Source organism: Nothobranchius furzeri, chromosome 10 (assembly GCF_043380555.1).
Source record: "Nothobranchius furzeri strain GRZ-AD chromosome 10, NfurGRZ-RIMD1, whole genome shotgun sequence".
Lineage (NCBI taxonomy): Eukaryota > Metazoa > Chordata > Actinopteri > Cyprinodontiformes > Nothobranchiidae > Nothobranchius > Nothobranchius furzeri.
The window spans coordinates 45,687,868-45,952,345 of record NC_091750.1 but is presented as its reverse complement, the minus strand read 5'-3'; the positions used below and the strand labels follow the sequence as shown (position 1 = coordinate 45,952,345).

General features: G+C 42.2%; 16 protein-coding genes and 1 long non-coding RNA gene across 23 annotated transcripts; 8 read left to right on the top strand and 9 right to left on the bottom strand.

The window, feature by feature from the left end:
* Nucleotides 1-2,307: 2,307 nt before the first annotated feature.
* On the bottom strand, nucleotides 2,308-12,697 carry lipia (lipase, member Ia). Its single transcript, XM_015960780.3, has 11 exons — nucleotides 12,561-12,697; nucleotides 12,090-12,167; nucleotides 9,436-9,815; nucleotides 9,249-9,357; nucleotides 8,858-8,959; nucleotides 6,549-6,638; nucleotides 6,291-6,458; nucleotides 6,089-6,178; nucleotides 2,894-3,002; nucleotides 2,648-2,821; nucleotides 2,308-2,566 (listed from the first exon to the last, which is right to left on the bottom strand). The coding sequence occupies exons 2-11, from the start codon at nucleotides 12,145-12,147 to the stop codon at nucleotides 2,482-2,484; spliced, it is 1,365 nt and encodes a 454-aa protein (XP_015816266.1). The 5' UTR covers nucleotides 12,148-12,167; nucleotides 12,561-12,697; the 3' UTR covers nucleotides 2,308-2,481.
* A 2,070-nt stretch (nucleotides 12,698-14,767) lies between these two features.
* Nucleotides 14,768-21,873, top strand: LOC107386410 (choline-phosphate cytidylyltransferase B). Its single transcript, XM_015960779.3, has 8 exons — nucleotides 14,768-14,987; nucleotides 16,096-16,195; nucleotides 17,151-17,267; nucleotides 18,501-18,652; nucleotides 18,740-18,818; nucleotides 18,902-19,044; nucleotides 19,117-19,305; nucleotides 21,200-21,873. Exons 1-8 carry the CDS (start codon nucleotides 14,898-14,900, stop codon nucleotides 21,404-21,406), a joined length of 1,077 nt encoding a protein of 358 aa, XP_015816265.1. The 5' UTR covers nucleotides 14,768-14,897; the 3' UTR covers nucleotides 21,407-21,873.
* Nucleotides 21,874-36,408: 14,535 nt separating this feature from the next.
* LOC107386409 (palmitoyltransferase ZDHHC20-A) lies at nucleotides 36,409-42,313 on the top strand. Its single transcript, XM_015960778.3, has 13 exons — nucleotides 36,409-36,585; nucleotides 37,589-37,615; nucleotides 37,780-37,874; nucleotides 37,965-38,085; nucleotides 39,984-40,053; nucleotides 40,227-40,259; nucleotides 40,404-40,524; nucleotides 40,678-40,810; nucleotides 41,395-41,521; nucleotides 41,640-41,726; nucleotides 41,805-41,884; nucleotides 41,959-42,005; nucleotides 42,085-42,313. Exons 1-12 carry the CDS (start codon nucleotides 36,468-36,470, stop codon nucleotides 42,000-42,002), a joined length of 1,056 nt encoding a protein of 351 aa, XP_015816264.1. The 5' UTR covers nucleotides 36,409-36,467; the 3' UTR covers nucleotides 42,003-42,005; nucleotides 42,085-42,313.
* A 4,221-nt stretch (nucleotides 42,314-46,534) lies between these two features.
* LOC107386408 (organic solute transporter subunit alpha) lies at nucleotides 46,535-53,339 on the top strand. Its single transcript, XM_015960777.3, has 8 exons — nucleotides 46,535-47,216; nucleotides 47,368-47,519; nucleotides 47,614-47,687; nucleotides 49,075-49,233; nucleotides 49,381-49,492; nucleotides 49,568-49,714; nucleotides 52,826-52,931; nucleotides 53,030-53,339. The coding sequence occupies exons 1-8, from the start codon at nucleotides 47,141-47,143 to the stop codon at nucleotides 53,188-53,190; spliced, it is 987 nt and encodes a 328-aa protein (XP_015816263.1). The 5' UTR covers nucleotides 46,535-47,140; the 3' UTR covers nucleotides 53,191-53,339.
* Nucleotides 53,340-54,834: 1,495 nt separating this feature from the next.
* On the top strand, nucleotides 54,835-58,885 carry si:ch211-244c8.4 (uncharacterized). Its single transcript, XM_015960776.3, has 2 exons — nucleotides 54,835-58,323; nucleotides 58,406-58,885. Exon 1 carries the CDS (start codon nucleotides 55,268-55,270, stop codon nucleotides 58,022-58,024), a length of 2,757 nt encoding a protein of 918 aa, XP_015816262.1. The 5' UTR covers nucleotides 54,835-55,267; the 3' UTR covers nucleotides 58,025-58,323; nucleotides 58,406-58,885.
* Nucleotides 58,886-61,029: 2,144 nt separating this feature from the next.
* On the bottom strand, nucleotides 61,030-85,365 carry phldb2a (pleckstrin homology-like domain, family B, member 2a). 2 transcript variants are annotated; one of them, XM_054730530.2, is made up of 17 exons: nucleotides 85,217-85,365; nucleotides 82,433-82,539; nucleotides 81,083-82,029; nucleotides 80,677-81,009; nucleotides 74,959-75,093; nucleotides 74,370-74,504; nucleotides 72,680-72,826; nucleotides 69,591-69,701; nucleotides 69,426-69,515; nucleotides 69,213-69,350; nucleotides 68,747-68,840; nucleotides 68,391-68,580; nucleotides 63,239-63,329; nucleotides 63,027-63,173; nucleotides 62,721-62,940; nucleotides 62,510-62,595; nucleotides 61,030-62,332 (listed from the first exon to the last, which is right to left on the bottom strand). In XM_054730530.2, the coding sequence occupies exons 2-17, from the start codon at nucleotides 82,485-82,487 to the stop codon at nucleotides 62,192-62,194; spliced, it is 3,060 nt and encodes a 1,019-aa protein (XP_054586505.1). In that variant the 5' UTR covers nucleotides 82,488-82,539; nucleotides 85,217-85,365; the 3' UTR covers nucleotides 61,030-62,191. The 2 variants fall into 2 exon arrangements, with proteins under 2 accessions (XP_054586505.1, XP_054586504.1); XM_054730529.2 differs by having other exon boundaries at nucleotides 82,433-82,535; nucleotides 85,217-85,357.
* An 8,151-nt stretch (nucleotides 85,366-93,516) lies between these two features.
* On the bottom strand, nucleotides 93,517-94,932 carry LOC139072338 (uncharacterized). The gene is made up of 2 exons (XR_011521856.1): nucleotides 94,808-94,932; nucleotides 93,517-94,734 (listed from the first exon to the last, which is right to left on the bottom strand). It is a non-coding gene; the product is annotated as an uncharacterized lncRNA (long non-coding RNA).
* An 827-nt stretch (nucleotides 94,933-95,759) lies between these two features.
* gabrr3a (gamma-aminobutyric acid type A receptor subunit rho3a) lies at nucleotides 95,760-103,112 on the top strand. Its single transcript, XM_015960773.3, has 9 exons — nucleotides 95,760-96,018; nucleotides 96,901-97,013; nucleotides 98,793-98,860; nucleotides 98,937-99,160; nucleotides 100,124-100,206; nucleotides 100,515-100,652; nucleotides 100,805-100,957; nucleotides 101,191-101,384; nucleotides 102,088-103,112. Exons 1-9 carry the CDS (start codon nucleotides 95,876-95,878, stop codon nucleotides 102,388-102,390), a joined length of 1,419 nt encoding a protein of 472 aa, XP_015816259.1. The 5' UTR covers nucleotides 95,760-95,875; the 3' UTR covers nucleotides 102,391-103,112.
* A 2,516-nt stretch (nucleotides 103,113-105,628) lies between these two features.
* LOC107386403 (adhesion G-protein coupled receptor G4) lies at nucleotides 105,629-130,184 on the top strand. Of its 2 annotated transcripts, XM_070555688.1 has the most exons (32): nucleotides 105,629-106,058; nucleotides 111,759-111,832; nucleotides 112,384-112,449; nucleotides 113,158-113,232; nucleotides 113,376-113,446; nucleotides 113,558-113,641; nucleotides 120,437-120,492; nucleotides 120,774-120,807; nucleotides 120,888-120,925; nucleotides 121,001-121,131; nucleotides 121,214-121,286; nucleotides 121,474-121,532; nucleotides 121,652-121,693; nucleotides 121,786-121,853; nucleotides 121,924-121,964; nucleotides 122,062-122,101; nucleotides 122,184-122,218; nucleotides 122,327-122,451; nucleotides 122,534-122,654; nucleotides 122,733-123,607; nucleotides 124,177-124,378; nucleotides 124,535-124,691; nucleotides 125,748-125,912; nucleotides 126,199-126,321; nucleotides 126,409-126,454; nucleotides 126,531-126,634; nucleotides 126,717-126,841; nucleotides 126,925-127,296; nucleotides 127,369-127,652; nucleotides 127,763-127,864; nucleotides 129,678-129,797; nucleotides 129,914-130,184. In XM_070555688.1, the coding sequence occupies exons 1-32, from the start codon at nucleotides 105,973-105,975 to the stop codon at nucleotides 130,015-130,017; spliced, it is 4,098 nt and encodes a 1,365-aa protein (XP_070411789.1). In that variant the 5' UTR covers nucleotides 105,629-105,972; the 3' UTR covers nucleotides 130,018-130,184. The 2 variants fall into 2 exon arrangements, with proteins under 2 accessions (XP_070411789.1, XP_070411788.1); XM_070555687.1 differs by lacking the exons at nucleotides 105,629-106,058; nucleotides 111,759-111,832; nucleotides 112,384-112,449; ... (1 more) ...; nucleotides 113,376-113,446; nucleotides 113,558-113,641 and having other exon boundaries at nucleotides 117,883-120,492.
* Nucleotides 130,185-137,189: 7,005 nt separating this feature from the next.
* sms (spermine synthase) lies at nucleotides 137,190-146,816 on the bottom strand. The gene is made up of 11 exons (XM_015960771.3): nucleotides 146,636-146,816; nucleotides 145,580-145,700; nucleotides 142,383-142,470; nucleotides 142,201-142,265; nucleotides 141,913-142,088; nucleotides 141,470-141,624; nucleotides 141,295-141,384; nucleotides 139,854-139,968; nucleotides 139,686-139,765; nucleotides 138,287-138,402; nucleotides 137,190-138,206 (listed from the first exon to the last, which is right to left on the bottom strand). Exons 1-11 carry the CDS (start codon nucleotides 146,679-146,681, stop codon nucleotides 138,176-138,178), a joined length of 1,083 nt encoding a protein of 360 aa, XP_015816257.1. The 5' UTR covers nucleotides 146,682-146,816; the 3' UTR covers nucleotides 137,190-138,175.
* Nucleotides 146,817-150,352: 3,536 nt separating this feature from the next.
* LOC107386798 (uncharacterized) lies at nucleotides 150,353-153,878 on the bottom strand. Its single transcript, XM_015961425.3, has 6 exons — nucleotides 153,849-153,878; nucleotides 152,727-152,955; nucleotides 151,897-152,155; nucleotides 151,768-151,801; nucleotides 151,455-151,629; nucleotides 150,353-151,315 (listed from the first exon to the last, which is right to left on the bottom strand). The coding sequence occupies exons 1-6, from the start codon at nucleotides 153,876-153,878 to the stop codon at nucleotides 150,975-150,977; spliced, it is 1,068 nt and encodes a 355-aa protein (XP_015816911.3). The 3' UTR covers nucleotides 150,353-150,974.
* A 1,700-nt stretch (nucleotides 153,879-155,578) lies between these two features.
* LOC107386401 (ryanodine receptor 1) lies at nucleotides 155,579-214,796 on the bottom strand. Of its 4 annotated transcripts, XM_015960766.3 has the most exons (107): nucleotides 214,608-214,796; nucleotides 206,630-206,749; nucleotides 206,442-206,540; nucleotides 206,295-206,315; nucleotides 205,477-205,551; nucleotides 205,306-205,384; nucleotides 205,123-205,235; nucleotides 204,946-205,045; nucleotides 204,767-204,863; nucleotides 203,879-203,953; nucleotides 203,648-203,804; nucleotides 203,393-203,557; nucleotides 203,186-203,307; nucleotides 202,915-203,101; nucleotides 202,706-202,841; nucleotides 202,521-202,616; nucleotides 202,238-202,356; nucleotides 202,004-202,137; nucleotides 199,140-199,381; nucleotides 198,864-199,056; nucleotides 198,536-198,752; nucleotides 198,226-198,330; nucleotides 198,042-198,145; nucleotides 197,885-197,968; nucleotides 197,643-197,802; nucleotides 197,373-197,520; nucleotides 194,891-195,096; nucleotides 194,641-194,815; nucleotides 194,359-194,567; nucleotides 193,929-194,287; nucleotides 193,704-193,833; nucleotides 193,422-193,582; nucleotides 193,174-193,336; nucleotides 192,803-192,889; nucleotides 192,471-192,697; nucleotides 191,959-192,397; nucleotides 191,332-191,877; nucleotides 191,046-191,246; nucleotides 189,208-189,319; nucleotides 188,967-189,110; nucleotides 188,477-188,750; nucleotides 188,277-188,391; nucleotides 188,062-188,194; nucleotides 187,889-187,983; nucleotides 187,676-187,811; nucleotides 187,389-187,575; nucleotides 187,137-187,248; nucleotides 186,937-187,057; nucleotides 186,668-186,837; nucleotides 186,362-186,582; nucleotides 186,172-186,262; nucleotides 185,948-186,088; nucleotides 185,713-185,876; nucleotides 185,552-185,630; nucleotides 185,328-185,417; nucleotides 185,113-185,253; nucleotides 184,955-185,032; nucleotides 184,813-184,888; nucleotides 184,624-184,747; nucleotides 183,893-184,008; nucleotides 183,727-183,794; nucleotides 180,243-180,364; nucleotides 180,082-180,131; nucleotides 179,715-179,775; nucleotides 179,520-179,646; nucleotides 179,307-179,418; nucleotides 179,141-179,222; nucleotides 178,934-179,064; nucleotides 178,518-178,838; nucleotides 178,198-178,438; nucleotides 178,040-178,127; nucleotides 177,855-177,947; nucleotides 176,524-176,538; nucleotides 173,848-174,018; nucleotides 173,679-173,738; nucleotides 173,011-173,145; nucleotides 172,684-172,796; nucleotides 172,515-172,611; nucleotides 172,324-172,433; nucleotides 172,150-172,201; nucleotides 171,970-172,062; nucleotides 165,878-165,977; nucleotides 165,722-165,801; nucleotides 165,567-165,643; nucleotides 165,420-165,493; nucleotides 164,876-164,893; nucleotides 161,704-161,784; nucleotides 161,517-161,605; nucleotides 161,199-161,327; nucleotides 161,018-161,122; nucleotides 160,175-160,256; nucleotides 158,653-159,974; nucleotides 158,420-158,502; nucleotides 158,152-158,311; nucleotides 157,989-158,075; nucleotides 157,636-157,899; nucleotides 157,425-157,555; nucleotides 157,299-157,341; nucleotides 157,045-157,178; nucleotides 156,898-156,958; nucleotides 156,672-156,818; nucleotides 156,466-156,600; nucleotides 156,244-156,400; nucleotides 156,087-156,151; nucleotides 155,908-156,008; nucleotides 155,788-155,839; nucleotides 155,579-155,704 (listed from the first exon to the last, which is right to left on the bottom strand). In XM_015960766.3, exons 1-107 carry the CDS (start codon nucleotides 214,653-214,655, stop codon nucleotides 155,609-155,611), a joined length of 15,234 nt encoding a protein of 5,077 aa, XP_015816252.1. In that variant the 5' UTR covers nucleotides 214,656-214,796; the 3' UTR covers nucleotides 155,579-155,608. The 4 variants fall into 4 exon arrangements, with proteins under 4 accessions (XP_015816252.1, XP_015816254.1, XP_015816255.1 ...); XM_015960768.3 differs by lacking the exon at nucleotides 164,876-164,893; XM_015960769.3 differs by lacking the exon at nucleotides 164,876-164,893 and having other exon boundaries at nucleotides 171,988-172,062.
* A 2,739-nt stretch (nucleotides 214,797-217,535) lies between these two features.
* On the top strand, nucleotides 217,536-225,108 carry nfrkb (nuclear factor related to kappaB binding protein). Its single transcript, XM_015960765.2, has 26 exons — nucleotides 217,536-217,617; nucleotides 218,016-218,154; nucleotides 218,239-218,440; nucleotides 218,564-218,691; nucleotides 218,768-218,939; nucleotides 219,045-219,149; nucleotides 219,234-219,307; nucleotides 219,380-219,461; nucleotides 219,541-219,736; nucleotides 219,833-219,944; nucleotides 220,016-220,142; nucleotides 220,239-220,316; nucleotides 220,383-220,459; nucleotides 220,549-220,595; nucleotides 220,677-220,737; nucleotides 220,817-220,991; nucleotides 221,091-221,197; nucleotides 221,310-221,433; nucleotides 221,547-221,626; nucleotides 221,723-221,919; nucleotides 221,993-222,263; nucleotides 222,343-222,504; nucleotides 222,709-223,434; nucleotides 224,265-224,371; nucleotides 224,439-224,574; nucleotides 224,649-225,108. The coding sequence occupies exons 2-26, from the start codon at nucleotides 218,029-218,031 to the stop codon at nucleotides 224,790-224,792; spliced, it is 3,816 nt and encodes a 1,271-aa protein (XP_015816251.1). The 5' UTR covers nucleotides 217,536-217,617; nucleotides 218,016-218,028; the 3' UTR covers nucleotides 224,793-225,108.
* Nucleotides 225,109-226,171: 1,063 nt separating this feature from the next.
* On the bottom strand, nucleotides 226,172-229,002 carry tmem45b (transmembrane protein 45B). Of its 2 annotated transcripts, none has more exons than XM_015960760.2 (6): nucleotides 228,892-229,002; nucleotides 227,775-227,971; nucleotides 227,480-227,692; nucleotides 227,198-227,382; nucleotides 226,980-227,122; nucleotides 226,172-226,413 (listed from the first exon to the last, which is right to left on the bottom strand). In XM_015960760.2, the coding sequence occupies exons 2-6, from the start codon at nucleotides 227,962-227,964 to the stop codon at nucleotides 226,302-226,304; spliced, it is 843 nt and encodes a 280-aa protein (XP_015816246.1). In that variant the 5' UTR covers nucleotides 227,965-227,971; nucleotides 228,892-229,002; the 3' UTR covers nucleotides 226,172-226,301. The 2 variants fall into 2 exon arrangements, with proteins under 2 accessions (XP_015816246.1, XP_070411398.1); XM_070555297.1 differs by lacking the exon at nucleotides 228,892-229,002 and adding an exon at nucleotides 228,477-228,710.
* An 862-nt stretch (nucleotides 229,003-229,864) lies between these two features.
* Nucleotides 229,865-232,584, bottom strand: gng8 (guanine nucleotide binding protein (G protein), gamma 8). The gene is made up of 4 exons (XM_015960762.3): nucleotides 232,455-232,584; nucleotides 230,933-230,986; nucleotides 230,323-230,445; nucleotides 229,865-230,105 (listed from the first exon to the last, which is right to left on the bottom strand). The coding sequence occupies exons 3-4, from the start codon at nucleotides 230,404-230,406 to the stop codon at nucleotides 229,977-229,979; spliced, it is 213 nt and encodes a 70-aa protein (XP_015816248.1). The 5' UTR covers nucleotides 230,407-230,445; nucleotides 230,933-230,986; nucleotides 232,455-232,584; the 3' UTR covers nucleotides 229,865-229,976.
* Nucleotides 232,585-235,048: 2,464 nt separating this feature from the next.
* Nucleotides 235,049-248,623, top strand: brd8a (bromodomain containing 8a). Its single transcript, XM_015960759.3, has 20 exons — nucleotides 235,049-235,197; nucleotides 235,508-235,604; nucleotides 236,092-236,161; nucleotides 236,240-236,289; nucleotides 236,363-236,485; nucleotides 236,560-236,640; nucleotides 236,719-236,783; nucleotides 236,944-237,086; nucleotides 237,162-237,353; nucleotides 241,629-241,713; nucleotides 241,833-241,982; nucleotides 243,563-243,717; nucleotides 243,866-244,304; nucleotides 244,384-244,427; nucleotides 244,493-244,800; nucleotides 244,940-245,032; nucleotides 245,114-245,182; nucleotides 246,531-246,813; nucleotides 247,410-247,454; nucleotides 248,430-248,623. Exons 1-20 carry the CDS (start codon nucleotides 235,179-235,181, stop codon nucleotides 248,487-248,489), a joined length of 2,571 nt encoding a protein of 856 aa, XP_015816245.1. The 5' UTR covers nucleotides 235,049-235,178; the 3' UTR covers nucleotides 248,490-248,623.
* A 3,549-nt stretch (nucleotides 248,624-252,172) lies between these two features.
* On the bottom strand, nucleotides 252,173-261,989 carry dnajc18 (DnaJ (Hsp40) homolog, subfamily C, member 18). The gene is made up of 8 exons (XM_015960758.3): nucleotides 261,632-261,989; nucleotides 260,848-261,016; nucleotides 260,528-260,673; nucleotides 259,003-259,209; nucleotides 258,464-258,576; nucleotides 258,085-258,194; nucleotides 255,117-255,289; nucleotides 252,173-252,348 (listed from the first exon to the last, which is right to left on the bottom strand). Exons 1-8 carry the CDS (start codon nucleotides 261,756-261,758, stop codon nucleotides 252,224-252,226), a joined length of 1,170 nt encoding a protein of 389 aa, XP_015816244.1. The 5' UTR covers nucleotides 261,759-261,989; the 3' UTR covers nucleotides 252,173-252,223.
* Between the last annotated feature and the right edge of the window lie 2,489 nt (nucleotides 261,990-264,478).

Below are 264,478 nucleotides of genomic sequence, written 5' to 3'. Positions count from 1 at the left end.
CAGGAAACGTGGGTTTAGAGGTGGTGAGCTCATGAAGAGCTGGAGGAAAATGAGGGACAAATTTGTCTGTGCTAAAAAGTATCTGAAATACAAAAAAAAAAAAAAAAAACCCACAATCTGGACAAATAGTAAATGCACTACTGTTGTTAAAACCAGAAGGCATCTCAAGACACATCTATCCATGCTATTCAACCTTTGTTCCCCCAGAAATAACCAAATTAACTAACTAAATTATATTCAAGTTTATTTGGAAAAATAAAACTAATTTTATACGCAAATCACTATTGGTAAAAGATTATGAAAATGGCGGTTTGAAAGAGTTAAACTTTGAATCCATTATTGCTACATTTAGAACCAAATGGCTCAAAGAGTGCATCTCCTATCCACAATCTATGCAGAATCATATTCCAAATAAAAATTTTCAACAGGGTCGGTGGATTAGAATTTGTGCTTAAATGTGACTTCGATATTTCTAAAATCAAACTTCTACAACCAGGCTTTGGACTTTGGAAAGTTGCTTTTTACCCATAAATTCTCACCTCACAACTCAGCAAAATGGAACAATAGGGTCATAAAAGTCAACAAGAAGTCATTATTCAAATCTGACTGGTATGACACTGGAATATGCTTTATTCATGATTTATTACATATGAACGGAATGATGTTGCCATATGAGGATTTTAAAACAAAGTACGAGATTGCTGTTTCTTACAAAGAATATAAAAAAGTTTGTAAAGCGATCCACCTTTCCTAAAACTTATGCAAAACACCCTGCAATATTCTAAAATCCAAACTCGATTGGCCTAACTAAGAATTGATAACTTTTTACTACACGATAAACAGAAGATATATTATAACTTTAACGTTAAAACTAGACAAGGCTTGGAAGTTACGTTTAGTAAGAAATCCTTTTCCACCTACATTAAGTTTCCACTAAGGTAAAAGAAACCCACTTTAAGATCATATCTGGTATATACTCTACTGGAGATTTCTTATATAAAAGATTCAAATTTGAATCTGACCTTTGTATTTTTTGTTCATCAGAAGTAGAAACGATAGAACATTTGTTTTACTGTTGTCAAGCTATTAAGGTCTTATTGTCTGACATTCATGGTTGGATCTCATTAAAAATGTCCAACATCCTTTCACTGCCAAAGATGTTCTCTACTATGTGGACGATCTGGACTCTGATACTTCTGATACTGTCAACCTCATAATTATTTTGTGTAAATATTTTAGTCATACATGCAAAGGGAAGAATACAATACCTATTTTTTCCTTATTCTGAACTCCTTCATACAGTACTTTAAATCCTTGAAATGTATCACTAAAGATAATAAGAAAACTGCCAAAATTTATCGAAAAATTACAAAATCCATGTTGTTTTAAATGTCCATATATTAATGTCGATGGTCCCAACCCGCTTCAGCATCAGCAACACAATGCTAACCCGAGCTAGGGCTAACACTAACCCGAGCTAGGGCTAATGCTAGCCTGAGCTACTTCATATTTGATGGAAAAACAACAAAGAAGAGTGCTGGATCACCACTCACCTTCCAAGATGTATGGAAATATCCAGACTACGAATGAATGCCAAGAAGATCCACAATGTATGGTATTTGTCTTTTTCCATTAGCGACTGCAAACCCTAGCTCCAAAACCCACCATGCACTTACTTTGCCAGACCTCACCCCCCCCCACCCAGCACACACCTGGCCCAGTTGGCTGGGCTTATTACAGGGTTGTATGTGCACATTTATCAGGGCTCCCAGGACATTGTGAGCCCCAACAAAGTTGCATATGCTCTATAGGGACTCAAAGATCAGTTTCCATTTGTAAAAAAAATCTCTGTCTAAATTAATTCTGTAAGAGTGTGCACTTGTTGTTTTGATCTGTTGTTTGTCTAAACCTGATATAAGAGATTTTAAATCTCAGGAGTCTTATTTCCTGATTAAATAAAAGTAAAATTGTTGTCGTGAGACGAGAACATTTGTGATTGTTACATGCTTTTTAAAAAAATTATAATTCAGTTGTGTCGCAGAAGCAATAAGTGAAAGAGGCAGGAATAAACTTTTTTATGTGCTTTTCAGCTCTAATAAGATGAGGTTTTTAATTAATTTGACATTGTCCATCTTTCGCCATCATTTAACCTGAAAAGTTAAGGTAAATTCATGTTTTTTAGATGGCCTAGACTAAGACAACCCACTTTTGTTGTTTAAAAAAAACATATTTTTTGTTTTTTTAAGTGAATTATAACAAATTATTTAGTTTCTTTAATTGTCTTTTTTATACAAGATGCAAGTAAACTCTTTTTGAAAACATTTATTCTTAAAAAACATACAAAAATTATCATCTCCTAAAAGCAAATGTACAATATGAGGAAAATATCACATTTCAACATCAGATAACAGTCTAAAAATGTGGCCGACCAGCTGCTGCATGTTGCTGCTCTTCTTGTCATGTGACGGTTCTGGTTCAGTCTCAGAACAACGATTCTTCACACAGAAGAAGCTTGAAGGTGACTTCATGATTCTTTTCAAGAATAAAGTCGTACCGACAAAGAGGCCTAAAAGACAATATGAATCAACAGGTGCGACCGGGTAAAACCAAATCTAATAAATTATATAAACAAGTCTGTGTTGCATACTTCTCCTTGTGTTCCAGGTTAGTGACACGGATTTTGAGGACTCGGAGCTTCTGCATGTGTTTGAGCAATTTCCCAGTGGAAAACGTGAGGGAGACCTCCTTCACAGACTCTATGTCTTTGTCAAACTGAGCAAACAGTTTGGTCTCAGTGTGCTTCCTGAATTCGACATCTTTGCTGTTTTCACAAACAAAATCACACTGGAGGTTAAGATGAAATTATTTACATTTAAATTAAAGGAAGACTTACTGATCAATGACTGCGACTGCTTCTTTAGTGCCATTGTTCAGTTTAACGGTCAGGTATCCCCAACGTGAAGACCTGCTCCAGATCATCACATCCACCAAGTAGTTTGATTCTGAGAAGGATGGAAAAAAGATAAAAACAATTCAAATAACAAAATGATTATTTGCTATACACACTAAATGCCATTCATTCTTTAAGAAAAAGTGCATTGTGACTGCTTTCTAGCAATAAACTTTTTTTAATGACTTTCTAAAATGTCAAGGTCACTGTACAGTAGGGGCTGCATGACTTCATTTTTTTTAAGTCGACCGTCAAGTAATGAAAATCTTGTCGACTTTGACTAGTCGTTGATGACGTCATACACCTGAAGAGGCTAAAACTGACGATGGGTGACCAAGCGTTTTTTTTCCCAACGTAGGGGTGGGGGGGTTGGTTGGTTCGCTGGAGTCTTTGACAATTAAAATTGCGCTCACATTTTCAAACATCTCTTCTAACAACGGTAGTTTCTGCATCTTTACTGTTCCCCTGCTTCAGCCCCCCCCCCCCCCCCCCCGCGCAGCGACTGCAAACTCACTGATGCACCTGCAGCCTCTCAGAGTATCTGCTGCTCTAAACATTAAAATAACTATTTCATTTTCTGTTCCTCACTTCTGATTACCTTCAATGGTGTCTGTTTGTTGCAACCACCAGGTACAAAAACTAACTTGTTTTTATTTGACTATTTTTCTGTCCTGTCTCTGTTTATTATCCTCCTGCATCTCCTCTCAATCCTAAAGAAAAACTGCTACCTGGCTTCATATATATTCACCTTCTGAGTTACCTTTGACCTGCAGTTCTAAAAGATCTACCGACCGCAAAAACAGCAGAGTGTGCGCCGGCCGCACCGGTGAGGTGCGTCACCACCGGAGGACAAAACAGGTGATGTACTCCGCTCCGCAGCAGCAAAACTTATCAGGCACAAATAAGACAGAAAACATAAAAGGAAATGAGCCGACATGAACGATCGCGTGTTAAATTTGTTTTTGAGGTGGCGACACCTAATTTGATAATGTTACTGTGTAATGTGTTACAGGAGCAGATGTCTGGAGCGCGTCAACGATCAGAGCTTTGCATGTGCAAGCTGGTTAAGGTTAGGATGGGGGTGAGGGGAAGGTTAAATTGTAAGAGGGTAAAGGTCACAATTCGGTCAAATGTCCGTTTTACTGCGGGCGTCAGATACCGACGCTCTGGCACAGCGCATCGCCTCCCGATGCACAGGGGCTCGTCACCTGTTGTCTTTTCCGAGGACTGCATCTTGTCGGTCATTATCACGTGACAGCGACTAGTCGATGAAAGTCATAAAAAGTCACTGCTGACTAGTCGACTAGTTGATACAACCCCTACTGTACAGTTGGGGGAAATAAAACATTCAAAACAAGCACACCAGAGGAAATGAATTACAGTGAAAAAAACTAGTGAATGCAAACCCAAGATAAAATGCGTAAATTACAGTCACGGAGAGTTTTGAGTTTAGCCTATATGGTGAAGGGTAGTGGCATTTCTGAATTCAGCTGGTAATGAATTCCAAAGGGAGGGGGCAGATCTGCTGAATGCTCAACTTCCCATGGTGACAAGACCAGCAGGGGGACTGTGCAGGTTAATGGAGGCCAGGTAGGGTGTAGATACTTGTCACAGCTGCGAGGGATATGAGGGGGCAAGGTTATGAATGGCCTTGTAATCAACCCTGAATTTTATCAGCAGCCAATGAATGAGATTGATTACATGAGAAGCAGAGTTTTGGACCAAGATTACATAGAGACTTATGTTGCAAACCAAAGAGCAGTGAGTTACAATAATGTAGGTGAGAAGTGACCAGACTCTTTACTAAAATAGCGGTGGAGTGATTAGACAGAGCTGGATGTATGCGGTAGAACTGAAATGAGAATGGTAGGATGGAGTGCTGTCCAGAATTACACAAAGGCTCTTAATCTGGTCTAAGCAGGTAAAAGTAGTGTTTTCTGTTGCTAATGAGAACTTTGTGGCTTTCTCTAGTGCTGATTTTGTGCCCAAGAGAAGCATTTCAGTTTTATCAGAGTTCAGCTTCAAGAATCTCAATCTATGTCTAATGGGCTCGACACACGGGAGGCGACAAACGACCGCGATCAGTGAAATTTGTCACTGTCGCTTTTATTACCTGTCACATGGGAGGCGATCCGCGGCAGCGGCCAGCGGCAAAGCTGTCTACGCATTCTGTTCCATGGCGAAATCGAAACTTCCGTTGTTTTGTTTGGCTGTGTCAGGTTGGAGGGAATTAAGGTTATTTAAGCGGTTCAGAGTTAAAAAGTGGTAGATATGTTTCACAAGGTGCTGCTAGAGTTATGTGAAATCTTACTTCTGATTTTACCATAAAACATAATAATAATCAACTTCTCCTCCATGTTTGCTCGGAGATGTGCAGAGCATCCTGTCCGCTCATTGGTCAGTGAATGAAACCTCCGTTGATTGGTCCTCGCCCGAGCGACAGCGATGAAAAGTTGAAAATGTTTCAACTTTCTGGGATCGCGTCGCTGGGTCGTCCGTGCACGACACATGCACGAGTGCAAACTTTCACACGCACGTTTTTCGCGTTTCGCTTAGTAGGAGAGAAACCCGCGATTATCGCTTTGTCGCGCATGTCTCATTGAAAATGAATGGAGGAGAGGCGATGTCGCCTCCCGTGTGTCAAGCCCATAAGTATCCAGTGAGTGAAGATGGTAGAAGCATTGTAGTTGGAGCAGTTGACATATATAACTTGATATCATCAGCGTAACAATGAAAATTAATGTTATATTTATGAAAGACTGAACCCAGAGGTAGCAGATAAATTATAAATAGTTGGGGGCCGAGGACAGAACCTTGAGGAACCCCAGATAACACATGAGAAGGAGGGAAGGTAAATGTGTTCAACTGAATACATTGAGTTCTATTTGTAAGATATGAGTTGAAACAGTTGAATAAAATGCGAGAGATACCTATAGACGGATATGGCGAAATAACAGGGAGTTGTCATTGTTCTGGTGATAGTTCCCAATGCGTGAAGCGGGCTTTTGAAAATAAGCAGCAAGAAGTTGAACTTGTTTCTTTTGTGAACATGTTATAAACACAAAGTATACTTTAGCAAATATTTCCATTTTATACATAATGTTTTATTTGCTTTTCCTAATTCTAGAGACTACTTACTGAAAAATGGAGATTTATCATTTGTGGTGAAATAATATTTAGCTTGTTTCTGTTTCAACAGGATGTCTTTCCACTGTATGACATCATACCCTAAAGAGAAGAAAATAACTGCATCACTTTACTGTTAAATGAAGGAGAACATGCATAAATATTCTAACACCTTTTTAAAATAAAACCAAATTCTAGAAATAAAAACACCAACCAAAAAGAGGACATCCAGCATCACCAAAGCTGTCACAGTTTAAACATTTTCCATCCAGGAAGTCGTTGTAGGACGAACAAGGGTAAGCCCGTGCAGAGTTTATTCCAGTAATGGTGTCAATGAAAAGTATCACGGATCTCTGGTGGTCACATTTAAAATATTCTCCTCCTGTTTGAAGCGTCAAAAATTTAAATGTTATTTTTAAACATTTCAGCCACTTTTTAGAGTAAAACACATTCATTAATCTTATGGACGTACCAGAGAAGATGGTCTTAGGACAGCCAGGCTGGTCTTTGCCACCATTAGCATAGAAGTCAATGTGACCCAAAGGTTCCTTGTAGCCCAGTGCTAGACACACACACACACACACACACACACACACACACACACACACACACACACACACACACACACACACACACACACACACACACACACACACACACACATATAAGACAATCTGAGAGTCTTCATGATTCAAATTTGGATGTAACGCAGTGCTTTAAATACGACACTGCTCATAAAGAAAACAGAAATGTGACCCGTAATTTTTGTGATGCTTGATATTATCAGCCCCAACATGTAATTTAGAAATGACCAATATAAGATTTTACTCTATTAACGATGCCACTTTAACATACCATGCACATTATATACATCAAACTCTTCAGCTTCTTCTCCTCCCTCTCAAAATGTCTACATATGACAGATCTGTATAGTTTTAGAGGTATTTTTGTTTGGCACAACTGGCCTAAATAAAAAAAAAAGTCATATTTGAACAGATAAAGTTTAAGTATGTTTGATTGGTGATGTGTGATGTGAGCTACCTAAAATTATTTAGTTTCAAGTTTTTTTAGAGGGGGTGGCATGTACATTTTGGTATTGGTTTATACTGGTGGTGGAAATTAGACTAAATTGGTAAATCTGATATCAGGAAAAAAGCTAATTGAACATCTCTAATATTTAGACTTAAAGAGACAATATGCAACTTTTTCTAAAATTTAAATCCTTTTCTTGAGCCAGTATGTGCTGAAATGACTCTTTACAGGGTTAATGAAAGGCCACCCAGCCCCTATCGCCCCTTGTGAGTAGAATATTCCACTTGCAACTTCACAGTTGCTGTTCTGGTCCGCTGGGACTTAAGCCTGATATATACTTGTCTGTCTGCATCGGTGCGGAGACACGCAATGCCAGTATGTGTCGGCGCAAGGGCTCACAGAGGGTGAGGGAGACATGACCAAAATTTTAAACATCCGTCGAAAGTGACGGAGACCGCAAGCTTGTGATTGGTCAGGACGCTGCTTCCTGTACAATCAACATCAACACCACTGTAGCTCCATTAAAAAGTAAATGTCACAATCTGTCTTGTCTCCCCAGTTTCTGTTCAGTCCTGTGTCCATGTTAATCACCCCCACCTGCATCTCGTCTCCCAATCACTCAAGGTCCCAGCTCCTCATGTATTTAAACCCTCCGAGTCTTGTCGGTTCATCGTTTCATTGTCCGTCTGTTTCTCATTAAAGACTTTTCAACGTTCTTATCAGCCTGCCTGTCTTTCACCTGCATTTGGATCCTCACCTCAACCACTCGCCTCACCTTCATGTAACAGTAAACAAATATTTAGCGGCAGACCCTGAACAGATTGAAGATAGCAATCTGAAAATGTTAACATTTATTCACCTGTGAGTGAAAGAGAACAAAATACAGAGCAAACGTGGACGAAAACGTGGGTTTAGAGGTGGCGACCGCATAAAGAGGTGGAGGAGAATGAAGAACAATTTTGTCCGTGTTACAAAGTCTGAAATATATAAACACATTAATAAATACACTATCAGGGACTGGATTTGGAGCAGGGTGGAGAAACAAGGGCCCAGGTGGGATTGGATCCCAGACACCCGGGTGAGAGTTACGCGCGCTAACCAGTCAGCCAAAGGGACATCGTGGAGCTCACTGAGAAGTATAAGTCAGACTTAAAAAAAAATTGAGCTGATGTACCTGCCGCTGCAGCCTGCTTCCAGCACGTTTCCTGCATGTTTTAGATCATGAACCCAGCTGATTTGTTTAATTTAGTGATGAATCACTCCTGTAGACACTTAGGAATGCTGGGAGATGTTTCTGCTGGTGATTTAAGGTGTTAAAAAGATGAACGCACAGCGAGGAGATAGTTTTGCCCCTACAAACAGACACTTGAAGGGGCTAAAAGCAAGGAAATCTGCTTAGTATCCCTTTAAGAGTCCAATGTGAGCGCCCAAAAAAGCTATCGGAGCAAGCTGGTTGCTGGTTGCGTGTTCTCAGCTCAAATGTTCTGAGCTGAGAACACACAATTTGTGCACATAGAGAGGTTTGCAAAGAAGGGGAAGAGACAATCATGGGCAGTTTGATATATGGGTTATGTTCTAGTTACTTATAACTACAGAGGTTATTAAAATCACTTAATTTATAACAACACAGTGATCTCCTAACTTGTGAAAAGCATTTTGAGCCATATGGTCAAAAATGCTCCAGAAAACCACCTCACACTGCACCTTTAATATAAATAAGTATTATCTAGTGATATCTATTGCACTGACCGTCTATGTCTGTGTGCAAAACATCAACAAACTGGGCATCTGTTGGGTCCAGGCGCTCTTCTAGAGGTTTGTACGAGAACTCAGGCCCAGCAGCATCCAGACCTGCAAACAAACACAGTAAACCTCAACAAAGTTTTTACTAATCAGGTGAACGCAATAGCAGATTGAAGGAGGAAATAGCAGCATGTCCGGCAGCATGAAACTTCTTTATCTAGTTTAGTAAAAAAAAAAAAAAAAAAAAAAAAAAAAAAGAAAGAAAGAAAGAAAACGCTTTCAATTATGTCAATTAAGAAAATGTTTAAAGGTTTGTTTCTGGTTCAGAGATGATACCATTTAGATATATTTAGTTGTGTGACATCAGGATTAATATGATTTTTTTGTTTTTGCTTACCTGTGATTCTTCCAATAGAGCCATTAAAAGTAGCTCCCACAAAGCCTGATATATGAGCTCCAAGGCTGACTCCAATCAGGTGAACTGAACTCAGAGAAGCACCACCATCCTGAAGGGAATTATTGTTATCTTCAGATCCCAGGCAAAGATTAAACAGGAACAGTAGCATTTTGGGGGTGCCTCATACCTGCATCTTTTGAATGAAAGCTGTGATGTTGTCTGCTACTTTGCGTGTGTTCTCCACAGCTTTGAGATAGTTGAGGGTGGCAGCTCCTCGGTTCCAGTCCACCAACACAACGTTCATGTCTTCCCTGACCAGCAGTCTCTCTGTGATGTCCAGCAGCCATGTGGGAGGAGATCCTGTGGGCCGGTACCCGTGGATGATGAAGGTGGTGGTGTGAGACAAGTTGAACTGGGGATGCTGGGTTAGATTGGTGTGAGAAATAAGAGTGCCACAGGTGTGGTTATGCCTGGTGTACAGCAACAACCTGACTCTGACGCTAGTGCCAAGGAATGCATGAGCCAAATTCAGATCTGTGAATTTATCACATCTCCCAACAAGGTGTGCTGCAAATAAAAAGAGAAATGAAATCAGGTTAAAAAAAAGTTGCACAGTCTCTAAACATCAGTGACTTATTTTAGGTTTCTGTGATGAGCTGTATAGGGAGCCTTAAGTTTCCTACTCTTCTGGTCGGCTAATTTTTCCCCAGAACAAAGAAAGAAAATTAATGGATGCTAATGGGTCAATAAAAGCAATTTTTTTTGTTGCTTTTGCCTGTGTCCTGTCCGGTAGATTCAGCTATGCCCCATCTGATGTCAGAACTTTATTAGAAATGCTTTAGGGTGTTTTAATTCCCAACAGACACGGAGACAGAAATGAAAGAGAAAAGGGGAAGAGGAAAGGAAGAAGTGTGTGTGTGTGTGTGTGTGTGGGGAGGGGGGGGGAGGGAGGGTTCACAAAAATAAACAACACAGGATGTACAAGAATCTGCTTTTAGACCTGCAGAAATGGAGAGAAAACAGAAGGGGACACACAAAAATACAACAGAACAAAAATATCACAGAGCTAACTACATGAGGACATACAACAATAACAATTTTCGCTGAAAAACACATGATAATTATTCATAGTGCATTTAGTGCCAACCACAGCCTTAGGTTGTGTGTCAAAAATGCCCAAGTCTAGACTTGTGAGAGCACCATGTGAGCACCTTTGTGCGTACACATGCTTGTGTATGCAAGGTTTCTCCACAGGAGAGTTCAATAATGAGTGTTGGGGTCCAAAGCCCAGAGATCCAGAGGTTTCCCCCAGAAGGATACTGCAGGGAGACCGCCGCCGGAGCAGCCCCAGTGCAAGACACTTAACACCCATTGCCTGCTGGTGGTGGTCAGCATCTGGCTCTGCAGCTTCACCTCTGTCAGCGCGCCCCAGGGCAGCTGTGGCTACACTGTAATTCATCCCCACCAGCGTGTGAATGTGTGTGTGAATGGGTGAATGACTGATTTTGTTGTAATGCGTCTTGGGGGTTCCAGGAATCTAGAAGGCGCTATATCAAATACAGACCATTTACCATTTTACCCTCTTCAGAAACCTATGGGTGATGTCACGGGGGTTTGTACATCTTTTATACATATATACATATATATATATACACACACACACAGTCATTTGTTGATACACAGCTGACATGTTTAGTAACATCATTTCACAGGTATAAAAACTTGACTATTATTATTCTCTTGCGGCAGGTGTGTCTGACCTGCAGTGTGGGTGTGCCCCAGGGAACAGTCCTGGCTCCCTTCACTTTGCAGATTTCAAACACAACACGGACAACTGTGTTCTGCAGAAGTTCTCAGACGACTCCGCGATTGTCTGACTGATCACCGAGGATGATGACGCAGAACTTTGTGGACTGGTGCCAGCAAAACCACCTCCTGACTAACACAGGGAAAACAAAGGAGATGGTGGTGGATCTTCGAAGATGCCAGCCCGCCGTTCCTTCACTGGTGAACATCCAGGGAACGGACATTGAGAGTGGAATCCTACAAATACCTGGGTGTTCACCTGAACAATAAACTGGACCGGTCTCACAACACAGTGAGGTCTGTTGGAACAGCAGCAGCATCACAGAGAGAGAGAGAGAGAGAGAGATGAAGAAGCTGGACAGATTGATAAAGAAGTCCAGCTCTGTCCTGGGCTGTCCTTTAGACTCAGTACGAGAGGTGGGGGACAAGAGGGGGCTGGCAAAACTCAGATCCTTGCTGGACCATGAGTCCCCACCCCCACCCCCTGCAGGACGCCTTGTCTGCTCTGCAGAGCAGCTTCAGTGACAGACTGATCCATCCTCGCTGTGTGAAGGAGAGACACTGCAGGTCTTTCCTTCCTGACGCTGTTAAACTCTAAAATGGTCACTGCTAATATGGAACCCAAACATCTTTAACATTCCACTACAAATACGATCATCATTGTGTGCAATAAATATCTTGACTATCTTATTTACATTTTTACTCTCGTGTTAAGTCTCTTGTGTGCTGCTGCTGCTATCCGCTGTCCCTGAGCGGTTGAAACAATGCAATCTCTCCACTGAGGGACAAATAAAGGTACCCATCTTCTTTTATCCTCTCTGTGACCACCAGTCCTTTTATTGCTCGACTAAAGTTACAGTGTACTTAAGTACTTCCCCTGGAGAGTTGTGCATGACCTCATCAGAGGATAAATGACTGTGGTTTTTCTGTAGTAAAACTGCACTTGTGATACACTTGATGTGACAAGTCACCATGCTTGTGGGATTGCGTGTAAACATCATGCACGCACACTTAAAGCTCACTATTGAGTCCTACCTTTGCATAAGTAAAGTGTTGTCAGCAGGAATGGAGTCAGATACTGCCACAGGAACATGTTTGACACAAGTAAGTGAACTGTAGAGAGAGTAAACCAGTCAAACAATGTTTGGTTTAAAATAAAAGTTTTTTCACACAAACACAACAAACTGTGGTTTTATTTGCTCTGCGGGAGCCTGCATGGTTACTGATCTACTCACTCTCTGGCCTGATAAACACGGTCATGACTGAGTAAAAAAAGATAACTACCTGCTTAAAGAGCAGGTCTAAGTTTGGTCTCTCACAGGTCAAAATTCTGTTGAGTTTTTTGACTCCACCCTCAGAGATTAATCAGAACCAATAGCACTGGCCGGACTGACTCTCTGACCTCAATGGCCTTTCTCAGACTGGTTTACAGATGTTTACTTTGATCTGATTGAATTCATTCTGAAGGCTGAGGGGATAAGAAAAGTTATCTAGTATCAGTCTTACCTCTGCTGTTGTGTATTATTCAGTGTGTCAAAGGTCCAGAGCGTCTCTGTGTTTACTTCAGGAAGTGAGAGGAGAAGTAACAGAGTGCTCCCGCCTTGCGTGCTGTCACAAGGAAAACCACACCCCTCAGCCGCCTCACTCTGTTCACTGGTGAAAAACTACAGAGAGGTCCGACCTGTTTTCTGGGAAATCAGACGCTTCTGTAAATGACTTCTTGTTTTGACTGTAAATCAAACCTCCCAAAACCACAACTGTAGGGACTTTCCTGAAGGAATCTTTCAGCTCTGCTAAAAAAAACAACCTTGTTTCCAAACAGGTGACATAAAACCTCAAAGGCATGGCAAAGCTTTAGAAACTATCAGAAGGAATTAACTCTGTTTTTACATCACTGTGGCCACGGTCTTTCATCTAAACTCAGATACCTTCAACAAATGTCTTCATCAACAAAACCATCTTAACAACAAAACACTAACTATCATAGCTTGTTTTCTTTTCAGATCCCCGTCACACGTCTTCTTTCTGTAGAACAGGTTGTTCAATTTCTAATCGCAATGACAACAATGACGATTATAATGGCTGCATGCCAGCAGCGTGAGCATGAAACACTCCTTAACTGACGACGAAACCAAACTACTGCTCTTACTGTTGCATCAAGGCTAATACTCTATCTGGACATTTTCAAGCTCGTATTCACCCGTTTTTCCCAGTAAATGGGATTTGATTGCCCACATAAATGAATGCCTGTGAGTCACTTTTATGTGGAAATGATGCTCTCACGTTCCTGTTTCTTGGGGTAAAAGATTATCAGATAAGTGAGGGTGGAAAACCACTGGATTACCAGTCTAAAGCCTGTACTTCTCCGTCTTCTCCGAGACGCGCATCACCATTATTCATGGGTGCAAAGTCCTGGTGGGAATTGCTTTGCAACACTCTTCATCTCCATCAAAGCGTGTGCGCGACTCCACAAGTATAAATTAGACTTTAAGCCTAGTTTATACTTCTCTGTCTGCGTTGGTGCAGAAACATGCAACGCCATTATCCGTCATCGCAAAGGCTCTCCAACAGGCATGCAAGGACGAACAGAGCAGAGCCCACTTTTCTAAATATGCATCGAAAGCAACAGAGACTGCAAGCTTGTGATTGGTCAGGTCTTCGCTTCTTTAACTTTGTCAACATCACCGCCATTCCCCCTCAAAGCTTAAACAGAAACTGAACTAATGTAGCGAGAGACACGGAGCAAACTGATGAAAGACTCTCAGAAAAAGTCAGACGATAAAAGCGTTTATACACCTGTGACTGAAGCAGAACAAATTACAGGAAATGTGAGTTTAGAGGTGGCGACTGCATGGAGGAGTGGATGCTAAAAGTCTCATAAAGTAAATAAACACAAACACAATATAAACACACTATGACATGCCTGCAGTCATGGCAGGATAGCCCAGAAAAGTGCTTCACCCTCTGCCGTCCTGGCAGAGAATTATTCACAAGACTGACACACCAACAGAGAAGTGTGTGTGTGTGTGTGTGTGTGTGAATGCAAAGTTGCTGATGGAGAGGTGTAAACTTTACTCAACAGCAACACAACTCTTCCACTGTCAGTTCCTGACGTTAGCTTCTGTAAGCTGAGACATGCTCCGCTCCCTCCTGGCCACAAAAATCAGTACAGCCTTCCTGTAGGCTGTAGGTGGTTGTAAGGCAAAGTGGGCGTGGCCGTGGATACTAATTTTCCTTTTGAAGAGACTGGCTTTCTCTGACCTGATCATTTCCCCATTCATCCCTTTTCTACAACTAATGCAGACTGAAGAACCTTTCTACATTCACCACGCACCTCAGAGCGACCGATCGCAATTCAAAGAGAACAAGCAAGTGTTCCTCAGTGAATGAGACCTTTAAATCCAGAAGTGGTTCAATGGGAATTCACAACAGTATTAGCGGGTTAAATATTTTATTCGTCACACCTATAATCTCTGGCTTTATTAGATTACAGGTATGAATAAAGAGTGAAATATTAAACTACAGTGTAAGAAGTAAAAGAAGTGCCTATTTGCATAAAAGTCGTTTTGGTAGTTGGGAACAAAAAATGTGTTATTATTACATTCATTTGCACAGGAAACTAATAGTTTAGATGCAAAAGAAAAAAAAAACTTTTATTACTGATCGTAAAAGAGTTTTACATCCTTGAGTAAATTGACCCGAGTGGCATGAACTTTGCCCCCACACACTTTCTGTCATCAGGGTCGGGAAGGCTGATGGGATGAGCACTTAACCACACAGATTCAGAAAACAGCCTGTTGGCTGAGAGGAGCAGCTGGGCTCACAGTCGACGGATCATCCAGGATGGCCAGACGGAGACGAGGACGAAACAGCAACGGGCAGAACCAACAGAACCGGAGAGGAGGAGGAGGAGCAGGAGGAGGCTCTCGAGCGGTAGGCCTACGTTTGTCCTGAACTGAGCTTCTGGGAGCAGATCTTTATTATATTCTGGTTACTTGAGAAGGTGATCATGATGCAGGGATCAGAAGTGCATGCTTCCTGGTTATTAATTATCTCAATTATCTGAATAAATGTTTAGATTTTTGTTTGCAGCAAACAAAAACATTACATAATAAATCTAAGTTTTATTTTGGACTAGTTTGTATTAGTTCTTTCATCGGATACATTCGAGTTTATAAGGTTTGTGTTTCACTCCGTTCCTGTTATAATGAAACAGCACAAGACATTAAGCAGCATAAATAACATTATTTTTCCCATATAGGTGAAACGTGCGTAACATTACGTTCTTATTGACTTTGTACCAAAGACAGGACAAGAGTTCAAAGTGTATCTTACAACACGGCAGATATACGTCTCTGCTCACAACACAAAGTCCAGGTGGATGCTCGTTGCTTCAGAGTGATGAAGCTGTTCATCCATGTCCTTGTCATGATGTTCATGTTTATCTTTTAAATACCAGACCACCTCTTTTTACGATTACAATAAAAAGGGTCTGGTGCAAATATGTCATGGTGTATTATTCTGTTTCAGACAGTTTATTAATGCTTCACCATTTCAGACAAGCTTCCTGCACGCAGTTTTTGCTTTGTCAGTGTTCACATTTGAAGTAACTGCCAGTAATACCTTCCTCCTCCCATGCTCTAAACCAGGGGTGGGGAACCCTGGTCCATCGAGGGCCACTATCCAGCATATTTTAGTTTCAACCCTGCTTCAACACAACTGACTTCAATCAGCAGGTGATTAACAGGCTCCTGCAGAGCTTGATGAGCTGCTGAACAGGTGAATCAACCGCTGAATCAGAAATGTTGGAGCAAAAACATGCAGGATACCGGCCCTCGAGGACCAGGGTTCCCCACTCCTGCTCTAAACACAACAAAACTGGAAATGTTACGATTGCCCTCAGGAGTGACGTACGCGACTGTGATCATGCATACTAATAAATAATGGCATTTGCATATCATGTGCATGCTCAGAGTTTAGGTAAAGACACTGAACCTGATTTTATATGCTGTCTTTGTCCATCTTATCTGTTTGTGTTCAGGCTCTGCGAGAGCCAGCGCCCTTTGCCAAGCCAACAGGTTGTGAGTCAGACATCTCCCTCGACAAGCTGACAATTGCTCAAGCAAGGAAGGGAACCCCAGGTTATTATTTTCTACGTTTTTATTGTCATTGCTAAGTGATGTTTATGTTTATGTATTTAGCAGACGTACAGGTGACAACCAAGCCATCAGGTTGCCCTTGAGGCTAACAACAAACACTATTTAGTCAATCCTAGTTGGCAGTGAGGCAGCATAATGAATAATAATAATAACAATGAAAGAGGGACGTGAACATGGAGTGTGCAGTGGAGTGAGCGATGGGTGCAGGGAGGGTGCTAATTTAGTTGATGCTCTCTGAAGAGTAGGGTCTTCAGGAGTTTCTTGAAAATCAACAAGGAAGCCCCTGTTCTGGTAGTTCCGATGTCCTGAAACCAAAATATTAACTTTGAATGATTTCAACATAACAGCTAGAAACAGGCAAACACCTCCCTCAGCGTGATTCAGTTTTTATAACAGCTTACTTAAAGAGCAAGCCACTCCAAATCAACTTTTAATTGCTGATAAACTGTATAAACGAGTGTAATCATGCTGTAGACACGTGTAGTCAATAATTCAACACTTTAGTGCATCTTAGTTAAAATTTAGACATTCTGCCTAAAACTGTCAGTGTTGCACTGTCGTCAGGTAAAAACTCAGCACAGAATTTAAATCTGCCATCGCTATTGGCTAAGAGGTACACTATGATGTTAGATGGTACATTATGATGTCACAATGTCCTTTTGAGTCTGTGTGTGTGTTTGTCAGCGGCTCCGCCCTCTTGGTCTACTAGGCTGCAGCATTTGTTGCATTTTTCAAACAGGAAGTGGAGTAAGAATTTGGTAGGGGGTGACTTGCTCTTTAAGAAATTAAAGTTATTTATGCATCAGTATGTATCTGATTAAGTACAATATCATGACATTTCTCATATGACAGAGTTTTTGTTCTGAATTCCCGTTTGTCTCGAGGATGTAGCATCTTCGTGATACCATATTTATTTATTTATTTATTTATTTTGTAGCTCATCGTCCTGTGCGAGTCTACGCTGATGGGATCTTTGATCTTTTCCATTCGGGACATGCTCGAGCTCTAATGCAAGCCAAAACGGTGTTCCCCAACACACACCTGATAGTCGGAGGTAAAGTATGAATCTCACTTAAACATGAGCGTGAATATTCACAGCTAAACCAGGAGCTTCTAAAGTCAAACCTTTAATGGACAATTCAGACCTTATAAAGAGTGTTATGGAAAGGTTATGGCTTACCTGTAAAACAGAAAAGTTCTCCTCAGTTTTAAAAATTGGGGATTGGTTCTGTCTGGACTGATGAGCTAAAGGCTAGCTACAGCAGGGCCAAGACAAATGTGGAATTTTCCATCTAATCACAAACTTTAGATGTGTTAAATTAGATTTTCAGTGATGATACACACACCAGTAAATATTGGTAGTCCATCCAATCAATCATCAACCAATCAATCAATCAATCAACCAATCAAAGCTTTATTTATAAAGCGCCTTCCGCGACCCTGTCGGGAAGCCCAAGGCCATCCATCTATTACAATTATTAGCAACAGCCTAAGCAGAGAGGCCCAGACTTTCCTCTCCCCAGCCACTCGTGCCAGCTCCTCCGGGGAATCTTAAGGCGTTCCCTGGCCAGCCGAGAGACATCATCCCTCTAGCGTGTCCTGGGTCTTGATTTAGGTCTCCTCCCAGTTGGACATGCCTGGAAAACCTCACCAGGGAGGCCTCCAGGAGGCATCCTTATCATGTGCCCGAGCCACCTCAATTGACTCCTCTTGACATGGAGGAGCAGCGGATCTACTCCAAGCCCCTCTCGGCGGATTGAGCTTCTCATCCTATCTTTAAGGAAGAGCCCAGAAACCCTGCGGAGGAAACTAATTTCAGACGCTTGTATCCGCGATCTAGTTCTTTTGGTCACTACCCAGAGCTCATGACCACAGGTGAGGGTAGGAACGTAGATCAGCCGGTGAATTGCGAGCTTCACCTTCCGGCTCATCTCTTTCTTCATCACAACAGACCGGTACAACGCCCGCATCACTGCAGACGCAGCACCAATCGATCTCCCGCTCCATCTTTACCTCACTTGTGAACGAGACTCCAAGATAAACACTGGTAGTGTTTTCTAAAATCCAAAATAAATCATTTCCAAGTTAAATCATGCTGCAGAACAGGCGACAGTGGCAGACCAGGATACATCACCATGAATCCTCGTTGTGCTGGCAGGATTATACACCCGGACTAAACAGGGTTACTGTTGTTCCTGCATGCTAGCTGCCTGTAATGATAATTTTAGAGGATCTTTGGATTTATATTTGGTCATTAAAATGAGTCTTTGTCACTTTGTGTCACTAGTTTGCAGCGATGAACTCACTCACAAGTTTAAAGGATATACTGTGATGACGGAGGATGAGCGTTATGAAGCCCTTCGGCACTGCCGTTATATTGACGAGGTGGTGCGCGATGCTCCCTGGAGTCTTACCCCAGAGTTCCTCCACAAGCATAAGGTCAAGAGTCTCGCCATGATGGGTTACACAGCTCTTTACGTCATACAGAGAGAACAACAGACCAGAAATACTTTTGTTTCTTCACAGATTGACTTTGTGGCCCACGATGATATCCCGTACACGTCAGCTGGATCAGAGGATGTTTATAAGCACATCAAGGAAGCAGGTAGAGGTTCAAACAAACTCTTAGGATTTATATCCAGTTCTGCTCATTCTCTCCCTGGAATCAATTTTCTGTATTCAAATTAGGAATGTTTGTGGCCACGCAAAGAACAGAGGGAATCTCCACATCAGATCTGATCACCCGTATTGTCCGGGACTACGACATCTATGTTCGCCGCAACCTGCAGAGAGGCTACACCGCTCGTGAGCTGAACGTTGGCTTCATTAAAGTGAGTAAATATGAAGTATTAAATAAAAATGTGTACATTAAACTGTTCATATAAGTTGCCCCTCCCCAACAGGAGAATAAGTATCGGCTCCAAAACCAGGTGAACAAGATGAAAGAGACGGTCCGAACAGTGGAGGAGAAGTCGAAACACTTTGTCAACAGGGTGGAGGAGAAGAGCCAGGACCTCATCCTCAAGTGGGAGGAGAAGTCTCGAGAGTTCATCAGCAACTTCCTGGAGCTGTTTGGACCAGACGGAGCTTGGGTATGTTCGATTTTATTTTAACAACAGAATACACCGGGTTAAAGGGAAAGGTTCGGGACAGCAGCAGCTCAGGAGGTCAGTTCGATCCCGGCTCCAACCAGAAAATTCTGCTGTTGTGTCCTTGGGCAAGACACTTAACTCACCGTGCCTTTTGGTGGTGGTCGGAGGGACCGTCGGCGCCAGTGTTTGGCAGTCCTTGCCTCTGTCAGTGCGCCCCAGGGCAGCTGTGGCTACATCGTAGCTCATTCCCGCCAGTGAGTGAATGGGTGAATGACTGATTGTGTTGTGAAGCACCTTGGGGGGTTGCAGAACCCTAAGAAGTCGCTATGCAAACACAGGCCATTTACCATTTCCTCAAACAATTTTTTGAAGTGTTTTTATATTATGTGGAGTCAAATAGAAATTGTCCCTATTCTGTCACTGTGTCTTTGGGAAAACCACCTTACCTGCCTTGCCTCTGTTAAAAGCACCATGGATAGATGCATTTGCAAAAACTTGAAGTAAATCTTTAAAGTAACACAGAGCAGTTTCCTGCTCCTCTGCCCTACTGGTTGAAAGAGGAATTACAACTGTCGTAAAAACCCTGCTGTAGCTAGCGCCAACAACGAGCAAACACTAACATGAGCCAACTAATACAATAAACCATGAAGCAAAAAGATCCACATTGTTGGACAAAAATATTACTTTCAAGCCCAGTAGCAACAAAGCCAGGTCACCATCAGTCTGTGATTTAGCCCCCTTTAGCGCCCTGTAACTGTGTTTTAGCTCTTTGTGTCAACTCATTACGCTCTTACTTTTACTTCCAGGCTCAGCCATGATTGCAACAGAAGAAAAGCAAACTTCTTCTGCTTTTTATTGATGATCGACAAACTGGCTAACCACTCCACAAAACTATCAACTGCGGTTTTTGGTCCTTAAAAGGCTGCAGAGCGATGTCAAATATGAAACTGGTCAAGTTTCTAATTTCAACAATCCTTGAGATCAATGTTAAAACTCCAGCTTAAAGTTTAAAAAATATCTGCTGTTACTTTAAGCCCCAAACCTCTTTTAGTGCCCTCACAGTGTCACGATTAGGTCGGAGGAGGTCGGACCCAAAATTCAGAAACCCAGAACAACTCGAGACAAGAGAGGTTGTAAGAAAAAAAATCCTTTTATTAAGGAGGTTAAGCAAAATCCAAAAGAACCTGAGAAACTAGAGGGGGACAAAACCAACGCTGACAACATCAATGGACCGACAACACAGAGAGACACAGGCAGAGTATATATACAGACGCTGGGTGATAGGAGACAAGGGGCAGGTGTGTGGGAATTGGGCACAGGTGAAAACAATGAACTAAGGAGAAGCAGAAATAAGCAGGGGGAAAAAACCAAATATAATCCTGTCAGGGACTTGCATACTGTGACAGCTGCCCTGCTGCCACAAATCCTGAAAACTAAAGCTACTGAAATAACCAAATTAAACTAAAAACATAACAGAAACAAGGACACAGGGCAATCTAAAAAGAAAAGAAATGATCTATGTGGGGAAAGGAAACACACACACACACACACACACACACACACACACACACACACACACACACACACACACACACACACACACACTAAATGAGGCAGGAGAACTGAAACACTAAACCAAAAGGTGGAGAGAATGGAGAACACGAGGGACACAGAACATGACACACAGTTAAGAATGTTAATGTTCTCTTTGCAGCATTTTATATATTTGGGGCAATAAGTGTTGTAATTTTGGATGTAAATAAAATATTGATTTATAAATTTGATCGACATGACTGAGTCAAAGATCAGTTAATGGGAAACATTAATCAATGCCTTTTGATTGACAAAATGTTCCAGCCAAGAATGACTGTTCTCTTTCCTTTCCTTTCCTCAGCATGCATTCCAGGAGCGAGGCGGCCGAATGCTCCAGGCATTCTCACCCTATTCGTCCCCCCGCGGCTCCCCCAGCAGCAGTCCCACCAGGCAGCGTTCTGTTTCATCTGAGTCACTCTCCTCCTTCGCCTCTCCTCCTTCCTCCCCATCATCCACACCTTCCCGCAAAAAGAAAACACGCTGCTCCCTTAAAACGGGAAGCCACTAGTCATCAGTTTGGTATTGAAAGTGGCTAATAGTGGGGATTAATGTGTATAGATTGAGCTTGTTAATTTATTAAGATGTTATTAAAGTGTGAGTCAATTATATAATAATGTAAATTATTTACATTAGTTGACGAGCAAAAATAAAACCTTTTAAAACTTGAATTTGGATTAAAAAATGTGGGGAAAAATACGTATTATGTTTGTTCAGACAAAAGACAAAACTCCCAAATATACTCTTCTAAACTCCCCCCCCCCCCCCCCCCCCCCCAGTGAACAAAAATATCAAGTACTGCTTCAAATGGAATACTTAATTGGCATAAATGTTGGGAGAAAATTTGTTTCTGAGTAAAAAATATAAAACACACAAAAGCACCCCAAAACATCTGGATCTTGTATTTTACAAGCTTATGGATCAATTTGTGAACTAACTCACCATAGAGCATTATTAAACACGGTTTTATAGGCTTCAGATGTTTTTCTTTGCCATTCTTTACAGGATTGGATGGTAGAGCATTGGCTAGCACAGTTGTCTTGCAGAAAGAACGGACGCATACCGAGGCCTATGGAGCTAGCGTGTTCTCTTCATACATGTGTGGATTTTCTCCAGGTTCTCCGGTTCCCTCCAACAGGCCTAAAATGTGCATGTACGGTTGACTGGAGACTCTAAACTGTTCTTAAGTATGAGCGTGACAGGTTGTCCCTGTGATGGACTGGTGGCGTGTTCAGAATGTCCCACACCTGTCCCCTGATGAATGGTGGAGACAGACACCAGCTCTCCACAACTCTAGTGAGGGGTAATGAATGGGTGGTTGGATTATCATAAATGCCCCTAGCAGGTCTGTAAGTGATGATGCATTTTAGTTGTATCCAAGGGCGTCAGTTTGTTTTCAGAATTGCTGGGGACAATAACCATACACTTGAGTGGGGTTTAAAAATTGCTGGGGACAATAAAGGCAGGCTTTTTTGAAAGTGTGTGTGTGTGTGGGGTGGGGGGGGGGTGGGGGGGCACAGCTGCCAATCACAAATTTTGCCGGGGACATGTCCCCGGCGTCCCCGGTTAAAATGACGCCTATGGTTGTATCTTTAATTTTCCTCAACATTTGAATCTTTTGATTATATTTGGCGTTTTATATTATCTTAATGTGGAGGTTTGTGTCTAATTCAGAGGCTGTGGTCAGAACAGGGACGTCCCTGCTGCTTAACAAAGCTCCCTCTCACTGGTGGGTCACTGCTGGCCGTGCCAGGCTGCTGCGGTGGGTAGAAGGAAAGATGAAATCACTAGATGGCAGCACACAAAGCAATGTTTAGCAATGCTGCTACTTTATAATTAATCAATTCTTCATTTGATTTTCCTAATTCTAGAGATTACTTACTGAAAAATGGAGATTTAGCGTTTGTGGTGAAATAATATTTAGCTTGTGCTCCTCTGGAGGTTTGTACTTGAAAGCAGACCCAGCAGCATCCAGACCTGCAAACAAACGCAGTAATAAACCTCAGAAGGTTTTTACTAATGAGGGGAACAATTTTTTCCGGTTCAGAGATAATGCCATTTATATATTTAGTTGTGTGACATCAGGATTAATATGATTTTTTTGTTTTTGCTTACCTGTGATTCTTCCAATAGAGCTATTGAAAGTAGCTCCCACAAAGCCTGATATGAGCTCCAAGGCTGACTCCAATCAGGTGAACTGAACTCAGAGAAGCACCACTATCCTGAAGGGAATTATTGTTATCTTCAGATCCCAGGCAAAGATTAAACAGGAACAGTAGCGTTTTGGGGGCGCCTCATACCTGCATCTTTTGAATGAAAGCTGTGATGTTGTCTGCTACTTTGCGTGTGTTCTCCACAGCTTTGAGATAGTTGAGGGTGGCAGCTCCTCGGTTCCAGTCCACCAACACAACGTTCATGTCTTCCCTGACCAGCAGTCTCTCTGTGATGTCCAGCAGCCATGTGGGAGGAGATCCTGTGGGCCGGTACCCGTGGATGATGAAGGTGGTGGTGTGAGACAAGTTGAACTGGGGATGCTGGGTTAGATTGGTGTGAGAAATAAGAGTGCCACAGGTGTGGTTATGTCTGGTGTACAGCAACAACCTGACTCTGACGCTAGTGCCAAGGAATGCATGAGCAATGCTCAGAATTGAGATTTCATCACATTTCTCAACCGGGTGCGCTGGAGATGAAAGAGAAAAATTTAATCAGGTTTTGAATAAATAAAAGTGTGTGAAAACATTTAGCGACTTGTTTCAGGGTTCTGTCATGGACTATATCACACATCCAAATTGGATTTTAACCATAATGTCAAACCTCTAAACCTGCACAAACAAGCTGTTATTTTTAATAATACGTATAAAATATTGGCGCTTTGGTTGGTGGTTGTCCTCAGAATACAGTTTCTAGTCATTTCAGGGTGGTCTCCCTTGTTCTCTTTAGAGGTAGACCCCACAAGAACTGTTTCTTTTTTTTTTTCATATTCATCTTTTTCTTCATTTTATTTCTCAAAGGACACAGAGAACAAGACAATTGCAGTTCTTCATACATTAATAAAGTTGTTAGTATAGATACGTTGAGTTACACGTTCAACTTAGAGTCCTTACATATTGGATTATTTAAAGGGGTACTTTGCAACTTTTTCATATTTTTAAATCCTTTTCTTGAGCCAGTATTTGCTAAAATGAGCCTACAGGGTTAATAAAAGGGTCCCAGCACCTATCGCCCCTTGTAGCAGGAATGTAGCACTTGCAGCATCTCAGTTCCATGCTTTTGTTCTTTTTAAACACAGAAACAGTTTTGTTTACCTGTTTTGTAGCTACAGTTTCGCCGACGGCTGCCGGCTTCTTCAGGCTGACAACGTCCTCTGCTGCCCGCAGACGTCCTCTGAGTCTGAAGAAGCCAGCAGCCGTCGGCGAAACTGTAGCTGCAAAACAGGTAAACAAAACTGTTTCTGTGTTTAAAAAGAACGAAAGCATGGAATTAGAAAGACACAGCAAGAACACACCTAAGATGTTTAAAGCATCTCAGTTGCCGGTCTGGTCTGGCTGGGAGCCAAGCAAACGGATGTAGCCACCTAGCTACAACCGGAGCTAACTCTGTGGAAAACCCAACGACCGCATGGAGTTCAGGTGGAGGTTTGCGGCGCATTTTCATGAAAAGTACCTTTCTGTGAATAAAAAAAATTACATCGGTAAGTTTATAAGTTATTTCCGTAATGAAAATATATTTTGCTTTGAGCAAGTTTTCACTATTTTTAACGTACCGTATTTTCCAGACTATAAGTCGCTCCTGACTCGCACCAGCCATTAAATGTATAATGCAGAAGAAAAAAACATATATAAGTCATATTTTGGGGGGACATTTTATTATTTTTCTTACAAAATCTGAGACCAAGCGTTTCACATTGCAAGACAAGTACCGGTAACAATAACAGAATAATGCGCCACAGCAGCGCGCCACGGTCTCCAGTAGAGGATGGCGGTGTTTGAAACCCTCCCAGCGGGACAGGGGAACTCATTCTTGGGTCGGAGTCGGCCCGCAGCAGCACGGTGTAGCCTACATATTTTTTATATAAGTCGCTCCGAAGTAGCAGGACCGGCCAGACTATGAAAAAAAGTGCGATTTATAGTCCGGAAAATTAGGGATGCACCGATGGATCGGCATTTATCCCAATCGGCCGATAGCGCCCCTATCGGTTTTGATTGGAGTTTTCAAAATAGATCAAAGCAGACCGATCAGGTAGGGTTGTCACGGTAACCGGTGTAGCGGTAAACCCCGGTAAAAAAAAAGTTGACAATAATAATAACCGTCTTGTTTTTTTAAAAACTATATTATCTCGGTGGATTACCGTGGCTGCGGTGTAGGCGCGGTGACCCTTACCAGCCACCGTATCATCTGCTGAAGTTGCCGGCGGCACATGCGCGCTTTGTTGTTTACAACCAAAACTTTCTTGAAGCTAAAGCTGAAATAATGGCCAAAGGAGGAGATGGCAGTGCTCAGGAGGACATTTTTTATCCCTCAAAGAAGACAAAGTCGGAAGTACGGGCATCTTTTGGATATATGAAGAATGCAGAGGGACAGTTGATAGAAGACGGCTATCTTGTTTGCAGCACGTGCAGAAAAAGTGTCTGTGAAAGGCAGCAATGCTTCAAATCTCACGACACATCTGCGTGACCATCACCCACAACTCTACAGTCAATGCAAGGCAAGCTAATGTTAGCGTTTTAGCTAAAATGTGTGATCCGAGGATTTGGGTTGAGGGAGAAAGCAACGAGTCGCTATATAAAGCAGCCGAGCGCCGCTACCTGCATATAAACCGTGTCACGGACACCCCCATGTTGAAATGACGCTATGCATTACGGTGCTCCCAGGGGCAGATAAGAGTTGGTCTCTCCGAGAATAATTATGAATTTAACAATGATTACTGCCTGATGACATTTTCCCACATCTGCAAAGCTCACTGGAAGGACACAAACCGAGGACAATATTTTCCTGATATAGGGTTTATTACTCAAGTAAGGGTAAAAAGGTATCTGATTAGAAGGCTACTTGAGTACTGAGTATCATCTGGTCTAATATTTTTAAAACAATGACATCAAACAGACATAAAATAAGAAGTTATGGGCAAATATTGGTATTTTAAAGACTAAAGGGAAAAAATGTAAACAAATAAACAACATAATTACAAAATAACACATTTTAGGCAAAATTTAGACACAAACTGAGGACAATATTTCCTGACATACAGGGTTTCTTTAATTGTGTGAAAATGTAGCACGTTTAAAAAAAATACTGCGATAATACCGAAAACCGTGGTAATTTTGGTCACAATAACTGTGAGGTTAAATTTTCACACCGTGACAACCCTAATACAGACCATTTTAGATTAGGTTACATTTCCTTTCTTCCCAGATTATGTAGTTTGTAGCACTCATTATAATGTTGTAGAAAATTTCTGGCCAATCCAAGTGATCGGTATCGGTGATCAGCATTCTTTGATATTGGTATCGGTGATCGGCAGCAAAAACCTGATCGGTGCATCCCTACGGAAAATACGGTTATTATTAGTATTTGAGATTAATTAGCAGGCTAAATACATTTCATATATTTCCAAAACGTAATACTTGTTTGTATCTTGTACAGCCAAGTAGCCTTTATTCTGGACTCAGTACAATTCACCAAAAGTAAAGAGACATTATACAGATGAAGTAAGCACAAGATAACTTACTGGAAGAAAGAGAATTATTATCATGAGAACCAGAACAAGGCAGCCTGATAACAGTCATGTGAAAATAACAATTAAAAAGTATGTATGTTTAATAGAAATAAAAATATATTAGAATTAGTGTAACTCACTGTGATCCAAACAATAAATCAGCCATAGCTGATTAGCAATCATGAAATGAGGTCTGGGAGTTTTTAAGTTTCATTCTTTTATTACATTTTTTTTCTGAGATCTGTTAAAAGGTCAGCATGGCTGCCTGTGTCTTCAACATCAGCTAAGCAACGCAGCAAGTGCAAGTACCAAGTACCTGTCTTGACCACTTCATGAATGGTTTTGTACTTTAAACAGTTAGGCCAAACCTGTTATTTTTTTCTCCATAGCCATTTGGATCATTGGAGACAGCTATGTAAGACGCGGTGCCCAGAGAGCTGCAGAGACCCTCTGAGACAACCTTGGCCTCCCTGACGTCCGTGTCTCCTGGTTCGGTTGGGGCGGACTGAGGTGGAAAGACCTTCTCCCCTTCTTTTTCAACTCCATGCATGGAAGAGCAGCTCCTGATGTTCTTCTCATCCACTGTGGCGGCAATGACATGGGGGTGGTCAGCAGTGTGAAGCTGGTGAACATGAAGGAGGACCTGCACCGGCTTCACCTTCTACACCCTCATATCACACTGTTGAGAACTGTTCTTCCTTCACAACCCAATGTTCCACTCACTCTGCAGCTCTCTGGGCCCCTTTTATTATTTTAAGTATTTTTTAAATGTCCCGGCACTTTGTGTCCTGTTATTTTATAAAATGTGATGTAAAAAAAAAAATTATGTTTTTGCTCAATTACTGGAATTTCTTTGGTTACGACAAAAAGGAAGGAAGAATCATTTATGCCAAGTTGTTTCTACAACAGGCCTGTTTTAAGTCCAACAGTTTCTTAGCAGCCAATTGAAATGTGTTCTTTACTCACTTTACTTGGTTTAAAAATCTTACTAAAATAAACAGAGTGCTGCAAAACCCAATCATACTTGTTATGTAATATTAGCTTTGTAGATATTTTTACATAGATATTTGTGTGCTAAAAAAACCCCAGAAACTGAAATAATTTGTCATTCTTTATTGAAAAACAACAAAATACAGGTATACAGAAAGTGTGGGAAAATGATAATGTGAAGGTATTGCTCTTTAAATGTAATACTATTCATCTTTAAAAAGAAAAACTCTAAAATGTCCTGTACAGCAACATGACAGAAGAATGGTGGTCTGTCTGTCAGAATGTGCTGAACAGATTTGCGCTATCAAGAGGAGCCTTTTGTGTACGAGTTTACGTTATTGTAATATTGGTTTGGGTTATGTATCGCCACATTAGCATGTAAATGCTGAACCAATCTGGAATAAAGAGGGCTGATAGGACAAACAAGTAAATAAGAGAGAAATATAAAAACAACTAGGAAACTATCAGAACCGCTCACGGCGCATGCGCAGTCATGCATCAACACCGCTCGCCCGCTAATTCCCTAATAACACACGTTGTTCGTTTTTATTTCTACACGTTTTTTTACTCACAAAGATTGTCAAGAAAGCGTGTTTGTTGTATTCATGTCAAATTAAACTGATCACGAAACAGATTTTTATTTTAGAAGATCAGGAGGCCCTGAGGAAAAAAAGGAATATTAGTATGACTCTAGTATGACTTACAAAAGCAAGACTGGTGAGTTTTGTTATGTTACACACGGCCAAAATTTTCAAGTTGGATGGGAGCCACAGAGCAGAAAGGTGTAGGGATCAATAGACATCTGGGAGGTGGACAGCATGAGTCCCGAGTAGATGAGCAGAAAGATCCTTAATGACGAAACTGATTGTTAGTCATGGGAGGATGACTGAGGACTACCCAGGAGGAGGAGGAAGAAATTATGTGATTGAGAAGAGAGCTGGAAATCCAGAGATCTGTGTAGAAAATAAGTTTCAATAAAGTAAAGATGAGTGACTGGCCACCAGCTGTTTTTGTTCTCCTGCCAGATGAGATGATGGTTACAGGTGTGAGGATGCACCTTCTGTTATAGCCTCATTAGAGGAGTTGTCAGGTAACTCCTCTGTCGTACAGTGGTGAGCAGCCTGGCTGAGGAGGAGAGAAGGAAAAACCACACAGAGTAGAATACTAACTAATAATTACAATTTCTTGTTGTGTAGCTCACCTTACATGCACTTTAAAACCTGGACATGTACCTGCTCACAGCATCCCGTTTGTCTTTGGAACTGGGCACAGAGAGGTTCTGGAACAGGAATTTTGTCCGAGTACTCCTGATATGGGAGAGGATACACCACCACAGAGTCGAACAGCAGGTCCATAAGCTTGTGCACATACTGTATACTGGAAAAGGGTTTTCAGTATTACAATAGTTCTCTATAAACATCATTTTGGTTTTATCATACAATGTATGACATACATGAGGTTGGATTGGTCTTTAGGGCTCTCACTGTGTAGTCTCCACGTTTGTACTTTGGGTACACTACAGCATATCTCAGCTCACCAGCTGCTGTTGTTGCATGTGAGCGTGCTGCATTTTCATTATAGTGCATTGCAGCAATTTGTAATCTGAAATAATCAAATAAACAAACCATATAGATTTTAGGCAAAATTCTACATTTCATGCTAAAATGTAAACAATTAGAGGCATTAATTTGACCATTTATTCTATTCATTACCTAGACAGCATTCCTTTGAAGGAGAAGACCTGACTTTTTGGAGTGAATCTGATGATGAGGCTGTGGAAAGCCTCCAAGGTGGATGTGTGGTACTGAGGGCTTATCTTCTCTACGTCCTTCACAAAGCGTGGAGCTGACAGAATGGCAGTGAGCTTCTCACATGATGCTGTGCCTACGTTGAAAATGTTAATTACATAAATTACAATTTGATCAACTTTAGCCACTGTTACAGAATTACCGACTGACACAAAAACAACCTGAATTTTCTCAGAGCCTGACAGTAATAGTCATGTGGACCGTTTCGTCGGCCAGGGCTTCGAGATATGTTCCGATTCGTCGCTGATTATAACCTTACATCCCGTTCCACATTTTGTATACTTGACAAATGAGCCTGAAGGCGGTGCAGACTGATATTAGTTAAATGAAGTGAACCACGTCTCTCGAACTTTGCATTTAGGTAGGGTATTGAGCTGCAGTATTTCTGTGGTCAGGTCTCTCTCCGAGTCTGAGAGCTCCATGAACGGTCAGCCCGCGCAGCAGCTAGGCGCCACATCGGTCAGACATGCACCGGGCTGACCGCTGGGGAGAACCGGGTGGAAGAATGGAACACAGAAGTGTCCCTCCAAGAACTCCGTCATATTTCAACCCATTTTTATGTTAAATGCACTGGGTTTTACCCTTTTACCCATCGGCATATGCCCTATTAATTATTTTACCGTATTTTACATCTAAATTTCATGGTTAAACAGTAGATGCTACATGTTTAAATGATAGTTAGCTAGCTACTTCGATAAACTCAGCTATTTTAAAGGCGGCAGTGACCTAAAATACATAAATACAACTTTACTTACCAAAAAAAAATGAAGTGGAGACTCCTTGGACGCTCTATTAGTGCAATTAATACCACAGCAAGTCATTTTGTCCAACAATTGCACCAATAATATCCAAAACAGAATACACAAACACAGAGACTCAAAATCCCGAAACAGTTTCCAGGCGAGATCGAGGCTATACTGAGGCCTTTCCACGGAGCTAGCTCTGTGGTCACGTGTGTCGGATGCTCATTAATTATACAGAATTTTAGGCTTTTAATACACTTAAACAGAAGAGTGAGAAAAAAATTCACCCCCCTCAGAGTTGTCATGAGTGTAAACTAGATCATTTAAACCAAAAACATGTTTTGGTACCAGGCTGTAAACATGTTTAGTTCTGCTGTGAAATTGGTATTTTTAACATGGGAGTCAATGAGGATTTGCTCGCTTCTGACACCAGCCTCCAGCGGATGAGGGTGGAACTGCAATTTTTGTTACTTCCGGGTTGGAGTCAATTTTTGAGCCGCATTGTGGGGGCTTGGTGGACACCGACGATTAGGGATGCCGTCAAACTGAAGAAATAGCCCTATCAGGTCTTGTTGGCCGGTGGGACTCCAGAGTCAGCTCATAGGTACCGGCAGTCTAAACAGAATGCGGCTTGGGTGGTCGCGGAGGCAAATACCCGGGCGTGGGAGGAGTTCGGTGAGACCATGGAGCAAGATTTCTGCATGGTTTTGAGGAGATTCTGGTCCACCATCCGGCGCCTTAGGAGGAGAAAGCAGTGTGCAATATGCATTGGTGCACCAAGCTTACTTTCTCTCCAGGTTTCATTTATCAAACGTTCCTAGAAACTGTCCTATATTCCCTCCTATGACCAAAATTTAGAGTGTGTGTATGAACAGTCAAAAGACTGTTCTATGAAACAAGTGGTGGCCTCTCCTACGGACGTTCCTCCACAATCGTCTGATAATAAATCCCACCTGTGCGTACCCAGGTGCTCGTGTCCATTCGCAGTCATTTACATGTAGAAACACCCTCAATTAACCATATTCCGTCACGTTACGTACTCAGCACGTGAGGGTATTCACAGTTTTTTTCCCGAAAAAAATAAAAGAAAAACTTTATTGACAGCAAGATGGAAACACTGGCTGCCGAAATGCAAAAGAACCAAACAAGTTGCAGAGATTATAAACGCGGTTGGGACAGAGGAGAATTCCTGTCAGAAATAAATAAAAAATAAATGTGATAAATCTTCGAGTAACAGGTTGTTCAGGAGTTGTCTGTGTAATGGTTTAATTTAGATGTTAGTTAATGAGCCATAAGACATGGGATTCCATAGTAAATATGAAATCAACCTTATGGATCTGTGGGTACTGTTAACCAGAAGATTGGAACTTTTTATTGCAGGGATTAGGTAACAGCTTCGTATTAACTCAGAGACAACAGAAGAGAGAGTCAAGTTTAAAAGTTTAAAGATGTATTATTAAACAAATTAAACTAGACTAACTTTAACACTAAATGTATGGTGTAACTAAGGTGAATGAGACGGAGAATGGTGTAGTGTTGAATGTTGTTCAGAACCAGCAAATCTGGAGAAACAATTAGTTCTGGTGGGAAATGAAGGTGATGTCTTCTCGCTAAGCTTTGATTAGGAGATTCATAAACACATTCGACGCCATTCTGTCGGCCTACATACCCTTTTGGAAGTCCCCGTTAGATCAGGAATGTCGAGGTCCAGCTTGACCCTCTCTGGAACCGAAGCCAGTAGGAAAAGCAGCGGTTGCCGACCAGACCAGTCTTTGAGATACTTCCGGGTCACGACAGTTTGTTGGCATCCAGCGAGACCCAAAACTGGGTCGTGATGGTTCAGCTTTTATTCTGAAAGGAACCGTTGCAGCAGTTGGAACAGCAACAGATTTTATCCAGCTTGTCGTTGGTTCTTTTGGCTGAAGAGGAAAGTTACGGATTGGTCACTCCGACAACTTCTCTAGAACGCTTTGAATTGGCGTTAAAGATGACGTGGGCATAGTTTTATACTTCGGATGTTTTGGTTTATGGTCGAATGAAAAGATGACAGATTTACCAAACACCACCAAAACTACGCCTCCATCAGATCTGGCAGATTCTGATTGGATCAGTAAAAGCAATGTGTCATGTCTTAATGCTGTGAGATCAGTCCTAGTGGAACATTTAAAGTCATATTACGTATTATATTCTATAGAATTATAATAAAGTAATTAATATTTTGATTTCACAGATTGGTCACATCTTATTATTGTCCAACACTTTGTTTGATTAGCTTTATTAAAAATAGAGTTCTTTGATTTATCAAAAGGAGAGAGTCCTTTTCTACATTCTTCTCTTGAGCTGGAAAGAAGCAGTTTACAGCAAATGCATGAGACCTTGAGGCCATATCTCATGCAGACTAGTTCTGTGTCAGAGGAGAGGGGGCAAATGACTTGTGGTGGAAAACAGTCATTTCATTCCGTTACATCTGTGTGGAGTTAGTTATATTTGGAAATGTTGTCTGAGCACGCAGCCTCAGCCTCTTCTGAGCTGATGACCTGTTAACCCTAACCCTAACCCTACGCGCGGTCAGAGATGTTGGGAACCTTTATGCACAAGTTGTCCCCGGACGAGCCCCCACGAAAGAAAAGAAAAGAAAAGAAAAGAAAAGAAAAGAAAAGAAAGATTGGATGATCCAGGGGGATCTTTTGTGTGCTCGTTTTTTTTTTTTTTTTGTAAAGGTTAACTTGGTTTGTGCAATTTTACTGACTTTGGTTTTAAACACCTTCGTGTGGGTACATCTTTTAAAAAAAGCTTTTACCAGGTGTTTTAATCAGTAAATTGTTTGGGACTTTTATCAACTTTGGGCTTTTAGAACACCTTCGTTTCGGTAAACTTTTAATATAAGTTTCTACCAGGTGTTTTTATAGTTGATAATTCGTGATGTTAACCTTTTAGAGAGATCTGTTTGCTTGTGTTTTAATACCTTTTGTACGAATAAACCCATTTTAAACTCCGCCGCCAGTTCTTATGTTACCCCCATCCTTCACATTTTTACCAACACATGTCGGGGATGTAACATAAATGGGGGCTCGTCCGGGAATTTTTTAACAACAGATCGTGAAGGAATGTACAAATCCCCTGGTGGTGGTAATTTTAATGGTGTTTTGTTTGTTTTAAAAGGTTTGCAATAGATGACTTGGATGACTGGCGGGTGCATCTGGAGGCCCCGCCCCCACAGGAGGATCCAGTCAAGCATAAAAGGACCCAGATGACCCCCACAGGCAGGCTTAGCTGTTGCACCTAGCGGGTTAGCATTGGTGGTTTACTCCACCATCTCGGGAGCACCCCAGGAAGGGCAGTGGCTAAACCCCTCCCTTTGCTGGTCAGAATGTGCAACAGCACATGTGCTTAATCTGCCCGCCTGCGAAGTGCATGAAGAGTAGGGATTTTTAAACAGCTTGTTTCGTTTTTATCTGGCGTCGCTTGCTTTTAATCCTCCAGTGTCTTCGTCCTCCATCCTCCAGTGTCTTCGTCCCTCCAGTCTCTTCGTCCTCTGAGAGACTTCGTCCCCTTCGTCCTCTGAGAGACTTCGTCCCCTTTGTCCTCTGAGAGACTTTGTCCGCTTTATCCTTCGAGAGACTTCGTCCCTTTCATCCTCCAGTTTTTTTTTAAAGAAAAAGTTCCAAAAGTTAGGTTTGGTGTGTTTGTTTTACTAACTTTTATTCTTTTTCCTTCTTTCATGTGCGGGGGTGTCACAGCCACCAGCCTTGAGTGAGGAGCAGGAGCCAAGATCACCAAGCTCCAGTGAATCAGCCTGAAACCGCCCCTCCTTCTCCTCTCTCCCGGGCTGCTGAGGAGCACAGCTGAACTGAATCTCCCTGATCACCAACACCTGTATAAAAAGGCTGTGCCTTCAGCAGTCTGGGAGGCAGCAGTGCAGGGGTTCTCCTGTCCTCCTGGTTTTTTGTGTGTTTTCCATCCCCTTTTGTTTAGACACATTTCGATTTGATGCAGTTTTAAACTGTGATAGTTTAACTCTTGGTGATAAAGTTTGGATGATCCAGGGGGATCTTTTGTGTGCTTGCTTTTTTGTAAAGGTTAACTTGGTTTGTGCAATTTTACTGACTTTGGTTTTAAACACCTTCGTGTGGGTAAAGCTTTTAAATAAAGCTTTTACCAGGTGTTTTAATCAGTAAATTGTTTGGGACTTTTATCAACTTCGGGCTTTTAGAACACCTTCGTTTCGGTAAACTTTTAATATAAGTTTCTACCAGGTGTTTTTATAGTTGATAATTCGTGATGTTAACCTTTTAGAGAGATCTGTTTGCTTGTGTTTTAATACCTTTTGTACGAATAAACCCATTTTAAACTCCGCCGCCAGTTCTTATGTTACCCCCATCCTTCACATTTTTACCAACACATGTCGGGGATGTAACACAAGTACTAAATGATAAATAACACACAATGCGTAGAATGGTCCCTACGCACGAAATATGCACAGATCTGTGCATAAGTTTGATAAATGAGGCCCTTACAACCCGCTCTGCATACTCTACATCTCCTCCTTAATTCTGGGGGCAAAATCGGTTCTTCTTTGGAGAAGAGCACTGGTGTCCGCAGTGCCAACAGCTGATCCCTGGTGTAAACAATAGGTGCATGGATGGAGCCGGAGGTATTTCCCAATGTGTTCCCAACAAGTTAAGAAAACAGTAAAAAATTAACACCAACAACACAAATGTACTCCTGTGGATCGTGCAGTTGAGGGAACGTATGCCCACAATAAGGGCATTAAACATGCAACACAAGACAAGCAAAGAATAACACAGCTGATGGCTTGTTTGGTTTAGTGCTGAACTTCTCCTGAAGAACCTAATGAAGGATGAGGAGACATTTCAGCAGTTAGATTAAGGTGTTAAAAACATATGAGCGTACAGCGAGTAGAGTACAACAATTTTTTAACGACAGTTAATTAAAATTAACACTAGGGGCAGTAACTTCTCTACATTAAGAGCTAGTGGGGCCGGGCTCCACCAGATGGCACCCTTGAGTTCTATGCTCTCTTCAAAATAGTCAGTGGAACAGAATGGTTTGTTTGTACATTTATATTCTAGTGGACAGCAAGCATGCAGCGGCACTGATCCTCACTCCAGATCAAATTTTTTTCCCCAGCTGCCATTAACATAGAGAAGAAGACGAGTACAGTGACAGCTGCCATCTTGGATGGGTCCCCAGTCGCTCCCAGCACATTTATTTCTACTGGAAAAGGTGTTTACTCAACAAAAAAAAATGCATTTTATTATAATTTCAAACAAAATCAGACATATGGTATGGCATGATAATAATTAACATATACATAAAACAAAATAAAATAATAAAATAAATTCCCTACAGGTAGGCTAGTAAAGTCAATATCACATGATCTGTTTTCAGTAGTGCGCCAGTTATTACAACCACATGCTGCACAAAAAACTGGCATTGCAGACCCTGCGTTGACTCCAGTTTGGTTGGAGTGAGGATCCCACCTAACTGGCGGTGATGCTGTTATGCTCTCCAGCCATCAATGACATGTCTACGTATTCATGTCTATGGACAGCCCTGTTAAACTGTTTAAGGAACTTTTCAGCACTCAAAAGGATTAAAATGTTTAAATGGAACACAATGAGGTAATAAATGTTAAATGCACCGGCTGTCCATTAAAACCAAATTAATTCATGGATTACCAGATTTTGACAGTAGAGTTATTGAGAAGTTTGCTCAGATCGTTGCGCATCTTTTCTGCTCAAGAAATAAGCAACACTGGTGACTGACCCTTTCAGTGACCCTACAGTGCAATATCTAAAAAGGTTATTCTTGAATTACATTTAAATATTTGCATTTCCAGTGTGTAGTTTTTCTTGTTTATATAATAAGGATCAAAGTTACATTGCATGGATGAATTAGTGGCAACCACGTGTGTGTGTGTGTGTGTGTGTGTGTGTGTGTGTGTGTGTGTGTGTGTGCGAGAGAGAGAGAGAGAGAGAGAGAGAGAGAGAGAGAGAGAGAGAGAGAGAGAGAGAGAGAGAGAGAGAGAGAGAGAGAGAGAGAGAGAGAGAGAGAGAGAGAGAGAGAGAGAGAGAGAGTTTGTGCCCAACCTGTCAAATCATGCCTCCACTGCTAGGGGGTGCTAAAAGCAAGCCAAATCTGCAGAGTGTTGTTTCTGGGTGGGTGGCACCGGTACGCCTTTGTAGCATCTGCAGTGGAGTGAAGCATCTTGTTGTTGTTCTATCTTTGGCTCAAGTTTTAAAACCCTTGAATGTGACGTCACTGGCGACTCACGTCCAGTACGGATTAAAGATGGCACCTTCTCCGGCACTGAGGTGCTGTAAACGGGCTCTGAACTGGATACCTGTCCTGTTTATTAACTTGGTTGTTGCCTGGTCTTATTATGCGTATGTTGTGGAACTCTGTGTGTGTGAGTACACCTTCCTTTCTCCGTGTTTAGTCGTCGCGAGGCGCGTCACGCTGTGCCAACTTTAATAAGCAGGTTGAAGTGAGATTTTAAATAGTCCCTCCTCTCATTAGTGCTCTGGTCAGACTCTGCAAAAACAAAAACGCCTTTTCTGGTTAAAAATTAATATGTCAGATGTTTTACATTTTTTTACTATAAACTTTTGACCTATCATTGAAAGTGGCTGTTAATCACCTGTAACAGAGAAAAAACCCACAATAAGTCAGTTCAATGTTTTATTAATGATTAAAGTGAGTATGGATGTGTTCAGACTTCATTCATGTTGTTCCTGACCCAACAGAATCATTTTAATAATGGTGATTGAGATACTGAATATTTAAATAATCACAGTTTAATCTTGCATTTGAGCATTTATCAGTGTTTCATAGTTGAGTATTTAGGCTTAAAAGTGAGATTTATCACATAAATACAACTAATCTAAATGCTTTTCTCTCATTGGCAAACGGTAAAATTAATAGATAAATAGCCTTATGATTATTATTTTAATAGTACATGCTCTGATTTTTAGTTTGTTTTTAAGTCCTTGGTTATGAGTATTTTGGTAGCACCTCTTAAAGACTCAATAATTATATTCACGTTTTATTATATTCACCATGCCCATTCTAATTGCTTATGTGACTGTGTTAAATTTTCTTGAAGACGTGTTATTTGCCTCCAGCAAAAACACTAAAACAAGTTCCTTGTCAGTAAGTTTGATTCTGTTGCTGATTATTTAAAATCTGATCAGTGTGGTGGTTTTGTGTCTCTGGTCAGAACAGGGACATCCCTGCTGCTTAAACAAAGCTCGCTGTCACTGCTGGGTCACTGCTGGCCGTGCCAGGCTGCTGCCACATGGCACCAGGGGTGGGGGTGGGGGGCGGTGTGGGAGATGGATGTATTCATGCATTTCTAATGATGTTCAACCACTATCAATAATATATGTTTTCCTTTTTTCTGCCACACACAGATACAATCCCAATCAATGCAGAACGAAGTAAGTGGTCCACACACTCACTATTACTTAAGCTTAAAAGTCCGAAATGGAAAGCTGAGGGTGAAATGCACTTCTTTATAGGATGTTTTTGAATGATTTCATCTTAATGTATCAAAGATGAAAATGTATAACCTTAAAAGCTATTATTTTCTTTCTTCCCACAGTCAGTTATTTGGTCATCTTTCACGCCTTCCTCGCCATTTTCATTTGGTCGTACTGGAAAACGATCTGGTCCAAGCCAGCTAGCCCCTCAATAGCAGTAAGCTAACAGTTTTTCCGTTGTACTCAGCAATAACCTCACCATCTTTAAAGCTTTCTGAGGCTTCTGTTTTTGTCTTCCTGCTGTTAGTTCGCCCTGCCTCGAGCAGAGAAGGAGCTGTACGAGAAGGAGCAGCGAGCTGAGATGCAACAGGAGATTCTTAAGAGAGTGGCGAAGAATTTACCCATATACACGCGCACGGCTGGAGGAGGTGAGGCAGCAGGCTGTTCTGATGCTTTAAATCAGTCCTCCAGAGGGACGGCTACAGACTGTAAATACAGGAAGAACACAGGGACACTTCCCTCAGCGCTCATCAGACATCCATGCACAACCTTACATGAACAAAACCAAAGGAAATTACATAACTGTGTTGCTACTCTTCAGCTTCCCTATTTATATGAATGTGCAGATGACATTTAGTTTTTGTTGATGAACATCAAACCGTTTTCTTTTGTTTCTGCAGAACTGAGCTATAGTTGAGTGCAGCTTGTTTTCTCAGTGGATCTAAACCTGAATCCCTAACCCCAACAAGGATCCACAGATCTGTTAAATCCTCAACAACACAAAATAATACAGCTTTCATTTATTTCATCTACACATGCATCCCAAACAAACAATAGGAGAAAATTAAATATGTTTGTCACTCGTGTCTCAAAGTGAAATGCAAAATATTTCAAGCCCTTATTCCATGTAATTCTGATTATTATGGCCACAGATGAGAAAAAATAATAAATTCAGTGTATCGAAAAGTTAGAATATTCAGAAAAAACTGTAATGTTGGAATTTCAGAAACTCTTTTATGTCACTCCCTAATCAGCTAATTAACTCAGAACACCTGATGTGATGAATGATGATCCTTGAGGGTCTCTATCCAGAATGTTTTAGTTATTTTCCTGCTCCAACACTCCTGATTCAGTGCTTGAATCGCCTGTTCAGTAGCTCATCGAGCTCTGTAGATGACTGCTGAATAAAATCAGGTGTGTTGGAGCAGGGAAACAACTAACACATGCTAGATAGTGGACCTCCAGGACCAGGATTCACCACTCCTACTCTAAATGGTCTTAGTCTGGGTCACAATGGTCACAATCATGGTTATGGCTGCTGACTGGACAGATGTCCAGAAGACCGTAATTGACCCTGTCCACGATGAGGGGATACCACAGAAGGTCAGTGATAAAGAAGATGCTTGTTTCAAGAGTTCCTGCTCTAAGCTTATTTATAGAAAGTTAAAGCAGCAATCCGGAGTTTTCTCCTACCAGCAATTAGAGGGATTCATAAAAGTGATAGACTTACTGGAACTGTGATATAATATGTCCTTTTTTTCCCGTTACGTTGTCCCTGTCCCATAGAGCTCCGTGCAATTTAAGTTGACTATCGTTCAGCATTAGCCGCTAGCGTTGGACATCGGCTTACGTACAGATGTCAGTCACAGAGCACCCTGAACCCTACACAAGACAGTGGTTAGGGTTAGATGAACCCAACACAGGATGGTGGTTAGTTGGACTAACAACACAAGTAGATGCTTAGGGTTAGACTAACCCAGGGTTGGGCAAATCCAGTCCTCGAAGGCCTGCATCTTTCTGCTGTTTCCTGGTTCCAACACAGTTGATTCACCTGTGCAGCAGCTCATCAGGCTCTGCAGAAGCTTGATAATCACCTGCTGATTGAAATCAGGCTTTTTGAAACGGGGAAAACACTAAAACATGTAGGATAGCAGCCCTCAAGAACCAGAATTGCCCACCCCTGGACTAACTTAATACAGGACAATGGTTCGGGTAAGACTAACCCAGCAGAGGAAGACACGTCACACAGTAAATTATGTAAATTAGACCTAACCAAGGATGGATGCAGGGAAATTAACCAACTTTTAACCTTTTTTTTTAATCTTTCATTTTTTAATTTTCTGACTCACTGAATTTTGGGGTTTTATATTTGTAGTCATAATCATCAAAAATAAAGGCTTGAAATATGTCATTCTGCTGAATGTAACACATATATTCTCAAATAAGTGATAAAACATATTGAGGCTTTTCTGGATGTTTCATATTTTTGGGTGCACCTGTAAACATTGGGTTCTGTATTTATGACTATCCCTTCTTTTCTCCACAGCCATCCGCTACTGCGACTTCTGTCAGCTGATCAAACCTGATCGCTGCCATCACTGCTCCACTTGTGAAATGTGAGTCATTTTGAAATCATAGGGATGATTTTTACCTGCTTTTTATTCATTTTTTCTGTAAAAATTTCTGTCTTTTTTTTTGGTCTTGTTGGGTCTTTTTCTTCACACTCAAATATACTTTTCCATCATACAGCTGCAGCATAATGCTGATCTTTCTTTTCTTTTTGCTCAAGGTGCGTTCTAAAAATGGACCATCACTGTCCCTGGTAAGATTTATTTTGTGGTTTTTGTTGACTTGCATGTTGAGAATTATTAATGCTTAAAGTTTTATTTTATTATTATTCATTTTTTGTTGATTCCTCAGAATAAAATTAAAGGTAGACATGGATTTCTGTCTTATTTCCTTTCAGGGTGAATAACTGCGTTGGATTCTCCAACTACAAATTCTTTGTTCTGTTTTTAGCCTACGCCACGCTCTACTGTGTTGTAATTTGTGCAACAGTAGTTCAGTATTTCATAAAATTCTGGACCGTAAGTACAAACACTTTGATATGTATTATTTTATTTACCATGTTTGAAACCACCCTGTTTAAGTATGCTTGCAGGGCCTGAGGCAGTTTCAGCTGTTAAAGGGATCCTATGCAACGTTTTCATTGACAGATTCAAATGTCTTTTTCTCCTCAGAAAGAACTTCCTGACACGCATGCTAAATTCCACATCCTGTTCCTGTTTTTTGTGGCGGCCCTTTTCTTTATTAGCATTGTGTCACTTTTCAGCTACCACCTGTGGCTTGTGGGAAAGAACAGGACCACCATAGGTAAAGAGAGTCAGAATTTAAAGTTAAAGTCCCATTAGTTGTCACACACACAGGTGTGTGTGCGAAATTTGTTCTCCGCATTTGACCCATCCCCTGGGGGAGCGGTGAGCTGCAGACACAGCCGCGCTCGGGAACTATTTGGTGTTTTTTACTGGAGATGCATAAAAAATGAGCTGGAATCATTTCATATGTACAGCAGTCAGCTTAATTGATGATTAGCCAGACTGAAGAAAAAAAATCTGAACTTTCTAGGGCGTTCGTGAATGCACCATTGCCAGGCAGCAATTAAAATTCCAGCGTTTGCGAACGCATCATCACTTCCATTCTACTTATTTTTACTCCAAGAATAACAGTTTTCAAGCTAATCAGAAATGCTTTAAATATTAGTTTAGTTCTTTGAGAAGAATTGGAATTGAACACATTTTGTATCGGCAGATCAGAGCTGCACTGCACAAGAATCAATAATCTGTACCAACTTTTAAAAGCAGAAGTGGTACATCTCGGTTATTTATGCGTCATTCAGCTTCTTGTTTCTGTGTTATAAAAACATCTTCTCTAACTTTTATTTCTTTCACTACTTCCAGAGGCTTTCAGAGCTCCCGTGTTTGCAAATGGTCCAGACAAAAACGGGTTTTCTCTAGGCTTTAAAAGAAATTTAGTCGAGGTGTTTGGAGACCAGGCGAAGAACTGGATTTTTCCAGTTTTTTCAAGGTGAGCGTGAGGTAATAATAACAAAATATTACCAAAACACGTCTATGCTGCATTCAGTGTAAATGTTTTCTGCACCCTAGTTGGTGAATTTTTAAAATATAACTTGTTTTGTTTCCAGCCAGGGTGATGGGCATTCCTTTGTGACCAGACTGGTGCACATAGATCCTGAACAAGTAAACAGCATCCTCCAGCAGAATGGCAAAATGTGGGTATTATTCCTTAAATAACCAACATTGATCCTTGAGAATTTTGTTTAAATAATCTTTTGCTGCTTTTATCACAGCCCGGCCAACGGAGAGCCCAACCCTTGTGTGCTTGTTAACAGTGCGCCACACACCGAGGACAGCAGCAAGGAGACAGCTGGTACTCGTCTTTGTTTCGGAACGATCTCATTCAGAAGCAGCCGCCTACATTTGTGTGTTTTTTTTTTGTTCCAGATGTGTCTCAGACGGTCGCTGTGACCATGGACAGTGAGCCTTAGCAGGTTTGTGGTTATTCTTTCACGAGCCTTGTTTGGTTTGTGGTCACATGTTTATTAGTGTGTGTCTTGATTGTCTCTGCAGAACACGCCAACATCCGTTAACATGATGCCTTAAACCAGAAGCATCAATACCTCCAGGACCGTACGTGGCACCACAACAATACTGTTGTCATGACAACAAACACTCCACAGCGACTTTGTAGACTGCAACAGTCTGAAGCACAGGGGATTTAGGGTTTCTGTCTTTGTTATTTGCTAAAGACTTTAAATGTTGTTATTTTTATTGCATCTGAAGAAAAACAAATCTCTGGGAGCCAACGTATGTCTTTATTGTTTTGTTTATACAGATTAATCAGTTTTCCACTGGAGATGAATTCATTATCAGTATTAATCAAACATTAAAAAACTAAACTTGAGTTGTTTGTAGAACAACGCGGTGTGTATTACCTACTTAATAATTATATTAACTCCAGATAAAAATGCTTTTTTTAAGACTGGTGGTCATTTATCAGATTGTCTCACATTTTATTTCCGTTTTATGTTGGAAAACATAAAAAAACCTTCTGTTTACATTTCTATTTATACCTTCTTTTCCGTCTTATATAATGAAGATGTGTTTGGACCAAAGCGTCAGATATTTAGAGCACCTGATGAGTGATATTATCTTTTTTCATTTTGCACTATAAAGTTCTTTTTCAATGTTTTTATTTTTGAATGTTTCCACTTATTTTTTATTTCAAGTCAAACCACAACAAATAAAAGCACATTGAAGTGATGTAAAGATGGAGTCCGAAAGCTCAGGGTATTTATTTCTTTAAACCAGGATGAATCTAGGTTTTAGGCTCTGTCCTGCCAGCATGTGATTATTGATGATTATTCCTATTAGCAGACATGATGCACAGCTGTGTGTGTGTGATAATTATATTCATAAATTTTTGACTGTTGTCTGATTTGGATGTACTGACTGGATTAACGTCTCACTGACTGGACACAGCTTAATGCATACATGTGTGTAAATAGTTATTTAATTAAAAATGCTGAATGCTACTGGTTAATCTAATAAAGGCACTTCTAAATGTTCTCCATTGTATTTTGGATTTATAGAACTTTTATGGGGCTACATTTACATGTCTATTCAGGTGTAGTCAAGCTAATAACCTTTTATTAATTTAATTGTTTTGTGCATTTTATTCTTTCTCATTTTAAACATATTTTTTAATAATTAAAAAAATAATTTTTATACTTTAATTTTTTTGTTTTTGTGAAGCACCTTGTGATTTTTTTCGCAAGAGGCGCTACATAAAATATTTTTCTTTCTTTCTAAAAAAGACATAACTATAAAATCTATAATTACATTAATTTTTAACTCTTTCCAGCACATTTGAGCTGTATTTCTTATTTTAACAAGGACATGTAAAGCTGTTTTCATACCTGAACAGATGCACATGATCTAATAATGGCTACAAAATAAAAAAAAGCCACATTTCCGCTATTACAGCTGTTTTCACAAACCTGTCTAAGAAAAGAATCTGGTAGGTCCATAGGGATGTACTTTTAATATAAATAAAAAATGTTTAACTGCTGTTGTAATGGTAAATGGAGACAGAAAACACCTGCTTTGTGATGCCCGATACTTAGATTATGGTTTTTTTTCTCTTGCAAAGGAAACACAGTGAACTGATTTGACTTTAACAGTCTGAGAAGTTGAATGACCTCAGTGTCGATATCTTTACGAGAGGAGGAAGAGGAGTAGCACTTCTTCACTTATCTAAGATTTCACAGCCATCATTTTCTGGGGACTGGTTTGTTTATTATCTAAAAAGTTAAAATTGTTACTCTTTCTGGTTATTAACACCATGACCCCAGATGTCTCTGATCTGATAATACAAACATCTGGGGCCATGCTGTTAATGACCAGAAAGAGTAACATTACAGAAAAATACCTCAGAAAGAGACTTTAAGCCAATCAGTAAAAGGTTTCCTACATAAAGAACCCAGCAGGTTGCATCGAGTCACTGACTAGTGTCAGTGACTCTACAGCAATCCTCATACTAAGCAAGCATGCAGAGATGGTGGAGAGGAAAACTCCCTTTTAACAGGAAGAAACCTCCAGAGGATCCTGGCTCAGTATAAGCAGCCATTGGCCACGACTCCCTCTTCCCCCAATGCACACATCATATATACCAAGTAGTGTTCTATGGCTACATTGTGATTTCTTAATGAATATTCAGTTAGGAAGAGATGAGCTTTATTGTCGTCGTCGTCTTCCTCCACTTATCCGGGTCCGGGTCGTGGGGGCAGCATCCCAAATAGGGAGCTCCACACCGTCCTCTCCCCGGCCTTCTCCACCAGCTCCTCCGGCAGGACCCCAAGGCGTTCCCTGACCAGATTGGAGATGTAACCTCTCCAACGTGTCCTGGGTCGACCCCGGGGCCTTCTGCCGGCAGGACATGTCCGAAACACCTCCCCAGGGAGGCGTCCAGGAGGCATCCTGACCAGATGCCCCAACCACCTCCTACCCTCACTCGTGAACAAAACCCCGAGATACTTAAACTCCTCCACTTGAGTTAGGACCTCTCTCCCGACCCGGAGTTGGCAAGCCACCCTTTTCCGGTCGAGAAAAGCTTTATTGTGTTTACCTATAACTAATTCAACAGGTGAACTAGTAGTAGCACATTGCATGTTTTAAGCCTGGGGCAGACCAGAGGCAGACGCGCTGCATCCGCTCCGTCATTTTAAATATACAAGCCATTATAGTCATTGAAAGTGGACACGCAGGGAGCACTGTGCCACGTCCCAGTAGCGCCACGCCAACGAACTGAAGATAGGTGCCAGCTCTATCTCAAGCGCTGCAACGTGGCTGTTTACAACATTGTGGAGTCCTTTACAACAGACATCACAACGCAGAACGGCTTCACGGCACAAACTCAACCGCCGGCATAAACCCAGCTGTATTTTTGCTAACTTTAAATTACTTTTGATCTTAAAATATTCTAATAAATAGTGTACTTACTCACTGTTAATGAATTAGAGTCTCACAAAACACGACGGCAAGTCGGATCGTGTATGAACAATAGAGTCACTTCCCGCTTCATGATCTCAAGTCCCGCGTGACTCAGCGGTGCGGTGCGTCCTGTGTGACCACTTGACTTCTAAAATCTTGCGGCGCTTCTATCTCTGATGTGCCCCATGGTTAAGAAAGTAAAATGTTATTATCAGGAGAGGGAGAATGTTTAAATGGTTAGCAGCAGTGTTCAAGCCGATGGCCCCCTCCATGAGGGCACCACAGCTCAGCAGAACATCATTGTAGCTTCTTCTGGGGAGAAAAACACTTAGAGAGAAAATAAAGTTAACAGCTGAAATAGCAGGAAATAATACAGCTAAAGAGCAGACTGTAGAAGAAAGTAGTAGAGTGTGGAAAGTGGTCAGTGTGTCCTCCAGCAGTCTAAGCCTATAGCAGCATAACTACAGAGATATCTCTGGATAACCTAGCCTTTTAGATGGAGGCATGTTGGAGGCAGGGCAAGTGCAAATATCGTAGGTTTGATTTTCAGGCTAAGATTTCACCAACTTCATTGAATTTAACATTTACGACACTTATGTCCTTATTTAGCACAACTAGTCGACCTTGTGATGTGAGAGTTAGTAAGTTTCAGAGACCTGACCATAAACACGAGAAGAGACCGAGCAGTTTTCTGGCTCTGCAGATACACCAATATTTGGCGCATTATAGCCCCGCTCTGATTGGTCGAATAGCGCCATGGCGCAAACCGTGACTAACTTGATCTCTGATGATTGGTTGGGTGAGATCTTGTAATTCTAAGAATCTGTGAAAGGGCACGCCGACATCCTTTATGATGTAAGCGGAAGTGTCTAAATATAGACGTTGGCCCAATAAAGGGTTAAAAGACAAATATTTCAGGGCATTAAGAAAACTGCTTCAGCACAGTAGAATATATAAACTGCAAATGGGCATAACGTGTTCAGATACAGAAGGTCTAAACCATTATGTAACAATTATGCTAGAAACATGGTCACCAATTGTTTTCCTTTTTATTTTGATTTCTGGAAATCATCTCAAGACCTTCCACTGATAGTCTTCTGAATGGCTTATGTTTGGAGAAATACAGTTCACTTCCTACAGGGCTAAGGATTAGTGTAAATATCACCAGCAGCAGACAAATCCTGATGCATTTACAGGTTTAGTTTCTTAACACTTTGATGCATAATGGTCACTACAGTGGACAGATAAATTGTTATTATTATTATATTTTTTGCTATTAAGCACAGCTGTTGAAGACTTTATTGCATTTGAGCCCCTCCATTTGGACTTCAGTAAGTCAAGCCAACATAATTCATGTTCACTGAGGTGGACATGTAATAAATTATTTGTAAATTATTAAATGTTATAAAAAATATTTGTTGAAATTTGTTTCATTCACACCTAAAGATGAATGAAAAAAATTGTTAAAAAAATCGTGGTTGAAGATTTCATAATTCATGCATCAAAAGGTTAAAAGCAACACAAAATGTCTCATGACACACTTGTGAAACATATAGATTGTTGCCATTTTGGGACACAATAAACACAATCTGGTTTATACTGAGCTCGAACTAGCAGTTAGCCTATCAATCCTGTGGGACAAAAATGATTTCTCTGACCAGATGCCGTTCAGGGAGCTGTCTACAGTGGGTAAGATAGTAATTATTCTTACAGTTTACACAGAAACTCTGCAAATTGGCATAAAAATCTACTTAAAGCCCTCTTCTTGTAGGAAGTTATCTAAAGTCATATAAAAATGCAAATTGAGCTGTAAAATGTTGCTCAAAGATTTGTGTTAATACCTGTAAAACGTTTGTGGGGAAGACTCACACCCTGCCAAAGTCCATCCTCCTCACGCTCATCATGTCATCTAAAACTCACGCCTTGATGTTCGTCTCCTTAGGATTTAATTCTGTGAATGAATAAGCAAGAGTAACGACCCTGGGTCATTTGTCACGGTGAAGTATTTAAGTCTAAAGGGCACATATGTCTGCTGCCACAATCTCCTGGTGTTGAGAAGAGGACGGGGGTTGTCTCCCACAGTCAGATCCCTCTGAGTGGTTGTTTAGTTATCCAAGAGGATAACCTCTTCAGCATGGAGGAATCCCTCAACAGCACCGCCGACCCAGCCTGTTTCCAAGAGCCTCCTCTGGCTATGGACATGATAAAACGTAAGTGACCCACATTATCCCGCTGGCTGGTCTCTTATCACTCTGAGATAATGACATAAACAGTTGAGCATGACCTTCTATGGACCTGAAACATGTATTTTTCACTTATGCAACGCCTCTGTGCTCCTGTTTGTTTTTGTTTCTGTTTCAGAGCTAGATGTGTTTGGAACGTGTCTCTATGCTGTTCTCACCTTCATGTCCTGTGTGTCCCTGCTGCTGTACCTGGAGTGGTGCGTGTTTATTTATAAAAAGATGCCCTATCCCAAAAAGACGACTCTAATCTGGATAAGTGGGGCTTCACCAGTAAGTGGTCAAGGCCCGTAAGAGATCTGGAAGTTCAAAGTAAACCAGGTTTTTATAAAGTCAGTGCTACCTGTGTGTGTTTATTTTTAATTAGATTATTGCCACCATGGCCTGCTTTGGGATGTGGATTCCTCGGGCAGTCATGTTTACAGACATGGTGTCAAACTGGTGAGTTTTCTCTCAAATGTCAAATTAAGATCTGAAGCATGCACATAGTCTAGTCTAGCTACAGCATCATCTTTTACCCAGCAACAGCTAAAACTGAGACATGCTGATACTTCAGGTTCAGTTTATTTTTAAAGTCCATTTGAAGTGTGTGAGTAATGCTTTCTTCTTCTTCACAAAACGCTTTCTGTTGCTTTTCTGTGTGTTGATCAGCCTGGCTTTATCTACGACTCGTTAAACCTGTCCACCACTTTACCCCAACCCAGAATTCCTGACACGGTTTAATATTTAGCATTCTGTTGATGATTATTCAAGTAAATGTAGTATTTGAAGGTGTGGCTACAGAATGGGTGTGATTGACCTGGCTATTTATTAAACTATTTAAAAAAAACAGAATTTTTACTAATTCTTACTGTTATATTGCCCAAATATGATAAAAAAATTCATAAAATACTTTGTATAACAACAACTTTTAACCCTAACAGACTTATTTTGGTTTTGCCTTAATGTTTCAAAGATAACCTGACCAAATCCAAAACACTATTTATTAAGAGAGCAAATCCACACAAACCAACTGGGTTCTGTGTACAGTCGGTCATTGACCCCTAAACCTACTAACTGGTTGTAAAACCCTTGGAAACAGCAGCTGGTCAACACAAACAGGTGTTTGTGATACTGGCCACACCTAGACATGTAAAACTAACTTCAACATGACATAGGCCAAAAGATCTCAAAAAGCATTTTCTAAAGAAATTCAAAGACCAAAAGAACCCAGAACAGTCTACCCCCAACAGGACTCAGAAGTCATGATTCATCAATAAGAACGACTCCTGGGTAATAATTCGGTGGACTGATGAGTTAATAGCAGAATGCTCTGGAAGGTGTGTATCTTGTTGGAGTCCAGATAACATCATAGCAACAGTCAGACATGGTGGTGGTAGAGTGATGTCTGCTTCAGGACCTGGATTGATGGAACCATCACGTGCTAGCAGAAAATCCTGAAGGTGACCTTTCACCCCAAACAGCTAGGGGTCAATAACTTTTGCCCACAGTGTCAGGTCTGGATAGCGTTTAACCCTTTCTTAATGGTCATCTCTCTCTCTCTCTCTCTCTCTCTCTCTCTCTCTCTCTCTCTCTATATATATATATATATATATATATATATATATATATATATATATATATATATAGAGAGAGAGAGAGAGAGAGAGAGAGAGTTTATTTTCTGTAGTGCAATTTGGAAAATTTGAGATTCCTGCAAATAAAAGTTAATTATAGTTTGTTCTCATATGCCAGAAGCAGTTGCATAGTTATGCGGTATCTAAGTAGTGACTATGTTTACCTTATGTGATCATGTATGAATCTTCTGACTGACCCTTTCTGTATGAAGTTATTTTGCAGTTGTAGTTTACAAGGTCTTGGTGCTGTTGATTGAGGAATTGGGTGGAAGCAGCATTTTCCTGCTCCGGTTTTCGGAAAAAACCTTTCGGATCAACACGGGACCGTGCTGCTGTTGCTGCCCCTGTTTACCCCGTGTCCCGGTAACACGGTACCATCACCTATTTTACTTAAATTCATTTACGTTTATGCTTAAGGACTCTGATTTGCTTGTAAACCAAACTGCAAAATGTACCGATGCACAACATTTAGTCTTTGTTTCTTTTTGTCTGTAACAATGTTTTATTGTGAATTTCAGACGGCTGCTATTCCTGCTGAAGCTGGGTGCTCTGCAGTATGCCATACTAAAAACAGCTCTCTCTGTTCTCGCTGTAGTACTGTGGACGAATGGAAACTTTGACCTTTCTGATGTAAGTCTTTGAAATGCTTTTAATGAAACAACTGTATGAAAAGTCTAAAAGTTTGTATTTTTGTTGCGTTTTTAGCTGGAGATCACTGGAGCAGCCATTTGGCTCAACCCATTCATTGGTGTCCTCACCATTATCTCCCTTTGGCCTGTTGCCATCGTCTTCATGAATACCAACAGCTTGCTGCGCAGCCTCAGCATTGTACCCAAGTATGCCATGTACCAAGTGAGTCCACAAGCCGTCTCTACACACTTGTTAAAGAGGTACTACACAAAACCTGCATGAATGATAGATAAATGCATAACTTCACCTGAAACTATCAACTATGCAATTCCTGATTGCTTTTGCATTAAAATACCTTTTCTAATTCTACTTTGTAATATTGGTTCTTAACGTTGGAGTCAGGGCTGCATTGTGGGTTGCATTAAATGCCCAGTAAGCCAGATGGCCAGTCTATCCCTGTGCTTGGACCAAATAAGTTGGCTCCTCTCAATGTGGAGGGGAAGTGGACCTACTCCGAGCCCCTCCCATATCACCTTTCTCCTTCTATTCCTCCTCTAAAAGCGAGCCCAGACACCCTGACACCCTACCCTGACAAAGGGCCAGCTTGGTGGGTCCAAATCTGAACAGGAACAATCCTGATATACTGCCGGCTATAGGGACCAAGCTCTGGCACAGATCATGCAGGGACCTAACAGCCTGTATCAAGGGGTCTGGGTCCTCATACTCCTAGAATACCCCCAACAGGACTCCCAAGGGTGAATGCCATCTCCAAGCTCACGAAAAAAAAAAAAAACATGTACATAGATTTGTTGGGAGAACTAACACATGTTTATGTTTATGTATTTAGCAGACGCTTTTGTCCAAATCGACTTACAAGTGATAATCGGCATGTTGCCCTTGAGGCTAACAACAACAATAACAACAACAACATTGACATCAGTCATGGAGAGGAGGGAACAAGGAGTGGACAGTAGAGAGGGGGGATGGGTGCAGGGAGGGTGCTAGTTTAGAAGATGCTCTCTGAAGAGCAGGGTCTTCAGGAGTTTCTTGAAAATTGAAAAGGAAGCCACAGTTCTGGTAGTGCTTGGAAGGTCATTCCACATTTGTGGAATGATGCATGAGAAGAGTCTGGATTGTCCTGAGCGTGGTGTAGGCACTGCTAGCCGACGATCCTGTGATGACCGGAGCGGCCGGGCCGAGACGTAAGCCTTTGCAAGAGGATTCAGGTAGATGGGAGCCGTACCATCTCGGACTTTGTATGCTAGTGTTAGCTATTTGAATTTGATGCGTGCTGCTAGCGGTAGTCAGTGGAGCTCAATGAACAGAGGGGTGACGTGTGCTCTTTTTGGCTGATTGAAGACCACACACACCCTCCACGACCTCCCCAAGGTCATAGAGCTAGTCCAGTGTTCCACGTCACGGATGAAAACCACGTTGCTCCTCCTAAATCTAAGATTCAACTATCCAATGGACCTCGTTCTCCTCTCCCTTCAGAACCCCTGCATAGGTTTTACCAAAGAGGCTTAGGAGTGTGATCCCCTTGTATTTGGAACACACTGATCATACAGAATTTAGAGGAGGTGTATCTACTAAATTTCTCTCTTACCTTTATTAATCCAATTCCTTCTTCTCCTTCTATTCATCCTCCTCCCCCTCCTTAAGGAGGCTAAAAAAATCTCTTCTGGATGGCTGGAAGAATAACGGTGTAGTACCAGCTTTCAAACACTGGAGGGCAGCAGCTCGCCCTTATTTTCTAAATGCAGTTGGCATCTAGAGTGTTGGTCTGGTTTTTGCCAGCAGAGGGCACAGATTCCCCATAATCTCAGGTCAATAAAACTCATTGTTAAGAAGTTTTAGAGGAAGCGTTTCTGCTTAGTTCCTCTTTTATTTTTATTAATCCAGGTCCTTCTTTTCCTTCTATTGCTCATCCTCCTCCTCTCTAATATTAGATTTCCCGAGAGAATACAAATATTAAGATTTTTTAAAGGCTTAATTAATGTAAGAAGGCTCAAATATTATTTTCTTTTTCTAAAAAGAACAACAATGTAGTACACGCTTTAAAACACTGGAGGACAGCAACTCCTCATCTTCCTTTCTTTTCTATATATGCTGTTGGAATCCAGGCTGTTGTTCTGTTTTTGCCACCGGAGGGAGCAAATACCCCATTCTGCCCCCAGACATCACACGTGAAAGCCATGGTACATAATAGGATTAGAAAATAGCATTTTATTCTCTTTCTCGTTCTTCCGGGGACCCATGGCCCAGAAGTAGATGGGCGTAGCTTAGGCTGCCCTTTGAGTCTCCAAAACCACCCCAGTGAATAAAAAGTAGGCTCATTTCTAACTGTATGACTTCTGTAATGGATTTTAACGTGCAATTTCTTACCTGAAACATCTCAAAACATCTTTTAGAGCCAAGAGTTTGATAAAATGAACAACTTCTTCATTTCGGAACTAATCTTCACTGTAGCACCGACTAGTGGACAGATACGGTATTACAAAAAGACATACTTTTACAAAAGGAAAAACATGACTTCTTTTGCCCTCCTGGGCTGAGTAAATTTCGAATAAAAACCCGTTTGTAGTTTGCCCTGCAATGCATATATTTAAAAAAACGTAGACAAATGCCAAAAGCATATTTTTTCCGCTGCCTTTCAGGGCTTCTGTAATTGCATCTTAAACTAAAGTAAACTGAACAATTTGTCTCTTTTTGACCAACTGCAGTAATTCAGTCTTTTTATGCTTGAATGGTTCAAAGGTCAATGTCAAAAGATTTAAAGAACAAGTCACCCCCTACCAGAGTATTACTCCACTCCCATTTCCTGTTTGAAAAATGCAACAAATGCTGTTGCCTAGCAGACCGAGAGGGTGGAGTCGCTAACAAATACACACACAAACACACACACAGGCTCACAACAACATTGTGACATCATATGGTACCAGCTAACCTTCTAGGGTACCTCTTAGCCAATAGTGATGGCAGATTTTAATTCAAATGCAGTGCAGTTTTTACCTGACGAAGGCACGACACTGACAGTTTTAGGTAGAACATTTAAATTTTAATTAAAATGCACTAAAGTGCAAAACTACACGTGTCTTCAGCACGATTAGACACACATTTATATAGTTTATCAGAAAAAAATGTTGATTTGGGGGTGACTTTCTCTTTAATGAGCTAAAAATAATAAAAAAACGATCCGAAAATACATTACAAAGGAGGTCAGGATCACTTTATAAGATTTCTAGAAAGTTGCTGCATGCTCATTGCTGAATAACATAAACATTAGCTCATAAATGCACCTCCCATGTTATAAATCATGTATTTTCTCTTTAGCTAGTACTTGTACTGAGTCAGCTGCAGACATCAATCATCAACATCCTGGCCTTAGATGGAACCATCGCCTGCGTTCCTCCTCTCTCTTCTCAGGCTCGTGGATCCAGTAAGACAACTCTGTTCTTTTGATGTTTGAGCTGAAATGAGCCAGCACTATTTATATTTCCTGTTTGTCTCTCTTTTGTGTGTCTGTCTGTCTCACAGTGTTAAGTCAGCAGATCATGATCGTGGAGATGTTCATCATCAGTTTGGTCTCTCGGTGTTTGTACCGCCGCACATATGACACGGTTCCCTTTGAGTCACATGATGACGAGCAGAAAAGCAAGGCTGTCCTGCAGGCTACTCTGGTGGAGCACGATGTTTAAAAAAAGACAGAAAACAGAGACTCTCTGTGACAAAATTACATAAGTCATTATATTTATGGGTTATCCACTCTGGAACAAAAACAGATGTTTACACACTTTATTCTAGGTATTGGTGTTGATTAATAAAATGTCAAGCTAATACATCTGAACTGAGTACTGATTTTCTGTAGAGAGCGACTGTTATTCTTTCTTTAACACATTTTGTAAAAGTTCCAGATTACAGAGCTTGGGTATAAAAACATTCTAAAAAATCCTTTCTAAGGCCACCAGCTTCTGCGGAACACTCTGTTCCTATTCGTTAAGGCCAATTTAATAGAGTAAAACGCTGTTATTAGCAGGAGATCATGTGCAGAAATCATTTGGGTTCCCGTACAATTGTTATTAACTTCATCTGATTTTTTCAGAAAATTCTTATAACATAATCACAATAATCTGTAAAGTTGAGCAGAAATACAGAGCTTAACAACACAAAGTAAAAAAATAACCAATAAAATGTATATTTATTTTTGCCCAGGGGGGTATCGGAAAGAGAAATGTCTGTAATGAATTTATTACACTTTTATATTTTACAGAATTTAAATTTACATTTTACAGTTCAATTCAACACATTAAAAATAGTTTATACAATAGTGCAGCAGTAGCTCAGGTGGTAGAGCGGGTTGCCTTATGATCGGAGGGTCACGGGTTCGATTCCAGCTCCCACCAGGGTATCCTGCTGTTGTGTCCTTGGGCAAGACACTTCTCCCAACTTGTCTGTGTTAGTGGTGGTCAGAGGGGCCGACGGCGCCAAATGGCAGCCTCGCCTCTGTCAGACCTCCCCAGGGTGGCTGTGGCTACAAGTAGCTTACCATCACTAGCAGTGTGTGAATGTAAGAGTGTGTGAAAGCGTCTTTGGGTGTCTAGAAAAGCGCTATATAAGTTCAATGCATTATTATTATTATTAGTACTCTATGACTCTTTAAATCTCCAGTGCAGACTGTAAAAATGGCCGGATTTGTAGGACTGCTGACCCACTTACACTCTCATGTGGGTTGGAAATGAATATTGATGAGACAGCAGCTCTATTTTGAGACATTCTATGCCTTTTTTTGGGTTTTTAATTAAAGGCTGGTTCACGTGCAGTTCTCAATATCACCACAGGGTGTCGCCAACTAAAGAAATTATGTTTTATCTGTATTATGTAGTTTTATATTATATATACCTGTGTGTGTGTGTGTGTGTGTGTGTGTGTGTGTGTGTGTGTGTGTGTGTGTGTGTGTGTGTGTGTGTGTGCACTTGTCTTTATGGGTTTGTGTGGACCAACCCCTGACGGGAGACCAACATTGTGTGGACATTCACCATTGTGTGGACATTTACCCGGTCCACACAACCAAAATCCTAGAGGAAGCTTCCTTTGTCCCACCTAGAGTTAAACATAATTTTTGCACATTTCTGGCTATAGTGGAAGTCAGGGTCCACACAAACAACTCAGAAAACGTAGTCCACACAAACCCATAAAAACACGTGTGTGTGTGTGTGTGTGTGTGTGTGTGTGTGTGTGTGTGTGTGTGTGTGTGTGTGTGTGTGTGTGTGTGTGTGTGTGTGTGTGTTTGAATTTTGGGCTGCAGACAGAAACTGGTTGAGATGTTTTTATGAAGCCAGACCATTCAGAAGTCAAAGCTGGACCCATTAATGGAGCATTTGTTGTGCTGTTTATGTAAACACAGTCATCAGATGGAGAGAAAGAGAAAACCGCGGTCAGAGTGGGCTGATGACAAGCCCCTGGCTCTGCAATGGTGACGAAAGCTGCTGAGCTCCTCAGTTGCTACGGCAACCAGGGAGAGCAGCCAGACAGAAAAAAGGAGGCAAAGGGGAGGGGCCTTCAGGGGAGAAACAGAGGAGAAAGGGCTGGATGGGAAAGATAGGCAGAGGGAGGGATACAGGCAACTGATAAAGAAACCCACTGAGATCAGCAGAGGCAGTGCGAGGCAACAGACGGAGATAAACATTTGGATGTAAAAGATTCATCAACAGACTGGGAATATTAATTCAAGTACTTAACTAAAGGATACAGAGAAGCTGGGTGAAAAGAGAGACAATGGATGTACAGACAGAAAACGCGGAGCCCCCACCTAATGAGTCGCAGCCAAGTGGAAAAATCAGAAAAGGATTCAAGCTGTTCGGCAAAAGCAAACCAGGTAACATATTTTCTATCCGAAGCAAGAGGGATGGAAACAACAAGCCACCTGTTATCGGCAGCAAAGCCTCAGATGGATCATCAGAGAGTCCTGCTCCAAATTCTGAGACAGACAAGGAAAATGGACAGGAGGTGGGCCAAGGAGAAAGGGAGCAGGCAGAGGACGAAACGCTCGGTGAAGATGGCGTTCTGGCTTCTGCTCCTGCTCGCACCTCCATCTCTTCAGCCAGCTCAGCCAAGTCTCTCGGCTTCCTTTCCCTGCTAAGGGGGGGCCGAAGGGGAACAGGGGACCGCCGAGTCCACACCGTGTCCCAGCCGGTGGGTCGGCAACGTCGTGGGCTGAAGGGTCTTTTTGGCAACGTAAAGTTTCGATCAAAGGACAAAGAAGACAAGGAGGAAGCTCCCCCAAGCCCACTTTTCATGTCATCCAGAGCTAACAGTGTGGAAATCATCAAAGAGGACCTCACCCTCACACCTAAATGCCAACCTCGTTCTCTGGACAGCCCTGAAACGACGAGCTGTGACCCTGACCACAGCTCCTCAACTACCAAAAGTGCAGCCATGTCCCCTTCAGAGTCCTCAGCTACCAAGGAAACTATGGGAATCATAGGTCGAGCAAACATGGCGCCTTCACCCACGGTTGAAACACCGCTGGTACCTGGTGACAACAGTCTGAGCTCCTTGCTGGAAGATATCTCTTCTCTCCTGACTTTTGACTCTATCTCAGGGGGTGACATCATGGCTGACGTGGAGGCAGAGTGGGGCAAAGCTAGCAGTGCTCTTCATGCTGCAGTAAGTGATGTATCTCCATCATCCTTCTTCTCTAAACCCACCATCTACTCACCGCCAACCTTCTCAACCTTCAGCAGTGCTCCTACAGTGAAAGCCTCCTCCTCTACCGCCACCAAACCAGAGAGTCTCACCACAACTTTCACCAAATCTTCTACTTTGACCTCTCACTCAGTCAAGCTGAGTTCAGACTATTCTCCTGCCTTTTACTCCTCCTCCAGCATCCAAACTACAACAAAACCCTCAACCACCACTTCTGTAATGCCTTCTGGTTCAAAGACAGTTCAGCCTACGTCAAGCTTCATCTCTACTTCCACAACTCCAGCAAACACACAGTCTGCTATGAACAAGGCTCCTTCAATCTGTCCAAGTCCAGCTTCTGTAAGTGACCCCAATCCTACGTCTGTTTCACCCGCTGCATCAGCTAAGCCTCTGGTCATGACCCAGAGTCCCCTCTTCCCCGTCACCCAGCCTACTTCCGCTAAATCAGACATCATTTCAAGCCTGGAAAAGTCAACATTTAACACAACCTCGGTGGCAGAGTCCAGAACTCCGGAGACTGTAACAACAACATGTGAATGTACTACAAAGCCAATTTCTCCTGCTTTGGTAACTTCCTTTAACACAACAACCTCAGGCTCGGTTTCCACGGCTCTTTCCAAGCCTCTGCTCACCTCAGCCCATCTGGACTTGAATAAAACCCCTTCCTCATTTGTGAGCATTTTAGATCCTGGGCCTACTTCAAACTTTGGCGCCGCAACGAAAACCCAACCCTGCCCTGCGTCTGTTCCAGCTCCATCTCTGGATAAAATCCCTCCTGCGACTAGACCCACAGCATCCGTGGCTTCAGAAGAGATGCCTCCTCCTTACACAGCTGCTAGCACTCATGCTGTTTCTACAGCAACACCAGCTGCTATGGGTCAGATCAAAACCCCTGCGTCTGGACGTACCCCTGCTGAAATGCAAACACCTGCACCCAACAAACTCACTGCCGCAGCTCAAAAGGAAGTTTCTCAACCTAAAGTCTCCTCTGCCCCCACTCAAGCCCCAGTTTCTGTATTTAAAGATCCAGATGCATTTGTTAAAATGCAGGTTTGTTCATCTCGAGCTCCACCTTCCCCTACTGAGTTCCCAATTTCTGTATCAAAGGCCCCTCCTGCCTCAGTTCAGATCCCGATTACCCAGCCTCAAACCCACCTTGCAGCTACCACTGCCCCTTGCCCTGCCACTTCTCCTCCCTCTCCTCCTGCACCATGGCAGAGTGAAACCTCTGCTAAGTTGAGGGGAGCCGGACAGGCGTCGAAAGATCATCAGCTTGTCAGCCCCGGTGGTACAGGTGGACAGGGAAACCTGGCTGTGCCCCCAAAATCAAAAGAATTACAAACTGAGCCACAGGCCAGCCTGCCGGGGCTCTCCAAAGAAAAGAAGCCAGCACAATCAAAAGCTTCAGGACTCAGTAAAATACCTGTAGTGGGAGGAGGAAGAGTGGGAAAGCTGCCTGTTCGGGAAAGCCAACGCAGTAACGATGATTTAAGCAGAGACCCGCCTACTCCGGTGCGAGAAGAGAGGCCTGATTTCTACTCACATGAAGCAGGCAGCAAAGATAAAATCAGCCCAACTGAGACAAACGCACCCACCTCAAAACACAGCCAGGAGGAGAGTCAGCAGCTGCAGCAACTAAAAGGTCTCACGAGTTCAGGACGGGACTCAAAGATCCCCGTGAAACACGGCACTCAGCCTCAAACCGCTTCCCAAATCTCTCAGAGTAAAGAACCCCCTCGAACGAAGATCCCCGTGTCTAAGGTTCCTGTTCGCAGGGCTGGGAACAAACCAGTCGCTACTGGAGGCATCGGCCAGACAAGAAAATAAAACACCAGACTGAAGCTGATCGTGGCTCCGGCTGCAACTTTTAACTACACCGCCCTTTTAGATTCCCATTACTGTAATTCTGTCAGCTCATGGCTTCACGTCACAACAAGCAAGGAGTAAAGGAGCCTGACAACACTCACGCACAAAACATCCCACAGAGAGCAGCAGGCTGGCTCTCTGGTGCTGAGCCAACCGGACACAAACTCAGGAAAGGGTCAGAGTTCACGTTTCAGAATCTGAAGGACGAAAGCTCAAAGGAAACTCGGTCACTCACACAGTGGAAAGGTGCCCCGATAAAGGTGCTTTTCCTACAGACTCTGAATTATTTTTCAGTCTTTTCTACAGCAACTTTTAACTTTTGTTACCTCCCGCTTTTTGTAGGAACCTTCCAGTGTTTTTGTCTTCTCTTCCAGCGAGTCACTTGATAAAAACCCAGTCCTTCCTTTTATTTATGCCAGCAGAGGAACCATGGGGATGTGTATAAATGAACGCAACGGCCAAATCTACATTCCACACATATCGATGGATCCATGTAGCAGAAGATGTGCCAAACGTTTGGCACAAGTTATTGGACTGTACAGCGCCTGCTCATATGTAACAACGTCACATCTCACTGTGAACTTTTCATCAGACGGCTGTGTGAAAGTGGACTGGGAAGACCTTTTCTGTTGAAATGGACAGCAGCCATTGTGAATGGTGCTGCGGACGTTTGAGTGGGAGAGAGAGAGAGAGAGCAGCGAGATGGGATCTCCAGCTTACACAGGCACATGTTTAATCTCAGATGAGAACAGGATCTCTGTGTAGAGACGCATCAGTGTTGTTCTGTTTCTGACGTAATCAATAAAACAACATGAGTACTTAGGGGGTTACGTATTCCATTATACCGTTTATTTTTATTCTGCTTGACAATCAGCACGTTCACTAGCTCTGTATTACTCACCATTTATTCACCCCAGGCTCCAGTCCAACACCGTTCACACTCCAAGCTCACTGACCTGAATAGTAAGCCTCTGAATGTCAGCTGAGCTCAGCCAATCAGCTTCAAGGGAAAACTGTACGTGCATACCTCATTATCAGTAAAAAGGTCTGGGAATGTGTGTCGTTGCTATTCTTAGATGGATCTGCTCAATAACATTTTAGATAAGAGTTTATTATCACGGCAGATAAGAGAAAACGTGTGATAAACGTAACAGAGGAGACTTTAAAGTCTAACAGCAGCAGCAGGTGAGTGTAGAAGCTCACATTAAGGATGAGAGCTGGTCTCAGGCACGAGAAATAAAGAAACAAAGGTTGAATTATCCTTTAAATGACTGCAGAAGTGACACAAAAGACGTCTGTTTCCTTGATAAAGCCTCGAGCTACAAGCTGAGCATAGAGGACCCTGAATGGCCTGAGAAAACACGAGGAGTTCACCACATGAGGTGGTGATCTGGATTACAGAGAGCTAAACGGAGGAAACTGAGAAAAGAACAGTCCCCCCCACAGGCTCTGACACAACACATCTGCTTCTCACTAACACCTGTGTTTTGGGATTAGAGGGTGTTGAAAGATGTGAAACAGATCTTAGATGCAGAATAATCCAAACTACAGCAGAGATTTGGCTAGTGACAAGGGCCGGGGTTATGCTACAGAAAAGTTTTGGTGTGAATAGGATTCCCACGGTTGTTAAAGGAACAAATATTCCGTGAATGCTGCCTTTTGTCAACATGCATTCACATGATTCCTCAGCTGTGCATGCCTGTGAGTGATGATTCAACAGCTCTGAAGCGTGTACACTCCTCTCCATGGGACTGCTGTCATTTACAGTCCTGTTGTCTTTAAAGCAGCGACCGTGCATCCAGGACACGCAGGTTTTTGATGGCCGGAGTGTGTCTGCGTGGCGATTCCTCTGGAGGGACGACTTTCTTCTTTAGAAACTAATTTAACCTGCTTCAGTCTGTGTTTCCATGCCAACCCCACTAGGTCAGCCAATGAAAGGCGGCACGTGTCAGGAGGAGGAGTTTAAAACAGCACTGCCTTAATAAGCCCTCAGTTCTGTAGGATTTACACACAATTATTAAGGTATTAATAATGTTTCAGGGCCTTTTAACCAGATGGTCAAGTCAGTTTTTTATTCTAAATATCAAAAATACTCTAAACTGGAAATTAACTTTAAATAAAATTAATTTGAGCCTCTTTAACACTTTAACTTTGCATTTATAGATTACGACATGAGATAAAATATTAATATTTAAGTTATAAGAATATAATTTCACACACATTCACTTTTTATTTTAACACCTTCATATTTTTTTCTATTTTTCTTCCAATCAGGTCCAGTAAAGGTTTTAAAGGTCATCTTCACCCATATTTCTGATGCATTTGCAGTAGTCTCTAGTAGGAATGAATGCCTTGTAAGTCAGACTCTGGGGAACAAAAGCTCCGGTGCAGGATGTAGAAGTGAGCCAGATCAGAGTTGAGCTTCAGATGACAGGATTTGGAGTCTTATTTCCTGATATTTGGACATCTCCCCTCTGATTGGCTAACAGCAACACAACTCTATCACTCACTCTGTTTGCGCTGCAACATTAATGCTTTTTCTCACAAATAACACAAGCCTGGAGGAGTTCTGCCATGTGGTGAGACTGCTAAGGCTAATGGTTAGCTTCTACTAGCCGAGACATTCTCTGCTGTTTCCTGGACGCTAAACCATCAACAGCCTTCCTCATTGTGAGTCAAGATGGGTGAGTCCATGAATGTTAAGTGACAGTGTGACGTAGATCTGTCAGGCTTTTCTAATCCCAGAGTTTCCCAGTCAGGTTTCTATCGGAGGCTAATGCAGGAGATAGGTGTCGGAGACTATTTTCACGTTGTGGTTGGCGTTTCAGATATAGGGTAAAAGAAAAACCTTAAAAATCTGTCTGTAACACAGCCGAACCCCAGTGATAACCATTTATTTAAAATACAAGAAAATCCGTATGTTTGAAATTATTTAAAAAAAAAAACCCAAAGAATTTCTAAAAATGTGAAATCTGAATTATTTATTCAAGTTTAGTATAAAAAACTAAATTGTAACGTCAACTAAAAATCACAACATACAGAAAACATGGCATGTATTAAAAATATATATATGAAAGCAGTCATTCACTTTGGTTTAATTATTTTTTCCTAAAGTCTGTTTAACAGCATGAAGATGAGAAACGCGCCGTGAATCATCTGTAACACCGTCGGCTCAGCAGCGAGATCTGTACTCTGCAGGGGTTAACCAGGCAACACCTCCTCACTGGCTGTTAAAGTCATGTTTCACTGCCAAACGTGCTGTAAAAAGTCTATTAATATACTCAAAAAACACATTAAATGTCAAATACATTCAAAAGACAATTGAAAAAAGTAGGAAATCTGAGCTTGAACACAGATGTGCTTTAAACTGCACATATTTGAAATAAAAAAAATAAGTATTATGTCTATAAATGAGTATGTGCAGTTAGAGCATTACATCATTGTAGTGCAACCATTCTGCACGGAGGCCCTCTGCTGGTGAAAAAGTGAAATGGTTTAGTGGACGCAGACCATGCAGCATCACTGCTGCACAACATGGCCTCCAAACGTCAGGCCTGCAGCTTCCACTGCATATGACACACATCCTCTGGGATCCTGCTCGTTTCCTTTACGTTTGAACTAAACATTTGCCAACATTTACAATAAATGTGATCAAAAATCTAACACACAATTTCTTCCTTTTTATTCTTGTTGATAATCTTTTGAATGGATATTTGTGGAACTTCAAGAAAAGATCAGCTTATGATGGTGATCTGAAAGCAGCAATTTAGATGAGTCAAATGAACACAATGAATTCACAAAAGTGCATTATTTCACTACAAATACAGACAGTACTGATGCAGCCTGACATTCAAAGGAGATACATGGTTTTAATATAGAAACATGAAAAAAAAGGTTGAGAAAATTGGGAGGGATGTAGAACTTCGTTCTGAACTTCCACTAAAAAACGTACTTTTTAAAGTACATTTTGTGTTTTTGTACAACTATAAAGTTTGCACAAGTTGGATCAAAGTGTAAAATGTCCTTCACTTGGTATTTATCCGTCTCAGCACTGCATGTGTTTGCTATTACTGCACACGAGTGGAGGTTCTACTCAATGTTAACCAAATAAACATCAAACCCGATCTGTTACACCATGAAGTGCATGTGTCCTTCAGCGCCTGTTACAACAACATCCATCCAGATACGCATGGCCTCAGGAGAGGGCGCCACCATGTAGTACACCCGATCGTGAGTCTTCACACTGAAGGTCAGAGATGGGTTGGGGCTCTGTGTGGGAGGTGAAGTCATTTTGGAAACGTGAAAAAACAGAGTCAGAGTAATGTCGAGGGGGGAGAAGAAAGTGTAGGAGGAAAAAAAGAAGAGGACAAACAGATGTGAATGAAAGCCTGGGTGGACATCGCCACATGTGACTGTGAATGAAACACACACAAACAAACAACTTACTTTGTGTGCATTCTTTAAGTGGTCGTAGTACACTTCCTCTATGGCTTGGAAATAAATGACGCCTTTCATCTTGGTCTCGTGTTTGTCTGCAGCACAGAATATAAACAGAACTGTGATCAAAGCTGCTTCTCCGTGTCCCGCATTTTCTGAGCCAGCTTCAAAGTGTCAGCGCTGCTGCATCAACAGAGACCCGACGAAGGAAGGTACAGACCTGCGTAGTATGTCAGCGTCCTGCGATTATGGTCAAACACAAACCAGCGTTTCTTCCACGTCTTGATCTTCCCTCCCATTTTGACCAGGAATCCTCGACAGGTTTTGTCGGTGATGGCCAGATGGAAGCAGGCATCTGGGTTATGTCCAGCTGCCTCGATGTGGCCGTGAAGATCAAAGTCGTCTTTTCTAACAGGGAGGTAGCGGCTCAACAGACGGGACTGTGGAAGAATCAAAGGAAAGGGATCAAAGTTTTACTCTGATTTATGAGAAACTCCACATTCTTCCTGACTGATTATCTCAGTACCTGTGTTCTCTGCTTCTCTCTGAGCTTCACTTCTCTTTCCACAAGTTTCTGCCTCCGGTTTGTCTCCTCCTGAAGTCGTTTCTCTAACTCCTCTCGCCTTCTTCGCTCCTCCTCCAGAGCCTGCCGGCGCATCTCCATTTCCCGCTCCTGAACATGCCATATATGTTAAACACTAACATCCACTGTGACAGACAAAATGCACTTTTGTTTACCCGATGTTCGAGGAGTCTCTGCTTCTCTGCCTGGGCCTCTCGAAGTAAACGCTCCATCTCCTCAATCTTGGCCATGTTGGAAGTGCTGGCACTGATGACAAAAAATACACACAGAGCAGGGTCTTCAGGAGTTTCTTGAAAATTAAAAAGGAAGCTGCAGTTCTGGTAGTGCTTGGAAGGTCATTCCACATTTGTGGAACGATGCATGAGAAGAGTCTGGATTGTCCTGAGCGTGGTGTAGGCACTGCTAGCTGACGATCCTGTGATGACCGGAGCGGCCGGGCCGAGACGTAAGCCTTTGCAAGAGGATTCCGGTAGATGGGAGCCGTACCGTCTCGGACTTTGTATGCTAGTGTTAGCAATTTGAATTTGTTGCGTGCTGCTAGCGATAGCCAGTGGAGTTCAATGAACAGAGGGGTGACGTGTGCTCTTTTTGGCTGATTGAAGACCAGATGCACAGCTGCATTCTGGACCATTTGGAGAGGTCTCACAGTACAGGCTGGAAGACCAGTTAGAAGGGCATTGCAGTAATCGAGGCGGGAGATGACAGTAGATTGCACCAGGAGCTGGGTGGCATGTTGTGTTAGGTATGGTCTGATCTTTTGTATGTTATACAGCGCAAAGCAGCATAAACGAGCAACAGAGGCAACATGATCTTTAAAGGTCAGGTGTTCATCAATCACAACACCCAGATTTCGAACTGCCTTTGAAGGAGCCAGAGATAGGAAGTCATTTTGAATTGAGATATTGTGCTGTATGGATGGTTTTGCTGGGATGACAAGTAGTTCAGTTTTAAAGAGGTTGAGTTGGAGATGATGGGATTTCATCCATTTTGATATGTCAGAGAGACAGTTTGATATTCGTGCAGACACAGTGTGGTCGTCCGGTGGAAATGACAGATAGAGCTGGGTGTCATCTGCATAGCAGTGGTAGGAGAAGCTATGTGATCTAATGATTTCACCCAGTGAGGTGGAGTATATGGCAAAGAGAAGAGGTCCTAGTACTGGGCCCTGGGGGACTCCTGTGGCAAGATGGTGCACAGTAGAGGATTGTCCAAGCCAAGATACACTGTATGATCGTCCTGTGAGGTATGATTCAAACCAGGCATGTGCTTTCTCTGTGATGCCCATGCTAGGGAGTGTGGACAAAAGGAAGCCATGGTTGACAGTGTCAAATGCAGCCGATAAGTCAAGCAGGATAAGCAATGAGGATTTGGCAGTCGCTCTAGCTTCTTTTAAGGATTCCGTCACTGCTAACAGAGCAGTTTCAGTGGAGTGGCCCTTTTTGAACCCAGATTGGTAAGGGTCAAGCAGACAGTTTTGAGAGGGGTATTCTGTGATCTGCTTGAAAGCCACCCTTTCAATGATTTTGGACAGAAAAGGGAGGAGAGAGATAGGTCTGTAGTTCTCCACATGATTTGGAGGAAGAGATGGGGGTTTTTTTTAGCAGCGGTTTAACCTGAGCATGCTTGAGAGAGCGTTGATCACATGTGTGACTGCTGTGGCTACTGTAGGAGCAATAGCTTGGAGCAGCTTAGTCGGAATGGGGTCCAGTGGGCATGTAGTAGGGCGGCTGCACGTGAGAAGCTTGGACACACAGTTCTCAATGACAGGGGAAAAAGAGGAAAATGAAGCAGTAGGGCTTGAGATGGTTGGGCTAGAAGGGGTTGGTGGTAGCGAATGTTCAGGAGTGGCCAGTTGAGTAAACTGTTTGCTTATAGCTGCCACTTTGTCAGTGAAGAATGAGGCAAAGGTGTCAGCTGATAGATTGTTGGTTGGAGGTGGAGAAGGAGGGTTGAGCAGAGTTTTGAATTTTGAAAATAGTTTCTGAGAGTCAGTAGAGCTGAGAATTTTGTCAGTGTAGAAAGCTTTCTTTGCATCAGTGATGCTGGCAGAGAATGAGGACAGTAATTCATGAAATTTCAATTGATCACAGGGATCTTTTGTTTTGCGCCATTTCCGTTCCGCAGCTCTAAGATTGGTGCGTAGAGACCGGAGGGTATCATTTAGCCAAGGGTGCGACTGAGAGGATCTAGTAGGTCTAGTGGCTAAAGGGCACAAGTTGTTAAGACAAGAGCAGAGTGTGGAGCAGAGTGACTCGGTGGCATCATTCTCTTCATAAGCAGCGAATGTGCTGGGAGATGGAAGAGTGGAGGCAACAAGAGAGGAGAAGTGGTTGGGTGCCAGATTGCGGAGGTTGCGGCGGAATGAGACCATTGGGGAGAAAGCAGTGGACCTCCCTTGTAGAGTCGAGCTGAAATGGATGAAGTAATGATCCAAAAGATGCAGCGGTGTGACAGAGATTTTGTCTATGACACAGTATCTGGTGAAAATGAGGTCAAGTGCTTTTCCAGCTTTGTGAGTTGGGAGGACTTTGTACTATTTTTCGATCAAATGATGACATTAGTGACAGGAAGCCTGATGAGCTGGGATTGTCCAGGTGAATATTCATGTCTCCAAGGACCATTGTGGGACAGTCGTGCTCAGGAATGGAGGAGAGCAGGGTGTCGAGTTCATCAAGAAAGTCGCCCAATTGACCTGGTTGGTGATATATGGCAACCAAAAAGAATTTTTTCAGTACAGTTACCTGGATGGCATGGTATTCAAGGGAGTTGTATTTAGTGATGGGTAGCAACTGACTGTATATCCATTTGTTGGACATTAACATGCCCGTTCCACCACCTTGCCCAGATGCTCGAGAAGTGTGGCAGAACGTCTGGTTAATTGAGAGAGCAGATGGGGTAGCATTGTCACATGGATTGATCCAGGTCTCAGTGAGAGCCAGTGCATCAAGTGACAGGTGGTTTGCATATGCGGTAATGAAGTCTGCTTTGTTTACAGCTGATTGGCAGTTCCACAGTCCCATAGAGTGGTGGATGTCTTCGGGGGGAGTTGGTTTTAGCGAGCGGAGGTTTTGAAGGTTGCGAAAGCGGTTTGCTGTGTGTGACCTTCCTCTGAAGCCAGTGATCACAGGTATAGGATAATGGCACATTTTGCAAGGTGTCGATGAAGCAGCGTCTGGGTCAAGTTTGTTTGCTCTGTGTACCTGCTCTGTGGACACGCGCAGGTAGACACGTATGTCTTTACCCCAGAGGGGCTTAGACACAAGGGCTGACGCTTCCGCTGACGCTTCAGTTATGCCACCAAACGTATGCTGTGCTACTAGTTGGAAACAGGTGTTCATGCAACCAGCTGATTGCAATGATTGAGACCTAGATCACATGATGAGTGTATTCAGGGAGGGGAGAAACAGCTCGTTCACAGCCCCTGATTGCACTTAGTGTTTTCACTTGGCACAAAGGGATTACTCACAGATGAGTTTCCTTCTCTTTCCCAATGGAAGATAGTGCAAAGCAAAAGTTTAAGAAGACAAAAACAGGCACTAACAGACATTCAAGGCCCTTTGGTGCAGATTCAAGTCTACTTACCAACTGGCCAGAGTTATGTTGGTTCTTTCCTCCTGAAGGAAAGATTTGAAGTTCGTTTAACTTAAAGCCATTTTCCTTCAGTGTTTCTTTGTGTCTGGTTAGATGACATCACTTTGGTGATGCGCATTTGTTAGTCCTGGACTTATTTTCACACAAAATCTAAAATAATGTTTGCTCCCATTCGAAAATAAGTGCGTTCTTGGTATCAAAATGCTTCTTTAAAATTCACATTCCCATTGACTTGTATTAATTTTTTCGTTCTTATGGGGACCCATGGTCCAGAAGTAGATGGGCGTGACATAGGCTCCCCATACATTTTGTGGTTTTGTATACTGTTCATTTGTTCAATAAAGTTCTAAAAAGAAAAACAAAGTGTCCCTTCTGAAGTGGTGAGTCAAGAATAAGTGTGTGACAAAGACAGGCTGCTTGCAGAAGGGTTGTAGACAAACAATGAAGAAAAGTACAGGAGAAGCTGTGGATCTACCTAACATTCACTTATAGTCTGGATTACCAGTATTTCCTGGAACCTGAGTGGTGATCGTGCTAGTTTTTTTTCACTCTCTCAACAAGACTGTTGCTAGCTGAAGCTAACAGCTAGATGGTGCTAACAGAGGCCCGGCGTACTGTTAGCCTGGCCTGCCAGACTCATCCTCTTGTTTAATTCTGCACAGAGAAAGAGTCTGGTAACTCACAGGCAGAGAGGCACTTGAGGGGTGGGGCTAGGCAGCTCAAAAATAACCAATCAGAAAAAAGACGGAAATGGTGACTGTACCGCGCAACGCTGTAGTTTTTTAGCTGTAGTAAAAAATGGCGTCTGACAACGGCGCAAACATAATTTATTTTTTCAGAAGAAATGCTTTTAGTGCTTCTACTTGTTGTGGTTTTAAAGACATTCAAGTCATTTAGAACAGGGGAAAGAGCTGCAGCGAACTCCGCCACTGTCTTAATTAATTATGAGAAACTGAGCGTCACTGTGTGTGATGCCCGCAACACTGTAGTTTTTTAGCTGTAGTCAAAAATGGCGTCTGGCGACAGCGCAAACTTCTTTCTTTTGAAGAAAGGCTTTTAGCACTTCTACTTGTTGTTTTAAAGATGTGCCCAAGTCATTTAGAACAGAGGAAAGAGCCACAGCGAACTCCACTTCAGTCGCCATGTTCGACAAACTCGGCGTTATGGTGTGGGACGCACGCTACTCCGCGCTGATTGGCTCGGTTAGAATTCTCAGGGGGTGGAGTTATTTGAATAGGACAGTTCCCAGACCCTTTCTCTGTGCAGAATTAAACAGAGGAGGAAATGGCAGGCCAGGCTAGCATACTGTGGCTCTGTGCTAGCGTTGCTGCGACCAGCATTTAAATAATGCTGCCGCTGAAGTGGGATGGAACGTGTAGATGTAGAAGGAGTGGGTACCATGTGGCGTGAGTAGGAAAGCTTGCTCAGAAAAGGAGTTTTTCTCTCAACTTTTTCAACTTTCTAATTAATGTAAAGTTCGGTCACACACGGCTTTGACTGTTTGGCATGCTACTTTTGACCACCCAATCTGTCTTTATTCAACAACAAGGAAAATGCTGGTTTAGATTCTAGGTCTCATTTAAATTCTGCAGACATTTTCTGGTGCTCATGTGTAAAAATGTTCACAACAACTACAGTTCAGAGTTAAGGTTAGGGTTAGCAAGATGAGCTCCAAATAGGTATTTTTAAACTTTGTTTTAGACCTTTCCGTCTCACCTAGATATGTTGTCTGGGGAGCAGGCAGAGAAGCTGGTCTCCAGGCTGTCAGAACTGTCCACGCTCACTGTGTCCGAGGCCTGGCTGTGGTCAGGGAAAGAGAACGAGTCCAGAAACACGTTGGGTTCAGAAACCATCCTGCTGCAGTAGTCACTCTGTCTGTCTTCGCTCATGTGGGCCTGGCTATTACCTGCAAACAGGAGACAACATCACTGTGTACAATCCTCCTGCAGGTCTTTAACCACATCTATGTTCCTGGTACCGGATTTGGATCACACAACTCAAGTTTCAGAGCTACATGAACAAATAAAGCACCGACTACTCAAACTGGAAGAAGGTTCGGTGTTCTGACTCACTCTTGGGCAGCCGGCGAGTGACTTTCTGAGAGAAGCTGAATCCCTGGGGGATGATACTGCCACAGCTGGAGCTTTGGGACAGAGGCAGGTGAGCCTTAAAATAAGAAGACAATAAAACAAACTGGATTCAGAACCAGACTTTATGAACTCAAACGCAGAGACTCTCACTTGTTCAACTATTTTTATGAGCTCAGTGGGTGTTGCAGTAGAGAGGTTTTGGGTTTGGGTGGATCGTTCTCGAGGGAGAGGAATTTTCTGAGCGATAAAATCCCCGCCTCCGCAGGCCAGAACCAGAACCGGTGTCACACTGAATCTGGCCGTGTGTAACTGCTTCAGTTCATATTGAGGACATTTAAAAAATTGAGCAGTAATAACAAAATTAAAAATGTAGATCTTTAACGATGATCTGAGTTCAACCCCCCTGAGCAGGACTTTTATTGCTCAGAGGTAAAAAACATCACCAGACCTTTGGAGGAAATGTGCGTCCCAAAGATCTGTCGTAGGAGCCGAGGAGCTGCTGGCTCTTCTTCTGAGGCGAGTTTTCATGTGGGTAGAAAGAGTTTTCTTTGCTGCTTCTTCTCCGTTCCTTCAGCAAGTTCAAGTGCTGCCATAATCAGAACAAATATGAGAATAAGCCAACACACTCCATTCGAAAGCTGAATAAAACGGATGTTTCTACCGCTTTAATGGTGATGGGGTTGTTGGTGAATTTCTGCCCCTCAGACAACTCAGCATACTTTCCTTCCAGAGACATCAGCTTCTCCTTTTCCTTCAGACATCAAACTCTCTTTAAGTTGATGAAACCAGAATATTTCAGATAGGATCATGCACATGGCCATCACACCTTCTGTAGCATGATGAGCAACGTGTTCTTCTCTCTCTGGAAGTTCTCTCTTTCTTGCTGAGCCTGCAGAGTGATCTGGGAGGACTGTTTCTTCAGAGTCATGATTCTTTCCTTTGAGGAACAACCAACACAACATCAGGACTTAACAGCAGGACAAAAACAATGCTGTGAAGTTAGCAGGGAGGAGGAGCAAAAGGCGGTTAACTGGTTAGGCTCCAGTGTTGCATGCTTACCACTGGCGGTTAGTTCATGGCATGCTTTGTACAGCATTGAGTTCAATATTTTGCTGCTTTTTTCATGCAAATCCTGCAGTAAGATTAATGAGAACAAAAACAATGTGGTAGTTAGAAAACACAAGAATATAATGATAAATCTGCTTTTTCGGGGCCTACAGTGTTTTTGTGCTTTCATTTGCTAATAAGACAACTTTGATTTTATAATATGTTGCTATTTATTGTTATTAAAATAAAACTAGTGGATTAAACTGAAAATTGACTAAAAATTGTTTTTTTTATTTCTTACTTAATTAAAACTGTATGTTAACTAGTGACAGCCTAAATGTCAACTAGTTAACTAGTAAGGCCCAAATTCTCTCTAGTTAACTTGTTTAACTGTTTCATGTCATACTAGTTAACTAGTATTGCTCAGCATGTTCACTAGTTAACTAGTGGACAATTCAATGTCCGCTAGTTAAAACACGTTTATGTTTTACTAGTCAACGACTAAGGTACAAAAATTGGTACTAGCTGACTACTGAATGTCAAAATCCCACTTGTTAACTTTGCCCAATTTGGCCAGCCACTTGAGCATTCATTCTGATATCTTGTTAGCAGGTCAAGTAGTTAACTAGTGAGGGTCAAAATGTGCACACTAGTTAACTATTGACAGAAAAAATACCCACTAGTTAACTAGTAAACACATTATGAGCCTCACTAGTTAACTAGTTGACACAAAATGGCTCACTAGTTTACTAGTAAAGGCCAAAATGCATACCAGTTGGCTAGTTGAAGGTATTTGTGTCTCATTAGTTAACTAGTGACAGTCAATGTGCACACTAGTTAACTAGTGGGAGACAGAAATGCTCACTAGTTAACTAATTAACACATTTTGGCCTCACTAGTTAACTAGATGACACAAAATGGCTCACTAGTTAACTAGTAAAGTCCAAAATGCATACCAGTCAGCTAGTTGAAGGTTTTTCTCTTACTAGTTAGTGATGGCCAAAATGTGCACACTAGTTAACTAGTGACAGCAGAAATGCGTCAAGATTGACGCAATTTGTTTTCATTTAGTTGGTTAAAAAAAAGTCGAGCTCGGGTCGGGCCAGAGAATCCTGATAACCTTTTCGGACTGGGTCGGGCTGGGGCTCCACCTCCTCGGGCCGGGCGGACACGGGCTCAAATTTTAGGCCTGTGCAGGGCTCTAGTTTGGGGTGGGATTTTGTGAAATTCTGGCTGTGATTGGTTGTCATATTTTATTTGGACATAGGGAGCCAATAGAAAGCCTCAATTTTAGAAATTCTATGCCTCCTAATTAGAATTCTGTGCAACTAGCTAGCTAGTATGAATGTAGGCTTGAACTAGTTTACTAGTATACATATATGTCCTCACTAGTTAACTAGTTTGGACAAAGGATGCATCAACTAGGTAACTAGTGACCCTGCTGCCATCAACTAGCTAGATAGTGAACCATTTAGGGTTCGCTAGTTAACTAGTGGCATTGACCTACTCCAACTAGTTATTTAGTTAGGAGTTATGCCTTCACTTCTGAACGTGTGGACACTTTTGGCTGTCACTAGTTAACTAGTGAGACACAAAAACCTTCAACTAGCTGACTGGTATGCATTTTGGCCTTTTTTTAGTTTACTAGTAAGCCATTTTCGTGTCATCTAGTTAACTAGTGAAGCCAAAATATGTTCACTAGTTAACTAGTGCACATTTCTGTCTCCCACTAGTTAACTAGTGTGCACATTTTGACCCTCACTAGTAAACTAGTGAGAAACAATTACCTCCAGCTAGCTGACTGGTATGCATTTTGGCCTTTACTAGTTAACTAGTGAGCCATTTTGAGTCAACTAGCTAACTAGTGAAGCCAAAATGTGTTCACTAGTTAACTAGTGCACATTCCTGTCTCCCACTAGTTAACTAGTGTGCACATTTTGACCCTCACTAGTTAACTAGTTAGACACAAATACCTTCAGCTAGCTGAGTGGTATGCATTTTGGCCTTTTCTAGTTAACTAGTAAGACGTTTTTGTGTCAACTACTTGACTATTGAAGCCTAAATGTGTTCACTAGTTAACTAGTGCACATTTCTGCTGTCACTAGTTAACTAGTGTGCACATTTTGACCCTCACTAGTTAACTAGTTGACACAAACATGGCTCACTAGTTAACTAGTGAAGCCAAAATGTGTTAACTAGTGCACACTCCTGTCTCCCACTAGTTAACTAGTATGCACATTTTGACCCTCACTAGTTAACTAGTTAGACACAAATACCTTCAGCTAACTGAGTGGTATGCATTTTGGCCTTTACTAGTTAACTAGTAAGACGTTTTTGTGTCAACTACTTGACAAGTGAAGCCTAAATGGGTTCACTAGTTAACTAGTGCGCATTTCTGCTGTCACTAGTTAACTAGTGTGCACATTTTGACCCTCACTAGTTAACTAGTTGACACAAACATGCCTCACTAGTTAACTAGTTGACACAAACATGCCTCACTAGTTAACTAGTGGACAGAAATGGCTTACATGTTCATGACAACTCTGCCTGACATCCGGATATCAGAATAAATGCTCATTCGGCTTGCCACAGATGCATGAGTTTAGTCAGCCATTTTCCACAGTTCCACTGTGCCGAGCAGACTGTTTGCAACCCGCGCTGGTGCCCTCTAAGCCCAGTGTCGTGCCCCTCAAAAAAATTATTTGATTATTTTTTAATTAAAATGCAGCTTTTAAAGCAAATACTGTACCTTCATCCTGCACACCTCTAAACGTAATATTTTAAATTAATATAGCTTTTAATTAAATTGTTCCATATTCAACCTTTGTCTCTGTCTGTATGCAAACTACCACCCCCCCTTGGCTGTACCTTCCTTGTGATGATGAGACGCTGACACTCTGAGATTTCTCTCAGCAGCTCTTGGCTCTGACTTTCTGTTTCCTCCTGTTGCTTGATTTCTCTTTCCAGCTTCTGAAACTCCAGATCTTCAGAACTTTTTGACTGTTCCTCCGTTTCCTGACACACACACATACACACACACACGCACACACACATACACATATGCAATAGCATGTGCACACACACGCACACATGCACAAGCACGTGTAGACACACACATGCACACACACACACACGCAGATATGCACAAGCACGTGTAGACACACGCATGCACACGCACATGCACATACACACACATATGCAATAGCATGTGTACACACACACACGCACACATGCACAAGCATGTGTAAACACACATGCACACGCACATGCATGCACACACACACACGCACATATGCAATAGCATGTGCACACACACACGCACAAGCACGTTTATACACACGCATGCACACGCACAGGCATGCACACACACACACAAACACATGCAAAAGCATGTGCACACATGCACGTACACACACACATGTGCAATAGCATGTGTACACACACACGCACGCACATATGCACCAGCACGTGTATACACATGCATGCACACGCACATGCACACACACACACACACACACACACACACACACACACACACACACACACACACACACACACACACACACACACACACACACACACACACACACACACACAAACAGTTTCATGTTAAATGAAACGCTTACATTTAGTTGATCTAAATTTTACTTTGCAGAATTAACTGAGAGTTTTGTTTAATGTTCTTCAGGAGAATGGCAGATTTAGTGCAGCAGAAGCTCTGAGATGGAGTTAAATATAAACCAGGAGGTCCAGAATTAGAGCAAGAAAAGCACTAAAATAAACACCATGGGAACAAATAGAAGAAGAGACAATAAATGTGAAAAGTTTTCCAAGTTCTGGTTTGTAAGAAACAAGGCTGCCTAATGCCCACTGGAGTTTGTTTTATCTGCAAAGTCTTTTTGTTCATTTATTAGGAGGGATTTATGTGTTTGTTTTGTTGGCGTTTGGACAGTCCGTGGGATATTTTAGTGGGTTTATGAAGCTGTTTTGATTTTCATGTCCCCCAAATTACTGGGCCAAGCAGCAGGAGGCACAAAATCGCAAAAAAACCATTTTAAACAGAAATCACACTGAATTGGTACGTCCACCTTTACAAGAGGTGGTGGGCTTCTATAGGCGTCAGGTAACTAAATATACATAAAAACAGACTTCCAAAGTTGTTTCTCGTTTCTTGCCATTCCTCACTCATAAATCAAATCTAGAATATGAGAAGGTTCCAGACTCCTCTTGTATCTCTGGCATGATTTTTAGGAGAAAGCCGTTGCGTGAAAATTAAAATATGTTCCAGGGAACATTTGAATACGGTTTGGGGATTACTTTAAGAATTCCTTTTGTAGTTTGTCTCCAACAGCCAAGCGGCGAAGCGTAAAGATGTATAAAACATTTGTATGAATCACTGTGAACGTTTGCAGATGACAGCAGCACATTGTGGCACATCCTGTGCTCGGACCAGCTGTTAGCGCATCAGGATGTAAACAAAAGGATTGCAGAGGGTTAAAATGTCCTTTTGTTGGTAAAAAGATTGATTCAAGCTTGATCACATGTTCCACAGATTTACCTGAGACTCTGGATGACTTGTTTTCTCAACATTGTGCATTTTCCCCTTGAGTTCCTCCAGTAACTCGTTTTCCTTCTGCAGCTGGGTCACCTCAGACTCCTGTTCTCCGTCCAGCAGGGCACACTCCACCTCCATCTGCAGGAAGCAGCAGCACAACACTGAAACCCTGCATTTGGATCCACATATGTGTTGTTTAAATGAAGGTAACAGCTAAGTCAGATCACATGAGTTCGGGACATTTTACACCGTGAAATTTAATTGAAACTGCTGTAAACGTTGTTTTCTGTCTTATTTCCTTCCAAAGGCGTTCTGTCCTGTTGGATTCTGGACTTTGGCCGAGGCTCTGCAACAGTAAACCACAGTTGTTGTGTTGTGACCTCAAACTGGAATTTCAAATGTGAGGATTCTTTATTTACTGGTGCCATCTGACTCTTCTCGTTCGTTTTAAAGGGGGCTTTGTGGCTCGTTAAAGGAAGAGCTAACCATAAGAATGCGTGGCAACAGCACACACACAGGCAGAAGAGACATCCACAGGGTCAAAGTGTCTGCAGACATCAGCTGTGTCTACGTTCTGCACCGTGATGCCCACCTCACGAAGAGACTCCTCCATCTGGTTGTCCAGGTCTTTGATCTTTTGCTCCAGCTCCTCGATGTTGTTCAGAACCTGAATTCTTTCTTCCTCAATGTGAGTCACTTCTTGCTTCAGCTGCACGCTCTCCAGGGCCTGAAATGACACCCGAAATGCAAATAAAAGGTCTGGATCTGGAGGCTGTGCAGGTCGACACTCAAAAATATTTATTACAATAAAAAAGTTTAGACAAGACAAAAAGCGTTTTCTTGGTGTTTTAGTGCGAATCAGTTCCTCGTCAATAATATCCATTTTTATTAAGTTAGACAACAGCAGCTGCAGTTTTAACTCTGGATCGCCGTCAACAAGTATGGGATTCTTTTCCCCTTCATGTAATGGAAATCTATCAATGCTCTGTAATGCCAGTCACGCCAAAACACTCCCACAGATCGCACCATCTGGCAACATCTCATGCACATCCCTTCTCCCTCATCTGTGGATGACACCACTTCTAAACTCATGTTTACCCAAAGCTCCAAGAGGATTGTTCTGGTTGGAGTCTGCAGGATTTCTCAGATGTTAAAACCTTTTCGTCCTTCACACAGTCATTTGAGGAGATGTGGGATTATTTGGAGTTATTCAAGTTCATTTTCAATTACTTTAAACTGAAAGTGAATAAAAGCTGATTGTTTTAAATATAAAGTGGTTCCCTGCTCTAGCTGTATTCTGTTTTGTACGTTTCCATCCTTTTCACATCAGCACAAAGTTCAAACCATCTGGAAAAGCGAATGTCTTTGTAATGCATATACACTTGCGTTCCTCCGGCTGTGCACTCACATGCACACACATGCATGCACACTAATTCACAGTGGGATAAAGCCATTTCCTGTCCCCCTCCTCCTTCAGGAGTATGAATGGCTCAGCTCTGAAACAAAACTCTTCATTAGAACCAGACACATCAGTTTGTTGCTTATTCAGGGGGGAAACGAAGAGCTGGAGTGGAAAATGATGCCTCTCTGGGAGCAAAAGGGGTATTTAAGCTGGTTCATTTATTTTTCCAACGTGAGCGGTGAGGCTTGCCAGTGTAATAAATCCAAAAAAGGTGTTGAAATTAAAATGAGGTCAAATAATAGAATCAGCAAAGCTGTTTCCTAGGAAACACTGAAAAGGTCTCAAAAAGGCTTACATTAAAACAGTTTTACAGACAACACCAACACATTAAACGCTGTTATATCCGACTCTGCGTTTTATTCAAGTAAACAGAGTTTTGGCTTCAATGTTTTCTGTCTCTGAAAATGGGAATCGGAAACATAGTTTACCTTGGAATGGGGAGAAATGACTGCTATTATAGGAGGTAAACAAACACGACTAAACTGCATTCCACAAAAGGAGGTCATCCCAGTGGTCCTCCTGTGAGTTGGACTTGTTAAAGGGTGCGGTGAGCCCACTTGGTTCCCTTTTGGATTTTGTAAAGCTTTATGTGAAAAACCTGGGTTTTTTATGGATGGTTCGTTTAAATTGGACAGACAGATAAGTGCAGTGGTCCAGTCCGGTTTTTATCACTTGAGGCAGCTTGCAAAGGTTAAGTGCTATTTGCCGGTCACTGTCTTTGAACATGTTATTCATCTCTTTTGGGCCATTCTCATCTGTACCGGGTCGGCCCGGGCCGGGTAGCGTAGGTTGTTTACATATCTGGGTGGCCTGGTATTTTTCCGGGCCAACCAAGGCTCATTCCCAGCCCTCTTCTCGAGGGGGTCTGCTTCAGGCCGACCAGGGCCAACACACCTACTGCTGACAGCAAATTCACACCTTCCATTAGAGCAAGCCTCTGATTGGTGGGTAGAATCAGCCCACATGGGCTTAAGACAGGATGTGTGGAATCAACCGGGCCAGGCTGGGGCCGACTGGGGCTACCCGGCCCAGGCCGACCCTGTACAGATGGGAATGGCCCATTTGTCTCCTGTCGACTAGATTACTGCAATTCCCTGTATTATGGATTAGGGCATTCCTCCTTAAACCGCTTGCAACTGGTTCAAAATGCGGCAGCCCGCCTTTTAACAGGTACAAGGAAGCATGACCATATCTCTCCAGTGCTTGCTTCCCTTCACTGGCTCCCAGTGCATTACAGGATTCAGTTTAAATTGTTGCTTTTTGTTCATAAATCACTTAATGGTCTGGCCCCTCCTTATATAGATGATTTATTGTCAACCTACACTTCTGCCAGGAATTAGCGGTCGGGCTCACAGTTTTTATTGTCAGTTCCAAAGACTCGCCTAAACGCGAGAGGAGATATGTCACAGTGTGCCGGTGAGTGAGACGGTGGTGAGGATCCAAGTGCAGGGGAAGAAACAGGCCGGGAGGCAGACAGAAACATTTAAAACACTGATTTAATGGAGGACACGCAGGACAATGAAACAATGAGCCAACCAGACAAAATGGACTAACAGGGTTTAAATACAGGAGGAGCTGGGACCTTGGGTGATTGGGAGACGAGAGGCAGGTGGGACCAATTACCATGGACACAGGACTGAACACAATGGGGAGACAGGACAGGGTGTGACAAGATAGGGCAATTTCTGTGGCCGGCCCTACACTCTGGAACAGCCTTCTTCTGCAGATCAGGACCTCTCAAAATCTGGATGTATTTAAGTCCTTGCTTAAAACTCATTTCTTCAACCTGGCTTTTATGTAGGATGATTTAATTTTTGTCCTTGTCATTCTTTCTCATTTTTATTGATTTTATAATTGTGTGATGTAATGTTGTTTTTATCCTAACTTGCTAATTTGAATGATTTTTTGGTTTTTAGTTTCCTTTCTTGCTATATTATCTTGTGTGTTGTACAGCACTTTGGGTTGCAAAAGCAATAATAAGTGTGCTTTAGAAATAAACGTGACCTTGACCTTCGCTTTTCTGAACTAAACTAGCATTCTGTAACAGGAAATGACAAAGTGCAGAGAAAAGTCTTGGTTACCTCACTGTGGGCAAAACCTTCACTTATGATGTCCGAAGTGTCTGAAGTACCATCATCACGATTAGCTAGTGCATATCTCCGTCTCTTACTTACCGCTGTAGAACATGTAGCCGTGGTGTTGAAACGTTTAATGTATCAGAGTCAGAGTGTTTACATTTGAATAATGAAACCATTTCTGATAGAGACGACTCTTCCGGTAACAAGTGTGTACATTGCAGTAAATAGAAGGTACGACATTTTATAAATGGATGGATGGATTGATGGATGGATGGATGGATGGATGGATGGATGTGTAGTGTGATTAATTGTCCATTTGTGACCTAAAAGGCCCTGCTCTGTTTTGCTCTGCTCAAAGCAAAACTACAAGTTTTTGACACAAACCTAATCTGCATGAGATATTTCTCAAGGTCTCATGCTCTGCTTCTAAGCTGTTTCTTATTTTCCAGCTCAAGAGAAGAAGACGAACACTTCCTTTTTAATAAATCAGAACTCTTTCTCTATTTTTAATAAGCTAATCAAACAAAGTGTTAGTCCAAAAATAAAATGTGAACCAATCTGTGAAGTGACAATGTTTATGATCAGTAGTTATAATAAGTAATATAACTTTAAATATTTCCACTAGAGACTGATCACATGTAGTGCTAAGATCACGTGACACATTTCCTTTTTCTGATCCAATCAGAGCCTTCCAGATCTGATGCATGGCGTGGTTTTATTGGTGCTTTGTAAATCTGTCCTTTTTTGATTCGACTGTAAATCAAAACCTCCAAATTATAAAACTATGCCCACATCATCTTAACTTCAGTTCAAGCATTCTAGAGAAGTTGTCGGAGTGGCCAATCCATAACTTTCCTCTTCAGCCGAAAGAACCTAACGACAAGCTGGAATAAATCTGTTGCATGTTCCCCCTGCTGCAACGGTTCCTTTCAGAATAAAAGCTGAACCATCACGACCCCCTTTTTGGGTCTCGCTAGATGCCAATAAACCTGTTGTGACCTGGAAGTATCTCAAGACTGGTCTGGCCGACAACCGCTGCATTTCCTACCGGCTTTGGTTCCAGAGAAGGTCAAGCTGGACCTCGACATTCCTGATCTAACGGGGACTTCCACTAAGGGTACGTAGGCCGGCAGAATGGCATCTCAATGTGTGTTATAAATCTCCAAACCAAAGCTTGGCGCGAAACATCCTCTTCAGTCCCATCAGAACTAATCGTTTCTCCGGATTTGCTGGTTCTGAACAACATTCCACACTACACCGTCCATCTTGCCTCATTCACCCCTAGATCCATTCATCACACAGAGTGTTTAGTGTTTAAAGTTAGTCTAGTTTGTTTAGTAATAAATCTTTAAACTTTTAAAACTTGACTCTCTTTCTTTTGTCTCTGAGTTAATACAAAGTGGTTACATAATCCCTGCAATAAAAAGTTCCAATTTTCTGGTTTAAATTATCCAAAGATCCATAAGATTGATTTCATATTTCTTATTATGGAATCTCATATTTTATGGTTCATTAAATAATATGTAAATTTAATCGTTACAGATGGATGGATGGATGAATTGATGAATACATGGGTGGATGGATGAATACATGGGTTGATGGATGGATGGGTGGATGGATGAATGGTTGAATGCATGGATGGATGGATGAGCGGATGGATGGATGAATGCATGGGTGGATGGATGGATGAATAGATGAAAGCATGGGCGGATGGATGGATGGATGAATGGATGAAAGCATGGGTGGATGGATGGATGAATGGATGAATGGATGAATGGGTGGATGGATGGATGAATGGATGAATGAATGAATGCATGGATGGATGGATGGATGGATGGATGGATGGATGGATGGATGAATGGATGGATGAATGAATGCATGGATGGATGGATGGATGGATGAATGGGTGAATGGATGGATGGATGGATGGATGGATGAATAGATGAAAGCATGGGCGGATGGATGGATGGATGAATGGATGAAAGCATGGGTGGATGGATGGATGGATGAATGGATGAATGGATGAATGAATGCATGGGTGGATGGATGGATGAATGGATGAATGAATGAATGCATGGATGGATGGATGGATGAATGGATGGATGAATGAAAGATGGATGGATGGATGGATGGATGGATGGATGAATGGGTGAATGGATGGATGGGTGGATGGATGAATGGTTGAATGCATGGATGGATGGATGAGCGGATGGATGGATGAATGCATGGGTGGATGGATGGATGAATAGATGAAAGCATGGGCGGATGGATGGATGGATGAATGGATGAAAACATGGGTGGATGGATGGATGGATGAATGGTTGAATGCATGGATGGATGGATGAGCGGATGGATGGATGAATGCATGGGTGGATGGATGGATGAATAGATGAAAGCATGGGCGGATGGATGGATGGATGGATGGATGAATGGATGAAAGCATGGGTGGATGGATGGATGGATGGATGAATGGATGAATGAATGCATGGGTGGATGGATGGATGAATGAATGAATGAATGCATGGATGGATGGATGAATGGATGGATGAATGAATGCATGGATGGATGGATGATGGATGGATGAATGGGTGAATGGATGGATGGATGGATGGATGGATGGATGGATGGATGGATGGATGGATGGATGGATGGATGGATGAATGGATGGATGAATGAATGCATGGATGGATGGATGGATGAATGGGTGAATGAATGGATGGATGGATGGATGGATGGATGGATGGATGGGTTATGGTCAGAAGAAGCATACCTTGGCTCTGTGGTGTGTGGAGGGGGAGGGGGCGCTGCTGTTCAGGCTGATAGCTGGTGAGAGGGACCTGGCCTGCCTGTAGCTGCTCTGCTGATGTTGGGTGATCTGCTGCTCCTCAGAAAACTGTAAATCTCTGACTTTGGCCACAAAACTGCAGTCTGGAGCGGTGCTGCTGGGGGAGTCGGAGAACACAGATTCATCGTCCGACACCTGCAGCTTTTCCAGCTCCTTATTGATCTTCTGCAGATCAGTAACAGCTGAGCCCGCTGGCTCTCTCACCACCTGTCCAAACTCAGTGCACAGGTTCAGGATGGACTCTAGACGCTGGCATTCCTGCACAAAGGAGATTCACCATGTTTTTTATAAAATTATGAAACCATATGAGAATGAACAGAGAGCTGCTCACCAGTCGCTGAACTTTCTGCTCCCTGAGTCTCTCATCTCTTTGATGCTGGTGGTAGTCTCTCAGCTCCTCTTTGCCATTCAGAGAACTGATGCTACCCACTCTCTGTCCTGGACTCAATCCACCCTTCCCAAAGGACATTCTTCTCTCCCCTAAGCCCAGGTCTAGGCCCGTCCCATCTATCTCCACACCCAGAGAGCTCAGAGAAGCTAAACTGGACCTCCTTGATGTGCTGGGCATACTGGCTGGTACTGTGACATCTGGAGGCTGCTCCAGGGAGGAAAGACTGCGTCTCTGACCCACCGACACCGCTCCTCTGTGAGAACCCACTGAGTGACGGGATGGCAGCGAGAGAGCCGGGGGCTCTGCTGCGTTGTGAAGTCGAGGCAAAGAGCGGCTGTGCATCCCCAGATTGTTGAGGGAGCCGGTGGAATATTTCCTCTGTCTGGAGTCTCCTCCAGCTCTGCCCTGAGAGTAGAGCCTACGGCCCATTCGAGGGCTGGATGGCATACTTGCTGCTCCGCTCTTGACCCTTGGAGAACGAGGCCCTGTTTCTCCGTAGGAGGAGAGCAGGGAGCTCCCATCTGCTGCATTAGAGAGCAGCAAACTGTCCTGTGACTGGTGGCGAGAATAGGAGTGACGAAGCAAACCATTAGAGCCAATCTGGCGTTCTCCCTGACGCGGTGATGGAGGCACACTACTGCTGCTGATGTAAGAAAAGTTTCTGGAGACAGACGGAGGCTTCTCTGTGCTGCTGAGGACCGACAGCGGCCTGGTGGACTGGCCCAGGTACTTGCGGCTGCACTCCGCTGCCCTCAGGCTGGCTTCCAGTGCACTCTTCCTGCGCTGCAGCGTCTCCATCAGCTCTTGAAGTTCCGCTTTAGAGCGAGAGCCCCTCAGCAGTGTCCCCCCCACTGACCTACCGCTGCTGTGCTCAATCTTCACACAGTCTGCAGAAAACAGAAAGTTGACAGAGCATGAAGTTCTGTTCCTCTTTTGACTTAATCAAAGGCCTCTAACCCACATAAAGGGAAACCGGCCTAAATGATATGCAACCACTTTTACGCTGAGTAAGAGGGGAAAACCAGTGGGGAATGTACGCTCACACAAGTCTGAGGCCAACACAAACAGAGGCTCAGTCATCGGTTAAGTCTCTTCTAAAAATGGAAGAATGCTGGTGAACCAAGACAAGGCAGAATACACCATCGTCTCAGCTGACAGAAAAATCCTGAGGATGACTGATTAACTAGCTGAGTGGTGAAAGTGTCAAAACGAGTGTGGCAAGACCCCAGATTTATAACACATGTAATTACACATATCCCTTAATGTCCAAATATAACTCGTGAGTCTTACCCGAGCCGAAGCCCAGAGCGGAGACAGAGCTCCTCTGAGGAAGCATGCTGTTCATTAGTGACCTCCTCTTCTTCAGGGGAGCAGAGCGAAGGGTGGAGGATTCCTGCCTGACAAAGGAGACAAGATCAATAAGAAACGCTCAGCCTGCCGACCAGCGACACACTGACATAGATTCATGTTGTATCTGTGTTTGAGCTCCGATAGGGAGAGCGGGCATTTCCTGGTGAGCTCAGATCAAAGTTGAATAAAAAGTGTCACTCTAACCAACAGCTGTTGCTACATCAGAGCTAACTGATTAAAAATTAAAACATTTAAAAGCTCCTTCATCATGCTGTCTACAGCCTCGCCCACCCCTAAAGTGTTGCTGCTTCAGAAAACTAAACAGGGAAGTCTCAAGTAAGTCAAATCACAAAACTACAAAGTACACGATTACATCATGGACTGAGGCATCGCATCAGAAACGATCAAACGAACAGGAAACAAGCCCGGCGGACATTCGCCCAACACAAGGGGGCCCACCAGCTCTCTCTGGCAGTTCCTTCTTCAGGCTAACCTGGTAAAAAGATAAACGTTGGTCTCGCAAATAGGAGCAAACGCTGACAAAGACCCAAAACACATGGATGACTGCAATATAACCTAAAGCCCACCCCATTCAAGATGGTGGTCAAGGCTAATAGAAAACATTCAAATGGATATAATTGTTTGTTTTTACAGATATTTACCGATGTGGTCTCAGTCACACACAACACCAAGCACTAGGGGGTCTGCTTTGTTGTGGAAGTCTATGCTTAATCGTTTCTCTGCATAGATATAAGCACCATAGCAGATATAAAAGGTGAAGAACAAATATTGTATAGCTCCATTAATAAAAGTCAAATGTTTATTTCTCAGTCAGGAAGTCCCAGTGGATATTCCAGATGTTCCCATTCCCAGAGACAAAGTGTTTAAACAGATCCTGAGCTTTAGGGTCTGGCTACAGTTCCCAGTGAAGTCTGAAAGGCAGCACGTTGCACATTAATGATGTTTTAACTCTACACAGCCAAAGGCTCTAAGGCAAGGGTGTCAAACTCATTTTAGCTCAGGGGCCACATTGAGGGAAATCTAGTCCCAAGTGGGCCGGACCGGTAAATTAAAAAAAACTTCAGATAGTTTTCTTTGTTTTAATACAATCAATATAAAACAAGGCTGGAGCCTGAGGACAGTGTATCCAAAATAGTACAAGTACAACACCTGAAGTGTACTTGAAAATTTGAAAAAAAAAAAAAAAAATTAAAAAAACATTCCTTAGTGATTCAAAGAGCTTACAGATCACATGGCAAGATCAGTTTCATGCAGCACTTAAAGTATATTTGACTCATTTTACTTTACATTGTTTAGCTTTCACCAGCACATCAATATCAGGAGTCACATTCTGAGTGACAGCCAACTTCAGGATGTGATTCAAGTTCTTGTGTGAGCCTTGAGCGCAGCTTTGTTTTATTTATACTCATTACAGAGAAAACTTGCTCACAACGATAAGTTTATTTTCACTCTACATTGTAAAGTATGAAAATAAAGTTTACACAACCATCCCGCGGGCCGGATTTAACCCGCTTGTGGGCCGGATCCGGCCCGCGGGCCGCATATTTGACACCCTTGCTCTAAGTGAAGAACTGTGTGGTTCTTGGACCAAAAATGAATAAATCAACCCACAAATCCCTGGTCTAGTTCAGGATGGTGTTGAAAGTCAGACATAACTTTTTTCTGAATCCCCAGAGAAAGGCTGATCTGAGAGGCTCTGGTCCTGCTGTCTGGAGAGAGAGAGAGAGAGAGAGAGAGAGAGAGAGAGAGAGAGAGAGAGAGAGAGAGAGAGAGAGAGAGAGAGAGAGAGAGAGAGAGAGAGAGAGAGAGAGAGAGAGAGAGAGAGAGAGAGAGAGAGAGAGAGAGCCAACAGGAAGCAGGGTATCCACTTACACACTCATGCATCCAGTCAGCATGAGTTCATTCTCCAGACCTCCAAGAAAGAAGGAGGGGAGAGAGGAGAAGGACCCCCCCCCCACCCCACCCCCCCACCCCACCCCCACCCCCGAGCATCAAGTAAAAGGCTGGAGGTGTTGCTGCATCAGCTACGCTGCAGCTCTGCAGGCTCATCAGAAACACACTAGGAGATGTAAACAGTTTGTGGAATGATGGCTGATAAGACATCTTTCATCTGAGGAAAAGTATTCCCAGATTGTGTAAGAAAGCCCCAACCCTAACGGCCTCGCTTGCTTCGCTCGTTCAGACAAGCGTTAGTTAATTTTCCGTGGAAAGAAAAGGACAACTTGTGGAAAACTTTACGAGCATGAAAAAGCAATTATTTAAAAATCTGAACGTACAAAAGTCAAACCACAAAAACTGGTGCAGGAAAACAGTCTGACAGTCAACCCAACAGACATTTTATTATTTCATGTTTTTAGGAAAACATTTTGACATCTAAACAGAGCAAAGCCTGAACAAACACAGGATGTAATCAGATTACAAAAATCATTCATGATTTGTTTGTTTTTGAGCACTAACATCTGTATTTCATATGTTACATGAATGAGCTGGTTTTCTTAACGTTGTAAAGTTTTGGTGCATTAAAGAAACATTTGAATTGTTTTAAATCTGAGTTCAGATGTCATCGATTAAAGTTGAACAGAAAACTTTTCCAGCTTAGTGCAGATGTGTTTGTGTCATCTCATGCTGATTATGTAATTCTGCAAGCCTGCATCAAATATGCTCCTGAGTAAACAACTTGTAGATAAAAGAAGAGAGACTGACCTCAGTTACATGTCTAAAGATTCTCTGATGAGCGCGAGTTGGAGTTGGAGCTGAACTCCTCCGTCTGTCTGAAACAGCAGAGGAAAGTCTTCCCATGACAAAGGAGCAGACAGGAGACCCTCTCCCCTCCCACCTTCAAACCTCTGAGACGTTCCCTCTCCAGGAGAGAGAGAGAGAGAGAGAGAGAGAGAGAGAGAGAGAGAGAGAGAGAGAGAGAGAGAGAGAGAGAGAGAGAGAGAGAGAGAGAGGGGCATTTGCGTGAGGCTCTGCTGCTGCCCCGCTCTGGTTGGGCAGAGAACTGCTCATAAAGTGGAACAAAAGCCTCTATTATCATAATAAGTTTAGATCTGAAAGTAAAATCAATATTTAATCTCCTACTGAGACTCTTGGTTCCTGTAAGCAGCTGGCTCTGACCTTTGACCTCACTGTGGTCGATATGTGAATGTTAGATCATGTTTCAGCACAGAAACTCACACTAACTCCCTACATCATCCCTTCTCCCGTTTGATCCATTCAGTTACCCCAAAATCTGACTTTATTTGGGTTTTTACCTCCACACAGGGAGCCTCCTACAGCTGTGTGTTTCTGAGAAGACAGTAAGAGTGTGTTCTTTAAATTGAAATAAAACATCTTGAAATTGTTGTTTGAGCAGTGTGGAGACGGGGTGGGCGGGTGGGGGGGGGGGGGGGGGTGTCTGCGTTTGCGTTTGACACAGGGCCAGCATCAAACCCCCGACAACTAAAAACCCCTAAAGCCAGCGTCGATCTCTCTCAGTTGCTGACTTTAACATAACAACCAAACAGAATTAATGAAAAGTAACTTGTAGGAACATTTCCCCCTAAATCCAGTCAAAATGAAACCATTTTGCAAAAGAAGAAAAAAAAAAAGAACTGTGCAGTTACTTCATAGGGAGGGGGCTGTGGACGAGATGATTATTTACAGATTTGGAGCTGGGGTCTATGTCATGAAAGCACACACACACACACACACACACACACACACACACACACACACACACACACACACACACACACACACACACACACACACACACACACACACACACACACACACACACACACACACACAGTCATACGTTTTTTCATGTGAGGAGTGGAACAGTTTTTAATTTATTGACAAAACAAAAGTTTTATTGTCTGGAATGTCTAAAAAAGTATTTGAGTTACCACACACATCTCCTGAAAGCCACTGTGTGTGTGTGTGTGTGTGTGTGTGTGTGTGTATGTGTGTGTGTGTGTGTGTGTGTGTGTGTGTGTGTGTGTGTGTGTGTGTGTGTGCATTTTTATGTGCTAGACTGAAACCATATGAAGAGGGACTCTGGCAAAGGGAAAATGTAGGGGAGAGGGGAGAGGGGAGGGGGACGGCAGAGAAATTAGTGTCAGGTTGAGGGAAGGGGGTGTGTGATCTTCTGCTTGTTGGGAAGTCTGAGTCATAATGAAAAGAGTCTGACGTTCTCAAGAAGGAACCAAATCTGATGAGAAAAATGTGTAAATGTTTCACTAGTTCCCTCTAAAAACCCTTTCAGTCCCTCAAAAGCGTTTTTACAGAATCAGAGGTTCCTTCCCACTCCCTCACCTGAAAATAGACGTTAGTCTAAAGTTGTCCATCTTTTCATTCCATCGACCTTTTTTCCAGTCACTGATTCTTTCACTACAGGATGCCGACTCTTTAAAGCAGATTCCGTACTTGATAATTGATAAATAATCAATCCCTTCAGCTATTTTGGGTTCAGAACCATAATCTACACAATCTGAGCCTCGTCGCGGATGTTTACAGAATCCATCCAAACTCACTTTAATTAGAAAATTAGTTTAAGGCTCATGTGAAACCACATAACTGGATGTTTGAGCCTCAGTTAAGCCACAGGGGTAATTACACGGCTGTTGGGTGTGTTTGTGCAGATTATTCAATCTAGTCAGAGGTACTGTTGCCTATTTTAAACATAAACAAAGTCAGTCATCCACTCCTGCTGACCTTTCACCTGAGCCATCTGAACAGAGACCCTGATGGGGTCATTCATACAGGAGAGGGAACACACAGATCCTTATTAGTCACGTTTTATTATATAATAATATAAGAAGCACATTTATTATGATAAACTAAAATAAATGATGATGACTTTATCAGGCAGCTTTCAAGCATCACACCTGAATTTTTCAGCGTTTATGTGGAGAGAAGCTCAGACTCCTAACCAGCTCCCTCCAAGTGTCTGGACAGTGGGCCGTTTCTCCCTTCATCAGGTTCTTCTTCAGCTTCCTGATCAGGTTCAGAGGCGTCGTCACGTTTCTCTGTTGTTTCCTCCGTGCTGTCTGCTTGTTCGTCTCGTGCTTCTGGCGGACTGCTGCCCTCGATGCCGTGCTGTTCCATCATGAATGAGCCAGAAGGGTTTAAACCTTTGTGAAGTCCTGTTCCGTTGTGTCTGTGTGAGGGTGTTCCGGTTTCTGCACCGGAGAAAAAACAAAACAATATAATCGATCCTCACTTTTTTTTAGTTTGCACAATTAATGGTCTGCCCTTTCTGTGCAACAGTATTCAGACTTAGGCCACAGCTTTGATACAAATAGCGCCACCATGTGGTCAAACAGTGTTTGTCCTGTAAGTTTTAAATAAAATTTTATTTAAAAAATGTATTTTTAACTAAAAGTGCTCAAAAATGAAGCAAATTAAGAAAAAACGCCACAAATTAATTCTCAAAAGGAAATTAATTATTTAAATTAACGGAAAAACCAGAATGTTGCTCTAAAAATCTTGTTTTTCCACCATGCTAGATCTTTGTTTTGGAATATTTCTTTTTTAGAGGCAGATCAGATTTCCTCAATATTTATTTTAATAAATCAGTTTAAAAGTGGACTTGACTAAAAGTAATAACTAAAGAAATCCCTAAAATACTTTAGCAATAAGATTAGATTTAATACAAACTGTCTGCTGATGCAGATGTTTCCAGACAGTGAAATCTTCACCCACCTCTTCGTCTCACACACTGAGGCAGAGCCATAATAATAGTGAACAAGACAAAAGCTGCAGAGGCTGCTGTGCTCCACCAGGACCTCTTCGTGCTCTTTTTATCCAGACCTGCAGGAAACATTTTATTTTACTCACCCGCTTCTGCGGTTGTGCACAACCCCTTCAGCGGGGAGAACCATCTGAAACTCACTCATTGAAGCGACGGTGATGTTGACTTTGGTTTGAACGATGTGTCTGCTCTGCGAGTCTGAGAAAGTGCAGATGTACGTCCCAGAGTGGTCCTCGCTGTCCGGCTTGTTGAGCAGAAGAGATCCGTCACCCTGCAGGAGCAGGTCCTGGTCAAGTTCAGCGTGGCCCTCCCACAGGTTCACCGTGTGTCTGGTTCTGTTATCGTACCTCAGGATCAGAGAGGGCTCACCGGAAGACGAGAATGTCCAGGTGAGGGAGAAATTCTGCAGATTATGTGGAGCTGTGCACAAGATGGAGAGTGGATGACCTTCTTCTTGTGTTACATCTTCTAAAACAACGTTAAGCACACAGTTACTCTTCATTCACCCAAATCGTTCTTTCTAAACAAATGATAACGATCACCTTGGTTTTTCCGAGAAGCGGTCCAGGTCTGTGTTTTGTCAGCTGATACGAAAGAGCAGAAGTACGTGAGGTTGGAGGGATTACCCACAATCCTCAGCGTACTCTCCACAGTAAACAGGCCTTTATGGTCGGTGGTCCTGATGGTGGAATTTTCCAAAGCCCCCTGATCCGAGGTGGGCTCCGTGGCCCACGTTACCTGTGGCATCGGGTAAATGTTGTGAGAGGTGCATGTGGCCGTCTGGTCGTTTATCTCCATGATCACAGACTGGATGGGAGCTGGAAGAGTAACAGGAAAGTTAGAACCGTGCATTTTGTGACTAAATTAACCAGAAATGATGGATTACACAAATCTGACACCACTCTGAAGTCATCAGAGTTCAAGACACAAACATCACAAATCTTTGTTCTGCAGCAGCTTTCATCGTTTAAACGAATCTCCTTTAAATGATGCATTTCTGCTGCTTCTCCAGTGTTACCCATTGGTTAATGGGGCAGACCGCTGCTGTGTAAACACTGACGGCTTACAACAGAACCAGAATAAAAACTGAATGTTTCTGGTGTCAAGCTTTAGAGACGACTTATTAGAAAAGCTGCTGAGCGAAGGAAGATCTTTTCCAACAGCTCTACACTCCGTTCCAGAATGAAAACTGTTTTTTTCTGCTTGCAAAGCCAAAGATTACACCGTTCTCTGAAACAAGCTCTAAATTAAAAAGCAGCATGTTTTAGGTAAAGAGCTGACAATAACAGAGTTATCAGATTAAAACTCTGCATCAGATTACGTGGAAATCTCAAGATGTTTGAGTTTTGAAGCTGTTTTCAAAGCAAACAGCTGAAACACACGAAAAAAACGAGGGAAGCTGAACGTTTACAAACATTTACAACAACCAGGTAAGAAATGGTCTTCAAAATGTAGATTATTGTTAGCAAGGTCTGCCTTTAAATAAAAATTTACGACAGCAACTCTTAAATCCTTCAGAGAACGGAGTCCAGCGGGCTTGAGAGGAGACAGAAGTGGTCTGAAAATGATAACGATGAGTGACAGCTTTTAATAACGTCAAGGTAATCATCTGATCTGAAAACTAACAAGTGAAACAATAAAAAACGCCAACAAACACAAGTGGAACTCTAAAGGATTGTCATTTCAAAACCATCCAACAGTTCTGCACAAACCTTTAAGCTCCATGTTGACAAACATCTCCTGGTTGCCCTTCCTCGTGCTCGTGTAGCACTTGTACCTGCCCCGGTCTTGAATTTTGACCCTCCTCAGGAGCAGGGAGGCGTTGCCTTGAGGGATGTGAGAGTTGAACAAAGATGTCCTCCCACTGAAGTGCTTGTTCTGGAGCCCAAACTGATCTTTGTGGTAGTAGTAGCTGTGAACGGGGATCTGCTGCTTGTACCAGTGGATCACCACGGTGCCGGTGGGCCTGAAGCTGCAGGGTAGGATGCAGTCGTCGTGGACGATGCAGGTGACATTCACATCTGGTAGTACAACTGAGAAGGTAGTCAAACTCAGGAGGGCTGCTTTGTTCTCGTCTATTACAGATTAGGGTGAGTGATCAACCCTAGAGAGGAGCTAAATCTGACTCATCTGAATGGTAACTATAGCAACAGATGATCTCCTTGTTTATTTCTGGGATATTTATCACAATAATTAAGAATATTTGAACCAATAAAAGAGGCGAATTACCTTTTGAGCTTGACCACGTCATTTTCTCCGATAAAACCAGCAGTAAAAGGATAAATCCTGGTGTTTCTGCCATGTTTGTGTGGAGGTGTTGAGCCTGTGGAGGACTCTGACAGACGTGAGTGTGAAAACACGTCGGTGTGCAGTGAGCTGTTTCTGTGTGATTCCACTTTACATCCCTCCAAACACTAATGAAACACTGACTAATTAACCCAACCAGTAAAAGTTTAACCAGCCTCAGTGTGAACGCACTACAACACCTCCGCCTAAAAGAAACTTTCCTTTTTACATTCTCTGAATAAACATCTTGAGGATGATCACAGAGATGAGAAGAAGGCGTAAATCTGTGATTCTGTGGGAATAACAGGATTATTTTGAATCAGTAACGGATGACTTTCTGTTGTTTCCAGCTTTCTGATTCTACTTTCGCTTAAATCTCTAATACCTTTTGAATCTGTGCAAAATCCTAATTACTATGAACACAATCGCAATCAAAAGACCTAAATAAAAGACATTAAAATACCCCGTTTTATTGGCTCTTGCATCTATTTCTGGTTCGATCAATTTCATACATTTAAAACATTAGAGCAGCTTTTATCCACCCTGTGCACCTGGTCCTCCCCCCGTGACAGCTCAGATAGCCTTCACGACCCAAAATGGTGGATTTATGGATGTAGTGATTTGGAATAATTTATATTAGAGCCATTATGTCTCGGTTACATGCTTAATTCTGCTTCACACAAGTCACAGAAGGGTCCAAATACATCCGTAGTAATTATTCTTTGCTAACTCAGACCTGTAGGGGGCACAGATGCGTGGTCAGTCCAGCATGTGAGCCCCCGTCCAGCAGCTGCAGGGTCACATGTACGGATGCACCCAAGGCCACGTGCATGATTCTTTAAGATGGCGCTGCTCATGCCTGCCCTCATTCAAATTTAATCCCAGATTAAAAGGTCGTGATGGCAATGTTGAGTTACATCATTGCATCTATAGCTCTGTTCCAGGTTTTCATTTTCCTCTTTGATTAACTTATTTTCTTTATTGTTGTTGTTCGTGGCTAAACAACAGCCTCCAGAGGGGGCATTCTTGAATGTGCGCAGATGCATTTACTGTTTGCAGGAACAAAGTGATGATGGGAAAATTTATGCAAAATTATTTTGAATATTTAGGTGAGAAAGAAAAAAAGGTTGAAACAAAAAACACCATAAATCATTGATTGATCTTTAGACTACGTTGAGAGAATGTTCTGAGTGCATCAAAATAGCTCTGGTGAGCTACTACAGCAGATTTGTTGTTATTCTGCTGTGTCTAGCTTAGGGAGCCTGAGGCTCGCCCATCTACTTCCAGAAAAATGAATGGGAGTCTATGGAGTTATAAAAATTGTTCTCTGATCCCGTTTGATATGCGCCATGCATAAGATCCGTGACTTTAAATGACACATTTTGATGCCAAGAAGGCAGCAAAAGTTATTTTAGGTTTAGCGTGGAAAGGTGTAACGGAAAGCAAATGTTTGTGTCACCATATTGACATCAAGAAGAGAAGATTAGTTTAGTTTAGCGAGCTTCACATCTCCCAGATGTGGAGAACACCACTGTAAATCTGGCCATATGGTAGGTGGCAGCTACGCTGGGGAGAGGAGATTCTGCTGTGACGTCATTTATGCAACACCTGATTTGTAGTCATTTTAATTACCAACTTTACAAGCTAATACATCTTGAATCACCGCTCTGTATAAAATGTGCTCTACAGACAGAGCTGCCTTGCCTTAAATTACAAAACAGACATAGTTGAATACTTTTCATTTAAAGAGCAACTAAACCCCAAAATAATTTGTTTTGCATTCAAACTGTATTATTGGATCTTTACAAATGTAATCTTTCCGTTTCCGTGCATTTTTTGACATGTTTGTGTAAACTTGTTTAAATCTAGAATCTAGGTGTGAAAATGTCTCAGTGCTGCCCCCCTGTGGCAGAACAACGACTACTGCATTTCAAACTTGTGATTGACTGGGGCTGCTGCAATTTCACGTCATCGGCACAGTCTCCTCCCTCTTCCCCTCCCTCCCAGGAGGGAAATTCCCCCACTTAGCCAAGCCTCTTCCGTGCCACCTGGCAATGCCCACTTTCATAGCATTTTTAAAATCTTGACTAGGGGGTGGAGTTACGTTTTCTGGTGATGGTGTGCAGTCCCTCTTTAAGTTGAAGTACAACATGTGTGATTCAGGATGTAAGGCAAAGCAGTTTAGAAAATAGCTTTTGTAGCCCCGTTTGACTTGCATTTGTTTTTTGTTCCAGGGACCCTTCAGCTGACCGGAAGAGGAGGAGATTGCTACTTATTGGCAGTTCTAGGGGTGGGGTCAAAGGAGCATTGGCCCCTACTGAAACCTGATTGGCCCTTGAAGTGACCCTGTCAAGTCATTCGTCTATCCCTTTGCAATAATCAGAACTGCTTTCAAAATGAGAACATTCCTTCTCAATGGGACCTTCCTGGTTAAATAATAAAATTGAAGAAATGCACTCCTCGATGTCAAATGGTTTTATTGACAAGGATGAAGGAGCCCTGCGGCGACATACAAAGCTGAGTGAGCAGAAGCTAACGGCAGCGTGAAGCAGCAGCATGGGCTGAAGACCAAAGCTAAGCAATGCGATAAAATGGGTAAATAAATGCAGCACGGCTTAGCGTGCATACTGACAATGTAACCGTTACATTAGCTTAACAAGCAGGTGAAGACTTACAGATACAAGTCGAACAGTAGCATGGATAGACAGCAGTGTGATGGTTGAGCAGCAGTAATCCAAATGAGAAGCAGCAGTACGTACAGTGAGGCATCGTCACATGTACGTGACTTCAGGCACGTCCGTGAATACCCCTTTTTTCCCCCTCGAGGCTTGATTGCAGCACAGGATGCTATTACAAATCCAAACACTAGTGCTAATGAACCAAATGGAAATTTGGTTGAATTTGGTTTGTTTCACTAAAAACGCTTTAATCGGATACAATTTGTACTTAAGTATCTGTACTTCTGAAATATCTCACAGGCTGTTTTAGTTTGGTCTATGCACAGTACAATGTGGATTGGGTGTAAGGATGTTGGACAAATACTTGGCCCCAAAATTACCGTGGCCCTTTAAAGCCCTGAGCTCAGAGAAATCTTAGATCCACCACTGGTCTGGCAGGAATCATCCCAACTGTTCCAGGAAGGTGTTCGCATCCTTGCAGGTACATGATGCAATCATTTATTGATCAGAACAGAAATACTGGATCAAAGAGAACCCTGATTTACTAAAGGATGAAAACAATGTGAAAGGAATTGAAAAATATCATGGTTTAAGGGATATTTAGCATTAATTTCCTTAACATCTGAGATTATATAAAAAACTAAAAGAACCTCCACCTATGAATGGCTTTCTTGGAGGATGATAATGTGGCAAGTGGCAGTCGTAACAAATAAATTAAAGGTTAAAAAGGTTGCAACAACGCCACCCTGGGTTATCCCTCCAGGGAAGTGTAGAATAAAGGCCTGTAGGTTCAAAAATCACCAGGGGAACAGATGGGAGTCTTTCCATTAAAAGAAATTTTATATTTGAACATTTAAGCTAAAAACCACATAAGGCGGAGTTAAGTGCCCCGAGTCCAATTATCACCAGTTAGACCACAGGAAGTAACCATTTTGGGCCTAGGGCCAACAAATACTAAATGAAGTTCAATCTACACAAATTAAACACACCAAATAGTAATAATGAAACAATTGAAAAATATGACACAGGATACTTCCTTTTAAGCCTGTGGGTTTTCTGGTGGTTGCTCCGGCGTCCGACACCCAACAATTCATTAACACAACCCAATGTAGATGAAAACAGATCAATACAGACGAAACAGCAGTGATGCAGCCCTCTGGGACACCGCTGGCTCTGAAGATGGAATTGGTCGTGGCAGGACTGTGAGAGATTAGCAGAGGGGCCGGTGTACCGCCGCCGACGTCAAGCGCTCCCCTGATCTCGGTTGGAGCACTGTAGGCAAAGCCGGATGACGAAGCGGCGCCTCGGGCAGCCTCACTGCAAACAAACAAAACTGACATGGTCCCCCTGGATCAGCACAACCCTCCCCAAGCTGAGGCGAGGACTCAGTCGTTGCGCCGCTGGATCGGATCAGCCTTCAGACAGCTGGCACACCCGCACGGGCAGAGAGCTGCCAAGGAGTACCTGGATGCAGTGTTAACCCTCTAACCTCATGCACAGCTCCATTCTGCAATCACCCGCTACCAACAAATTGAGACGGAGAAATGAGCATGAACTAACGCCGCACCGGCAACACGGCTGGAGTGAACTTACGATTGCAGCTTGCAGTTGGAGTTTGAGTGTCTCATTACCCCGGCACCTGAAGTGCCATACCAGAGCTGTCATGCTGAAATAGCAGGCAGCTGCCTTTTATTAGATGACTCACCCCACCCTGCAATCACTCTAATGTGAGCCACCTGGCTCTTTACTGGGAGGGGACCAGACAAGATCTGTCTGTCCCATCACAATAAGAATATTAAGATGTACTTCTGCATTTCTTCTCCATCTTGGTTGCTGTGCCTAACAAATTATTATAAAAAAATCCCTAAACCCTTTGATGTTTACCTAAATATTAAAAGGTATATTAGGAGATGGGTTTGGTCTGAACCATTATTTAAAACATAATTCAATTCTCTAATCCTAGCTGAAGCCGGAGCAGTTGTGGCATCACGTGATCTTGCTCAAATGCTACACAGCCAGAGGCTATAAGTTCAGTGTTTACTGATGCTGCCTCAAACATATGCCCACATCTGGCTCCTCTTGATGGGATCATTTGCATCCTCTCACCATCATGAGATCAGACCTGAGAGGCTGGAGTAGGTTAAAGGTCCTACATCGTATAAATACAGGCAACAGGTCATCTAGTCCGAATGACTGGTTGCATTATCTGCCATCCCCGCCCCGTGCGCCTCCAGTTTGTAGGTTACCGAAAGATTTCACCACCCACAGAAAAGAAGATTAGAGAGGAATTAATGGTATTCCTTTGTCATTATAGCAACAAATTGATATTTGGTTTTAAATCAGAGGGGTGGGGACAGTGGGAGAGTCGGAGCAACGTGTTGCGTCAGGACACACATAAGCAGTGGGATGGCACGGTTACAAGCAAACTCTAGTCAGGAGGATGCTCGTGCACAGGAGCTGAGCGCTGGACGCCTCCATGCTGCAGGAGGTGACACTTCAGGATAACACAGAGATGATCTGGTTTATGCGTGGCTGGGCAGTATGAGTGGGACATGAATGTGCCTGTGGAGGACGTGGACAGCTGTGGCACTCTCCGGGTGAGACTCTGACGAGTGAGAGGGACGTTTGGGTTCCTCTCGTGTTTCCAGCTCCTGCTCAACCATGAGATTGGCCCTCCTGGCCCTGAGACTGATGGTTCTGGCCTGGATGTGGCCCGTCACTCAGCTCAACAGCAGCACCTTCCCAAACAAAAGGAGACACAAGGAGGTCTACACAGCAGAGAGCACTAAGCCGAAGCATGGAGGGTGAGCAGAGACGGACGGTTCCTTCATTTATTATCTTTGGGTTGGCTTGATTTATTGAATGTTTTTATTTATGCAACTTTAATTCTGTCTCAAACCTGCTTGCATAATTTATCCCATTAACGCTCCGATGGATCGAGGTCAGGTTAGGCAACGAAGTCATGTGACACTGGAGGTGACGTGCATATTCCTCAGAAATTCATCCTGATCTTTGCTAGACAAAGATAGACGTGTTCACGTTATTAAACTCAGATTGGGTTTGCTTGTAGACAGACAGTAATCAGCTCAGGATGCAGATAAAGGCTCGTCCCCACAACAACTCTGACCCAGAAACAAATACCAGAACCCTGAAAAGAACTCATTTCATTTAGACTCTTGGTTTTAATCAGTGCTAAAGGTCAATTAGCCATCACTCACTCTGCTGACCAGATGTCAGACCTGTTTAAATTGGCTGTCTTTGAAAGCAGGCTGCACGGTGGCACAGTGGTTAGAGCTGTTGCCTTGCAGCAAGAAGGTCCTGCGTTCGCTTCCCGGCCTGGGATCTTTCTGCATGGAGTTTGCATGTTCTCCCTGTGCATGCGTGGGTTCTCTCCGGGTTCTCCGGACTGTTAGGTTGATTGGTCTGTCTAAATTGTCCTTAGGTGTGTGTGCATGATTGTTTGTCCTGTGTGTCTCTGTGTTGCCCTGCAATGGACTGGCACTCTGTCCAGGGTGTAGCCCGCCTGATTGCCCGTTGACCGCTGGAGATAGCCCCCCCCCCCCCCCCCCCCCGCGACCCTGCGTGGATTAGCGGTTTCAGAAAATGGATGGATGGATGGATGGTTGTCTTAGAAAGCGGAGGTTGGAGATTTAAAGAAAGCTGTTAAATGGCTGTTTTGTTTCCAGACGGGTCGATCTCAAGATGAAAAAGCAGGACAGCACCAAGTCTCTGCTCATTAAATCAGAGCAGCTACTTCGGATTGAAGATCACGACTTTGCAATGCGCCCGGGCTTTGGAGGTGAGACCATTTCATTCATTCGTTCATATCAATGCAGATGCGTTTAAACGTTTTCGTTTCTCAACTAAAGGAGCAACAATCGTTTGGATCAAACGCGCCATCGTCTTTTTTCAGTAATCGTGTGATTACGTGTTACCCAGACAACTCAGTCAGGTCCATGCAGGCCATTGTGTTTGTCACCTGAAAAAGCCCATGACCTAGATTGTCCGTTGCATGAGACAATGACTGCAGTCGGATAAAATAATCTGAACTGTGTTCCTAATTCTGAGGCTGAGTGCTCTTAAAAGCACAGCTCACAATTTACAGTAGATCATTTTACTATGTTAACCCTTTAATGTCCACAACAGGAAGAAACATGTTTTTTAATCATATCTTATTCATTTGGGGAGAAAAAGCTTCAATATGAGACAATACTGGTGTCAAATACACTAGATCACTTCTTTAACCAGCACCAGACCTTAAATCAAGTTTAAAAGTTCATTAAAGGTTGTAGGATACATTTATTTTTTCCTACAATGAAACTACCGATTTCAGTAAACCTGCCTGTGCTGGGAACGCACCCCATCTAAACGTCAATTCAAGCTAACTCCAGCACATCTTCCATATTCAGGTCGTAAACGATAAAGAATCAAAGTGAAATGTTTGTAAATCTGTGAATAGAATCAGCACGAGTGGAAAGGGCAAAGGAAACAGATCTCGGTTACTGCTGACGTTGTATTATTTATTTATTCCAAAAGCCTTGGTCCGTTAACCCTGAAGGTATTATTTGTAGATTCCTGGTTCATCTGCTTCAGTAACGGTTGATCAGAAACACAGATTTTGTAACAATCAGCAAAGAAAAGAAAACACTTCTATTGAAATTCAGGGAGTTACTGTTATAAACAGACGGTAAAATAGATAAAGAACTGTTCAAATTGCTGCTTTTGTTTAGGATTCTGTGCTATCGTCTAACGAATCTGTTAGAAAATGTAATATTCATCTAAAAGCTTTAATGACATAAACCCTCCCTGCATCTAAGACCTTTGTTTATGAACAGCATCACTAAATATAATTCAGTCCACTTCACCACTGGACTGCAGCTGTTGACTGAGGGTTCTTAGTGCTGGACGTCATTAGGTAATGGCACAGGGAGAACTGGGTGTGTTTACAGATCCCATCATATGCTGAGGCCACCCTGCCTGTGGACGAGGACATAAGAGCTCATCATAAACACACCAGTAGGTATTAAAGCATGAAATGGGCCCAGCTCTTTAGTTAGACAGTAAGGTTGGAACGTCCTTGCTGCTGAGGTCTTTCATCGCTCTCGTGTTACTGCGGCTCAGCCACATGCAGCTGAGAGAGTCCTGCTTTGTTTTCTCGCTCTGATCTTTTGTACCCTTTCCTTTATGTTTGTCTTTATTCGGCTCATGTGAAATAAAAGGCTCACAGACAGGATAATCACTGCATGAATGATTTTGTTCCTTTGGTTCCCATTGGAAAAAGGACAAAAATAATAACAACGTAGTTGCAATAAGCAATCAAAGTAATAAAAATCATGTATTGAGAATGTTTAGCTGGAGCTGGGGGGAAGGCAGCCCTAAATCCAGGTCGAGCTTCAGAAGTTGCAACGCAGCCTTCCATCAGCATTTCTTTTATCTCAGGAAAAAACAGAGCCCAGCTTATGGAGAGGTTCTGAGGTGGGATTTACACACGCATGACTCTGTCAGATGTGCAGATTATTGTGACAGATGTGATCCAACAACTACTTAGAGCTTATCCTTCACTTCTGACCTTTTGTAGGTTCGGCTCTCCCCGTTGGCGTAGATGTCCAGGTGGAAAGTATCGACAGCATATCTGAAGTAAACATGGTATGCACCGCCAGAGTTCCTGCAGATAAAAACCAGGGAGTTCAGCTGCTTTAATCGTTGATCTGATCTCACTCAGGACTTCACCATGACTCTCTACTTGAGGCATTACTGGCAGGACGATCGACTGGCCTTCCCCTCCAGCAGCAACAAAAGCAGAACCTTCGATGCGCGCCTTGTTAAAAAAATCTGGGTTCCTGATGTCTTTTTTGTTCATTCAAAGCGTTCTTTTATCCACGACACAACCATGGAGAACATCATGCTGAGGGTTTTTCCTGATGGAAACATTCTCTACAGTGTCAGGTAACAATGAGCATCCGGCTGAAGGGTTCACGCGTGCATTATGATGCTATTCTGCTGCTTTTCTCTGAAAATTCCCACAGGAGTCAGTTTAGCGTCATATGGGACGCCTACCCTCGTGCTTGTATCAGTAGCTGGAGTCAGATGAGGGACAGCAGCATGATGTCAGGACCTGCACTTTGTGCCATATTGGCTCTGCCTCCCCAACACACACAGACATAAATGCAGCTCTGTGATTATGTCTACTTCTGGCAGCTCAGAGGCTTTTCCATTTTGATCCCTCATTCTGCCTCCAAGCCCGATAAACAAAAAAAAAAAAAAAAACTGTGAGTAAATGAAGAGTAACAAGACCAGATCACCTGAATCCTTTTAATAAAAAAAAAATCAAGAACAAAAAAAAAAAAACCACCAAATTAACCAGAAAAATTTGACAATGCAGAGATTAGACTTTTAGATCAGTGAGGACCTTTTTTATTTTAAAAGCATAATTCTCTTGTGAATTTTTATTTTGATCTTTTTTCAAGTAGACAATATTTTTATTAAAGTCAGTAAAAAATATTTGTGGATCCTGGATCCTAAACACTAAAATGGTCTCGTTTAATTCCCTGTGTTCTGTTCTAATAGTAGTTGTTTTCTAGTTTTTGGGTCTTAAAATAACATTCTTCCTTTTTTCAGGAGCACAAAGGGGATGTGAGTGATTCCCTAATGTTTGTTGTATTTAGCACTTACCTGTGCTTAAGCATGTGTGGTTGCAGATTTAGTCAAATCAGCACAACTGAAATATAAAAAATAAAAAAACACAACAGCGTACCAAAGTTAGGGCCTCAGCCACGTTTTTAACTATGATGCTGCAGAAGAATGTCACACTGATGAAATACTGGTGGAATGCAACGAGATTGTGTCGTGCCACGATCTGGCCCTTGTGGACCACTTTAACAGCTGTGTGAATTTGCCTTTTTGTTTCAGGATCACCGTGACGGCGCTCTGCTCCATGGACTTCAGTAGTTTCCCTCTGGACACGCAGAACTGCTCTCTGGAGCTGGAGAGCTGTGGGTATCAGAACACTAACACCTGGCTGCACATTTGATGTTATTACAGAAAAGAAGTCTCCTAATTCCAGGATTATGTGTGTGTGACATGTCTTCCTGGTAAACATGTTACGCAACTTTGGATGCAGGTTTTTAGCTCAAAAATGTTGGCTAGAGGATGCTTTGCTGTTTTGGAGAACTTCATTTGCATCACTGTGAAAAAAATCAGCCTTAAATTAATCTCTTTTGATTTTTTTTCTTCTAATTTGGGCATTTACTGTGAAGGGCTTAATGGTTTTTATTATAGGTATTTTTCGTTTTTCCTTAAGATGCGTACAGTGAGAACGACCTGATGCTCTACTGGAAGAACGGGAACGACTCATTACGGACCGATGAGATCGTTCTCTCTCAGTTTTTCATTGAAGACTTCCAGCCTTCCTTCGGGCTTGCCTTCTACAGCAGCACTGGTATGTGAGACTGCAGGTTAGAGGACCACTGAACTGGATCCAGTTTGGAAACGCTCGTGTTCTTCGGGGATTCATTTAAAATAAAGTTTTATTTGGTTCAAGTTCCTCGTGGATGCAGCTTGTAGTTGTGACAGTTTTCTTCCATCTTTCAGGTTGGTACAATCGCCTCTACATAAACTTCATCCTCAGAAGGCACATCTTCTTCTTCATGCTTCAGACGTACTTTCCTACCATGCTGATGGTGATGCTGTCATGGGTGTCCTTCTGGATTGACAGGAGGGCCGTACCTGCTCGGGTCTCTCTGGGTGCTGAAACATTAACTCAATATGTCTGATGACAACATTTAGTTGGAAAACATTTATTAACTAGGGTCACTTCATTACATATAGGGAGAATAGCCTTTGCATTACTAAATACAATATAACACGACGTCACAATCGTTTCTTCACTGTAAAAATTCAAATTTTGACACTGCCTTATGAATGCATTCCCATGTTTAGTGTAGATTGTAATCTATGCTGATGTTTCATGAACCCAGGCATCACCACAGTTCTGACGATGTCCACCATCATCACTGGTGTCTCAGCCTCCATGCCGCAGGTGTCTTACGTCAAAGCTGTAGACATCTACCTGTGGGCGAGCTTCCTGTTTGTCTTTCTGTCAGTCATTGAGTATGCCGCTGTCAACTATTTCACCACAGTGGAGGAGATGAAGAAGCTCAAGAATGCAAAGGTATTGTTGTTTCTGTCACCAGTGTGGTCTTAAAGGCACAATGTGTAAGAATTCAACTGTGAAATGATGACAGAACAGCCTGAAGTCTCAGATTTCCTTCTCAGACTTGTCAGTTTTTCTCCTTTCAAAAAGGAGAAAGAGGGATATAGTCTTTGTTTACAATCTGCCCTGCCTCCATACTTCCTGTTTCCAGTGCCATCATACCTGAGCTCACGGGGTTGCCAAGTCTGCAACAGCCTTTGTAATCCGTCACCGGCCGACAAAGAGCAGCAGTGTTGTGGAAAAAAATGTCAGCCAGTAAACCTTTGGCCCCAGAAGTTGTGTTTTGTGCCCCTAAGAAGCTATACCGCATGTTTTTGTTGCTATATTATTGGGTGAAGCAGGCAAGAGGCTAATGTTGAGCTAACAATGCTAACAGTCAATTAGAAACTAGTAGTCATCTCTAAAAATATCTCAAGCTACTTTTATCGGTTACCATTAACTCAACATTACAGTGACATGTATTCATCTACTCATCGACTTACTGTGAATGACTCGTCTTTGCTCATCAGCTGGGATCTTCTGGTGCAACGCCCTAACTGGCAACAGTTGCTGAAGGGTTTTGATGAATGGACTGAAGTACCCAAATTTGACCACAGGACGTCATTTTTACATCACGCACCTTTAAAGCTCTTTTTCCACATTGTCCTCTCTGATGCTGCAGGTCCCCAGCACCTTCAACACCAACCAGGCTATGGCTTTTGATGGGTGTTTCCATGACAACGACATTGACCTGACTCCTTTCTCAGAGGTGGATATCACCCCGGACACAGACAGGAGCACCCAACCTCGAAACTCCACTGTCTCTGCACCCCCAGATGGGACCAGACTCCACCGTAGAAACACTTTAAAATACAACCTGAGCTTCATCATGAGCAACAGCTACATGATCGACTCGTACTCCAGAGTCATATTCCCCCTGGCTTACCTGCTCTTCAACATCATATACTGGAGTTTGTATACATAGGACACTGATTCCACCAATAATGTCATCACATTTAGGATGGAAATATCCAACCACTCACAGGATGTGACCTTTTATTTGCACAATATCCGCTGCTCTACATTGATGTCTTTCATGATGTCTTGTATTTGAGAGCCAAGATTGCAGCAGTCTGCTGTGTCTTTGTGAATGTTTCTCTTTCTGTTGCATGCTTGTTTTATAAAAGAAAAAAAAAGAGTCAAAACCAAACCTGTTTATTTTTAATCATTATTTAAAGAGACAATGTGAAGTTTTTACCATTAATTTCTGGAAATATCCATCAAAATTTTGAAAATGAATGAAATGAAGTCCAGTTGCTCAAAAATATTGGCAGTTTCATAACATATAATCATAAAAATCGGGTCTAAAATACATGGGAGCGGGTCTAAGACCCAATCCCAATACTCACACGTGCACACTTGCGCCCTTCAATTGCACGTGTAGGTTCTCAAGTGCGGAAGTTGACCACGCCCCCCATTACACCCTTAATCTGCACTTCAGCTAAGTCCACAGCAATGCGGACCTCGGGCAAGGGAATTACCCACAAGTCATTGCTGCGGGAGAAAAGGCTCAAGGTCCTTTTCTGAAAATACATATTTTCTAATGAAATATTAGTTAATTTTAGGATGATTAGTTGATGCTCTAAGACTTTTAGACAAAGCAGCAATAAATGGAAATTTATTACAAATAACTGTTTGGCTGTTTGTTGAAAAGTTGTTAATAAAGGTTTTTGAAAAAAAATCACACTGACCAGCATCCCAGCATGCGTTGCGATCGATGACACATTACTCCCCGTCGCAATTCTGCAATTAGCTGCACACTTGTGCACTACGCACTCGAACCCTACTGCACACTTTCTCCAAGTGCATTTTGCTGAAGTCTGCAGGGCACAGTGCAAGTACTGAGAGCGGGTTTAAGTCTCTGGGCGACGCCATATTAGATGCCATGCTTTCTTCTACGGGACCCCATGAGGACAAAAAGCATTTACTGATTTGTAAGAAATAGTTACAAAACTTTTGTCATTCTTAACCGTTGTTGTTTTACACATTTACCTCTTCACTTGTTGCCAGTGATGAAAGGGAGTCTGATGTACTTGTTATTTTACTAAAGTTTGTACTTCCCAGGGCTTTTTGACCCTAATGGGCATCCGTTGGTAAGGTCTTACTCCAACACAAAAATACTGCTTGCTTGCAACCATTTAAGTATCTACTGCCCCCTGTCGCCAGGAAAAATACACACTGTCACTTTAAGGGTTCAATTTGATACAAAACACTCAATTCTTTAAAAATGAACAGCTAATTTTTGCTCTTACGAGTTGGTTTAAAACTATATATTTCTTTGGGTTATGATTTACTTGATTAAAAATGAGTCAATGCCACAATTCCTCCGGGGTCACTGTCCTGCAGGTTTTACGTGTTTCCCTGCACCAACACACCTGTTTTGAAAAAGAAAAAAGGAACATTTGAAGGTGCTGCTGTGAAATCTGACATTTGTGCACTTGCTTTTCCTACAAATGTTTAATCCTGATCAGTTATGAGACTATAGTTTTACATGACAGCATAAAAACAGTGGAACTAATAGAAGCGGGTCTCTAATCTCAGTTTTTGTGTCTAACGGCCACTGATTCTTGACAAATGAACAGGAGAGGGACAGAAAACGGTCCGGTGGGACAAGATCAGCATAAAGTCTGCACCACGGCTGCACGGTGGCGCAGAGGTTAGCACTGTTGCCTCGAAGGTTGCAGGTTCGAAACTCGGCTCGGCTGCGGGCTTTCTGCGTGGAGTTGCGTGTTCTCCCCATGCATGCGTGGGTTTCCTCCGGGTACTCCGGTTTCCGCCACAGATCGCAACATGCCCTATAGGTTATAAATTGTAAATCGCTTTGATAAAAGCGTCTGCTAAATGAATAAACATAAACATGAAGTCATTTAGAGATGACTGAACAGACTGTAATATGCAGCCAGCGGGTGGTAACAGGGCTGACTGATTACATCTGCCTGCAATAAAGTGATTAGTAGCCTAAGGTTTTATCAGTTTGAGTGTGAAATCTTTTCTCTGCTCCAATGTATTTTTGAAGGGACTCTAGGATTAGTCACCGTAACCAGCGAGGAGATACTAAAAACACAGACGATGAGGCAGACAGATGGTAGTTTTATGATGAACAAAGGACAGGAGCTTAGAGAGGCATTACTGCATGCTGACAGGTTGGCCGGTGAATAAAAACAGTAGATGAGCAAAGATTAAAAACTAAAAGTAAACAAGAGAAGAGAACCAGCGGCCGCACAAACAGGCGGAACAAACCAAACCTATACAAGGCTAGAAAAAGATTCTGAAGAGCTGGAAACATGCAGACAGTGAGAACAGGAGAGCCTGCGGGACATCAGGAGTAAAAACTGCAACATCTGGTGGGCAAAAAGTGACACTGCATTCAAACAACTTGTTTGAATCAGTGCACTCAGTGTTTTGTATTATAGCATTTTAAAAAGCTGTATAAACCATGCTTACGTGATTTATCCTTACACGATAAACACGGTAAAGGAGCATTATACTGAATGCAAATTAAAGAGCAAGTCACCCCCTACAAGAAACTTCCTTCACTCCCTCTTCATGTTTGAAAAATGCAACAAATGCTGTTGCCTAGCAGACAGAGAGGGCGGAGCCTCTAACAAATACACACACACAGGCTCACAACGGCATTGTGACATCATAAGGACCAGTTTACATCATAGCATACCTCTTAGCCAATAGCGGTGGCAGATTTAAATTCTAATGCAGTGCAGAGTTTTTACCTGACAACGGCACAACACTGACAGTTTTAGGCAGAAAATTAAAATTTTAACTAAAATGCACTAAAGTACAAAACTATTGACTACACGTGTCTGCAGCACGATTAGACACGCATTTATATAGTTTATCAGCAATAAAAAGTAGACTTGGGGGTGACTTGCTCTTTAATATTAGGACACACTGGGCTTCCTTGATATAATAAAAGTCACTCAAAGCTTGCAGTACCAAACATGTTTCATGCATGATTCCTTACAGCACTCCTTTTTGTGTTTAATAGTGAGTTCACCTGTTTAATGACAGCTTCAAAGGTCTGAACAATAAAAGTATGGCGGTGCCGCTCCTCAGTCACATTCCTGATCGAGCTTTGCAGTGTTGCCGTGGAAACAGTGTTTCTGTCAGCTTTATCACTGACAAATGTTGGGACACACCCTGAGGCACACCTTAAACTTCAAACAAAATAGAAACAGCTTTTTTCTTTCTTACCAAAAGTGCTCCAGCAACCCTGACGCTGTAATCGACACGCTGCCTGACGGAGTACAGCCACACTTCTGGAATTTTGTTGAATAAACCAGACGCCTTCTCGTTACGAGTGCCGTTCAGATGCTGAGTGAGACATACTTGAACTAAAATGAATGCAGCGACCTGCTGACGATTCAGGGGCGTGCCTCAGCTTTTGATGCTGCCGGGGACAAAGAGTGAACACTTCAATTAGCACCAGTTAGGCTGGCGTCCACGGCCATGTTCGTGGTTTAGTATTATTCACATTCTGTCGTGGAAAGTTATGTTTATTAGAAATGAAGAAGTCGTGGGAACCCCTGGCATTTCAAGCAGATCTTCTCGCTGGCTCACGTTGGGTCCGCCAGTCAGGTAACGCTCTGCTGCTGGTCTTTCTGTTTTCTGTCAATTTAAAAGATTTATTTTCCAAACAAGCCAGAATTTCATGTGTTCTTTAAAAAGTTGTTTTCTCCAAATGTTTTGATTTTTCTTTGGTTTTTGGAGTCTCGTTTTAAGTCTGTGTACCTGATCAAAACAGCATGATTTGTGAGTTTCTACTAAAATTAAAATGGACAAACAGAAGACAACAGAAATATGGCACACCTAAAAAAAATCTGCAGCTGATGAGACAACTGTAGGTCAGATGGTCTTCACAGCTCCAGGGAAATCACCTGGGTGAAGATGGAATATTCTTTATTCCCATCCCACTGTTTAGTTGGTCTTTTTCTATATATTTAATAAAAGATGTCTGGCTTTGTGACGATCTGCTGGTAACAAAGAGTCGCATTTTCTGGCAGTACGAAAAGGTCAGACAGAGTCAAACAGGTTTTTTAATTCCAGTTGGCATTGCACTCATTATAGGCGGCTGAAGGAAAAACAAACCTCTGATGACTACAGAAGGACTAGAGTACAGGTGGTGTAGCCTAAACGTCAGGAACACAGAGGAAAACAAAATCTCATAATCTGTAAAGATACCTGAAGTGTGAATGCACAGCAGGACGGATTAATAAACCAGGTCCAGGTGTGCAGAACAAACAAAACGTTCACCCGTTCACCATAAAGTGCATCCAACATGAGTGAACAGTTCAAACACACAAACGTTCACAATAGAAATAGACATTATATTAACTTGTTTAATAGATTAATCAACATTTATGAGTACAATAATTATTCTTTCTATGACATTAATTACTTATTATTTATTATTTATGTGATCCAAGCTGTCTAACTTGATAATAGTATTAAACTCACTCACTCACTCACTCACTCACTCACTCACTCACTCACTCACTCACTCACTTCTTTTCTAAATCGCGTACATGATGTCATTGTTGCTTTTTGATTTTCACAATAAGATGCCCCCCAAAACTCACTGGTGTCCATAATCAGCCAATAATTAGTGTGACTGTTATTATTGGGGGGCTGCGCAGTGGAGCAGTGATTAGCACCGTTGCCTTGCAGCAAGAAGGTCCCAGGTTCAGATCCCAGGCCGGGGTCTTTCTGCATGGAGTTTGCATGTTCTTGTGCATGTGTGGGTTCTCTACCAGTACAACAGCTTCCTCCAACAGTCCAAAAATATGACTGTCAGGTTAATTTTTCTCTCTAAAATATCCTTAGGGTGTACCCCACTTGTTTGCCCAAAGACTGCTGGAGATAGGCACCAATCCCCCACAACCCTGAGTGGATAAGCGGGAACAGAAAATGGATGGATGGTTTTATTAGGGCTCAGCCAGCCTGCATCTCAAATATAATTTCTTTTTCCTAGGTCTGTGACCACACCATTACTTAGAGTGGGTTCATGCTAGCAGCAACAGATGTATAATTGGGACAGAAGTAGCTCAGGAGGTAGAGCAGGTTCTCCAGTAATTGGAAGGTTGCTGGTTTGATCCTGCCACCCACCAGAGAATGCTGCTGTTGTGTCCTTGGGTAAGACACATAACCTGCCTTGCCTACTGATGGTGGTTGAAGGGACCGGTGTTCAGCAGGCCTCGCCTCTGTCAGTGCGCCCCAGGACAGCTGTGGCCACATCGTAGCTCATCCCCACCAGCGTGTGAATGGGTGAATGACTGATTGTGTTGTGAAGCACAATACAAATACAGGCCATTTCCATTTTACAGTAACAGTTCTTAAATGTCCTCCTTTCACTCTCAAAATGGGAATATTTTATCTAATTAAAAAGCCAAAGTTTTAATTGTATCCATTAACTATAATTGTTCCAGATAAATTGGTGTCAGCAAGTCAGACCTGCACAAAAATCAGAACTGACACCCAAACCCAAAACATGTCTGAACAGAACACCACTTTTAACAAACCAGCGGACAAAGACTAAATCTAATCATAAAACCTCTGAAATGTGACACAAGGTTCAACTATCTCATTGAATTTTTTTTTTTTTGCTGAAAAGCTGAATAAGTTCAACAAACATAAATGTTGATCTGAAAAAGATCAAGTCCTACCTGAACAGGACTTTGGTTAATATTTAGGGAAAATACATTTTATAACATAGATAAAGAAATATTCATTGCTTTACTTTGATATAGGGACTAAAGTTGTTTCTACCAAATTGTTAACATTCCAGTAAAATGCAAGGCATTCATATTTATAGAACACATTTCAGATGAACATATGAATGAGTTTCTCTAGGTCTTTTCTGGACATGAGACCTCAGAGTCATGTTATTTGATGAAATTGATAAAATGCTGATCTAGTTATAACCATAATGTGACCAGTGAAGCTCAGGTCTGAATCAATTATTCTATTCCAGTTTATTTATATGGCTCATTTAAAAACAGCTAACAACCCTATAACACCAAGATTTCTAACTTGAGTCTTTGACTTTATTCATTTGGCGCCAAGTTGAGCAATAACCTCCATTATATCATTTTTATTTCCAAAGACAATAACTTCCATCTTGTCTTTCTTTAACTGGAGGATATTTGACTGCATCCACTCATTAACTTGCTCCAAACACTGCCAGAGTGAGTCTAAGGGACCACTGTCACTAGGTAATAGAGCTAGGTAGATCTGGAAGTCATCTGCATATCTATGACAGGCAATGTTGTTATTGTGTATGACCTGAGCCAGGGGGAGCATGCAGACATTGAAGAGCAGTGGTCCAAGAATTGAACCTTGGAGGACCCCACGTGTCATGGTGATCAGCTTTGATTTGTGATCACCAACAGAGACAACATAACCCCTGTCTTTGAGGTATGATTGGAACCAACTATGGACTGTGCTTGATAGTCCCACCCAGTTTATGAACCTATCAAGTAGGGTGTTGTGGTCCACAGTATCAAAAGCTGCACTGAGACTGAGCATCATCAGAACATATGTTTTGCCTCAATCTGTATTAAGACAAATATAATTCAATACCTTAATCAGTGCAGTCTCAGTGCTGTGGTGTTGTCTAAAGCCTGACTGAAAACCATCCAGGAGGTTGGTTGTCTCCAAAAAAGTTGTTCAGCTGTAACAGCATTTTCAATAATTTTCCCAAATAGAGGGAGAATAGAGATTGGCCTGTAGTTCTATGGGAGCCCATGAGGACAAAACTTATTTACTGATTTGTAACATCAACATATATGCTGGACAATGTGTTTCCATAAACTCCAATTATAAATTTTTGAGCCAAAATGGGAGATGGCCACCACCGCCATTTTGTCCGTGTCACAGGTTCCGTCAAACCTACACAATTCCAAAAAAAGGAAAAGAGGTGGAGTTGAGGGTGGGGCTGTAAGGCTGGGATCAAATGACGACACCCGTCGAACTGAAGCGATGTAGCTACAAGCTAACCCAAAGCTATGCGGAGGTGGGAGCTAAGCTAACGGAGGTAGCAACCTAGCTACAACCGGAGTTAACTGTGCACAACACTGGAGCTTCTGAGTCAGAGATACGCCGGGCTGACCGTTGGGTGGAACACAGAGGTCTCCCGAGAGCTCCACAAGCCGGCAGCTGCGCAGCAGACAGGCGCCGCTGCGATCAGAGATGCGCCGAGCTGCCGCTGGGGAGAACCGGGTGGAAAACATCGGTTTCCATCCGAGAGCTCCACAAGCCGGCAGCCCGCGCAGCAGACAGGCAGCGCGATCAGAGATGCGCCGAGCTGCAGCTGAAGGTAGGGGACCATAGCGATAGTCGGAACCCAGCTCCACCAACATGTCATATTTCAACCCATTTTCAACAATGCAGCGTTAAGTTAAATGCACTGGGTTTTACCCTATTACATTTAAATGTCATGGTTAAACAGTACATGTTAAAATCTAAGCTCAGCTTGGCAGTGACCTAAAATACATAAATATAATTTTACTTACCGAAAAAAATGAAGTGGAGACTCCTTGGACGCTCTATTAGTGCAATTAATGCCACATCAAGTCATTGTGTCCAACAATTGAACAAGTAATATCCACACAAATTGCACTAACGCTACAACTAATGGTCTAAGTTGAGAGACTTAAAATGGCGGAACTGTTTTCAGGCGAGGCCGAGGCTCAGACTGAGGCCCTTCCACGGAGCTAGCTCTGCGGTCACGTGGGTCTGATGCTCATTAATTATACAGAATTTTAGGCTTTTAATACACTTAAACAGAAGAGTGAGAAAAAAACATCACCCCCCTCAGAGTTGTCATGAGTGTAAACTAGATAATTTAAACCAAAAACATGTTTTTGAACCAGGCTGTAAACACATTTATTTCTGCTGTGAAATTGGTATTTTTAACATGGGAGACGATGAGAATTTGCTCGCTTCTGACACCAGCCCCTAGCAGATGAAGGTGGAACTGCAATTTTAGTTACTTCCGTGTTGGCTTCACTTTCAGACCCAAATTATGGGGGCTTGATTTGTAACAAATGGTTGCAAAACTTTCATCATTCTTAAATGTTGTTTTACACATTTACCTCTTCACTTGTTGCCAGTGATGAAAGGGAGTCTGATGTACTTGTTATTTAGCTAAAGTTTGCACTCCCCAGGGCATTTTGACCCTAATGGGCATCCGTTGGTAAGGTCTTACTCAAACACAAAAATATTGCTTGCTTGCAACAATTTAGTTATCTACTGCCCCCCATCGCCTGGAAAAATACACACTGTCACTTGAAATCAGAGTTGCACTCTAAAGTTTTCATAGTGATCTGGTGGGTTATTTTTTTTCTCCATTTACGCTCAGCTTTCCCTCGTTCTCTTTTCTGATTGGTAACTGATTTAGGGAACTTCCATGGAGCTCTTGGTTTGCCAGTGGCAAATTTGACCTTTTTGGGTGCAATGGGTCAAACCAAAGTAATTAATGAAATAACTTTACAGGATTTTATCTAAATAAATAAAATATTTCATAAATTGTAACACAACACACCAACAGAGGTGTCTAGTAGTAAAACCAAACGTGTTCTACAATTACAAAATTTGTATAATTCAATAAAAAATTCTGTAAAATTAATCTTTTAAGAAATATTAATTTACAAGAGTCTGAAGCAGATAGCAGCACAACATATTTGAGTTGTCCTTGTGTTGTTATTCTTGTATAAACAATCACATATTAAAATATTTAACATTATTTGTAGAACAACTCAGCAGAATTCACAATGTCTTACCAGGATCTGGATGCATGTTGATTAATTTGTGGTTGTTTTTTTATCCTGTGTGTTTTCCCACTTGTTAGGTTAATGATATTACTGTACTTTTGGGAATTAGTGACTTATTTTACAATTAGATAGAGGTGATTTCCTGTTCTTTTATTTGCCTTTGTGATTTGCAAACTTGGAAAAATAACACACGAGACTGTAAAGCATTACCACATCATCTGTTTATTTTCAGATAAACTGTACTATGCTTTTAAGGCATTTAATTAGAACAAAAAACATCATAGGAAAACAAATGTTCCATGTGAAATGTAGTCTTTAATCCAGTATTTAATCTAGTATTTTGAATTTCTACAGAACAGATAAGAGAGACGATGAGAAACTAAGATCTGATATAACAGGATTTTGTTATTTATGTGTGTGATGACTGTCAGTCAAATCAAACTTTGAACAATTTTTTTATTTAAATAAACACTTAAAAGGTGTTATAACTGTATTTGTTACATTACAGAGAGAAGAAGTCAAGGTCCCTGTTTTCATGTCCACTGTTGTTGAAGACGTACTTGCTAATCATCATCCTGGCAGGTAAAATCTGACGTAAGGGCTAAACAAAGGTAGCACACAATGGAGCTGACGTATCCGTCAGCCTTATCTGGTCTAACAACTCAGCTCCATTTATGAAGCACAATGTGTTGAGTTCCTTTCTAATTTACACTAAAACTTGTTGATCTGGTCTGACTGCGCGTTGTCCTGAAGTGTGTGTCAAAAACTGTGAAAGATTAATAGCTGCTGCACAATCTTTGAATAGTCAAAGTTGGACTGCCTGTTTTTGTACATTCTGTGCTACAAAGATATTTGATTGGGCAATCAGGAAGAATTAGGGACAGAATCACAACCTCGACTGAGACGTTTGTTTAATGTCAGGAAGATCTGAAGATGTGTCTGTAATCTACATCAGATAATTGTTGCATTTCACTGGAGTCAAAGGCAGCAATGAAGGGCATGCGTGAGTCTGAGGAGGAACATGTGTCTCATGAGAAATTTCATCCAGATTGAACAGATAAATAAATAAAACATAAACTTTGACTTGATGTACAGACACATGTGTAATTAGATCAGGTTCATTTTTCTTTCAGGACACGCTTTTGGCATCAACCCCCATAACTCCAACCCCACCACTCCAGCAGCTGCACAGACTTCAGGTAAATTCAACAGAATATTAAGAATCAAGTATTTACAGTCACTAAAACAAGCACAGGATTAGATCTCACCCTAGGGGGGTCATACAGTGTTGTCTGACAGATCTAAAGGAAAACCAGAATTAGGCTGAAATCTTTAAAAGACAAACAACAGATTTTAGTCTCACTGAGAGAAAAAAAATTGCCTGACAAGCCATCCAGTATATGTAAGTATACATTCTGGGCTGGCTATGACTCAGACAGAGCTTGGTTGTGGGGTGGAATTCACAGCTGTCTTTCAGACTGTATTTGCAACATGGACAGCACTAGGACCAATCAGAGCAACAAACAATGTCACATTTTCATCACTATGGCAATCAGTCAAGAGGGCAGCATTGAACACCATAGAAGAAGAAGCAAATTCACCCTTTTTCTAAGTAATCTGCTTATGTCTCTTAGAAAAGCCCAGGTCCACATAGTCCATACTCGATGCCAAAGCCATATCAAACGAACGTCGATCCTGAGCTGACGCCATTTTGTAGTTTGTTATGTTGCAGCTCTCGCACTGAGCCCGCATAACGTCTCTCTCAAACATGGAGCGTTGTGATTGGCCAGAACTAAATCAGTTCAGTCCAGTGGTAAACCTGCTGAGGCCACAATTTGTCTAGATTTCTAGGTTAAGAAAAACACTGAACTGTTACAGATTAAGAACTGTATTGTCTCTCTAATTAGTTGAAGCTTCAGCTAATCCATCATCTGCTGCTCCTTCCACCATTCCTATTTCCACAACGTCTGTACAGACATCAGGTAAACCAATGACTGAATAACTGACGACTCATTGTTTCATCCATGTCTTTGTTATTAGATTAGCATGTCATGCGTTTATTCATATCTTTGTTGCTGATTAAGATTTGATTTTCTTTTCTTTTTTTATTTTTTTTTTGCTTTAGTATTTTATTTCCTCGATGTCACTGTGGATGTAACTGGACAGAAAAAAAATGAATCGGAAATTATTACCTGGGTATGTATGGAAATGAATACACAAAATACCAGATCGGATTAGATTACTTCAAGATTGAAAGTCTAACTTGTTAAAGAAATAAAGATCGTCATATTATGTTTTTTTTCTCAGCTGGATCAGCTGTTCCAAACCAGTCTAACAAGCTGCTTGTCTCCAGACACTCAAGCAACAGCCGCTGCTGCAAAGACTTCAAATGTAACAACAACACAACAAATTTACAATGTTACAACAGAAATTCCTACAACAGTACTAAACAACAGCGTAACCACAAATGCAACGTCATCACCATTAAATGACCATAAAACAATAATTAATGCAACATTAGATATAACCAACACAACCATAGTTCCAGAGAAAACGTTGAATGTCACTAACACAACCGATGCTCCAGCTACAACGGTAAATGTCATCAACACAACCGATGCTGAAGCTCCAATGGTAAATGAGACCAACACAACCAATGCTCCAGCTCTAATGGTAAATGTGACCAACATGACCGATGCTGCAGCTCCAACGGTAAATGTGACCAACACAACCAATACTGCAGCTCCAATGGTAAATGCCATCAACACAACCAATGCTGCAGCTCTTATGCTAAATGTGAGCATCACAACCAATGCTCCAGCTTCAATGGTAAATGTCATCAACACAACCGATGCTGCAGCTCTAATGGTAAAAGTGACCAACACAACCGATGCTCCAGCTCTAATGGTAAATGGGGCCAACACAACCAATGCTGCAGCTTCAACGGTAAATTTCATCAACCCAACCAATGCTCCAGCTCTAATGGTAAATGTGACCAACACAACCGATGCTCCAGCTCTAATGGTAAATGCGACCAACACAACCGATTCTCCAGCTTCAACGGTAAATGTCATCAACACAACCAATGATGCAGCTCCAATGGTAATTGAGACCAACACAACCAATGCTCTAGCTCCAACGGTAAATGTGACCAACACAACCAATGGTCCAGCTCTAATGGTAAATATGACCAACACAACCAATGGTCCAGCTCGAATGTTAAATGTGACCAACACAACCAATGCTCCAGCTCTAATGATAATTGTGACCAACACAACCGATGCTCCAGCTCTCATGGTAAATGTGACCAGCACAACCGATGCTCCAGGTTCTACAGTAAATGTCATCAACACAACCGATGGTGCAGCTCCAATGGTAAATGAGACCAACACAACCAATGCTCTAGCTCCAACGGTAAATTTGACTAACACAACCAATGCTCCAGCTCTAATGTTAAATGTGACCAACACAACCAGTGCTCCAGCTCTCATGGTAAATGTGACCAACACAACTGATGCTGCAGTGGCAACAACCTTAAATGTCATCAATACAAACAATGGTCCAGTGACAATATTAAATGTCACCAACACAACAAATGCTCAACCACCAATGTTAAATGTAACCAACACAAGTGATGCTCCAGTGACAACAATCTTAAATGCCACCAATACAATTGATGCTCAAGCTCCAACATTCAATGTAACCATCACAACAGATGTTCAAGCCCCAACAACGTTAAATGTCACACACACAATTAATGCTCCAGCTCCAACAATCAATGCCACCAGCACAACTGATGCTCTAGCTCCACTGTTGAATGTAACAAACAAAACCAATGTTCCAGCTCCAACATTAAATGTAACCATCACAACAAATGTTCCAACCCCAACAACGTTAAATGTCACCAACACAACTGATGCTGCAGCTCCAATGTTTAATGTAACCAACAAAAGTAATGCTCCAGAGACAACAACATCAATTATCATCAAAGCAGCAAATTCTCCAGTGACAACAATCCTAAATATCACAGATAGAGATTTGGCTGCAACAAAAGTAGTCATATTAAATGATACCAAATCAACCACAGCTGAAACAGCAACAACAATTGGCAACAAAACAACTGTCTCTGCACTAACAACACCAATAAATGGCAATGAAACAACATCCTTAAGTGGCAACAGAATAACCACAGCTTCAACAACAATATTGTTATCTGACAACATGGTAACTACTGCTACCCCAAGAACTTTAAATGTTAACACAACAGCAGCAACAACAATGCTAAAAAACAATAAAATCACCATTTCAGCTAGAGCAGAATTAAATGGCAATGAAACAACTGCAGCAGCAGCAACAATATTCAATGGCAACAAAATAAATGCAACAACAACTTTGAATGGGAACATAACGACAACAGCAGCAACAAAAATATCTAGTGGGAAACAAACTACTACAAATGCAACAACATCAAATGGCAATGAGATGACAACAGCAGCAACAAAAATATCTAGTGGGAAACAAACTACTACAAATGCAACAACATCAAATGGCAATGAGATGACAACAGCAGCAACAACAACTATGTTAAATGGAAACAAAATGACTACAGCAGCAACAGCAAAAACAACTGTGTTAAATGGCAATAAGATAACAGAAAGAACAACATTAAATGGTAACAGAACAACTGCAATAGCAACAACAACGTTAAATGGGAACCAAACTACTACAGCAACAAAAACATTAAATGGCAATGAGATAACAGCAGCAGCAACTAAGTTAATTGGGAACCAAACAACTACAGAAGCAACAACAACAATGTTGAATGGATATGTGATGACAGCAGCAACAACAACGTTAAATGGCAATGTGATAACAAGAGCAGCAGCAACATTAAATGGGAACAAAACGATTACATCAGCAACAACAACTATGTCAAATGGCAATGAGATGCCAACAACAGCAACAACAACGATAAATGGGCATCAAATGACTACAGCAGGAACTACAATGTCAAATGGCAATGAGATGACTACAGCAGCAGTAACAAAATTAAATGGGAACCAAACGACTACAGCAGCAACAACAACAACGTTAAATGGCAATGAGATGACTACAACAGCAGCAACAATGTTAATTGGGAACCAAACAACTACAGAAGCAACAACAATGTCAAATGGCAATGAGATGACAACAAAAGAAACAACAACTGTAAACGTACAACTAACAACTACAGCTGCAACAAGAAAAATGTCAAATGGCAATGAGATGACAACAGCAAAAACAACATTTAATGGGAACCAAACGACTACAGCAGCAACAACAACAATGTCAAATGGCAATGAGATGACAACAACAGCAACAACTACGTTCAATGGGAACCAAACGACTACAGCAACAACAACATTAAATGGCAATGAGATGACAACAACATCAATGTCAAATGGCAATGAGATGACAACAACCGCGACAACATCAATGTCAAATGGCACTGAGATGAAAACAACTGCAACAACATCAATGTCAAATGGCACTGAGATGAAAACAACTGCAACAACATCAATGTCAAATGGCAATGAGATGACAACAGCAACAACATCTATGTCAAATGGCAATGAGATGACAACAGCAACAACATCAATGTCAAATGGCAATGAGATGACAACAGCAACAACATCTATGTCAAATGGCAATGAGATGACAACAGCAACAACATCTATGTCAAATGGCAATGAGATGACAACAACAGCAACAACATCAATGTCAAATGGCAATGAGATGACAACAGCAACAACATCAATGTCAAATGGCAATGAGATGACTACAGCAACAGCATCAATGTCAAACGGCAATGAGATGACAACAGCAACAACATCAATGTCAAATGGCAATGAGATGACTACAGCAACAACAACATTAAATGGCAATGAGATGACAACAACATCAATGTCAAATGGCAATGAGATGACAACAACCGCGACAACATCAATGTCAAATGGCAATGAGATGACTACAGCAACAACATCAATGTCAAATGGCAATGAGATGACTACAGCAACAACATCAATGTCAAATGGCAATGAGATGACAACAGCAACAACATCAATGTCAAATGGCAATGAGATGACTACAGCAACAACAACATTAAATGGCAATGAGATGACAACAACATCAATGTCAAATGGCAATGAGATGACAACAACCGCGACAACATCAATGTCAAATGGCACTGAGATGAAAACAACTGCAACAACATCAATGTCAAATGGCACTGAGATGAAAACAACTGCAACAACATCAATGTCAAATGGCAATGAGATGACAACAGCAACAACATCTATGTCAAATGGCAATGAGATGACAACAGCAACAACATCAATGTCAAATGGCAATGAGATGACAACAGCAACAACATCTATGTCAAATGGCAATGAGATGACAACAGCAACAACATCTATGTCAAATGGCAATGAGATGACAACAACAGCAACAACATCAATGTCAAATGGCAATGAGATGACAACAGCAACAACATCTATGTCAAATGGCACTGAGATGACAACAACAGCAACAACATCAATGTCAAATGGCAATGAGATGACAACAGCAACAACATCAATGTCAAATGGCAATGAGATGACTACAGCAACAGCATCAATGTCAAACGGCAATGAGATAACAACAACAGCAACAACATCAATGTCAAATGGCAATGAGATGACAAAAACAGCAACAACAATAATGTCAAATGGCAATGAGATGACAACAGCAACAACATCAATGTCAAATGGCAATGAGATGACAACAGCAACAACATCAATGTCAAATGGCAATGAGATGACAACAACAGCAACAACTACGTTCAATGGGAACCAAACGACTACAGCAACAACAACATTAAATGGCAATGAGATGACAACAACATCAACGTCAAATGGCAATGAGATGACAACAACCGCGACAACATCAATGTCAAATGGCAATGAGATGACAAAAACAGCAACAACATCAATGTCAAATGGCAATGAGATGACAACAGCAACAACATCAATGTCAAATGGCAATGAGATGACAACAACAGCACCATCAGTGCCAAATGGCAATGAGATGACAACAACAGCAACAACTACGTTCAATGGGAACCAAACGACTACAGCAACAACATTAAATGGCAATGAGATGACAACAACATCAATGTCAAATGGCAATGAGATGACAACAACCGCGACAACATCAATGTCAAATGGCAATGAGATGACAACAGCAACAACATCTATGTCAAATGGCAATGAGATGACAACAACAGCAACAACATCAATGTCAAATGGCAATGAGATGACAACAGCAACAGCATCAATGTCAAATGGCAATGAGATGACAACAGCAACACCATCAATGCCAAATGGCAATGAGATGACAACAGCAGCAACAACAACAATGGTAAATGGGCATCATATGAATACAGCAGCAACAACAACAATGTTAAATGGCAATGAGATGCCAACAACAGCAACAACAACTGTAAATGAGCAACAAATGACTACAGCAGCAATAACAACTATGTCAAATGGGTTTGAGATGACAACAACAGCAACAACAATGTTAAATGGGAATCAAACGACTACAACAGCAACAACTGTAAATGAACAACAAACAACTATAGCAGCAACAACAACAACAATGTCAAATGGCAAAGAGATGACAGCAACAGCAACTGTAAATGAGCAACAAACAGCTACAGCAGCAACAACAACAAAGTCAAATGGCATTGAAATGACAACAACAGCAACAACAATGTTAAATGGGAACCCAAAAACTATAGCAGCAAAAATAACAATGTTAAAAGACAATGAGATGACAACAGCAGAAAAAACAATGGTAAATGGCTATGAGATCACAACAACAGCAACAGCAATGTTAAATGGGAACCAAACGACTATGGCAGCAAAAATAACAACTTTCAACGACAATGAGATGACAAAAACAGCAACAACAACTGTAAATGAGCAACAAACAACTACAGCAACAACAACAACAATGTCAAATGGCAATGAGATGACAACTGCAGTGACAACAACTGTAAATGAGCAACAAACGACTATAGCAACAAAAATAACTATGTTAAAAGACAATATGATGACAACTGCAGTGACAACAACAACAATGTCAAATGGCAATAAGATGAGAACAGCAACAACAACTGTAAATGAGCAACAAACAACTACAGCAGCAACAACAACAATGTCAAATGGGAACCAAACGACTATGGCAGCAAAAATAACAACTTTAAAGGACAATGAGATGACAAAAACAGCAACAACAACAACTGTAAATGAGCAACAAACAACTACAGCACCACCAACAACAATGTCAAATGGCAATGAGATGAGAACAGCAGCAACAACAACTGTAAAGGAGCAACAAACAACTACATCAGCAACAACAACAATGTCCAATGGCAATGAGATGACAACAACAGCACCAACAACTGTAAATGAGCAACAAACAACTACAGCAGCAACAACAACAATGTCCAATGGCAATGAGATGACAACAACAGAACCAACAACTGTAAATGAGCAACAAACAACTACAGCAGCAACAACAACAATGTCCAATGGCAATGAGATGACAACAACAGCACCAACAACTGTAAATGAGCAACAAACAACTACAGCAGCAACAACAACATTGTCAAATGGCAATGAGATGACAACAGCAGTAACAACAACGGTAAATGAGCAACAAACACCCACAGCAGCAACAACAACAGTGCCAAATGGCAATGAGATGACAACTGTAGCGACAACAATGTTAAATGGAAACCAAACAACTACAAGAGGAACAACTGTAAATGAGCAACAAACAACTACAGCTGCAACAACAACATTGTCAAATGGCAATGACATGACAACAACAGCAACAACAACAACAATGTCAAATGGCAATAAGATGACAATAACAGCAACAACTGTAAATGAGCAACAAACTACTACAGCAGCAACAACAACAATGTTAAATGGCAATGACATGACAACAGCAGCAACAACAATAATGTTAAATGGAAACAAAATGACTACTACTACAACAGCAAATCCAACTAATACTATATCTTCAAAGCAGAATTCAAGCTCATCATTGATTTCACAAGTAATATCTTTGGTAACTGCAGTATCTAATGTTGTGCAGATAGCTGCTTCCCCAAATCGCGTGAAACGGCAAATCAGTGACAACCTTCAAAGCAGGTATGACGGCAAATATGCTTAAACAATATTGAATGAATGACTAAATGAAAGAATGAAAGATCCAGTCATTGCCTTGAGTTTTGTCATGACAATAAGGGCACGTTTCTAATGTAAACTTCTGATTTTAAACATCCAACAACCCTACAGTAGCAACAATGATGAGAATGTTTCTTATACAGCTAAAATAAATAGATTTTGTTTTGTTCATTTTAAACGCATGAATCATGTTTCTGCAATAAGTCAAGTTACTCAATAAAGACATGAAAAAAATTTTCTTTCAGTTTTATCCGTACTGACACAAGTCTCTTATTTCAAGTAAGTTCATGTTTAAACATGTCACCGATATTCACTATAAACAGGTGTTGTGTAATCCTGATTGATTTTTGTTTAAACAGGGAATAGAAGTTTCGTGTGCTCTAAAAACTGAAATAAAGTAAGTATGATAAAGGATTCTCAATCGGTGTCACTGCAACAAACGTGTTTCACTAATATGGATTTAATAATTCAGCAACACTAGGTGCTCTGTGGTGCTGAGGCTAAACCAGACACTACCTGCTTGCTGCATCCTCCAAACACTCTGTGCAGCCAGTAGGAATTCTCCTAACATCAGCGTGGTGGGAAACAGAGCTGATAAAACAAGTGAGTACTGCATATTTAAAAGAAAACGTTACTAACCACATGACCTCCTTTTATTTAGTAAACCCTCTGATGCTCTGAACAGGTTCACTTCAGCAGTGCAGCAGTAATCCAGAGGAAAACAGCTGCATTTATTCTGGTTCACTAAATGCATTATGGTGAGTTTACAGATCGTGCAGACAATATATATATATATATATATTTTTTTTTTTCTTTTTTTTTTTTTTTTACATATTTGTTTTGTGTGTGTGTGTGTGTGTGTGTGTGTGTGTTGAGTTTGTCTTGATTAATGAAAAAATGAAAATAAGATTTATAAATTAAGTTTTTTATCTTGTCCTCTAACAGTGAAGAGTCTGGGCCTTTTTACACTGTTCCAGCAAATAACTCAGCAAACTGCAGTGCAGGTGAGCTCTTAACACAACTAAAGTTGACCACAAAATTAAACATGAATTAAAACATTTAAAATGTTTATTTTAAAACAAAAAGTTATTTAGTGAAATAAATCATTATTCTCTGATGGTAGTTTCAGGCAACTGCAGCTGTTCAGCTTATTGCAACAGATCTGGTTTGTGTTTTACTACCTTATATATATAATTTTTTATCATAATGAATGCAATCTGAACGATTTAAACAAATTAACTGTGTTTCTGGTTTTAGACGCCTACTACACCTTTTCATTTTTAATACAAGATCCCATGATGAACTCTTCATACATCTCCTCCCTGGTAAAAATCCCATCACTAATTTACTGTTTATCAAGCAGCATGGAGCAGTAATATTAACTAATTCCTGCAGATTTCTACCCTGAAACAAACAGTTTGCTTTGACAGCATGAGGTAAGTCTCGTGTTTTGTCAACCACAGAAATAACGTGTTCAAGAAATGTTGTGTAAAATGTAACATAAATTGCATGTTTTCTAATATTTCTGTGCAGTAGTACATGTCTGTCATCCATTATTGCATCTAAATACAAGGTAATCAGACTAATATACCTGAATAGTATAAGTATTGAAACTTTTCTGCTATATTTCCCAATAAGTGTATGTTTTACCACAGAATGCCAGTGTGGTCTGTGAACAGTCTGCAACATTGTGAGTCATTGATACTAAATCTTGTTTGAGTGTAGTACTTTTGTACTTGAACACATCTGTAGCAGTTAAACAATAATATCTGTAATGTATTTCTCTTGCTTTTTAAAGTCAAAGCTGCAAAGGGATTTTAGGTTTTGGGCACGAGATCCCGATCTGTTCAGTAGCAGCAGCTGTGAGGAATGTGTTTCAGCTGGAAGAACAGATCCTTTTCACAGGGGAAGTGAGACGAGCAGGTGAGTGGATTTTTCACTGATAATTAGAAATACGATCACTTGGATTTAAATAACGTGTGGTATCTCATTTCATGTCTCTTAGCAATTTGTGGAAATCTGAAAGTCAGCAACGACCCACTGGACTCCCAGTTCACCTGGACTGACAGTAACCTGAAACCTGCAAACTTCTGTACACAAGCACAGAACCCTCACACCCTCGCATGGTTTGTGACCTTTCAAAAAAACATCTGCATTGAACATAACTGTCACAATTCAGATTTTAATTGTTTTTTTTTTTGTAGTCAAAATGGAACAAATTTGATTGTGCAGCTGGACGAGTTGTGTGATGCAAGTGTTGTGTCAACTACAACAAACCCATCAACCTCACAGCCAGACGCCAATGTTACAACCTCACAGCCAAACATGACAACCTCACAGCCAGACACCAATGTTACAACCTCACAGCCAAACATGACAACCTCACAGCCAGACACCAATGTTACAACCTCACAGCCAAACATGACAACCTCACAGCCAGACACCAATGTTACAACCTCACAGCCAAACATGACAGCCTCACAGCCAGACACCAATGTTACAACCTCACAGCCAAACATGACAACCTCACAGCCAGACACCAATGTTACAACCTCACAGTCAAACATGACAACCTCACAGCCAGACACCAATGTTACAACCTCACAGCCAGACACCAACTTTACATCCTCCCAACAAAACAACAATGTGACAACCTCACTGCCAGACACCAATGTTACAACCTCCCTGCCAGGTAATGTTACTACCGGCCAACAAGACACCAATGTTACAACCTCCCAGCAAGACAACAATGTTACAACCTCCCTGCCAGGTAATGTTACTACCGGCCAACAAGACACCAACGTTACAACCTCCCAACAAGACAACAATGTGACAACCTCACTGCCAGACAACATGACAACCTCCTTACCAAGTAGCATGACTACCTCACAGCCATATGCCACTACCCTGTCTCAAAATGAGACAGCATTCACCCCAAAGCCACCAGCAACAACTCAACCAAACACAACAACAACAACAAAGCCACTACAAAATACAACAAGAAGCCCAGAAAAGACAACATCTGCTGACAGAAGCACAGCAACAACAATCACTACAACTAACTCTGGGAACTCTTCAGGTAGTTTGACCTCGGCAAGTTCAAGTGTTTTCCACTCGTGGTTTGACGTTTTTTAAAGCAATTTGAAAAAGTAATCAGCTTCTTCAATGCTTCTGTTGTTCTGTTGCGATTTAAATGCTGTGAACAAATGAATCTAATCCGTTGTAGCTCAGTGTCGGTAAAAGTGACATTTTTTGTTTGAAAATGTAAATTGGCTGTAGCAGTTATCTAAAGCTGGGATGACTTCTAAAGCTGTGGACAGTGATGTGGACAAAAGATCACGAGTGGAGTTAATACTGGATTTTTACTGGAGAAACTTCATCTGAGCATCACTCAGAATACCATTACCTACATGTGATGGGTTCACTGATGACATCATTTTACCTTTTTGCCTTTCACCATTTGGTTATAAAAACGCTTGCATACAAACCTAAATATTTCCTTAAACCAGCATGACTTTGAAATAGAAAACATACATTAAAAATCTCAGAATATCTTCATTGCAATTTAGGATAAAGATTAAAAGTTCCATTTGACTTACATGTTAGTGTATTGCATCACAAATAACTTTAAAATTTTGTTTACTGCAGCTGAAAGTCAGGCCGACCGACTGCTGCAGATGACCGGAGACATGTCTAACCTGACCTCTGCAGATTTAGAAAATCTGGTCTCTGAACTGGAGAAACTTCTGTCAGGTCCAACTGTGAGCCTGGCTCTGGGAAACATCTCCATCCATGTTGTCAGCAATCTGTTGGGCGCCTCACCTGAGAAGATGTTGGGCTTCTCCAGAAGGTTAACCATACTCCCTCAGTGTTTCGTAAAATATGATCTTATCAAAGAACCGATTGGAACAAATGTCCTGTTATTAAATGCTGAAATGACTAAATAAAAATGCTTCATCACAGTGATGACTGGAGCCTGCAATGATGACTTGTTTTTCTCCAACAGGATAATTGGGATTGTTGACACGGTGGGGTTGAAGCTGGTAGTTGGAGCAAAAGCTGAGACCCTGTTGTCTCCAGCATTGGCGCTGTCAGTGAAACCAGCAGATGGAGCTCATTTTCAAGAAGCATCTTTTTCCATCTCAGATCCAAACAATGTACAGGTGAGAAAATCACTGATGTGTGATCTAAACATAGTTGGCACTTCTGTTGAAAGAATTCTGTAAAATGTTACTTACTCGGTGGCTATCTTGCTTGTAGGAGCTCTTTAATCATTGAAAAGTTTTGACCTAATCCTAACCCTAACCCATGACACACAAGATACAAAAATAAAAGGTTTTGCATACTTTTACAAAACAAGTCAATTCAAGTATTTCATTTTTCAACAAGAGATAGAGCTGTAAAATATAATGCAAAATAAATGAACTATGGAGCTAGGATTGAGACAATATTCAATGTAACTTGTACCAAGTTTTGTAACTTGGAACATGTTTCATGACATGTAACTTTGGATTCGTAACTTGTAACTTTAGTTTTCTAACTTGTAATTCTCAATTTGTACTTGTATTTCTTGTTTTGTAACAGGAACATTGTATTTTGTACATGTATTTTTTATTTTGTAAAAGCAAACTTTTATTTTGTACATTTACTACTCATTTTGTAACATCACACATTCATTCAGAAACATGAAACTTTCGGTTTTTAACTAGCAGACTTCCAAAATAAAAAAAAATCAATGTACATGTTTGAAATCAAAACTCTCAAAACACACATTTCATTCTAAAGGTACAAACCTCAAATCTACAATGTTACAAATAATTTTGTCTCAATTCTAACTTCGGTGGGAGGAACTTGGGTGGAACCAATGAGAGCACTAGTCTTAGCTACCAATCACATTTCTCGAATTCCTGTCCAATCATTGGGAGAATTACAAGTTAGAAAACTAAAGTTACAAGTTACGAATCTAAAGTTACATGTCATGAAACATGTTCCAAGTTACAAAACTTGGTACAAGTTACATTGAATATTGTCCCAATCCAAGCTCCATAATGAACCGCCTTTTCCATATGGGCTCTGTATGTGAAAACATGCAGCTGGGTAAATAAGTAAGACACAACAATCTGTTAGGTAAATAAAGATGCTGACCGTCTGAAGGTTTTCATTTGCACCGAAGGAGAATGTTCTCTAATTCTCTGTCTCTTTGTATCTGTGTGCTGCAGACCCGAGCAAACTCTAGGCTGAAAAGAAGTGTGGCGGCAGTTTCCTCCATCCCTCAAGGCTCCATCACACTACCTTCTACTCTCACACAGAATCTAACTAGCGAGGAACAGAACCAGGTCTCCAGACTCCAGTTCAACTTCTATCAGAAGAGCACGCTGTTCCAGGTTATATGCTTAACCATATTCTGTAATAGTGCTCCAGGAAATATACCAAACCATCTTCTTTAACAATGTTCCAGGTTATATACCAAGCCATCTTCCTTAATAGTGGTCCAGGTTATATGCTTAACCATCATTAGTTAAGAAAATGCACCATTGACAATCCAAATTTTTTTATATGTTACAGAAAATTATCATTTCTTTTTAAATACATAAAGTTTCTGTTAAATGGAAACATTTTAAAAGTGTACAGAGTTGGAACTCACTATGCTGTCTTTGAACGGCCCCGCAGGACCAAGCGTTAGGTCAGCGTAAACTCAACAGTGGGATTATTGGAGCCAGTGCTGCCAATCTGTCCATCAGAGGGCTGCAGGACAGGGTGATAATCCGTCTGAGAAACACAGTACCGGTTCCAGTAAGGCAACAACTCTTGTCTCTTTCTTTTTGTAATGCTGAAGAACCTAAAAACTGATAAGTGTGTCTCTGTTTCTCTGAACTACAGGCTAATTTTGTAGCAACTTGTGTTTTCTGGGACTTCAGATTGAAGAGTGAGTTGGTTTTAACAATAGGGATGTTTGGTTTACATAATGCCAGCTAAAGACGAGCCGTGTTTTCTGCTTGCAGATGGATCCGGTGGTTGGAATTCAAATGGCTGCATCGTCCAAAACACAACAGACAATGAGACTATTTGTGGATGCAACCATTTAACCAGTTTTGCTATCCTGCTGGTAAAAAAATGGAACAATTACTTATTCTGTTTCTGCTATTAATTCCACTTTCTGATATTTTTTACCCGATATTGCCTTTAAGGACATCTCCAGGCAGCCTACAATCAGTCTTGTTCAGAACACCATCCTCACCTTCATCACATATATCGGATGTGGAGTTTCGGCCATCTTCCTCTCCTTAACTCTCTTAACTTATTTGGCTTTTGGGTGAGTTTTCCACTATTTAGCCATATTTTTTTCTTTATTCAGCTGTTTTTTTAAATGTTGTCTAAACTATTTGCCCCATACAGAAAGTTGCGTAAAGACATCCCATCTAAGATTCTGATTGAGCTGTGCTTCGCCCTGCTCTTCCTCAACCTGGTCTTCCTGGTGGATGCGTGGCTGTCTCTTTATCCGGATGCCATGGGCCTTTGCATCTCTACAGCCTGGTTCCTTCACTACTTCCTGCTGGTTGTCTTCACCTGGATGGGGCTGGAGGGTGTCCACATGTACTTGGCTATTGTGAAAGTCTTCAATAACTTCATGTCACACTACATGCTGAAGTTCTCCCTGGTGGGCTGGGGCGTCCCCATGCTTGTAGTCATCATCGTCATTGCAATAGACAAAAATAACTACGGCCTTGTGTCCTACGGAAAGTTTGTAGATGGGACTTCTGATGATTTGTAAGTGGTTGGAGAGGTTTATTTACAGTGTTCATTTAAAAAACTAACTTCATTCTTTCTTCTCTTTAACAGCTGCTGGCTAAAAAACGATATTGCCTTCTACGTCGCAGTAGTAGCCTACTTCTGTGTCATTTTCGTCTTCAACTTCATCATGTTCATTATAGTTCTGGTCCAGCTGCATCGGGTCAAAAATCAGAATCCTCACAATAATAAGCATCGTACAACAATTCAGGATGTGCGCAGCGTGATCGGGATATCCATCCTCTTAGGCCTCACTTGGGGCTTTGCCTTTTTTGCCTGGGGGCCTCTTAATCTGGCCTTCATGTACCTCTTTGCCATCTTCAACTCTCTTCAAGGTGGGCTTTCTGATCATTCATCTATCTATTCTCTGTGACTGTCAGATCCAGACAACATGTTTTAGTGTAAATCTTGGGCGTGTGACACCAGATATCTCGGTGCTTTGCAGGTTTCTTCATATTTGTCTTCCATTGTGCGGTGAAGGAGACCGTGAGAAGGCAATGGAGGACATATCTGTGCTGTGGCAGAATGAGGCTTCTAGAAAACTCAGGTTGGACTAACTTTCTCTTGAAGTGTTCTGATGGAAGTAAAATACTTTTGTAATGAGATTTAAAGTGTTATAGCGAATCTACTGAACAAGATAACGTGCAAACATGGTCACGGAACAACTAGCTCGCATCTGCTGGAATTAGAAACCCGCATTGCCAGAGGAAACTTGAGAGCGCCAAACACCAGTCATCGTTTTCTACGTCCACACGTCTTTACTCGACTACTAAAATAGTCGTTTGTGGCAGCCCTATTGACGATTAGTCGACTAATCGTGTCATTCATAAAATGTTAGCTTATTGCACCAGGATGCTCTAATATATCCATCATTAGCTTCTAGTGAGAGGTGTGACCAGCTATGTGCCATCTAATAAGACAAGATGATAGCTTATCAAACAACTTTAACTTTCTAACCCGTTAATACAAATGTGGCAGAGTGAACATCCTGTCACAATATCCCGATTGATCATGCGCCCTGGCTACTTGGCCAAGGGGATGTCCCTTTGGCTGACGGGTTAGCGCGCATGACTCTCACCCGGGAGTCTGGGGATCGAATCCCGCCCGGGCCCTCGTTTCTCCACCTTGCCACACAAATGCTTCAGTCAGATAAAGGTAGGTACCGAAAACCAAAAATAAGTTGTACACAAAAATGACTTGTGTTCACAAGAGGCATGGTGGCAAGGTTGAAGCGCTTCATCTTCCAATCTTAACACAGGAAATGTCAGAACACACCAAGGTACGCCTCCGTAGCACGTCTGGTCAACATGTCAGCAGTCAGAGGATCATCGACAGCTCTGAGGGTCTGCTTAAGCGTAAAGATAAAATATATTAAAGTTAGTTTATTTACCAGATTAATAATTCTGTTATATCAAATAATGTTGGTTAAGATTTAACACAAAGAAAATGTTTTAAAAAATATTAGTTTCTTGATTGTTCAGCTAGCAACCTTAAAGTTTGTTTCATTTTTCATTTCCATCATGGTGGTGAAATGGAATCAGCCTGGTAGTTGTCGTGGTAACCTGGGTTGAATTACTCTCTGAAACTTTGATACCGACCGTGTACAGGAGTCTCTCGTGACCAACATGCTCACAACGGTCTCAGGTCGTTAGCTTGATGAGGTGTGCACGTAGCAAACTCATCTATTGAAGAGGAGCACTTTTACTAACACTGTAACATCGCGGAATGAAATCAATCATTAGTATTTTTAAATGGAGCAAAAATATGTGACATACAAACGTGTTCCAAAGGTAATAACATCGCCACTGCTACTGGTGTTGCTACAGCTGTTAGCGGCTAACAAGGTAAACTTACCGAGGCGACTCTTTCTTCTCCGCCATGGCGTGCTTCCTCTTAAGGTGCTCGTGCATCGCCGATGTGCTCCCGTGAAAGGAGAGTCTCACTTTGCAGAGTTTGCACTCTACAGGCCTTTCTTTAGAATTTGTATAATGCTCCCAAACTTTTGAGCTACGTTGCAGACTCGCCATGTTTTCTTTCTGTGGTGACAAAGGCTGATCTGGATGGCCACTACTGCGCATGCGCCTCGGAGCTAAAGCGGCGGCTGAGCAGAGGCAGGAAGCAACCGTCGAACGTGCTGCATTTATAAAATGTTTATAAAATAAACTACAAGTCAACTATTAAATTAATAGTCGACTATTTTATTTGTCAACGCCGTCATGACGAGTCGACTAATCGTGCTGCCCTAGTTCGATGCTGCCGTGTTATTGGCAGAGCTTTTTAGACATGAAAATATTTGAAGCTAATTTGTTTTCCAAATTTGCTATTGCAGCTTTAATCTTGTATTTTTGGCTTTTCTTTAGAGTGGAGTCGTACTGCAACACAGAAAACCACAAAGAGGTCCCCTCTGACGTCTGTTCACTCCTCACACAACTCCCCCAGATCCTCTTCATTTCTTGTCAGCAACTCTTCAAATGGCATCAGTAAGACAGGACTCTGTTTACCAGCTGTATTCTACTGCACGATGTTTAGTATGGGCCACATAAAAATAAGGAGAATAGCTTCATTAATTCTGCTTATTTATCATGGTACGTTGCAGGTAGTCCTTTTAGCGATCGAACCATCACAGCTGATGAAGATCCAGGAAGTGACGTGGTTCTCAATGAGATCAACAACCAGTACAGACACCAACATACATCCTGATCCAACTAAAACACTAAAATATTATTACATGTAAATAAGCAGAGTAACTTATTTATATTTTATAAAGTTGACTAAAAGCACTTTTTAAGCAAAAAGCACATTATTTGTATTGCATGTTACTTTTACAAAGAACCTTATTCTCTCTCTCTCTCTCTCTCTCTCTCTCTCTCTCTCTCTCTCTCTCTCTCTCTCTCTCTCTCTCTCTCTCTCTCTCTCTCTCTCTCTCTCTCTCTCTCTCTCTCTCTCTCTCTCTCTCTCTCTCTCTCTCTCTCTCTCTCTCTCTCTCTCTCTCTCTCTCTCTCTCTCTCTCTCTCTCTCTCTCTCTCTCTCTCTCTCTCTCTCGCAATAAATATACGTATCAAGTTAAACCCGGGGGTCTCTTGTCATTCACTTTAATAAATGTTTTAAATGAAAATAAGAATTTTGAGATGACAGTTGTTTAAAGATCCACTTTGTTTCTGCATCCGCTCATCAATCCCATTAGATGTCACTGAGGAATGGTTATTTACTTAGAACAAATATACTAATGCACCAAAAACCATCCATTTTAACTTTGAATAAAATACTATAATAATCATATTACAAGCTAAACAGTCTTTTGCATAAGAAGGTGGTGTTTGGTAGGTTGGAGTCGTCCTCCATCCACAGGCTTGTGTCATGTACATCAGTTAAAATCAGAAGTTGTTGTTTTGGAGAACTGAAGGGATCAGACGAGGCCTCAGTGGAGGGTCTCAGAGAAGGAAGTTTCATGCTTTCCCAAAAGAGGAAGAGGTTGTTAGTCTCAGTCTTGCAATGGGTTTTAGGCCACAAGATAAAAATGTATTTATTTTATTTATTTAACTTATGTTTTTTTCAGGAGGATAAACTGCTTGAGATGTAACATCTCGTTTTCGAGCAGGTCCTCCTACAACACAACCAATAACAAATAAGGTGGCAGAGTTAGAAAGTTGTAACAGAAATAAAAAAAAAAAGGGGGAAAGTAAATAATAGTAAAATCAACGATATGTATAAATGTATATATATACACACGTAAATATAAACACATAAGCAAGGATACATAGATACCAACAAGTGTACATACGTACATACATACCTATATACCAAATTAAATTAAATAAAACTGCTGTGAGGCACTCAAAGAGAAATAAGGGCAAGAAATTACATTGTAAATAAACCTAAAATGAAGTAGTATCCCAATTGAATACAAAGTTTGGCAACGAAATACAGCATGTTAGCCATTGAATGCACAAAATCATCATAGTAAAGATTAAACAAAGCAACTACAGCTTGGCTTTACATAAGCATAAACAGTGCGGGAAAATTTACGAATTGTTGAGATGGATCTTAATTCAGCGGGTAATTTATTCCAGTCCTGAGGAGCTTTAACACAAAAGGCGAGTCTACCCACCTCCTTTTTAAAACGAGGAACAACAAATGATGGAAGAGTGGTTAAGCGGGTTGAATACAAGGAATCAATGGGAACCAAAAGTGTTTTTAGATAAAGTGGAAAATCAAAATAAATGCACTTAAACATAAATATCAACCAATGAAATTGTCGTCTAGCTTTTAAAGGAAGCCAACCAAGAAGATCATACATATAACAATGATGAGTGTTAAATGAACACCGCAAAATAAAACGACACAAACTGTTATAGACGACATCAAGAGACCGCAGGCTAGAAACTGTTGAGTTTTGGTATAAAATATCAGAATAATCAATGATCGGTAACAGAAGCTGAGTGACGATGCACTTTCGAACAATAGGTTCAAAGCAATTTATTGAGTTATAAAGGATACGTAAACACCGTGTGACCTTAAGACATGTTGTGTGAATGTGAAATTTAAAAGACAGCTCTGGCTCTAGCCAAACTCCTAAATATTTCATTTTAACAGACGGTTGAACCGGGGAGGAATCCAAAAAATAAAGATTAAGAGTCCTGTCACTGTCAGATAGAGTTCTACTTCTGTGAAACAGCATGGAGTAAGTCTTAGATTTATTTAAAAGAAGTTTGTTCTGCGTTAGCCAGAGCTGCACCTTGTCAAAATTAGGCTGAATAGCTTCTTGTAATTCGGATTTACTCGACTTAGAACAGTATAAGACTGTGTCATCTGCATATAACTGAACAGAACAGGATCTGCAGCACTGTGGTAAATCATTAATAAAAATTGAAAATAATAATGGCCCAAGTGAGGAGCCTTGGGGAACACCTCTGATGACACCACGCATGTTTGATTCAGAACCATTAAAGGAAACAAATTGAGAACGATGATGAAGAAAAGAACTAAACCACAGTAGAGACGGCCTTGACAGACCAAAAGCATATAATTTATCTAAAAGTAGATAGTGATTGACGAGGTCAAAGGCTTTTGTTAAATCAAGAAAAATCGCACCACCAAATAAATTATTGTCAAAACCAGAATAGATGTCATTAGAAAATTTGAGCAGTGCAGTAGTTGTCGAGAAGTTTTTTCTGAACCCCGATTGGTACTGTGATAGTAGGTTGTTATCCTCTAAGTATTTAGATAGTTGGATAAAAACCAGTTTTTCAAATACTTTAACAACTGTATTAATTATAGCAATGGGTCTATAGTTATTAGGTTCAGATGTATCATTTCCTTTATGCAGTGGTATTATTTTAGTACATTTCCAAGCTTTTGGAACAGAACATGAGTTAATTGAATGATTAAAAAGAATAGATAATGGTAAGGCTAGAACATCAGCAGCTATCCTAACAAAGCGACTCTCAATGCCATCTGGACCTGCAGCATTCCCACTAGAGAGAGACAGTATAACTTTACGCACTTCCTCAGAACGAATTTCAGAAAAAGAAAATCCACTGGAGCAACAGTGAGGCAGGGTGTAAGACCCATGATGTTCTGCAGAGGCAGGGAGAGGAGAGGAAGCAAAGTGCTTACTGAATGCTTCAGCAATTTCAGCCGGGTCATTAATAAGACTCCCATTAACATTCAGATGTGAGATTTTAACATTAGTTTTCCCCCTCAGGTCTTTAATTTTATCCCAGAAGCGCTTAGGGTTATTGATATCCTTATGCAAAGCATTCTTATAAAAATTAGCTTTAGCATTCCTAGTCTGGGTAGTACAGAAGTTCCTTAGTTTTCTATAAACTGTCCAATGCTCATGCAGATTGCTAAGTTTTGCTACTTTCCACGCTTTGTCGCGCTTCTTAAATAAAGCAATTAAATCATGAGAAATCCAAGGCAAATGGCTGCCCTTAATTTTTACACTGACCCAAGGAGCATGTTTATCAAGAACCTGCATGAACTGAGAGTGGAAAAATGCCCAAGCATCATTAACATCAGGTATAAGAAACAATCTATTCCAATTAAGAGAATGCAGCTCCTGTAAATACTGATCAGTATTAAAAGTATGCAAGTCACGAAGTCTGATCATCTTAGCTGGTGTATGTGGTAAAGATATTTTCCAGAAGCAAAAAATAACAGAATGATCACTAAAACAGTTGGGCAAAATGCCATAATCAGAAAATCTGTCTGGGTGAGTTACTAATATCCAGTCAATGAGAGAAGAGTTTGTGGCACAAGTCCTAGTTGGCTCTGAGACCAGCTGTGTCAGATTTGAGCTATTTAAAAGAATACGTTCTGGAAGAGTAGATTCATCAAGCCAGTTAAGATTGAAGTCGCCAAGTAAGATCAATTCCATTGAGTCCCCCAACGAATCAACCGTTGCTAGTAAATTTTGTATTGCTTCAAGTCTAGGGGAGGAGGGGGGGCGATAGATGTTGCCAATTATAATGTGCTTATTTCCATTAAAAGAAATTTTAGTAAAGATGGCTTCGAAGTGAAGTGGTTTGACTGTCGGGACAATAACCTGAGACTGCAGACTAGAGGAGACATAAGTGGCAGCCCCGCCACCCCTTGTCCCTCTATCCATTCTATATAAAACAAAGTTGTCAAGAGAAATATCATTGTCAGAAATGTTATCATTCAACCATGTCTCAGACAACGTAATTATTTTTGGTTCATTATAACCAAGCCATGCTTTTAATAAATCAGTTTTAGGAAATAAGCTTCTTATATTGAGATGGATTATGTGTAAACCTTTACCCATAACAAGAAAAACGAGGTACAAAAATAACCCTCACAGCAGGCAGATACAGAAGAAAATCTAAAACAAAAATAAACAGAAAAAAAAGAACAAAATATAATAAAATTACACGGAAATTAAATGAGTTATCACTCATAGTCCAGAAAGTCTCAGATCTGAGCCCATGGCCTGCAACCTGCTCAAAGCACAGCCACCTAAACTAATAAAGATTGCCATAACTCAACAAGGTGGCTGGATTTTATCAATATAAGTAAATAAGAATAAAGTAAGGATAATTTGACCTTAGACGAAATTTGATTTCACCGAACAAGAGGAGAAGCAAAAACAAAAAGGAATTACCTACTCTGCGGAAGAGCCAGAATTAGAATAATAAAAGAAAGAGGAAAGTCACAAGTCCGCCCTCCGCAGGTGCTCGTACACCCAAAACCTCTCAGGGCATCTCAACCCAAAGAGTCCAGGTGACTTTCAGCAGCCACTGGGTCTGTAAAAAGCAGATGATCACCATCAGAGATTATCTTGATGCTTGCAGGATAAAGAAGAAAAGCTTGTAGTCCCAAGGCGCGAGCCCGGTTCAAAACCGGGAAGCAGCGGCGTCTCCGACGAGCTGTTTCATCGCTGAAATCAGCAGCAAATCGAACCGATTTACCAGCCACCAGCACCTCAGACTTCCTTGCCAGAGCCAGGATCCGATCCCTGTCATTCGCTCGGAGAAAACAGACCACCAAGGTCCGAGGAGACCCTGACGCGCCAGGTTGTCCAACCCGCCGCGCCCGAGTTATATCAGGAGAAGATCCCGCCAGCTCTGGGAACCACACCAACAAGTTGCTCCTAAGATAGGATAGAGCATTGTTGAGCTCAATCCCTTCCTTTAAATTGAGGATCCGGATATTATTCCTTCTACTTTGATCATCGAGGGCAGCAATCTTCCTCTGTAGTTTCTGCAGGTCTGCGCTCTGAGCCACGGAAGCGTCCTCCACGCACCGCACCCTTTTTTGGAGTAAGGTGGTGATTTGTTTTTGAGTTTCAAGCTCTTGTGTGTGCTTGTCAAGTGTAGATCGAATTGAGTCAAGTTGAGAATCAAGACTATCAAACCGATCTTTGGCATGTTTTTCTGCTTTGTCAAAAAACTTTTGAAGAGTAGACTCCAAAGTCTCCTTGTTCAGGACTTCCAGTGACACGTCAGCAGCGTCGTCGTCAGAGCCCTTAATTTGATCTTTCTGCTGGCGCTTAGGAGGCATTTTTATCAGAAATATGGCTTAGTCAATCACCTTTTTTCCACTCCTTCAAAAAAGGCCTTAAATTCAAGTACCAGATGCAAAAAGGTCAAAAATCCAGGTAGTTAATTAAATAAGGCAGGAGAGACCGCAGGCACACAACCACTCACTCCGCCATCTTGTTGGATACTAAGAGGTCAGGGAGTGTACCTCCCCTATGTCTGTGTGCTCATCTATAACTATATCCTTCAGATGTTTCTGCAGAAGCCGTGAATTGCACTGGCTGTTCCCGGAGAATGAACAATTGCAATCTGCAGTTTGGACACAAGGTGTCTCCCTTGGCCCTGGAGCAGGCTTAGTTACTTCCTGCACGCTGGACCTGATCTCATGTGGAACCTACCAAGCTTCTCTACCCCAGGGGCATCAAACCTTCTCGGGTCAAAAATAAGAAAAATAAAAAGTTTGATCACTGTCATTTCTTGTAAAAAGGAAGACAAGTTTCCCATGTTGAGTTTGGAGCATCAGTAAAACTAATTCCCATGTCTTCATGGCGTAGCTTCAGAAGACAGGATTTGGAGTCTTATTTCCTGGTATTTGGACATCTCTCCTCTGATTGGCTAACAGCAATGCAACTCTACCACTGGTATTGTTTGCTCTGCAGGGTTGATCTCCACATTAAACAAGCCTGAAGGAGTTCTGCTGAGTGGTGGAGTTGCTAATGCTAACAGTTAGCTTCTACTAGTCTAGTCGAGATGTTCTCTGCTCTTTCCTGGATGCCAAACCAACAACAGCCTTCCCCGTCACGAGTCAAGATGGGTGAGTCCACGCTAGAAGATCTGTCAGGCTTTTCAAATCCTAGTTTCACCATCTATTTTCTATCATAAGCTAATGCAGGAGATAGGCTGAACATGAAAATAGTCTCCTACACCTAAATGTTAAACTCAGGGCGACTGATCATTTAAAATAGATTAAAAATGATTTCTCAGGGCCTCTTTAAAGTTTTTCACTGATTATTCTGACTGACAACATTTGACCAGGCCATCAAAATGGTACTTTCAGTTTTTCCTCCTTTCTTGGAGATCATATTAACTTATGTGGATCAGGAGAGTGAAAAGCAGAAAAACCTGGAGCTCCCGTCAGACCCTAGAGCTCCATTGTCCAGGAAAAAACTAATTTACTGAGAAGTTAAAACTTCCCTGCTGTTGCTGAGCTTGTGGCAGCATCTGTCACAGTGCATTCTGGGACATGTAGTTTTAACCCAGGTGCTTCCCGTCAATCATTAAAGCGACAATATGTAATTTTTACCATTAATCTCTGGAAATATCCAATGAAATGTTGTTGTAAATGAATTAAAATATACCCAGTTGTTGAAAAATATTAGCGGTTTCATTAAATATAATCATAACAATCAGGCCTAAAATGCATGCCATGTTCCCTTCTACGCAAGCCCGCAAAGGCATAATGCATTAACTGATTTGTAACAAATGGCTACAACACTTTCAGCATTAATAAATTTTCTTTTACACATTTACCTCTTCATCCCTTCTTCACCCTATTGGCCATCTGTTGGTAAGGTCTTACTTGAACACAAAAATAAGGCTTGCTTGCAATGATTTAGGTATCTACTGCCCCCTATGGCCAGGACAACTACACACTGTCACTTTAAATGTGGTCTCACAGACCAGATTAAATGGTTATGGGTTTGGTGCACATGTCCTAGTCCATGCTGAGAACTGGAAGTGCCCCATTAATGACTAGATCTCAAAAGCAATACTAATTCAAGCCTGAAAGAAATTAATGTTTTATCAATTTTTTTTTTTTTTTTTTTTTTTTGCAAATAGGAAGATTTTCTTGTAAGTCAATGAATAAAGTCATTTTCCTTCAGAACACTTTAATTGCAGATGGTCACAACTTATGTCAAGCAGAACAGGACAGAATCTGGTGAACCTATGAATAAATAAGCATCCCATCGAATGTGCCGTGTACTGTATATATGCAAGCTACATTCACCGTCCTTAGCATGCACCTAATATACTCAATATATCAGGAGAAATCAAAGGTGCTAATAAAACATAACATAGAAACAGCACGAGCACAAGAGTGGCGCTAACATGGAGGAGGAATGGCTTCCCTTTTAAAAACACAACTGGTCCAGTCTGGCGTGATCACACTGCCTCCAAACAACGTAAAATATTCAGGTAAACAAAAAGGGTCGGCTCAAACAACACTATTAAAAAAGATAAAGCACATCATCAGTGTATCAAATCAGTGTTTAAACGTCCAAATGTTCCTTCAGAACACGCTCAAATGAACAAGTCAATCCTAAAAACACAAAATAATAAACACAACTTAACATCTGAGCAGGAGAAAGGGCGACTGGGACTGATGGGGAAGATGAACGTCACTGTGCCTCTTTAAGGTGAGATGGGATTTAGCTTTAGGTGTTCCTGAGTGTTTCTCCATCTAATTTAAGCATCTATGTTCTGATGACTGCTGCATTCAGAGGTCTACGCCATAAATAAGCACATTTTACTAGTTGTGAAAATAAAAACCAAAAGTTCTACCAGACTTTTGTGTCTAAGCTGGTTTTAAGTAGCTGCCTTCTAAGGGCTAAAAAACTAAACCAGAAAGATGAGCCTGTTTATTGCCAATAAAGAGAGGAAGTTAGGATCAAACCACTTTGCATGCCAGCCACTAACTGATTTACTTGAAGCTGTATGTGTTAATATCAGATAGAACCAGGTCAGTCAGTAACCTACATATTAAAGCATTGATGAGTTAATGTCGCCATCAGACCGAGGAGCAGTCACACATTCACATTCCAGCTGCTGCACATTTTCAACCAAAAATCTTCAGATCTTTACTTCTTCCATGCAGTGTAGAAAACCCATCTGATGAAACATGATTAAGGAATTAAACATTTATGTTTTGCTTAGTGGATCATGCATCTGTGGTCCTGATTAAAGGATACTGCTCCAGGTAGGAGGGCACGCACACCACCTCTTTGCGGAACTCCACCGGGCACGAGAGCTTTTCCAGCTGTTCTTCATACAAACTCAGTGCCTCTGTCAGATTTACACTGTTACCCTGGCAACCAGTAGGAGAAATGAAGTTAATAAATGTCAAAAGACAACCAAACAAAATTTTATTGACCCAGTAAAATCTGGGGACATAAAACTCGAGATGGTTTGCTGCATTTATTGAATAAAAACTGTGTCTTGGTTTGTCAAGTTTGGTTAGCTTGCTTGTTTGTATTTTATTCAACCATTCATTCCTAAAAGTATTAAAAAGGTAATAAAACATGGGTGCTGAGACTGTCTCTGCTAAGTGTGTCAAAGGTCAGACTGCTCTGCACATGACAGAAGGATGCCACTTAACAAAGCTGCTTTCTCATTGTTTAGACAGATTTCATCAAAAACATTCGTGTTATTGTACAATGTCTTCTCAAAACATGCTAAATCAATAGATTTAAGTTAAATAAACCAAAAAACAGCTTCACAACACTCTTGTACCGAGGTTTGAATAATTCATTCATTTAAAAGCCCTTAATTATCCTGATTCTGGTAACAGGAAGTGGGAGGCCCTACAGATACAGGTGTAAATATACGGGTGAGTAACAAGCAGGTGTTCTCACGTTTGAATCAGTTCATAATGTTGTTCTTTTTTTAGCTTTTTCACACATAGAAAACAGCAAACTCAACATTAGTAAACCACTATGAGCCCGGTGAGAATGGTTTGTGGAACTGTCACAATTGTTTTAAGTGTGGGAAAGGGAGGGAATGTGGGTTATATGGGACATTTTAATCTGTTACGCACTTTGTGTTGCATCCTATGCATGAAAAGTGCTATAGAAAAAGTTTGATTTGATTTGAGAACGCCCCTGATTGGTCAGATTGTCTGGGGGCGGGGCTACCAGCGGATTCTGAGTTGTAATTCTGAGCTACTAAGCATGGACTGATGCCTCTCTTCCAGAGCCGTTTAGTAATATTCCAAACTTTTAGTGTTTTTATGAGTCAGATTTGATAAATCTGAGGCAGCAGGGAGTCTCCCCATGGCCATTTATTTACAGAACAAAGTACTACATGTACAAATGGAATGGTGACAAATTCTTTCCTGGCAAACCCGGCCTTATTTAGTGAACACAACATTCCAGCAGAAGCAAATACCACCAGCTCTCAGAAGACCGTACACATTGGTCACATGATTTTAGCTCCAACAGAGTTTTAAATAAACATGGACGTGTTTTCCTCTAAATGAAGCATATTGCATCATTTAAATGTGGGTAAAACTGCACCGATTGGTTGGCAGAGCAGTAAGACATGAGGAAGTCACGTTGTTGAAATCTGCTGAAGCTAAAAGCCGAAACTCACCTGTGTGAAATACTTCCCCTTGGGATGCAGGACGCGTATGGACAGATCTAAGATGAGTCGTAGGAATTCCCACATGGAGTCTGTGGAAAGTGAACACAACACTTCTCTAAAATGCTCGTATGTCACACAACTACCATCAGACATATGACAGGGAGGGCGAGTAAGCACCTTCTTCTGGTGCAGTGGATATTGGAATTGCAGTCAGGTCATTAATTACATAGTCAAACGTCCTTCCTTCCTGGACATACTTTTTCAGCAGGGGGACGCAGTCCTCAATTAGAATCTGTAATCATGAGACCAGATGGTTCCGTATTTACACAGAAACTTTCCACATCCTGTCGATTAAGCACTTAGACATGAACATTTTGGTTAGTTACAGTTGAATGAACAACTAAGTTACTTTTATTGCCATTACAGACTTAAAAGGCACACTGCCAGTTTTGCTTGCTTTTAGCACCCCCTAGTGTCCGTTTAGTAAAATGAAAAGTAAAACTTTTCTCCTCGCTTTGCGTTCGTCCATAACACCTTTAATGTAGGGATGTCCAGATACAACTTTTCCACTTCCGATATGATACTGATATTGCACCCTTCATATTGACCGGTTCCGATATCAATCCGATATGATATCAGCACAAACCATGTATGAAAGGGTTGATCAAGTGATATTACTCAATAAGATAACAAGATCCAATAACAGTAAGTATGAAAAAAATGATAAATATTTTCTTAATCGTTGGTTGCAAAAATGTGAACCTTAACGGACCGCTTGTATCATAGATTTTTGATGTTGTCCAATATAATCCAATGCTGTTTTGGGGCCGATTTCAAATTAATTCCGATATTGAGATCGGAATTAATTCGATATCGGCCCAAGGGACGTCCCTACCTTAATCTAACAGCTGAAATGTCTCCCCAGCCTTCATTAGCGTCTACAGGACCAATTCATGACTAAATTAAACAAATTAGCTGTGTTCCTGATCTAAAACATGCAGGAAGCAGACTGCAGCTCTAGTTATGTCAGCTCCTTAATTTTTGAAGTCTAACAGATCGGACCGGTACTCTCAACGTTTGTTTCTTGGATGATTTTTGATTCCGACACGGAGACAGAGGTGAAAGAGAAAAGAAGAGACAAAAGGAGGGGGGGTCCACAAAAATAAACAATCAATGATGAACAAGAGTCTGCTTCTAGACCCGCAGAAAGAGGAAAAACTAACAATAAAAAACAACACACAACAACACAACAAGAGCAAGCTATCACTGCTTCAACCTAATGAGGAAATATAAAATCAACATTTTTACTGAACAATCACACGATTATAAATCACAGTGCATTTAGTGCCAACCACAGCCTTAAGACAGGTGTTGAAAATGCTCAAGTCCATACTTATGAGAGCACCGGTGTGCGTTCATGCGCTTTTATATGCAAGGTTTCTCTTTATTTGCACTCTCAAGTTGCAAATGCAGTATTCTGGCCACAGAGGGCGGTGGGGTCTGAGTGACACATCAATAACCTTTAGCACATACTGGCTCAAGAAAACGATTTAAAAATATGAAAAAGCTAAAGAAAGCGAGGCAGTGGATTTTCTATGAGTGGGTCTCCAGCACTTACTTGGTAACAATCTCCCCTCAGGGTGTCCAAAGTATTGCCACAAGTTTTCCTCATGTGCATCTTGCACCCGTCTATCACCTTCTGATCGATGTAGACGCTTCGTTAAAGAACGATAACTCAGATGTAGAATAACATCATATGAGAGAGTATGCTGAGCAGAAGCCATAAAGGATATCTCCACCATGGTGATCATCTTTGGCTTTTGTTTGACCAACTCAGCTAGGATGCCTCCATCACCTCCTCCTAATATCAGCACTTCTTTTCCTGCATAATTCTCCTTCCCGCTACCGGTTATAGCTTGGGTGTAGGCGAGATCACTCTCTGCCAAGTCTGCACAGAAAAGAGAATAATTACACACCCTCAACAATTTTTTTACACAGGGCAAAGGAGAAGCTACCCACTCTTAACATTAGGGTTCGTCAGCTGAAGCATGCATATTTTGAGGTACTGTAATAGCGGAGAGCCGTAACTATTTGCTTATTGAAACTGAAATCAGCTAGCCCATTTATTACTAAAGTGAAACAACTGATGATTGATTGTGAACATTTTAGTCAGGAACAGCTGCTCTTCTCCCAAACTGACTTATCTTGCGTGCACTATCATGCTTCATACACTTACTAACATCTCCATCGAGCACAAGAATATTTCCATACTGCTGTGAGTGCAATATCTTTATGTTTTGGTATGCAGAATCTTCTTCGTACACCACCTCATCAACGTCATACTCCACCAATCTCCCATCGGCTGTGGGCCAGTATCGGTCAACTTTAGCTCCTCGCACCAGAGCTGGGAGCCTTGAAGGACACGTGGAAGACAACAGTTATTGCGTGAATCTGTAGCAATGACCTTAAATTTACCATTTGCACATGCAAAACAGCAGCAAACCAGAAACAACTAGATCCTTACTTTTTGATCCTTGCAACATTGTCATTTAAGAGAACTTTTAACTTCTTTTCCAGTGCATTTAAAAGCTGTGGAGGGAAAAAAAAGACCTGTTTTACAGTGACATTACTCTGTGACTAGCTTTGAATGAAAAATGAATCCTTGTCAAGATTTCTGTAGACTTTGCTTTGTGCTAGATGTCGTACATTGTCTAGCTGTGCAGTGTTGTCATCTTCATAACACTGCAGATCGATGGTGACTAACCCATGGGAGTGCACGCGGAGAATGACAAGCCTGAGAAAGAAGACAGAAAATCATGCAGAGCATTAAAATAAGAACCATTGACTCTTTGCACTGATGTTACTTGATCACATGGGTCCACCATATTGGACAGCAAAAGCATGTAAACAGTGAGCAGAATGATGTTTAGCTTGGCTTAGGGCTGGGCGATACGGCCTAAAACCAATATCACGATATATTGAGGATTTCACCTCGATAACGATAAATGGACGATAACTACAGGTATGCGCAGAATCAAAAGTTGTCCACTAGATGGGGCTGCTACATGTATTACGTTGAGTCACATTTTTATGTGACTCAAAGTGGTAAAGCTTCTTCAAGGGACATGGACGTTGTCAACCTACACACATTTTTTTTCATTATCAAATTTATTGACATGGGAAAAATGATCTCGAGGAGTCAAAAATTTTGATAATGATACCTATTCGATGTATTGCCCGGCCCTAGTCTGGCTTTAACTAGTTCAAGCCCAGTTCAGTTGTCAGAAGAAGTAGCACACCTTGATCGGGCAACAGTTGAACAGAGAAGAAAAGTGGGGACTACGGTGGTTTTTAGAGGTGCTGAAAAAAATCGATTCAAGTTTGGGATTCTTATTTATAAAGATTCAGAATCGATTCACAAAGGTTCAGAATTGATTCCAAGAACTCAAATATTTGGCATGTTACAGGTTTGAGATGCACTTTTTTGATCTTTGTTAGGAGAGTCAGTACTCCGTTTACTTTTGTGGTCCCATAAATTGAGATGATTTATGTTTGAATCTGCTGATAAGAGGGTACTTGAATGTAATTTTTTCCATACTCAGAAATTTGAGATATTCTCATATTTATTTTCTAAGTTGATAAATGAGTACTCAGGAATACTCACGTAACTTGTTTCTACACATACTTGAAAAGTATTTGACCGTATTACTTTCAAAGCTACTGTTAGGCAACTACAGATGTGTTATATTTTACAAGGTAAGCAAAAATAAATTTTGCCTTTTGGTCAAAAGATTGCTTCTGTTTACAGTTTTAGAATCACTTTATTTTACATTGTAAATCTGCATTTTTGGAGCATGACCAGTTTAAAGTCAAATAAAAATGTCCCATAGCTTTAACTAACTTGTACAATAAAGTAGTTAATCCTGGACCTGACACTCTTTGTTAATACTGATTGTGAATTGTTACGATCCCCACTATTGTGTGGCCGTAAATGTGCGGTTTTTCTTTTTTTATTATTGTGTTTGTTTAAAATGTCGCATTTAAGTTCTGAACAGATAAGGACACAAGTTGACGGACAGAAACCATGGCTACAAGACATGATCGCTGGAGGGTGGCGTCCCCGTTGCCGTGGAGACGTGCCGGGATTCCTTCGCTGCGGATGTTCTCTCCGATGACGTCATTGGGAAATCCTCGCTCCGAATTAAGCAGCCACACCTGCAGCTCATCTTGGACTGAGTGTGTTTGTTCCCGTGAGGGGATAAAAGGAACGCTGGATACACGCCCGAGGAGCTACTCCTAACCCATGAGTAGTCTCCATTTCTGCTCCGTTTTGGACACCCTGACTTTGTAGAATACGGTTGTGATTACGTGCGCGTGGGAAAGCCTCTGCGTGGTATTCTCCTTAAGCCTGAGTCAGTGGTCCCTAGTATCTAGTGCCAATCGCTTCATACTGGTATCTTTGCCTTGACAGAACACGAATAATTCGCTGTTCTTTAAAAGGCTTGTTTTGTTTGGCTGCAGAGAGCCTTTTTTGCTTATAGAAGCTCTTAGAAACCCGTACCAGCTTAAGTAAATATTTCATTTGAAAAGCTACCAGAGATCTGTTGATTTTAGTTTGTTTTCCAGCTTTTAATTAAAAGCTGTGATTTTTCTTTAGTACCTTTTTATTTGACTCGGGAGTTTTCTTTGTTGGGCTGTGTCTAGTGGCATTTGTTAGAGCCTCCAGCCCCAAGAACAAATGTAAGCTGTGTAACAAAAATGTGTTTTAATTAAATAAGGAAAATATTTTTATACCCAGGTTTCTTTCTCATCTGTTCTTATCTATTCTCTGTCCTCTTAGCTTCTTAAAGAAAGGGGTAAAGCATAAGTAAGAACCTAACATGAATCGATTTAAATTGAGAATCGAATCGGCACCCCAAGCATCGGAATCGAATCAAATCGTGAGTTGCTCTAAGATTCACATCCCTAGTTGTTATTTATTTATTTATTCCATTTTAGCCTGTTTTCTACTAGTTTAAGCCCAGATCACTTGTGGGAAGATTTAGCACACCTAGGTAGGGCTCATAATAAAGGCCTTCCATGCCAGCACTGGCTCTACTAGATTCAGTAGTAGGTATTCACATCCGCATAGACTGGATTTCTCTGCATGCAACCGGTCGTTTTTTCAGCCCTCTTCCAAAGGCGGGCTGCTTTGAGCTGAAGTGGTGCAACACACCCACTGCCGACTGATTGGCCGGCTCAAATTCACACCTACCATTAGGTAATTACGCAAGTGGGAAGCCCCCGCTGGTACTCGCCAATCAGAGGCTCCCCACATACGTGATTCATTATTCTGGATACTGTGGACTAAACAACACCTCACTGAAGCCGTTTCTTTTTCTCTGTCCCTCTCCAGGGAGCACATGTACTCAGGGCTGCTAGTTTGTTACTGCTGCAGCTCATCTCTATTCTCCATCAGAGTTATTCAAAATAACTGGCTTGTTTTGATTTGTTTCACAGGAGATTCCACTTGTTGAAAAGGAATTTCTGTCATCCGTAAAGGTTAAGGGGCGGCCCCATGAGTGGCGTGGCATCAAAATTAAAGGGTCAATATCTATAAGACACCAGTGTGGTCAGTGAACACCAGGAAAAATAACTAAAACAACATTCCAGCCTGAAGTATGAGAGGCAACGCAGTGCAAACAGGAACAATTCCATTTTACTTCAGGAAGACAAGCTGAATTCATACAAACAATAGCTGCCATTTATCAGCGTGAACACGTCCAGCATGCTTAAGTTAATCTAGGGATACAGTCATAAAATATCCTAAAAATACAAGAAAAAAACTATTGAAAATATACAAAATGTCCCACTAAGACGCGTATTTACACAATAAAGGAACTGAGGTGGATTTTAATTCTTACCGGCCATTTTTGCCAACAAATGTAGCAAGATATCCATGCCCGTTTGTGTCATGAATGGTTTCTGCCAGTTCCTGCTCATGAAATATGGACAGCAAAGCAGGAACTATCGAGGCAGAGTCAACTGGAAACACACAGGCAGAAGAATGACTAACACTCACGCTCTCTGAAGAAATATGAGAAAAATGTGGTGATATAGAATTATAATGGAGCAGTGTTCTACAAAACAAGGTTTGGTCTCACGGATCTTACTGTTACTCAGTTACTACACAAACATTTAATGAAACTTACATATTGCAGACAATCAATTTCTACAGCTAGGTTCACCCAGACTAAGAACTACAATTTTAAATAGTAGCTATTTTTAATCCATTCACAATTGATTAATAAATTATTATGCAGCATTTTAACCATAGAATACATACAAAGCCCCAGCAAAACCACAATAAAGTAAACATTTTGCTTTATTAGACGTATAACCTTAGAAAAGTACAAAAACTTTTAGTTAGGTTTTTCTTAATGTTTTATTTAACACCCTTACTAATAAAATCGAAAAATATAAACAAAACCCCGTGTGTATTTCTATTGGTTTCTATTGTTGCGTCGACCTTTGGGGGATTTTAAAGATAAAAATATTAACTGCTTTAACACGCTACCAAAAAACTACAAAAATGGCGGAAACGGCACCACGTTCTATGCGACAGTGCTGATTGAACGTGCCTTATTTATACTAGCCAGGCAAATAATGAGCTGCTGTTTTTGAGCGTTTAGGGCAGAAGTAGCGACAAATAACACCCTCCATAACGTTAAGGTCAACCAAACTAGCAAGCATCGCAGTAAATACGCTTAATAAACTTAACTTAATAAATCTAAACTTTAGGCATCAGTTTATTCGTGCTGTCTGAGTTCTGCTCCATATAAATCAACCTAACATTGAGTTCTGAAGGGCACTAGCAGGTTGATATTAGCTGGTTAGCTAGTTAGCTAACACGCAGCCTGGAAGCAGTGTCCGTTAGCTGAATAAACACTGTTTATGAAACCTCACCGCACTCTCCTTACCTGCCGTAGAAAGATTAAAGTCGAGAGTATAATGTCGCACTGCCATGTCTCACTGCAACCGACATCCATGCCTGGGATAACAGGCTGCGAATACTTATCTGCAGAGACAGAGGGAGGGCCCTGCTACCGCTGCTGCTGTTGCCTCTCCGCACATGCTAGAGTGGGCGGAGCCAATGGGACCGCGGATCGTGCGTGACAGCCGGGGGGAGGCTCCACATGTGCAGGAGGGGGAAACAGTGAAAAACTGTTCTGTAATGATGGCAAGACAAGGGTGTCTAGTGAGAAGTTCGTGCTTCAGACCAATGCACTGAATTAGGGGGCAGGGTACACTCCAAAGAGAATAATTTGAATCATTGACACCTACCTCATGTATCGTGTGTATAGAAGAAGAAGAAGAAAATATCATTTCTATAGCGCCTCTCAAGATAAAAATCACTAGGAGCTTAACAGGTATTATTCACGAGGCACTTAACAGGTATTGTAACAGGTAATATCACATTCCTAACAACACTCAAGATTCTTCCTGGTTCATCATTAAATGTGTGCACAGTTTCTGTGTGCAGAACTGTTTGATATGATTAAAGAGAAAAGATGATTGAAACGACTAGGTTACAAAAGTGTGGTCAACATAAATGGCCTGTATTTAAACAGTGCCTTGTAGAAACGATCCCCCAACACAACAGTCATTCACCTATGCTCACTTTCATACACTGGAAGCGAGCCACTGCAGCATGGGGCTAAGTGAAGTGTCATGGTCAAGGACACAAAAGTGACTGCAACAGACTGGGAGCACAAACCAGCAACCCTCCAGTTACGAGGGTGGGGATCACTTGATTCCCAACCACGCCTTTTCTATCAACCTTTTACTGTGGTGTTGGTATCAAATTAATGCACTCACTCATTTTCTGAACCTCTTCCCCTTTACAGGAGCAACACCTTTACATATTCTTCCTAGTATGATGAGAATTTTCTCACCATTTGGTTGTTTTCCCCATACGATGAATTGTAAGAAGGATCCACAGTTCATTATTATTAAAACTCTCTGGTAAGCATTAAACAGAGCTGGACAGAATTATTTCAGCCTTTTCACACACACACACACACACACACACACACACACACACACACACACACACACACACACACACACACACACACACACACACACACACACACACGTATAGATAGATACATACATACACTTAAGTGTGTATGGATAGCAAACACCAGACATCTTAACACAGTGTTTGTGTTTATTTATTTGACAGACGCTTTTATCCAAAGTGACGTGCAGTTGTTAACCTACAGGGTATGCTGTGATCCGTGGGGGAAACCGGAGTACCCGGAGGAAACCCACGCATGCATAGAGAAATCATGCAACTCCACGCAGAAAGGCCGCAGCTGGGTTTTTGAACCTGCAACCTTCTTGCTGCGAGGCAACAGTGCTGACAACTGTGCTACCATGCAGCCTTTCAACCCTGGTCCTCAAGGCACACTGGCCTGTATGTTGTCCATGTAAACATCAGTGTTTCCCTGCTGCCACACATCTGAGTGATTAACAGGCACCTGCAGCACTTGATGTGATGACTGTAAACCAGGTGTGCTGAAGCAGAGGAATGGAAATAACGTAGGTCAGTGTGCCCCAAGGACCAGGGTTGGAAAACACAAACATTACTACAAGGGTCAGTCATAATGAAATGGAACTAGAGCTCTGGCCATAGAGATCCCTGCTATTTGTAGCTCAAATCGTTTATTCTCATGTTGACCAAGTGCACTCAACTGCCAATGAGCTTTAATGGCTTTGGTCCAATAAAGTTTCTGACTAAGGCAACTTCAAAGAATCAACATGGCAGGTAACCATGACAACAGCTTCTGTAAAAAATCTAAAGCGCTACAATGCTCAGTTAATGCCCATCTATTATTATAGGAGAGCATTTGTTTGGAGAGAAAATGTGTGGCCTTTTTATTTAGAACAGTTGTGGCAGACTGCAGGTCGGAAAGGCAGGTTCTGAATTTAAACAAAGCTTTATTGACAAAGTTGCTTCTCATGTAGCTCAAGGCCAAACGAAGCATGACCAGGCACTATGAGGAAAAACAAACAAATGTTAGCAATGGGATAACTGGCTGGAAATACATGGAGTATAAATACTGGGAAGGGTGGTTAGTGGATGGCAACAGGTGAGCTGGAACGTGGAACAAGATGAACTTCTAGAACAGAAAAACGAGAGCATCAACAGGCTGTGGCCGGAATTACAAGAATAACAAAAATTGTACAGACAAATTCATTGAAAAAATACCAAATACATGGTAAACAAATACACAACATTAAAATAAAACAACCAACATGACTTTTGGTTACAGCAAGGACACTTCATATGAGGATGGTGTGAGGACACCATCAGAATAAAACACGTGCATATTAGTTGTGCATTACTTGACATGGATAAATTATTGTGGGTATGAAGTATTTATTTTGGACAGGCACTGACCATCCTTCAGCCACAGCTACAGTCAGCCACCTTGACGATGGTGTCACGCGACAGGGCCCACTCGGACTCAGTGTCCCCCGCCTCCTCCAGGACGCGTTCAAAGTTCTGTTGGAGGTGGGAACCGAAGCTCCTTCTGACAGGAGACTCTGTCAGACGTTCCCAGCAGATGCTCACAACACGTTTGGGCCTGCCAGTTCTGACCAGCATCCTCCCCCACCATCACAGCCAACTCACCAGCCGTTGAAAGCTCCGCTCCTCTTTTCATTCGAGTGTCCAAGGGTGAGTAGTTTGAGCTGCAGTTTTATGCATAAGCATAAACCACAGTCAGGACCCGTCCCCCTACACATAGAGGAGGGAGGCTACCCTCCCGTTCACCGGGGTTAACACCAACGTACAGGCACCAAGATGGGTGGCAAAAGGAGCAACTCCAGCGTGGTAGAAAGTCCGACCCATCTTGGGGAACCTGGTTCCGGAGCCAGAGCCATGCGTTGATATCTAGTCGGAACCTCACACACCAACTTGGCTCCTTCCCCACCAGAGAGGTGACATTCCCCATACCGAGAGCTAGCTTTGTAGCCAAGGATCAGACCGCCAAGGTCCCCGCCTTCAGCTACCATCCATCTCACACTGCACCCTCCCCTTGTGGGCCTTCCCACAAGTAGTGAGCCCATGGGAAGGGGGGTCCATGTTTCCTTTTCGGACTGTGCCCAGCCAGGCTCCATACATGGGTGAAAGCCCAGCCACCAGGCTCTCGCCATCATGCCCCACCTCCATGTCTGGCTCCAGAGGGCGTCCCCGGTGATCTGCGTCCAGGCAAGGGAACAGTTTCCATATATACTGATCATCATAAGAGGCCAATGGGCTGCACTCTGTCTGATCTCTACGACCCCTACCAGAGGTATAAAACCTCAGACCACTTAGCTCCTGAGATGACTGAGATACTCAAACCCCTCTACCTCAGAATGGTGGCAGCCCAGGGAGAGGCCTTTACAATTCTTAAATGAGGTTAGTTTTACCCTACTGATGGTGTTGTTGCAAAAGTAAATTGTTCAAATAAAAATATGATGCATTATGTTTTCTTATGCTCTTCAGCCTGCGCTGGAGCTGCTGATTCCACGCCTGATCTGTGTGGAATAGCAAAGTTAGGAAGAACTTAAGATTGTAACTAACATGGTTTAGAGCATGAATTCATAAACATATGCATGGAAAACAGAAATCCCACTAAGCTTTATTCATGAATCAAATCAGGCCTTATATATTTATATTAAAAGTAATGCAGCAAATCCACAGGATAACAGCAGCTTAGTGGCTAAAAGGAGGACGTTAAGCGTGCAGAAGCAAAAGATTTAAGTGAGCCAGAGATCAGAAAATTAAAAAAAATCTGCTGCAGATCAATTTTAATCTATTTAGGGTTATACAGTATGATAATCCAGAAACATTACATAACATGACACATCATGATGTTCTGAGTGTGTTTACATTAATGGGAGTGCTTTTTCCCAAGAAAAGAGAATTTACAGATTTGCATTAACTGGAACTCAACACCAAAGTTAGAATCCACCATAACTTAAAAACAAAATTACATCATAATGCAGAATCACTCTTCAGTATCTTATTTGCTAAAATATACAATTTTACAATAAGAAAGAAATACAAGATGCGAAGGTGGCCATAAATCGGTGAAAGGTCATCTTTGTTTGTTTTCTTACTAGTGTGAAAGTTTTTCATTTCCAACCATCATAACTTCCTCTCAAACCCGACAAATCAGCTGTTACGGGCTCTCAACGAACAAGAGGTTCACACCATTTTATGTGTCATAAATGTCAGTAAGTCTCAGGGCCAAACAGCTTTCAGAAAGTAAACCCACCACAGTCAAAAGCATCAAAATCAGAGTCTGCCACATCAAAGTCAAAGCTGTTATAGTGGGGGGAGTCGAGAGCAGAGCTTCCAATATCACACACCACAGCAGGGCCGGTGCCGGAGAAATCCGCGTTGAGTGGCAGGTCGGCTTTGACTTCCAGATTAGAGGATGAGCATGCTCCGAGGTAGCCCATGGCAGAGGAAGCAGCAGCCCCGCCCATCAGCAGATAAACCGCCTTCATCGCCTGGGCGTTGTTGATGGTGCCATGACGCAGACATCCCACTGGCTGTGCACCTCGTCTGTAATTCTTTGTACATGGAGAATTTCTGCCTGTTGGATGGAAAAAAAATTATATATATATATATATATATATATATATATATATATATATATATATATATATATATATATATATATATATATAATTTTATTATTTGCATTTAAAAAGTCAACTTAAAGTTAAACTTACCTTTGTCCCTTATGGAAGCATTGGTTATAGGTCCAGGGGAGGATGACTCTGTATCGCTGACAGGTGGAGTTGGTGGACCTTTGTCTAGAATTTGCTCAGGTACCAGATCTCTGAGAGTGATGCGTGGCGGGGGAACCTGATGACGCTTACAAGGGCTGAGGGGTGACGAGAGGCTCTGCAGATTATAGCCACAGATATCATGGTTACCTTTATTATTTATTAAATGACAGATTTTATGCAGGCAGCCTAACAGAAGCATGCAGCATAAGGATGCCATGTGTTCCTTTGAGAGTTCTCTAAAGCAATTACGTACCATTTTCACCTTTTTCAGAACATTCAGCCACTGACTAAAAGGAGGAAAAATGAGAGATGATTAGATCTTCGTTAAAAAGTGTAAAAAAAATAGTCAATATTTATCAGGAGAGGACAGTGACCAGCTGACCTACAGTCTGCAGGAGTTTCAGCCAGCAACAGCATGTACTTATTCTGAGGCAGGATCAGAGCAAAGCAACAGTCCCTGAATGCACCAGAAGGCAGTTTAGGCAGGTCCAGGATCTCCTTGCCCTCTACTATAGCCTCACAACTGCTTTGCAGCAGAACAATCTGGTCAGGGGCAGATAGGGCATCGTGGCACACAATGAGACCCCCTTCAGCGGTCAGACGCAGAAACCTTTTCTTCCACTGCTTGAAAAGAAATCCACCTAAATAGCACACACAGGGATGGACAGGTATAAGGACATGGAACAGGAGAAAAGATGCTCAGGGCACATCGGCAGTATTGGGTGTGGTCTGAGAGATCAGCGTGAGAAATGTACGCCTGGATTAAGGAGTGAACATTGTGTTATTCCATCATCCCACCAGATCAGATTAGAGGCAGTCAGATGGTGGGAGGATCAAGAAGATGTGGATGGGCATGATTGGTACAGACAGATCACATCACCAAAAAATATACATCCATGAGAACATGTTAACAAAGGTGTGTGTGTGTGTGTGTGTGTGTGTGTGTGTGTGTGTGTGTGTGTGTGTGTGTGTGTGTGTGTGTGTGTGTGTGTGTGTGTGGTGCATGTACAAATGAAAGATCAGTACTTTTTATTTAAACCGGAAAGTTGAGTGAAAATATCAGAAACGTTTATTTAATCACAACTTCGGTTAAAATCCTCAGAAAAACAGGACAACCAACATGACTAAATCTAGTGAAAACTACAAATCCATCTCAAGGCTACATGAAAGTTGGATTTTTACTTTCCGTTTAAATCGTCCGAGGCGACTCACCGTACATCCTGAGCACGCCGTGGTGTATCCCAGAGACGTTCATGCTCCCGAACCTTCCGTACGGCAGCGTGGACAGCTCAGAGAAAAATGCTTCAGGATGCCCAGAAAGCACATGAGGTTCAATGTGAGTTTTAATACTCACGCTTAATCCCCAGTCAGCTGGGATGCTCCGAGGCTCAACAGTTACAAAAATGGGTTGAGATGAGATGTCACTCACACACAAACCGCTCTAGTTTGGATGAATTTTCTGCACCTGTTTGTTTTTCTTGTTTCTCATTAAAATGTTTCAGATGAAAAAAATAAACTAATTTAACATAAAAGATAACCTGAGTTAGTCAAAAATGCTGTTTTCAAACAATGGTATTATTTATTAGGGAAAAACCTGGCTTTCCACACCAACCTGGTCATAAATGAAACCCATTAACAGCCCTCAGAAAGTCACATGTACAAATATGATCCCTCATGAAGTTACTACTTTACTTTACTACCAGAAGATAGTGGAGATGTGTAACCTTCAGGCTGAGCAAAGTTTGGGAGTTTTGAGTTTGAAAAACGCCTCCTGCCGAGAGGCTCCCAGTCGGGGAGAGGAGGATGAAGCATAAAGAGGGCAAATATTATCGGGATGAAACTTACAATTCCTGGCAGGTCTGGTCTTTGTTGAGTGATCACTTTGTCTGGTAATGACTAACTCCGATTATGAAGCAGAGATTATTGACTCTGATGAAGAACTTCACTCACGAGCAGTGGCAGTTTTACCATAAGGCATAGGTCGGGGGCCGCCTGGGGACCCCTTATGTCCCCCCCCCCCCCCCCCCCCCAGCCCTGACTGCTGGCACCCCTCTGTTAATGCCACAATGGACTATTCCTTTGAGAAGTCCGATGCACAAACAGGAAGTGATTGGTAGTCATTCCAGTCCTATCCAGTTGGTGGCGGTAATGCACCAATTTGAGAAAAAAAAAGGGCAAAAGCACAGGAGCACTGACAGGAAGAAGAAAGCAGAGCAAAGACTGAAAGCACTCAAAGGGAGAGAAAGGCAGAAAAAAAGAAGAGGACTAATAAAAAGTGAAATCAACTCATGTCAGAAGAGGGTAGAGTGTCGCAAATCCAGCTAAAGATAAGACTGTAGAAAATGTAGTGTAAGGGGGCCCCATGTCTGTGTTCGCCTTGGGCCCCCAAATTGCTAAATTTCATCACTGCTCACAAGAGGTTTGCATATTTTATAAAAACCTAAACAATCTTTGTCAGACATGAAAATATGTTTACAAATCTGAAAGAATTAAGATGACGAAAAGAAAAACAGAAGCTGGTAAGGGAGCAATGTTTTTACCAGATTTACCGGCTACAGAAGTACATTCAGAAACAAAAAAAAACATGAAGTCGCCATCTTAAAAAAAACTGATCGAGAGACTATTTGTGTGATATACTTGTCAGCCACTAGATGGTGCCTTCGGATAAGAGAAATACTCCGGAAAGAGACTTTAGGAGTGATCAGTGAGGGCATACTTAAGAGGTCTTTTAGAGCTTGAAAACAACATTAGCTTAGCCTCGTCAGCATTGAGGGCCAATTTTAACTGCAGAAGTGTTTGTTGGGCTTCATTAAAGGCTTTCTGTAATAATTTAACAGCTTTAGCTGGGGATGTTCCCAAAGAGTAAATTATCATTTAAAATAATCATCCGACAGATTTAGTCCAGTTTCATTAATATCCATAATGAATACGAAGGGTCCCAAAACTGAACCCTGTGGTACTCCCTTGTGGACACTTCAAATTTCAGAGGACATTCCATCACATTTAACACAAGTAGTCTGAAACATGAGATTGCATGCTCAGACAATCCCAAACAAAGCAGCTTCTGTTTTAAAACAGCATCTACAAGATGGGTGAGTCCATGATTGCTAAGTGACAGTGATGTAGATCTGTCAGGCTTTTCTATCCCTAGAGTTTCACCGTCTATTTTCTATCAGACACTAATGCAGGAGGTTGGTGTAGGAGACTATTTTCATGTTCAGCCTGTGTGAAAATTTCAGAGTGACTGATTATAATCCGAAATATTTACAAAAAAAAAATGTTTTTTCATTGTTCCACACCTTTAAATACACATTACTCTATAAGTGTTTTCTGAACATATTTTTTTATCCACATGGGAGCAATAACATATGAACAATAATTTTAAATAAGAGAATAAATAAATAAAAATATCACTAGAATTTAAAATCACTGCATCACTTGGTTAATTTTAATCAAACTCACTTTCGTTCATTTTATTCATTATTGACCATTTCAAAGTTTTGAGGGAAATTTTTAAAAAGGAAAACTTCATCATTGCTGACAAATCACACAAAATAAAATTAGACATTAGATTAAAATGGTCACATTTATTATATTTCACTATTTCAGACTTTCAGTTTCTCAAATAAATAAAATAAATAAAGCAAAAAAAATTTGAACATGAGAAACAGGAGAACAAAATCAAACCAATACAACTTCTAAAATAATAAATAAACCATGCTGTAAAGTTCCAAAAAGTATAATAAATACCTATAAATAGTGTAAATGTAGCTCTCAGGTAACAACATCCTTTTATGTGCTTCAGATAGCCATTTAACAGCAGCAAACAGTTTAATTCCCTCTTATGTCAGTAGCTTTATGTTAGAACAAAGGGAGAATGTCACTTTCTAAACAGGTTTGTAATTAATAAATTGTGTGTAAATTAGCAACGTTTCCAGCGAAATACATTGTTCATCTGTCACAAAGTCATTTGGCTTAGTTTCTATGACAAAAATAAGTTTTTTGGACATGTTGTCAGAAATAATCCCCACAAGCTGGAATTCCCCCCCCCCCCCCACCCCCACCCCCCACCCAAGTCAGAAAGTGTATCCCATCTATGAAAGCTGGTCTTCGTATTGCTTTCTGAAACAATCTCCAGCAGGAAAAAAGTCCCAGCAGCGCTCCTGGTACATCTTCCACACATAAGACTCCTAAAACAGCAGATGCAGAATGAAAAAACAAATGTAACCTCAAGGGAGCGGCCAAGTATCAAAACTAGTGGACCAAGGCTGACCTGTCCCGTGTGCTCTGTCTCATCTTTGTTTATAAGGTACATCAAGAAAAACCTGAAAAAGGTTCAAATATTAATCGTTTCTTTTGTATCCTGCTGTAATGCAGAAGGAGGCGCACTTACATGTAGTTGGCTAAGTTGTGTTCATCAAAAGTGTGGGTCTCAAAGCCGTGCGGTGTAGTGTCAAAGTAGTCACTCCCAATGCCACATATGAAGCATTTCGTCTGCACAAGAAAATCCACAATAAACTCTGTAGCCACACGTTTACACCGAGCTGACAACATCAGCAAAGTCAGCTGTACCTCCATGTCCTCTTTAACCTGCTCCTGTTGGTCTCTGAGTTCTCCAAAAGCATCGATGATCAGACCTGCAGTGTTGCAGAGATGATTTATAGTCAAAAGCTTGAACAATTGTCCCTAAAAGTATGAAAGCTAAAGAAAAAAACAGCCTTGGGTTTACCCTGAATAATGGCCAGCAGGATGACAATGACAAAGAAGAAGAAAGTTATGTCAAAGACCACTCGATACAGCTCGTATTCATCTCCTGCAGGATCCTCGATCTCGTCTCCGATGCCTCCGCCAGCACGCACGCCCACATACATGTGGAACAGGTAGCACTGTGGAAGAGGATCTATTAAAAAACACAACATCAGACCAGACAAAGTGTCTCAGTTATACGTACAGTCATCATGTCGTCGCATTTCATATCCGGTTCGTCTTCATCCTCGCTCTTGTTGTAAAACTTGCGGAAAAAATTGAACGCAATGACGGTGTAGAGGTACACCACCACGGCGAGCAGGCCCACCGTCATCATGAGCTGCCAGAGACAAGACGCGGTGTTAGCACTCAAGCAAAAACCGTCTAAGGGCATCTTTTCTCTGCTCCTGCCTGTTTGCCGTTGTGTGTGACAGAGGACAGAATCGTGCGAAGGGTCTTGACTCCCATGGCGATGTCCAGTAAGTGACAGGCGAAGAAGAAGTTGTTGTAATGTCCAAGCAAAGACATCACCAGGTACCAGCAGAGGTAAAGGAACGTCTACAGAAACAAATGCATCTAATTTTATAAAGCAGAACAGGACAGACTGAAGGACATGTATGAGTACACCTCGTCTTACACCATCTGTGAACACAACTCCAAATTTCCAGATCTGGTACTTGATGTCAATGGAGGTCATCCTTAAAGACAAAAGCACTTATTTCAGATTGAAACCAAATGAAAAGCATCTCATTGGTAAGCTGTTGCTGGGGGAACCGTGCTCTACCATGCAAACACAGAGTTGTCTGGTTCTTCTTGTTTCTTCTCATGTTGCTGACTCACATCCAGGGAGGCTAAATCAACACCCAGGAGCTCTGCTATTCTTTCTCTCCCATAAATGTCTCCATATTTGTCCAGAACCTACACACACACACACACACACACACACACACACACACACACACACACACACACACACACGCCGCATGGTGAACACACTTCATGCTCTTTTGTCAGCATTTCATCACAAACACGACTCACTTTTCGCTTGACAAATTTGTCCCAGTAGTTGTTTGGGAAAGAACTGCAGGGGCAAACAAGAGCGTTCATTAATTAGGGATCATCTGAAAGTACTGAACGGTGTTGGTAGATTTTATTAATCCTCACGGCGTGTTCAGGACTAATCGGTCCCACTGCCCTTTAATGTCATCATCCTCGGGCTGCTCGGTGATGTAGAGGCCATCAAATTCAAGCTTTCTAGCCAGTTCTTTCTCCCGTTTGAAGATCACCAGGGGAATCTGATGAATGAACACCATCCAATGTGACGTACATTTTTGAAAAACAACATATTTCTAATTATTCACTAAGGCATTTATACCTTCAGACAGTTGTAGCCAATGATACAGATAAATGAAATGACCGTGTGCAGGATGGCAAGGAAGGCCAGTGTCGGCTGCATGTATCCAGTGCTTTCCTCTAAATAGAAATAGAGTGGGACTTCCTCTTCATCTTCTCCATTCATTCCTGACCCCTCGTCCTCCTCCCCTGAGCCTTCAAACAAACCAGAGCCCTCGAACAGCCCGCTTCCCTCTGAGAGTCCAGATCCCTCCATCTCCTCTCCCTCAGGCGGCGAATCGGACACCTCAAGATTAAAACAGCTCCGATAACTCAGCTGACACGGGTATGCAGATAGAAAATATGTTTGAATCCAAACAGGATGTGATGTTTTACCTTGTAGAAGAGCAGAATGAAGTTCAGTGCGAATGCAAGGAACAGGGCCAGAAAACGCAGGTTGTAGAAGTTTCTGGAAAGGTAGTTCTAGCAAAGACAGAAGGATGGTTTAGTCAGCTAAACTAATTGAACCCCTCTCCCATCTGAGACCAAGAGCAGTCACCATGAATTTGTTTCTTTGGGTTTCCAGCTCGGTCCAGACTTGAAAACCTTGTTCCTGTTTCAGCTTCTTCTCTTTTTTTCGTGTGCATCTCCGCGGCTGCTCCGGCTGCTGTTCTTCTTTACTTTTTGAATCTTTTTCTGATTTCTCTCCAGTTTCAATGCTGAAATAGCAGCAGAATGATTATGTTGTGATTTCTGTAATCCATCAACGTCAGATCAGCCCTTTGCATTCTGCCTTTTGGTTTTTTAGAAGAGGATTTAAGACTCACTCCGACTTTTCAGGTTGTGGGGGAGCGTCCTCCACAGGAGCAGGTTCTGCTGGTTTTTGGCTAGCATCGGGCTCCTCTGGCAGCTGTAAAGCACAACATTTCGCTCTTTTCATTATGCTTTGTTTCAACTGTTCGGGGGACATTTGACAGTGAAAAAGATATATTCCAGAATTCATCAAAGTCCAGTATTTAAACATTCATCTACAATTTGCTTACGTAAAATATAAACTGACCACTTTTCTCTTTGTAATGGGAGATCCTTCAGGGGTCGGAGGTTCAACGGGTTCCTCTACACCCATATCACCAAGCCCACCTGGAGCATCCATCCCAGGTACTCTCCCCCCCTCGTTTTCTGGGGCATCCTCCTCCTCCTCCTCGCCACTACCGGTCTCACCCGTGTCTGTCACCCCTCCAGCATCCTGGTCTTCACCTGTCCTCATCTCCCCTGGTCCATCTCCATGTACATCGTCCTGCGTAGGATCTGGCATGCTAGCTAGAATCTCCGTGACGGTGATGTTTTTCGCTCCCTCCACCAAGCCGCCTCCAAACAGCGCTTGCCAGATGATCACAAAGAAGCCTTTACACACACTGTAAATGAAGTGAAGGATGCTCATCAGGATGGTCCAGAAAAATTTGGACAAAGCCACCACGATCTCCTTGAAGGTCATCCTTCTCACTCTGCGGTACTGTCGGCGAAGGTTGCGGAAGGTGAAAATGCACAGGAAGCTGGACAGGCTTTGCAGAAAGTCAGCAAAGGCAGAGGTTGATTCAGGCTGCCCTTCTTCTCCATTAATATCCTCATCCCCTGTTGCACCTGCACCCCCACCCTGCCCTCCTTCACCTCCACCCTCATCTCCTTCATCATCTTCCTCCCTCTTTTCCTCTTCCTCCTGCTCTGAAATTTGCGAGGCTATATTCATCTCAAAGATGGTGTCCTCACAGAAGTTGACAAACATCTCCATCTTCTCCGACTCTCCGCCCTCATTGACCACGTCGAATATGAACTGCCGTTTGGACTCTCTCACTTGGGGCATTTCCCACTGTCTGCGATTTACTTCACTGATTTCAAAGTAGATACGCTCAATCTTCCTGCTGGCGCCCATAATTTCTATACGGCCCAGGAAAGGGCGGAAGTAGTTCAGAACGCTTTCTGCTTGTTCCAGGAAGTTCTTGAGTCTGGTGTCATGAGGGACATGCTCAGAAAGGTTGGTGAGTAGCACAGCGATGTTAAAGCCAATGTCCTTGGCGGGTTCTTGGAAACGACTGGCAAACTCTTCGTAATTGATCATGTCGTTCTCATCGGCCTCTGAGCAGGACAAAAGGAACTGAATCTCTGAGGGGGAGTACTGCTTCTGGCTGTCCATGGACTTCTGAAAGTCCTTCTTGGAGATAAGCCCTCGGGGGTCTGTGACATAATCTCGGAAAGCATCTGAGGCCACGATGTCTTTCAGCTTAAGGAACATGTCAAAGAACTTAAGTATCATTTCCACGTTGCTGGATGACTCCACCAACATGTCCACCATCTGGCGAGCAATAGTGCCGTTAACAATGTTCCCTGGAAGAAAAAAATGTTTTTAATTGATCAAAACATTAGAGATGCACCAATCATGCTTTGAGAGCCTTATTTGTGTTTCTTGTAGAGCTTTGAGCAGCGGCTAGTAATCTTCTCCAGACCCATACATATTTCAACATATTTATAAAGGTGTGTGTGTGTGTGTGTGTGTGTGTGTGTTTGCTTTTTGTTGTTGTTTTTACCTTCCAGCAGTGAGAGTAACATCACAACCATGTCTTTTTGCAGGTCAAGAAGTTCCTTCAGCAGACCTATCTGGCTGGAGTCCTGTGACAATAACAACACAAAGTAACGGCATTATGGCTGTTCTTGTTAAAGGTGTGGTTCACTCATGTAATCCCTTCTCTTGCAGTGGTCTTTAGTACAAATGAATCACTTGTGAATCGTACTCTGGGCACAAAAAGCCCTGGTGCGTCTGTTTCAGGATCTAGTAGACAGCCAGATCAGTGGAGAGGTTTGGACGACATGATTTGGACTCGTATTTCCTGATATTTGGGCACCTTGCCTCTGATTGGATAACAGAAATGCAACTCCATCATTGACTGTTTACTTTGCAGCATTCATGTTTTATTTCTACAAACACCACAAGCCTGAAGGAGTTCTGCCATGTGGCGGAGTTGTTAATGATAATGGGTAGCTTCTACTAGGCCGAGACGTTCTCTGCTGCTTCTCGGACACGAAACCAGCAACAGCCTTCCCCGCCGTGAGTCAAGTCCACGAGTCCATGAATGTAAAAGTGTGACGTAGATCTGTTAGGCGTTTCAAATCCTAGAGTTTCACCATCTATTTTCTATATGAACCTAATGCAAGAGATGGGTGTAGGAGACTATTTTCATGTTTAGCTTGCATGAAAAACTCAGACTGACTGATTAGAATCAAAAATAATAATTAAAAAAATGGGTTTTCAGTGAGCCACACCTGTAATATGTCATCAGTGGTCTGATTCACAAACATATGCTGTTGCATTATGATGTTAAAAAAAAACTATTGGTCAAACCCTCTCACCAACAGATTCAACATTTGTGTACCTGAGCCAGTTTCATCATCATGTGGGCAAAGACATGAAGGAAACCCACAATGGCGTCCCACAGTCTGCTGTGGGCCAGGGACTGCTGGTTTCCAGTGCACGGGCCCTGATAACAAGAACATGTTGGTTACACACACAATTGCACTCAACTCTAATGAATGTTTGACTTATTGAAAATGTACCTGAATGTATTCGGTTAAACAGTTAAAAATCTGTTTAGCCACTGTCATCGCTTTGGAGAAGTTCTTCTTGCCTGGATCATCAATGACATCCTTGCCAGAGTAGTACCAGTAGAAATCACTAATAGATTCCTAAAGAAAACAACAGAATTATCAAGTGTAAATCTGTGAGAAGTATCATTTGAATAGTCTGCATCAGCGGGGTCAAGCCATGCTTCAGGTTTTTTTAATCGTCATAATCCCCAGCGTTGGCCTAGAAATCATTATTTTAAGTCTTCATATAGGGCACCATCTGCGAGGTGGATTACTGTCAAAGTGCACCTGAAGTCGAAGGAGGTAATCCACAGTACAGATGATGACGTTGATGCTTGTTGTGCTGCCTGTCTGTGTCCGCAAGTAGTTTTGAAAATCTGCAGCAAAGCAGAAGTAGTCAGTTTTCAGCGTTTGCTTCTGATGGAATTTCTTTGAGTGTTTCACTGATTTTATTTGGAATATGAGCGATTCCCACCGTTGTTGTGACCTTCACAGAGCAGCTGCAAGAATCGGAAGAGGTCACAGGTGAACTCATCATCCGCCATCACTTTCTCATCTAAAAATGAATAAATAAAAATGACAAAAATTGGGATTTTTGCAGTAAAATTTAAAAACAAAGTAAAAATTGTACTCTTGCTACTTGACTGAAACACTTTCACTGTAAACAGTGTAAAATTTCTTAACTTACCAGCACTTTTAAATGAGTTTAGGTATCACACACGTTGCAGCTGATACCTCTGACAGAGCATTGCTTATTATAAATGAAGGTCTGACTTACACTAAACTAAAAAGTACAAGTAAACGTGAATCATTTACTGACATAGGGTCACGTGTCAGTCAGCATGCCAAAATACCATGCAAACTCTTCATGTTGACACAACAACAACCATACCGCCACATGAAGATGATGTACAAACTTTATGGGATGTTGCGCAAATAAAATGATGGAAATTGAAAACAATAATTTTACGTATTCAGGGGTGAACTGAAATGTACTTTCCAATTCACAAACATTTAATACATTTCCTAAAGACTGTCCATGGAAGAACTGACAACCCTGTACAGGATCGTAAACGCTAGTTCCGGTTGATGAACTCCGGAGAGCCGTGGCACTTCCTGTCCCCTTCACAGTGATGGCAACATGGACGGTGTGTGCAGTGAACTGTACTTTTCCAGATCCCTTGGGAATTTGCTGAACATTTCAGTTGACGACGTTCATCGTATTGTCGACACTTTTTCATCTGCTCCACAAAGCAAACAAGAGAAGGGATTCAAATTGAACATATCCCCTGTATGTGCACAACGATGGAGGTGAGTACACAGCATGGCTGTGCTAACTTGACAGAAACGGGCTTGACAAACACGTTGTGTTATTATTAAATGGTAACTACAGGTGTTTTTTTTTTTTTTGCTACCTTGACCTTATTTCTACTTTCATTTACTCACAAGAAATATCCATCTCTGATCGGCGTCTATCCATAATGGGAGTTGTGGCAGCAGTGCAGCCTCTGAATAAGACATTATCTGCCACTAAAGTCCTTCATTTGGCCAATGATTTGGTATGAATCAGTAACACTATTCCGGTTGGTTTGGAGCGTCTCAGACAGGCTTTGTTGTTATTTTCTGGCGTCCATTTAGTGAAACTAACCAGCGGCAATTTCAGTGACGTTACGGTCGTTTGCTAATTATTATTATAAGTTAGATATTTATTATTCAGCCTTATTTAGAAAGAAAAAGATCCTCCGCTCTACGTTAAAACATCTAAATCCTCTCATTTACCAAGTATTTTCATTAGCATAATATTAGCAGTAAATAACTAGCCCATTCTTCCCGTCAGAACCCGGAAATTAGCATTTTTCCGTGCACATGGATCAATTGGTCAGATGTAATACCACATCTCACCACCAGTGGACTTAAAATCTCTACTGTCAGCATACTTCAAAGCAAAGTGAAACAAATGTTCTCAATAAGCAATAAAAATGATTAATGTTAAAGCTTTAACAAAGTAATTAGAAATCAGTGTGACATTTTTAAAATCCCAGTTCACCACTGCACACACCCAGCACACACACGCCACATCTAAAGCCTAGTTTGTGCTTCTCCGCCAGCTCCACGAGGGAGAGATGTGCATGCGTTGACAAACGTTTTACATCCGGACTTCTCCGTTACCTGGGGAGCGTTGCAAAGCAATTCCCTGCCAGGACAACAGAGGGCATAGCGTTATTCTCAGGTATCCTGTCGAGTATCCGGTCCAGGATTGTGCATTTATTGTGTTTTTTGCATTTCGCAGACTTTTTTAACAAGGACAGATTTGTCCCTCATTCTCCTCCACCTCCTCGTGCGCTCGCCACCTTTAAACCCACGTTTCTCATCATTTCCATCCACAAGTAAAACGCTTTACCCCATTTCACACTGGAAACATCAGCGGCGTGGGACATCACTGCTTGAAAACGAATCCATTATAGTCTACGGCGGTGTTTCAAACCATCCGCGATGCGGCAACTTTCAGGCGCGTCCCAGAAGCGGCACACCGTGCCGCTATAGAGATGATCAGGTTCTATTTTTGCAGTGTGCTGCTTCTGGGACACATTCATTCTCGCGCTTAACACAGGGCTAGACAGGAAATAACACACGGTTTCAGTGTAAAACCCCCAGTAATTTTCAAAATAAAATACTGCAGCGATGCTATTTCATATCTATGTAGATTACGTCAATACGTGTGGCCTGACAGCTTATTTACTCCCTGCATCATTCCAGTGCAGCGGTGGCTTTAATCCTGGCAGTGGAGAGGAACAACATATATGGCATCAAACTGCAAAATCAAGCGTGATTTCCTTCTTTTTGGTTTAATGGCGGATGGCGTAAACAAACTGTGAACTTTGAAGTCTCGAGGGATTTTGAGATCCAGCGAGGATGGCGTCCCATGGCCAAGACTCTCCCGGTGTGTACTGGATCGCATTGGAACTGGTGAGTAAAACGTTTCGCTGCTGTTCTGCGCCACCGATGCTTCCAGTGTGAAATAGGGGTTATCCCCTCCGGTCACGGGTGGATAAAACGTTAGTTTTTTCCGAGTTTTTACACGAGGAATTCCTCCAGCTGCTACATGTCTGCCGCTAGACGTCTTCAGCTCTCATTTTATTTTTTGAGGAGGCAATGGTGGTGCTGTTGACACATTTAAGGGAAACTGCTTCTTGACCAATCACAAGCTTGCATTTGACAGATGTTAAGAAAAGTGGGCTCGGGCCCGTTGGAGAGCCCTCACAACTACGGAGACTGGTGTGTCTCTGCGCACGGACGGAGAAGCATAAACTGGACTTAAGGTTAAAAGTCAACGAGGCAGGGACATTGTCCATCAAAATGCTGAAGGGAATCTAATGTAATAAATCTCAGTAAATCAAATAAAAATAGTTTAAATGAGTTTTAAAATGTAACAGTCTTATTGTTTTGGTGCGCAGGACATATTAGATTCCACCCAGGGCATTTTGAAATAAACAGAACATGAAAAACAGGCCAAACAAGCAGTGAGTATGAAATATGGACAATCTCCTCTCAGTAAAACTACTGTTATAATACAAGGAAGTGATGGAACAAGAGGAGAGACAGAGGAATGAGAGAGCAGCGAGGCCAATGGAAGGAAGATGATTTACCCCGGTCTAGGTTCATGTCTGAGGACCATGAAAGGAGGGAGATGGGAGAGGTGGCAGTGATCGTGGGGAAGGGAGAGAGGATCAGTGAGTTGACAACAGTAGAGGACTAAGAGATGAGGAGGGGGATATTAACAACATTCCATGGCAGATTCATACGGGTGGAGTTCTGGAATAACCTTCAGAATTAGAGGACTACAGTCCAAACGACACGTCAGACTACTAGACATACGAATGAAATGACTGTAACTAGAATATATCATTGTGTTAATAATACACTATGTTAGATCACTGATTATTCTATAAGATAGGTACCATAATGCTACAGATAACATAAATATTAGAATACACAATGTGTTTACGCAATATGGACTTTTTAATTTTTGATGAAAAACAGCAAAACTCAGACAAAACGCTCATTTAAATTAATGGTGTATTCATACATATTGTAATAAAGTGTTTTCAGTTGCATCGTAATGTGATAATTCAATTGTTACATCAAACAACAGATCCTAAATATCTCAACTGTAAAAACGTGATGACTTACTGGTTCCTTCCTCTGAAACCATGCCAAGCCCCTCGGCCTTGTTCTGTCTCTCAAAGGCATTTAAATCCAAAACACTGGAGAACATAAACAAGTGTTCAACCTCTACTTCCACCACAAGAACAACTGCTATTATGGCTGAAAACTGACCAGCAGGTCTGCATCAGTGCTTGGACGCTTAAGAAGAAGCCTACATCCTTCTTGTCTTTCAAGTATTCAAGCATTTTCTGAAAGTAAAGAAGAACTTTTTTTTTAAAGTGTCCCTTTAAACATGCATTCAAATTGCACAACAAAGGAGAACGTACCCTCTGAACCTCGCTGTTGCCACCGTTCAAGATGGAAATGCCCAGCTTGAGGGTTGTGGACACCATGGGACCAGTTTCACCTACAGAAAACAGATCCTTAAATACAATTCAGGCAGGTTTAGAGGAAAAATGATGGAGGAAAGACAGGAAGAAGACCTTTGCAGGCACTGATCATCTGAAGGACCATCTCTGCAGCACCACGGTTATGAAGTCTAGACTGCTGGTAGAGCAGCCGTTGCTTCTCCATTTCTTTCTCCTGTGATGGGACAACATGATCAGGACAACTCTTGCATGGGACAGATTAGGAGGATGTCTGAGCAAACCTTCAGAAATAATTAGTGATGGTTTAGTGAAATGTTCTGCTGCACGAACCAGAAACAACAGAGGAGTTTTTGACTAGATTTGTTTTTGAAGAGCTGTTTTTTTTTTTTAAAAAAAAAAGCTCCTACTATGAGTCGTATCTATGAAAACCTCGTTTCTGTGTGCGCTTGGCTGGTTCACAGCACGGGCCTGCTCCTCCAAAACTGTGGCTGTGATTGTCAACCATAAAAGGGTTGATCTTGACATTTCATTTTTGATTGACAGTGGGAAGGTCCAGAAGACGATTCATTGGACCAGGGCTTCGCCAGCAGCAACACTGGCTTAGCACCAGTCTGCCTCGGTGAATATTTAGAGCTCAATTTACAGCTTTGTCTACATTCCAACGCTCGCTACAACGTCAGAAACAATAAGATCCCTGGTAGAAGCAGCTAAAGTGAGCCTCTTCCACAGGGTGGTTGGGCACAGCCTCAACAGAACAGCTACAGAGGGATGTTTTCTGGGGGCTTGTGGCACGTCCCATTGGATGGAGACCCGAGGCAGACCCAGAAGTCACAGGATGGATTATATATCATCTCTGGCCTGGGAATTGTTTAGGTGTCCCAGGAGGAGCTGGAGTCAGTCACCAGGGAGCAGGATGTCTGGGTTGTCCTCCTGGATCTGTTACCTTGACAACCCAGCCCTGACAAAGAGGAAGAAAATGGATGGATAGATGGATGTGTTCTGCTGTATCTGGTTTGAGCAATAATTAGTTTGTGCTCACTGGCTGAATTCTTGTAACTCTCCTAAATGAGAGAAGTCTGAATAATGCAAACACAACTTATTCCAACAAAGAGATTCAAATCCTCACATCAAGTTTCCAATCACTCTCCTTTTGCAGAATACACCATATTTTACATCTGGCCGTTTGTGGTTCACTTTATCCTTAAATCTAAAGATCTGCTAATAACAAACCGTGTTCTTTTCTCATTCACCACGTGTCGTTTGGATCGTTTCATGCATTGGCATTCTGGGTTATCACTGTCATTTCAAAGTTTGACTCTTACACACATTCTCTCACCTCACTTCATTAGTAATGGAGTTGTTACTCTATGTCTTCACGTTTGCTGGCCGCAGCAAGCGTTAGACTACAGGAAAGAGCCCCGCTGGCTCAGCCGTCCAAAGTGTCTCAGTTGCAGCAACTCTGCAAATAAGATGCTTTGGACGAAACCTAGAAGAACTCTGGATGGAAGCTGTCACTGGCCTTTCATAGACATCTTTGCATCTTTCCAGGAACATTTTGTGAAAACTCAAACGAACTTGGAGAAAACTTTGACTTAAACTTTTACAAACAGTTATCAAGAGACTAATTTACGAGGACATTCATCTTTTCAACCACAAAATGGAGGAGCTTGAAGCATGCCTCATTCCCTTTCCCTCCCCCAACTCCCACCCTCACCCCTCCCTCCCACCCACACATAGCTGTCCCTGCTCTACCCAACGTGTTTAGGACTATTGGACCTCAAACCTGGACTGTGTCTGATGAAACCCATCTGAGCTGTCCAAACTGGGATGATGTACAAATATACTAATTTAGTGTTGTGTTTTCTACCCTGCCTTTCACTGTAGTCTGTCAGTATGCTATGTGAGTGGGGAAGGGAACACTGGTCAGTAGCATCCATGTTAAAAAAGGCTGCAGTTATAAAATGACATGGAGCGATGGAGAAAGCGACAGAGAGACAAACAAAAGACACAGTTACATGAACTGGGAGGAATGACAAGATATTTTCAGTGAAGGTTTCAGCCATCTTGATAAAAATGTAATTTCCTGAGTTGAAGCATGTCTGACTCCCCAGTTTGATATAAGCATTCAGTCTATCCAAGCCTTTTTTCTGAATCCATAAATATTTCAGTAATGTAAAATGACACGTCTGGACAAAGAACAAAAAAAAATGCGTACTCAGCTGACACTTGAGCGTAACGTCAGCACAAAGGGAATGAATGAAAACGAGGCGAGACTCGGCACATATGGAGTGTGGTGCCGGTCCTCACAGCCAAACCCACGGTTCGGGTTACAAAGGCAAAGGGAAGATGTGGACTCGTGGAGAAGAAACACCATCAAGGAGAATAAAACATGTATGTATTTACAGGCTGCCTGGACAAACACACAACATCCAAAAATGCTATTTATTTTTAATAAGGCACACATTCTCTGTGGCATTGTTTCAATAAGCTTTTGACAATATTTATTTCCATCCAGCAATGAATTTTCACCTTGCATTGATGATGGTAGTCTGACCACAGCACATCCCAAAGACTCTCCAAGGGGATCAAGTCTGGACTCAGTGGTGGCTGATCCATGTGTGAACATGATATCTCATGCTCTCTGAATCACCTTTTCACCATTTGAGATCAATAAATCCTGGAATTGTCACCTTGAAATATGCCACTGCCATCAGGGAAGAATATCAGCTCATAATGCCACTAAACCTGGACCAGATCACCTGCAAAAAACCCAGATTGTCATGTTCTGTGTCCCTGTGGTCCGCAGCCCCCTCCTTGTTCCCCTCATGCGTCTCCTTGTGTTCCCCAGCTCTCTCTAGGCTTCCCTCGCGTTTCCTCCTAGTCATTCCCCCGTAGTTCCTCTTGGTTTGCATTAGTCTCCTTTTGTGTTCCGTCCGCACTTTATTAGTCTTCCTCACTCCTCTAGTCATTAGTTGTTTATCTTTGCCCTTAGTCTTTAGGTTCAGTTATTTAGTGTTTTATAGGTTATGGTTTATCTCCCCCTCTGCTTAGTTCTTTCCCCATTTAGTTTATTAATGGCACCTGTCTCCTCTCAAGACCTCATTCCTCACACCTGTCACCTGTTCCTCTGATTGCTTCCCTCTGTGTTTAAAAACCCTGTCTTGTCCCTCGGTGTTTGTTGGTCCATTGATGTTGTCAGCATTGTTTTGTCCTCCTCGAGTTTCCCAGGTCCTTCATGCTTTTTGTATTTTACTCCTCCTCCTTAATAAAAGGAATTTATTTTCTTACAACCTCTTCTGCCTCGAGTCGTTCTGCATTTTGGGTTCGACCTCCACCTGCCTCATCGTGACACAGATAATAAACTCCCTCCACAGGTTTGCACAGTAGGCACCAGGCATGGAGGGTACGTGTCTTCATCTGCCTCTGCTCTTACCATGATGCACTCATCACCGCTAAGGCATGTTCGAATGTTCATGTTCTACGGAGGCATCTGTTCTCCGTTTGTTAGCAGTTTAGCTAGCTGAGCAAGAATACACGGGAGGTGTCTTGTAGCCTGGCCTTGGTCAAAAATTTACCAGAATACACCGCAATATTTTTAAGAGGATGGCGGATTTAAAGTCGGCAGCTACTTTAGGGAAAATTTTCTAATTTAAATGTAAGTCAACTAATTGCAGCTATCAAGCTGATATCTGAAATGTTTTTATATCCAAAGCAGTTAGCTATGGTTGGTTAGTTACCTAGTAAATGCAGCTTTGGTGGCTATCAGGTAGTAACTTGCCAGCATATTTAATTTAGCAAATATATACACAATTTTAAAAGTAAAAGGTTTGTTATAAACGTATAAGAATAAGTAAAAAAAAAAGAAAAGAAAAGAAACATATAAAACATAATGTTATCTCGCATGTCACGTAATGTTATGTGAACGTCGTCACGTGATGCAAGTCCGTTCCGTTTAACCGTTTTTGACCAAGGTAGGACAGTGTCCTTGTAAGCAAGGCGCCTGGCCTCAAGACATCGCCCTGTGAGGCCAGGTGCCTTGACATTGAGAAACACCCTTAGACCCGCTCCCATGTATTTAAGACCCAATTGTTATGGCTATATTTTACAAAGGTGCCGATATTTTTCAATAACTGGGCATCATTTAAATCTTTTTCAACAACATTTTGATGGATATGTCCAGAATTTAACGGTAAAAGCAAAACATTGTCACTTTAAACTAACTCACGCCAGTAGATCCATCATCCCTGAAGTTAAAGTTAGTCCCATTAGTTGTCACACACACTGATGTGTGTGCGAATTTTGTTCTCCGCATTTGACCCATCCCCTGGGGTAGTGGTGAGCTGCAGACACAGCCGCGCTCGGGAACCATATGGTGGTTTAACCCCCCAATCAACCCCTTAATGCTGAGTTTCAAGCAGGAAGGCATTGGGTCCCATTTTTTCTAAGTCTTTGGTATGACCCGACCAGGAACTGAACCCTGATCTCCCAGTCTCAGGGTGGACACTCTACCACTACGCCACTGAGCTGGTAGGCTACACAGTGGACACGATCCTGCCCTGGTTCAGGGACAACCCACATGCTGGGACATCTGTGAGACAGAAGACATCCATCTGAAAGCTCAGTTTCAAAGTAGGAGGTAAATTTGCTCTGGCTATAATCATTAGTCTGATGCTGACCCTAACCCCTTCATCAGGCTCTGATTAAAATCTAAATTTTACCACAGCTCGTCTAACAATAACAGGGTTATTATAATAATGTATGCATAATAATGTCAGGAGGCGGGTCGCCGCATTCTGCACCAACTGGAGGCGCGCAACTGTAGAAGAAGTAGATCCATAAAAAAGGGAATTAGCATAATCCAGGCGAGAGATCACAAATGCATGGATCACTGTGCAGGTCGCGTCTATTCAGGATGGACTTCATTTTTGATAGCCGACGAAGCTGAAAGAAGCAGGAACTAACCACCTCGCTAAATGAGAGTCCATCCGCAGCTCTGGGTCCAAAACTACTCCAAGGCTAGTGACGGTTGGCTTCACTAAGATGGCAAAACAGGGAGGCAGTACAGGGTTAACTGCAGAGGGAGAGAGAGGGACAAAAAAATGAGCCTCCAACTGTTCAGATATAAAAAGTTATTTGAAAGCCATGCCTTCACTTCATTTAAACAGTCCACAGCCGGTGGCACTGGATCTTGTGGTTTTAATGAAACATTAAATTGACAGTCGTCGGCATACAGATGGTACGACATGCCATGTCACCTAGAAATAGCTGCCAGAGGAAGGATATAGAGATTAAAAAGCAGTGGTCCCAAAATAGAACCCTGAGGAACACCAAAGGGCAAAGAGGATGCTCCAGAGGCTAAATCCCTCAGCCTCACACAAAAACTTATGTCACTAAGATCGGATCTGAACCAGTTCAGGGCAGTTCCCTGAAGGCCCACTACCTGGTTCAGTTCATAAGTATGGCATGGTCCACTGTGTCGAATTTTAGTTCAGACTTAAGTACATTTCCTATTTAAATCCTTCTTTATCTTAAATGTAAAGGTCTTCTTGTCAGTTTCATGTTTGTTATTGTATGATTTATTGGAATAAATAGTATTGTTTTGATTGTGTGACTTTAGAATGTGAAACTGGCGAAATCTAAGTCCTCTCTGAGTCTAAAACATGAGTCAGTGTGACATAGTGATGTGATGATCAGGAGACTGACCCGAACTACTGAGTGTATGATGATGTTTGTGTTTATTTTAAATACTTTAAAAAACTGATTACAATGTCCACTTAGCAACTATTCTAAACATTAAATGTATTATGAGTGAGATTATTATTGTTAATTTTACATTAAATAACCCACGTGAAACCCAATCCAGACTGAAGGCACGAAGAAATAAGCAGGATTAATTTATGAAACAATAAATGCCACATCTGCCTCAATGAAGCCAAATAATTTTGGTGTTCATTGATAATTGGTTGCTAACAGCGACTGAGGCTGATATAGCCCATCTGGACTGGAGTTGTGGGTTTTTGAATGAAGGAACAATGAATGAAGCACATTAGACAAGAAGTGCAGAGACAAAGACAACGCTGATGAGACACAACAGAGATAAAGAGGGAGGTGGGTGTGACGTGATGCTCCAATGATGAGGTCACTCGATGCATGGAGAGCTACCGCTCCACTGTGTTCCTGGTCCCTAGCCCCTGGCTGCCCATTACCAGTTCTGACTGTCGCACCTCAAAGGACATCTCATCTTGAGCATTTTCTGCATTTTCATCTCCACCTTCTTCTTCATCACCAATATGGCAACTCTAGATACACACAGAGAGAAATGAAATCAATTTAAGCTCCAATAATGTCCAATAAAGTTAATGTCAAAGCTCTGAACTAAAACTCACCTTTGCCATAATATCTGCGTATGCCATGTAAAGGTGATCTGTGTCAAGTTTACTGGAATGGGGAGAAGAGCAGGCAGCAGCTTGGTGACTCAGAAGTAATGACACCTTTCTGAAGTGGTGGTTTGCAACAACTCATGGCTTCAGTGCTGCAGCATGAGGACAGAGCTGTCTAACCTCTTTTCTGTCAGAGCCGTTCGACTGAAATGAAGAATTAGCTGGTGAAGAGGATCCGGTTTTGTTTCCTTCTCCTCCTCTTCTTCGGCTTCCTCCTGCTCCATTGCTTTCTGGGAGTTACAGGAACAAAATCAGGAAAGTGAGAGATGGTGGAGAACATCCAGATCCAAAGTGCAGCAGACGTTACTCACTGATAAATCATCTATCATCCTGTCTTCAAATGAGTACCCCTCACTTTGAATCCAGTTACGTTTGTATCCTTCAAGGAACATGTTTGAAGCTCTGTGCCTGCAAAACAACCCCACCCGATGGCCCCAATGAACCGAATGAAATTTGGGACAAAAGTCACCATTTTCTTACCTTGCGATGTTGTACAGTGGTGTCATCCTGAAGCAGGCGACCACAGCCCTGCGTCTCTGCTTGGACAGCAACTTGTGCCACACCATCTTCTTTGATTTAAAAGGATGTTCTGTCTGGCAGGAACAGACATGTTTCTGTTTACCCGTTGTGGTTTAGGTAGAAATATTTCAGATTTGGTTTCAGTTGAATTCTCTCTCATTTTTTTTTTGCTGGTTAACCGTCCCCTTCTGGAAGGCAGTTTTATAAATCACGATAACGAGACGAGTGCCAGGAACAAACACGAATGTTAAAAGGAAGGGAAGGAACAAGCATTTATAGCAGACTCACTAATTCGAGATGATAGAGGACAGCAGAAACCTCCTGCACTCTTTTGACAACTTTCATTGGAGCATCAGCGTCTTCGGCCTTTCCTGCCATCTCCTTGTACAGCGCCATCTGCCAGCGCATGGAGGGGTTGTCCACCTTTATCAGAAAAGAAAGACACTTCTGAAATGTGATGTGACTAACTATGATTCAACACCTGGCTCTACACTAAAGAGTTGTTAATACATTACACTTTAGCTTTCCAACTAGTTTTAATTAGGGCTTCTTATTACAGAATTACTCTATTAATGCATGATTGTCTCAAATGTGCCGGCCTGGATTCAAACTCAGGTCTCCTGCATCTGAGTCAGGTTATCTCACTAGTTGAACTATGCATTTGACATTTGAATATTGATAATCCTCCTCAGAACCTGAGGGGGCAGAGTGGAGTGGATGTTGTGCTTCCCAGTGGGTTTGTGACATCACAAGCCCAGTCAGTTTTAGTTTTTCCATCTGCTACTGACTCACAGCCATTTGAATGCAGAAATAATCAGAAATGCAATTTTGAGCTAAAATATCTTTAGATTCATCCTGTAGCATCAGAAAAATGCCTCAAGAATACGCTAAAAACAGACGGTTTTCATTGAAGTGGGTTACTTCACAACTAACACTTAACAGGTCAGATACAATACCTTGCCCTGAAGATGGAGGTTATTCTGCAGGAACTCTCTTACTTCTTCATCTGTGTCTCTCTGAAAGCAAATAAACATAACAAAAAACCCCATCAGTAACTCTCTCCGCCTCTATCTAATAGCTCTAACTGAATAAACAAATGTTGACAGTGCTCATTAAAAAAACTACCAAAGAGTATCGGATCTTTGCCAAGTTGATGAGCTCCTGATCAGCAGGAGAGCACATGTTGAGGCCGATGGGGAGCATCTTCTTCAAGGCAGCAACGATGAGTGAAGTCTGGACAGAATAGCGATCGCCTCTTTTCTTCTTCTTTGTACGTTCAGCATCCGAGCCTCCACCCTGTGGAGAGGGACAACAGCAAACCAGAAGCATTCGAAGTGTACCATAAGATTTCAGGGGTGGAACCCATGGATATGCATCCTTATTAATAATAATAATAATGAATATCATTTCCACTTGCTTTCATATGTAAACTGATTATTTCTACAAGCTCAGAGTGTTGCTGCCCTTTGTTACACATTCTGTTCATAACTGTTATGGACAGGATTTCTAGGCGCAGCCAAGGTGTGGAGGGCATCTGTTTTGGTGGCCTGAGGATCAGGTCTCTGCTTTTTGCAGATGATGTGGTCCTGTTGGCTTCATCAGAACGTGATCTTCAGCTTTCGCTGGAGTGGTTCGCAGCCGAGTGTGAAGCAGCTGGGATGAGAATCAGCTCCTCTAAATCTGAGACCATGGTGTTGAGTCAGAAAAGGGTGGAATGCCTTCTCCAGGTCAGGAATGAGGTCCTGCCCCAAGTCGGGGAGTTTAAGTATCTCAGGGTCTTGTTCACAAGTGAGGGAAAGATGGAGCGTGAGATCGATAAGCGGATTGGTGCTGCGTCTGCAGTGATGGGGGCGTTGTACCGGTCTGTCGTGGTGAAGAGAGAGCTGAGACAGAAAGCAAAAATCTCCATTTATCGGTCGATGTTCCTACCCTCACCTACGGTCACGAGCTTTGGGTAGTGACCGAAAGAATGAGATTGCAGATACAAGCGTTTTTCTGCAGAGTGGCTGGGTTCTCCCTTAGAGATGGGGTGAGACACTCGGTCATCTGGGAGGGGCTTGAAGTAGACCTGCTGTTCCTCCACATCGAAAGGAGCCAGTTGAGATGGCTCAGGTATCTGGTTAGGAGTCCTCCTGGATGCCTACCCGAGAGGTTTTTTGGGCACGTCCAACCAGAAGAGGTCCTAAACATAGACCCAGGACACGATGGAGGGACCATGTCTCTCATCTGGCCAGGGAACGCCTTGGGATTCCCCCGGAGGAGCTGGCCTAAGTGGCTGGGGAGAGGGAAGTCTGGGCCCCCCTGCTTAGGCTGCTGCCCCCGCGACCCAACCCCGGATAAGCGGCCGCAAATGGATGGATGGGTGGATGGAAATAAATCAATCAAATCTCATTTAATACATGCAGCAGACATCTTTTCACACAGGTGAGTTCCCATCGGGCATTCCATGAATGTGTGTGTAGCTACACCCCCCTCAGTTAAAATATCAGATAAAGTTAAAGAACAAAACTCATGAAATGAGAAGTTTTTGTTGCATGCAGTTAAAGCCACACAGGTAGGGTGAAACATTTCTAATGTTGTTGCCTCCATTATCACCTCAGATTCCTGTTTTATTTCAGGAAGTAAATCTGTTCTTCTGGAAACTGCTCTTTCTAGATTCCTCCAAAAATGTGCAAATGAGCTTACTGGGTTGTGTACGAAAACACCTCATCATATACCAATAAACTTGTAATAAGCAGGTCAATGGTTGGTATTTGAGGCTGTGGTAATATATATATATATATATATATATATATATATATATATATATATATATATATATCCCCAGTGATACTGATATATATATATATATATATATAAAACGGTATATATATATAAAACGGTGTTAAGCTGTATCATTTGATGCAGTTTACTGTTCCTGAAGGTAAGTGAATACTGGAGAATGTTGGATGGTACGTTTAAACATTAAGGCTTGTGGTTTCAGTGTTATGCATGAGCTAACCTTTGTGACCTAATCTATTCATAACAAACTCTATAAGTGACAGAGGAGTAGTTCAGAGGGTGCAATGCAAATTTGGGAACTATGTCAAATAAGTGTGAATTAATGTTTTAGTCAAGTTCATGGTCATTTTGAATCACTCCTTCAGAGGGAACCCAACAAGTGTTTAAGGGAATCCAATTCAGTAACATTAAGCATCAAGCCATGTATTAGTGTGGCTAATCCTAATGTGTCATGGCATCTGAAGGGAGGAGAGGAGAAAGAGCACAGAGAAGACTAACATTGACCCCTAGAGGTGAAAAGCGACATTACAAAGACCATCCATCCATCAAAAAAACACAACATACAAGAAGTATCCAACTAATCTATGATATAAAAAGAGCAAACTCAGTGGCAGGATGATGACACTGAGCTCTCACTACCACCTGGGGGGTTGTGTAAAGCCCAGTGTCATGAGCCCAGCTCTACAGTTGTGTACTTTCATCAAACGCCTCCAGACTCCCCTCTTCACACACTGGCAGGACTGGGAACAGCCCATAGGTGGAGCCTGCCCATTCGTCCAGTGATCCTATATGAGAGCATCTTTACACTGTGAGGGTTTATAAGTGTTTTTGTGAACATTTCAACAATAACGCGTCATCTGGAATATTACAGGTGTTTCTGTATGTCAATTCCTTGTTTGTGGATCCACTAAAGGTGAATGTGGGTCAGAAGTGCCAGTGTGCTGGAAGGGTTGATGAAAAGCTCCCCTAAAGCGAGGTGCCATGCGGTCAGCACAGCGGTCGTGCAGAAACAAGTCTAACCTCTGTGTCCCCGCCCTGGAAACCCAGCCGCAACCCAAAAGAAGAGCACAATGGACAGCCAAGACAGAATTTCATTAACAGAAAGGCTAATCGTTGGAAAAATGGGAACAAAACCAAGTCCTGGAAGCAAGAAAACTAAAAATATTTTAAATATTGCATTAAATTTCTAAACTGCTCTGGTTACTAAAGTATATCTGTTTAAAATATATATTTAAAGGTGCATGAAATAAGAATAACATCATGTGGTCAGAGTTGAATACTGCAGTCCATTTATTTGTTCGTATTTTCAGAGGCTGAATCAAAACCAACAAATCTGCTCTGAGCAACTGTTGCCCGTTACAGATCAGCACCAGAAGATTCTTGAACACAAGTCATACACAGTAAGTTCATAAGTAAATGGCCTGTATTTGTATAGCGCCTTCTTAGACTTCTACAACCCCCCAAGGCCCTTTACAACACAATCAATCATTCACCCATCCACACGCTGGTGGAGATGCGCTACCATGTAGCCACAGCTGCCCTGGAGCGTACTGACAGAGGTGAGGTCTGTTGTACACTGGCGCCACCGGTCCCTCTGACCAAAGCAAAGCATGTTAAGTGCCTTGCCCAAGGACACAACAGCAGCATTCTCTGGTGGGAGTCAGGTTCGAACCTGCAACCTTCCGATTACTGAACAACCCGCTCTACCTCCTGAGCTGCTGCTGTCCCAGTGGATAAATACTTTTCACTGGAATACAGAGTTGTTGGTCACTGATAAAAGTAGCTCTTTTTTCTAATCCACCGTTAGAACAGTTAGCTCAGCTCTTGCCTCTAGCTTCCTCTACCCTCCTTCAGAATAAAACAAACATTATTTTACTTTCTTTTGCTTCTTTCGTTGCAACACATTTCCTCTCACTTCTGAGCCGCCCCCTTTACCAGCTTCCACTGCCCACAACGCTGCTGCTTGTTGCTGGAAAGTGTCAAATTACAAATGACTTGGTAATCTCATGGGCTCAAATATGATTGGTTCTGGAACCAGGAAGTATGGAGGTGGAACAGATAATAAACAAAGACAGAACTTGCAACCAACCAGCCATCTGAGAAGGAAATCCATTTCAAAGTACCGTTTACTAAACATGATTAAGACATTAGACTGTTTAGTGATTTTTTCACCGTAAAATTCTTACTTATTGCACCTTTAAATAAAGAATTAAGAAAATTTGTTTTTTCTTATTAATGCCATTTTAATAGCTTATAAACATCTAAAATTATAAACATTAAAAGTTCTTAAAGTCAAAGTCATGAACGGAATAAAACGTGGACTTGGTAAAACAAGGTTTAACCGGTCTCACCTTGCTCATTTTGCTCTTGCTGTCGGCGGTGAGGAACGACATGTTATTGATCTCATTCATCACCACAAAGTTCTGCTCCTCACGTTTGAAATTCTGCAAAGGAAAAAAAAAGCAAAACCAAGAAACATGAGAGAGAGAAAAAGATATTAAGTTCCACCATCTGTCTTTCACCTGAAGGTGCTCACATGAGATTTGGACCAGAAAATAAAGACTTCTCCGACCATCCGGAAGAGTTCTTCTGCATCCGGGTCAGGACATGTCAGCCACCTTGCTCTGAGACAGTAAAAAACACTCTGAGCATCCATCAGAACATTTATGAGGGTGTTGTTGGTGCTTCCTGTACCTGTTGTTGTCCACGTAGCGAATTAGCAGAGGGTAAAGAGCGTACAAGTCTCTGCAGAGGACAGCAAACTCGTCCCGTATTGTCCCATCCTCCTCGTCTCCTTCTGACTTCCCCTCCATCCTTAAATGGTCCTCCTCAGCCACTACCTTTGAAGTACGCTTCTTCAGCTTCTCCATTGTTGGGATGAAGTGGGACTTGAGCATTTCTGGCTTCGCCCTGCTGACTATAGGCTGTGAAAATACTAGCAGAAAAAAATAACCATCATTTCACCTGAACGGGCAAAGAAAGAGACTCCTAAACGGATGTCAATCCATGCTCACCAGCCAGCCTCTTCATCCATGAGGCTTCATCAATCCCCAGGTTGTTGACTACAATCTTCATGATGCTGCCCAGGAGCTGGTTGAGGTGCTCTGACGTGACCTCGGTGCAGAGTTGACCCTCCATCTCGGGGAAGTTTTCAGGGCCTCCCTCCCACCAACGTGGCAGGTAGTTACACAGCATGGGCAGAGTAATTTCAATGACATGAGGCATCTCAGTGTAGCGAGCTCCCGACTCCGCCAGGTCTCCAATCTCCTTCAACAGAATATCCAGCACTGGAATATCTGGACACAACTCCTGCACCTCGCTGGGGAGGCCGAGGACTTTGAATTTCACAAGGAAAGAAGTGAAAGACAATTCAGGAGAGACTTGGCAGGAGAGCAAATGTCTATAATAATAACAGAGATTCTGAACTCACTGGCTCTCTCTCTTGGTGTCTTTGTGGTGTACACAGAGAAAGCATTGAACTCGTTCAGATGAGGCTCCAAGTAGGCCACTGGCATCGCTGCTGCAAGGTGAGCCAGACACTCCCCCAGGGCAGGTCTCTGCCTGCTCACAGGAAGGATCAATCTGAGAAATGCTCAGAGGAAATGAGTTGTTTATTCCTGAGGAACAAAGGCGTTACCTCTCCACATGTGGGTTTTTAACAGTCCCCACAGAGTAGATACTACACATGATGCGATAGCAAGAGATCTGCAGATCATCCACTGTATGTAATCGAAGACAGATACAGCAGAGTCAGGTGGAATAACGAACGACGATTACAAATGATAAAAGTGTTAATAACTCACACATGACATCGTCCCCAAACTGGTGCTGAGCTATGTGATCAAACAAGGAGGTGAGCACAGGAAGCAGGGCAATAGCGGTGTAGTTGATGTTCTGGGAAACACCTTTCACTTGCTTAAAAGAGAAGAGGCCTGTTAACGTGGACTTGGACCAGTTCATCGCTTCCACCAGTCAGCGATGGCGGCACACGAAGAGCCCTTTCAGAGATTAGATACCTGATTTCCTTTGGACACTTTACCCAGTTTGAGATTCTCCACCATTTTCTCCATATCATCAGCGGCGCTCTCGAAGAATGACCGCAGGCCTGCTTTCACAATCTCAGGGCCAGACTTCATCACTGTCCTGGAAAAATGTTTACAAACAAAGTAAATAAATAAACCAAAACTAACACAATCACTGGAAAGCATTACCTTGCGTCCAGTGACCGAGCCAGAATATGAAGACAGTTAACGATCGCCGAAGCATCGCTTCCTGCACAGACAAAGACAACGGGGATTGATTGATGTCAAGTTGTTGTTATTGTTGTTGTTAGCCACAAGGGCAGCATGCCGATTATCACTTGTAAGTCGCTTTGGACAAAAGCGTCTGCTAAATACATAAACATAAACATAAACAACCTCACTCGTCGTGTGACAGAGATTTCCACCAGCAATGGGAGCGTTTGTTGGCACTGAGCAAAGACTGCTCGGCCTAGCCAGGTCAATCGGGTAGTTATCAAGAAAATTCGAGGGACACAGAGAAAACGGATCCAGACATAAGAGAGAAAAACGGGCTTACCAAAGAGAGAAACCCTGTGTCTCACCAGAGCAGACATCTTACAGAAGATACTAACACAAGCAAAAAAGAAGGAAACAAGACAAAAGGGAGGCATGGATAAAGACATGGATGCAGTATTTAAAAAGAAGCAAAACATGTGCTTTAAAAAAGGTTTAACTTACCTTGCAATCATCTCCTTCTCCTTGTTGGAAGAATGCCCACCACTGCCCAGAACTTTAGCCGGTGTTGATAAGAAGTAGAGGCAGTGGTTTTTGAAGTACTGATTGATTAAAGGCATCAGAATCTACGAGATTGGGAGGGTTTCCTGATTTAGTAAAGCAGGCGGGGTTGAGTCTGGTCTTCCAGTGTGTTAAAGGTGTGGAACACGTGTTTAATCAATATTTGTGCAGTGGTCTGTAGAAATGAACGCCTCATGGGGGGTGAGGCAGCACGGAGGAGTCAGCTGGAGAAGAAAGTAGCTTCAGACGGATGGATCTAAACTCTTATTTGCTGAATTTAGGACATCTCGCTTCTGATTGTTTAACAGCAACACAACTCTACCACTGACTCTGTTTGCAACTCTGTTTTATCTCCACAAATAACACAATCCTGGAGGAGTTCTGCTGTGTGGTGAAGCTGCTAATGCTAATGGTTAGCTTCTACTAGCCGAGACATTCTCTCCTGTTTCCTGGACGCTAAACCAACAACAGCCGAGATGGATGAGCCGTTTTCCCATCAGAAAGCCCCTGACTGCCAGCTGTTTTGAGCATTTGCTTTTTGAAGAGTCACAGAACATTGTGCTCTGTGACCATGTAAACACCAAAACTACCAAAAGAAAGAGTAGACTCACTTCTTAAATCACGAAGAATCAGCAGCTTTTTCCTGTTCTTTCATAATGCGTTGTTGAAGCGTGAGCAGCAGAAGCTTTTCCGGTTTGCACCTCGCATCAGGCACAGCGGCGCCCAAAAACGATCTCCTAATATATGGATTGTCTGCCTCTTAATCACGTGTGGCACACATGGATGGAGATCAACTTTAAAGCTGTGATGTTTACTCTAAGGCTGCCACAAACAACTATTTAACAGTCGACTGATAGTGTCATTCATAAAAGCATAACTTACTGCACCAGGATGCCCTAATATACCATCATTAGCTTCTAGTTTAAAGTGTGATCAGCTATGTGCCATCTAATAATAAAGACTAGATGATAGTTTAGCAAACAACTTTTAATTAACTTTGTAACCTGTTAATACAACTAACAAACAACCAAAAATAAATTGTACACAAAAACGACTTGTGTTCACAAATGTATCCAGCTAAAATAGACGTTTTTGCTTTGTAACAAACTCGTCTGTTTAAGAGGAGCGCTTTAACACTTCAACGTAGCGGGATAAAATAAATCATTAGTGTTTGTAAAATTACAGCAAATAGATGACATTTATATGTGTTATAAAGGTAATAAAATCTGGCCTGCCCGACTTGTCCTGTTTTATTCTGCACAGAGCGAGACAGAGAGGCACATGAGGGGCGGGACTAGGCAGCTCAAAAATAACCAATCAGAAAATAGACGGAAATGCCGACTGTACCGCGCGACGCTGTAGTTTTCTAGCTGTAGTCAAAAGTAGCGTCTGGCAATAGCGCAGACATCTTTTTTTTTTAGAAGAAAGACTTTTAGCGCTTCTACTTGTTGTGGTTTTAAATACATCCAAGTCATTTAGAACAGAGGAAAGAGCCGCAGCGAACTCCGCTTCAGTCGCCATGTTCGACAAACTCGGCGTTGTGGTGTGTGACGTACGCTACTCAGCGCTGATTGGCTCGGTTAGAATTCTCAGGGGGTGGGGTTATTTGAATAGGAGAGTTCCTAGACCCTTTCTCTGTGCAGAATTAAACAGAGGAGGATCTGGCAGGCCAGGCTAGATAAAATCACCATCACTGCTCAGAACAACAGGTTCTTGGTTAAGTTTTCGGACGACACTGTTTTGATGTCCTTACTTTCGGGATCTGAAATAAACCATGGTCCCGCGCTGTCAGATTTTGTAGAATGGTGTGACAGTAACTACCTGGACCTGAACGTCAAAAAAACCAAGGATATGATTATTGATTTTAGACGCTCCGCACCACCCCACCTTGGTAGTAGCATCATCCACGGTGAAGTGGTGGAGGTGGTTGAGGAGTACAGATACCTTGGTTCTTGGATTGACAACAAGCTGCGGTTTGTCACAAACACAGACTCCATTTTTAAACGAGCTCAGCAGAGAATCTATCTTTTAAGGAAATTGAACTATTTTAACGTGAATAAAAGGATTCTCTGCAACTTTTATAGCTGTTTTATAGAAAGCATTTTAACATTTTCATTTGTTTGTTGGTACAAAGCCTTGTCCATGAAGGACAAAAAGAAGCTGCAGAGCATTGTAAAAATCTGCTCCAAAATTATTGGCGCCAAACAAAGAGACTTACAGTCTCTTTGGGAGGAGAGGGCGCGAAAAAAGGCTAAATGTATCCTTGGTCAGCCCCTCCATGCTCTGCACTCTGAGTTCTCTCTTATGCCCTCAGGACGTCGTTATTATGTACCTTCTCGAAAAACAAACCGCTTTGCCAACTCCTTTGTTCCATCAGCTATTGAACTGCTTAACTCTGAGCCGGGAAGGGTGGCGAAATAACAGCGAAGTATCATCGGCTTTAAGCATGTGCCATTTTTGGAGGGCTGCTGCTCATCCTCTACCCTCCATTTAGGATGTGTTCGGCATGTTGGTAGTGACACACATTGTGTGATTGTATGATTGTATAAATGGATTGTTTGCTTGGTTGATTTTATGAGCGAGTAATTCTGTGTGGTAAGCTACAAATTAATTGCCCCATGGGGACCAATAAAGTTTTCTGATTCTGATTCTGATTCTGCACCTGTGAATACAAGTAACTCTCTGTTGATGTTAGCAGCTAACAAGCAATAATTAGCTTACAGAGGAGACTTTTTGTTGTCCGCCATGCCGTGCTTCCTTTTAAGGTGCCCACTCATTACCGATGTGCTCCCATGAAAGGAGTTTCACTTTGCAGATTTTGCACTCTGTGCTTCTCTTTTGTCTTTGTAAAATGCTCCCAAACTTTTGAGCTACGTTGCCGACTCGTCGTGATATCTTCTTTCTCCTGTGATTCTGATTGGAAGGCTGATATGAATGACCACTACTGCGCATGTGCCTGGAGCAGAAAGGCAGAAAGCAGCCGTCGAAGGTGCCGCAGCAGGCCAGATTTTAAAAATGCTCCTAGAATAAACGACGTTGACTTAAATTTGTAGTCGACAATTTTGTTTGTCGACGTCATTGTGACAAATCCACTAATCATGGCGGCACTAGTTTACTCTCAAGGTGAGCGATCTCATTCCCAAGCCCACCCTGTTGAAGAAACGCAACTGACAGCTTTAGTCGACTTTAGTCATCAATAGCAGTGAATGAGTTAAGCGACGGTGTGACGTAGATCTGTCAGGCTTTCCTAATCTTAGAGTTTCACCGTCTATTTTCCATCGGAAGCGAATGCAGGAGGTAGGTGTAGGAGACTGTTTTCATGTTCAGCCTGCATGAAAAACTCAGAGTGGCCGATCATAATTAGAAATAATCATTAGAAAATTTTTCAGTGTTCCACACCTTCAAGACTTTACACCAAAAACTTTACCTTAGCAAAGAATTTGATTTCCTGCTCATGAGGAGACTTCTCCACTCGTCCGCTGCTTACCACAGCCTCTGCAAGAAATACCATTCAATTGGCCCAAACTGTATCATTCCTTACACAGTTATAGATACGTAACATGTCTGTTTCTTTTATGTTCGCCGCAAAGTACCAAGATGAGCAATGAATTCCTGGGCAATTTCCATCCATTTCAGCAGTTTCTGCAGGAAGCCATAAGCAAATCTCTTCTCAATGGAGGAGATCTCAGACTCCATGTCCTTCAGGCCCCTGAAAGAAAACAAAGATCTTTTCACTTGCTTGTCATAAACAAGCATTCGTCTTTCATCATAAAGAACAAAAAAATAAATGAAAAGAATCTATGACCAGAAACAGAGAAATGTTTTAATTTGTTTTCTGCAAGTGTTAGACGCCGCATATATTAAATAAGTCTACACGTTAAGTAAGAATCTTAAAGAGCAAGTCACCCCCTACAAGAAACTTACTTCACTCCCACTTCATGTTTGAAAAATGCAACAAATGCTGTTGCTCGGCAGACCGAGAGGGCGGAGCTGCTAACAAATACACACGCACACAGGCTCACAATGACATTATGACATCATAATGTACCAGATGACATCATAGCATACCTCTTAGCCAATAGCGGTGGCTGATTTAAATTCAAAAACTGTGCAGAATTTTTCCCTGACGACGGCGCAACACTGACAGTTTTAGGCAGAATATTTGAATTTTAACCAAGATGCACTGAAGTGCCAAATTATTGACTACACATGTCTGTAGCATGGTTAGACACTCCTTTATATAGTTTATCAGCAAAAAAAATGTGATTTGGGGGTGACTTGCTCTTTAAAGAAATGAAATGTGCAGCTCTGTATAAGTTATTACCGTGTGACAGCATATCCATTAAGCTGCAGGAACTTGAGCAACTCGTAGGCCTTCTCTCGGTCTCTTGCCTTCTCCTTTGCTGTCAGAGTGTCATAAGGAACCAGCAGAGGATGGGTCCCACCTCCTACATAGAAGACACTCATGACCAAACTGTAGCCTCATCTTTAAGTCATCACATTCCCTCCATACCTTTGGATTGAAGCTCTAACTTTTTCTTGCGGCCCCAAGTGTTATGGTAATTCTCTGCCAGCTGCTCCGCCATTGACTAACAACAGATCAAACGATGAGCGTTGATTGGATTTTAGGAGAAGGTTAGAGACTTATGCCATACCTGCAGATCTCTTGAGAGAGCCATGTGTGAGATGTCGATAGGCTGTGGACTGTAGCCGTGGCTTGGATCATAAGTAGCCTGGACGTAAAAGATGGTCATACATTGTGGAGCAAATAAACCTGCTGTAGCAACAATAAGCACCAGGGAAGCCATGATACCTGAGCAGTCTGGGAAATTTTTCTGGATGCTGCCTTCTTCTTCTCTGACTCCTCTTCCTCTCGTGCTTTCTCTACGTTCCATTCCCATGCTATCATGGCTTTAATGGACTCTTTGATCGGCCAACGGTAGATCTCCTTGTCCTTAAAGAGACGTTTGAGATGAACGAGTCACAGACAGCTGATTAGAGCGCGAGTCAGCACATGCAACAGTTTACCTTCTCTGAAAAGGTTTTGTACGGTCTGAGCATGGGATGAGTTTTTGCGTTGTCATCCAGCACCTCGCCGTATGACCAGTTGTTCTGAATCTGAAACATCCATGACATGACATGTGTTATAGCTCTCATTCAGCTGAGTTCTCCATCCTGACAGGAAATCTGTGAATTGCTATTATTTACTTTCAAACATATCAGAAATGCAGGCTTATGAGAAGATGCCCCACCTTCTCAAATGCCCACTTATCATGCGTGTACTCGGCATATCTGTTGATAAAAGGGTCCAGCCTCTCTGGGATGATCGTGCTTTTGATGAAACAGAAATCAGAGAACATTACGACTGAAACTTAGACGCATTATAAAACATTATAAACACACGTTTTCATACTTTGTGGTGTCTATTGGTTTAGGATCAAAGTTCCCCTCTGCATCTACTGAGGCCTTTTTCTCTGTTTTAGAGGAGTAGCTGGCATCCACATAATCTGGAGGGATGGCTCCAGCGATAGCGCACAGGCACGGCATTGAAATTTTGAAAATTTCTGCATCAAATTTCTGAAATCACAACAATAAATGAACATTACAACATGTAGCTTTACAATCTACTGAGCTTTAAATGTGTCCACCTTGTGTGCTAGTGACTCAAAAATCCCCCAGAAAAGTTTGCGGGTCAAATGCAGCTCCTCTTCTGAGGCAACTCCAAAGTTGGCCCAGCCGTTAGGCAGGCAATAATATTTCCAGCAACGCTCGTAGTGACTGGTCAGAAGCTGCATGAGACGAGACAGGAGAAAATACAGACAAATAACGTTAAATGTGACGAAAACCTGAGTGTCATCAAAGGTAATCAAACCTTCAGTGGCCTCTTGGCATATTCATTGAGAATGGGTACATCAAACACAAGCCGTCTTAGCAAGTGCTGAAGCATGGAGGGACGTAAATGTCTGACAAAGCAAACAGAAAACGTCAGTTAAGATATGTGTGTGTGTGTGTGTGTGTGTGTGTTAGCTAAAAGGTAACGGCTGCTATGATGCTCATCTCACTTGCACAGAGCCATCAGACACTCTTCGATGATGTCTCTTTGAGCCTTCGTGAAAGCCCGTCCTCGAGACAGCCTGTAGATGGTGTGCAACATGGAGTCGATCATTATGGCTCGGTGGTCGCTGCCAGCAAAGAGCGGGGCGCACTTAGTGATGAGCGGCAGCACAGCAGAGCACAGGTAGCGGTTCAATGCCAGAGCCATCTCTGTGGTGCTGAAAGCAGCCTGACACACACAAAGTTATGTTTGAGATCACGTTAGATTTCTTTAAAATAATACATTCTGGCTATTTGGTTGGTTTGTGACTCACGGTGTCTAGAGAGGCAGCCGCCCTCATGTCAGGCAGAAAGCCAACTTCCAGCACATGGAGCAGGAAATCCTGGTGTTCAATACCATAGACCCTGTCTAGGAATAGCACCATGGGAGACTTGTGATCCGGCACAAAACTAGCTGACATCTTTGGTTCTATGATGCTGTTGTCTGAAGAATAACGAGGAATATACAGAAATACAAGTGTTAGGAGTCCCCTTGAACGACCAAAGTCTGGCTACCTTTAGTTTGTTTACTTCATGTATTTACCTTTCCCAAAGCAAGGAATCTGAACAGGAAGACTAATGACTCCCACAAGATCCTCGATAGGAACCAGAGACCTCAGAATGGCCCTGATCCTGAGAGCCTCCCCTTTACCAGCTTGAATTAACTGCATGAAAAACAGTTTGTTTGTCTGAGAGCCCAAGACTGTTAAACAGCATAATAAGGAGTGATTGTTGAGAGTTTACATGCATCTCTGGAGCACAGCGTCCCAGCAAGTCAATCAGAGCAGAGTAGAAGGACATGATGGCGTTTCCTAGATGCACCCTGCTCTCCTCATGCTGCTCTTCTCCTCCAAACCTTCCAGGAAAAAACAACAAGTGCACTTTTAGTCTGCATCTATATTTATTATTCAAAACCCCAGTGTCTTCTGCATTTGGTGCTGATTCTTATGAGGTATTGCTCTACTGCGTGCCATGCCGACATCTAAGAGCTCTCACATGGGGAAACGTCTATCTTTCTTCACACTAGGACCATCTCTTGCAGGGTCCTCAGATATTTTTATAGCTTCCTCGATTGCAGCCAGCAGACCATTGCCGCCCTCGCCTCTCAGAGCCGGACCAAAGCACTCAGGTCTTCGGATGAGAAGGCGCACTACAACGTTGGCATTCTCCTCCACACTTTCTCCTAAAAAGAAGAAATCAGTGTAGTTGAAGATGAAAAACACAACTAATGTGGAGAATTAACTCAAATGTTACGATGAATGGCAATAAAAATCGAATCTGACCGTTGACGAATACAGCAAAACGAAGGAAGTCCAGGTATTTCTCCCCACCGCAAGGATTCCAGCCAATATCAGGGTAACCTTTAGCCAGGAGCATGGGACAGCTCTGAAGTCCACAGCCAGCTAAATATTTCACCACCTGTAACGATGTGAAGGTAATGAAGAGACACATAAATGAGTGTAGTGTTAGTTTTGTTGATGGCAACAAAGTTCTACCATCTCCAAATCTTGCTCTTGCAGAGCCAGCGCCAGCTCGTTATTGTCAATGCAAGAAGCTGCAGCCACATCCAGCGGGGTCGAGCCACGCATTCCTGAGCAAAAGCACACAGTGTTCAGCTTCATCACAAAACGCACAGAAACATTCCAGGATACTGGAAAAGGTCAATCACCAAGGCCGATGCCGCTGTTCTGGAGGAGGTAACTGAGGTGGTCAAACATGGAACGCTGATTCTGACGACTGATGCGACAGAAGTAACAGAGGAAACGGCAACAGTTGGTCACCACTCGAGGAAATCTGATTTCCTGTTGAAAGAAAGATTGACCTTATTGGTCAAGTTCATCTGCTACTGTGTGCAAAACAGCTGCATGGCTAAAACATTTCCACCTTTGAGTCTCCACCACCCAACACGTTAACCATTACTTCCATGACGGTCTCATGCATTCCCAGAGCTCGCATCAAGTTTGGGTGCTGGTAGAAAACTCTGTTACTCATGATGTTCCTGAGAAAGATCAAATTTATAATGAACATTTGACAGAAACCTCCAGGGTTTTATCAAGAATAAATAAAATCACGTGGCCACGCACCCAATGCTTTGAATTATAAGTCTCTCCTCTTCTGGACCCATCTGTACAATAAGCAGAGAGCGGATCTGCCCCAAGCACTCCAGCAGGTCCATGGTGTCCTGAATGGACACCTCATTGATGGTGTAGGCCTTGGGAAGAGCTCGTGTGAGCTCGCCAAGCCCATCGTACTGCCTGTGAAGAAGGCTGAACATCATACGCACAAGCTCAGGGTTCTGGATGAAGGATTCCTGGGCCCAGTGGATCATTGTGTGGGAGATCAACTCCTGCAGTGTGCCTGGTACGATCAGAAAAAAGGTCAACCAGGAACAAGCTTTAAGTTCAACGCAGATCTGATCTTAAGAGAGACACAAGATTAAAAGAAAAAGTAAAGTTACTCTGGAGTTTTTGCTCTAAGAGGCAAACAGGAAGTAAACTAGTGTTTAATCATCCATTTGTTTTCTAAATAGAAAAGCATTTGTACCAAATAGCTTTCATGAAAAAAAAAGCTCACTTGGTTTTTTATCTTCCTGCGCTTCAGGCTCAACTTCCACCTTCTTCTCCCGGAATTTCTTCACCTTTTCCAGCAAACGGAACAGTCGCCCGCGGAGAGAATTATCCACTTGCTCCTCTTGTTCTTCTTCCTCAATGTGAACACCTGGAAAAGGAAAAGTGCAGAAATCTGAATTTGTGTGCCGTCTGCAATCCCCCTTTACCGTCTTAATATGTCAGCAGAGTTGTAAGTAAGAACTGACCACAGTGAACCAGCACGGTGTTATGAAATGTCAGCAAGGCCTCGCGGACCTCATCCGGAACAGGACACTCCTCATCATCAGGGCAGTTCTTGAAGTTCATTAGCATGTTGACCTACATGACAATGTTGTAAACACCAACTTCAGAAAATGTTGGAACCCAAAAATAGGGTTGCACTGGTGAAATATTGATGGTATGATGGCTGGAGAGCCCAGCCATCATGCAGAGAAAACTAATTTCTTGTATTTGAGAACTCATTCTTTCAGTCACTACCCAAAGCTCATGACCTTAGGTGAGGGTAGGACTTTACATCAACCGACAAATCAAGAGCTTGTCTTCCGGCTCAGCTCTCTCTTCGCCACAACAGACCGGTACAACGCCCGCATCACTGCAGACGCAGCACCAATCCGCCTATCGATCTCGCGCTCCATCTTTTCCTCACTTGTGGACAAGACCCCGAGATACTTAAACTCCTCCACTTGAGGCAGGACCTCATCCCTGACCCGGAGAAGGCGTTCTACCCTTTTCTGACTCAAGACCACGGTCTTGGATTTAGAGGAGCTGATTCTCGTCCCAGCTGCTTCACACTCGGCTGCGAATCACCCCAGCAAAAGCCGGAGAACACGTTCTGATGAAGCCAACAGGAAACAGAGATAGAAACAAATATAAATAAAAATAAACAGAGCTCCGAAATTGACGGGCAGCCAGCACAGATGCTAAAACAGAAGTCATGTGTTTCTGTCTCTTGTGCGTGACCGAGGACCAACACCAACACAGAGCTGCAGTTATCCAGCCAAGATGTGATGAAGTCAGGGATCAGGGTTTAGAAGTGACTTGCTAGGCTGTTTTATCTTTGTTAACTGTCTCAGTTGAAAGAAGCTTTTTGATGACAGCACTGATCTGACTGTCCAACTTGAAATCACTATCTATTTTATAATTCAGATTTAGTGCCATTGTCTTTCCATACCATGCCAGAGAGCCCAAGTCCATAGGAGACGGGCCACACTGGTACCAGTATCAAACACAATCCCTTCTGTCTCCCACTTCAGGGCGTGTACACCAGCTCAGTGGCCTAGTGGTAGAGTGTCCTCCCTGAGACTGGGAGATCGGGGTTCAATTCCTGGTCGGGTCATACCAAAGACTTAGAAAAAATGGGACCCAATGCCTCCCTGCTTGACATCATTAAGGGGTTGGATTGGGGGGTTAAACCACCAAATGGTTCACGAGCGCGGCTGTGTCTGCAGCTCACCACTCCCCCAGGGGATGGGTCAAATGCGGAGAATAAATTTTGCACACACATCAGTGAGTGTGACAACTAATGGGACTTTAACTTGACTTTAACTTTAACCTACCTGTTTATTGTTTGCATAACATTAAAAAAAACAAGGTTTTCTTCAAATTAAACCAGGATGGAAGCAAATACAAAGAATAAAACTGAAGGACCAAGTACTGAGCCCTGTTGAGCTCCACAAGAATAAGTAGCAGAAAAGTGTTCAAACTGACACAGAAACTCTTGTGTGCCTTATAAAATCTGAACCACTTCACGGCAGAACTCTAAGGGAGATATTAGAGTACAGTTGGCCGTGTCAAATCTAAAAGCACAAAGATTACTTAATCCCTGGAGTCTGTCATGGAAGACATAATTAAAAACTTCTCAATAAAGCTGATTACGTACCATGAAGACCCATTGAGAAAGTCTCCCGAGCCTCACTGTCATCTTTAACTCTTATATGACCTTAGTGCATTTTTTGTACTCACAGGACAAAAACGTTAGAAAATTAAAGGGTTAAAAAGGTTTAGTTGGCTGTAAAGATTTTCCAGTAAAACCTTGGCCGTTCACCTGCTCTTGAGGTGGTGAGCGAAATTCCCGGGTTTTGCGGGCAGTCTCAGCTGCTGACATGGTGAAGGCCATCATGAGGTTGTTGTAGCGCCGCCTCTGGTTTGACTGTATGTGACCAACAAACCGGTCTGAAAAGGCAGTGATGGCTTCCACCCTGTGTCGTAGTTCACAGTCACAGAAATACTGCAGCAGAGTGCACATCTGACCCACAGAAGAAACGTGAGAATCACCAAACATTTCATTAGAATAAAAACTATTTAAAATCCACTAAAATATTCAGCAGTACCTGCAGTTTCACAGATTCTGGTAGTTTCATCTGAAAAAGCCCTTGATCTAGATGTTCTTCTTTAGCTTCGATTTCTACATGTTTTGTTTCCTTTTCTGTTTCTTCGGCTCCTTTTTCACTATTTACAAAGTCTGTGTCCTCCCCATCTTCTTCCTGTATCACGCCTGACTCTGTCTCCTCTAATTGTTCCTCTTCTTCTGTTTCTTCATCCTCCTCATCAAAACCATAATCTTCACACTCCTCTTCCTCAGCAGTGTCCAGCTCTTCCTCTCTGACCACTGCTGCTTTTGCTGGTTCCTTTTCTTCTGCCACCTTCTCCTCAGTAGGCTCCTCCGACTTTGAAGTATGAAATACGGTGGGCTCAATCATTTTCAGGATGTGTGTCACATCTTCATCATCAAACACACCCATTATGAGGAGGGTGCTGATAAGTTTCAGGATGGGAACAAAGTGAAACTCAACACTGCCCCCCACAGGATCTCTCATGGCTTGACTTCCATCTTGTACAGCTTCAATAAGCATGCTTAGAGCCTTGGTTTTTAGCACCTGAAAACGGAACAATTTAAGTCATCTTTGTAGCCAAAGAGCGCCTTCAAAGGTGTAAAAAAAAAAAAGACCAAATCTCACCTGTAAGGGGATGACAGGACTCAGAGTGTAAATATCTGGATCTGTTCCCACAAATCCAACTGAAGAGAAATGGAGTTTTGGACGGAGACACGTGGTGAGGCCAACACCGGGTAAAGCATGAGACTTGTCGGTGTAAAGGTTGATGCTACGCGTTTCGTTTGTCATTGGAACTATGAACTCCTTGTTGGTTCCCAGACGATTTCGTTTGGCAGACTCCAGGTGCATGCTGATGAGCAGATCATAGAAACCACTCCTCATTGGTCCGGGAAGGTAGGTGCTTTCGATGGCGTAGAAGAGCTGGGATTCATCAACGTGGCTGCACAGAGCATGTGCTACACGGTTGTTTCCCAGAGCACATACTGAGCCGTACAGCTTCAGAGTGTGATAGTGGAACTTCAGCAGGTCCATTCGTTCAGACAGTTCCAGGATGTCAATACACCTAGATGACACAACAAACTCAGCTTTCCTGAGGAGATCCATGGAAGCATTTTGTTTACACAAAGGTGACAAACTTGTTCTCCTCTGGGATATGAAGGGCCATCATAGTGAGCGGCTCCATACACTGCACCATCCAGCCCAGCCGGTCACTGACACGCCCAGTCTCTGGAGCCAGGAAGTCGTTGGGCATTCGACTCCAGATGACTGGGGTTAACATCTGGACGTCCAGCCTCGGAGGGCACTGGGGAACAGGGTTCTTGCGTTCGCTACGGAACATGGCAGCCGATAAAGGCAAGATGTTCTGAAGAGACAAGAGAGAACAATCAATGCATTAAAAATAGACACATGGCCAAGCTAATGGAGGAAATGAAGAGTGGATTTTAAGGATGCATTTATGGTGGCTGACCTTGAGCTTGCCGAGTTCAAACTGGATCACGTTCTGATTGGAAGGCAGAACAAAGACTGCTGGGAAAAGCTTTGTGTTTGGCTCCACCTGAAAGAAGACGGTGCAGTAAGTCAACAGGACTTCATAAACAGTTTTGGTCACGGGTTAGGAACCCAACCGGGACCTTTCTGTGTAGTGTGTTCTGCCACATGATTGATAGGTTATGGCTGCGGACTCTAAATTGTTGCACTGCATGCATGCAAATAGTTTCCCATCACATTTGTCTCTGTGATGGACTTGTCACCATTCAGGGTATACCCTTCTCTTATGCCTAAATGACCACCGGAGATAAGCGCCAGCTCCGAGTGGGTAAAGAATCACTCGGATCTAACCTGATAAAATGTGTTTATCTCTTTTCCGTTTGCAGTGAAGGTCATGAGTCCTGTGTCCAAGTCAACAAGGCAGCCAATCACAAAGTCCTCCTGACTGACTCGGGTCTGCTGGGAGCTGCTGAACTCTCCGCCCCAAACCATGTAGCAGTTGCTGCGTTTGATACTGAAGGAGGCAAATAAACAATGAAACTGGCTGTTAAAACAAATTCTTCTCTTTAGAGTAAAAACATCCCCTGGAAGTAACATACCTGTCGTGAATGTTGCCCTTATCGTCACCAACAGTGACGGTTACGTTTCTTACTTTGCTGATATCAAAATGGGGATCGTACTGGTGGTAGTCTGGTGTGACCCAGCCCACCCACACTCCTCCGAGTTCCTGTCCTGCGAATATTCGTGCTGAGTAAAAGTACTGGTGAAGAAAGGGTGAAGATGGGAAATGCACGTTAGCAAGAGATCGTTTTGTGTATAAATAATCCTAAACTTAGAGCTATACGTATGTTGAGTAGACATAATAGACATAATAAACATACTGTAGTTGTGTTCTGAATTATATCCATGTCATCCCTGTCATCTGGTACAACATCTTCGACCAAGCGAGGCAAGGTGGGAACAATGGGGGGCGGAGTTATTAACGCAGCTTTCTTTGCCTTAAAAAGGAAACTGTAAATAACAGCAGTGAGAAATGTTTTTATTCCAGCCGTTATCTGTTAAAATGTGATTCTCTGTCCAGCGTTATTCTAGTTCAGAAGTCATACCCTTTCTTTTTGCTTTTCTCAGTGGAGGCATCCTTCTCGTTCTCTCCATTTTTGATGGCAGGAGTCTCTTTAGGTACAGAGGAATCCTTCTTCTCTTCCTCCTGCTCTTTGCGAGTAGCAGACTTCTTTAGTATTTCAAATTCAGAGTTGGGGTCCACTTCTAAGACCTGATCTTCAGGAATGGTCAGAGCCCTGGTCAGGAGCGTAGTTCCAGCAGGGACTTTGAAGGACTCATGAAACTCAATTGGCATGCTGAGTCTGAAGAACAGCAGATCTATGTTGGCGTTCTGAGACCCAAACGTCCTGTGGGTCACTTTGAGACAAGGAGGAGTGTCCACTGTTCCATCAACACGCGATACCTAGAGAATGAACAAAGTATTCCAGTCTGGAGCCCGGAAAAAAATATTTTAATTCAAGTACTGCATGGTACCTCGATATGAGGATGGTCAGTGGGCACAATGATGAACTGGGGAAGGCTTTTACTGAACCACATGGTTATGTCTCTTTTCATGTTGATAGCAAATGGTTCAAATCCTTCCTGCAGGCCGCAGATGGTAAAGTAACGAAGACTGCTGACGTTCTGACCCAGGTTGATTCTGCCGACCTGGGAAAGGCCCAGACTGCACACGGGTATGAAGCCTGGGAAAGTTTGAAACATGCATGAACATGGTTGTGCATCAGAGACTTAAATCTGACTCCAAACAGAACTCACCCTCTCCTATCTCAATATCCTTAAAAGCCATTTCTGAGCCTGAGTCGCTGATCAGCATTTCTCCATTCAGAGTAAACATGATGTTCATTTCTGTGAGGTCAATCATGCAGCCCACCACGTCCCCAGGCTGCCACTGACGGCCAAAAGGTTCTGTTCCCACATGCCAGCGTTGAGCCTGAAAGCACATCCATCTGGGACTTTAACATTATGGACGCTGTAGCATCCTTCACAAACTTGGTGATTCTCTCACCTTGAAGCCATTGAAGACATATGCCAACTCATCAGCACCAAGCTCAGTGTCTGCACGGACACTGGGCCTGGCCCATCCCACTCTCATCTCTCCTATGGTCACAGCCTCAAATTCAAAGTACCACTTCCCCTGTGTGACAGCATAGGACTTCTCAGCTCTGAACAATCTAATTTTATTTTCACGAGAGCTGCTCGGTCCATGCCCACCTGTATACAAAAGTTATAAACATTAATAAAAACTTTAAAATATGAGGCTGGGTCAGTGTTTACTGATATTATCTCATAGTATTAAAGGTTGTATTGAAGGTGCAATATGTAAGAATGAGGTCAAAATGGCATTCTGTGGTCAAATTTGGCTACTGCAGGGTGCTTTTTAAACTAAAAGTTACTATCTCACTGCCGTTAGTTTCAGGAGTGTTACCAGTTATGAATCAGATCCAGAAGATTCTAGATGACAAGCGAAGACAAGTCATACATATAGGCCTTTTCCATCACCCAAATGGGCATATAGAATGGGAAGGATCGGGTCGCTAATTTTCCTGTTCCAATTGTAAAACCGGTCCAGACAACCTACCCGGACCGCGCCAGTCACGGGTCTTTCTTGGCTCCCTTCTGTTGTAGGTCCAGAAATTTCTGGAGCGGTACGGTTAAGGTGGAGCAACAACACAGTCCACTGATAGGTTGACAGAAACACATTGCTATTTGCAGCAAGCAAACCAAACGGGAGTCCCGTTGAGTGTATTTTTGCTAGCTGTACGTGAATGTGAAAAAATGGCAGCAAGAAGCAACAAGTTTTGGTCACCTTCAGAGTTCCATACACTCCTCACCGTCATCGTGAGAGTCCACAGGAGGAGCTAGACGGATCAGTAGCTTTTTTCTCAGCAGATAGCAGCCGAAGGATCAGAGAGGAGGTCGGCTCAGTGTCGGGCCAAGATGAAGAAATTAAAGCCCGTTATAGTTAATAGTTAAGGGGAGAAACAGGCGGAGTGGGGTTTTGGTAAATGGTAAATAGCCTGTATTTGATATAGCGCCTTCTAGAGTCCTAGAACCCCCCAAGGTGCTTTACAACACAATCAGTCATTCACCCATTCACACACGCATTCACACGCTGGTGGGGATGAGCTACTATGTAGCCACAGCTGCCCTGGGGTGCACTGACAGAGGAGAGGCTGCCGAGCACTGGCGCCACTGGTCCCTCCGACCACCACCAGCAGGCAAGGTGGGTTAAGTGTCTTGCCCAAGGACACAACAACAGCGACAGACTGAGCGGGGCTCGAACATGCAACCTTCTGATTACGGGGAAGGCACTTAACTCCTGTGCCACCGTCGCCCCAGTTCTTTTTTTTTCAGATGGGAGAAATACACAGGGTTGCTACGACGCGCTGGATGCTAGTCGTAGCCGAGGCAGCAAGGCAGGCCTCTGGACTTAGCGACTGCACTCTGGAGTCACATGTGGAGGCTGTGGTAAACATTTTGGTTTTGTCTTTAGCTCTGTAGACCAGTTAATGCAGCACAAAAATACTCAATAGTTGCACAACTTATAAAATCATGCATGATTGTTCATTTAACACGTCTGCCGACGTGATGGCCCAAATCAAAAAGCTTGTCTGAAAATTTCAGACCCATACCAGAACACATCGGTCCAAAAATAACCAGACCTGACCGTTCCAGACCCGGCCATGGAAAAGAGCTATTTGATAAGTAGATAAGTACATTTTCTTATCTGGTGTTAGTACTCTTGGGTGTTTTACAGTAGGGAGCACTTACTACACTTATTACGGTAATATTTGTCTGGAAGACATATTGAGGAAGTGTGGTGTCAGCTTGCTTTTATAGTTCTGAACAACTCGGTAAAAAAAGTAAGACACCACAATTGACTCATTCTTCACTTCACACACATTTTACTGTAATATTGAGTTGTTGGTAATTGAAAAAGTAGCTTGAGATATTTTTAAAGCCGAATATTTATTTCTAATTAGCACGTTAGCAATTTTAGCTTAACGTCAGCCTCTAGCCTGCATCAGTCGATATTGAAGTAAAACAAAAAGAGGGGGCTTAAGAAATAACGTCCTGGTCTTTCTTGTTTCCTGTCTTTGATTTTTTAAAGATCTCTGGAGCTTTTTTGCCTGCTGGTGTCAAATTACAAATGCTGGCACTTCAGCGTTAGCACAGCGCAGACTCTGTAACCTCACGTGTTAACAGATTGTAAACAGTTATACGTCACTCTTTTGTATGTGTTTCAATTCAATTCAACTTTATTTATAGAGTGCCAAATCACGACAAGAGTCATCTCAAGGCACTTCACACAGTTGTTGGAAAAGAAGAGAAATGGACAGCTGGCTGAAAAGGAAATCTGCTTCGAAGTAACCTACCTACCAACATAACTGAGACATTTGACTGTTTTGTGATTATGTCATTGTAGAATCCTTACATATTGCTCCTTTAAATACACAAAAACCTACAAAATAGTTGTGCAAACGTACTGCTCTCTTGGTCAGGTGGTTCTATGTTGTAGCCATATCCAAGCAGAGTGCGAACTGCAGCACAAACAGTGTCTCTGTTGGTCTTTTTGGTCTTTTCATCCAGCAGATTGTAAGGAACTAGACGGGGATTGCGCTTGTTCATTATATCCTATACAAATGAATCATAACAGATACAAAAAATGCATTTACATAACCATAAAAATCAAATGAACCCAGTATTATGATCATTGTTAGCATCAATGCACTTATGAACTAACAGAAAGGTGATACCTGCACAATACTATACGTCCAGCCCTGGCGAACACGGTCTCTGGCCCACACATTGTGTCCATTTTCTGCCAGTCTCTCTACTAGTGTGTTTTGATTTGGAGTCAGTTTGACATGATTTAGATCCAGAGGTGCGGGTTTGTATCCGTTACTCTGCATGAAACTAACAAACAAAGCTGTCAGATAAAAAACAGTCTACGAAAAGTTTCCATTAGAAATAAAGCCCATAATATGCTGCAGCTCACGTTTTGGGGAGTTTTGTTCTTTTCAGATTTTCTTCTGCCTTTTCATCTCCCATTCCTACATGGCACCCAAGAGCCAGCAGAGTCCTTTAAAAAACACACTTCACATTAAAAATAAAAAGTGACAAGAGTGTAGCTCTGGAGGTCCAGCTTGACTTACTTCAGAGTCTCTCCTGACATCGCTAAATTGTAATTCTTCTCAGGCTCGGGCAAACTTTGGAAGTCTACTAGGCAGGGGTGCAGCTTCTTGTTGTCATCACGAAACTTAGAAAAGTAAAATAAACCATCAAGGTACTGAAATGCAATTCAATGACACAAGATTTCAATTGTTGCAAAAAACTCACTGGTCCGAATGTCCATCCTTGTTCTATCCGGGTAACGGCCCACAACTCGTGACTGTTTTCTGCAAGTTTCTCCCGGATGCGCTCCAAATGAGGAGGGAGAACAATCTAGAAGAATGAATCAAAAGTTCTTAAATGGGGACGAAAGCATGTGGAATCAAAATGGAAAAGTTTTGTTAAGGTTTAAACTGCAGCAGTTTTCAATTCAAAGGTCTGAAACTAAAATGGCTAAACTAAAATTTACAGTGGAGGTGTTGAATTCACTCCAAGTGTTCCTGAGGTTAATGACCTCCTCAGAGCAGGTGGATGTTACCTGTATAGTGTCCACAGGGCATGGAGTAAATGCCGTATGTGAAAGGGACTGGGTTGGACCCAGTAGGTTGCGGATGCCATCAAAATCATGTTTGTACTCCTTGATGGGCTCAATCCGCAACCGATCCCTGGGCAGCACTGCCTCATAGCACGGAGCATAGCCTGGAGGAGGGAGAAACTTAAAATCGCCATGACGACCTCCAAGAAGAAACCGCAGCCTTACAATTCAAACAGAAACACAAGACATTTGTTATTGTTTTCAAGTATTCAGTCATGATTTGTTTAATAAAGAAAATTGCTACAAATACTGAATTGTGTTGAGGGCCTACTTGATGCCTGCAGAGAAGCTGACAACTGGAAAGAACAAACCATCCACATTGAAGTTCTCAAACATTCCCTGAACAGGATGTCCATTAATACGGAAGGAAATGCTGGGTACACTTAGGTCCAAACAGCAGCTGACCACATCTTCTGCTTCCAGGACGTGTTGACTGGGAGATGCAACATGACGTGGAACACGTCCTACCGATGTTTAAAACAAAAAGTCCCTTTGGTATAAATAAATTCCCAACTTATGTAGAAAGACACCAATAAAGCTGCTATACCTGACCAGAGGTAGATCCCATCAAAGCCATAGGAGTAGAGGTCATCTCCTACCCCGTTACCCCCCCAGCCCTCCCCACCACCGGGGTAAGGACTGTAGCCCTCCGTCAGAGCCCAACCCACACGCAGGTGATACGGCTGAGCAGTCAGGAATGGCTCCACCTGGTCCACCATCACCTCAAAATACCACTTCTTATACTGCGTAGATCCTTCGCACGTTCCAAGGAAAATGTTGGGTCTCATGCTACAAAAGGGTTAAAAGAAAAAAAACCTCAAATGATAATAATAACTGTTTATTCACTCTGGAGATTATTTTATCCAAAGTGACTCATGACCTGTAATTAAGTTTTTTTTGTTTTTTTTTTTTGTTTGTTTTTTTTGCTTCTGGGAGGAAACACACACATACAAACTCCTTGCTGAAGTGCCTCAGCTAGGATTGGAACTTGTGATCTTCTTGCTATGAGGCAACAGTGCTATAGCCTAGCAAGCCATCCTATACAGTACATAGGGTAGACCAATATAGGCCGGCTGATAAATCAGACCAATGTGTGAAATTTTTTATATATCAGCGTCAGCCAATATATCTCCTTAGAAAAGCTGATTTAAAGTCAGGCACATCCCCAGGCAGCCCAGTGCTGCTGCAGAATTGAATTTAAAGGTATATTTACATTCCCAAAACAACATCTGCAAAATAAAGGCTCCAAAATTATTATCAACTACAATTTCTTTTGATATACCAGTTTTGAATATGTATTACTTGGTCAATTAACTGACTTGTTTTATTAATTTTAGTGTCTGATTTTAACACTAAGCGGTGCAGAAAATTAAGATTTAAAGTTGGTTAAATTCAGTGTTCAAAAACTGATTCCGCTTCAGAACTTTTGTGCATCAACTGATATTATTAGTGACATTTTAGCATGAAAATGAGTTGGAAAGTATCTAGATATCGGCCATGAAAACTGGCTCATAGTGTCGGCAGCAAAAATCTGCCATTTGCCATCGACTGACCTCTACGTTTTGGCATCGGTAACTGCAATGGGAAAACCAATATTGGTCAACCTCTAGTATCCAGAATGGCCACAGCCCACAGACAAGAGCTCAGGTGTGGGGAGGAATCTACGGATTATCTGTACACAAATTCACACTGGTAGGACCAATCAGAGCTCTACGAACAACATGACGTATTCATCACTATGAAACTTGGGGCAGCAGTAGCTCAGCGGGTTGCCTCATGATCAAAGGATGAGGATGGGTCATGGGTTCGATTCCAGCTCCCGCCAGGGGTATCCTGCTGTTGTGTCCTTGGGCAAGACACTTCACCCAACTTGCCTGTGTTAGTGGTGGTCAGAGGGGCCGACGGTGCCAAATGGCAGCCTCGCCTCTGTCAGACCTCCCCAGGGCGGCTGTGGCTATAGCAGCTTACCATCACTCGCAGTGTGTGAATGTGAGAGTGTGTGAAAGCGTCTTTGGGGGTCTTGAAAAGCGCTATATAAGTTCAATGCATTATTATTATTATTATTATTATCATTATTATTATTATTATTATTATTATTAAACTCAGTCAATGGGGCAGTCTGCTATACACCATCAAAAAAGAATAAGAAGCTATTTATTTTTCTAAATGAAGGAGTACTTCTATATGCTCATGTCTCAATAGCCGTTTTTACAAAACAGTGCCGTCTATTTGCCGCAACGCCGTGGCGACATCAGGAAGCCTTAGGTTGTTTATAAGTGGTCAGACCATGGTGGTAGTGTGGCGCAGTTGTGTTCGTTTTGTAAAAGATTACCCAGTGGCGATATAAAGGGGGTATGGGGTGGTCTCTGTGCTGCTGCAGACTTATGTTTCAGTTGGAAATAAGTTGCTTTTTATTGCAATCAAAGGCGCACTCTTTATTTTGAAAAGCCACTGGCTCCTTCCTGTCTAGCTGCAATGTTTTGGGTGTGCTTCTCATGAGAGACAGCCCGAAGTCGAGGAGAAAAGTTTGTGTCCCGCCTTATTGACAGTTTCCCATTTTGAATTTATTCCTTGTCTCCCGTTTCGAGTTTAATATTTGTACAAACTGTGGGTAAAGCAGGAGGCGGGACTTAAATGCAGGTTCGGGTTCAGAGAGCGTGGAGCACACTCAAACCAGCAACACAAAATGAAAGGGCAGGGTGAGCACAGATGATCAAAAACTGTATAAAAAATATGGAGAACAGATAGGTGAGCGGAGAAAATATCTTATTTTGAAATATCGGAGGTGAAGTAACATTTGAGGAGCGAATAAGAAGAAGGAGGCGTTCCCGTTTACAAACCAAAATGCCTCTTTTAGTGGCTGGCCGGATGATATTGTGGGGAACAGGCTTCAACGCAAACGGCTGTTTTCCGCTGGGTCCTAGTGCTCAACCAGTGTCTATGTAATATAGCGACGGTGGCACAGGAGTTAAGTGCTCGCCTCGCAATCGGAAGGTCGCAGGTTCGAGACCCGCTCAGTCTGTCGCTGTCGTTGTGTCCTTGGGCAAGACACTTAACCCACACTGCCTGCTGGTGGTGGTCGGAGGGACCGGTGGCGCCAGTGCTCGGCAGCCTCGCCTCTGTCAGTGTGCCCCAGGGCAACTGTGGCTACATTGTAGCTCATCCCCACCAGTGTGTGAATGTGTGTGTGAATGGGTGAATGACTGATTGTGTTGTAAAGCGCCTTGGGGGGGTTCCAGGACTCTAGAAGGCCCTATATCAAATACAGGCCATTTACAGGCCATTTAATATTGTTTTTGGATGGTAAAAAGTACAGGGGACAAAAATTGACTGTGGAAAAAGTGGGGGTGACATGCCCCCCCCCCCCCCCCTCCAAATTTAAATAATTAAATTACAAACCATCTCACCCACCTGGTTACATAGTTAATGATGTTGGTTTGGAGCAGGAGGTCCCGACCTGGAAGTAGGTTCTCTGTGATGAGGTTCTGGTTGGACCTTACAGCCACCCCGTTGCACACACAAAGAGAACACAACACGTCTAGAACCTGAAAAGGGAAAAGTTTGGTAAATCATTAAAATCAACTCTTCATTCTAATTGTTCTGTGGATGGCAGATTCATTTTTCAGGATTTGATGCGTTTGTCACCTTGTGGTTGCGCCCATGTTTATCCAGAAGGGAAATGATTGACTTGATGTGATTCTCCTGGATGATGTTCAACACCTCTGGACTCTCAATCAGAACACAATACAACACTTCCAGGATTCCTAATGCACAAATAACAGCGTACAGTAGCTGAAGATGTGAGCTTTACACAAAACAATAGTTAGGTGAAGTGATACAGACTATAACCCACATGGGAACATTCTTCATCAATATCTCCTTTTATGGGAAGAAACCCAAAAAGAGTCTAACCTACAGCCTGTCCTACCTGATGATGCTTCCAGCCGATCCAGTTTACTGACCAGCCAGTCCAGGTTGTCACAGAACAGAGCACAGTTAGCACGGTTTCCTCTGATCAAAGAGGCTTCACAGAAAGGGGGGAACACCCAAAAATGACTAATGCAGCATATTTAACCACAAGAACGTGTTCAAAGCAGATCAAGGACCACAAACCTAACAGCTCATACAGCAGATTGACTATCTCCTTCCATGACTCTGCAGCTTCTTCGCCGGCGTATTCTGAGAAGTGCGCGGCAGTGTTGTACACGTTGAGACGATCAATGCAGTCCAGAACAAGAGTAATCATTCCCTGTTAAAAACAGAAGAAACCTTTAGAGAACCAACACGCACTGATAGGAGAAGCTCAGCTAAACAAAACAGACCTCCTCCTGAAAAAGGTTCTGTCTGTTTTTAAGGGAGCGAAGCTTAAACTGCTTGTCCTCGTGTTCCAGCTCCTCCTCAGGCGGTCGGAAGTAGAAAATGAGATCTTGTAGCGAGAGCACCACTGTGTCCATGGGCAGAGAAGGAGGACTGGCAGATTTGTTTTTCCCACTCAGCGCATCTAGACCTCTGAAGAAAACGACATAAATAAAAATGAATTGTCTCTATAAAACAGAACTAAATGAAGGGTATATGACTGAAGACAGTCTATACTTGATGAACTGGTTGAAGAGGCCTGTTGTGCTGTAAATCATTCTGGCAGCTTGAGACTCTTCTGTCTGAGATCTAGCAACCGTGAGGGCATCGTCCATGTGACCTTCTTTGTGGAGTATAGCCTACAAACCAACGAGGCACTGTTAAAACCCCGCAGCAGATGCCGGTTCAGCTGTTGTTTAATCCTAACATATAAATCCACAACACCTTTCTCTTCAGAGGACCTAGTCGTGCAGACTTGGCATCAACAGCAGCATAAGTGAGCCAGAGCCCAGAGGAGACGTGCTGTACGAAGCACATGGACTCTCCATACTTAATCTCTGGTGTGCCCATGCCCTCCACATCTCTCTTCTGAGTCAATTCAATTTTTTCCTGTAGTTTGAACATAAAGTGTGCTTTTGGTTAGTGCAGTTGGAAGAATCTTTACTTGAGCCTGATTCAGGTGCCGTTTAAAACGATTACCTTAGAAATCCTGAAGCCGAAGGCTGACATCTTGGAATTGGCTTTCTCTGGGTCCACCAACAGAAGTCCTTTCTCCTCATCAAGGAACAGGTATCTTCCTGTTGTAATGTGGCGTATCCGGAAGGACTGACCCCATTTAATGTGACCTCCGCTCCACCTACAAATAAAAAAACACAATGAGCTGCAGAAAACCTCAGTCATTAAAAATAAGGAAAGAACTGAGAGACTCACGCGATCCGTAGAGGCTCAAGTCTCCATAAAGAACGAGCATGGCTGCAAACGGCACCACCTTCATAATGAGCAACCCTGACAAATACAGAATTTTAATATTAAAATATTTGTCTATAAGCACTAAATATTAATTGAAGTGACACTGTTGGTTAATTATTCATCATGAAGTATATGAAGATGCTGGGGCATCCTGCTGAAAGGTCTGTTAGTGTGATTTAAGGTCAACTTTACTCTTTTTTTTTTAATTTGCAGCAGTCTTTAATGGGAATGAACGCCTTGTAAGTTGTTCTTGTGGGGAGAAAGCTCTGTTGCACCTATTTCAGGAACTAGAAGTCAGCCAGAATAGAGTTGAGCTTCAGACGTCAGGATTTGGATTCTTATTTCCTGATATTTGGAGAACTCGCCTCTGATTGGCTGACAACACTGACTCCTTTGCTTTGCAATGTTTTATCTCCACAAATAACACAAGCCTGAAGGAGTTGCTAATGCTAACAATTAGCTTCTGCTAATCGAGACGTTTTCTGCTGTTTCCTGGACACTAAACCAAAAACAGCGAGTTAAGATGGGTGAGGCCATGAATGTGAAGTGACAGTGTGTTACTGATCTGTCAGGATTTTTCTAATCCGAGCATTTCACCATCAATTTTCTATCAGAAGCTAATGCGGGAGGTAGATGTGGGAGACCTTTTTCAGGGTCAGCCTGCATAACAAACTTCGAGTGACCGATTATAATCCGAAATAATCATTTAAAAAATGAGTTTTCAGTGAAATTGACCTTTGAGAGAAGCAAATGTGCCAAAAGAAAATGAAGAGACTATAAAGAGAGAAAATAGTGCTTTTGCACACTTTTAACAGAAAAATGAGTAAAACGACAATAAACAGCAGTCACCTGCGCTGGTCGTCCCCTTGGTCAGCACCTGGAATGGCCAAACACTCATCCATGTGACCATGAAAGAGTCTGAGCACATACCCTCCAGTCAGGAAACCTATAGGGAAACATTACTCTTACTCAGACAGATAAGAAGTGTTTGTGAAGATTTGTTTTTCTGGAGCAACAAAGTGGCAAACCTTCAGCCAGCTCACAGCCAGACATCACAGGAGTCATGGTCCACAGTGTCTGCATGAAGGAGGCATCTACCATCAAGTCACCACTAGCGTAGGAGAGATGCTGATTGGACAAAATATGTTTAGGATTAACTGATGACAAAGACTTGTTTTAAAGTGAGTTTCAACAGTCCTGGTTACCAGGTATCGCTCTGAAGAAGCACTGACGAGGATGAGGTCATCTCCCACCCTGACCTTCTCACCCTCAGACCTCTGTTTGGATGCTGGATGAATGGTCCACCAGCAGGCCTCGCCTGTGACGAAGAAACATGTTAAGAATGAAGCTGTGTGAGCTGCTGTGTGTGCAATAACATGTCTACCCACCTGTGGAGTCTTCCTGCAAGCCCACGTCAAAGGCCAGTTTGTCTGTCAGTGAGCGAGACGTGGTCAGGCAGCTCAGGTACTGCAGCATAAAGAGTAGAATGAGAACAAAAGCAGTAGATTGTGGTGCAAGTGTGTACAAGAAAACACTTGAATGCTTATTAATGCACTCACCATGTTGGAGTGAGTGTGTTTCAGGAGGATGGCATGCCCGTAGAGCAGAGTTCGACTCCCCCCACCTTGTGAAGACTAAAGAAATTCAGATTTGAGTAAATAATTGAATTAAAGGCCTGGTGTGAAGGAATGTGCATGGCCCACCTTCCATTACAGACAAACAAACAAAGATCTTGTCTTGGTAAGATCTAATGACATGTAACGCATGATTTCATGTGATGCTGCTAGATCCACTGGTGAGCGGTCTGTGACTCGCAGCTACCACTAACCCAAACATCTGTGAGACTGCGTTAAATCCAAAGATTATTCCGTTTTAGTTGAACATCACATGAAGACTTGAAAGAAGTTTTAGAAGGCACACATGCATCATCTCCTCATCACCGTTTACCATTTGGTGATCATTTATCCCTATAAAAAAGGATGACCATCTAATTCTACGCACAAAACAGTTTCCTAAACAAAGCATAAGGTTTGCTGTAAAACGACAATGCCAAGTGAAGTGTAAGACCCAGGAAATAACAGAAGACTCTAAAAGCACAAAACACAGGTTGTGTAAAGTGTTAAAAAAATGATTTCATGTCAAGATGTGTGTTAATTTAACACTCGCTGCCTTTTATTGTTGCAGTTATTCTTTGGGTAAAAACAAACTAGTTGAGATTTTTTTTGTTTGTTTTATGATGACTTTGAAATGAGGTCGCAGTTTTGTTTCCCAAAGATGATGCACACCAATCAGTTTGAGAGAAGCATGACAGAACTAAAGATATTCAGAATAGCCATCGTGCCGTGAGAACACATCAAAATAAAGGTGTGACACTTACCCATTTGTCTAAATCAACGGCCTTCAGCGTGCAGGTTTAGGATTTTTTACATAAAAAACAGAAAAAAAGACTTGTTCAAATGGTGCTTGTTTGTCATACGAAGACCTGATACATAAGGAGAGCTTTTTCTATTTAAGTGAGTCTCACCTCATCCACAGAAGAGTTGGACAGCATCTCCTGTAAGGCTCGCACCGACAGGGACTGCTCCAGAATGAAGCAGCAGATAGCCAGGTCTGGAGGAACATTCTGAAATGAAGAGCAACCAGTAAAACCCAGAGGACACCAGCAGTAAGTAAGAGCAAGAAAGGAGTGAAACATCCAAGTCCTTTTACTACCTGAGCGTTCGAGGTGGTCTCCAGGAAACACAGACGATTCCCAAATCCCTCACATGACAAACACAGTTTGATCTGCTCTTTCAGAATAGATGCTGTGCACTGCAGGACAACTTGATCATCCTACAAAAAAAAAAAAAAAATTTTTTTTAAAGCTGACTAGAATGAGACTTTTTGCCTGACAGTATAAATAGATCCGACAAAGGATTGACAGTCAGTGACCGTTCCCGACCAGAAACAAAAACCTGATAGTTGCGCTGAGATCACTCTCAGGCAAAAGAACTATTTAATGCACATAGTCACTAAGAAGGAGCCCTTATGTGTGTAAAAAATATATTTCTAATTATGGTTCACAAATGTAATGATGGTCTGATATTTTACACCACTCCAGTGTCTTGATGCTGTTTAAATTAAAAAAAACTACATTCTACAAATCCTGTTTTTTTTTTTTTGTTTGTTTGTTTTTTTAGATTTCCCTGCTAGTCGGATGAAGATAACTCCTAAAAGCTGAGGAACTGGGTGCCGCCTCTAACAGTACTTCGGTAAGCTGATACGCCAGTTCTGTTCTGGGGAGTGCTCTGGAGCTGATTGAACGAGCATGATGGACAACCTTGATCCTCCTCTTCATGGCAGTTTTCCAACAACAGAGCGGCTTCAGTCAGAGGCTTCTTCAGATCTGCTGCAACACAGAAGATCCTTCCTCCACACACCATCTATAGACCTTTGTTCACACACTGTAAAGCCTGCCGAGTAAGTTCAACTCAAATTAAGTGAGGAAACTGATTGTGTTACGTCATTTAAAGTCTCTTTCCGGAGTATTTCTCTTATCCGATGGCACCATCTAGTGGCTTACAAGCATATCACACAAATAGTTTCTCCTTTTGTTTTTTTAAGATGGCGACTTCACGTTTCTGGTTTATAAATATCCTTCTGTAGCCGACAAACAGAGCTACAACATGTCGTTTCACCAGTATTATTCTCATGTCATGTTGTGTTTTCATATAATTATATTTTAGACTTACTTGTCCGTGAAAAGTTCATCAACAACGCTATTGGTTAGTTCTGGTCAGCGCTCAGTTTCCTATTGCATGGAGCTATGTGGGGCGGGGGTGCTTAGCAAAGTAAAATAATAACAAAGATGTATTGATTACATTATATCACAGTACATGATAAGACAATCACTTTTACGAATTTCTGAAAAATCATACATAATTTCTGTAAAAGGAAAACTCCGGAAAGATACTGTAAGTTCATTAACGTAAACCGTTAACATTTAGAAAATTAATGTGAGTTAACTCTAATTAAATCTAATAAGCTAATTAAACTAAATTAAACTAATGTAACAATGAGACACTGTTACATGTATATATAATTAGGTTTATTGTTGAAGTAAATAAAAACATTGATAAAAATAGGTACTCAGTACGTAACTAGGTTTTTGATTTCCCTTTAGAGATTGTACTGTTTTTCCTCTTTGAATGGGTTCTCCCAATTTAGGTCACCTGTGTAAATTGTCTGTCTCCCCATAGTTCTGGGTTGGTATCACTGTTGGAGAATAAAATGAAAAGAAGCTTCCACTGATGTCCATCTTTCCTTGATTTATGCTGCTGTTTGGGTCAATACCTTAATTACCGAACGTCATCCTGACAAGCATGTGACAACTAATTTAATTTAACTAATTTAATGTAATTTAACTAATTTAATTTAATTTAACTAATTTAATTCAACTAATTTAATTTAACTAATTTACTTTAATTTAACTAATTTAATTTAACTAATTTAATTCAACTAATTTAATTTAACTAATTTAATTTAACCAATTTAACTAATTAAATGTTATAAAGTTATTATAACATGTGTGAATACATTTCATGCGTTAGTTCTACTAAGTTGACATAACAGTTACAACAGTTACAGATGACAGGTGATCCCACGTTGTCTCAGTTTGTCACAGCGGCGATTCGAGCATCCGTAGGCTGCACAAAATCAGGCATATTGACCCTCAAGCTTCACAATTAATAAAGGTGTATTTCTGCAAACACAACTCCAGAAATGTCCTGTTCTAATATATCCCAGTATGAGTTTTGTGTAACAAACCAAGACGCTTAAAGGGACATTATGGAAGTTTGACAGCCAAAACATGTATAGAAATGATACATTTCTTCTTCATACATTCTCCTGCAATGCCCTGGTCCTGTAGAATGAGCCCTGGCATTTTTACTGTGATTGCCTGTTTTTCTGTAAAATCACAGAAAAAGAGAGATGCTCGGGTCGAGCAGGCTGCTTCATGCGCGTTCACGCTCAGGCATAGCCCGTAGCATTTGCTATCCGTAGCTTTAGCAGCAGAGAGTGAGGTAGTGCCAACTCAGCGACTTTGTCGCTGTTCCTAACGCCTAGTGACGAACCTAGCTACATTTCTGTGGACCCTTAGCTACTTTCTTCTAGATATTTCCTGCAAATTAGCAACAAAATAGCCATTTTCGCTCCGAACTGTTCTTTGAACGTTGTTTCAGCTATCATCAAGGATATAAAAGTTACAGATACAAAAGACACCACTGGTGCTTTAGCTCATCTAGAAAGACAACGGACACCTGGGTGGAAGATCCAGGTTCGAATTTAGATGTGAACAAAATTTATTTAGAGTTTATTTTTACATTAATGGTATATTTTTTACAGTAAGATGCCCAAATTTTTATTTGAGACTCGCCGAACGGCATAGAATTCACAGATAAAAAAGATGTGGGTTCAACTTTCATTTTGGAACAATTTTTCAAGCAAGGGAAGGGAATGATCTGAGCATGCAGGAGGACTGACCCATCTTAAACCTTTGTCGGCTGTGCTGAAGAGAAAGGTACAGAACCAAATTATTTAATTAATTAGCTGCATGTTCTCCTGTCCTCTGTCCTCCGGGACACACACACACACACACACACACACACACACACCAGCCCACAAACACACATCCACACAAACAACATATATACCAAGTAGTGTTTCTATGGTTACATTGTGATTTCTTACTAAATATTCTATTTGGTGAAAGATAAACTTTATTGTATTTATCCTAGTGAATCTATAATTAACCTCCACATGTGTTACTGGTGCATGTCACAGGCCTAAGACCCCCCACTAAGCCGTCTATTTCAGGAGGCTGCACCTGCTGTTCACACGCCCGTTTCTAGAAAAGCAGCAGATATTTAGAGTTTGACTGTCGAGAGGAAAGACAATTCTCTGCAACTCAATAGTGTCATAACCATAGTTGGTATTCTGACTCAACTATAAGGAAACCTTATCCTCCTCAGTGCCTTTCATATAAAGGGAAGGCATGTGCCAGCATCATGTATGGCAATACAAACAATTCAATAATGTGGAGTTTATTCATTTGAGCTCTTGAAGTAAATGTTTAAGAAGAAAGTCTGTCCTCCGGTACGTGGCTAACTCCACTGGTGTTCTCAGATGTTTTACACGCTCTTTATGAGTAGAAACCCACTCTGATTTTGTTCTGATTTAGGTTTGCTCTCGTAAAAAATCTTGTTCTCTTTGCTTTTGTTTACATTTGTTGTCTGGTGAAAATTAAGTGTAATTTTGTAAGACTATGATTTTTAGAAGACAAAAGCTTGAAACAGATAACTCGTTGGTGTGATGACTGAACATTTCTGTCCTACACATGACTAAAATAAAACTAATTAACTAAGACATCCAAGTTTTAGATGCAACAAGGAACTAAACTCAACTTGAAAAACAAACATTGTCCAGCTACATAGCCTAGACTTTTAACTGAAATAAAAAACACATCAACAGAACAGACAGAAATTAAGCAGCTTATTGTAACGCTGCAGATCAAACGAGCTGTTGTAGCGGCGGAGAATCTCACATGAAACTGAAGTATCATACTGTTGATAATCTGGTGAGATTATTGTTACACTTTCCCAGAGACTGTTGTAAAACCCTCGTTTGTGACAACAGGATGCAATGTTCTGTGTCTGAAGTGTATTAACGATAAAACGATTATTGCTCTGAGGTCCAGACTGAATCATCCAAAACTGCATTATAATAAATCTCACGGGCGTCAATCATTGAGTTTAATTATTAAAAACAAAGATACTCATGACACAATCCTGAACAGTAATATGGTTTTTGATTAAAAGTATATAAAAAATATGAGTCCGAAAGGGTTCAAATGAAGGCAGCTGGACTTCTTTGGTTTCTTGAAGATGTTTTGCTTCTCATCTGAAGAGATTTGTCAATTCTGACTTGAACATGGGAGAGTGAAGCTTATAAACTGTAGCTGTCTTCACGGATATGTATTCTTCATTCATAGGTAGTTTCAGCTCGTTAACGATAGACAGCGACAGTTTATAAACTAGAGAAAGAGAGAGAAACAGCAGGATTTGTGGTCTCACTAATAATTATTCATGATACTCCAATAACTTGCCTCTGACTGGCTAGCAAAAACACGACTCTTCCACTGCCTCGATTTGCTTTACAACGCTGATGTTTTATCTACATAAATACCACAAGCCTGAAGGAGTTCTGCTGTGTGGTGCAGTCGCTAACGCTAACGGTTAGCTTCTACTAGACTAGATGCTCTGCTGTCTCCTGGGCCCTCATTTATCAACCGTACTCACACACAGATCTGCGTGTGTGTCGGAACTAATTTCTGCATTGTGTGATATGATATTCATCATTTTGTACTTGTGCATGAAAATGTTCCTACATCAACACATTCTCACACCCAAAGCGTCAAAATATGACGCGTGTGACCAAGCATCAGTATATGACGATTCGGGGTGCCCCAGCGCGTTGGGAGACGACGATCAGGGACACACTGATGACGCACCGTCCCAGAGCGTCGATATCTGACGCCGGTGGTGAGACTGACATTAGAACGACTTGTGAACTACTTAACCTTCCCCTCACCCCAATCCCAACCTTAAGGTCACAGTTACTGACGTTAAGGTTAGGACTGGGGTGAGGGGAAGGTTAAATAGTCGAATAATGTCCGTGTGACCCGCGGGCGTCAAACGCTGACGCTAGCAGAGCCATGTGTCCCTGCGTGTCCCTGATTGTCGTCTCCTGAAGCGCTGGGGCGTCCCGAATCGTCATATATTGACGCTTGGTCACACGCGTCATACCATACCATCTTGTGCTATTGGAGGGTTTAGCAGAGTGGGCACTCTGGACTAAACGTGTTCTCCGTCAGCACACCGGTCCGATAGCTGAAGGAGATTCTTCTGGAGCCTTACCCTAACCCTTTATGGAGCCACAGACAAACCACAAGAATCAGATTCCAGTTCCTACTATTTCACAACTACGAGAACCTTCCAGAACCTGCTCTGCTCCCCGATCATACGCGTTACTCTACATTTTATCAAATTCAATCTTATGTAGACCATTTTTATTTATTCCCAACAAAGACCTCTCCTCTGTCCAGACCGTGTTCACCAGCTCTGCAACGTGTTGTCTTGCACTTCGGTAGCCAGTGCCTCAATCTCGCTGTCAGTTTATTTATTTATTTTTTCGGGAGCAACGCAAGGACTCTCCTCACGTGCTAAGGACGTAGTGTGACAAAATATGCTTAATTGAGGGCGCTTTTGTAAATGACTGAACAGACACGAGCACCTGAGTACAAACAGGTGGGATTTGTCTACAGTTGATTGCAGAGGATGGTGTGTACGAGAGGCCACCCGCCGCATGTTTCATCAATCAACATTTTGACCATTCGTACAAACAATCTAAATTCATTCATAAGAAGGAAAATAGGAATATTTCTAAGAATATTTGCTGAATGAGGCTTCTGGACGCTGAAACAGCAACAGCTTTCCTCGTTGCGAGCCAGGATGAGTGAGTCCATGAGTGCCGACTGGCCTTTTTACTCAGAGCGTTTCCCGGCGGCTGCAGGAAATAGGGAGCAGATTAGGGGTAGAAGACTATTTTCACGTCTAGCCTGCTTGTTAAACTCAGAGTGACTGATCACATTTTGAAAATAACTAATAAAAGATGGTTTCTCAGTGAACCTGCTCCATAAAAACGGCCTTAATGTACAAAATGAACAGCATATTATGTAAATAAGTGCGTTGTAATGACTAATTAACAGAAACTGATTACTGAGAATAAAAGCAAACATTTTCTTTATTCGCAAGTAGAGTCATTATCTGTATTCCTGTAATGTGAAGCCAGAACTGCTCTCCCCTCCTACTGGTTTTTAGACAGTAGCCTGGCTCTGCCACAGTGCCGTGTTCAGACTGAGAGGTATGTCCATCTTTTATTTACAGCAACAGCATCAGACTCAGTGACAGCTGTGTCTTCATAACAACTGTGGGTGAGAAAAAACCAACCGAGTTAACTTGCCTTATCCTTCCAATGGCAAGACTAAGGTAATCAAACGTAAGTGAAAAGGTTTCATATAAACATCTGAGACGTGGCTGCAGTGGATCAGGAGGCAGCCATAAATCACAAAGAAAGGTTTCCAGGGAGACTGAAGTAAGCAGGTGCTGAAACGTGCACAGCTTTGAACTTGTTAATCCTCACACAGTAAATTTAGACCCCAGCTGAGTTGAAGCCGAACAGCAGCCAACCGACAGAAACTCAATGACACATTGCGGACATATTCCATACTGAGCTGTGTTTCAAGTCAAGACAGTGTTAGACTAAAAACACACTCAGACTACATTAAGGACTTGTCTTTATGAGAAAAGTTGTTGTTGCATCTCAGGAGCTTTGGTTGACATGACGTTTTGCTCTGGCTACCGTATAAAGGCTAAAGTTACCCAAGTTAAAGGAAGCTTCAGCAGCACAATGTAGAACATGTGCCTAGCATCGACGTCACGCTTCCAAATAAAGAATGTCACAGTATGGTCGTCCGTTTACAAAACCTCAGTGTCCTTCAACTGGCTAGGACGCCGCTCCAAACAGGAAATATGATGCCTTAGAGAGCCGCAGCAAAAATAAAATGCTTCTATGTTTCAGTGAGACAAAGACTCTCAATAAGGATTTAAAACTTCCTTCAGGAAAAGATTCATGAAAAGGAACTAAAGAGAGAAAATACTATAAAACGTAAAAAAAACATAAACTGTTATTGCTCTATTAAATATAGAACTAACTGACAACTATTTCTACATTAAGCTGCATAGCTATTGTGTGCTCTGTGTTCATATCCTTGGGTACATATCACGTCTGTAAATGTGTACATAGAATTATGCCCTGTCCTATGTTCTAAGCAACTACAATAAAGTCTATTCTATTCTATTCTATTCTATAAAATATTCATAAAGTAACCCAAATCAGAAAGCTGTTCCTTTGAGGAGAAAACTTTGCTGCATTGAAAGTCAAAGATGTATTGTCTGGAAAAATGCAGTTTCTTGATTTTGTTTTCTAAATGAAAATTTAAAAAAGAGTTGTTTTTTTCACACCGTGGGCAGATTTTCCTAAAACATTTCAACACAAATCATATCAGCATCGATAAAGACTTCAGTCAGCTCCAGTTATCCAGACCCTCATTCAGCCCACCCTTTAGTAGTTCTGCATTCTAAGGATGGATGTTTAAGAAAACAATGAACTGCTTTCACACACTTCATTAAACATGTACTTTATTTATAAAAGCTGCTGATAACATTGTGTCGACCTCAGCTATGTTTACCTTATAACATGAACCCAAAAACAAAATCGACCAAATAATTTCAGTCATTTTTAAGATGATCCTGAGTTTGAACCCAAGGTGGCAAGGTTAGTGTCAAACCTGAATGTGCATTGCTTTATTCTGAATGTCCGTATGCTAACTGTCACCTGGGGCTGGGGGCGTTCTTCTCTGTGACCAAACAATCATTTATCACATGCATGATGGGATATAAATAGAGAACAATGCTGAGAAAAAAGCCACCTGTCTTTGTCGATCTGTGCTTAGCCTACATGACCCAACCGTCTTAATGCTCGACTTTTTCCTGACCATCGTCGGTTAAATTTTTAGCGTAACATCACTTACTGTACGCAGGAACTGGATCTCCTCCTCTCCATCAGCTCCTTCTGCCATCCTCCCAAGGGGTTCAAATCAAGCCCTCTTCAGAACGTGAAACCGTTTTGACCACAGTTCTGAGACTCCAAGCGCCTGTTAGCTCGCCACATGAGGCGAGTTTCTGCAGGACCAAGTGTGACCCCTGCCTCTCCTTAACTGGTTATGAGCTGGTCATTATTCACAGCTGCTCAAAACAGCATCTTAAAGAGGAGGAGCAGGCTGACAAAACTCAACCCTCACAGGGAAGTTTCATTTTAGAGTCACGCATGATTAGTTTTTACTACTGCAATGTTATACAATACTTTACAATGGTAAGAAATTAAGTAATGAAAATGGAGACTTCTTTTAAAGCCATATTTTTGAACAAAATTAGATAAAAACAACAGATTTCATATTAGGATCACAGTGTTTTCACTGACTGAATCATCTCCCTATAATTTTAAGTGTACCTGTGATGTTAGTTTTATATTATCTGTAATAATTTACGTGAACACTCTCGACCCATTGAAAGTTGTTGTTTACATCCTTGCAACTGCACACATCCACACAAGCTGGAGGGCAAGAACCCCGTCTCCTGCCATTACCCTGAGCTGTGTCTCTGCGATTTAAGCTAACAAAATAAAACCTAGAGATTTAGACCTTACTACTTTAGATCGTCTAACACATCCTTGTGCAGATAAACATCTCAAGGCTAACGGTGTTTAGCACAAAGCTTCCAGATCCATTTGAAATAGCCATCGAGCAGTGGGAAGGAACAACAGTCTTCAGAACCGGTGTTTGGCCCGAGCAGCATACCTTCAGATCGGCATGCACACATTACAGCGCACGCCAGTCTGACAGGCCACGTATATCAGACTGACATTGATGTAACCCTACCCTGCACCCTAAACCCAACCCCAGTGACATCATACATGCAGATAATGCACATGCGCGTTATCTGCTGGAATGCTCCTCTGGCTGGCATGGCACCCCGATGCAACACCGGCCACGCGGACTTCTCACAGCTGAACCAACAACGGTGTAACCGGATCTCTTCTACGTTTTGCGGGTTAACGCTGAACGATCACCATGCCTCCTTTGTCTTTGGAGATGAACGGATGGTCCGATTAGTCTGACAAGCAATGTAAACAGATGCACAAATGAACGGCATTGCCCCGCTGCTCCTCCACATCCAGAGGAGCCAGTTGAGGTGGCTCAGGCATCTGATTAGGAAACCTCCCTGATGACGTTTTCTGGGCATGCTCAACCAGGAGGAGACCTAAAGAGAGACCCAGGACACAATGGAAAGACTATTTTTCTCACTTGGTCATCGGGGAACACCTGGGGATTCCCCTGGAAGCAAGGCCGGATTAACCATATGGGCAACTGGGCAATTGCCCAGGGCCCACGATCTCTAAAGGGCCCAGGGCAGCAAGGGCACGAGCAAAATACTGTAGGCCTATCTGTAATCTCCCGCTTTATATTAAACTAGGGTGACCATACGTCCGGTTTTCCCCGGACATGTCCACTTTTCACTCTCTGTCTGGGCGTCCGGACTGGGGGTTCTTGTATTGATGAAAATGTCCGGCTTTTCATCCAGGAGCAGGGATCGAATTATGGGGGAGTTAGATATCCTACACATCCAGGGATGAGCCGGAAAAAAGTTTTCTACCGATATTACATCATTTATGGACTCTTCTGAGCAGAGAGCGGCACAGCGCGTTGTTGACCGTTAAGAACGGCGTCAATTACGGCGTTCTGGCAGAGTTTTCGCCGTATTTTACGATGTCTTGGCACATCAAACGGAGTTTTTTTTGCCATCTCTTAACTAGACGGGTTGGGAAAGTGACGTATTGTGGCGGTTTTGGCTTTCCATACTCTGCCACTGTGGAGCTCATCACCTGTGCTGCGGTGATTTCACCTCACTGACGCAGCATCGAAACGCGCTCTCCGCTTTGCGGTCAGGAGATCCCTTTGATCTGCTCAGAAGTAACTGATGATGTGAAAAAGTAAGAATCCAGGCAGCAGTTTTTCTGGAGAGTTTAGAGGAGATGCAGGAAGATGAGAGACAGACAGGACAGGAAAATAGTTCAATAAAAACAAGAAAACAAAACTAAGTGTTGAAAAGTAAAATGTAGGTAGATTTATCTCCACTATACCTTTTTACCTGTATAAAACAATAAGTTATACACATGTAATAATTATACATCTGATACAATTCAGATCACCTTCAAAACTCAGTCACACGCCCAGGGCCGTTTCAAGACATTTTGGGGGCCAAGGCAAAATGACCCCACCCACCCCCATCCCCCATAACTGGGCTCCCCAGAAGCCTCTGTGAAATCCATACCCTCTCCAGGAGTGTTAGTTATACAGTGTTTGTAAAAGCCCATCAGACATTACTGACATGTTCTAATATTATCAGATGAAAAACTAAATTATCAGGCACGCTGTCTCATCTGCTGCTTTTCTAAACTTGCAAAAAGTAACAAAACCATTTGAAAGCCACTATTTGTGGATTCTCTGAAAGTTTCCGTGGAGTGTGTGACAACTTATTTTTTCATTTATCCTATCATCTAATCTCACAGCTGAAACAAGCATCCTTAATAATCCGTGCACAGGAAGTTTACCGATGCTGTAGTAAAACAAAAGGTTTAATAATTTCTTATTAATAAAACCTTGTTGCAGCACTAAAGCAGAAAAATGAGATTTTGCAATAAATATGCTAAATATTTACATATGAATTGTTTTGGAGCCCTTTTATTGGCAGAACGGAAAGTGATTCCGTGTAAAGTGTCATTTTAGCACATACTGGCTCAAGAAAAGTTTTTAAAAAATATGAAAATTTTGCACTGAATGGCTTTAAAATGACGCGGGACATTCCTTCATGTATTTCCCAGGTTGACCGCAAGAAGGCGCGCTTACAGTTAATTTTCAGTAGAAGAAGAAAATTGTGCGTCGATCAAATAGTTCCTTCCCTTTTCAAAATAATCGCTCGTAGGTAAGATTTTACACATTTTCCAACATTCTGCTCACTTTTACTGAATGTTCTGTACACCGTCTTACGTAAAGGACATTTTGTTTGCGTCCGTTTTGTTGAAGTCGGGAATGAAACGTCGTAACTGCTTTTTATAAATAAGAATTTGGTCTCCAAGCTAACAGCTGGACTAGGGACAGTTGATGCTACCTAGCTAAATCTCCCTCATCAGACTTTGAAGTTTTACGTGTCTTCAGTGTCAGATGTTTTTATAGTTTGATCGTTTATTTCCTGTGTTAAGGTTCGGGTTTGTAGCACGGATACTGAATCTCATCTAGACCATAAGGAATCCGCGTCATAGGCAGACAGATTCAGTAAATCGTGTGGATTTATTGTGTATTGTTTTGTGAAATACTTGACAGGCGGAGCAGAAGGATGGATGCACTCACACAGATGCTCACACACCCTCTCGACTCCAAAGAGGAGCTCGGAGGAGAAGCCACAGAGGAGTGTTTGCTTGGAAGCTGCAAAGTGAACCTTCCAGAGGATCTTCTGGAGGATGTTAGTTGATTTAAACCTCTGATTCAGTTAAATGCTTCCTGTTTAGCTGCCATCATGGGTGATGTCTTTTATGGTTTTCTACAGCCTGATATTTTCTTCTCTGTGATGAGTGAAAGCACCTGGAGTGAAGTACTAACAGAGTCTCAGAGACGACACCTTCGCCAGTTTTTGCCGCAGTTTCCTGACAACAGCGCTGAGGAGCAGGACCGCGCTCTCAGTGATCTGTTCAACAACAGGAACTTTAACTTTGGAAACCCTCTCCATCTGGCACAGAAGCTCTTCAGAGGTGATTCCTAAACTCTGTCTTTATTCTGACAGTTGGGCTGATGTCTGCTGTTAACTGTTTCAGTCTCCATCAACACGTCTAATGCTTTTAAAGCCCAATCTGATTCTAAACATCTCATTTCAGATGGTTACTTCAACCCTGAAGTGGTCAAGTACAGACAGCTGTGTGCCAAGTCTCAGAGGAAGCGCCACCTGCACTCCCTTCAGCAGTACTACCACCGACTCCTGAAGCAGATTCTCGTCTCCAGAAAGGTTGGTCCTCCTGCTTAGTTTGTTGTGTTTTACATGCAGCGTTTTGGTTGATCTGCATGTTTTTGTCTCTTTGTAGGAGCTGCTGGACTTTGCTGTTCACAATGGTCTGGACTTCCCACCCAAAAGGCAGCTGCACAACAAAACTCAAGTAGAGATGCGGGAGCCAAGAGTGAGAAGGAGGCTGAGTCGCATACTGAAGGAGGTCAAAGCCGAGTGTGGAGATAGCGATGCTTCCTCTGATGATGATGGTCGGGATTATAATTGACTCTCTATATCCATATAACTCCTAATTTGTTAGTGACCATTGTAGATGATGTTATAAAAAGAATGTGTTTGTTATGGTTGTGTGTCAGATCTGTCATTATGGACTCCAGCACCTCCGTCCCCCTCCTCTCCGACGCCCACCGTTTCCCTCAGAGTCCTTCCCAGTCTCTCCACTCCAGACATGAGGATTACTGGTGAGATATTTCTGTCGGATGATGATGATGATGATGATGATGATGATGACACTTCAGTATTCAAACATTTTTATGTTGTCACAGAAAAAGTAGAACTAGGTGAGCTGGACTTAAAAGTCATGCTGCAAAACCACCGTGAGAAGAGGAAACGTCAGCCGGTAAGTTGTGATCAGAGCCGTTCACACCAGCATTGTTGTTGGTTCTGCAGATCTAACAACTGGTTTCTTTAGGACCATCCAGACTTGGTAACCTCTGCCATCCATCTCGGAGACATGCTCGCAAGAGCCAATCTTGGTCGGAAGGGAGCTTTGCGTAAGGAAACAGATCAGAATGGGTTTTTGTTTGGATTTAAAATAATCCAAGAGGACATTTCTTCATTTTCATCCTCCAGCCCTCTTTGATCTGTCTCTGCCAAAGAAAAAGATAAAAGAGGAGAGAAGGAAGAAAAAACTGAAGGTGATAAAAGTGGAATCAGAAGATCCGTGTGAGACTCTGACTCCATCAGACACCTCCTCAGCTCCGCCCGTGAGCATCGTCCCGCCCCTGCCTGATGCGCCATCCACGCCCCTCACCAACATCAAGGAGGAGTAAGTCTAGCCTCTCTGTGGTGTGAAGAGCAGTCCCATTCTTATTACTATTGACGGGAAACAGTCCTCCTGTAACAAATGACATCATCATTGCAGAGTTGTGGATGAGAGTCAGAGCAGCCCGGTTCCTGTAGAGGAGATAACTTCCAGTTTCTTCAGCTTGCTGGAAAGCGTGTTGAGAGTGGAGGGTGTTGCCAGTACCTCAGTGGTATGGACTCATGTTAGACATTCTCAACCCAGTCAGCTGCAGCTGTTAACGTCACGCTTTTGGTGTCTCAGCTGGAAGAGAAGGTTCAAGCGTGGCAGTCCTCTCCAGCCAGTTCACTCAACGCTTGGTTTTCCTTCGCCTCCTGCTGGTCCGATTTGGTCCTTCAAGCTCTACAGTTTCTTGCAGGAGAGACCAAAGGTAGGAGGAAGTGAAATAGTAAGTTTTCATCTCATGTTGGTGCTATAAAATTGTCAGTTTTTTTTTTTTGTTTGTTTGTTTGTTTTTTGGGACCAGATGGCATGATGGCGCTCCCCAGTGGCTTTTCCCCCTTTGCAGAATTTGTTGATGAGTTTCAGCAGTGGAGGTGGATCGGTAAGAGGCTGCAGCTGATTAATGAAGGTGTCATTCATGCATATTAACATCCAGCTCTGGTTTCAGGTCCCAGTCAGGATACAGAGAAGGATCTCAGTGCGCTCTGTCAGCTCTGGCTGGATTCCAAAGATTTTGTTGTCAAAGTAATCAAACATTTCCGTCGTAACGTTAGTTTGTGTTGTTCTTCTTGTAAATGTCTCACCGCTCAAAAGGCTTCGTTCGTCTCCCACAGACAGAAAGTGAAGACATGGTGGAGATGGCTTCTCCTCCACCCAAGCTGTGAGTTTCATTCATTCAAACTTGAAGATCGGAGCAGTTGCTTTAGCACCAAAGTGACCATTACGGGGTGTTTTGGTACAGGTCCACTGATTATGTGGTGCGTCCCAGCACTGGAGATGAGAGACAAGTGTTTCAAGTCCAGGTCTGTTCCCGTCTCTGCAAACATTTCCCCTCTTCCTGACATAAAATCAGGTTTTCACAAGTGGTGCGGTGTGTTTCAGGAGCAGCAGCGATACAGCCAGCCTCACAAAGCCTTCACCTTCAGGATGCACGGGTTTGAGTCTGTGGTGGGGCCCGTTAAAGGCGTGTTCGATAAGGAGATGTCTCTGAACAAGGCCAGGGAGCACACACTGCTTCGCTCAGACCGGCCGCCATACGTCACCATTCTCTCGCTTGGTTAGAACTCCAGCTTGTTTGTGTGTGGGAACACACACACACACCATACACACACACACAGCCTTAGGAGATTCCTTTAAAGGTGTATTTTTTTTCCAGTGCGGGACGCAGCAGCCAGGTTACCCAATGGAGAAGGAACTAGAGCTGAAATCTGTGAACTACTGAAGGACTCTCAGTTCCTGGCTCCAGATGTCACAAGTGCACAGGTGTGACCGTCTTATATTTTGATATAGTTTAACAATGTTTGCTTTAAACTGCCTTTAGGCAGTAGACCTAGCTCGGTTTTTCTTGTTAAACCGAGTTTGGTTCCTGGTGCAGGTGAACACGGTCGTCAGCGGCGCGCTGGACAGACTCCACTATGAGAAAGACCCGTGTGTTAAGTACGACACTGGCCGCAAACTGTGGATTTACCTGCACCGCAGTCGCAGCCAGGAAGAGTTTGGTGAGCACTGAGAAGCCCACCCGCAGACATTTTTAGTCCAGCTTGCATTTTTAAACCCATATCCATCAAAGGTTTGAGTGCATTAATCATTCTGATGTCTTTGTTTTGTTCAGAGAGAATCCACCAGGCTCAAGCTGCTGCTGCAAAAGCTAGAAAAGCTCTGCAGCAAAAGCCTAAACCTGCATCAAAGCCGGTGAGTGCGCAGCTTCCAGCAGCGCCGTTCGCATCTGCGCTGCCGTACGAGTTTTGCACCACGTCTAAGAAACCGGTTTTATTTTGTCTTCTGTAGAAATCTGGAAGCAAAGACGGAAGCAGCAAAACTTCTGGATCTGCAGAGGCAGCGCAGGATATAAGCGGTGATCCCATGTCTCCCATTCCTACAACACCTGGTCCAAACACTCCTGGAACCCCCAAGTCACCCCTCCCCTGCACAGCCACCACGCCTACAAAGACCGGCGTCCCAGATTCGATCAAAGCCAGCCCGGGGTCAGCCAGCTGATGTTTTATCTGCGACCTGACAATGCCCTTGGCTTCTTTCTCATGGGTTTCTCTCTTTCAGCGTTCTACTCGTGTCTCCTCCTTTGCTGCCTCAGCTGGGAACAATCTTACCCCCGAGTCAGGCTTGTCCGCCCGTCTCGCAGCCAGTGTCGTCCCAACCAGCTGCTCGGATAGTCAGCCACCTGGCGGCAGGCTCCCTCCCTCAGGTGCGAGTCGTTTCTGATCAGCCTGGTCTGGGGTCAGCTGCTGCAGGTCAGCAGGCCGCTCTGGTCCAGCAGGCCCCGCATCAGATCCGGATGCCTGTGTCTGTGGCAGCCAAAGGCCTTTCACAGGTACGCTACAGAAGAGTCGGACGTTCTTCCGTGTTTGTTTGAATTATTTCAAGTATAATCGAGTTTGTTTGTGGAACAGGCGGTGGTGTCTGTGCCTGTGAGAAGTCAGTCTGGAAGTAGTCCAGTCCAGGTCCCGGCCAGCCTCCCAGTGTCGGCTCTAACTGTCGCCAAACCACAGACCGGGTCTCCTGGCAGTCCGGCCAGCGTCCCGACCTCTCCAGTTGTACCCAACATCAAACAGGTGCAGCTTCTCATCCTGTGGCTATGCTAGCTCTGTCTGTTTAACAACCCCCCCACACACACACACCTTTTATAGCGTGTGAAGGATGGTTAATGCTAAAGATGTGGACTGCAGCCATTTAGGTGCAGCCCTCCGCCCACTCCTGTTCTCGTCCCACATGTTGTCCCACGGCTGAGGACCCGTCTGTCTCTGGTTTCTCTACAGGTGTCCATCACAGGCCAGCTGGGAATGAAGACTCCGGGCGGAGCAGGAATTCCCATATCGGCGACAAACCTGCGGATCCAGGGTAAAGATGTCCTGCGCCTTCCGCCGTCCTCCATCACCACGGACGCTAAAGGACAGACGGTGCTCCGGATAACCCCAGACATGATGGCAACCCTCGCCAAATCTCCCGTGGCGACCGTAAAACTGACATCAGACTTTCTGGGCTCTGCCGCCTCGGGCAGCAAGAGCATCTCAGCCACGCTCCACGTGACGCCGCCTCACCCTTCCTCCTCCTCCACTTCTACGGTTTGTGCCGCAGAATCCCAGACAACAAAAGCCAGCCCCATAGCCTCCACGGTGCTGAAGGCGGGCGGCGACACAGCCATACGTTTGATGCCCACTCTAGCCGTGTCTGTGGCTGACCAAAAATCCAGAACCTTCTCCACGGTGGCCTCCCCCGACAAGAGCGGCGCCACCATCCGGATAATGCCAGGCCTCGGCGTTATTCCCCAGAAACAGGGTCAGACGATCACAATGACCTCCGCCTCAGGAACCAAACCTCTCACAGCGTCCACGTGTGCTAACATTGTGACCATGGCTGCCAGCGTTGTGGGTGGAGCTAAAGGCATCACGGTGGCTCCAGGAGCCTCTGGGTCTCCTCTGGCTCTGGGAACAGCTGCTGCGACTGTGAGACAGGTTCCCGCTACAGTCGTCACGACACAAACGGTAAAAGTTTGAAAAGGTTTTCTCGACTCAACCAAGCCTTTTTTTTTTGAGTCTTCATTAAATCTATGAAACAAAATCAGTCGATTTGTAGCTTTTTCCTGTCCCGATCTACGTTCCCAGTAGTGAGTTTCTTCTAAGTATTGCTTCTGTAATGTTTGCCCCAGTGTCTGACTTTGTGCTTTACTGAAGTGTTAAACAGTACTGAAAGCAGAAATCTGGAGTCTTTTCTCAGAGAGCACCATCTAGGGGCGGAAACGTATATCGCACCTTGAGCTCCTCCCTACTTTTGTGTTTACGGCTGAAGCAGCGCTGCTCGCTCGCTCGCTCGTCTCTAGACGGCCAACAGAGTTAAAACATTTTTATGAATTTCTAAAAAAAAAAATTTTTTTAAATCATAGATAATTCCAGAAAGCGGGAAAACTGCAGGCAGCTGCTTTAAAGCTGTACTCTGCAACTTTTTTCATATTTTTAGATCATTTACTGGAGCCGGAATGTGCTAAAATGATCCTTTACAAGGTTAATTTGCAACTCCAGACTGGCGGGCCTCCCTGTTCCTGCGTGTTTTAGATCAGGAACACAGCTGATTTGTTTAATTTAGTAACGAACCACTCCTGTAGACACTAATGAAGGCTGAGGAGACATTTCAGCTGTTAGGTTAAGGTGTTAAAAAGACAAACGCACAGCGAGGAGATGCTTTTCATTGTCGGCTTGACCACAGAGAATTAATAACGGACACTGGGGGGGGGGGCTAAAAGCAAGCAAAACTGCCTAGTGTGCCTTTAAACTTGGGCTGAAAGACTCCAAAACATACCTGTGCTTTGTCATCGTAGGGAAAGCTACCTGCTCGGATCACTGTGCCGCTTTCTGTCCTCAACCAACCCCTGAAGAGTAAGGGCATTGTGTCCACGCCGATCGTCAAAGGAAGCCTCAACACAAAGTAAGGATCTGTTAGTCACTGAGCACCAAATATCACAGTACTTCAGCGTATTTCCTTCCATTCCTAGTATTAGCAGCCTGGGCAGGAACATCATCTTGACCACGATGCCCGCCGGTACGAAGCTGATTGCGGGGAACAAACCGGTCAGTTTTGTCACGGCGCAGCAGTTCCAGCAGCTGCAGCAGCAGGGCCAGGCCACACAGGTGAGTTCTGGTGTGGGCTGCCAATGGGAAGCTGTCTGAGCCGTAATCGGGCTTAAAACTTGATCTCTTTGAAGGTTCGGATCCAAACGGTTCAGACGCAGCAGCTCCAGCAGCATGTGGCAACCGGCTCCCCAAAGTCAGTTTCAGCCGTTGTTGTCACAACCGCCCCTTCACCTAAGTGTGCTCCTGACCCGCCACCCGCTCCACCCCAGCAGTGAGCTGGTCTGTCGAGGTCCAGTTCTCCACACGCGTCTGCATCCGGAGGTTTCTGCTCTCAGATCATCCTTCTTTCTCCCGTTTCTTCTTCTACGAACATGTTTTAGCCTGATCACTTTCCTCTGGACGAGGGTGTTCTCCATTGTCCCACCATCATGTGTAAAACGTTCTCACCCTCTGTTCTCCACATTATTACACACATAAATATGAGGAAGCAGCTGTTTCTCCACAGAAAACCTAAAAGGCTCTTTTCCTGCTTCGTTTCCTTTAATTAAATCACATAGCAACTTTTTGGTTTACATTAAACTATTAAAACAACCTTGAGTTTGTTTTTTTGTGCTAATTCATTTTCATGTTTAAGTTTATTCTGACCAGATGGGCGTGACTAACAGCATTATAACACTTTGTCTTCTGGTTGTTGAGTAAACTCCCGTCTTCTAGTGTGGCGGAGTTAGAGTGGAAAAACCATTTTTTAAATTATTTCTGATTATAATCAGTAAATGAGTGTTCCATGCAGGCTGAACGTGAAAATAGTCTCCGACATCAGCTTCTGGTGGAAAATAGATGTTGAAACTCTAGGATTTAAAAATCCTGACAGATCTACAGGTGCTGGTCATATAATTAGAACGTCATGATAAAGTTGATTTATTTCAGTAATTCCATTAGAAAATGAACCTTTTAAATTTGATTAATGCAGAGCCGTCAGTCGTCACTGCGTCACCTACAGGTTGTGCAGAACAGCGCTGCCAGGTTTCTGACTGGGACCACATCAGTCCGGTTCTGGCCTCCCTGCACTGGCTTCCGGTCGGTTATGGCTCTTGCTTTAAACTCCTGGTTTTTGTTTTCAATTTCCTCCAGGGTGGTGCCCCCCCCCCCCCCCCCCCCACCCACCCACCCACCCGTACATCACTCTGTCTCTTAACAGTCAGACTCACACTCATCTTGACTCACAATGGGGAAGGTTGTTGTTTTGCGTCCAGGGAACAGCAGGGAACATCTCGACTAGTAGGAGCTAACTATTAGCATTAGCCTCACAGCTGAACTCCTCCAGGCTTGTGTCATTTGTGGAGTTAAAATGTCGTTTGAAAGCAGAGTCAGTGAGTTGAGTTGCTGTTAGCCAATCAGAGGAGATGTGTCCAAATATCAGGAAATAAGATTCTAAATCCTGTGAAGCTACTTGTTCTTCCAGCTAAATTCTCTGAGCTTAAATTGGTGCACCGGAGCTCCCCCCTCCCCCCAGAGTACGACTTAGAAGGCATTCATTCCTACTAGAGACCACTGCAAATGTATTAAATCATGCGTGAAGGACCTCTTCAAAGGCAAATCATTCATGTAACATTCAACACTTTTCACATTTAAAATCACAAATCCTCCACAAAAATAACAAAAAAAATTAAATTTTTATTTTTTCAAAAGTCTAAAGCACATCACACTAAACATTTTCTTCAGCCATCCACACCGCAGCGTGGAGTTGATATTAAGTCAAATTTCAGAGAACAGCAATCATGATGTCACTCTTCATCCGACTCCTCTAGTAAAGCCTTCTGAGAACTGGATTTGGGAGATGCGTCTCTCATTCCAATTTCAACGTTTCGCCCTTTTACTGAGAATCTCATCAAAGTGCTGTTGGAAAAAACAAAAGGCCTTCAGTTATCTGGTCCATTCATTAAAATCCTATCAGTAGTGCTGGGCATTTTATTTCACATGTTACTCTGAAAGGAATTGTTGAATTTAAACCGATTGGCAACAATAAATATTCTTATTTTAAAGTTATTTTCTGGAGCAAACTAAAACAATCTTCCATTAAACTTCTTCAAGCTACGTTGTTAGTTAACCATACAGAAGGTATGGGTTCCAGTCAGCAGATCAGCTCTGCCAGAGTAAATGGAAAACGTAGCTCCCTGCTGCAAAAAACTGGTTTGGCAACAAATCATTCCATTGTTACTGGTTGCATTCCAGTGAGCTGACCCATCATCCCAGCTGGGTTTCAAAACAGTCAAAATAAACCAAAACTCAAGTTCACCTGAGAGGACCCTCTACTCTGCAGGCCCAGCAGTTCCACAACGCTGGTTCCCTCTTACATCCAGGGATGAATACATTTATTTTTAAATAACATCACACCTACATTTGTCGTTCTTCCTGCTTATGTCTTATCCTCCAGCATAAGTGGTGAAAAATGGGACACTTACAACCAAACTGCAGAGACGGTGCAAGTGACTAAAAGCAGAGCAGCAGCTAAATGCCAGCAGAAGCACATGGTGATGAACATCACGTTGGTGTGTAGCTTCAAATCCCACATGTCTCCATTTAACGGATAAAGGACAAATCCGACCTGAAAAGAAAACCGTCCGTTAGCAGTTCCTTGGGTGAGAAAGAAGTTCCTGTGAGCTTGAAGACATCCGATCACCTGGTAGAACCACGAGCCCTGCAGGATGAACATGCCCGCCCCAAACAGCTCCAGAATAACGTTGTTTCTCATGAACACCTCCAGCATGATGCTCGCTGATCCACAGAACACCGCCACCAGCAGCAGGGAGTGGATGTGAGCGTCCAGGAGCTCCCGGCCATGCAAGTGGTGATAAAACAGGAACCCTGCGATGGAAGGGGGGGGGGGGGGGGACACAAAAGCACGGCTCAGCCAAACGCATCAGGAGAGCAGCTCCTAGTAATGACAGATTCTCACCATTACCTTCAACAAAAAGAGCGAGAGAGAGAGCTACTCGATCCACGCCAGCCGGGATCTTTTTCAGTAACGTACAAACAACCAGTGAGATTCCTGAAATCCCAAAGAACAGATACATGGTGCTGTGCTGCCAGTTCATCAGCTTGACCCATTCTTGGGTCTCCCTGTCGTAGAGGCGGGCGTGTGGGCCATCCACCACAAACTGCTCAACCATAATCCCTACAAGCAGGTCAACATCAGATAAATCAGGTCAGCAAACGGAATCTTTAAGCCTAGAAGGATCTATAAAGGGACAACGGACCAACAAAGGAGGCAAAGATTTGGAATCCCCCTTCAAAGTAGTCCATTTTCTTAAAGAAAGGAGGCATGACCATTCTTCCTTTGAGCTGCATGGTCCTCCAGTAGTGCTGGAGGACGTACTTCACCGTCAGCCAAAAGCCATAGAACAGGAAAAAGGTTCCAGGGATGGCGTGTCCTCCGAAGTTGGCCATGTTTGGCCTGAAATATGAGAAATAAACATGTTTTATTCAAGCCATAAATCAGTCTTCTCCACTGAAGCACTCTGCTTTGTCCCTTTGCAACATGGGTTAAAGTACAGGTTTATGGCTGTATTTTATTGGCCATGCAATGACTCAACACTGTAAAAGGTGAGGGATAATCAGCAAACAACCAAATTCACTCAAAGTAGAGCACAGGATGCATGAATCTGAGCAGAGCCAGCTCAGCTGATTTGTGTTGGTGAGGGTTCAGGTGGGAGCGAAACAGGAAGTCTGGCTTAAAGCAACAAATACGGCGTGACAGAAACGTGAATATGACTTAACAAGAGATCAGAAATTCATGGGTCAAAAGCACAAGATCTCAGAACAGTTAAGGGAAAGTGGAGGAGGCCTTTGTTTATTTAAATGTCCTTTTATAGGTCTGATTAAACCATTTTGCCCAGCATGTCCAGGTTTTGCCTGCTGCTGTCACCTACTTGTCTCCCAAACACACATGCAAATCCCACCTGTTTGTTTTGTAAATGAACCAGCTGGTCCCACAAGTCCAAAACTGAAATAAAAACAGTATGGCAGCGTGAAAGCCACGTTTCCTCTGGCGTTTCAAACACGACGAGCTCAGCTGCGTGTCTCTCTGAATCAGATTGTTGGTGAATTCTTTCAGGCTTGTTTCTGATGCTGGAGCTTGGTCCAGCCTGGGTGTGTTTGGAATCAAACACAGACGAGTTTTTCCTGACGAACCCTGTCAAGACGGGATGTAACAACGTCTCCGGTCCTTGTTTTATTGCCTCTAAAAGAAAAAAATCAGCACAAATACTCTCCTGATTTAATTATTGATCCTCTCAAAGAGCAGGTGAGCTGCTCGCACTATAATAAAGTCAGTGTTCTAATCAGCAGCGATGGATGATTAAAAAAGCCACGCACCTTGTTGTTTCTGTGCTTTCCTCTTCCAAGAGGAGCTCCTTGTTCCCTTTAGCCTTGTTTCACGGGGAGAGCTGAGTAGTGTGTAAACTGTGCACACCTGATGTCACTAACCTGTGCTGGCATAACTCAAAGCCACACCTCTGACTGTTAATAGTGTGAGTGAGCTAAGCACGTCCCTCAGAGAACCCGGCAGCAGGAAGATAATGTCTTTCTGCTGGGTTAGGTTGTTTATTTAGGATTGTTCCTCTAATCAGAGTGGAGTTTAAAGCTGTCAGAACACACACGTCTGAGAAATGGGTTCTATTTTAACACTATTTTGTTGAATAACTTCGCTATTTATTTATTTAATCTGGGACACGGCTTGGATCAAGTCTTCTTTATTTATCTGTACACAACGTATGCTGGAGTGTTTGCTCTTACACAGTCAGACTAGATGCAGCAGCACCCATGATCTTGTTCATTTAGGATGAGATTCGTGACACATGATGGACATTTCCAAGTACCGATCCAGTGGAAATGTACCATGTCACCAAGGCCAAGCTAAAGATAAAAACTAATGTCTCAGAGCATTCCAGGCCCTTTGTGACTGACGACCACGAGGAGGTCACATTGTCTTGTTTGTACCATTTTCTACGCTTTTTCTATATAAACCCATTTAATGCCAACACACTGAATCGTGGTCTTTTGTGGACGTGTGTCAGTGTTACCGGTCTTCCTCCCCTGGAGGTAAAGAACCAGGAAACGAAGGTCTGCTAGCTGGAGAGGATCCAGACAGGATAGGAGCGCATACAGACCTCATCAATAACACTTTCGTTTCTGCTTTGTTTTTTTCTTCAGCTCATTTAATTGGGGTCATTTTTTGACACTGAAGATTTCTGTGATTTTCTTGAAACTTTGGAGGGAAAAATGGAGTTCGCTGAGATTGTGGTTAATGTGTAAATCGTGTTGGTGCTGGAACGAACTTTGACCCATCTCTTATTAAAACTTTATTGCCATCATTAGCATGGTTTAAAGCTGATCATTTCACACCAACATCTACATTCATTTTAACATTAACAACATTTGAGCTGGAATGGGTGCAGCAGTCACAGAATCTCACAGAAAAGCTTCTTCTCTCGAAAGGGGTTCTCTGATGAAGGCACGGGTGTCACCAGAGGGTCCTCTTTGGCGTGAGACTCGCAGTAGGACATCAGCTCAGCCGCAGCTTTGGACACCTGCACAAAAACAGCTGTGTTACCATCGGAGCTTCAAAAGGGACGAGATAAGGCGTTGGGTTATTTCAAATCAAAGCAGACACTCTTCGTTAAATCCATTTTATTTCACTTGTTCTAAACTGTGATAACATAAATGCACATTTTGTGCAAATTTGGAACAGAAACTGTAGTAAAAGACAAATTTAACTCGTTTTGAATTTGAGTTTCATCAACTCACCATCATCCTCTCTATGTTGACCTCCAGCTTCAGCTGCTCCACCGTCTTCCTTGCATCAGCGATCTTGGCCATGTTGTTAGACATCCTCCGCCGTCCCACTAGAGTCAGCCAGCCTGCAGCAAACTGTACAGGAGCAATTATGTTTGCAGGAATAAAATAAAAACGTTGCATGCATTAAAAGCACATGAGGGACAAGTTAGAGTGTGTTTCAATTTGCTTGTTAATTGTGCTCCCTGGGTCTCAGCTGCAAGAGGTGCAGGAAGGGTCTCAGCGGAGGGCAGGGGAGCGGAGGCAGAGCAGCCCTCCCCAGAGAAAGGAGAGCAAAGCAGGTGAGGACCTGCTGATGGTGTAAATGCACTTAATATTAACATGTTACACATAGAAAATGATACTTTACTAACTTAATCCTGTGCCTCCATTTTTTCATTTGAATTATCTGCTGTTGTTTTTGCAAGGATTTCTGCAGAATCAGACTTATTAACAAGAGAAATGACCTAAAACAACAATTATTTAGCATTTTAGTGGCCGAGTGACTCGTTTACAATGTAAGACTAATAATATACATAATAAAATCATAAAGCAGCAGTTGTTCTGGATAGTTTCTACTCACCAGACTGAGGAAAGACAGCTACAGTGAGATCCCTCTGATCTTCAACAGGGTCTGCTACAGAGAAACAGCAACAAACGAAGCGAGGTTAGCAGCAAAGATGAGGAGGAAGGCTTCAATTGGTTCCCTCCTTCCTTCAAATAATTAACGATGGCTCTGCCTCCAGGATGGGCTCAGAGCCGCCGTTAAAGGCGACATGTGGCGTGACCTTCATCTCCCTCTCTCACCTGAGACAAAAGAGAAGCTCTGAGATGGAACATTTAGATGAATCTGCACACATTTATGTGGTTTTATTGTGATAAGTGGCACATATTGAAGCTGTGTTTTATTTTGTAACACTTAAATGCAACATTAGAAGCTTCAAGAACATTCTGAGGAAATCAGGGATCAGCTTTGAGTGGCTTTATTGTTCTTTTTCCTATTTTACAGTCAAAATAAATGCATTTCTTATCATGTATGATTTTCATTAAGCAGACAGGTTTAAACTGCTGATGCAGGCCGGTGTTTAAGCTGTACAGACAGCATGTTTAATATAGATCAGTGAGTGAGGCGTCTGTGTTTTAGGCCAGCAGAAGTCTTGCTGTAATGGTATCCTGCCAGTCTTCCCTGTGAAGCTGACTGTTATTTCACACAGCAGCAGGGGGCAAAGTGGGAGTATTATGGGTAAATGTCAAGAGCCCCATTAACATTTGTTTCCTGTGGTAATTGGTTCCTCTGTACTGGGGATATGGAACCATATGAGGAGAAAATGGCAGCTGCTTGCTTTCGAACTCAACCAACTGGTGATACACACACACACACACACACACACACACACACACACACACACACACACACACACACACACACACACACACACACACACACCTGGTTTTGGATGATTTTTTTTCAGGTGTCGAGTAAAACACAAACCAGTTTTTCTGGACTGAGGTCCGCTGCTTTGTGGATGACACACTTCCTGCCTGAAACACCACTTACCATTCAATGTGTGTTACTTACAGGCTCTGCAAACATTCTCAGTTTATTGGTTTAGTTTCAGCGAGTGAGTGAAACATACAGATGTGGTGAAAAGTTTACATAACTCCAGTTTAATTTAGACTTTTATATATTAATCTAAACTTGTTTTAGCAGAAGCCAATCATTATTCAAGATAAGACTTATATGAGTTCCCATGGTCAAAATGCTGCATACACCTCATTGTTAGCTTTATTGCCCCTTATAGCTGGTTGAACCATGACCATGTGTTTTATTATAAATATTAATAAATTATTGTTAATAATTGTTAATAATAATAATAATAATAATAATAATAATTATTATTATTATTATTATTAATAAAAACAACAATAAGAATAACAATAACACTAATAATAAGAATAATAATTAGTATTAATAATAAAAACAACAACATTAATATAATAATAACACTATTAATAATAATGATAATAATAACAACAACAACAACAACAACAATAATAATAATAACAATGGGGATGCACAGCGGCACAGTGACTAGTTCTGTTACCTTGCAGCAAGAAGGTCTTGGGTTCAAATCCCAACCTGGGGTCTCTGTATGGAGTTTGCATGTTCTCCCTGTGCATGCTTGGGTTCTCTCTGGATACTCCGACTTCTTCCCACAGTCCAAAAACATGACTGCCAGGTTGATTAATTTCTCTAAATTGTCTTTAAAGGAACAGAGTGTAGTTTGTATCGTTAATCTCTGGAAACATCCATCAAAATGTTGTTGAAAAAATATTGGTGACTTCTTACCATAAAACCATAAAAATCAGGTCTAAAATACATGGGAGTGGGTCGTGTCTCTGGGTGATGCCATATTAGATGCCATGTTTCCTTCTATGGGAGCCCTTGAGGACAAAATGCATTTACTGATTTGTAGCAAATGATTATAAAACTTTCACCATTCATAAACATTGTTTTACACATTTACCTCTTTGCTAGTTGCCAGTGATGAAAGGAAGTTTGATGTGTTTGTTATTTTGCTGAAGTTTGCACTCCCCAGGGCTTTTTGACCCTAATGGGCATCTGTTGCAAAGTCTTACTCCAACACAAAAATACAGGATGTTTCTCAAGGAACCTCGCCTTGATGTCTTGGCCCCATCCTGGTTGCCTAGGAGATACATCATCAGGAGCCACCAAGACATTTTCCAGTGTTCATGTTCTACCGAGGCGTTTGTTCTCCATGTGTTAGCCGTTTAGCTAGCTGAGCAAGGATACACGGGAGGTGTCTTGTAGCCTAGCCGTGGTCAAAAATTGCCCAGAATACACCCCAGTATTTTCAAAAGGACGGTGGATCAGAAGCTGGCAGCTACTTCGGAAGCAAATTTCATGTTTAAAAGTAAGACAACTAATTTAAAATGCTTTTTTAGATCCAAAGAAGTTATCTATGGTTGGTTAGTTGCTTAGTAGTTGCAGCTTCGGTGGCTAGCGGGTAGTAACTCACTTATATTTTTAATTTAACAAATATATACACAATTTAAAAAGTAAAAGTCTCGTTATATATTTATATTGTAACTTATACATGTAAAATATAACGTTGTCTCCTGTGTCACGTGACGTTATGGTTCTGCCGTGGAAGCCGCGGTCACGTGATGCAAGTCTGTTCCATTTAACCCTTTTCTTTGACCAATGAAGGACAGTGTCCTCGTAAGCAAGGCACCTGGCCTCGCAAGATATTGCCTCGCAAGGCCAGGCGCCTTGACATTGAGAAACGTCTACAGCTTGCTTGCAACAATTTAGTTATCTAGTGCCCCCTATCGCCAGGAAAAATACACACTGTCACTTTAGTGTGTGTGCTTTGTTGTTTGTTCTGTGTGTCTCTGTGTTGCCCTGCAATGGACTGGCAACTTTTCCAGGGTGTAAGCTGCCTGTTTGCCAAGAGATTGCTAGAGATAGGCACCAGCCTCCTGAAACCCTGCATGGACAAGTGGATATAGGCAATGGATGAATGGATAATAATAATGAATTATAGAGATTTTCTAGACACGCAAGGCACTTTACAGAAAATCCATCATTCATTCACATTATGTGGGTGATGGTACATCACAGCCACAGCTGCCCTGGAGTAGTATGACAGAGGTGAGGTTGCCCCGACCTCCACAAACCAGTCCTGATGAATTAGGGGTCCTGTTGGAACCATGGTTGGAACACACAGTCAAGGTTATGCTTTCAGGTGAACTGAACTAATACAGAGGTAGTCCTTTGTCATTTCATCCACTCTGTGCAGCAGAATCACATGTGGCAGCATCATGCTGCCACTGCCATGCTTTACAGTTAATAATAATTTTAAATCTTTACAGTAGTTTGGCCTAATGCTGCTTTATTGAATGTAAATAAATAATATGTTCAGATTTGTAATTTTGGAGGATTTTCCCACAGAACATTTCCTTCAATGTTAAATAATAAAGCATAAATAAAAAAAAATAGATGACTACATTTTTTACTTATCAAAGACTTGTCTTCTTACATTTCTCACCAGACACCCATAACACACACCTCAGATTTATAAGGAACTCAATCATTTTTCATCTCAAGCAGCTACTTTTATAATTAGTCTAAATGTAACTATGTAGTTTATGTATTGCATATTATCTTTGCAGAATAACTATATGAATATGAGACCAAATAAAACGTTTTCTATGTAAATTTAAAAAGTAATTGAACCAACACTTCTAAACTTTTCTGTCTTGCCCTGGTTGTTAACGTGTAATTACTCAATATAAACTTGCTACCTGACTTATAATTATAAAAGGTGACCTGCCTAGTTTATATTTCACATAAATAATAATAGTTATGTCAGAATATCAACAAAAACAGCAGTAGCAGCTCACTAGTTAGCTAGTTAGCTTGACTTCTCCTCCAGGGCTGGACCATCCTTAGGTGGGCGTGTGGGGACACCGCTGCTAGCTACAGCAGGCGGCTAAACGCCCTCGTGAGACCGGCGGCAGCGTGTTAGCTCAGGTTCTGTTGAGGTTTGGACCAAACTAAATCATTTTCTGTGACTCTTAACTGATGCGGCTCAACACAGCTTTCTCCTGAGCTAGCTAGTCGGAAGTTACTGAAAGCTGAGTGACACTTTAACAGACGAGCTAGCTTAAAGAAATCTATAAAGCCCGGAGACCCAACGTCCTCTCCTGTCTGCGCATCACTCTTCAGACATCGTTAGCTGTGTTTATCATCGTGCTTTTAATCTTTCGAGATGTGTGGACAGTCGGGATGACAAAGGAAGAAGATGGCAAACGGGGTTGGAAGTGAGTAACTGTTGAAAGCCCACCACTAACTAACTAACCATCTAACTAACCCACTGCTGCTGGGATTCCTGCAGGATGCTTGTCATCCCGAGCTGACAGATGCATGAGCAATAGCTGTTTTAGAATAATAATTATTAATGAAACCACAATTGTTAAAAAGATAGTTTGATCCTGTCAGTTAAAGTGCTCCGTGAGCATCATGGTGGAGTTCGATCCGTAATAAGAGCGAGCGAGTAGGATGCCAGGCCAGACAGCAGCTTTGTTTAAAGTCCATACGCATGTGTCATATCATGATTATCCACATCTGCAGAACACAAGCTGCTTGTGATTGGACCAACGGAACCGTGGTCAGTGAGGGAGAAGCTATGCTTGGCCACATCTGTCATGAAGAGTGGAGACCAGAACTGGTAACTGGTTTTATCCATTTACTTTTTTTACTTTAACCATCACCAGGTGGGTGGAAGGGACAGGTCTCCAGTCCACCTCAGGGACACACACACACACACACACCTAGGGACGTGCATGTCTGGTCTGTGGAGGAATCTGGAGAAAACCCACGCATGCACGAGGAGATGCTAACTCCATGCAGAAAGGCTTCAGCTGGGATTTGAACCCGTGACCTCCCTGCTGCAAGGAAACATTGCTACCATCTGAGCCACATGCAGCCCATAATGCATTTAATTACATAAAAGAGTCAGTTAAACTGTCTGCAGTTTCAGATCAGCAGAAATCATCGTCAGAAAGCGATAACCTGGGTCCGTGACGACCAGGCCCACGTCTGCAGTCTGTGGCTCTGCGTAGCTTTGAATTCAGCCTGAGAAGAACTCATGTTCAAACCAGTAACAGAAAATTGTTTCTGTCTAGACTTTTAAATATTGTTTTACCTTTCTGCAGGGTATCCGTCAGTCGGGCCATCAAACCGTTTGCAGAACCGGGTCGCCCACCGGACTGGTTCTCTCAGAAGGTATTCTCAATATGCCACAAAAGACAGAACTTTTACATTCTGCAGGATATTTGATAGGTTGAGCTCCATTCCTTACAGCACTGTGCCTCCAAGTACTCCGAGCTGCTGGAATCAACAGAGGCCCCAAAGTGAGCACGTGAATCCCTTTTGATTCATGTTTGACGTTTGCAAAGATGCTTCAAACGAACGCTTTTCTTTAAGGAGGAAGCGTGGTGAAAGAGGTGAGGTGGTGGAGACGGTGGAGGATGTTATCGTTCGCAGACTGACGGCAGAGAGAATCGAAGAGCTTAAGAAGCTTATCAAAGAAACTCAGGAAAACCACAGGTACACTTTTAATTAAAAAAAAAACAACAACACAGTTTTACTGTTAAGGTATTAAACCACATGAACTTTGACAGAAAGCTGAAGAGAGAAGCTGAGCTGATCCAAGCAGGACACCTGGACTCCAGACTGGAAGAGCTGTGGGAGGAGATCCTGCAGTAAGAAGCAACAAACTTCCTGTTTTCTTCCTGTAAAGGTGTGATAACTGAATGAACTATGTTGTGTGTGTCTATAAGGAAGCAGAAGCTGGAGGAGGAGGAGGCAGAAATGAAAAGGAAGAATACAGATGCTGCTTATCAGGGTTTCAAAGACACAGAAACACAATCACTTTAGATTTCTCTGAATACAGACCTTTGGTTCACCAATCACTTACATTTAAAAATATCAGTCAACTGATGACTAAAAGAATGCTTATTGCACGTCATTCTCCCTAAGATGCTCCTTCCTCTTCCCTCTTCCAGCCAGACAGGCGGTAAAGAACACGCCAAGGCGGATCCCCAGCATCACCATGAGTTCACCCTCGGCTTGTAGCTCCCCAGGTCAGGAGGTCCCAGCAGGGGACCAGCTGGAGTGTTTGACTCTGGATCTTCCACCCATAAAGCCTGTAAGTCTGTTTTCACCTTTGGATTAAGCTCCTTCTAGTGCTGTATGATGAGGAAAGATGATGTTTAACTTCCAGGCTTCAGGAGCAGCCAGGTTGATGACATTCCCCGAAACATCTGGACCTGCTAATGAGGACAGCAGCCACGGAGCAGCGGTGGAGGACCCCACTCAGAAGAAGCCCCTGGGTCAGAAAGCTACCCCTCCACCATCTCCACTCCTGTCAGAGTTACTGAAGAAAGGCAGTATCTTGGCCACCAATTCTAGACTGGTATGCAGTTTTCTGAAGTTCCAGTGATTATTTGTAAGTCAGTGATGCGGTCCCAGTTTAATAAGCGGTGGTTTAAGAGCATCCTCTGGGTGTTACTGTACCTAACAGGGTAACTGAGAATGATACCCATCAGAAACTACGACATCCTCACTAGGGTCACATGGAGCTGGTGTCCAACTCCAGCTGTCATTGGGCGAGAGGCGGGGGACGCCCTGGACAGGTCTCCAGTCCAACACAGGGACACATATTACCACTTACACACTAGCATCAGCTCCACTCCACCTGCCCCAGCCTGGCTGTGTTCGTTCCACACTGCCTTAGGAATGCAGATGTGATTGAGCACATGGGAGGTCTGTGATGTCATGAGAACATCTCTGAGCACGTGGGCGGGGCAAAAGAGTGCAGAGAAGTCCACGTTGTCTCCATTATTTAACTAAGCGACCTGAGCAGTCTTGCTTCTGGAGACCCGTTATGATTTTGCATCCTGCTTTGCTGTGTCTGGCAGCACTGTGTGTGTGTGTGTGTGTGTGTGTGTGTGTGTGTGTGTGTGTGTGTGTGTGTGTGTGTGTGTGTGTGTGTGTGCACAGCAAATTCAGCATGCTCAAAATAACTCTGTCAGAGTTGATTTCAACACTTTTAAAGTGTCTATATGGGTCCACCCCAGTAAGTGTTGATTTAACACTTTTTGAAGAGTTGGTACTTTAACTCTGATTTAGTGTTAAAAACCAACTCACATGGGCTTCACACCCGTGGGGGGTGTGGGGGATTCAACACCCACACTTTTCTTATTGAGATCGTTCAACACCCACACTTTTCCAGCCATTTTGCTCACCTCCACACCAGTCTGGTGTCTCACACTCACTCTGTTTGCCTCATCTCCTTCTTCCCCTCCCTCTCCTGTTTCTCCTTGAAGCCCGACATCGGCTGTCGGGTTTCAAGGAGAAACAGGAGAGGGAGGGAAGAGCTCGACTGAATTCATAATTTTACATCTTGACATTAGCTGTACAAACTCTGAGTTTGATAAAGTGAAGAACAACAATTTGCAGAGGTTTATAACAGGCGCAACGCCAGGTTGTCATTTTTGGGTGGGCCACGGTAATTTTGGATGGACCTTAATAAGCAGTGACTTGAAGCAGGCAGGTCGTGCTTGAAAATTTCGTTTAAAAAGACGTCATAAAATCCCCCCCCCCCCCCCCCCGTCATTTTTTTTCTAAAATATGAAGTAAAAACTCCCAATTTAATTTTCATTCATTTTTCATTTATAGGCACCAGAATGCATTACCTGCACTTCTAATATTTACCTCTCACCGTAGGACTCTTTCATGAGGGTACATGCACACCAGTAGTTTTTACAGTTATTCGTGGGGCAAAATCTCCGACATTTTAGAAAAAAATAAAAAAAGCATCCAGTCCACCTCTCCAAATGCGTAAAATGTGTGTGAGCGTTTGTGTTTGCGTGTGTGTGTGTGTTTTCCACTTCAAACTGGTCTAACCAACCAGACCAGCGTGTCCAGTAACACATTAATGTTACAATTAAACAGTTTCACTTCATGTAGGCTAGGAACATTCCACCTGCCGTGGCCCGACCGCTTCTGCTCCACATGAACTTTGTGCGTAATCAAATGTCTCTACAGGTGCTTTCTGAGCTGCTATTCTGCCTCAGACTGGATGCGTCACGCGTCTCCATATTAGAGACGGGAACAAGCGCTATTCAGCCAAAGTTTCATAATCAGCGAACATTTTTCCAAGTGACACATCCCTCAGAGAGACCGGCTTTCCAGACCTCTTCAGTGGGAGGAAATCTTACCGCATGCGTCGTGGTTCTGCGCTGCGCTGCAAACCCCTCTACAGACCTTCAGCCCACTGTCCACCGTGTGCGCTCCGAGCCGCGCTGAACACAGTGTCCAGTATAAAGCTCTGATGTTCTGATGGGAATCGTTTCTTGATTGATTTAGTTACCTCCATGATGTGCGTAACGATTAAAATGTCAGCTCATCTGTGTGTGCATCAGTGTGCGTCGGGGTAATTCTTTCAAAATAACCAACATCCTTGAGTTTATCTGTCAAAATTAACAGTCAAATGGAAATATCTGTAACCTGCCATTTAACTGTTTTGCTTTCTTGTGAAGATTGTTGCAAAGAGAAACAACTAAACTTGATTAACCCCAGAGCCACGCGCACTGCACTGTACTGACTGTAAAATGAGGGGGAAACGATTTAATCGGATCCTTTTCTTTTCAACATGGTTTAATGTAAAGTTTCATTCAGTACAAACTTTAGTTACACCAATCTAACGAGACAGAGCCTGGATTTGTATTCTGAACAGTTTAAACATGTTTAAACGGAGACGTGCGTGATGCGTCTAAAATTCACACCTGCTCCGCTATTATGGAAATTAAACTAACAAGATGAATAACGTGAAATTATTTTAGGCACAGACATCATCCCCCACACTTTTGAAAATTTTGCAACGCACCTGCCAACTCCTCTAGAGTTAAATATCTAACACAAAATCAGAGTTAAAGTACTAACTCTTCAAAAAGTGTTAAATCAACACTTACTGGGGTGGACCCATATAGACTCTTTAAAAGTGTTGAAATCAACTCTGACAGAGTTATTCTGAGCATGCTGAATTTGTTGTGTACACTACAACCAGTGTTAGTTTTCAGAGTCAGTTTACACTCAAGTTGCATTAATCTCCACCATGATATCATGAATTTTAATGCTTTTCCGTGTGCCATGCCAGGAAGCTACCAGCTACACTGATAATCTCATGCCTTGTACACCTCATGACTGCTATCAGTCAGTGGGAGAGGATCACCAGCAGAATCCTGAGCACGTGATATTAACCGTGCACCACATTATTATTATTGTGATAGTGGAACACACAGCGGTCCCATTCTTTTGACCGGCCTCTTCACTTACGGCACAAACATGACATAACAAGCAAAACCACATTTGCAACAGTAAACAAAGTACTAACTAAGAACAACACAACTCCGCAAAATACACACGATAAACACCTCAAAATAGAACAACCTAACTAAAAACATGACTACCCACAATGCACCTCGCCGACAGCAGCTCCTGCAACTCTCTGCAGCCAATCGGCCGCTACCAGTCCCAACTTTTAGAATAAAAGGGTGGAGTCTACAAATGAACTCTGCAGGTGTTACAACTGCTGTGGGAGTTCAGAGTTAGATTTTCAGGAGTTATTTTGTCCAAAAAGTTTTAGGATTAGGAAGCACTCCTTTTTAACACTGGGTTTTAACTCTCATGTCAGTGTTACATATCAACTATATAACTCGTTTTAGTGTTAAATTAACCATTCTTGGTGTTAAGTTGGACCAACACCAGAAAATTAACACTTTTGAATTTGCTGTGTGTGTACCTCCTCACAGCAGCGAGAGACGGAGAACAACAGCTTCATTCGGAGGCTTGTTAGCTTTACAGCATCCAGAATGATGCGGAAAGCCCCCACGGGCTGATTCTATCTGCCAGTCGGAGGCTCCCCCTAATAGTAGGCATGGCTTTGAGCCAGCCGGTCAGCCGGCAGTGAGTGTGTCAGCTCTGTTCGGCTCCAGGGAGACCTCCTCTGGAAGAGGGCTTAAAAGACGTCCAGTTGTGTGTGGAAAAATCCAAGGCAACCCAAATGAGAACACTCCCAGCCCAGTCCAGGTGGAGAGGAGCAGACACTAGTGTGTGAGTGCCATTAGAGCCTCCAGTCTAGAGTTGTGTTGCTACAGGAGAGTTTAGTTTTTAGCTCATATAAAATAGCCGTGCATAATAACAGTTCAGGTCGGCGATGATGAATGAGCCAAAAATGTATTAGTTAGGGTTAAAGATAATAAAACAGTGTTTACAAAACCTTCAGAAATCAGATGAAATCCTGTTTTAATTATTCATTAGTTGTTTATAAGTGAAATTCTTCCTTTTCTTTGTGTTTGTTTTTTTTCACAAAGCTTAAGAATTTGAAACTAGTAAAAACTACTTATAGCGCTACTTAAAGAATCACGTTGCCTTGTCTGACACCCCCCCCCCACCCCCCCCACCCCGCCTCTAAAAAATTAACATTTTCTGGCCAGTGACAAAAAGTCCAAATATAGAAACAAACAGCCGGTTGGGGATTAAAAATCTGATTATAAAGAGTATTGAATTGGCTGCAGTTTATTTACAGGAGACGATACAACAGATGGGCAAGTTTTTTAGTTAGTTAAATACTGAAGATTGTACTTGTGTGTGTGTGTGTGTGTGTGTGTGTGTGTGTGCCTCCCAGATTGGAGACGTTGATGGTTCATCTGGTAATCTGACAGGATCCCAGGATTTACAGCTGACCTTTCCACCTCAGTCTCAAGCTACAGGTACGTTTATATTTAATCCCTGCTGGTGTGTGATGTTCACGCTGTCCGAAGGAACCTTTTCATGTTCCACGTTAACCGTTTCTGAAGCTGAGCTGTGTCGTGCTCATGTTGCCTGTCAGGTGCCCCGATGTTGTCCCGTCTCCTGGAGGCAAGTCCCTCCCAGTTTTCCACCCCGTTTGGTTTTATGGTCGGTGCCGATTCCGCCTCAGGTGTTTCCGTCTCTGCAGCCACTCCTGCTGCTGTTGACTCTTCCGTTTCAGCCTCTACAGGTTTGTCCACTTTCACCTGTGCAGTCCAAAAACCAAACCCTGTCCTGTTTGCTAGTGTTTCAATTCAAACAGGGACATTCAACACACATCACAAAATATAATTAAATTAATGCTTCTATTTGAAAATTATAAAGGCTTCCTGAACAGCCTCTGTATGAAGAAATAGAGTTTATGTCTGATGAGACTGACGAGCTAGTGGCGTATCTGAATGCAGCCATTTCGTAAAGTAATACTTAAAAATTAGCTTAATTTATTTTCTATGCCTGTTTAACAACGTTCTAACATAGAATAACTATAAATACGTTGTGGAAAAGAAAGAAATATAATGAAGTTGTTCTTGCATTTGTCTAAAAATCTCCGTCAATAACACGTTTCGGACCTAAAGCAACTACTGGACCATCCGGTTGTTGGTCTCGCCGAACCGCTGGGTCCTCCACTCATTACACACTCGTGTATTTAGCAGCAGAACACTGCTGGTGTGAGAGGTTCTCCGCTCAATAAAATCAAAGGAGACACAGCCGGCTGCTACCACTTCAACTTTAGTATAGAGTCCCAAAAAAAAAAAAAAAAACACCATTTGAAGTCACAGACAACAAAAGATGTTTGGATCTAGAAAACGGTGGCTGGTGTTTAGCGCCATCTTGTTTCATCTGGCGTCGCGGGTTTCCAGTTCCAGTAGAAGTGTCTCAGGGAAGATCCCCGGGGAGAGGGGTGAGTGATCGTGTTTGTGTTCAAAACCTAGCTTGTTTGTAGATTTGCTAAAACAGCTTTAATACATTTTCCCATTTCTCCCTCCTACTGGTTGAAAGTGGAATTACAACTGCCGTAAACAACTCTACTGCAGCCTGCTGTAGCTAGCGTTAACAACGAGCTAACCCTAACATGAGCCAGCTGATACTAAATAAACCACAAAGTAAAAAAGATCAACACTATTGGACTAAAGTATTTTTACCTAAAAGTCCAGTAGCAACAAAGCAGGGTCACCATCAGTCCCTGATTTCGTAGCCTCCTTCAGCTTCTTCAAACGAGTGTAGGCTGCACCGATGTTCACTCTGGTTTTAGCTTCGCCTCCAAAAACATTACTCTCTTACGTTTACTTCCCGCCTCCGCCATGATGACAGCAATAGTTTAAAGTGTTAAAACTCTTTAGTGTTTCTTCACAAAGGCTTCGATCTCATAAATGAAATTATTTATTTACAAACAACTACATTGCTGCAGTGCATGGTTAATTTGGCACTGTAATTAAGAATTTCCTGCCAAATTTTCACCCCTAGAATGTAAATAACTGCGGTGCTAAATTGACCAAGGCATAAAGATTTATAAAAGAACATCTGCATGAACTGTTATGAGGCTTTGTAGAGTGGAGTCGTATTGGAACAGCTTCATACATTTGTTCATGCTAGCCGTTAGCTTATCAGTCCTGTTGGACATAATGCCTCTCACTCCAAAAAGAGGCCACTCTGGAAGCTTTCTGCAGGAGGTTAGATGACCAATGTTAACTTTTACACAAAAACACTCATCCTACATATCCCTCGAGGCTTTGACGGCTAATATTTGGTGTTGAAAATGTTCCGAGGTAGATGTGACGGCGCTGTCTCATCCTCCTGAGAGACACCCTGGATCTACTGAAAACAAGGAAACAGAACTCAGTGAGGAGGACGTGACCGTGCCCTACATAGGAGACGAACTGGACCTGAAGACAGTTGGAGACATAATCGCCATCATCGAAGACAAGGTTTAAAAACAATGTACAATGAAATGAACGGGCCCTTTAAGAAGGTTTTTTTTTTAACCTAAATAGGCAGCTTTATTAGTTTGCTCAGTGACTTGGTGAGCTATTAAACAGGTTTTTAGGATTCTGAGGTGTGTTTTTTATCCTGCAGGCAGATGAGGCTGCAGAAGCTTTAGATGCTGCTGCAGTAGAAGCTGCTTTGTCCCTCTGTGAGGAGAACAGCCACACTCTGGCTGGATCCTGGGGTACCGGGCCCTTCCAGGCCCAAGAGCCTCACCCCACCATGCCTGCACAGTCCTCAGCTCACCACTGTAGTCTGGAGGCCGGTGCAGAAGCTTCACTTTCCTCTCAATACAACAGTCAAGACAACAGTATCTCAGTGTTTCCTGTGGAACTAAGAAGCCTCCCTCCCCCCTCCTCATCCTCATGCAACTCAAACACTTTGGAGCAATGCCACAGTGCAACGCCTCCTCTGTCTGAGGCAGCAAAAGAGACTGGGGAGACAGGGGACACAAGCAAACACATTTTAATGGATGGTAGCACAGAGAGTGAAAATAAGCCTCAACAAAAATGTGGAAAAAGCTACAGAGGTATGCACACCTGCATTTATGCTTACATGCTTCATTACATACAGGTTAAGAATAACTACCTCTCTTGTTGTCTTGACAGAGTCAGAATTAGAAGACAAGCCTCCAACAGGCTGGCAGCCCAAGGTAAAGTAATTAGGTTTGCTAATGCACTGAAACCTGTAGTTTAAACCTCCACCTGTCTGTTCTAGGAGGTAAAGGTGGAGGAGGGAAACAGTGCTGGGGATGAAGAGGGGGCTTCTGAGACAAAAGCAGACAGGGAGGTCATCGATCCAGATGAATGTGAGGAGGAAGAAGAAGAAGAGGAGGAGGAAGATGAAGAAGACGAAGAAGGTGATGATGGAGTGGAAGAGTTCTTCTCAGAGCCAGATGGGGAAGCCGAGCTGGAACCTGCAGCCAGTGAAAGTGAGGACGGATACAGTCTCCACACGGCGTCCTCGTCTCTGCAACTCCACACCACAGCAGACTCGATTCCCAGCAGCCCTGCTTCATCACAATTGTAAGTGGCACACATTTACAAACACCCAGATGAAGGAAGCCCTGTTTGTTTGGGAGGTGGTGACAGGCGCCTGCAAGATTTCCTGCCTAAACACATTTGAATTTCTTCCACTTGCTTCTTTTCTACCATCATGCTTCAGTTCTATGTGCAGCGAGGACCTCGAGGCCCTGCAGGCACACAAGATCTGGAAGAAGGCCATAATGCTCGTGTGGCGTGCTGCTGCCAATCACAGGTCAGAAAACAACTGAACTCTACTGATCCACAGCTTCTGTTTACCCCTTTACTTTATTGATTTTATGTGAATCTATTGCAGGTATGCAAACGTGTTTCTTCAGCCAGTAACAGATGAAATTGCACCTGGATATCACAGTATTGTGCACAGGTAAGTACAGGCTTTATTTTAAAGTAACACTGAATGAGTTCCTTGCTTCTCTGCTCTACTGGTGGAAAGCAGAGTTAAAAATGTTGAAAACAACCCCGTTAGTGCTGCTGTAGGACTAACAAGGAGCTAACGCCAACAACGAGCTAACACTAACATGAGCTAACTGATTCTAAATAAGCCACAAAGTGAAAAGATCCACACTTTTGAACAAAAAATGTTACAAGTCCAGTAGCAACAAAGCCTGGCCATCATCAGTCTCTGATTTCTTAGCCTCCTTCAGCCCCCTCAAACAAGTGTAGGCTACACCAATGCTACTCTGGTTTTAGCTTAGCCTCCAAAGACGTTACCCTCTTACGTTTACTTCCAGGCTCCACCACGAAGCCAAAAAAAAAGCTAAATAATTTATCTTTTTTTGGTGGAGGTGCGGTCTATGCCCTCCCTTCCCTTTTCACCCTGTGTCGGAAAACTCGGCTACTGCAGTTAACCTGCTGCTGCCGGGGCAGATGGCTCCTCTGATGGCATTTCCTTGCCTTACCTTATGGGCCATTCCCATCTGTACCGGGTCGGCCCGGGCCGGGTAGTGTAGGTTGTTTACATATCTGGGTGGCCTGGTATTTTTCCGGGCCAACCAAGGCTCATTCTCAGCCCTCTTCTCGAGGGGGTCTGCTTCAGGCCGACCAGGGCCAACACACCCACTGCTGACAGCAAATTCACACCTTCCATTAGAGCAAGCCTCTGATTGGTGGGTAGAATCAGCCCACATGGGCTTAAGGCAAGGATGTGTGGAATCAACCGGGCCAGGCTGGGGCCGACTGGGGCTACCCGGCCCGGGCCGACCCGATACAGATGGGAATGGCCCAATATAGTGCTCATCTGAACTCAGCCCAATATCATTTTTTCTGATTTTCTTAAGTGTGTGTGTGTGTGTGTGCCAATGCTTTTAAACTGTTGTGGTAGAGATGGGAGTGTAGGGTCATTTTAATCTGTAAAGCACTTAGTTGCATTTTTTGTAGGAAAAGCACTTTATAAATAAAGTTTGGTTGGATATTTACTGACAGTCTACAAACAGAAAAAGATACCTGCTAGCTTTTATATTAGCCACCGGCACAGTAAACAGCTATTGCTGTAAAGCAATGGCCACTAGTGTTCTTACCCGAACCACAAAACTGCTAAGTGCAGTTTCTGGTCAGCAGAGGGCTGCAGAGAGGTGTCACATTGCTCAAGAACCACTGAAGTCAGTTTGAAAGCAATAGCTTAAAGTGTTTAAAAGCCTTTAGTGTTGCTTTAAGGACTAAAGGAGTCCCATCAGATACCACAGATTTAAACTCTTAGCACTTCTCTCTCTCAGGCCCATGGACCTGGCTACCATCAAGAAAAATATAGAGACCGGTTTGATTCGGACCACTGCCGAGTTCCAGCGAGACATCATGTTGATGTTTCAGAATGCGGTCATGTACAATGGCCTGGATCACGACGTGTACCACATGGCTTTGGAGATGCAGCGAGATGTCCTGGAGCAGGTCCAGCAGTTTCTAGCGACCCAGCTCATCATGGAGACGTCAGAATCTGGTATCAGCGCCAAGAGCCTGAGGGGCCGCGAGGGTGCGCGCAGACAGGACTCTACTGACAAGGTGCTTCACTAGAATTTTGACAAAAGCAGAGAGTACAGAAGAAGAGACCAGGGTAAGGCATCAGGGCGACATGAAGGTTAGAGGCTCGCTAGCATAACGCATGATATCATGACAGCTACTGGTTTTATACGCCACGAAAATCATGTAGTCATCCAGAACCTCCTCATAAATCTAGTTAATCAAAAATGACACCAAGTTTCACTCTGATATTTCATCTCTTGGTTTGCATCATTAGGACATTTAAAAAAGGAGCGAAAGAGAATGGAATCAATAACTCACAATAAACAGTCTCAGCTTTTTCAGCACATTAACTGAAAAGAAGATAGCAGGTTCATTCCAAAGTTGCTTTAATGACAAAGGCTAAGAAAAATGTACGATGTGTGATATTTAACCCAAACTTCTGATAAGTGCCGGGTTTGGAGTAGCAGTCCAGTGTTTACACACCAAAGTAGAAAATGGTTAACTTTGTTCTGTTAATGCAGTTTAGCCAGAAATCTGTTTCCAAATGTATTCCAGCAGTAAGCTCATCTGTAGATTAGGTCAACGTTTATTTTCCTGCTCAGACCTCTGACCTCTGCATCGTTTCCCTCTTACAGGACACTGTGTCAATGTCCTCACCAGCCTTCCTCCTCTCTCTTTTTGTGAGTAATTATTTTTCTATTGAAGCCAGAAGATTTAAAGCAACACTAAATAGGTTTTCCACTTCTCTAGCACTGGCGCTAACACGAGCCAAGTGATACCAAATAAGCCACCAAGTAAAAAGATTAACACTGTTGGACATATTATTACATGTCCAGTAGCAACAAGGCCAGGTCACCATCAGTCCCTGATTTTATATCCTCCATCAGCTTCCTCAAACAAGTGTAGGCTGCGCCAATGCTCACTCTGGTTTTAGCTCTTTGCTTCACCTCCAAAGACCATTATCAGACAAAGAAGTTGTTTTCAAAAGACATATTTTAAAATTTTCTATCTTTATGCACAAAAAACTGTCAAGATCCAAATATGCATGCTGGATTTAAAATCCTGTCTTACTTTTACTTCCAGGCTCCGCCTTCATGCCAACAAAAAGGCAAAATTCTTCCTCTGATTCTTGGGCTTTTTAATGATGGTCAAAAGGCTGAAAAGGCTAACTGCTAGCATTTATATGAGCTACCAGCACAGTCAACAGCTAGTGCTATAAAGCAGGTATAACCTTGCACTGAACCACAAATCTTAAGTGTGAAAGAGTAGAGCTGGCTCAGAATGACCCCTGGACGCCTACCGGGGGAGGTGTTTTGGGAATGTCCTCCTGGCATGATTCCCCCGGGTCGTCCCAGGGCATTCTGGAGGGACCACATCTCCAGGCAGGCCTTGGCCTGGGAACACCTCAGAATCATTCCATTGGTGCTGGTAGAGGTTGCTGAGGAGAGGGCAATTTTGGCCTCAATGCAGGGGCTGCTGCCCCCATGACCCGGTTAAGCGGACAAAAACGGATGAAGACCTTCAGCTTTTTTAAAAAGATGAAAAGTTCAACATGGTTCACATTAATTTTGAGGTCCAGGCCATTTAAATACACACTGGTGAGACTCCAACAGATTTATGCCCTTTTTGGTTGATTTCTTTGTCTTTGGTTGTAGGATGGTGGCACCAGAGGGCGCCGCAGTGCCATGGAAGCTGACTTGAAGATGAAGAAATAAAGATCCAGTGTGGAAATGTTCCCAAGAGTGTTTCTGGGATGAAGTGGCAGACTAAGATTGTTGGTGAGATTCCCAGTCTGGACTTTTTACTCGATCGTTAGATTGACTAACTGTGATGTGGATACACTTCTTCCAAGAGACACGTTTGGACATGGGTCTGTATATTTCCAGATTCCTTTGGGGAATTTGGGTAAACTCTTCCTAGAAATAACTGCCGATCACTTTAACCCCCATCAAGCTGTGTACAGAACCAGTTCAACCAGTTGGAGCCATCTTCTCATTCAAAAATAAACCAAGAAGAGAGTCCCAGCATGGGTGTTGTTCTGCACATGAAGACAAAAGTACTTCCTCACCATTGGGTAGACACGATTCTGTTGAACCAACGGTCAAAGAGTCTGATTAGCTTTCATGTTTTATTAATTTAGTGATCAGAGGAAGCGTTTGTTGGTATTCAACTCATTTCCTGAAACTTTTAGATCATTTCACATATGGCTGTTTTAGTGTTGGGTTTATTTTGTTGTTGTGTACTTCTAAGTATATTTGTTTGGAGCTATTTTCAGTGCTTTAGAAAAAATGTGACAACAGCAGTTTTGGTGGATCCGGCAGCAGTATTAACACAATAAAAATATCTCCACAGTTCAAGAACCTTGTCTTGTGAGGTTTTGTGCTTGTGTTAATTTGAGTGGGATTAAGAGTTAGACCGCACACCACCTCTGTGTTTAATGTCATGTTTATACTTCTAAGGTCAAGAGACTCACTGCTTTCGGATGTAGGACCATCGATAACAAATATGGACTTGACTTGTTTAAACTTTCGATCTTAATTAAACTGACAGACTTTTTAATCTCTCCCAGAAGCTGCTGTCTCCTGGAGACACAGCTGTTCTAACGATTTCTAGAGCAAAAACATGCTGTTCATTCTAGAGACAGAGCTACGAGCCTCCAAGCCTTTGTGTGTTAAATTGTGATTATGGCTTACAGCTGATGAAAACGCCACATTCAAAATCTCAGACAATTGGAATATTGTGAAGAGGTTCAATATTCTAGGCTCAGTGTCACACTCTAATCAGCCAATACACCTGCAAAGGGCTCCTGAGCCTTTAGATGGTCTCTCAGTCTAAATTCAGTTACTGACATAAGCAGAGTTTTGCACCCTATTCTAATTTTTCCACCTTCACATGTATCCTCTCTGGACTGGGAATGCCCAGGAATCCCCCGGGAGGAGCTGGGGAGCGTTTTTGGGGAAAGAAACGTCCTGATTTCTCTCCTGGGTCGGCCACCTCCACAACCTGACCTCAGACAAATTACAGTGGTGATGTCACCCAGGAGCTCTAAATACTCACTTCTCTTCCTTAATAAGTGAATGTCATTCTATTAAAAAAAAAATCCAGTTACAGCTTAAAGCATTATTAGAAATTCAAGGACTCTCAAAACGTCACAACATCTGAGCATTTTCAAGGACTTCCCGTACCCGTAAGCCCAATTTCAGGTTCAAGGTGATGCTTATTGTGTAAACAAACTGGATTCTTTGAATTGATGTCGGTCCCAAACATCAGAGGAATCGGGTTCTTGATCGGCAGCTCAGTCTGAAATAAACCTAGACACATTTGTTGTTTGTTGTGATCTAATGCTGGCATTTATATAGAAAACAATATAATTGTTCATTTAATGATGCAATCACACATGCAGTACTCAATCACAACACAAATACTCATCACACGTCAGCTTTAAATCACATCTTTAATGTTCTGGGATTTTTGGCTTATAAATCTGCTAAATCTCTTCAGCTTATTTCCACAGGGACTGATTCCAGAACCCCACTGGTGTTTCCATCGCAGTAAAGGACTTATATACTTGTGAATAGAGGCCGACCGATATATTCAACTTTTTCTAGATCAGCCAAAATCATTTTTAAAAGCAGATTTTTTTTAATAATCAGGCACCTGTGTGGCCAACTGCCACCAATCCTAGACTGAAGAGAGGACCTGAAGGACCCCAACACTGTTTTTTTAATGTTTTGAGTTTGTTTTAGATTTCAAATTCAATAAATATTAAGAAATTTATTGAATTCATATTGCACACAGTGAGTGTTCAGTTGTCTTTCACAATCAATCAATGTGCTTAATAATTGGCTTTAGATATCGGCCATCGGCAACAAAATTCATAAAAAAATCGGTATCGGCCTCAAAAAGCCCATAGCGGTCGGCCTCTACTTGTGAACGCAGTGATTCTGAATATTCATGTCCATTTTACATTTATAGTCATCAATATGGCATTTGTCAAATAAATAAATAAATAAATAATATGCAACAAACTAACAGTCACTGGGATGCATGCAACAGTAACAAGATTAAACAACTGAAAAGTGCTGAAGATGAACCTGATTTTTCACCACGATGGTATCAGCTAAGGCAGATTGGCAGACTTGCATGGTTAGTGCTATTGTCAGCATGGGGGTAATTTGGGGCAAGTCTAAAGTAAGACAAGTTTCCATAATTCAATTCAAAAATACTTTAATAATCCCAGAGGGACGGCAGCAGTATCCCGCTGAGTACACTGCAAAAACTGATTTTTAAAAGCATCGGGTTTAGACATTGGATCTGATTCATCTAAAACGGTTCTGATCCGCAAAGGCAGCACTACTTGAAATAAGGTAAATATTCTTAAGTTTGATCACATTTTTCACCAACAGGTTAGGCAAAAGTTGCTTGACTAGTGGTTTTTATTAGAGTTGTATGGTTTTTGCGGATGAGAACTTTTTTTTTTTTTTACACCAAAAATTAAAAATTTGGCTTTTTTACTGAGTTGAAAATCAGACGTTGCAGTTTCTGACCTGAACGGACAAACTTAGCTTCTGATCAGAGGTCTGGTCACATCTGGCCAAGTTTAGATCTTCAGAGCTAAATCTTTAGAAAAGGGGTCGTACAAAGTAACAATTAGAAAACGTTTAGAAATTTAAGAGGAAAGACATTTTATAAAAACTTGTTTATGCGTGTCATTTAAGACCAGGTAGCCTTTTACACACCGCCTGTGCTCCGGTTCCTCGTAACCATTAAGAAACATCCAATAAACACTGGAGTGTGACTGGGAAGTTCACTGAACCAAGTGAAAATGTGACCCAACAATCTAAAGGACCCAGCAGAGACCTGGGTGCTCTGCTCTTATCCACCAGGGTGAGTTTCTGTAAAACAGCTTGTGTTGACCCCATTTGAACCTCTTCATCAGCGGGCGGGGTATTTGACAGAGCAAGAGGCTAAATGATCAGATTTGTAAAAGCTTATTTCACTACACAAATGTGCTCTGATTTGTCTAAACACGTTAGATCTTTGTACTCGTTTCCTACAGAAAAAAGATGAGCTCAACAACAATTTCTTAAACTACCAAATAAAGACGCCTTTTGATTTCAGCAGACACAAAAGTAAACACAGATAAACTACGAATCCGAAACGCGTGAACCATCCGACTCCCCCGTAGCCCCAAACGGAGATTACGTTTGTTAAACCATTTCTATAAGAAAGTCTGAAGGCTGTGAGACGTTAAAGTCTGCGCTCCGTGCCGCTAACGTCACAGCTAACATGCAACTCCAGTTTCTGCCACTGAAGAGAAGACAGAACGTTTCCAGCAGCAACAATTCCCACTGACTGCATTGTAACCCCACAAATGTCTTTAAAAAGTGGCCAGGTATTGTAAATTACACACTTTACTAAAGAAACATTTCCTCCACTTTTACAGTCCTCATTTCACTTTCTGCCGACCAACCAGTCGCTGCAGTTTCTCACAGTTGTCCAGCCTCATCGACTCGGCCTTCTGCTTTAGCCGTTCATCACGGTAAAGTTGTCCCAGGTTTGCCAGGTCTGACTCTGAACAGAAAGAGGAAAAACAGACGTTTATCAGACTCTTTTCTTATGACTTTCCGTTAAAGATCTATTCCACTAGTTTTTTTAAATTATTCATAAAAATAATAAAAATACAGATTCTCAGAGAACTCAGCCTTTAAGTCAGCAGCTTGTTAGCCTAACGCGTCTTAGCAAAGAGAAGTGGGTAGAATCAGAGGACGGGGAACAAGGACTCTGCAGGAATCTGCTGCTGGTTCCAGCACACTGATGCACACATGCAGCTCAAACTGGTGGTCCAACTCTATCATGTAATAACGAGTCTCTTCAGTTCTTTTTAGGAACTCTAGGTTTGGGTTTTTTAACCCTGGGGTTCTATTTGATAAAGGTCTGGCCCAAAAGGACCATTTTCTATATTATTTAATTCTCTTTGTTGTGGTTAAGCTGACTTACCTCTGAAGTATCAAGCAAGTTTAATAAATGTCTAAAAATAGAGAATTTAAAAAGGTCCTGATTTTTATGTACAGGTAGATTGTATTGTTGATACTCTTCTGTTCTGCTGGCATCGCTTTAAACTTACTGAAGTAATCGTAGTTTTCTAAACGACTGGAGATCCACTAAAGAAAATCACACATCCCTTCTGAACGGTGGTCGAAGCGATGAAAGCGGCCTGAACAAAATCCTACATCTGTTGTCAGGTATTCTGATCCTGGTCCTGCAGCAGGTTTCTTTACATGTTCCAGCTCCTTCTACAGATGTCAAACAGGATTTGGACTCATGTAAGGTCACTCCAGAACAGTTCAGTTTTTGCTCCTGATCCATGCTTGTGTGTGTGCTGTTGTGTTTTGGGTCATTTGCCTGTTGGGCATTGAACCTGGCTCCAGAAAGCCTTGGTAGTCTTGAGACTTCATTTGGACCCTGAACAGATGACACCGAGTACCAGACGCGGCCCCAGAACAGAACCGAGCCTTCTCCGTGTTCCACAGTAGCTCCAGAGCTCTTTTCTTTAGTAGCTGTGTTTTTGAACAAGGAGCAGACGTGAGGTCCCAAAAAGCTCCATCCCTGCCTTGTGTGTCTAACGGACAGAAGCTTTGTGCCACGCCAACATCCATTCAGTTTGCAATTATTTCAGTGATCATTGTGGGCTTTGGTTAGAGATGTGTACCTTTGACATTTGAATCAATAACGTATCAATTCCTGGCACCTAGGAATTGATACCGGTACCAATTTTCAATACATTTGAGTGTTTCATAATTTATTAAATCACTTTTGTACTTAAATATTTAAAAAATTTAAACCATATTTGATAAATATCATGATAAATAGCTGTTTGTATTTTATCATCGTAGTGTTGTACAAAATTCTTCAACATGAAAACTTTAACCACAACCGTTTCTAAATGATGCAAAAACTAAAACCCAGCTCCATGTACTCCTAATCCTCTCCTATGCCCTCTGGAATAACTCTGATGAGGAGAACATGCATTATAAACTACAAATGAAACTAAATTAAACTTTGACCCCAAATAACTGTTTATATTTTAATATTGTGGTGTTTCACTAACTAAACCAGCTCCACGGACTTCTTTCTCCTCTAGACAAACTGTGATGGTGGGTTTTTGTAGTAGGGATGGACAATATATCGGCATCAATATCGGTGTAGTGGATATTTGTCCATAAAACTTAAACAGCAATCGGTATTGGCCAGTGCTAGTCATTTTTTAACATATCGATATCGGTTCGATAAATAAAATCGGGCTGATATTAACAAGCGATATTTTTTCCATCTCATCTCCATTTGTTTGCCTGTTTCAGGTGTGTGTGTGTGTGTGTGTGTGTGTAATTGTTTAGTAATGTGAACAGTGAATGAAATCATCTCAGAAGCGTAAATGTGTGTGTTGTGTGTACATAATAACATAAATTCATCTTTAATAATTTTCATTCTGTACAAAATCTGCTGATTTTAGAAGCATTAATGTCAGCATATCGGTATCGGTTATCGGCCAGAACAGTAATCTTAATATCGGCATCGGCCCAAAAATGTCATGTTGGTGCATCACTACTTGTAGTTTTTTAAATTGCTAATTAAACTGAAGCAAACATCTTTACTGTGAACTAAATTTACTGCGTCTTCATTCCTGTTGCTGTTCTTTTTCAAACTATTGATTTTTTTCCTACTCCGAAGTCAAAATTTCAGAGTTCTGAGAAGTAAGCAAACGCACCATTAGCTGATGCTAACAGAAGCTAAAATATCAAGCTAACGTTATCTTAAACAGTTTAATTTACCTGCTGGAGCGGATTAGGATGATGCCTCACTTAGATCATCATCATCACCATCCAGTCACCCATCGCATTTACTGAGGCTTTCTCTCTGCCCTGCTACTTGCTGTTTACAGCTCGCCCGCTGCAGCTAACGACATTATGCTCTTACATGTGCTGCTGTCTATCTCAGCAAATCGCTGTCTCGCAAGTTCTCATGAATGAAGGAAAGGTACTGAACTCTATGGTACCAAACCAAGTTTGGTACCCATCCCTGGTTTTGGTACCAATAAATGTAAGTTCATTTTATTGAAATCTAAGTTTAAGAACTGATGCAAAAGTAAAGAACAATTGAAACGGGTCAGCCCGAGCTTTTGGATGATTACTTTTACACAGAGGAAAGCCAAGTCATACAGTGTAATGTCTAGAACTGAAAATAGGATAAAACATTATTAAATAGATTTGGATCAAAACCTGAGCCTCATGAAAATGAACATGTAACAAACTCTCCCCAACATCAGACAGCTGTTGGCCTACTTTGCTGTTTTTCCTTCCAGCAGCTGCTCTGGAGGTGCTCCACGTAGTCGCTCTCAATAGTTTTCTCCAACTCCTCCAGCGCTGCTCCCCGGTACTCCTTCTCAAAACTCTTGTCCACAAAGTACGGTACACCCATGTGCTGCGTTTCTCTGGACACCACCAGCCCCAAGGCCCTGCAACCACAGTCACAACACTTCACTCAACATAGTTTAAAGCAACACTAAAGACTTTTGAACACTTTAAGCTTCTGCTTTCAAACTGGTTTCAGTGGTTCTTGAGTCAAAAACTTGAGCAGCTTCATAGTAGCTACGTTTACATGGGCACAAGTAATCCGAATGAGCGGTCTATCTGATCAAAAACTCTTCATGTGAACATGTCAGTCGGAATACTCTGATCCAATAAGGCCCGACGGAATGAAATTCCATTCCAATTGAGAGAGGTGGTTCTGTCCAATCATCATTCCGATTGACGTCCATGTACACACTCATTCAGATTCTTGGAGTAGAATGATGCCCACTGCACGTGAGTAACTTCGGAGTGACGCCTTTCTGCCTTTGCAGCCACTCAGGACAAGTGGAAAACATGGTGGGAGGTAGACAGAAGTTATCCTGCTCTCCTCTCCTGTGGCGGAGGAGCAGTAGCATTACGTACCGCTGAGCCTGCAGCCTAGTTAAGGCGATCAGTAAAAACAAAAGCATGGAGGTAAAAATGCAAAGGTCCATAACCGGGGGGTGGGGGTGGGGGAGTGTAGGTCAACGGACAAAGCTAGAGAACTAGAAAATAAAATGCCAGGAGAAAGACATGCAGACAAGATAGTGTTTATTTACTTTTTTTTCCCAGGAAAGACAACTCTACGCATGCTCAACCTATTTAATGCTTGGTGAATGTAGGGATGGGCACCTTTGACATTTGAATCGATATGGTACCAATTCCCAGTACCTAGTAATCGATACCGGTACTTAAAGAGCAAGTCACCCCCAAAAAAAGTATTTTTTGCTGATAAACTATATAAATTAGTGTCTGATCGTGCTGCAGACACGTGTAGTCAATAGTTTTGCACTTTAGTGCATTTTAGTTAAAATTAAAATTTTCTGCCTAAAACTGTCCGTGTTGTGCCGTTGTCAGGTAAAAACTCTGCACGGCATTTGAATTTAAATCTGCCATTGCTATTGGCTAAGAAGTACACAGTGACGTTACATTATGTCACCATGTCGTTGTGAGCCTGTGTGTGTGTGTGTGTGTGTGTGTGTGTGTGTGTGTGTGTGTATTTGTTAGTGGCTCCGCCCTCTCGGTCTGCTATGCAACAGCATTTGTTGCATTTTTCAAACAGGAAGTGGGAGCCGAGTAATACTCTGGTAGGGGGTGACTTGCTCTCTAACGGTCCTAATTTTCGATACTATTGAGTGTTTAATAATTATTTAAACCGCTTTAATTAATAATAAATATGTATTATTTTCCCAATGTTTAACCAAATTTGATAAATATCAAGATAGATAACATACAAATGTTCATCATTGTAGTGTTGTACAGAATTCTTCAACATGAAAACTTTAACCACAACTGTTTCTAAATGATGCAAAAACTAACCCAGCTCCATGTACTCCTAATCCTCTCCTATGCCCTCTGGAATAACTCTGATGAGGAGAACATGCATTATAAACTACGAATGAAAGTAAAGCAAACTTGGATACTATACACAACAGTTTGTATTTTAATATTGTGGTGTTTCACCAACTAAACCAGCTCCCTGTACTCCTTTTCCTCTCCCTTCTTCTCTGGACAAACTGTGATGGTGGGTCCTTGTAGTTTTTATAAACTGCAAATTAAACTGAAGCAAACACCTTTGCTAAACCAAGTTTACTGCGTATCTTCATTCCTTTTGCCGTTCTTTTTCAAACCGTTTATTTTTCCTACTCTGAATTTGGAATTTCCGAGGAGAATGCGAACGCACCATTAGCTATGTAAACAAAAACTAAGCTAACGTTAGCTTAAACAGTTTATTTACGTACCGCAGAAGATTAAGATGAGGATGCCTCACTTAGATCATTGTTGCTGGTTTCATCATCACCCAGTTACCCACGCCATTATTTCTGTTAGTGTCCGTATAAACAGAGATTTGGGATTTACGATCAACCAAGACTCGAATCGGATAGGGGGGATTTGGCGCATGTAAACGTAGCTATTGGACATCACTCTGTAGCCCTCTGAGTACCGTCACCTGCACTGAACAACTTTATGGTTTGGGTCGGTACACCAGCGGAAGGTCTGTTTTACAGCAATGGCCGTTTACTTTACCAGGTGCTAATGCAAAGGCTAACAGTTAGCTTTTTTAGTTAACCGACCATCAATAAAAAGCACAAAAAGAAGAATTTTGCTTTGTTTGTTGGCATCATGGAAGAGCTTGGAAGTAAAAGTAAGAGACTAATGTCTTTGGAGATAGAGTAAACATTGGCGCGGCCTACGTTTGAGGGAGCTGAAGGAGGTTACTAAAACACATACTGATGGTGACTTGGAATTGTTGCGACTGGACTTCAATTCGATTCAATTCAATTCAAATTCAAAAACACTTTATTAATCCCAGAGGGAAATTGATTGCTGTAGTAGCTCAGGACAATAATAATAATCAAGTCGTCAAAGAGTTATTGTATATTACAATGGCTGTTGGCAAGAAGGATCTCCAGTAGCGGTCAGTGTTGCAGCGAAACTGAAGAAGCCTCTGACTGAAGACACTCTTCCGTTGTCGGACAGCCTTGTGAAGAGAATGCTCAGGGTTGTAAGTAATAATTTTTATCCAACAGTGTGGATCTTTTTACTTCTTGGTTTATTTAGCATCAGTCACTCCTCGTGTTAGCGTTAGCTTGTTGTTAGCGCTAGATGCAGCATGCTGTAGTGGGGTTGTTTAGGACAGTTGTAGAAAGAAGTGGGAATCTTTAAACCACGAAAAGTTCAGGTTTGATTTTAAACTCACGGCTTGTAGAAGAGACTGTAGGGCGGATTAGTGGCCATCATCTGAGTAAACACTGAAATAAGGATCAACACCAGCACGGGGAGAAGCTGCAGAAGAGCTGTGAAGGTGTTCTGTGGGAAGAGAAGATCAGCAAAAATGACCATTACAGTCTGTAGGCTGATTCTGAGGTAAACAGCCCATTGCGTAGGTGGTGTTGGTGCAGCACTAGTTAAACATATCAGAGCTAACTTATAGGTCGTACCCTAGTTGGAAGCTGTCTTCCAAGGTTCCTTAGTGGTTATGTTGATGATGAGGTTATGTTTATTTCACCTCCAACAGCAAATATCAACATGAGAATGTTTCATCAGGAATCGGTTCTTATGTTCAGTGAGTCACTGACCTGACTCTGGTTGTCCTCTACCACCTCCTCACGCCTTTCGTGAGCACGCCGACGACGAGGCTGATAGAACTGGGAGTAGGAGGTTCCCTGGTTTGTGTAAACGTGAACGTTTCCTGTAGACATTTCATACAAATATTACAATAATACACGTTGTTGACAACAATAATGATGTAAACTCCAGGTACTGACAGAGTTGATCTGTCTGCATTTGAAGTTGTAATCTGACCTAAACCAGCATTAGGACATACAAGTGAGTATTTGCTCATACAGGTGGAGGGTTTAATATCTGGTATCGTCTTCATCGTGAAATAAAATGTCACATTTTCTGCTTTTTTCCATCCAATCTGAACCATAAACAGTGTCATCGAGTCATGAGTCAAACAGGAAGTTTGATCAAGTTCTGAAAGGTTTCTCCCCTACATTAGAAAATATTACAAGAAACCCCAAAACAAACAGAGTTAAATGGAAGTTGGAACAAGGGTGAGTGTTGGACCTGGTATCAGGACATCCCTGAATACAAAGAACCCTTTCCAACAAACCTGTGGGGAACCTCCCTCCAAAGAAAATGTTGAAGAGTTCTTCAGGGGAAATGTCAGCCTCAAAATCTTTGTAGAAGGTTCGGTAGTGTCCAGAGCGACCGTGGCTGGAGGGCTGGGGAGTGGAGGAAGCTGAACAGTGATCTCCGTACTGATCATACTGCTGCCTCTTCTCAGGATTGCTTAAAACTGCATAAGCGTTACCTATTGCTGTTGGGAGAAAAGAGCAAACATGCAGAGTTAGCTTTAACTTTAGAAACGAGAGCCCCATCAGCACTGGGCCTGAGGAGTGTTTTTATCATTATTATGATTACGTTTTCCCGTGTTCTCTCAAATGATCAGAACAAGGATGTAAAGGAAACCTCAAAAATAACGTCTTGGTTACATTTTGTATTCAGTCCAAATTAAGAATGTCACCACAGCAAACTGACATTTGCATACCAACACTGTCAATTTCGGGGGCAGCAGTGGCTCAGGAGTCATAGCAGGTAATACAGTAATTGGAGGGTTGTAGGTTTGATCCTGGCTCCCAGCAGAGAGCGTGGCTGTTGTGTCTTTGAGCATGACTCTGCCTGCTAGTGGTGGTCAGAGGGACCGGTGGTGCCTGTGCTCGGCAGCCTCGTCTCTGTCAGTGTGCCCCAGGGCAGCTGTGGCTACATTGTAGCTCATCACCACCAGTGTGCGAACAGATGAATGACGCACTGTCTTGTAAAGCGCTTTGGAGTCCTCCAACTCTGAAAGGCGCTATACGAGCGCGGGTCATTTATCATTATCGATTTAACAGATAAAACCAGAAGCGGTGAGGGTAACTCATCACACACATCATGATTACTAACGGAGTCCACAAAATCTTGTGATTTTTGCTCTTCCTTTTAAAAGACTCAGTCCAGTGACTGAGGCCCAGAGGCAGAGGCTTAAAGGCACCATTTACTTGCTTTTAGCACCCCCTAGTGCCTGTTATTAATTCACCGTGGTTAAACCAATAATGAAACTCTTCTCCTCTCTGTGCGTTCATCTTTTTAACACCTTAATCTAACAGCTGACATGTCTCCCCAGCCTTCATTAGTGTCTACAGGAGCGATTCATAACCAAATCTAACAAACCAGCTTTGTTTAAGATCTAAAACGTGAAGGAAACATGCTGGAAGCAGACTCCAGCTCTACAGCTCCCCCCACCAGCAGGAATCGGACCGGCAATTCTGAACTTGCAAGTGTGACATTCTGGCCACAGAGGGTGGTGGGATCTGAGTGACATTTCATTAACCCAGTAAAGGGCCATTTTAGCACATACTGGCTCAAGAAAACGATTTTAACATATGCAAAGTTGTCTAGTATGCCTTTAAATGTTAATAAATCAGGGGTTTCAATTGTATTAAAATACTTTATCATACATATGTCAATATTGAAAATGAACTCCTACAATCACAATGCAAAGCTTCAAAACCTTTCTCTTGCTTGAGCGCAATCAAACTGCACGCAGCCAGAACACGTGTGTTGTTCCTGAACTAGCCCAGACATTTACTAGTTACCTTTGAATGCATCTGTGGCTCCGGGGGCAAAGTTCTTGTCAGGGTGAAACTTCAGGGCCAACTTCCTGTATGCCTTTTTCAAATCTTCATCACTGGCGTTCTTTTCAACACCAAGGATTTCATAAAAGTCCCTGCAATTCTTTATCCTGCAATAACAACACATGTTGGAAGTCAGAATTCAGGTCTGTAGCAGAGAAGCTCTCTCTGGTGATCCCACTGAAGTGAGCTGTACATTTACAGAGATCCTTTCATCAGCATGATCTCTACAGAACCTGAAAGACTTGAGATTTAAAGGTGCATCTGAAAGAGGATCTCAGCACCTGAGAACACTCTGACGCTGTTCTTCGGTGTACGTCTTCTTCTCATCGCTCGTTCCGTTGCTCTTTTCCTGCTCTCCAACGTCCTCATCTCTCCATCCTGCTGGTGGAGGGATGTGGTTTGCTTCTGCGAATGTGTTGCCTCCGTTTTTCAGTAAGGCATCTATCAACACTGAAATAAGCAACAAAAGCATGTTGGTCCTTTCAAACAAATGTCCCACACAGTGGCAAATTTGGTTTCTTTCAATCTGCTGTGCACACAATTTGCTGTAAAACAAACAAAAAATAAATCAAGTTTTTTCTCTTGACAGACATGTTTCATTTCAATCAAAATTGCACTGAAATCTGTAAAAACCAATGCGTGTGTTCTCATTTCTCACATGAAATTCACCTATTTGAGTTGTTTTAATTATCATTCGTCCATCTGTATGATGTTTGAGAGTTGTATCAATAAGGTGAACTGTAGAATGAGCTGTGTCATGGGCCTAGGAGGAAATGTCTTGTGATCCATGTTCTGATTACTCTGTAACTGCAAAAACCAGATCAGGTAACTGGGATGATGCAGCGCTGGTTTCCAGTCTGCGGTGCTCTCCAGCACTGAGGGGGGAAGGGAGTCCCCAAACAAACACCTAAACGTCAACAGCAAGCCTTCAAATATAGAAAGATTTTAAATCTGTAGCTATTTTTAACCCTCGCTAATCCGAAAACACATTTCCAGCAGGTTGGTAAAAGTTACTTGTTCAGCAAGTCAGGTTGCCACAGCCGAATGTGCGTCAGCTAATTTTACCTCTGGCCCGGGTGCTGGGGTGAACATTCTGCGCCTCATATAGCAGCTGCAGCGCCCGGTCTTTTCGCCCCGACCGTAAACACACCTTCGCCCTTTCTATGAGCCGGTCTGCTTCTTCTTTGTCCATTTCGGTGCTGCGGGGCAAACTAACCGCGGTCAAGAAGGGTTTCTCCCGCAGCAAAGTGAGTCAATATCATGGGAAGCGGACGAGAGGATGAGCCACTACGGCTAACGATATATAGCCGCTAGCTTCGGTTACAGACAGCTGCGTAATGTTAACCAGGCGCGAGCCTGCAGTCACCCAAAGTGCGTCCCGTTATCCGGTTAGCAGACGTTGATTGATGTCCGGCGTGAACGGATCTTCAGTCAGGACATTTTAAAACAACGGAAAGTTTTTAGGGACAGTAGTTTGGGTTTTAGCGTCGTTTAAAGGGACATCTTTTTAAATGACTGGACACCCCCACCTCTCCCGATGGACAAAAGGCAGAAGCGAGAGCACGACGACGTCACTTCCGGTGTAATGAGTAAAATCCATCATCATAAAATGCATCATAATATATATATATATATGTCGATGGTAAAATCTGTATTCAGGCACTGTTTGAAGGCAAGTTAGATGATTATATTTTGTGATACCTCATTCTAATTAAAAGCTTTATGCTATAAATCCAGATGGTTGTGTCAAGTAGCATCAGCAGGTGGAAGAAACAGAAGAAGCTGCTCTGTTGATGCTCAGAGGCGGTCTCTGTACAGGATCTGCTCGGGTGCAGGATCTGCTCGGGGTCGCCGATGACGTCACATTACTGCAAATCTACTCGGCTTTCACACATAAGTTTTGGAAAGGCATCAGCAGTTTTGTTAATAAATTCTTGTTTGTTAACACCTAAATGTTTTCTTTATAATTGTAATTTGTTAATAAAACACCATATTGTCTTTGTTTTGTAAAGAATGTGAAACTGCATAAAACCAACATCGGACTGACAAAAAAAAAAGAACAGTTCTTATTTGTGAATCTGTTTGTATTAATGTGGAGTTCGTCTGTATATTTCCTTAGTTGTTATCTAAATACATTCTTTGACTCAAAATATTGCTTGGTGTCTTTCAGTAAAGTAATTATATTTTATTTTGCCCCATTTCATCAACATCAAGAGCTTTTGAGGGTCACGTTTATCATTTGCTTGTATTTTACATTTCCTTTAGAAATTCATCACATATTTTCTCCAAAAAGTGTTGATTTTTGTACTACAGGTCTACAACCGCTAAGACTACGACCGCAAATTTGTTCTGACCAATCAAAATCATAACGTGATAACGTAACTTCCGTAAGCTTCATGTTCAGCCAATCAACTACTTTGACGTCATCGGCAGTCGAAGGACCCCGAGCTGATCCTGCACCCGAGCCGATCCTGTACCGACAGCGGACATACGGTTGGCAAAGGTAGGGCAGGTGATTGCCTTGGGCCCCAATCAAAAAGCCCGTGATGATTTTATTTTGTTTTTCCAAAATAAATTACATCATCTGATAAGGTATTACTGTAGGCTGCCTCATGTGAAATTCCTGCTTTTACATGCAGTGCCATAAAACTGAATTATTACCTTATTTCAGCTGAAGTCGGATCTTTTAAATGCATGTAAACACCTTAGTTTGGCAGAAGTAAAACTGAACTGGACAACTAATTAAGCTAAGGTACCCAGATAATGTGGTTATGTGAACAACATCCTAGCTTAGCTGAGTTTTTGACCAGCTTGGGTACTCACCCTGTCCAGAGATTTGGTGTTTCATTCAGAACTGGCCATGGATGTGTCTCTGCAACACTTAAACTGCTGAATGACATCATATGTGCCATTGACAATAAGGAATGTTGTGTGGCTGTGTTTGTTGACTTAGCTAAAGCCTTTGACTCTGTGGATCAAAACGTCTTACTTAGCAGGCTCAAACATCTAGGCCTTCCTCAGGCATCCGTGGCATGGTTCAGAAGTTACATCTTAGCCATAGGCAAACAGTGAGAACAGAGGGTTACCAATCTGCTCCTCTACCTCTATCTATGGGTGTTCCTCAAGGGTTAGTACTGGGCCCAACCTTATTCAAAATCTATATTAATGCATTCACTGCCATTAACAACTAAAGTCATTGTTTTAGATCCATACGTATATATACATATATACATACATATATATATATATATATATATATATATATATATATATATATATATATATATATATATATATATATATATACATATATAATCTGTAGAGAAAAATCTTTGTTCTATTGCTTCTCTTGGTCTAGATTTCTAGGCTGTTCAAATGGCATGTTTGCAGGAAATTCAATTAATCTAGTTCCAAACCACAACAAACAATTTGTTCATGCATATTTTATTCAAGAGTAAAAAAATGTGATTTGTCCCATAGGGCATGCTTACAATTGTGTGTATTATTCAGGAAGTCAAATGCCAAAACATATTTCCATAGATAAAAAATGTTGCAAGATAAAATCCATTATATTTCTTTGTCGAAGTATGCATTTAGACTAAACGAGAACCAGAAACAGAGGATGAAAAGAACCATCAGCTAAATTGTAACAATAATAATAAGAATAATAATATTAGCAGTAAATAGAACCAGAATACAATGTTTCCTGTTAAATGTGCGACACCTGATTTTCTGTGTGTCCTGTTCATTTACATTTGAAAACCATGCTATCATGCTTTGGCAGCCTGAAAAGTTGCTTTTCACTGAGAATATATTCATTCACACTATAGAACATTTCCTGTACATCAGTACAACAGAAAAAATATATATCACAAGGCTTCACACCTTAGAAGGGCATCTCTGCATACAATA

Coding starts and splice junctions, on each gene's coding strand:
- lipia (XM_015960780.3), bottom strand. CDS start 12,147: ATGTTCCTGTGGCAGTATCTGACTCCATTCCTGCTGACAACACTTTAC. Junction 6,179..6,290: donor TGCTGGATGTCCTCTTTTTG/GTTGGTGTTTTT, acceptor TCTTCTCTTTAG/GGTATGATGTCATACAGTGG. Junction 3,003..6,088: donor TGATAAATCTCCATTTTTCA/GTAAGTAGTCTC, acceptor CATCCTTCTCAG/AATCAAACTACTTGGTGGAT.
- LOC107386410 (XM_015960779.3), top strand. CDS start 14,898: ATGGCCAGACGGAGACGAGGACGAAACAGCAACGGGCAGAACCAACAG. Junction 16,196..17,150: donor AGCAAGGAAGGGAACCCCAG/GTTATTATTTTC, acceptor TTTATTTTGTAG/CTCATCGTCCTGTGCGAGTC. Junction 18,819..18,901: donor TAAGCACATCAAGGAAGCAG/GTAGAGGTTCAA, acceptor TATTCAAATTAG/GAATGTTTGTGGCCACGCAA.
- LOC107386409 (XM_015960778.3), top strand. CDS start 36,468: ATGGCACCTTCTCCGGCACTGAGGTGCTGTAAACGGGCTCTGAACTGG. Junction 38,086..39,983: donor CACGCGCACGGCTGGAGGAG/GTGAGGCAGCAG, acceptor TTTTCTCCACAG/CCATCCGCTACTGCGACTTC. Junction 40,054..40,226: donor CACTGCTCCACTTGTGAAAT/GTGAGTCATTTT, acceptor TTTTTGCTCAAG/GTGCGTTCTAAAAATGGACC.
- LOC107386408 (XM_015960777.3), top strand. CDS start 47,141: ATGGAGGAATCCCTCAACAGCACCGCCGACCCAGCCTGTTTCCAAGAG. Junction 47,217..47,367: donor GGCTATGGACATGATAAAAC/GTAAGTGACCCA, acceptor TTTCTGTTTCAG/AGCTAGATGTGTTTGGAACG. Junction 49,234..49,380: donor CCCCGTGTCCCGGTAACACG/GTACCATCACCT, acceptor TGTGAATTTCAG/ACGGCTGCTATTCCTGCTGA.
- si:ch211-244c8.4 (XM_015960776.3), top strand. CDS start 55,268: ATGGATGTACAGACAGAAAACGCGGAGCCCCCACCTAATGAGTCGCAG.
- phldb2a (XM_054730529.2), bottom strand. CDS start 85,312: ATGGGAAGACTTTCCTCTGCTGTTTCAGACAGACGGAGGAGTTCAGCT. Junction 81,010..81,082: donor AGCAGAAAGTTCAGCGACTG/GTGAGCAGCTCT, acceptor TCCTTTGTGCAG/GAATGCCAGCGTCTAGAGTC. Junction 63,174..63,238: donor AGAGACTCCTCGAACATCGG/GTAAACAAAAGT, acceptor TGGCATGTTCAG/GAGCGGGAAATGGAGATGCG.
- gabrr3a (XM_015960773.3), top strand. CDS start 95,876: ATGAGATTGGCCCTCCTGGCCCTGAGACTGATGGTTCTGGCCTGGATG. Junction 96,019..96,900: donor ACTAAGCCGAAGCATGGAGG/GTGAGCAGAGAC, acceptor TTTTGTTTCCAG/ACGGGTCGATCTCAAGATGA. Junction 100,653..100,804: donor TGCCTTCTACAGCAGCACTG/GTATGTGAGACT, acceptor TCCATCTTTCAG/GTTGGTACAATCGCCTCTAC.
- LOC107386403 (XM_070555687.1), top strand. CDS start 117,884: ATGACTACAGCAACAGCATCAATGTCAAACGGCAATGAGATAACAACA. Junction 126,635..126,716: donor CCAGTTTTGCTATCCTGCTG/GTAAAAAAATGG, acceptor ATTGCCTTTAAG/GACATCTCCAGGCAGCCTAC. Junction 127,297..127,368: donor GATGGGACTTCTGATGATTT/GTAAGTGGTTGG, acceptor TCTCTTTAACAG/CTGCTGGCTAAAAAACGATA.
- sms (XM_015960771.3), bottom strand. CDS start 146,681: ATGGCAGTGCGACATTATACTCTCGACTTTAATCTTTCTACGGCAG. Junction 142,471..145,579: donor TTTGTTGGCAAAAATGGCCG/GTAAGAATTAAA, acceptor CTTCTTTCTCAG/GCTTGTCATTCTCCGCGTGC. Junction 139,969..141,294: donor TGAGGGGAGATTGTTACCAA/GTAAGTGCTGGA, acceptor TCATGATTACAG/ATTCTAATTGAGGACTGCGT.
- LOC107386798 (XM_015961425.3), bottom strand. CDS start 153,878: ATGGGGCCCCCTTACACTACATTTTCTACA. Junction 152,156..152,726: donor CGGCGTGCTCAGGATGTACG/GTGAGTCGCCTC, acceptor TGTGCTATTTAG/GTGGATTTCTTTTCAAGCAG. Junction 151,630..151,767: donor TTCTGAAAAAGGTGAAAATG/GTACGTAATTGC, acceptor TATAATCTGCAG/AGCCTCTCGTCACCCCTCAG.
- LOC107386401 (XM_015960766.3), bottom strand. CDS start 214,655: ATGGCAGAAGGAGCTGATGGAGAGGAGGAGATCCAGTTCCTGCGTACA. Junction 187,984..188,061: donor GAACAGCGGCATCGGCCTTG/GTGATTGACCTT, acceptor GCTTTTGCTCAG/GAATGCGTGGCTCGACCCCG. Junction 186,089..186,171: donor ATGCCAAGAGGCCACTGAAG/GTTTGATTACCT, acceptor CGTCTCATGCAG/CTTCTGACCAGTCACTACGA.
- nfrkb (XM_015960765.2), top strand. CDS start 218,029: ATGGATGCACTCACACAGATGCTCACACACCCTCTCGACTCCAAAGAG. Junction 219,462..219,540: donor TGGTCGGAAGGGAGCTTTGC/GTAAGGAAACAG, acceptor TTCATCCTCCAG/CCCTCTTTGATCTGTCTCTG. Junction 220,738..220,816: donor GACAAGTGTTTCAAGTCCAG/GTCTGTTCCCGT, acceptor GGTGTGTTTCAG/GAGCAGCAGCGATACAGCCA.
- tmem45b (XM_015960760.2), bottom strand. CDS start 227,964: ATGGCCAACTTCGGAGGACACGCCATCCCTGGAACCTTTTTCCTGTTC. Junction 227,693..227,774: donor AATCTTTGCCTCCTTTGTTG/GTCCGTTGTCCC, acceptor ACCTGCTTGTAG/GGATTATGGTTGAGCAGTTT. Junction 227,383..227,479: donor TCTCGCTCTTTTTGTTGAAG/GTAATGGTGAGA, acceptor CTTCCATCGCAG/GGTTCCTGTTTTATCACCAC.
- gng8 (XM_015960762.3), bottom strand. CDS start 230,406: ATGTCTAACAACATGGCCAAGATCGCTGATGCAAGGAAGACGGTGGAG. Junction 230,106..230,322: donor TCAACATAGAGAGGATGATG/GTGAGTTGATGA, acceptor GTTTTTGTGCAG/GTGTCCAAAGCTGCGGCTGA.
- brd8a (XM_015960759.3), top strand. Junction 241,983..243,562: donor TTCCGTTTCAGCCTCTACAG/GTTTGTCCACTT, acceptor GTTCCGAGGTAG/ATGTGACGGCGCTGTCTCAT. Junction 244,305..244,383: donor ATGTGGAAAAAGCTACAGAG/GTATGCACACCT, acceptor TTGTCTTGACAG/AGTCAGAATTAGAAGACAAG.
- dnajc18 (XM_015960758.3), bottom strand. CDS start 261,758: ATGGACAAAGAAGAAGCAGACCGGCTCATAGAAAGGGCGAAGGTGTGT. Junction 261,017..261,631: donor CCCCAGCACCCGGGCCAGAG/GTAAAATTAGCT, acceptor TGCTTATTTCAG/TGTTGATAGATGCCTTACTG. Junction 260,674..260,847: donor CAGCGTCAGAGTGTTCTCAG/GTGCTGAGATCC, acceptor TTGTTATTGCAG/GATAAAGAATTGCAGGGACT.